This window comes from Amphiura filiformis, chromosome 13 (genome assembly GCF_039555335.1).
Source record: "Amphiura filiformis chromosome 13, Afil_fr2py, whole genome shotgun sequence".
Taxonomy (NCBI): domain Eukaryota; kingdom Metazoa; phylum Echinodermata; class Ophiuroidea; order Amphilepidida; family Amphiuridae; genus Amphiura; species Amphiura filiformis.
This window is the reverse complement of record NC_092640.1, coordinates 62,403,335-62,691,692: the sequence shown is the minus strand read 5'-3', so window position 1 is coordinate 62,691,692 and position 288,358 is coordinate 62,403,335. Positions and strand designations below refer to the sequence as shown.

At 36.3% G+C, this 288,358-nt stretch overlaps 2 protein-coding genes and 1 long non-coding RNA gene across 4 annotated transcripts; 2 read left to right on the top strand and 1 right to left on the bottom strand.

Annotated features, from left to right (window-relative positions):
* Positions 1 to 55,235: 55,235 nt before the first annotated feature.
* On the top strand, positions 55,236 to 80,010 carry LOC140168627 (mitofusin-2-like). 2 transcript variants are annotated; one of them, XM_072192033.1, is made up of 18 exons: positions 55,236 to 55,430; positions 56,285 to 56,320; positions 58,983 to 59,075; positions 60,530 to 60,732; positions 61,606 to 61,726; positions 62,285 to 62,447; positions 63,536 to 63,657; positions 65,153 to 65,375; positions 67,580 to 67,688; positions 69,146 to 69,225; positions 70,559 to 70,680; positions 72,474 to 72,600; positions 73,482 to 73,577; positions 75,045 to 75,162; positions 76,793 to 76,992; positions 77,533 to 77,714; positions 78,540 to 78,680; positions 79,559 to 80,010. In XM_072192033.1, the coding sequence occupies exons 2-18, from the start codon at positions 56,313 to 56,315 to the stop codon at positions 79,674 to 79,676; spliced, it is 2,226 nt and encodes a 741-aa protein (XP_072048134.1). In that variant the 5' UTR covers positions 55,236 to 55,430; positions 56,285 to 56,312; the 3' UTR covers positions 79,677 to 80,010. The 2 variants fall into 2 exon arrangements, with proteins under 2 accessions (XP_072048134.1, XP_072048133.1); XM_072192032.1 differs by having other exon boundaries at positions 55,236 to 55,441.
* Positions 80,011 to 134,928: 54,918 nt separating this feature from the next.
* Positions 134,929 to 270,283, bottom strand: LOC140168626 (MAP kinase-activating death domain protein-like). Its single transcript, XM_072192030.1, is given in 33 exon segments — positions 134,929 to 135,249; positions 136,547 to 136,576; positions 136,579 to 136,615; positions 148,868 to 148,974; positions 149,776 to 149,851; positions 150,917 to 151,081; positions 151,850 to 151,957; positions 152,419 to 152,570; positions 153,448 to 153,512; positions 153,909 to 154,029; positions 154,838 to 154,930; positions 154,933 to 154,996; positions 156,022 to 156,476; positions 167,653 to 167,790; positions 169,633 to 169,704; positions 176,218 to 176,265; positions 177,091 to 177,448; positions 179,444 to 179,621; positions 181,144 to 181,255; positions 183,304 to 183,841; positions 185,049 to 185,075; positions 194,962 to 195,018; positions 197,210 to 197,373; positions 204,300 to 204,398; positions 204,401 to 204,629; positions 205,295 to 205,633; positions 214,678 to 214,758; positions 222,271 to 222,294; positions 240,395 to 240,508; positions 241,451 to 241,582; positions 261,922 to 262,213; positions 266,359 to 267,071; positions 270,176 to 270,283. Coding segments are annotated over 32 exon segments (5,289 nt in total). The 5' UTR covers positions 266,991 to 267,071; positions 270,176 to 270,283; the 3' UTR covers positions 134,929 to 135,067.
* Positions 255,656 to 257,285, top strand: LOC140168625 (uncharacterized). Its single transcript, XR_011861251.1, has 2 exons — positions 255,656 to 256,145; positions 256,671 to 257,285. It is a non-coding gene; the product is annotated as an uncharacterized lncRNA (long non-coding RNA).
* Positions 270,284 to 288,358: the final 18,075 nt, after the last annotated feature.

The following is a 288,358-nucleotide window of genomic DNA, read 5'->3' as shown; positions in this document are numbered from 1 at the left end:
GTACCAGAAGTGCCGTTATGGTGAACACTATCAGGAATTGGAGATTTACCTGACCTGGACTTGCAATAACTCCAAAAACGTTTGCTAGGAGAATCATTGTCAAGGAGATTGCCAAAGAAAGATTGTTTAACATACTTAAGTTCATTACTTAATTTGTTTCTGATAGTTTTGTATTTGGCATAGAGTTCATCATTTTTGTTTTTTCCATTTTTGAAAAGAATATGTTTCTTGCGACACATTTTTCGCAAGTCCCCGTTTAACCAAGGTGGATTTTTTGATTTGCATGAGACAGTCTTTTGAGGGACACATTCCGTGATAACGTCAATGAAAAAAGAATGGAAATGATTCCATGCACTATCAACATCCTCCCCTTTGGTGAGTTGGTAAGTGGACAATAATATAATTGGCCTTTTCCCAGTCGGCTTTGCTGTATTGCCAGATTTTGCGGCGTACAACGTCGGGTTTGGTTAGCTGAATATCAAGACTGCAGTGAATAACAGAATGATAACAAGCACCAACAGGCGGAAGGTGATTGACATTGGTAATCAAATCAGGATCATTACAATATATGTGATCAATGAGAGAGGGAGTAGTGTTGGGTGCGTGGCAATGCATACCAGGCAATCATGGCCGCTGAAGAGCTCAAGGCATACTTATATTACTGGTATAATGGGGTGTCAAATAAAACATTGCATGGAAAATATGCGTGATTTTGTCTCCTTTCTAGCATTTTAGTAATATTGTCCCTCAACCTAAAAATGAAGTATCTGTGGATAAATTACAACACATATACTTCCTTTTTACATGGGAGATAAGTGGTTTTCATATCTGGTTCTTCTAAAGAAAAAATGCAGTACCTTAAGGGTAGTCTTAACCCTGGAATTATGGAAACAATGGGCCTCATAACTGCTAAATTATTGATCTAAAGTATATAAAAAAAAAATTACATTTTTATGATCATATTTGGAATCATCATGAAAAATGCGTTCAATTGAGTACAAATAAGCCTACTATTGGTTCAGAGGTTCTTGAGATAGCTCTTGATATTTTGAGGAAATATCTCAAAACTTGGACTTTTTATGTTGAAGCCTATAGTCAATGAGATGGTGATGAAATGGTGCATAAACACCATTATCTGATTTGACCATTGTAACAAGTATTCAATGCACGAGGCCCCACCCAGAAAACACAAAAACGTTTTAAATTCTATTAGATACGGTATATATTGGCTTTTGGTTTAGGTAAAAACGTTTAAACAATATTAAAATGTCGTGTAATATAAAGGTCATGAAAACGTTTTAGAACGTTTTGTATGAAAATACACTACAACAATATTTTTAAAATGTGTTAAAAATGTTATTGTAAACTATTTTTGAAAACATTTTTTGCCAAATATTTTGTCAGCACTTAAATAACATTATGTTAAAATATTTGCACCCAGCAAACACAAATGTTCGTAAGATGTTTTTTTTTTCAAAACGTTATAATAACATTTAAATGTCGGGTTATACAAAGGTCATGAAAACGTTTTTAAAACGTTATTGCAAATATTTTGGGCAAACATTTTTCGCAAAATATTTTTTCAACCCCAAAATAACATTCTGTTTTTAATATTTTTTCAACCTCAAAAAAATATTCTGCAATGTTTAGAATGTTTTGTATCAAGTTTTCAAAAATGTTTTTGAAATGTTGTTAAAACGTTTTTATATACCCGTTATATAACCCGACATTTAAACGTTTTCTGTAAAACATTTTGTGTTTGCTGGGCAGTAGATTATCAAAAATGTTTTTAATGTTATAAATATATATATTACCCTTAATGTACCCTTTATATAACCCGACATTTAAACGTTTTATGACAACCTTTTATAACCTTTTGCGAATGATGTCGAAAACGTTTGTGTTTGCTGGGTAGTCATTAAACCACTATATCTGTTAAGCATGCGTGTTAAAGTTGACTTACCGGAACCCGGGTGACTTTTGAGCAAATAATTTGTTGATTCGCAATGACGTACTTTCTGTATGTCTAATATGTTATTGAGAGCGTGGAGTATAATTGGAAATTCAACGCGTCTGATTCTGTGATTGTTACATGCACTTTAATATTTTTGCATGTCTGTTTTCAAAATGTGACATTTGTGTGAAAAGGAGATAATTTCTTGAACAATCTGGCAATTCAAACACTTTAAGGGGGTACTACACCCCTGTGGTAAATTTGTGACTAATTTTGCTTTTTTCTCAAAAAATAATAACACATTGGTAACAAAAGTAATGCATATTATTGGGGCAAGGAATCCAATTACTACACTGAAATTTCAGTGACTCAAGACAAGCGGTTCAGTATAATATGATAGGAAATGAGGTACATTCTAGCGGTACCTCTTTTCTTATCATAAGTAACGAACCACTTGTTTTGGGTCATTGAAATTCAAGCGTAGTAACTGGATTCCTTGCCCCTATAATATACATAACTTTTGTTACCATTGTGTTAATAGTTTTTGAGAAAAATGAAAAAATAGGCAAAAATTTATCGAGGGGTGTAGTACCCCCTTAATCTATAGAGTTATATGGAAATTATATATACGCGCGAATGCACATGTTCTTATATAAAAACCAGAGGCATTAACAGACTTTAAAGTAAATATTATAATTACACGTGAAACTTACCACACATTTATCTTTTCTATAATATTACTGATCTTAGATTGAATTTCAAATCCTTTTAAATGACTATGTTTAAAAAAAAAAAAAAAAAGGTACTACTTCACTGTTGGTGGCAGCAGATAGATATATTACATGTGCACGTCTGCTGTTCATTAAAGAATGGCTCCAATGTCTGCGTGCCTGGCCCGAATTTTGGATTATGAATCAAAATGTGTTAAAAATGTTATTGTAAACTATTTTTGAAAACATTTTTGCCAAATATTTTGTCAGCACTTAAATAACATTATGTTAAAATATTTGCACCCAGCAAACACAAATGTTCGTAAGATGTTTTTTTTTTCAAAACGTTATAATAACATTTAAATGTCGGGTTATACAAAGGTCATGAAAACGTTTTTAAAACGTTATTGCAAATATTTTGGGCAAACATTTTTCGCAAAATATTTTTTCAACCCCAAAATAACATTCTGTTTTTAATATTTTTTCAACCTCAAAATAATATTCTGCAATGTTTAGAATGTTTTGTATCAAGTTTTCAAAAATGTTTTTGGAATGTTGTTAAAACGTTTTTATATACCCGTTATATAACCCGACATTTAAACGTTTTCTGTAAAACATTTTGTGTTTGCTGGGCAGTAGATTATCAAAAAATGTTTTTTAATGTTATAAATATATATATTACCCTTAATGTACCCTTTATATAACCCGACATTTAAACGTTTTATGACAACCTTTTATAACCTTTTGCGAATGATGTCGAAAACGTTTGTGTTTGCTGGGTAGTCATTAAACCACTATATCTGTTAAGCATGCGTGTTAAAGTTGACTTACCGGAACCCGGGTGACTTTTGAGCAAATAATTTGTTGATTCGCAATGACGTACTTTCTGTATGTCTAATATGTTATTGAGAGCGTGGAGTATAATTGGAAATTCAACGCGTCTGATTCTGTGATTGTTACATGCACTTTAATATTTTTGCATGTCTGTTTTCAAATGTGACATTTGTGTGAAAAGGAGATAATTTCTTGAACAATCTGGCAATTCAAACACTTTAAGGGGGTACTACACCCCTGTGGTAAATTTGTGACTAATTTTGCTTTTTTCTCAAAAAATAATAACACATTGGTAACAAAAGTAATGCATATTATTGGGGCAAGGAATCCAATTACTACACTGAAATTTCAGTGACTCAAGACAAGCGGTTCAGTATAATATGATAGGAAATGAGGTACATTCTAGCGGTACCTCTTTTCTTATCATAAGTAACGAACCACTTGTTTTGGGTCATTGAAATTCAAGCGTAGTAACTGGATTCCTTGCCCTATAATATACATAACTTTGTTACCATTGTGTTAATAGTTTTGAGAAAATGAAAAAAATAGGCAAAAATTTATCGAGGGTGTAGTACCCCTATAATCTATAGAGTTATATGGAAATTATATATACGCGCGAATGCACATGTTCTTATATAAAAACCAGAGGCATTAACAGACTTTAAAGTAAATATTATAATTACACGTGAAACTTACCACACATTTATCTTTTCTATAATATTACTGATCTTAGATTGAATTTCAAATCCTTTTAAATGACTATGTTTAAAAAAAAAAAAAAAAAAAAAAAAGGTACTACTTCACTGTTGGTGGCAGCAGATAGATATATTACATGTGCACGTCTGCTGTTCATTAAAGAATGGCTCCAATGTCTGCGTGCCTGGCCCGAATTTTGGATTATGAATCTCTCCGCGTTCCCCCGTCAGTCCCTCCCTCCCTCCGATCCTCCCTCCCTCCCTCATCCTATACCTATAACTATATAACCCATAAGTGAATCAAAATGACTTTAAAAAAAATTAAAATTATCTGTTCAGTTCAGTTCAGATTTTATTTTAATCAACCAAATTAATACAATACAAAAATGAAAATAACGTTTATACCAAGAGGCAGCACATGCCGCCATATTTTAAATGCACGATATACATTGTGCTAATATCATAATTCGAAATTGTATTTTTTAAACTTAAAAATGTACATTTTTAAGTACCGTAACTCGGGTAACTAAAGTCATTTGTGACGTAATTATAAGCTGGGCGTTAAGCAGGTCGTTAACTACCCAAAATGGCATATAGGGAGCAAGTATCCAATTCCGCCCGCAACTTGTGGTCCATGACCACAATGCTATTTAGTGTCTTGATGGCTCTTCTATAATGGCGTTCCATTAGTTCAGTGGAAGTCAGCGGCCTCAGCCCTATCGGGCTTGCGGCCTTCATGTTATAGCATTGTGGTCCTGGACCACAAGTTGTTGACGACATTAGATATTTGCGGTTTTAGAGATCTTCAACCACCAAAGGTTGTGGGCGAAATTAGATATTTGCGGATTGACATCTTCAACGTCATTTGTATCGTAATACAAGTAAGTAACCTATAATAATACGCTCATTTAAAGGCCCATTCCGTGATTTACTGATATAAAGGATCGTAAAAATCATCAAAATTTAGATTTTTGGCGCCTTTGTTGGTGTCATAGATGTGCTAACATAGCCTGATAGTGGTTAAGCCGTAAGCCGTGTATGAAAGACAAAATATGACATTTTACATGAAATTGTAATTTCTCCAGAAAAATTACCTACATGTATTTGAATGGGGCTTCAGCTTTGTTTGTCAATACTGCTCTTTTCCTCCTTTTTGGTCAACTTTTTCATTTTAAAAATACCTAACGACAATTTTGATAACATATCCTTCACTTTTAGGCAATTTATAAACAACTGTATATTTTTTTTTATTATTTCTTTCGCTGGTATCACTGAATGGGCCTCAAAGGAATGTTTTGCCATTTACCATATTCCAAGTCATGAATCCACAATCTTGCTAATAGTGAGGAGAATTTAATTAATTTTGTCCAGCAGGTATATACTATAAAATAATAGTCTTTGATACAATAGCATGTTTGGTTAAATATACAAAGTGAGGGAAGCACATTGTCAATTTCATGTTGCTAGATGCATGTCTTTACATCCTTTGATATTAGCTAAGTGGGGCCTGCCTGGGGCGGATGGGGAAAGGGTAGTGTATGACAGCCCAGACAGCTTAGTATACGGGGCATGAAATCGTTCAAAATTGCTGCGGCACACATCATTTAGACCCGTTTTTAAGACCAAAATTCACTTTGCTTAAAAATGGTGTAAAATTGCACAAATTTTCGCGCACACGTCAGTGTTCAAATGCTCAGCGAGACGACTTTATATTCTCCAGTCCTTATCAAATTAATTACCGGTACGTATATATTCCATATATAGCACCAAAATTGCACACACCGGTTAATCTCTACCCTATACCCTCTGACAAGTAACTCTTAATTAAGTAAATTAATAAATATTCAACTATAATCTTTTTTCCCGACAAGTGTCGCATTTTCATAGTTTTCAAATTGTCCATCAAATAACAAATTATGATAAAATCACGTGTATCTCTCTAGTGTTCCACCTCCTTCTTCCTGTCCCAAATTTATTTGTCTTGTCTGTCCGATATTTATTTGTCTCGTCACAATGTCCGATTCCCGTAGTACATTTTGTCCTAACGGCTTCTTCAACGCCATATACATTCGTCTATCTGGTACCGATTTAAACTCCAATTTTTCATATAATTCATCCGAGCGCCTCGCCACCGATGCTGCGATATACTGTCCACGTTGTTGTTGTTGCCGTTTTGAAATTTGGCAATAATATTTCCAAAACAGTACTATAACACAGAGTAGAAAAATAACTGCAAATACACCGCTGATGATAGTTCCTCCAATCCAATAATACACTGTGGATGTTTTTGCTACGCAAAGTTGGCGGCAATTTGAAGCAGACGGTTTGGTGTCAACCATATTTTGTACCGTCTGATGTTCTTCATAATAATCAATTGATTTTTCAGTTATTTTATCGCGTACTTTATCATCATAATATCCAGAAGGGTTTGGAACAAGTTCAATAGGTCCAACATGACATGATTTGACAGGATTCGAACCCGCAACACTTTTAGCAGTACACCTTAACAACAATCCATTGTATCTGTTTTGAATTCTTAAAGTCACCGTAGATATTATTCTATTCTTATATAAACTCCTCACTGATCGCAATTCATTCCCGTTGCTTAAACTCCAACTTAATTCAACTTCGGGATAACCCACTTCGGAGCTGCAATTCAGAGTCAATTCCGTCCCTACTTCAACAGGACCGTCAATCCTTGTCGATACACAAATTGGATTTTCAGACGGAGCATAATAAACATTAATAAACTCTTCTCCTTCGGCGATGGTATTACTCAAATCAGCTGTCATGATTTTGCAAGAGTACGACCCTGCATCTTTCGGCGTAACTTCAATAATAGATAAGAAGTACACAATAGACCCATCATCTAATTGTCTCTGTGCGACAAAGATCCGCTCTTCTTCAGATGATACCACTACATGCTGGTCCATAAACAACCTCTCAATGTTTCCTTGGACTTCACGTAAGATGAGCACGCTGTGTTTTGAGCTTTCTATATTCCAAATTTGACAATGTAGACTCAAGATACCACCTTCTTCGACGACTTCAACTGGAGATGTAGTTCTTATCTCTATTGCACCATTACATCTTCTCAACATCAGTATGATCTCAATAAAGACAATTATGATGATTAGGTTAAGATTCCACATTATTACTCTCAATTAAGTGATTCGAATTGAATTAAACACAGCTTAGACTGACGATTCTTATTTTATCATCCTAAGCCGCACACTGATACAAGAAGATATGATGAGATACATAGGTGGGATCGTAAAGTGACTTTGTAACCAAATCGCATTTGGTTGTCTGACCATAGAAATCGGTTGTCGGTTTAATAGTATGGCGTTGAAATGTAATGTTTGCTCACTATTCTGTCCTACACCGCATCAGCAAGACATCAGGTGACATTAAGGCGTAGTTTCCGTGATATCTAATCCTCATTCACACACCTCGTGAAATAGCCTACAGACCGTCGCTTTTGTAAACCTCTGTCACACGATCCACGTTTAATCCCCTTTCGTTACTTTTCCCTAGAACGAATCAAAAGATAAGGTCGACAGCTGCAATTGGAGAAGAAAACCATTATTCAAACCATGGTGAATCTTACACACACAAATTGTGTAACAATATATCTTCACAGCTCAACTTTTTTTTCTACTTCTTATACGTACGAGAGGTAATTATCAATGGTTTAAGTCTGTTACCGTGTCCATTTTATAAAAAAAAAAAAAGTGGAGAGATTCTATTTACAAGTAGCCACACGATTTTGGAAACACTAATTAACTAGCAACCACTGCAGAATTTCCCCGTGGCTATGGCGAGTGAGCTTCTCTAATTGAAGTTAGTAATCGAAACTATAGGTTACTGTTTTTTTATCACCGACTTGGAGACGGTTATTACGACTCAACTTTATTAACTGATACGACTCGACACTTGACATGTCACGATACGTGCGAGTAAAAGAAGATAATTGAATGTTTTCATTGAAAACCTCCCTCGTATCTTGGTACATTAAAGAGTAGATTCGAATGATGAGTATAATGACCAAACCATCTCCACGCCAGTGTCGACTGCAGACGACAAGTTTCAATTTTTTTTTTAGAAATTCAAAAATTTCAGAATTGTACATTTTCATGACCATATTTGGAATCAGCATGAAAAATGCATTAAAATGAGTACAAACAAGCCCAGTATTGGTTCAGTGGTGTTTGAGGTAGATCTTGATATTTTGATAAAATATCTCAAAACTTGAGCTTATGGTTAGCACGCAGAGTATTAATAAGTTAAAATGAAACTAAAAGCTCCTTATGTGAAGGAGAACATATACAATTTACATATCAATTGAGTAGATTATGCACATTAATTATTGGTATTAAGAACACTTTGTGCGAGCTTTTTATGTTTATTATTGCAGTGTTAATGCAATTAGTAGCTCTTTACGACGTACTCGACACGGCTTAAAACCTTCAAATTATTCACTGAACCATAATGAAACAAATTGCATTTATCAAAGCAAGAAACTATAACCTTTCGCTATAAGGATGATATTGTAATATCTTAAAAGATGTTTATGAGTTCCACCATTATATTTTTATCATTTTCTAATTTGAAAATCACACACAAAAATAGCCAGCTTGCATGGGGAAGGGAAAACACCCGAAAACTACAAATGTTTCAATATATTTAAGGGATCTAAAATGAGCGTTTATTGCGTTTCGACAGTATTTTTGTGGCACATGAGAGCACCTCAGACCTATCGAATTGTATTCTGAATACGAAGCATGTCTTTCTGATATCAAATATTTTTCATTTTTGAAAATCACAATATAATACAAATTTTATGACAAATTATAAAAATTTGATATTTTTCAAATTTTGATATATAACAGTCCTCGAAGTAAATTATATAAATCTAATGATATATTCTTAAAGTGTATGTAGCAGGGAGGAAAAAGCCGACGGTCAATTGAAAATTTTGACCTTTCATATTGAAGATATGGATTTTTTTCCCAAAAAGACCTAATTTTTTTTTGGTGTTTTGGGGAAAAAAATCCATATCTTCAATACGAAAGGTCAAAATTTTCAATTGATCGTCGGCTTTTCAACCCACCTACATACACTTTAAGTATAAATCATCAGATTTATAAAGTTTACTTCAAGTACTGTTAAATATCAAAATATCAATTTTAATGATTTGCCATAAAATGTGTATTAAATTGCGAATTTCAAAAATTCAAAATTATTTGATATCAGAATGACATTCTTCGTATTCAGAATGCAATTCGATATGTCTGATGTGCTCTTATGTCCCAAAATAAATACTGTCCAAACGTTCATACCCCAGCCCTTAAGAGATTAGGACATTTTATTTGATGACTTAAACAGGAAAAAACCCTAGCTTGCGGGTTACCTTGAATGCATGTCAACAGTATTTTCGTCAATCTTAGCTTTGCAAATGTGCATGAAACTTCGACAATCTTTAATGAAGATGGTAGTTACTTGCTATCTACTGGCGATAGCAATTTAGCTGCTATCTACTGAAGATAGCAATTTAGTTGCTATTTACTGAAGATAGCAATTTAATTGTTATCTACTGAAGATATTAATGCTCTGCGTGCTAGCCAAACGCTTTAACATAAAAAGTCCAAATTTTGAGATATTTTCTCAAAATATCAAGAGCTATCTAAAGAACCACTGAACCAATACTAGGCTTGTTTGTACTCATTTCAATGCATTTTTCATGCTGATTCCAAATATGGTAATGAAAATTTACATTTCTGAAATTTTTGAATTTTTAAAAAAATTTGGAAACATGTCGTCTGCAGTCGACACCCGCGTGAAGAGAGTTAACAGTATCAGATAAGACCGATATTACTGATGTATCAACGGTATATTTGTCAATCTTAGCTGAGCTGTAAGTTTGCAAATGTGCATGAAATGAGATGGTAGTTACAGTTTGCTATCTACTGAAGATAGCAATTTAATTGCTTTCTACTGAAGATAGCAATCAAGCAGTGGTAATGCAATAAATAGCTCCTTACGATGTACTCAACACGGCTTAAAACCATCAAATTATTCACTGAACCATGTGGAACAAAATTGCTTTTATCAAAGCAAGAAACTATAACCTTTGGCTACAAGGATATATTAAGAAGTATAACTTTCACCATTATATTTGTTATCATTTTCTAATTTGAAAATCACACAAAAAATAGCCAGCTTGCATGATGAAGGGAAAACACCCAAAAACTACAAATGTTTCAATATATTTAAGAGATTAGAAAATTTTATTTGATGACTTAAACGAAAAAAAAAAACCTAGCTTGCGGGTTACCTTGACTGCCTGTCAACAGTATTTTCGTCAATCTTAGCTGTGAGTTTGCAAATGTACATGAAACTTCGACAATCTTTAATGAAGATGGTAGTTACTTGCTATCTACTCAAGACAGCAATTTAGTTGCTATCTACTGAAGATAGCAATTTAATTGCTATCTCCTGAAGATAGCAATTAAGCAGTGGTAATGCAATAAGTAGCTCCTTACGATGTACTCAACATGGCTTAAAACCATCAAATTATTCACTGAACCATATGGAACTAATTGCTTTTATCAAAGCAAGAAACTATAACCTTTGGCTACAAGGATATATTAAGAAGTATAACTTTCACCATTATATTTGTTATCATTTTCTAATTTGAAAATCACACAAAAAATAGCCAGCTTGCATGATGAAGGGAAAACACCCAAAAACTACAAATGTTTCAATATATTTAAGAGATTAGAAAATTTTATTTGATGACTTAAACGAAAAAAAAAACCTAGCTTGCGGGTTACCTTGACTGCCTGTCAACAGTATTTTCGTCAATCTTAGCTGTGAGTTTGCAAATGTACATGAAACTTCGACAATCTTTAATGAAGATGGTAGTTACTTGCTATCTACTCAAGACAGCAATTTAGTTGCTATCTACTGAAGATAGCAATTTAATTGCTATCTCCTGAAGATAGCAATTAAGCAGTGGTAAATGCAATAAGTAGCTCCTTACGATGTACTCAACATGTCTTAAAACCATCAAATTATTCACTGAACCATATGGAACTAATTGCTTTTATCAAAGCAAGAAACTATAACCTTTGGCTACAACAAGGATATGTTAAGAAGTAGGACTTTCACCATTGTATTTTTATCATTTTCTAATTTAAAAATCACACAAAATATAACCAACTTACATAGGAGAGGAAAACACCCGAAAACTACAAATGTTTCAACATATTAAAGAGATAGGACATTTTATTTGAAGTCTTAAACGGGAAAAACCTAGCTTGCGGGTTACCTTAACTGTCTGTCAACAGTATTTTCGTCAATCTTAGAGGTGAGTTTGCAACCATGCAACTGTGAAATTTCGACAGTTTCTTAATACGCTCTGCCCCTGTCATTATGATAAAGATAATGATCATATTATATAGATCAAAAATCCTGATAATAGTTGACCTGACTCACCGCCCGTCATTTGCCATTTTACTAACTTTTCATGGAGCAGTGTGAAGACAGCTTATTCATGTATATTATATCAGTTCTTTTGGGAAATAAAAAATGATACTATAATTAAAGGGCCATTTCGTGATCCGTAACCTCATCTCGCACTACTCTAAAAAGGTTAAGTTTTTATGCCATCAGAAACCTATGACTACATGATGTTTGTGTGCATCGGTCGTTTGACAAAGGCATCGTAATTTGTATTTTCTGTCTGATAACACACAGTGGCAGGGGATGGTCGCGATGGGTCATTGTAATACGTGAAATTATGCGTAACTCGTAAATTCAATGTCCGAATCAACTAAAAAGCATTTTGCCTGGATTTCTATTGAATCGACCATAAAAGATGATGATGGATTCGAGAAGTGTCCTTTAATGCTCTGCGTGCTAGCCATGCGCTTCAACGGAAAAAGTTGAAGTTTTGAAATATTTTCTCAAAATGTCAAGGGCTATCTTAAAAACTACTGGGCCAATACTAGGCTTGTTTGTACTCATTTTAATGCATTTTCATGCTTATTCCAAATATGGTCATGAAAATTTACATTACTGAAATTTTTGATTAAAAAAAATTGAAACTTGTCGTCTGCAGTCGACTCCCGCGTGAAGAGAGTTAAAACATATGGCTCCTGACATGTTGGTTAAAAATGTGACTAGTTACAATCTCATCGTCTTCAACAGCAGTGTTTTGTGTCGACAATTACACACTCGTGTGAAAACCAATTTTCCGAAAAAGATGGTCCATATCAATGACTCATAGCGAGGGGTTAGTGCAATAAGTACCCATTCGCAATATAGCTGCCATATTTTAGATGTGTGCAAAAATTGTCAAATTTTTACAAGGCAGCTATTGCAGATAAGACCTATACTTGCCCTAAACTATATTCCTTCTTTTTATTTTGATAAGGTAAAATGTCGATAAAGCTATTATTTGATTCATAGTTGTATTCTGAAAATAGCATTATTTGTCATCTATATAAAAAAGCGCTCTACTTGCTGTTTGCCGAAGATAGCAATAATTTGCAATCTACCGAATATAGTACTTTCCTTGCTCTATGTAATGAAAGTGGCAGATGCTTCATTTTCTCACTTTATTATTTGCTGATATGACTTTTCTTGCTATCTACTGAAGATAATATTTGTTGCTATCTATTGAATATAATAATTTAGTATATTCCTCGTTCTCTATATAATGAAAATGGGAGGTTTTTCGCTTTATAATATTATTATTGGCTTAATAAAGCTTTTACTTGCTATCTACTGTAGATAACAATTATATTCTATGTACTGAAAATAGTAATTTAGTACATTTATTGTTCTTTACAATGAAGATGAGAGTTGTTTACTATCTATAAGAGTAATTTGCTGGATTTAAATTCAACTTGCTATCTACTGAAGATAGCAATTTATTTGCTATCTACTGAAGATAGAAATTTATTTGCTATCTACTGAAGATAGGAATTTATTTGCTATCTACTGAAGATAGAAATTTATTTGCTATCTACTGAAGATAGGAATTATTTGCTATCAGCTGAAGATAGTAATTTATTCGCATCTACTGAGAATAGCAATTTATTTGCTATCTGAATTATTAGCTATCTACTGAAGATAGCAACGTATGTACCATCTGTTCCATACAATACTTTCCAGAAGATAACATTTTGTTATTTTCTGAATAAAACACAACCCAAAGGAAACAAATAGATAATGAATCCCTGTTTACCGTACTCATAATGTCAAAAGAAAGCAGAATAATGATTCAAGATACTGGCTTTTATCGCATCTCATTTAATGCTCCACACAGGATTTAACATAAAAAAATCCAAGTTTTGAGATATTTTCTCGAAATACCAAGAGCTATCTTAAGAACCACTGAACCAATACTAGGCTTGTTTGTACTCATTTTAATGCATTTTTCATGCTGATTCAATGACAATGTACACTTTTGAAATTTTTGAATTTTTAAACAAAAATTGAGACTTGTCGTCTGCTGTCGACATGGATGGAGAGTTAAAGCATCTTCATCCAAAGATATGGTGATATGATACACAAAGTAGAGAAAATCTTAGTCGGTCTACTTTTCACTATAATACTAATATTGTGGTGTGATCAATACCCTCTGAATTGCCTTCAGCTCAATGCATACAAATTAGCTCAATGCATACAAATTAACTCCATAGGTTGCGAGTTCGAGCCCCGCTCGTGCCAACGTGTTGTGTCCTTGGGCAAGGCACTTTATCCTCATTGCCTACTGGGGGATGGGGTTGGGTTGGATTGGATGTTTGTATAGTTGTTTGTTTCAATGTTGCAATATTGGCGCTGATTAAGCTGCTGCCTGCAAAATTGCATTGTGTCTGTTTAGGTGTGTTTAATGTACAATTCTAGCAATTTGACCTGCGGGTCACCATTAGAGTTTGAAATAAAACCTTCCTTTTATTAGACCATGTGAATTTTTGAAAGCCCCAGTAAATTGACTGTCATTTTAAAACAAAAAGCTCTAAATCACACAGAAAAATTGTAATGTCAAAGGAAAGTATATAAAATAATGATTCAACATACTGGCTTTTATCGCATCTCATTTTTAAAATGCTCTGCGTGCTAGACACAGATTTAACATTAAAAAAATTCGACATATTTTCTCGAAATACCAAGAGCTATCTTAAGAACCACTGAACCAATACTAGGCTTGTTTGTACTCATTTTAATGCATTTTTCATGCTGATTCCAAATATGGTTATGAAAATGTACAATTCTGAAATTTTTGAATTTTTGATCTTCATCCAAAGATATGGTGATATGATACACAAAGTAGAGAAAATCCTAGTCGGTCTACTTTTCACTATAGTACTAATATTGTGGTGTGATCAATACCCTCTGAATTGCCTTTAGATCAATGCATACAAATTAGACCATGTACATTTTTGAAAGCTCCAGTAAATTGACTGTCATTTTTTTAAACAAAAGCTCTAAATCCCACAGAAAAAAAACTTAGCCGACATCATGCTACATATTACCAATGTTTTCGATATTTCTTTTCTTCTATAGTCAAATAATTATTCAAAATTGCAAGTAAATTTTTGTTTAGATATCTGTTATCTATCGAAGGTAACGATTCAATGCAATCGAATGACGAAATTAATTTACTTGAAGCTGACAGAATGCATTTTAGGACCATCTTTTCCAAATTGAAAGCAATAGCTCCTTTGAAATTACCACAGGTAACGGAACATCGTCTCATGATCCCCGAGCATTTCAGTTAACACTTACAACTTTATAACAAATTTAAGAGTATTATAGCGAAGTTGTATTCAACATTTTATACACATCGTCATGCAGTGTGAACATGAACATCAATTTTCCCTGAGAAAGATCAATTTTAAAGTAACATGAATCACTTGTACTTTTCCTCTTTCTGATTTGGAGTCAGGTGAACTGTTATATTGAAGCTATTATGCCTATTTGATACATTGCTATTATTCTGAAGATATCACTTTACAAGTCATCTGTTGAAGAAAGCGCCAATGCCATCGACTAAAGATAAGGTAACCTGCTGCATCGCTTCATTTACACTTTTAATGAAGATGTCATTTATACTTGCTATCTTCTAAAATTTGTACTTACAATTATTTGATGTAAAAAGAATTTGAGCTATTGTCTATTAAAGATAGCAATTAGTTGTTATCTACTGAAGATAACAATTTAGTTGTTATTTACTGAAGATTTGGATTTTGGATTTGGATTTAGATTGATTTGTTTGTAGGCTTTAATTATTTCATATTGCTTGTAAAAGAAAACGTAAGAGAACGAAAATTGTTTAAAAGGTGTGCCATTCATTTTTTTGCTTATTTTTTTTGTCCTGGATTTCTGGAAAAATGCGGTGAAATCGACGAAAATATCAATTTACTTGCTTTATCAAAATTAACATTTCACAATCTACAGATGAACTTAAGGGGGTACTACATCCCAGCCCAATTTTGTGCCTATTTTTGCATTTTCTCAAAAATTATAGCGCATTGGTGACAAGTAAAATATGTATATTATAGGGGCAAGGACTACAACTACTGCACTGAAAATTTTATTTCAGCACAGACAACAGTTGTGGAGTTACAGTCAAAATGAGGGAATCCAATATTTGATCAATAAATCAATAACTACTTGCCTTGAGTTGCTGAATTTTCAGTGCAGTAGTTGTAGTCCTTGCCTCTATAATATACATATATATATAATTTTTGAGAAAAATCCAAAAATAGGCACAAAATTGGCCAGGGGTGTAGTACCCCCTTAAGGCTGGTCATCACCCTGGAATTATGGAAATTGTTGGATTTTTAAAATACATGCTAAATTGTTGGTCTAAACCCATACTTTTTGTAAAAAAAACCAATAAAATACAATTTCAACCATTTTTTGCAAAGTTAGTTATAATTCAAAGGCAAAACAGAAAAAGAGAAACCACCACAGAATAGGTTCCTAAATCAAATCTAGTTGAAAATTTGTATATATATTTAAAAAAAAAGGCAATTACTGATAAAATTTTCTTTTTGGTTATGTTTTTCATAAACATTGGGGTAAAAAATGTTTTGGAGGGATGATATGCTCCAAAACTGAACATTTTTCATAATTCCAGGGTTATGACCAACATTAATTTACTTAATATCTACTGAAAATGACATGACGTTATTACAAAATGTACGAGTATTACAACGATATTTGCAGTAAAAAACACAATCTATTGAACTACAATTTGCCAAGAATGATTTATATCAGACATTTCCCTCTATTTGAGTTGGGATACATGTTAAACCATATTCTTTCAGAAGTATTGACAAATTATGAAAACTGAACGGTTACCTTTCGTCGTTAAGATTTGATCCCCTATTGCATGTATTGAAATTGGATCTTCTTCAAATGAATGACCTTTGATATAATATTGATCTACAAAGCACATTGGGCTATTCCATTTAAAATCCACACTACCCCTGTGGAAGATTTAGCTAAAGTCTTCCACAGAGGGAGTAAGAGTTTTGAATAGAATACACAATTGGGTATCTTCCATTTGAAATTCTTACTCCAGTTGTGTAAGATAAAGGTAAAGCCATAATACAGGGGGAGTATGGATTTCAAAATGATTAACCCTGACCAATTACATCTAAAAAACATACTCCCCCTATATGGAACACATTTCCAAAATCTTCCACAGGAGTGGTGTGGATTTTAAATGGAATAGCCCATTGATCTGGGAGGGGACACTCAAGAAATATGGGTGGGGATGTGCGGCCACATTGACCCCAATTTTCAACTCCCTCTCGATCTCACCAATGACCCCTATTTTGTTTTACTGAACCCCCTCTCACCCAATGACCCCCTTTTTGTCACCAGAAGACCCCCATTTTAAAGAATTTTTGACAAATTTCTGATGATCTCTCACCGAATTACCCACTTTTTCCATTATTTTTCTTCAAATTTCTAAAAACATTTCATATATTTTATATTTTGGTAAGATTTTTCCCAGCGTCATGGAAAGACCGTCCATTTTCTTGATACACCAATTTTGTTTTGGTGTCTACAATCCCGGAAAAAATGTGTTCGAACACCCACTGTAATTCCCATGTTCTTCTTAGCATAGTGCGCACGCTATATGAGTCACTGGAAACTAAGAATTATAATAGTGTTGTCTCAATGTTCATCTTAAGCATGCCCCCTCCCCTTTCCCCACCAAACAATGTTGGGAGAAGATATGGTAAAGATGAGCATATTGGGCATGCCAACATTGTCCAGGGGTAGAAGGGGGACCTTTTCCAATAAGGCCTTAAAAGTGTTCGAACAAATATTTCTAAGATTGTAGGCTCTCACCGAACGACCCCTGGTTTTGAACTGCTGTCCGCACATCCCTGTCACTTCCAAAGTCGAGTGCCCCTCGTGATATATCTATACATCTTATGGTGCATTTTCATGTTTAAATTGTGTCCATAATCACAGAAAACTGATGGACAACAATCATTTTCATACAGTCTGTATAGTTTTACCCCTTCTCCTAATATTATAAACTAAACTTCATTTCTATCTGATTTCTACGTGTTCTCATTCAGAGAAATCTATAAAACTTAAAAAATTGACTTTATATTTTCTCATCAGTTTTCACAAGATAAAGATTAATGTCTTTCAGATATGTCCAGGTACCTGCACACACCCTCACGCCCGTATTCACAATCACACATATGGAACCGTATGTAATATTGAGCTCTATTCGATTTTATTATATTAAGAAAACTGATGAAAACATACACCATTGAATACACATTCGCATCTTCCTAAATTCTTATCGAAATTGTTGATTCAACCGCGAGTAACTCATATCCGAAATTGAAGGGGTAGCCGGGTGTTGGTCGACCAGGCTTCTGAATTAATGTGGCGTGATCGATAAAGCCCTTTTTCTTGTATATCCGTTATTCAGGCAACTTATAGTGTTTGAAAAAACTGCCCTCAACTCTCTAAATCGACAAAAAACGCAAGGTTGCCAAACCTTCGATTTGGTGGCCCAATTGGGCTACTTTTTGAAGATTTTCCCTGCGACTTTTGACCGTTTCTGTCCCATAGAAGCCAATAGTTAGCAACACAATTGGGCGACTTTTTTAACATTGGCTCCCGCGACTTCCGTTAGTTTCCTTTCCTGTAGAAACCAATATATAAGAGAAAAGTGTGTGCCTTTTCGATTGTATGACCCGCGAGATGGGCTAACATTTTTAGCAACCGTTGAAAGGTATCATTTAGCAGTGCTGACTGCTGATGCATTAATGCATTATGCAGTGTATCCCAATGCGCACATCTTCTGGTTTAAATATATTTTGTGTGTAAAATAACATCAGATATAGTCATTAAAATAGATAACCCAATACTGGTCTTGTTTGTGCGTACTTGAATCCATTTTGTGTTCAATTCAAACATAATATATTTATGACAATGTCAAATTTTAAATTTTGTTCCCATTTTGACAAAATCGGTGCATGAATTTTACGTCTGCGCTGCAAGCCGTCCACAAACGATTAATAAATCGGATTTTTCAACAGAATAAAATGTCTCTTCTTCCTATATATTATGTTGATATTATCTATCGGGAAAAGGAAGTAAAAATGAAGGAAGTTCTGAAGTTAAAAAGCAATGATCGGTTTCGATGTTTCTTGGTTAGTAGAATAAAGAGAGGTAGAAATGAAATTTGAGGATCTTTGTCATAACATAATGTTTGAATTTTTGAAGAATAATATCATGAATATCATCAATCAAATTATTAATGTTGTGCGTGCTAGCCACAAGCTTCAACATAAAAAGTCCAAGTTTTTATATTTTTTCCAAAATATCAAAATCTATTTCAAAGAACTATTTAACCAATACTAAAGCTTGTTTGTACTCATTTTAATGCATTTTTCATGCTGATTCCAAATATGGTCATGACAATTTACAATTCTGAAAGTTTTGAATTTTTGAAATTTTTTTTGAAACTTGCCGTCTGCAGTCGAACCCCGGTTGGAGAGAGGTAATACTTGGAAATGTATTTGCAGTAGTGTACATATTGGAGTCAGTCCGAATGTTTTTCGTAATTGAGGAAGTTGTCAAGGAGGGAATCTATTAAATCAATTTTTGCCCTTAGAGAGTTGTGCAACAGTTCTCGTAAGTAAAAACACAGTACCTGCACGTAGTTAACATATCAGATGCTGTCTTTTGACTTGGTGGCGTTAATGCGTTGGTGGCGGTGGAGGTGGTGGTGGCTCAATCTTGTCACTGTGTGGATCAACAGCACTGCTATCTCTTTGCTTTCTCATGAAGATAACTTAATGATTGGTGGTGGTGGTAATGATGATGGTGATGACGATGATGATGTTGATGATAATGATGATGATGATGATGATGATGATGATGTGATGATGATGATGATGATGATGATGATGATGATGGTGCTGGTGCTGGTGCTGCTGGTGGTGGTGGTGCTGGTGATGGCGATGACGATGTCGATGTCGATGATGATGATGATGTTGATGATGATGGTTGTGGTGGTGGTGGTGGTGGTGGGTGGTGGTGTGTTGTTGTTGTTGGAGGTGGTGGTGGGGTGGGTGGTGGCAGTGACGGTGGCGGTGCAGTGATGATGTGTTGTTGTTGTTGTTAGAGGTGGTGGTGCGGTGGAGATGTTGTTGTTGTTGGTGGTGATGGTGGTGGTATCAGTAGCAGTGTAAGTTGTTTGGTATCCAAACGTAACCATCTAGTGCGTGATGAAGCTTAGGCAAAAAAAAAAATTGTTTGTTTGTCCATAAAGGCTTATGAAATAGTTGGGTCCGGTGGTTGGATTTTTTTTTTTTTTTTTTTTTTACAGATATTGCACTTGAAACTGACAACTGACAAGACTGGTAAATAAGTCCAAACACACAGCACTTCACTGGTTTAACTCTTGAGATGGTTCTGCTGATAGGCCTGGCATTTTCAGGTAATTTTGTACCGGGTACCACGCGCATTTTTCGGGGGGTAACGCCTACCCGAAATTGCAAAAAAAAAAAAAAAAAGTTTATTTTTATTTTTTTAGCAGTGTCCCTTTGATAAGCTAGACCAATCTAGGATCATTCATGGTTGATCTAAAAAAAATTAAGATGTTTTGTATTTTTCCGGCGAAGTCGAATATGAAAATTGATACATTTGCGTCGATTCATGTCATATTATATTAATGATTTCAAAATGCATTCAAATTCAATACATGTTGAAATCATTAATAGACTATGACATGAATACAAATTATCAATTTTCATATTAAAAATACAAAACATCTTAATTTTTTTTTTTTTTTTTTTTTAGGTCAACCATGAATGATCCTAGCATTTTAGGTCTAGGTCCAGGGACACTTACAAAACCGAAAAAACAAAAACTTTAAAAAAAGATTTTAAAAAATCTTTTTTTTTTGTTTTTTTGTTTTTTGAAAAAAAAATTCCAAAAAAAAAAATTCCAAAAAAAAAAAAAAACGGTCGGGACCAGGGTACACGGTCGGTCGGACGTGGACAAACAAACAATTTTTTTTTTGGGCCTTATGCTAACACTGCGTGAACTAACAACGCTGTTATCTACTGAAAATAACTTTACTAATAATTATTTCCAAAGATAGCATGCTTAAAAAAACCTCTGAGCTGGTCGCTTTATTAAGATTTTTCTTATTTTGCTTTTGGTGTGTAGTTTATGTTAGTTTTGAATGCAATCTTATTGGTGCTTTTATTGTCTTATTTTCCTAATGCCCGTGTTATTATATGTTTTTCATAATGCAAAGGCCATTTAGGTTATCCTCGGTATACATGGTATACTCTCGTATAATTCTCGCTTTACCATTTTGTAATTTGTACTTTTATTTATTTTATATTCCCTGTTCCCGTGTCTCATTTATAGTGGGTGTTATCGTTGAGTACCGAATAAAAATTAAGATCAAAAAAATATCTATTGAAAACAGCATGTTGTTTAGGTCAACAACACGGCTATATTTACCGCTATTTACCGTATTGTGAAATAAACATTGTGCTTTGGAAGCGATGAATATCCCGAGGGGCGAATATTCCGAGGTCCACAAGCACAATGTTTAGATATTTCACAATACCCGAAAAAATAACTGATGCATATTCATTAACCTCATTCATAACCGTCACTTTTTACTTCTTTAAAATTCAATTTACGTCACAACCAAATTGAAAAAAAAATCAATTTTTATCTGTATCTTCCGTTTTCCCTGTAAAAAAATCGATTAGCCCATTAGGGAAATACTGTTAGCAACCAAACACACTAGCGAGAAATCATGCGATGTCCAAATACGGCGGTCAGCGCCCGCAAGAATTGTTCGAATGCATAACACCCCAGCAAACACAAAAACGTTTTAAAAACGTTTTAAATAAGTTATATTTTGGCTTTTGGTTTAGGTAAAAACGTTTTAATAACATTAAAATGTCGGGTTATATAAGAGGTCATGATAACGTTTTAAAACGTTTTGTATGAAAACACACTACAACAATATTTTTAAATGTTTTCAAAAAATGTTATTGTAAACTATTTTTGCAAAAATTTTTGCCAAATATTGTGTCAATACTTAAATAACATTATGTTAAAATATTTGAACCCAGCAAACACAGAAGTGTTCTTAAAATGTTTTTTTTCAACACATTTTAATAACATTTAAATGTCGGGTTATATAAAGGTCATGAAAACGTTTTTAAAACGTTATTGAAAATATTTTGGGCAAACATTTTTTGCAAAATATTTTTTCAACTCCCAAAATAACATTCTGTTTAGAATGTTTTGTATCAAGTTTTCAAGAATGTTTTTGGAATGTTATTAAAACGTTTTTATACCCTTTATATAACCCGACATTTAAACGTTTTCTGTAAAACATTTTTGTTTGCTGAGCAGTAGATTATCAAAAATGTTTTTAAGGTTATGAAAACGTTTTATACTCTTAATATACCCTTTATATAACCCGACATTTAAACGTTTTCTGACAACCTATTATAACCTTTTGCGAATGATGTCGAAAACGTTTTGTGTTTGCTGGGACGTCACGTAAGGCGGTCATTGTAAAGCGTAATTCTAGCTACGTCACGAGACGCGGTCATTATACTTTTTCAATAACCTGTTTGTTTGTTTGTTTGTTTGTTTACCCAGGTTGGTCCGTGAAGAACACATGCTAATCCATGGAAAACCATGGACCGTTCCAAGCTCATACAAATGCACAAGCCTGGATAGCCAGTGTAGGCTAATATATGCATGCTGGCCTAGATAGCTTTGATAAACAAAGCAAGAAATGGAAGAAAATAGCTAGGAAAAAGAGAAAAGAGAGAAGGCCACTCCCAAACACAATTGTACAATTTTACTCTTAGCCTTTACTTCGTGAGAAAGGAAACTGGAATTCCAATCTCAGGCCCCGATGCAAAGGCTATTATCTGTGATTTGATTAAACACATCGCGTATATTAATGAGGTTAACTTTGCATCAGTTATTATGTCTAGCATTGTGAAACATCTAAACATTTTGCTTTGGTCCTCGGAATATCCCTCGGTTCCAAAGGCAAAATGTTTAGATTTTTCACAATGCCCTCCAAATAACTAATGCGCAGTTATTAACCTATAAATAGCCTATTGATTAATATACAAATCTTAAACGAACACATAGACTCAAGAAGCAAAAATAATAAAACGGAAAGAAAGGCGAGTTTAATACTTCACATCCAAAACAGAGGGCGTGATTCTAAAAAATTGTGCCTGCTCAGCTCTGTTAATTATTTCTAAACTCTTGTACAAGTCTGTTGAAAAATTCAACGGCACTGATGTACTGCATTCGATAGTTCATAATCATGGCGATACGAATTTCTAAAACTATATATCTTTTAACTTACGATTACAATGACATTTTATTTATCACAAAAATAAAAATGATAATAAGAGGTTAATAACTGCGCATCGGTTATTTGGAGGGCGTTGTGAAAAATCTAATCATTTTGCCTTTGGAACCGATTCCGAGGTCCAAATATGTTTAGATTTTACAAAATGCCCGACATATTACCGATGCAAAATTAACCTCATTCATAACCGTCACTTTGATCTCTTCACTTTGCAAAATAACACAAAATTTTCCTCAAAAGTTTCTAAAAATAAACAATTTTTACATCTTCCCTTTTCGAAAAATCGAACAGGCTAAAAAGGACGACCAATAACAAAAGTGCGTATCACAATCTGTGCAGTTTGGTCGACGCACAATACGGCGCACGCGGTGAATACTGATAATTTACTTTCGAACAATTACGCATTGTGAGACATTAATGACCAGATTTGCGTTTGCGTTTTTACAAGTAATAAAATATGATTGGATCACACGCATGCATCGTGCATATTCATGCTATTCGGCTATAAGCTTTTACATTACGAAGTCATACTGTTTGAAAAGAAGCCAACAGCAATATAGCTCGGCAAATAATGCAAAGCCTGGTTTTACAGTTGTAGACAAAGTTGTTCTCATTTCAGTAACATTGGGTATGTGCTCAGTGGAAAAGAAAAAAACCAAAAAAACATTGGGTTATTCCAGTTGAAATCCATATGAAAGACATGAAATTAATATTCCACACAGGGGTTGTACATTTCAAACGGAGTCACCCATTCAGGTAAACCCCATTTGGAATGCACACTCCCTGTGTGGGAGATTAATTTAATGTATATGACAGGGGGTGTATGGACTTCAAATGTAATAGCCCATTGGGCTATTCCATTTGAAATTTGCCACCCCAGGAAGATTTAAGGTGGATCGGAAGGGAGCATGATCTAGAGGTGTTCCCACTCAAATATTGAGATAAATAAAGCTGACACACACACAGGAGCGTAGCCAGCTTTCTTGGTCGGGGGGGGGCAAAATAAAATTTTTGGGGGCACAGACGAAAAAAATGCAGTTGGATCATACAATACATAGAGACTGTATGTCTTCGAGCTTCCCAAAAAGGGCCTTATTGGGATGATGTGCGCGCGTAGCGCGGAAAAAATGGTATTTTACACTCAGTTTTCGCCCATTATCCGGCTAAAGAAGGGCTTTATTGTTACAATATGCGCGGGTAAAATTTTTGTATTTTACCCTATTTTGGCCCTGAATTTTGCTAGAAAAGGGGCTCCTTGCCCTTTTTCTTTTCCTTTGCCCTCCTGATTTTCTCTTTCATTTTTTGTCAGAGGGCACTTTTTCTTTCATTTTTTTGTCAGGGGGGGCACTATGCCCCTGCCCCTCAATGGCTACGCTACCGCACACACATGCAAAAGAGAAACGGTATGGGTTCTATAAAGGAGTTCTCAAGGTGAAACCTCAACCCGTACCCTTATACCCAACCCGTATCCTTGAACCCCCAACAATACCTTTAAGTCACAACCCATAACCTGAAATCCGAACAGGTAGATCTACCTTTAAACTCTAAAAAAACACCTACATTTAAACCCCACCACGTACCCTTAAACCACATCCCTGAAACTCTTACCGCGAGAAAATAAACTAGAGCTGCTGTATCTCAAGAGCCACGAATATCGCGACGGCTTCTGATTTTGATGAAATCTGCATGGCATTTGACATCAACCATTACAAACACTTAATTACTCTCATGTGACCTTTTCGGTAAATCTCATAAGCCTTATTCTCAGGTCTAACCACAAAAAAAATGATGGGATTTACCGAAAAAGTCAATTAGGTACTTTGTGGTAAACCCAATCGAGCAAACATTTTACACCTAAGATCTTTGACTTCGGATGACCTCGTATTGACTTTGTTCATGTTCCCCTCACAAAGATGATTATTTGCACCAAATCTAGCACCAAAGTTTAAAAATCTTACCTCTAGATGACCTATGACCTTGGATGACCTCAGATTAATTTTTTATACACCATTCACATTGAGGGTAGGAAATAAATCTAATACTGGAACTTATTACTGGTTGACTCATTCATGCCAAGGATCATTTGCTCCACGTTCAAATCAAATTTGTCACATTTTAACATTTGATTCCTGTATGACATTTGACCTGGGATGACCTCTGATTGATTTTTCATGTTTTCCTTACATCAAAATTATTTGCACCAATGTAAACTTTAAGCAAACTTTAACACGTGACCCTTATATGACTTCTGAGCTCTAATGACCGAAGATTTAGATACTACTAAATAATTAGCGAAGTGTGTTGGTGTGGGGTGTGTGTGTATGGGGGTGTCTGTCTGTCTGTCCGACTATACGTTTCGCCGCGATTTGACGCATCGATGCGATATTTCTGATATATAGAGAGGTCAAGGTCAAAGGTCGTGGATTTCAAACCTTTTCCGATCGAGCTCAAACTTGGTGGGCGGTATATTTGATACCAGGGGAATATATTTGCGAAATGAAATTGAGGTCAACCAAGGTCAAATGTCATCAAGGAGGGTTAAAATTTCAAACTCTGTCCGATTGGGCTCAAACTTGGTAGGTGGAATCCTTGATACAAGAGAAATATATGTGCGAAATAAAATGAGGGTCAATTGAGGTCAAAGGTCATCACAGAGTGTTCAAATTTCTAACTTCGTCCGATCAGGCTTTAACTTGATGGGTGGATTCCTACATATGAGGGGAACATGTAAAAATATAATCAAGGTCATCCGAGGTCACGCAAAGCTCATCCAGGGGCTAAATTTTAAACTTCGCCCTGATTGACTTAAACTTAGTGAAACTAATTCTCCATATTACGGGAGCATGAACAAAATCAAACCGAGGTCACTTGAGGTCATAAGTCATATGGAGTCAAATGTTAGAATATGCCCAATCCGGCTTAAAAGTGGTAAAAATGCTAAATATAACGTGAACCAGTTCCTCTCTCAGCTACGGGTGAACTTGTATTTTATAATAGAAGACAGATATAAAAAGAGACTAATTTTCGTCTGACGTCACTCTCAATCAATTCCCTACGATCCTTGATTGGTTAATAGCACGTAAAAGGAAGGTCGATTTATCTGGTGCCGATCGGAAAAAAGGAATAGCAGTAAAATGGAAACGAAAAATGGAAAAATTACGTACATTTACAAGGCAAAAAGCAACTTTTCTAGGCGTTGTTGACATGGTGCCTTCGGAAAAGAAAGTTTTCTACTATAAAGACCTAACTTTTTGATGGTTTGTATGTTTGAAGGTGCAAAATTAACAATAGGACACCGGTTTTACCGCCGCTTTCAGTATCTCATCATCACGACACTTGTAAACAGAGCGTGCTCGAGTTTGATTGACAGATGACGTCAGACGCAAACTAGTCATTTTGATCTGTGTCTTCAATTATAACATGTTACTCTAATTTGAGGATTATTTGTACCAAGTTTAAGCCGAATCAGACAACTTTGACCTTTGACCTTGGATGACCTCAACTTTTTTATGTTTCCCTCATATCAAAGATTGTTTGCAGCAGCAAGTTTAAGCCATCTTTAACATTTGGTCCATTTGACCTTTGACCTCGGATGACCTCAGATTGCTTTTTATAAAGGATTATTTGCGCCAGGTGTAAGTTGTTTGCAACTTATAATTGTGTTTTCTTTTTCATAAAGTTTGGTGATCACAGCATGTGATGTAGAGCAGCAGTAGTATTTTGAAGATTTTCACTCAAATGTCTCTAATAATCACCTACATGACATTTGACCCCAAGCTGTACAAAGATTTTATGGAGCTTGGCCCAGAAGATGAAATATTTTGGAGGACAACAGTATATCAGGCACCATCTGACGACTACCATAATGACTAAAACAAAACACACAAATGAATACACATTGCGCAACTCAATTCCATACCGGATACATTTATTACTCATAGCGATGTCTCTTGCCTATGCAAATACATCAGATATCTTATTACAAATTATTCGGCAACAATTATTTTCATTTCAAACCTGGCTATTTAGTATCAAATTTGAAATTAAAGAATGTATGTATCAGATTCAGCTGATTAGGTGCTCAACGACAAATTTGGTAGAACTAAATTATGGACTTTTATTAAATATTATACATTATTGGAGTTCGCAACACAGTGTCGAAGGTTTTGCATCCAGTATTGACAATCGATATTTTACTTAATTTGACCAAATCTTTATCACTGACACAAGTAAAGACGAGATCATACTTAGCAAATATGACATATTTGTTATGCTAGTTACGGTTACATTACTGGATCTTCAGTGGACAACACTTGACATTACTATCTTCAATAGATAACATTTGGCTTGCTATCTTCAATAAATAGCATTGCTATCTTCAATAGATAGCATTGCTATCTTCAATAGATAACATTGCTATCTTCAATAGATAACATTGCTATCTTCAATAGATAACATTGCTATCTTCAATAGATAACATTGCTATCTTCAATAGATAGCATTGCTATCTTCAATAGATAACATTGCTATCTTCAATAGATAACATTGCTATCTTCAATAGATAACATTGCTATCTTCAATAGATTGCATTGCTATCTTCAATAGATAACATTGCTATCTTCAATAGATAACATTGCTATCTTCAATAGATTGCATTGCTATCTTCAGTAGATAACATTGCTATCTTCAATAGATAGCATTGCTATCTTCAGTAGATAACATTGCTATCTTCAATAAATAGCATTGCTATCTTCAATAGATAGCATTGCTATCTTCAGTAGATAACATTGCTATCTTCAATAAATAGCATTGCTATCTTCAATAGATAACATTGCTATCTTCAATAAATAGCATTGCTATCTTCAGTAGATAACATTTGGCTTGCTATCTTCAATAGATAACATTGCTATCTTCAATAGATATCATTGCTATCTTCAATAGATAACATTGCTATCTTCAATAGATAGCATTGCTATCTTCAATAGATAACATTGCTATCTTCAATAGATAGCATTGCTATCTTCAATAGATAGCATTGCTATCTTCAGTAGATAACATTGCTATCTTCAATAAATAGCATTGCTATCTTCAATAGATAGCATTGCTATCTTCAGTAGATAACATTGCTATCTTCAATAAATAGCATTGCTATCTTCAGTAGATAACATTGCTATCTTCAATAGATAACATTGCTATCTTCAATAGATAACATTGCTATCTTCAATAGATAACATTGCTATCTTCAATAGATAACATTGCTATCTTCAATAGATAGCATTGCTATCTTCAGTAGATAACATTGCTATCTTCAATAAATAGCATTGCTATCTTCAGTAGATAACATTGCTATCTTCAATAGATAACATTGCTATTTTCAGTAGATAACATTTGACACTGTTATTGTTTGTAGCTAGCATTTAACAATACTTACTATCTTCAGTATATAATTTGCCATTGCTTTCTTCAGTAGAAAGCATTTGATATCGATTCCTTCAGTAGATCATATTTAGCAATAATTACTATCTTCAGTGGATAACATTTGGCATAGCTATCTTCAGTATATAGCATATGATAGCATAGCATATCTCATGTAGATAGCATTTGTCATTGCTATCTTCAGTGCAAAATATAAATAGTTATTAATTTACCAAGATATATTATATGTTACACCTAATACTAACATCTATATCATAAAATTTAATACATTAATACATTGACACAGGTAAAAATACTACCACGCTTGACACTATCACATTTGTTAGTATAGTTGCGGTTACATTATGTTCTGCAAGGTGTGCAAAATGTTGCAATAGTTCTACTAATTTATCAAGCTATATAGTTTTACATCCTGTACTGACGATCGATATCATACTTAGTTTTACAAAACATTTAACACTGACACAAGTAAAGATGAGACCAAACTTGGCAATTACGACAAATACTTGTTGTCTACTTATGATTTCATTGCTAGTATCTTCAGTAGACAACACTTGACACTGTTTTCTTCTGCAGATAACATTTGGCATCGCTATCTTCAATAGATAGCATGTGGCTTGCTATCTTCAATAAATATCATTGCTATCTTCAGTAGATAACATTTGACACTGTTATTGTTAGTAGCTAGCATTTAACAACACTTGCTATCTTCAGTATATAGCATTTGCCATTGCTTTCTTCAGTAGATAGCATTTGATAGTGATCCCTTCAGTAGATCATATTTAATAATAATTATTATATTCAGTAGATTGCATTTAACAATGCTATCTGCAGTGGGTAGCATTTGACATGGCTATCACTAGTATATATAAATGTAACAATAGTTCTATTCTATAGATATATTATATATGTTGCATCCAATACTGACATCTATATCATAAAATTTAATACATTGAAACAAGTAAAGATACGATCACACGTAGCGACATACTTATTAGTTTAGTTATGGTTACATTATGTTCTGCAAGATGTGCAATATGTAACAATATTATTGTTCTATTAATTAATTTATCAAGATATATAGTTTTACATCCAGTACGGACGATTGATATCATACTTAAATTGAAAAATTGAAAAATACTGACAGTAAAGATAAGATCACACTTAACATTACGACATACTTATTACTCTAGTTATGGTTACATTGTTGGTATCTTCAGTAGATAACACTGGACACTACCTTCTTCAGTAGATAACATTCGGCAAGTTAACAAGTAAAGATGAGACCATAATTAGCAAATACGACAAATACATGACACTGCTATCTTCAGTAGATAACATTTGGCTTGCTATCTTCCATAGATAGCATTGCTATCTTCAGTAGATAACATTTGGCATCGCTAGATAGCATTGCTATCTTCAGTAGATACCATTTGGCCTGATATCTGCAATAGATATCATTGCTATCGCAGTATATAACATTTGGCTTTCTATCGTCAATAGATATCATTGCAAAAAATGTTTGCCACAATATATTTTACAATAACATTTTTACAACATTTTCAAAATATTGTTATAGCGTTTTTTCATATTAAACGTTTTAACAACGTTTCCATAACCTTCATATAACCCGACATTTAAATGTTATTACAACGTTTTTTCAAAACCAAGACCAGTTTATAACACGTTTATAGCGTTTTAAAAACATGTGTTTGTTTGCTGGGTTGTCATATTCTTGTATTCGTATAGCTAGGTTCCAAGGTTTGCACAATTTCAAAGCTATAATTTAATTGACATAAACGGGATTTTAATTATTTTTTTCGTTAGTAACCCCAAAGGCAGAAAGTTAAGAAGGATTCTCAAAATCAAAAAGAAGAAGCAACGTCGCTTTAGAAGTTGAATGCTATGCGAGTGACACCACTTATAACATGAACTGCACTGACCAATCACTGTTCACAAGCCGATCATTTAATTTTAATTTTTTAAAGTTTAACATCCTGTGATCGCTCGAAGTCAAAAAGACGCGCGATTGGTCCCTTTTTTTTTAAAGCGATTGCCAATGGCTTTCAAAAGGGATAGTTCATTATCGTGCAAAGATCGGCTCAAATTCGTTTGAAATTTCTTGCATATGAGGTATCCCCGGGATGGTATCTAATAAAGAATTCAAATTAAGAATTCGCGGACAATTCTTGTGGACCATGTGTCAAATATAATTATTTCGACCAACATACCAAGTACCGCTACAATACATTTTAAGATCAGAGTAAAATAATTATGTGACCCTTAAAATCATTAAAAAACATAGGGTAAATGCTTCATTGTGGATCAACGAGGGCTCTTTTGATTTGTTATTCTTTTTTAATTGTCTATTAATTAATGAATAATTTGCTTATTTATTTATCTATATATTTACCTATTTATTGTATTCGTTTGTTTTATTTATTCCAATTGTATATCCATTCTGGCCCTTTGAATCTCAGGTTGAAGCTTTACCATGTTTGCCAAGATTATTTAAAGTTTAGTTGGTTTAATTGGACAATTTGTTGTTTAATATCTTCTTTCAGTTTCCGTTTTTCTGCTCGCTTCTTTCTATAATCAAAAATGAGATCAACAATGGTGTACAGATATGGATTAATGGCAGAATTAATGGGTAAAACAACTGTAACACACCAAGCAAATACAGACGGGGGTAAAGTAATCGCCCTGGTTTGAACCAAGATCCCGAGTAAGATTATCGGCGACCAACAGAAGAAATCTGTGGCAACGATGGCAGATACTTTGGTTGTGAGCTTTATCTGTTTTTTCATGCCAAGGGTATTTCCAGATTCCTTGGAAGATTTGATAACAGCCTTCACTATATGAATGTAACAGACAAGTATTACCAGGTAACATACACAGTTAAGGCCTAAGAAAAGGGCTGTTGAATAAAAGAGCCCATTGGCAAGACCCTTAAATTCGGTATTAATATAGTCCTGCATAAAATGCCTCCAATTGTACCCAATCTTTACGATCATTACTGCAGGCTCGATGTTTCCAATAGAATATGTTTTTGTCAAAGCTAGTGGTAGACCGATACAAACATGAGAATTGTCATAAAATTTAAAATTGATTCCTGACAAAGCTGATGGAATAGTTCCTAATGCAATTGAAATGGCCCACGTCAAAATCGCAACAATCGTGACAGATTTTTTTCTTAATTTGTGAGTAGAATAAGGAAACCTGATTGAAATGAACCTGTCTATGCTTATCAATGTCACAAAGAACACAGAGGCTTCACTAGATATTATTGAAAAAGCCCTGCAATTCTGCAGGTTATGCCAGATCTCCAGGTTTCGGATTGTATTGGGAAGTGGTCACCGAAATATAAATCAGCCGAGGCAATGATCATAAGGTAGATTCCCATAAGTAAATCTGATGCGGCAAGATTGCTCAGCAATATTGCATTCACTTTATTTGTCTGAGCCCTTTTGTTTGTGACAATTAGCACGAAGAGATTTCCTCCAAGTGCATTTAAACCGATGAGCCACATTATCGCCGTCAATGTTCTATCAGAAAGCAGCCTATCACATGTAAGATATGGTGATCTATTTGCTTCGGCAATACATGTGATATTACTTGGGACAGGGACATAACAATTGCATATTTCATGCTGACTAACAAGCAATCGTAAGTTATTTGACAGGGAAGAAAAAGAATCGCGACTTATTCTAGTTAGCGTGTTGTTTATGAGATTTAAGGACCGCAGAAGAATTAGGTGATATATGTTTGGAATTTCCTTCATTTTATTTGCTGACAAATCAACATAAAATAGGCTAACCGTGTCTTTAAATATGTCCCTATCTAAATGCGTCAGATAATTGTTTGACAGAGTAAGAAATTGCAAAGACACTAAACCTTCTATTACATTTTTATTTAACAATCGTAATTGGTTAGAGCGAACATAGAGGAACCTCAAACGTACCATGTTTTTAAAAATACCATCAGGGAGTTCGGTTAACTTGTTATCATCAATTTCAAGAGTCTCTATAAACACTGACCTAGAGAATAAAGTCGCATTGAATGTGGGAAATCTATTTCCACTCAATGTTAGGAGATCACCTATGCTTAATTCTATTTCTTTACGTATGGAAGTCAATTGATTCCCCTTCAAGCGAAGTCGACCTAAACGCGCTGAATCTTGAAATATACCAGCAGGTATTGAACTCAAGGCATTGTTTTCAAGTGAAAGCCAACCAAGACTTCTCATTCCGCGGAAAGCTCGAGCGTTCAGATTAAATAGTTTATTTCTATCGAGGTATAGATAAATCAAATAATACAAATCTGGAAATATCCCGTCAGGTAATGTACTCAATAAATTATCAGAAAACGAGAGTTCTCGAAGATATTTCACACTTTTAAACCTCACGTCAAGTTCTGATATTTGATTTCCATCAAGGTACAGTTCCCTCAAATATATCCCAATTATCCCGTCAGATACACTACTTAAAGATTATTAGAAAGCCAAAGTTTGGTAAGATTTTTCAAACTCCGAGTCATGGTCATTATTTTATTAATTTCTGATATACGATTTCCCTCGAGATGCAGTTGTTCCAAGTTAATCGGATACTGAAATATCTCAACTGGAAATGTACTCCATAACATATTAGAAAGTGCGAGATTCTTGAGATTGTTCAAACCTTGTAACATACCAACATTTAGATCTGATATATTGTTTCCACTTAGTGCCAATTCTTCCAAATTAATTAGACCTTCAAATATCCCAGCAGGCAGTGTGCTCAATAAATTATCCGAAAGCTTGATTATTTTGAGATTCTTCAGACTTTGGAACATTCCTACATCCATATGTGATATCTGATTTAAATCAAAGTTTAGATGCTCTAAATTTATCAAATATTGAAACATCCCACCAGGTAATTTCGGTAGTTTATTTTGACCAAGATACAGGCTTATCAGATTGTTCAAACCTTTGAATATTTCTATATCCAGATTTGTCAACAAATTGATAGAAAGATCAAGTTTTTGAGATTGTTCAATCCTTGGAACATTCCTACGATCAAATCTGATATCTGATTTCCATTTAGTTTCAGGTCTTCCAAATTTATCAAATCTTTAAATATTCCACCAGGTAATGTACTCAATAAATTACCATAAAGCCATAGTGTTTTGAGATTGTTCAAATCTTCAAATATTTCAACATGCAATGCACTCAAAAAATTATTATGAAGCCAGAGCGTTTTGAGCTTATTCAAATTTTGAAATAACTCATCAGGTAGTGAACTCAATAGATTGTCACTAAGCAACAGCTCTGTGAGATTGCTCAAACCTTTGAACATTAATGTGTCTAGTTCTGATATCTGATTTTGGTTGAGGAATATGTGTTCCACGTTTATCAAATCTTTTGAAATAACCCAATGGGTAGTGTACTGAAAGTGTTTTTTTCAACATTCAGATCGTTAAGTCTTCTTAAACCAATGAACATTTCAGAATGCAACTCCGTTATTTCATTCCATGCAAGATCAAGTTGCTCCAAATGTACCAACTCTTGGAATATTTCATTGGGTAATGTATTTAAGCGATTGTCGCTTAGATCTAGTTTTTGAGATTTTTCATACCTTGGAATGTTTTTACCTCCAGATATGGTATCTTAGAACTATAAAGTGTGAGGTCTTCCAAATATATCAAATCTTGAAATGTCCTACCAGGTATTGAACTGAAGAAAAGAAAAATGAAATCCAAAGCGTTTTGAGACTGTTTAGACCTTGGAACATCAATTTGTCTATTTCTGATATCAGATTTCTACTGAGGTGTAATTTTTCCAAATTTGTCAAATCTTGAAATATTTCATAAGGTACTGTGCGTAACAAACTCCAATAAAGCAGCAGTATTTTGAGATTGTACAAACCTTTGAAGCAATTTTCCTCCAGTTGTGACACGAGATTATAACCGAGGTCTAGTGTTTCCAAATTTGTCAAATATTGAAACACTTTATTAGGTAATGTGCTTAATATATTGCTGGTTAGCAGCAGTGTTTTGAGATTGTACAAACCTTGGAAATCATTTTCCTCCAGTTGTGCTATCTGATTTCGATTAAGGTATAGTGTTTCCAAATTTGTCAAATATTGAAACACTTTATCAGGTACTGTGCTTAATGAATTGTTGGTTAGCAGTAGTATTTTGAGATTGTACAAACCTTGGAAGCAATCTTCCTCCAGTTCTGATATAAGATTATGATCGAGTTCTAGTCTCTGCAAATTTGTTAAATCTTGAAATACTTTATCAGGTACTGTGCTTAACAAATTAACACCAAGCACCAGTATTTTAAGATTGTACAAATCTTGGAAGAATTCTACCTCCAGTTCTGATATCTGATTATAACGAAGGTTAAGTTCTTCCAAAGAGGACAATCCCCAAAATGTTTTTGGATTTAGCAAAATCAGACGATTGTACATCAGATGTAATATCTCTAAATAATATAAGTTTTGAAAAAAGGTATCAGATACTTGCACAATTTTATTTCGTGATAAATCTAAATGGGTTGTGTAAAGTGGGTAGGTGATCACATCCGTTCTGTTTTGACTAGATGAGCAATCTTCATAAACTACTTCTCTGGCACCAAGATAAGCTACACAGTCTGGGGAAAACGTAAGCTTACACTTATCAATATATTGTGGATCACACGTAACTTTGTTGTTGTACCCTTTAACATTATTACACCGCTGTCTACTTACTGTGTTACCATGGTGATCTTTCTGAAAGTTTTCTTCTTCAGGGCATCCGAATAAGTTATCATTAGCATGTGCTTCACCTATGTAAAGACTTGTATTACCTTGCAAATTAACTCGGAAACTTGACTCAAACAAAGTTGAGCTACACGTTTCTGGTTGTACATTGAATACTACATACTTATTCTTACAGTCTTGTAAGTCTCCATCTCGTTCAATATAAAGGAACGTCGGTTCTGTAGAGTCATTATATCCGTGTATTCGTAGGTCAGCGAAGGTTCCTTGCGATGCAGTCACTTGAAGGGTACACATGTAATTCGCGTTCCCTTGAAAGAAAACTCCTCCTTCGGTCTTGTTATCAACAAAACATGGGTAGGTTTCATTGAGAGGTACATCCCAAAGAGGGTCCACCAACAACTGAGCTGCAACGATCATTCCATTCATCACTGTGTTGTTGTTAAAACACAATGACATGATGATGACCGAAAGTTTAAGGATGAAACAGAGACACTTACGTTTGCTTACACCCGTCATTTCGGCTATATGTTTTATATCGTTATGTTAAAATTGCAAGACATGAAATCAGTAAACGTAGGCTACCAGCGTATAGCGAATCAATGTTCAGAATGAATGTAGATTTCGAACTTACCGTTCACGCTTAGAATAGATCATAAAAATGGCACAATTGTCTTGAAAGAAAATAAGATGTATCTTGGATCCTTTGTTCACTTTCTTTCGTAAATATAGACCAACACTGCTGTAAACTGCAAGTCCTATTCTATATACGCACGCGTATTCAACACTAAATAAACGCAAAAACGTATATGCCTACTAAAGCAACGACCTAGCCCAGGTAGGTCGGGACCCAGAGTCGGGACATACGAAACTTCACTTACATCTACCGTTCATAACAAAGTTGTTTATAAAAACAATCCAGTCAGCTGCATTTTCACGGCTCTTGCATGAAGGAGAAAAAACAAATGTTCTTCGAATGACGGATTTTGTTGTGTGATCTGTTCAACTCAAAACCCCACCCACAGATCCTGTAAAGAAACAGGTTCCGTGTTCAGCCTGAATTGCGCGGCAAAAAGTTTTACAAGTTCGTTGGTCAACTAAAAGTTAATGTTTATGGACAAGACAGTATGATATGTGTATGTGAGCTTCTCCGGCTACAAGCTCTTCTGCCCGCGATCCTCAAATTAAAAATTGGTATATGACGGAACGGCGAAAAAATGGAACTCGGATATCGCTAAACCTCTGTCATGTCTGTCGCTAGCTGAAACTATATAGATGACTACTACTAGGAACAGATATCAACGAGCAAGTGCAATACAACTGTTAAGCATTGGCTAACTTCATCACGAAATTCACAATCAATTATTTCAAATTTCTCACGTTCGATGTGGGTAGTTCAAACTATGACAATGCTCAAACCATTTCGTGCAAACCGTAGTATAGAGTAGACCACAATTGAAAAAAATTACAACTTTTGAGATATTCTCGTTGCCTTTTACGACACGCTGGTGATGGTATCTCCCAGTATTGTTTACACGAGTTATTGAAGAACGAGTTTGGAAAGAGTGTCTCATGACCGATATTGCACAAAGGAGAAAACACACCGGCATAAACTTTGGTGAGTACAATAATCACATTGTGCTGCTCGACACGTCGTGTTTCTTGATGATTGGGCAACTCATTACCCCCGCATTTTACGATTTACATATCTCATTACCATATTGTATGCTTTATTTTCAAGATTTTCATCCAGGGTGTTCTCGTGGAGCTGTAACATCTTTTTAATCATCTCCATCAGTCGTATATTTTAAAACTTGCTGGTCACAGCTACCGCGTGACATTAGTAATTACAATTGTAGTCATCGGTTTTTGTCTTTGTTTTTTTTTAATTAAGAGGCAAAACCTGCGACCGGATATAGTGATATCATTGATTATGTCCAAGCAACAAAATGGCGTTGTGGATATTTTAAGTAGCAATTCATTTGCTTCGAGTACTTTTCAATAACAATTTGTTCTCTAGCAAGGAAGTGTATAATTATCGTAATGATTTAAGCGTCAACATATCCTCTATGCTGTTTATTAACAACTATTTTGGTATTCAACAAGATGCTCGTCTCCTCTCTGATGGTTGTTAACCATTAGTTTCGTAACTTCTTTCAAATAAAGTTATTACTTTACTTTACTAGCGAGTTATATATTTGGTTAAAACATTATTTTGTGTTTCAAATGACGTATGCCTAATACAGGCTGTATCAAAATTATTGGTACCCATCAGTTTCCAGTGATTATGAATAAGACTATTACATCAAAATACAACATAGAAGCTGCCTAATTATAGATAAATGTTATAAAAGGTCATAATACTATAAATCCTGGGCATTTCAAGGGGTCCAATGTTGCATATTGAAGAAGCAGGCTTGTCAATAAACAACAAAAACTGATGGGTATCAATTATTTTGATATAGTCTGTATTTTTGTTTTCATCACATCACAATGCCCGATAATATCAATGAATGCAGCATACTATATTGCACGCAAAACGTTTTCGTACACTTGAAACAAAAGCAATGTGGTAAAGACACTAAGCCTAAATTACCAAGTGTATGTGTAATAATTAAATGTTTTGTTTACCGAAATTATATCAATACCGTTTCGTTTGATAAATATCTTAGTAATATTGTGGAAATTGTTTAATGATATTTTAGTATGTGCGCGGATTAATGCAACAATTTTATGCTATAATAGATAACATGAAAATGGATTGATAAGAAAGTGCCTTTTCACTCGAGAATATTACTATGCCAGCACAGTCTTAACAATACTTTCTTTTTTACAAAAAAAAAAAAACATCATTCTAAAAAAATAATTTTGATAATGACAAGATTGAAATGACGAGATTAAATCATAATAGCACACCTCAAACTAGCACGGGTGAGCCTTCAGATGCCCTTCTTATAACAGGAAACCGGGGCAACAGTTGGACAGAGCCGAGTGGTACGTCTATACAAGTATTATTTCCTTAATATTGGCAACGCGTCATTTCAAAAGCTAATATCAACATTTTGATGTAGCTGTATATAGTTCAACGCTGACGATTTGTCTTGATTACAAAGAACCTTAAGGGCTCTCGTATGAACTTTTCGACGGTATTTTTGTGGGACATGAGAGCACATCAGACATATTGAATTACATTCTGGATACGAGGTATATCCTTCTGATATGAAATAATTTTTTGAAATTCGCGATATAATACAAATTTTATGACAAATTATTAAAATTTTATATTTTTTATATTTAACAGTCCTCGAAGTAAACTTTATAAATCTAATGATATGTATACTTAAAGCATGTAAAGTGTATGTAGCTGGGATGAAAAGCCGACGTCAATTGAAATTTTTGACCTTTCAAATGTTTCATATTGAAGATAAAAATTTTTTGGTTTTTAGAAAGAATCTATATCTTCAATGACCAAAGGTCAAAATGTTCACATGATTGACGGCTTTTCATCCCAGCTACATACACTTTAAGTACATATCATTAGATTTATACAATTTACTTTGAGGACTGTAAAATTTCAAAAATATCAATTTTTAATCATTTTTTACCATAAAATACGTATCATATCACAAATTTCAAAACATTCAAAATTCTTTGATATCAGGACATTCCTCGTATTCAAAATGCAATATTGTCTGATGTACTCGCATGTCCCACAAAAATATGTGAAACGTCACTATCCGAGCCCTTAAGTGTAACTGGTAACCATTTATAAAGTTCAATAATTATGTAGACAAATCCAATTTTCTACTCACGGTTAGACAGTTTCGTCAACCAGGTCGGTTGACTTCTTCAGTAATGCGATGATCCACCTACACTCCCGCGAAATTTCTCATTCCTCGGTGCACAGTTCTTCTTAACAGTGGATCATACATGTGATTTAGAGAGTAGATGCCCTCGTCACGGTTGATGGTCTGGGTGCCCCTCTTTCTAATCCAAAGTGCTTCTCGTATCCATCTGGTTTGTTTGTTAGTGTCCTTGTCAATTATGCTTGCCCCCTCCCAATTGATGACATGATTCTCTTGAGCTACGTGGTCCGTGATGGCCGATTTATGCTGTTCCGAAACAGATTCTTGTCTTTTTGACCTAGTTTATGTTTTAGTGTATTTGTTTTCATCTCAATTCACAAAAAGTTATACAAATGGAAATGCAAGATAATAAATACTTAATGATAATAAATTATAGAAATACAGTATAAGAACATGAAGTGAAGAGATGTGGATGCCGCAAAGACGCAGAGCGTGAAGCTTGTGGCACCCAACCTGAACAAGATGGAAATTTAACTTACGCTACAATATTAATATGTACTACAATGATGAAATCATGTAGATTTCTTTGTGACATTAGGGGGTGGGTGGGGTTGGAAAACAATCTTGAAGTGAATCCAGCACCTTTTGGCGACAGAATAAATTCATGGTACGCGCGCAAACATTTTTGCCATATTGAAGGTAATTTGCAAAGGGGCCAAATGGTGCAAGTAGAACAAATTCGCACGAAGAACTCAAAAAATTTTAGGCTAAAATCGCCAAATAGAGTGACCTATGAGGGTTAAAATGCCACATGCCGGTCGGGTGTGTACTTTTGCAAAGTTGCACGCCCAATAGCAAAAGTACACGCCATTGGCGTGCGGGTGTGTGTAAAAGTCGAGCCTGCTCGTAAGATAAACATTTATCAAGTTTTTGGACTCCGCTGCACAAGCAATTTCAAAATCTATCACGAAGCCGCCATTAGGCCTACATACAAATATCTTGGGCTCACATGATGGAAAACTGTATATTGAAGTTGTTATAAGGGCGTGGTTGCTATTACGTACGCCGCCAGTGGCTGATGCATTTGGCTAATGCTGATATAGAAACAAATGGTTAGAGAATTTTGTTGAAAAAAGGAGTAATAAACAACTTGTCTCGATTGCACTCATTTGGGCTCATTATATCTGCTACTTTTATATTGTAAAACTACTCAGGCGATACTAAGTGCCCGCAAAAGCAGAGCTGTTTGTTCAAAAATTAGCTTACAGAATTGTGTGCTTTTTTGCTGCAATTTGCTCTACATCTATTTTAATACAAATATATCTAATATACAACTAATATAAAAATTAGGGTTTTTTTTTGCAACCATCGGTTTCACGCACATTTGCACGGCGATCGTCAGGCAAAATGTTAATATACAAATAATATATAAATATAAACAAGCTGTATCATCATGATTGGTAACTATAAATTTTGATGTTTATTGGAAAGTCTGACTTTTCCAAATGCAACATTGGATACTCTTTAAATGTCCAGAATGTAATAGTTTATGACTTGTTATACAATTAAAATACATATTATTTGGATCTTATTTTGAATTTTAATGCGTCGGACTCACCCATTATCAATAAAAACGGCAGGGTACGAATCATTTTGATACGGCTTGTAGAAAAGCTTGCTTAGCCGTATGTAAATAGTTATTTAATTTAGTTGATCTTAAGTGCGAATTTTTATCAGATGCAAAGCAACTGCATCTGAGTTGAGTTCCTGAATGATATTGACGGTCTTGGGCCAGCATGGACTATTCCAGTTGAAATCACATACCCCTTGTGGAAGACATGACCTTAATCTTCCACACAGGGAGTGTGAATTTCGAAAGAAGATACTTGAATGGGTGAGTCCATTAAAATTCTACACCCTCTGTGTGGAAGGTTAAGGTCATGTCTTCCATAGGGGTGTATGCATTTTAACTGGAATAGCCCACGCGAAGCATAATAATCTTGAGTAATTACGATATTTATGCGGGACTCTTTCATATAAATATTGTTATGGTTATTTGAAACTTGTCATTTATTTTCATATCATATTTTCCTGCAGATGTAAATACAAAAGTGATATTTAAATTTTGTTATCTATTGAAGATAGTATTATGCACCATATTTAAATTTTGTTATCTACAAAAGATATTATTATGCACCATAATTAGATTTTGCTATCTACTGAAGATAGCATTATCCACCGTATTTAATTTTGTGCTCCCTACTGAAGATAGCATTATGCCCCATATTTAAATTATGTTATCTACTGAAGATATTATTATGCACCATATTTTAATTGTGCCCCTTACTGGATATAGCACTGTGCACCATATTTGAATCCGCTACCTACTAAAGATATAATTATGCACCATATTTAAATCTACCTACTACTACTGAAGATGCACCATTGTCAAATTATGCCATATGCATCTACTGCCGATAACATTATTTACCCTATTTAAATTGTGCTATCTATTGTAGATAGCATTGTGGATCAATTATTATACACTGTACTATCTACTTATGGTTGCATTGTGTACTATTTTAAGACACTGTGATATACGGTATACACCATATTCAAATTGTGTTATCTGCTTAACATTAATTTCTGTATCCTATTTAACTTGTGCTGTCAAATGAAGATAATCATTAGGAACCATAATTGAATTGTGTTATCTACTGAAGATAGCATTATAAACTATATTTACATTTGACATCAATTGACGATGGCATTGTGCACCATTGACAAAGTGTGCTATATCCACTTAAGATTGCATTATGCACCATTTTAAAATACTGTAATATATACACCATTATCCAAATTGTGCTATTTACTAAAGATAAAATTATGTATCCTATTTAAAATGTGCTGTCTAATGAAGATAGCATTATGCACCATATTCAAATTGTGCTATCTACTGAAGATAGCATTATGCACCATATTTAGATTGTGCAATCTTCTAAAAATAACACTATATACCTATGTTTAAATTGTGCTAGTTAGTAGATAATCCTATCTTCAGTAGATAGCACCATTAAAATATGGTACATAATGTTATCGTCAGTACTAAGTAGATATCATAATTCAAAAATGGCGTACAATACTATATTAAGTAGATTGCACAATTTTAATATGTGCATATCTTGCTATCTTCAGTAGATAGCAAAATTTGAATCTGGTGCATAATGCTATCTTCAGTGGATAACACAATGGTACATAATGTTATCTTCAGTAGATAGCATAATTTAAATATTCAAACATGTTGCATAATGATATATTCAGTAGAAATTGCATATGATGCATTTTGCTACGTGCAGTACATTTAAATTATGCTATCGTCTGAAGATAGCTTTATACGTGATACCTACTATATATAGATAGCAATACGTACCAAGTAATGAGATAGTAAGTAATAAATAAGTTTTATATCTGTGTAACAGATTTGTATGTGACTTGTTTTGTTAATAACCTTGCAAATTATATGATTGGTAACTATGATGATGCTTGTGATATCTCAAAGATTAACACCAAGGAAACTTATTATGTAGCAAAATTGAGATATCGTCAACACATAGCGTATGGCACCATTACAAAAGCTCATTCCGCTTTACAAAAGCATGAAAAGTTAAAAATAATAAGAACAACTTTACTCGACCAGATCAAACAAAATAACACCAACAAACGAGCACGAGCTAACAAATTGCCATTGAACAAACCTTTGAAACAAAATCTGAAATAGAGGGAAATATCCAGGCAGAAATTTTTTTTGAATCAGTCAGGCAATTGTAAAAGGCCGTATCTTTTGTGAATCAATAAAGAATGTACTGTGTTTTTACCTGGTAGGGTAGAATAAAGGATCCTCAAAAGTTCCATTAAAAAAAAAACAAAAAACAAACAAACAAACAATAAAACAAACAAACAAAAAACACCCCCCTCCCCCCCAAAAAAACAGCAACAAAACAACAAAACAAAACAAAGAAGCAAACCAGACAGACACACACATAACTATTTGAGGCAAAATATGCCACATTTTAGAAAATTTTCTGACCTTCCCAGATTTCACTTTCCCCGAAAAAATTACAGGTAGAAAAATATTTTGAATCAGTCAGGAAATTGTAAAAGGCCGTATCTGTTTTGACATATACTGCCCACGACCGTTTTCCTCAGTGGCGTAGATTTCTTTTTGATATTGCAGGGATGGGTGTGGAAAAAAATGCTTGAAGTATAGTGAATTCAGCACCTTTTGGCGACATAATAAGTTCGTGGTACAAATGCTCATGAAGCGCGAGAAAAATTCTGCCATTTTAAGCTAAACTGTTGAAATGTGATGCAAAAATGGAGCAAATTTGCACGAAGCGTGAAAAATTGCACTTTTGGGACTAAAATTACCAAATTTAAGGTTAATTTGTCAGAAACCCACATACAGGTGTCAAAATTGGGTGGAGGGGGTGGTGGTTGTATGGACCACCCCCTGACAAAATACTTGGGGGAATTTATCCCCCATCCCCCCGAGATCTATGCATATGGTTTCCTTCTTTTCTGTATTTTTTATCCCACTTTTTTGTTCTTCTTCGACAGTTAGTGTTTTCTGTTTCTTTTCTCCTGTTTTCTTTTTTCCCTTCTGTTTTTTCACCGCCCATTTTCATCTTCCAAGTTTCTCCCCCGTTTCTTTTTCATTTTCTCCGCCCGTTTCTTCTTTCTTTTTCTCCGCCCGTCTCTTCTTTCTCTGCCCTGTTTCTTTTCTTTTTCTCGGGTTTTTCCCTTTTCCTTTTCCGCCCTTTTTTGTTTCTCTTTTCGCCCCTTTTTATTTTTTCCTCCCATTTTTTCTTTTTATCCGCCATCATTTTTTCTCCCCTTTTCTTTCTTTTTTCGCCTTTTTTTTTTGTGCCCCGCTGCGTTTGCAGCCCTAGGCGACCGCCTTACCTGGCCTAAACGCTTGAGATATAAAGTTGAACTGTGAGAATGGAAGTGAAATTTTTAAGTGAAAATTTCAAGTAGAAGTATAATCATTAAGACTCGTTAGAAATGAGGCGTTTAGGCCTATTCACCAAGCCATCGAGACTAACACTATGAAAATGTAAGTAACATCACTACTAATAATGCAAAAATACCCGTGCAGAGTGATATAGCTTCATAAATCATAATCAATAGAATACAATATGGATACTGAATTAATGTATTACGCAATCTAAATATTCAGTAGTAAACCCCCACACAAAATATCACATTTTGTACATTATTTCAAACTGTGACATGATATTAATTCAAAAACTGAAGCATATTTGGGTAAATTTTGTAACAGGATCTAATCCTGACACCCCATTGAATCCAATGTAACCTCAAAATGCAAAGTTACAAGCATTTGATTGACGAAGGTCCCGTTTTAAAAGTGACAAACTGGTCTATTCAAAAATTCATGGATAATACTTCTGGCTTAAGAGTGGTGAATGGCTAATTTATGCGCGCCTTTAATTCAAAACAAAGGAACAAAAGAAAACTGAAACCAAAGAACTGAAAAATAAAATGAAAGTTGTGAAAAGTAAAGCGAAGAAAATACTGAAACAAAAAGTTACTGCTTTAAATAAAATAAAGCTTCAATGAAGACACTGTGTTGTTTCTTTGTTGCGCTTGTTGGAATCTTTTCACCTTATATAGGCCAGTTTGTCACTTTTAAAACTAGGCCATCGTCCAATCAAATGCTTGTAACTTTACTTCTGGAGGTCACATTGGATTCAATGGGTGTCATATTTTGCAGGATTAGATAGTGCATCTGTTAAAAAATACCGGTATATCCAAATATAGTTCAGTTTGAAAATTAGGATTTTTTTTCAAGTGTAAGGATACTTTTTGGCGCAGTATATGCTTATCAAATGTACGTAAATAAAGAAATTATGTTTAATTTGTATAGGCTATATCGTAACAAGAATTAGTATGACTTCAGAGCATTTGTTTTTAATAGTTCTGGGCTTCTAGCAACATTGGGCTATTCCAGTTGAAATCCACACTACCCCTGTGTAAGATTTTGGAAAAATGGGGAGTATATTTTTCAAATTAGTATTATGCACCATATTTGAATGTGCTACTTACTAAAGATATAATTATGCACCATATTTAAATCTACCTACTACTACTGAAGATAGTAATATCCACCGTACTTGACCCCAAACAAAATGATTGGGCCCGGGCGCAGTTCCGGAGCCACTGAGCACCACAAACTATTATGCACAATTGTCAAATTATGCCATATGCATCTACTGCCGATAACATTATTTACCCTATTTAAATTGTGCTATCTATTGTAGATAGCATTGTGGATCAATTATACACGGTGCTATCTACTTATGGTTGCATTGTGTACTATTTTAAGATACTGTGATGTAGGGTATACACCGGACTCAAATTGTGTTATCTGCTTAAAATAAATTTCTGTATCCTATTTAACTTGTGCTGTCAAATGAAGATAATCATTAGGAACCATAATTGAATTGTGTTATCTACTGAAGATAGCATTATAAACTATATTTACATTGTGACATCAATTGGCGATGGCATTGTGCACCATTGACAAAGTGTACTATATCCACTTAAGATTGCATTATGCACCATTTTAAAATACTGTAATATATACACCATTATCCAAATTGTGCTATTTACTAAAGATAAAATTATGTATCCTATTTAAAATGTGCTGTCTAATGAAGATAGCATTATGCACCATATTCAAATTGTGCTATCTACTGAAGATAGCATGATCTACCATATCTAAATTGTCGCATCTAATGCAGGTAGCATTATGCGTCCAATTGAATTGTGCTTTCTGTTGAAGATAGCATTATGCAACATATTGAAACTGTGCCATCTACTAAAGCTAGCACTATCCACAATATTTGAATTGTGATATCTACTGAAGATAGCACTACCCACCATTTCCATTTGCCCCTGAAAAAATCCTGGTGCTTCTTGAATAGAAAAAATCTTCTACTTTCCAAGCAAAAAACATATTACATAATTATTTTGTAATAGCGAATACATCAACTTTTTACTATAGCCGTCAAATTGTCATGATTAAAAATTAACCAAAGAGGAAGAAAGGAAATCTGGTATGGTACTATTTATGGATGAGCGTGACTGTTGTCAGTGCTAATGACATGCATTATGTTGTTATTGCTAATGCGTTATGAGACTATGTTGGAATGACACAACAAAGGCGAATCGGATGGCAGACTCCATATTGTTATAGTTTTAGCCATTGATAACTAAAAAACTGCAGCATACTTCTTATTATAAAAACATTGATAATATTATAGGAAATGGGTCAACTGAAGCTAACAATTGCATTTATTAGTTACATTTCTTGCAGTTCGTGATTTAAGGTTAATAATATATCAATATGAAATTTTAGCGTGTCCCGCTCCCGAAAAAAAAATCATTCACATGGGGCGAAAATTGCACGAATTATGTATCTTTTATAGAACCCATGCCATTCTTTTTGTGTGTCAGCTTTATTTGTATCAATATTTGAGTGCAAACACCGCTGGCTATGTTTCCCTCTGACCCGCCTTAACTCCAAGATTTTCTGATTCTGACATTCCTTACAAGTACGTCTACTACAAATAATCAGTCTTATTTTTGTCTTCTATATAATTGGTAATTGAAATAAATCGAGAAAGTCGTTATAAAATACCTCTTTCTAAAACGGACTTCTACATCAATTTGTTCAATTTATTCCCAATTTTGGATTAAAAAAAACCAAAAAAACCTGTAAATATTATATGGATATATTATTTGAAAAGCCTTTAAACATGTTGAAACACTTGAGATATAAAGTTGAACTGTGAGAATGCAAGTGAAAATTTTAAGTGAAAATTTCAAGTAGAAGTATTATCATTAAGACTCGTTAGAAATGAGGCGTTTATTCACCAAGCCATCAAGACTAACACTATTATGAAAATGTAAGTAACATCACTACTAATAATGCAAAAATACCCGTGCAGAGTGATATAGCTTCATAAATCATAATCAATAGAATATAAAATGGATATTGAATTAATGTATTACGCAATCTAAATATTCAGTAGTAAACCCCCACACAAAAATATCACATTTTGTACATTATTTCAAAACATGATATTAATTCAAAAACTGGACCATATTTGGTAAACTTTTTAACAGATGCACTATCTAATCCTGACACCCCATTGAATCCAATGTAACCTCAAGATGCAAAGTTACAAGCATTTGATTGACGAAGGTCCCGTTTTAAAAGTGACAAACTGGCCTATTCAAAAATCCATGGACTAAACTTCTGGCTTGAGAGTGGTGAATGGCCAATTTATGCACGCCTTTAATTCAAAACAAAAGGAACAAAAGAACACTGAAACCAAAGAACTGAAAAATAAAATGAATGTTGTGAAAAGTAAAGCGAAGAAAATACTGAAACAAAGACTTACTGCTTTAAATAAAATAAAGCTTCAACGAAGACACTGTGTTGTCTCTTTGTTGCGCTTGTTGGAATCTTTTCGCCTTGTAACTAGTTGTATAGGCCAGTTTGTCACTTTTAAAACTGGACCATCGTCCAATCAAATGCTTGTAACTTTACTTCTGGAGGTCACATTCAATGGGTGTCATATTTTGCAGGATTAGATAGTGCATCAGTTAAAAAAATACCGGTATATCCAAATATAGTTCAGTTTGAAAATTAGGATTTTTTTCCAAGTGTAAGGATACTTTTTGGCGCAGTATATGCTTATTTAAATGTACGTAAATAACCGTATAAAGAATATTATGTAGAATTTGTATAGGCTATATCGTAACAAGAATTAGTATTTCTTCAGAGCATTTGTTTTTAATATAGTTCTGGGCTTCTAGCAACATTGGGCTATTCAGTTGAAATTATTCACTACCCCTGTGGAAGATTTTGGAAATATCTTCCACAGGGGAGTGTGCATGTTTTTCAAATGTAATTGGTCAGGGTACATCATTTTGAAACCCAAACTCCCCCTGTATTTTTATATAAGTAAAGCCATAAATTATGGCTTTACTTATATCTTCCACAACTGGAGTGAGTATTTCAAATGGATGTTACCCAACTCTCTATTTTATTTAAAACTAATACTCCCTCTGTGTAAGACTTTAGCTAAATCTTCCACAGGGGTAGTGTGGATTTTAAATGGAATAGCCCATTGCCCGCGGAAATTCTTAAATTTACAGGACACATTTTTACAATTTTGCTATTACAAAAATATCTCTCCATTTTTAGTTTTGAAAGTCATACAAATTATTCTCACATGTTTTTGTTATAACGTATTGTATCCCCCATTATAACCGCTTCATGGATGTCTTCTCAAAATAGACCGCTGGAGTAACTTAATAATGGTAATGAACAAACTACGTGTACATTGACCACATCGTTTTTATTGAAAACAATTACTTTTAAAAAGCCTTAATGTACGAACTTATAATATGAAATTGGTTATTTTTTTTCTATTTTTTTTTGCATAATTTGTAATGTGCACATGTCCCAACTTGCACCTAAATGGAATCGGCCAAATTAGGTCTTTTTGGGAAAAAAACCCATATCTTCAATATAAAAGGTCAAAATTTTCAATTGATCGTCGGCTTTTTCTCCCAGCTACATACACTTTAAGAATATATCATTAGATTTATAAAATTTATTTCGAGGACTGTTATATATCAAAAATGTGAAAAATATCAAATTTTAATAAAATTTGTGTTATATCGTGAATTTCAAAAAATGAAAATTATTTGATATCAGAAAGACATATCTTCGTATTCAGAATGCAATTCGATACGTCTGAGGTGCTCTCATGTCCCACAAAAATACTGTCGAAACGCCATAAACGCTCATTCTAGATCCCTTAATTGAAAGATTACCGAAATAGACTTTCTTTATCTGTCTATTGAAAATAAATCGTAGATTGATTACTTGATAAGCTTACGCATCTTGCTATAGCCTATACTTTATACGTAGAAGCTGTATAGAGTATCACCATTATAGTTTTGTTTGAATCATAACAAAATTCATTATTTACAACTCTACACTCTTAGAACAAAGGTTCGGTTTAGAACCTATTTTGTCCTGTATACGGAACCCACTCCCAAAATGCTTCTAGAAAGATCCAAAATGGAACCAAAAAGTTCTATCAGTTTTGTTGGTTTTACAAAGAACTATTTTATGGGTTTAAGAACCTTTTGGTTCTATACAGAACCTTTAGAAATGGCTCTTTATCAAGGAACTATTATAACGGTTTCTTTACAGAACCTAAAAGGTTCTCAATCCCACAAAATGGTTCTTTGTATAACCAACAAAGTTGATAGAACCTTTTTGATTCCTATTAGAACCATTTGATAGGAAAATGGTTGTTCAATTTTAGGAGCGGGCTCCGTATGTATGGGACAAAAAGGTTCTAAGTCGAACTCTTTTTTCTAAGAATGTATATGAGTACAAACGATACTAGTATTTATAGAATTGCAGATAATAACAATGAAAATTATTAATTTAAACTTCAACACTACTTGTTTATTTCGCTTACCGGGAGCGCTTTCGAGGAACTTCCTCGTCATCAATGTTGTTAACTCTGAGTGTTTTCTTGGAAACGGCTAGAGACCAACCTGATCAGTTGACATCACACTTGATGACGTCACCGAAGTCGGAAGTTTCCTGCCCCTGTCCGCTAGGTTTGACTATCAGGTTGTCCCACACATGATCTAGTTCCAATCCTGTTGTCTCGGTTCAATGAAGGTCCTTGTTTGTTTCTTGATTTGGATAGCTTCCAGGACCCTCCTGGGAAATTCTTTTGTTTCTTTCTCAAGAACTTTTACGTTGTCCCAGTCTATTTGTACACTATTTTACTTGTACCGCCGCGGCGCGCCGATTTAGAGCCAGCCGCTTTCGACTTGCGTTGCGCAAGTCGGTTTTCTAGCTTCCTGCCCGACTCTCCGATGTATGTGGCGTGATATTTTTGAAATTTAACAGTCCTCGAAGTAAATTGAATAAATCTAATTATAAATATGTACTTAAAGTGTATGTAGCTGGGATGAAAAGCCGTCCATCATATTATGAAAATTTGACCTTTCGTATTGAAGATATAGATTTGTTTCCCTAAAACACGAACAAATTGTAGGTCTTTTGGGGAAAATGTATAGCTTTAATATGAAAGGTAAAAATGTTCAATTGATGGTCGGCCTTTCATCCCAGCTACATACACACTAAGTACATGTCATTAGATTTATAAAGTTTACTTCGAGGACCGTTAAATATCAAAAATATCAAAACTATAAAATTTTAATAATTTGCCATAAACTTTGTATTATATCACGAATTCGCCAGCGAAGTGTTACGTGTAATCCGATTATCACCATATCAACTGGATCACGCTTTTGAGTTCTACACCACGATCCAAATGATCGCAACACAACGTCTATGGCATGCACTATCAATTCCAAAAGGTGCGTGATCCAGTTACCAGGGAGTTACATAACCACTTCGCTGGCGAATTTCAAAAAAAAAAAAAAAAAAATTTGATATCAGAAGGACATTCCTTGTATTCAGAATGCAATTCGATATGTCTGATTTGCTCTCAGGACCCACAAAAATACTGTGTCAAGGTGGGTGACGACGCCTTACTGAAGATCATGTACACTACTGAAGATAACATTCTAGTACCTCTTGCATATTTATTTGCTATCTACTGACGATAGCAATTCATATTTGGTGTTAACTAAAGACTGCACTTAAAGGTGGGTGACCCGATTGGCAGCCTCATCCCCCACGTTACCCCATCAAAATGCAGTTGTTGGTATCTGGTGAAAGCTCATATTTTTCTCATCAACATATTTAAATTAGGCGTTCCAAATCCTCAAAAGTCTTTCAAATTAGTCTCGACTGTAGTAACACCACTGAGACTATAAATTAAATTATGTTCGGAAATACACAAATTTGGAACTCCTCAAAATGTTACTGAGAAAAATCAGGACCGCGACACTCCGGCACTTGTTGGAAGACATATGGTACAGCAGACAGTACATGTACAATGTGATTCTCTCATTTATAATTAGGATTACGTCATTGCCAGAGGTTGTTTATTTGTTCATTAGAATGATTGACAGCGGTGGGCGGACTTATACTCTAAAAATGTGATTCTCGGATAAATTATAGGTCACTAGGTCAATTCGGACCGTCTCTTCCTCAGATCCGATGTAGGACTCTATGGTATCTTCTCAGTACACGATCGTAGTAAGACTTGGCCGGCGACGACGCTTGCGAATTGCCTGTCTTCAGCTGCGGTATCGCACGATATGTATAGGCAGTTTGTAGAGAGTGTCCTATCTCTATATTAAAGGATCTCTGGAAAAATAGGGTCTTTCATTTGATTTCTATACATGATCATGATGATTATCATTAATAAAAAAAACCTGTTAACTATTAACTAAATTCCACAAGGAATTCATTAACAAGAATTATTATTTGTTTTTTTAATTTTGTATGAAATTGAAAGGGACGACATTTTATGTTATACTTTAAAGTTTTAAAGAATTCGATTTTGAAAATATTTCGGGTCACATTCCTTTAATTTGTATTATACCTAAAATACCAATCTATTTGCAAGGCTATGAAATGAAAATAATCTGCTAAGAAGGCAATGGTTGCAGAAGATACGGTATGCTGTATAACATTTTACTCGCTATCTACTGTAAATATGATTCATGAATATTTAAATCTACTGAAGATAACGATTTACATATACTATCTGCTAACTAAAATATAAAAAAAGCAAATAGGTTCCTAAATAAAATCTTATTGATTTTCTTTTTGGTTATGTTGTTGAAAAACAAAAACATTTGTGTCCAAAATGTTTCGGAGGGGTGATTTTCTCCAAAACTGAGCATTTTTCATAATTCCAATAATGATCAACTTTAACTTACTTATATATAATATCTACTGAAAATGGTAAATGACATGACGTTATAACAAAATGTATACGAATATTACAGACTTGACATTTAATATGGAATATTTTTTAACAAAATTCCAAGACTGGTCTGGACGGAGTCTGCATAAACCGCACGGGCTAAATATATATTAGGGTGTGTCGGGAGATGGTGTAAAATAATTGTGTGATAGATAATGTGCTTTCCATAGGTTTACATAATGGTGCTCATAATGTAGTGAAATTGCCTAAAATGGCGGGTTTAGGGAGGCTGAATTTGAGCTTTGTGGGGGACACAATTTCGGACTTTATGCAACATTTTTCAGTTAATATCAAATTTATAGGGGTTTGAGGTGATATTTCTTAAACTTCGTCAGCAACTGGCATTCATCACAGCTGAAATACACTTGCAATGTACCAATTTTTTGAACATGGGAGGAGGTTAAAAATAGGGCTCTTTAAAGTGGTACGTACTCAGAAAGTTTGAATGGCCCCACTGGGGTCAAATGTTTTAAACTTACGGAACAAAACAACTGCGCGGATCCCTTGTTGTCCAATGAACTTACGCTGTTTCTTTGTTTACAGTACGTTTATAAAATTTGGTCCCAGCGGGCCATTCAGACTTCCTGAGTGCGTACCACTTTTAAGAGCCATATTTTTAAAGCTCCTCCCACTTTCAAAACTGGTAGATTACAAGTGCATTTCAGTTCTGACTAACACTTATTGGTGTTTAGGTTCAGTAAATATCGCCTCAAACCTCAATAAATTTGATAATGCTGCTCAAATTCAGAAATTCTACCCCCCACAAAAATCAAATTCAGTCTCCTTAAATCCGCCATTTTAGGCTAATTCACTACATTATGAGCGTCATAATGTAAACTAATGGAAAGTACATTTTCTGTCAAACAATTATTTTACACCATCTCCTGGCACACCCCAAATAGTATTTAGCCCGTGCGGTTTATGCAGACCCCTACCAGACCAGTCTTGGAATTTTGCGAAAAAATATTCCATATTAAATGTCAAGTCTGTACAGTGATATTTGTAGCGAGTCAAACGGCAATTTGCCGAGAATGATTTATATAAATAAAATGTAAATGAATTGCATGACATTTCCCTCTATTCAAGTCGGCTACACGATGTATTGTTGGTCGAAGCAGCCAATAATTTTCATTATCTAAATCAATATATGTATTATCATGATTATTGAAAAATAACACTTTGATGTTTTGCAAAAGTTCAAAATCATATACTTTAAAAACTTGCTTGATTTAACAATTTGTTGTTAATGAGTATTACAAAAGTGTTGTTGTTTCAACCCTCTTTACAACATAACTCAAGAACCACAGGACATAAAACTAAAAGTATATCTTCTACACACTTATGAAATGATCAATGTAATTTTTGCCAAAGCTCACTATCATTCGCAAGATACTGGGAACTACCAAATCGCAACATATTAAAATAGTTGCTACCCTTACTGTTAATGAAGCCATAACTTGCTGCATCGCTTAACTGCAGATAATCAGGACTTCATATATCATATACAATATTGAGGCTAGCTCTTTTACTTATACTGAAGTCTGAAGATATCAATTAAAAAATTTGATATCTACCGGAGATATCAATGTAGGCCTATTTGCTATGTACTATAAAAATTGCAATCAACCGAAGAAAGCGTATTACAAGCTGCTAGATATAACATTAACTTCCCAGCAAACACAAAACGTTTTCGACTTCATTCACAAAAGGTTATAAAAGGTTGTCAGAAAACGTTTAAATGTCGGGTTATATAAAGGGTAAATTAATGGTATAAAACGTTTTCATAACATTAAATAACATTTGTTGGTAATTGACTGCACAGCAAACACAAATGTTTTACAGAAAACATTTAAATGTCGGGTTATAGGCCTATAAAGGGTATAAAAACGTTTTAATAACATTCCAAAAACATTTTTGAAAACTTGGTACAAATCATTCAAAACAGAATGTTATTTTGGGGTTGAAAAAATATTTAGCTAAAAACGTTTGCCCAAAATATTTACAATAACGTTTTTAAAATGTTTTCACGACCTTTACATAACCCGACATTTAAATGTTATTAAAACGTTTTGTAAAAAACATTTTAAGAACATTTCTGTGTTTGCTGTGTGCAAATATTTTAACATAATGTTATTTAAGTGTTGACAAAATATTTGGCCAAAATTGTTTGCAAAAATAGTTTACAATGACATTTTTCGAAAACATTTTAAAAATATTGTTGTAGTGTGTTTTCATATAAAACGTTTTAAAACGATTTCATGACCTTCATATAACCCGACATTTTAATGTTATTAAAACGTGTTTACCCAAACCAAAACCCAAAATATAACTTATTTAAAACGTTTTAAAAACGTTTTTGTGTTTACTGGGTTGCTACTACTGAAGTAATTTATTTGCTATAAGAGAGAAATTTATTTGCTATTAATAACAATTTATATACTATCTGCCTAATAAAGTCAGTTATATGCCTACTTTTTAATGAAGATGGTATACTTACTATATACTAAAGATTTAAATTTCACTATTTATTTGGTAGGCCTATTTCTATATGTGATAGATATGGAAAAGCATAATGTAAGTAACGGCAGCTACCCCCCCGAGAAGTCTTACCCTCCGCTGCAAGCCGCCTGATATTGTTAAAGGTTTTTATGTCTTTTTTTGTACTTTTTAGCCCATTTTGACAATTTATGTCAAATTTTACCCGAAAGTTGTCTTAGTAAGTTGTCTTGACCCCCTCACCCTCCGCAAACCTAATGAGGCAGCCCCTAATCCGGCCCGTATAAATCCGGACCCCTTGGTCCGCGCCCGTAAATTGATTGTTGCATAAATTGTTGCATGATTTCTCGAGTTTGGGAAATTCCCTGTATGGCCTAGATGCAATGAAATCGCTATCATTGTGTGTCATCTGACGGAAGTGTTTTATCGTGAGTTCAATTTGAAAAACACTGAACATGCTGAACAGCTGAAGGATATGTAGAAATCTTGGTTTTTTCTTAAAATAAAGAGCAAATCAGCAGGAAGAAAATAACGTGAAGAAAACAAACACAATTTGCATAAAATATAATCGGTTCCATTATTTTCAAATTATCCAAATTTTATTTCTAGAAACAGTTTATGACCCAATGAATGTCAAGTATGTTTTTATATCACTGCAGTAACGGCGAAGAGGACTGGTATGTATGTATATGATAACTGGTAGCGAGTCTAGATCTGCGAATAGTTTTGGACTTAGTTTTACCACGTTTCTGCTGTTTATTAGAGTACCAGTGCGTGACCTGACATGACAGGTATGTTCTAGGTGAGTTATGCATATGAATTTCTCCAACGCAATTTTGTTGATTGTTCAGTGAGTGAATTTGTTTGTTCATGTCCGTAAGAAGTGTAAATTCACTGGGCATCCGTATACTGACAAAGCAATGCAAGCAACATACGAAGTTCCCCACACACAGAGTTCAATATGGATTGTAAAACAGCTAGACGGTGGAACATCATCACTGAGTACTTTTTTTGTTCTTTCGTCATCGTCACAGCCCCGCAATAATTTATTTTTATGACATTTAAAAACTAGATGCAAAAGGCAAACCTTTAATTGGCCCAAACCAGGGCCCATCAAACACAATAATGGTGCATATTTTACATAGAAAATTAAAAGATGAGAAGATTGGTCATAAACCTACAAAAATACACTTTGTTAAAAAGCATACAAAAATCAGCCTTTTTTTTTTTTTTTTTTTGGAGATTTTAGCCATTAAGCCCCCCGCATAAATCTGAAAGAGGGGCTGAGCCCCCCGCCGAAAAGATCCTGGACACGCAGATGAAATATTTTGTTTACAATACATGTATACTTCACTTGACCCAAAATGATTAAATATAGTCCCCCTCAGACTCCCCCCTGCGCTGCATGCGCGGCGGGAAATCCGACTTCGTAGGATTTAACTTACCGGGAAACTTTGCAGGCGTTAACGAGTATTTTCGTAGAAGTAGAAGTAGAAGTTGGCATTTTTTACATCCCTGTGACTGGTTTATTTTTGTGATGAGAATCGTACATGGAATTTTAGAGGGATTTTGATAGCGCTTCAACATCTGCTCTATCATGAGACTATGCTTTGTTGAATATAATATTTTGGTTTTTTTCTTTCAGTGTGACTGTTGATTGCAAATAGTTCAGGATGAAGAGGTACGCCATATATTAAGGTGGTTTTAAATGCAAATTAAAGATCTATGGATCGTTTTCATCTTTGGCACAGAAGAAGATAATAATTTTTAGAAATTTTCAGCAGTGTTTTCAACACCCTACCTCCTCTGATTATTGCTCTCCAGGGACCGAGAAATTTCAGACCTGGATACTGCCCTCATACGGTTGAAATTGCACATGTCCAAATAATTATTGGAATGGTGTCAAATTGTTCAAGAACATCACAAATGACCTCTGCTGATTTTCCCGTAAAAAGTTTGTAAGTAATATGGAATCTGTGGCCAAAAAACAAAAATTTCACTTTGACTCCCCCAGGGGGAATTCCACTGGGATTTTTTGTACGGGAAAATCAGTGGAGGTGCGAAGGAACATGACTCAACATGTTAGTATACTTTTATTGGCACAAATGAAGTGATTTGCGAAAAAACAGGAAAAAAACAACTTTCAATGTGATTGGTCAGAAGCCAATAGCGACTGCTTGGTTACCATGGCAATGGTTTTATTACCTTCATAACATGGCCAACATATCCCTACAGAAGTGCAAACTCACTTGAGATTGTATCATGAAAGGTTTTGGAGATATTTGCAAAAATGTTGGAATTCATGATTTCCCTAAACCTTGCCTTTAACACCACCTTAAACCTAGAAGCAATCTATATAAATTTCAGGAAAGTACGTCTGGCAGAATGAGTACGGTATAGATAGAAAATACATATACCGGTACTGATAGCCCCTCAAATGTTTGGCATTGTGTTTCACCATCTGATGACATCATCAATAAATTTGACCCTAGTGTCTGGGATAGCATCTAGTTCCAGTATTAACTGTAACTCAGCATAGATGTCATTATGTTTATAGACTGAAGTCTTGCTGGCAAGACTAGGATAGCATCAAGCTTTATACATTTTGTACTAGTGATGTTTTATAATTATTAGAGAAAGGGAGTAAAGTCAAAACAAGATTTATTTTGTTTTATTCTGTTATTCCCTATACTCACTGTAGTAAACCTCTAAAGTATACATGATTAGTAGGGGAGAGCGGGGAGTGTTCGCCCTATTTTTTTCTGACCAGCCTAGCGATGTCAATTTTAAGGTTAGGGATGACCTGATTAACCCATGTGAAAGCCCTATGTCTTAGCTATATACGGCCACAATCCCAGAACTATAGGGCTTACAATAGCAACAGGATTGAGCAAACAAAAAAAAATTTTCAAAGTGGCGAACTTGCCCCATATTGGGGCAGGTTCGCCCATATGGTGGGGTAAGTTCACCCTAATCCCCCAAAAAGGTTTAAACATTGCATAACAATAACATATTCAATGCAAACATTTAGCAAGGGTATACAGGGTATTCATTCTCTTCTGGGGAGTCACTAAATTTGTTGCAGGGATCGGGTCAGGGTAAAATGTAGGGGTCCAAACTGAGCTTAAAGGTATCATGTTTACAACTTCGGGGAGATTATGGATTAGGAAATACTCCGGTGGTATGAGCAATACTGATACCACATAACTTTAAAAAACATGCTTTTCAGTTGTTTTACCTTGTTTAATGGTATAATTATCAATATTTTGCATAATACGCGGATGGGGCAGGTCCGCCTCCAGTTTGGGGTAAGTCCGCCTGGGAAGATATAGGGCTAACATGCCCCATCCTCAAAGGGCTTAACGTGCCCTTTGTGCACATTTTTGTATTTTCTTAAGGGTATGCAAAATACAAATCGAATAAGGAGCTTATAACTGCATTAAATCTTTGACAAATCCCATGTTCCCAATACAGATTTCCATTAAAACCATCTGTATTTATGTATCAATGATAATACAACATTATTAATGCAAGAAAAGGTTATGTTTTGGTGTAAATTTTTTGTTTTGGCTGCAGTTCGATGAACACGTCCCTATATATCACGTAGCTAATATGAGAAGTTTATAATGACCTTTGTCACCTAATTTTGCCATCACCAAATTCCCCGATAGCCGTAGTGCTGAGAAACAAGGGGTGGGCGAACCTACCCCTAGGGCGAACACTCCCCGCTCTCCCCTATAACAGTGTCTGAATTGGAAAGTATCAAGCTTCATACTAACCAAATTATTTTATTTTTTAATGGATTAAAGTCAAAATATATTTATTTTAAAACTTGAACTAGATGAAAGCAGCATTGTGTAAACATTTTGCATTTTATGCTTTTCGAAACCAAGTGAAATTTTACTCACTACAATATTTTGTCATACACGTCTGAGGACTTCATCAGGTATGACTGATTTTGGTCATCTGATCCACTTTCCCGGCAAACAAGTTTGAGTGGTTTCGGAGGTCAAAAGGCCAATGAGAAAAAGTTCACTCGCTCAGAACGCAGGACATCTGAAATGGAACAGACCAAATCAGCCATATCAGATCACGTAGCAAGGGCTAACCATGTTATAGATTGGGAAGAATCTAAGATCCTTGGATGGGAGCACGACAAAAGATCCAGAGAAGTCCGGGAAGCAATGGAGATTAGAAGACGGGGCACCAATACCCTAAACAGGGAGGAGGGCACCTACCTCTTGAGTCATGTCTACGATCCACTTCTGAAGTCTGCAAAAGAGACTAAGGAGTACCGGGAACCACTCAAATGATTTACAGCTTATTATTTAAATTTTTTCCAGGTTTGGGCCTACATGTGTGTACGCTATAACTCTTCGTTTCAGGCGCTTGAATCAAGGACAGCCAGAGAGGAACAAAGATGGCCGTTCTACCAGGTTAGATATGTCATATGTACACAAACATGCGCACCAGAAAAGGATTTTTAAATCCTTTTCTGGTGCACACGTTTGTGTAACATTTAATGAAATATTTAAAAATATTTCATATGCTATGCAAATAACCCATTTCCATGCCCCTTGTGAATCTATCCTTTTGTTACGTTAAATATTCTTTTGAATTTTAATTGTTGAAAGTCGCGTTCTGCTTATACATACATCAGTGAACATCAGAACATCCATTTCTGGCACACTTTTTCTAACTTTTATCGAAAAAACACTGACCCATAATGCACAAATCTGGTCGGTCAGGTAAGATCAGTTGAAAAATTAAGATGGTTTTATCACCTTTCTTCTATTTCAATCTGTAATTCCCCTCAGTGGTGTTTTCATCAAAGGGGCATGGGGGTGTCTGGCATTTGCCCCCCCCCCTCAATCGATTGCAAAATTCCATAGGAAAATTGCCGAAAAAGGGCTTGTGCCCCGTAATCAGACCCGGTTCCCCCCAATGGTTGTGCCCCCCCCAATATGATGACCCACGCTATGCCTATGGCACTGTTCCCTCACATTGAAAGAAGTTCACATCGTGTGCATGTAATGATCAAAAATAGTCACGTCTCTCAATTGCCTCTAGGCAAGATTGAGGTCAGAACATGCCCACGGTTTTAACCCGGTTACTACTATTCAACAGTGGACGCTGGCGCCGTCAGTGTAAATATTAGTAACCTCCGTGAGCGCCATCTTGTGCATAGAACAAACTGCACACACGCTGGCCTTCATATTTGGATTGTGCACTACCATATTTGCACAGATTGTGTTTCGCACTTTTGTTATTGGACGTCTCGTTCGAAAGGCAAAATGTTAAAATTCTTTATTTTTACAAACTTTTGTGAAAAATTTTGTGTTATTTGTAAAGTGAAGAGATGATAGTGACGGTTATGAATGAGGTTAATAACTTTGCATCTGTAATATGTCGGGCATTGTGAAAAATTTAAACATTTTGCTTTGGACATCGGAATATCCCTTGGGGCTACGACCCTTGGGATATTCATCAGTTCCTGAGCCAAAATGTTTAGGTTTTTCACAATGCCCTCCAAATAACTGATGCCTAGGTATATTAACCCTAACCCGCCTGTATACTACAAAATACTACTTGATATATGCGCTGTTCGTGCGTGCATCCCACGTGGTGTGATGACGCAATCGCCTCTAAGTGATATATAGGCACGGTTTCGCTGGCCAGCGAAGCCCAAGACCCGTGGCAAGGTGTCGCCGACCGAGTGCTTGGCATGCGAGGGGTCTCGGGTTCGAATCCCACCCACAGCAAACAACTTCTTTTTTTCTTTTCTCTCTTTATTCTTTCCTTCTTTCCATTTTCGTCGCCAAAAAGCCCTTAGGGGGTTAGGGTTAACCTCTAAATATTAAAGTTGATTTGATTTTGTTTGCTTTACCAGTGCTTGGCTGAATTCAAACAACAACAACAACAACAACAACAAGGATACTGTTCATAGGTTTATACAACATGCTACATGTGCACCAGGAGTACAGTTTGCGAATGCGAGAAACACCATCCGCGAAAGCTTTCGGAATTTATTGCAGGTTATTCAGCCATGCTTTGAGGTTTGTGAGAACACAATAAGCTTTCCAGTGGAAACAAGTGAGTTGCTGTATTTTAGAGTAATAAAAACAGAGAATGAAAGGTAAAAGATAAAAATAGGATTCCTTGTTTTGGGTATAAATCTGGGGGGACACTCACTAAAAATAGGTGACAGGGATGGGCAGCCACATTGACCCCTATTTTTCAACTCCCTCTCACCCAATGGCCCCCTTTTTTGTCTTACTGAACTCCTTCTCACCCAATGACCCCTTTTTTGTTTTCCTGTCACCAAAAGACCACCCATTTTTCAAAATTTTGGGAAAATTTCTGATAATCTTTCACTAAATGACCCCATTTTTTCATTATTTTTCTTCAAATTTGTTCAAATTTTGATGAATTTTTTGAACATTTTGTATCAACTTTTATATCTTGACCCAAAATCTTTCACAGTTGCACTGAATTACCCCCTTTTTTGGTCAGATTTTCCCCAGTCTCACGAAAAGACCCCCTATTTTGGGACCTTCTCACTGAAAGATGTCCCTTTTTTGGTGTCTAGGCTCTTACCGAAAGACCCCTAAAGTTTGTTTGGTTTTAATTAGGTGGAAATTATTCGGTTACTGCGCGCGTCAATAAAGTCTTAACTCACGCTCGCGTAAATTAAGCATGCGCAGCTAGGTCACGCATTATGTAACACACAACTAAGCGTAAGCATTAAGCCCAACTGCGTGCATGCCCCATGGATGACATTACCTTAATCTTCTAGGGGTGTGAATGGAGTTACCTGAATAGCCCAATTATGTACCAAATCTGAAGATGTTTTGAATGAAAACAACTGTTTTATTTTTTTACTCTGAATAGTCATCAATAAAAACAAACGTTAAACAAAAATGAAATGATTACGGTTAACAACTTCTTGTCATTTTGATTTTGTAGTTCGCGATCAGGATGATAAACTGAAAGCCTTACAGACTCAACTGAATGAATGTCGACAGAAAACTGTAGCCATTATGCCCATACTGGAAAGAGACAAGATGAAAGCCGTTGTATTTGGATGGTAAGTATATCCATAGACAAAATGTTAATATCAGTTGGAATCATAGGCCTATGTTTTAATTATGTGCAGTTAAAAGCCAATATCAAGATTCATAATGGGGTAAATAATGTTTGTTTGTTTGTTTGATTAAACGGTCGCTAAAGTGTGGAGACACACGTGGGTCCTGATGTGACCAGGTTCACACAAATGCTCAAAAGCCAAGCTAAATAGCTTATATAAGTTGCTACCCTGGGTTGCTACAATGGGAACTTTATTATTTATTACTATGGCCTCTTGCCCCCACCCCCCAGCTTTCCCCAGTAAAACCCCCAGATTACTAAAATTTCTGCTTTTTGCAACAATTCAGCGAAAACTTTGTTGATTTCCTCCCTGAAATTCATGTTGCCCTCCAATGCCCCCCCCCCACTGAATAAAATTCCTGGCGCCACCACTGGACATCACTGAGTATGAAACACTTACTTTGTCACATGTAATGAAATATATGGAATACATGGAATACACCCCCCCCCCCCTAGTGACCACTCCTTCAATCTTCATCCTTTTATCATTGATTTGCAGTACAAGTAGCGGTAAGTCCACTCTCATCAATGCCATGCTCGATGTTGGTCATGTTCTTCCTACTGGCATGGGCAGGTCGTCATCATGTTTGGTACAAATAGAGGGATGTGATGAGCAGGATTCATTCTTGACTTTACCAGATGGCACAAGGAAAAGTGTAGAAGTAAGTTGTATCATATAGTAGGGTATAAGTTGCTTTGCTTAAGTTAAAGTGACTGCTGATCATCCCCCTACATTGAAGGAAAGAAATTTTTATAACCAAAACTTACTATTTTAGCATACATCCACCAATAATCTTCAGTGCCACCCAGGCCTTAAATTTTAATTTTTTTGGGCACCCATTTTCGAGGCCACTGGGCAAAGACAAAGAAGGGTACCAAGGCCAACAAGTGATGAAGATTGCATACGGGGGCACCAGGCCAAAACTGAAAAAGGGCAGGCAATGGACGTGGTGTACTCCCTGAAATTCTAGCCCTGGTGCCATCTGATGTTACTGGGTTGTTGGAGGGGTCATGTGACCTAGCCCATTAGGGCTAGAATCAGGTCACAATGCAAGATGAGCAGGTTGTACAATCTTGGAAAGTGGTGTTGTCCTCTGTCCTTATTTAGGTCGCTGGTCCTCCTTTAAGTTAATGGCTTCTTTGACTTCACACTTGAACCATTATTCTCCTTGTTCAAAACTCTTGTGCTGAAGAGTGGCTAAATGTTCGCCAACTGGAGAGGAGGGTCGGGTATGTTCGTCCAAGTTTTGAGGGTTCTGGCACTTTTTCCCATGTAGGTGGATGTGCATTCTTGGCAAGGAACTTGGTACACAACATAAAACATGGCGGCACCGACACTAGTCATCACGCGAGTGATCAGTGACTGTGGAAAATGCTATTAACATTACACAAATTTAATCTTTGAAGAACCGAATGAAAAGGTGAACTTGCCAGACTCTTCTTGTGATTTAGAATTTAATCAAAAGAAGAATAAAAAGCTTTCAACATGTTCAATGAGTGACAAATTCTGTGTGATTGCTTGTGAAATATCGGGCTCTTGTCAATGTCAGGCATGTGTGACGCTTTTGGGGTAAAAGTAACAAAGTGTGTGTTTGTAACAGGGATGGTAATTTAAGAAGTACTAAGAAGAGTGATACAGATCTTCCAAAAGGGCCTCTTCCTCAAATTCTTCATGAGCAGTTATGAGTTATGCATTTTGTTGTAGTGCATTGATCTTTGATAACATCTAATCTTTCATTGCTTCACATAGGATTTAGAAAAGCTTGGTAGCGAGTTAGAAGATGGACACTTAGGAGCTGAAGAAACAGCAATTGTCTACTGGCCAAAATCAAAATGTAAATTATTAAGTAATGATATACAGATAATTGACAGGTAAGTGAACTGTTAACAGTGTATCACATATCTGATTTTAAGGAATAGTTCATTGCTAGAAGCACCAGTGATTGATTGCCTCAACACCAGCGATTGATTGCTAGAACACCAGCAATTGATTGCTAGAACACCAGCGATTGAGGACTTTTGGGGAACAAAATATATATCTTCAATACGAAAGGTCAACATTTTCAAATGATGAAAGGGGTTTCCTCCCAGCTACATACACTTTAAATACATATCATTAGATTGATCAGGTTTACTTTGATGACTGTTAAATATTAAAATATAAAACATATAAATTTTTGATAATCTGTCATAAAATTTCAAAAATCAAAATTATTTGATATCATATTCAGGACATTCCTTGTATTCAGAATGTAATTTGATGTGTCTGATCTACTCTCGTGTCCCACAAAATATGCTGTGCAATCGTTGCTATCTAATCCCTTAAGAATGTCAATAAAAGTATTGTTTTTAGACCCAGCCATGTATCACCTGATATAACCTGGTAGATACCATTATTTCTGAGTGGAACAACGTTCCGCCCACACAATTAAAATAAGAGAACCAGGACTCGACCGCTATCTTGATACAGGCATGGAGCAAAAACTGGGGTATTCGGTTTCCTTCGGAATGCGCTCGAGGCATTCGTTTTCATGCAAGCGCGACATGGATGATGGGCGCATTTGAGAAACGCACTTGATGCGACCTGCACGCGAGTACCAAGACACTTTAGATGAGACGCAGAATTGTTTTCGATCGTCTCCGCGAACCGTCGGCAAGGACCTGAATACCCCCAATTTTCTCCCCAAAGCTGACGGCGCGATTGTACGTGGTGGTATAGGGAGTCCCAGTTCTCCTTCTCTAATTCTGTGGTTCCGCCTCACTGTTCCACTTAAAATAATGGTATCTACCGTGTTATGTCAGGCACTACTAGATACACGGCTGGGTCTCAAAACAAAACTTTTATTCTTTAAATATAATATAGGGTCCACAAGTTATAAGTTCCCCCTAATACTTCTTTAAATAAATCGGAAAATATTTCACGAAATGTAAAAAGTTATGTGTAGCCTTATTTGTTTTACACGTATGGACCAATTCATAGTGTCACACATCATTGCGTTCAGTCACAATGGTTTATTATGTAAAAAAAGAGACTGTTTTAAACTATGATTGTTAAAAGTTGCAGCTGATCGATCGAGTCCAGTCAGCCAGGTCTATTCATGAGTTTGTTAAGGAAAACCTGACTACTATGGGACTCGGGTACGGTGCAACTTTTAAAATGGCCTCTTTCCTTACACAATTAGCCATTGTGTCTGAACACAATGATGTGTTACGCTATAAATTGGTCCACATGTGTAAAACAAATAAGGCTACACATACTCACTTACATTTTTACATTTCATAGAATATTTTTCGATTAATTTAAAAAAATAAGTATTGGAGGGGGGAACTTATAAGTTGTGGGTATACTTTTCCTTTAACATTCTAGGCCTGGCATCAGCAATAACCCTGAGGTGGATAAAGCAATCAACAGCAAGTGCAGTGATGCGGATGTTCACATATTTGTGGTAGACTCGGTGGCTTCCATAACGACCGAGTCTAGAGAATACTTCTTGAGTGTTGCTGAGAAACTGTCTAAACCTAATATCTTCTTTGTGTGGAACAAATGGGATGAGTCTGCTAAAGAAAAGTCAGAAATTAAACGGAAAAAGGTAAGGTTGAAATAGACAGATTAGTTAATTTCTGTGGCAACAGAGTCTATAGAGAATACTTCTTGAGTGTTGCTAAGAAACTGTCTAAACCTAATATCTTCTTTGTATGGAACAAATGGGATGAGTCTGCTAAAGAAAAGTCAGAAATTAAACAAAAAAAGGTAATTAGGTACCAAAACTTGAAGCACGATTGTGTCGGATCGATTCATTTTTCGGGCGGGTTAATGCATTTATATTTGGTTCTTATTTTGCAGCATTTTTAGTGATAATTTTGTTATAAAAACAGCAAAAATCACATGGTTTTTATGCCTCTACCGCGAGGCATACTGTTTTTGCAATGTCCGTGCTTCCGAGCTTCCGTCCTTCCGTCCGGATGCGATATCTCGGGCATGGATGGGCGGATTGACTTCAGATTTTCAGGATAGGTGGGTCATGGTCAAAAACTGTGGCTACTTTTTTTTGGGTGAGGTTCAAGGTCATATACTGAGGTAAAAGGTCATTTGAGGTCAGAAGGCCCATTTTCCTTATTTACCTCTTTTCTCGGAGACCGGGGGTTGCACGTTCCTCAAACTTGGTGGGTGGGTGCATCTTGACCCCAGACAGAACAAGTTTATATTGGTTATGGGTCAAGGTCTCCTGAGGTCATGCAGGGGTCATCTGAGGTCAAATTAGCAAAAATAACATATGGCCATGAAACTTGGTAGGTACAGTCAACATTTAGAGCCAAATTTTTGGAAGGTCATTTTGGGGTCATCTGAGGTCAAATTAGTAAAAACTGTTATATGGGCATGAAACTTGGAGGGTACAGTCAACATTCAGAGCCTAATTTTTGGAAGGTCATTTTGGGGTCATCTGAGGTCATCCAGGGGTCATCTGAGGTCAAATTAGTTAAAACTGTCGTATGGGCATGAAACTTGGTGGGTACAGTCAACATTTAGAACCAATTTTTTGGAAGGTCATTTTGGGGTCACCAGGGGTCATCTGAGGTCAAATTAGTAAAACTATCGTATGGGCATGAAACTTGGTGGTTACAGTTAACATTTAGAGCCACATTTTTGGAAGGTCATTTTGGGGTCACCAGGGGTCATCTGAGGTCAAATTAGTATAATTACTATATGGGCATGAAACTTGGTGGGTACAGTCAACATTTAGAGCCAAATTTTGGGCGGTCATTTTGGGGTCACCCAGGAGTCATTAAAAGGTTGTTTTGGGGTCATCCAGGTGTCATCTAAGGTCAAATTCAGTCTCCTCTTTCAGGCTTTAAGCTTTGTATTAACTTGTGAATTCCACATCACTCCCTTTGGTGGAGGCATCACGGTCTACGCTATGCGTCGAAAACCGCGACATCCGAGAACCGCCGTCCATCTAGTTTTTTTCCTTTTCGGGGCTTGTGCATTAGAGGCATCAACATCAGCGTGTGTGCATTAATTAGTCTAATTTCTCTCCCAACAAGTAATATGTGTTCATTAACCTATAAATAAAGCATTAAATTTGATTAGACACTGGCTACAAATGTAACTTAATTCTCCATATGTGACACGATCTGGTCCATGGGGGCCAAAGGAGGCATTTTTGAAAATTGAGTTACTGTTATTATTACATTATTCTGTCGGTCCGTGTCACGTCACTTCCGGTTGATGATGTTCGAGTGAAAACAAGTCCCTGATTCGATTTTTGTTGATGATTTCTGTCATTGGTGTTAATTATGTAAATTTCGATCGCAAATAGTCAGTGGAATCAAGCAACCGTTTCTAAGTCTTAAGAGTGAAAGAAACTTACTTGATTTACCGTTTATGTACTGACAAACTTAAAATTAAATTCCATGGTCGAGTGTCCTTTTTTTCCGAAATTGAATGCCACTCCAGCAACATCGCTATGTAGCCTCCTTCACAGCCGGTTTCTGTTGTTCACAACAAACCGTCGCCACATGCAGTTTGGGCCGAGACTAGAGATAGCCGGATGTTCGACCGACAGAATACATACAATAGGCTATCATTTACTGAAAACACCAAAGGTCTAGCTTACTTGGTTCTAAAGTTTTTTGATGTCTATTTTCTTATGCATTTTATTGTTTTTTACACCATATTTTTACTTTTATCTCAGTTTCAAATTTGCCGCCTTTGGCCCCCATGGAGCAGATCATGTCACATATGCAAATCACATGATTAATATGCATACAATTTGGCATTATTTCTTTTTGAAAGGTTTATCAACAGCATGTAAAAGAGGCGAAAACATTGATGAGAGAAGCACTCAATGCAGAAGTAGATGAAAAGAAACTTTTTTTTGTGTCAGCAGAAGAAATTATAATGGGTAAGTTTTTAATGTTAAGGGAAAAAACCTTGGTTTCACTTGATTTTTTTTTAATTTTTTCAAATATCCGTCTTGCAACTATGTATAAATTCAATCAGAAGATATAGCAATTCAATTTCCTGAAAAAAATGATTGTGTCAAAGTTTTAGTCCATGAATATAATAGTTGGCCACCTTTTGTGAATACAGACCTTATAAAAAAAAAAAAAAATAATGGTTTGTCTCAAAGCTCGCGAGTGGTTTGAAAACAAATGCGAAATGCGATTTTTTTTTCCGACTTTTTTCATGGTATTTGGAGAAATAAATCTGATTTTCGCCAAATTTTTCCAGAAAAACTAAAAAAAAAAAAAAAAATTTCAAATAAAAAAGAATTCTGCATTTCTTTTTTTCCAAATCTCACGAATTTACAAATGTGCGCGCGAGCTTTGAGACAAACCTTTTTTGGGGGGCCTAACTGGATTCACACACACACACACACCCCTGTCTGTGTTTGCCTCCAAACGTGGACATTGTGTTTTGCTATCTAACCGAGGATGTGTGTATGATGTTTTCATCGCCTAACCGTGGACTAAAATGGCGGATTTTTTGTGTGTATATAATACTGAAACAGAATTTTAGCCATCACCCTGTGGACGGTAGTTTTTACATGTGTGGTCCTCGGTTTCAGGCAAATAGCGTTTAAAGCATCTAGCATGCATTTGAGGTCTTTTGCAGCAGTTTGAGACCGAGGACAGTCCTCGGTTGGAAGTAGGTCCACAGTTTAGGGTGCAAAATCTTGTGTGTATCCTCGTTTGTCAGCAAACATGTACGCACAAAGGGGTAAAACATTAATTAATTCTTCTGATAAGTTCTTCTGTCGTAAAAATTAGCTTGCTTTTACATGATGAAATAAAAATTTCTTTAAAAAGGGAATGGGGCGCCCAATAGGAGCTTTGATGTGATGTGCTGAAATGTACTCCGTTTGGATACATTTTTCTTCTTTAAAACAATTGTAACAGCATAGGAAGCAAAGAAAGATAAGGGAATGTAAAGCATATCTATTGCAATGGGAGAGGTGTAAAATCATACTGCAAGAGGATTGGTTTAAAGTAAATAGGAATAAAGCTCAGGTTACCATAATAATCACTGAGATTGTATTGCCCCTCATCTCTGTTCATGGTGGTTCCTTGCTTTCATGAACAGAGACGAGGGGAAATACAATCTCATTCACATGTTTGATGATCTTCTCAAGAAAAATACATCTGGCAACCGCGTTGCTAAGCAACCAGCATCCTGTGCGGTAAACAGAAGATTGTCACAACATCAACAGTGTTGAAAAAGGAGTCTGCTAGACTTCGAAACATCCACAGTGAGTACTGTATTATTGGAATAGAACTATGAACTTGTTATAATTTTCAATAACAGTCCTGATGAGCATGTTAAGTAATTTATACACAATGATATCTTTTTTGATTCCAGCCAAAACAGATCAAACTTCATTGCGTGTTGGCCATCAGAAGAGAAAAGCAGACTTTGACAGGTTTCTTAAAGAGCTACAGGTAAGATAGGGTAACCAAACTAACCCATCCTGACACTCATTCACCAACCTTGACACCCCGTAAACCCATCCTGACACTCCTTCACCAACCCTGACACTCCATAACCCATCCTGACACTCCTTCACCAACGCTGACACCCCGTAACCCATCCTGACACTCCTTCACCAACGCTGACACCCGTAAACCCATCCTGACACTCCTTCACCAACCCTGACACTCCATAACCCATCCTGACACTCATTCACCAACGCTGACACCCCGTAACCCATCCTGACACTCCTTCACCAACCCTGACACTCCATAACCCATCCTGACACTCATTCACCAACCCTGACACTCCATAACCCATCCTGACACTCCTTCACCAACGCTGACACCCCGTAACCCATCCTGACACTCCTTCACCAACCCTGACACCCCGTAACACCCTGACAACCCTTAACTATCATAATACCCTTAACCTACCATAACCCACCCTGACACTACCTTAACCCATCCTGACACACTGTGACACCCCGTAACCTTCCTTAACACACACCTAACACAACACTAACAGCCCTTAATCCATTCTGACACCCCTTAACCCACCATGACACCCCTATGCCACCATTATACCCTTAACTCAACCTAACATCCTTTACCCAACTTGATACCCCTGGGTTAACCAACACAACAGACTTAACCCACCATAACACCCAGAATGAAACACTCATATTGTGTTTATTATCAATAATGACGAATGATAAATTTATCACAAAGACCATTGGCCCACTTATTGTACACCCTGTATATTTAATTCTTAGTCAGTGGGAGTGGTCTAGTTCGTAGACACATTTCTGATTGGACAATCGCATGATTTCGGGTGCCGTCTATCAGGCCGTAGACGACCCCACGTCATCATGCGTCATGATAATGCGTAACACGCATGTAGAGGTGCGCGATACATGTATCGTGCTGGATGCGTAGACTAGTGCGGAATACGCGAACGCGCTAGCAGTACGCGAACAGAATACGTGAAGTTGTAAACAAGTTTCGTTCATTTTGTGGTGAGGGGAGTTTTTAGGACGGTAACTTAGTTTTTGCTTTAAAAAAATTGTTTACAGTTATTAAAATAATATTTAACTGACTAAGAATGAGAATAAACGATAGGAATTTTTATTTTGCCTATCCTCTACCTATGATAGATGACAGGCAGGTCCAATATTTTTATCGTAGTCGCCGGCATCCACTACTCAAAATATTGGACCTGCCTGTCGTCTATCACACGGTAGAGGATAGGCAAAATAAAAATTCCTATCGTTTATTCTCTAATTGTCGTGCACTCCTTTTACAGGAGAGTATATCCGCTTGTGCAATCAAGACAAAGTTTGGACCACACTGTTATGAGGGCATTGCTCTGTGTGACAGATTGGATGCATTAGCTCAAGGAATTCTAGAAAGCCTTGACCATGTCAAGTAAGAAACAAAATAATAATAATTAAAGCGAGTGAGGTGGCATGCCATTATTTTTCCCAGTTTTCGCTATTTTAAACTAAAACACTGCAGTGTACTTTAATATAATTTATAAAGGTTGGTCTTAACCCTGGAATTATGGAAACTTTGCATGGGCCTCAAAGCTGCTAAAATGTTGGTATAAAGTATATAAAAGTATACATATTTGATTATGACTTGATGAATCCATCTGTGAGGTCAAATTTGGGGAAAAGTGCTTAGTATTGGGCAACATAACAACAAATTCTTGAGTAATTTTTTTTTCATTTATTAATTTTTAAGATGTAAGTATTTAGGACCTTTTTTAATATTTTGGAATTATGACTTGGGCATTTTTCAACCATTTTTGGTGAAAAGTTGGTAAAAAGTCAAAAAGATAAAAAATCTTGTCCTAGATATTTATAATCTAGTTTTTAAAAATGAATGAAACACATTTTTGTACTCTAGAACTTTTTTGTTAAGTTGCCTGAAACATTTGAGTTAAAAAAACGTTTTTGAAGGGAATATTCTCCAAAACAGAGCATTTTCTGACCTCACAGATGGATTCATCAAGTCTTTGCCATATTCTAAACATGTATAGTTTTATATACTGTAGGCCAACAATTTAGCAGTTATGAGACCCAAAAGTTTCCATAATTTTGTGGTTCAGACCAATTTAATATTAATACCTTAATATTTCTTTATTTCTAAATTGCACTTTTTATAGCTGCTGTGCTGATGGACCTACCCACATTAACGCACCTTTACTTCCCTGCATTCTCTGTGCCTTTATGTCAAATGTGTACATTTAGACTATTGAATCAGATTGAATCACATTAAAATATTGTGTTTTGTCAACAGATAATTATTAGGTTATGGATTCAGCTTTTGTTGAGGCTGCCAAGACATGCCCATAATACCACTTGGGAGGGGGGCAGGGGCATAGCCAGCTTTTTTGGTCATGGGTGGCAAAATAGAATTTTGGGGCACAGACAAAAAAAATTACAGTTGCATCATACAATTACATAGAGACTGTATGTCTACGAGCTTCAAAAAGGGCTTTATTGTGACGATGTGCGCACATATTTTTGCCCATTATCAGGATGGAAATGGCTTTATCTTTACAATGTGCACGTATAGCGTGCAAAAATGTTGCACTTTACACTATTTTGGCCCATGGTCAGGCTGATTTTTGGTAGAAAAGGGGCCCCTTGTCCCTTTTCTTTTCCTTTGCCCCCCTATGAAAAGATATGAGTAGCCTATTTGTTTTACACATATGGACCAAAATATAGCGTCACACGTCATCGTGTTCAGTCACAATGGTTCATATAGATGTAAAAAAGTTGCATCTGAGTCCATAGGAGTACATTCTCAGTAGGCCAGGCCTATTCATGTGTTTGTAAAAGGAAACCTGTTTAAAACAGCCTCTTTTCTTCAGAGATGCCACTTCTCCTGATTTATCAGGAATTCTTGATTTTTGTCATTTTTAGCCAAGAATTCAGGATTTTTTGGCAATGAATGAGTGGCTATGCTTCGCAACTTCCTGATTTTTTTCAACAAGCAAGTGGCATCTCTGTTTCTTACACAATTAACCATTGTGACTGAACGCAATGATGTGTGACGCTATAAATTGGTCCAAAGGGGTAAAACGAATAGGGCTATACATATCTCTTTACATTTGTACATTTTGTAAAATATTTTTTGACTTATTTTAAAAAGTATTAAGTGTTTTACTGCTGTTGCTACAACACTTGTGTTGATCTTTTCACTTACGGCAGGGAGGAACTAGCAAAAAGAAACGGTCAATTAACGACAGAGAATGACAAGTTAGAATTAAAATGGACACAATTTGAGACAGTGTGTGAAGAGGTGATAGAAAAGGCAAAGACAAGTCTAGAAAGAAAAGTAAGTAACACACACTGTGTAGGTTGTTCATGGGTGCATGGTAGGAAATTTGATTAATTTTGGGGCGATAATATATCTTTGGATGACAATGTGTTACTATCCATTAAGCAGAAAAAAAGCCATTCAATATATATTCATTGTAAAATATGAATCTTTTTCATGAAACATACAAATTATGCCAGCAGTGCTTGGACTGGTGCAACTCCCACCTCACTAGCTCAGCTTGACTCCATCCAAAATAGAGCTAAGCGTGTCATTGGTCTGCCAACAAATGAGTATGAAGATCATTGTATTCAGCCACTGAGCCACCGCAGGGCAGTTGGAGCAGCCCTCTTCCATTGTATGTTTTACAAGGAGGCCCCTGAGTTGTTATGCCAGCTGATGCCAGACATCCATGTCCATGACCCCAGGTTGCGATGGTCTGTGAGATCCCATGACCTAGCAGTGGAAGTCCCTAGATCAAACCTTGTCAGCCATGAAGATCATTTCTACCATCTACAGCCCAATTATGGAATTCTCTACCTGCCCAAATTCCAGCCATTAGATCGAGGGCCAGCTTTAGCAGGGAGGTTAATCGCTTTCTGGGTGCATCCTCGTCAGCAGCTTCTAAATGATTTTTTTGTCTTTGCTGTTAATGCCCAGTTATGCCATGTCGTAAAAAAAAAAAAAAGAAAACCTGTTTTCACCATTTCAAATCGAATTGTTTGTTACTATTAAACTGAGTCAACAAATTACAAGCACTGTATTAACTTCTCTCAATGTAGCCCTGCAGTATTTTGTGATGCAAGTTATATATAAAAGCTTCATATTTATTAATTATATATTATATGAAAAGTGCATTATGTCCTCTCTTTATTTTTAACTGATTAATTTCATTTTAGGTAAGTCGGGAGAAAAAGGAATTGAGTCGATTAGATGAGATATCGAAACAGGAAGGTATCCATTTTGAAGAAGATAATATAGATGGGTATAAAGAGGTATGTTGCCCTGGAATGACCATACCAATAAGCTCAATCGGCATTGGAAATTTGCAATGGATTGTGTGACAGTTTTTGCAGTTTTGGGACACTTTGTCCTTTGACCTATCGGGAAAATTCAGAAAAATTGGGGTTTTGTGTTGTACAAAACATAATTTAAAACGTGTAACTAGAATAAAAACACACCCAAAAATTTGGTTATTGTATAAATTAATTATTTTATTATTTGTAATGATAACACTATTAGAATAATAAATTAATTATTAATAATTACAGCAATTTTCCCGATATGTCAGAGGTCAAAGTGTCCCCAATGGCGATTGGGCTTATTAACACAAAATACAGACCTAATTCATTCCCTGATTCATCACATTCTCTGTTTAGTGGGTGAGCTCGGGGGGAGGGGGGCAAAGCTGCACTTTTACCATAGGTAGATGACATCATGGGCTACACAAAAATGCCTGATATACCAATACCAGAGTAGTGTTTGGCAGGAAAAGGTCATCAAACTTTACACAGGGTCAGCTTTCAAACTTAATCCAATTGTGTTAAATACAATTCCAATGTATTCCTCTAGTCATAAGGATGTAAAGTTTGACCTATCTAGGAGGTACCGTTGGAGAGAGGTTTTTTTTTTAGATCTATGGGGTCATCTTACATCTGCTCAACCATGTTTGAACTTAAATGCAGTATGTTACAGGCCACAAGACTAGTCGTAGGAAACCTACAACAATCTACAGCCTAACACCAACCAAAATCCATTGAGGTACCCAGGAATATGTGTTGATCTGGTCAGAGAGGAATTTTCTGGAGAAGGCTTTAAAAATTATCATGAGGCTCATTGAAATGTAAATAGTGTATTGTTATTCAAATTTGTGCCGTGACTTATATATAGCAGAGCTGCAACTACTGAAGCTAGTTGGTGATACAATGTTGGTCATAACCCCCGGCTACATCATAGAATTCTATCCCAATAATATCCAATATATACAATGTAGGCCTACCGTATATCAGATACATTTGAAGCAAACTTGGTTTGTCTGCATTTAAAAGAAATGTTAATTCACAAAGATAAATCGAGTATTGCACAGGCTCATCCAATTTAATGTCAAAGCACAGATACATATGTGGTCAAAGCAACAAAGGATTGGATTTAAAAATGTTGAAGGAAATTGGCTTACATTCTTTCCGGAACACACAGATTGTGGCCAAAAAAGTTTTACAAGATTGCAAAAGCCAGTTCAAGGCCTCCACCCACCCCAGGGTCCAGCATTGTTGTTTGAGAACCACCCTTTCAGCATGGACATATTGTGTGCACCATGTAAATTACTAATCTACCTTTTCTCTGATCAATCACATCTCTGAGATGTGGTTTACTTATTAACAAAATTATAAAGTAAACAGTTCAATCAAAACAATTAATTAGTGATTTTAGCATACAAGTTTTGTCAACCTTTTTTTTTCCAGGCCATACTTGTTAGATTCCAGGTACTTGATCGTGATGAGCTCCATAGCAACATAGAAGAAGCTAGAATAGCTTACTTAGCAGACATTGAGAGAAACTTGCACACAAGATGGAGGGAAGGTATGTACACATGGTGTGTCAAAAATGTGCATTTTAACCCCCTGGACACTACTGGTCATCTAACAGTATTTCTGATTGGTTGATAACTTGAAATGCTCATTTCAATTGCCAATTATGACTAGGCTTTTAAAAAATATTCATGGTCAAACTTGTATTTGCAGATACTTTTATTAATACCCTCCTTGATTGGTTCAAATTTGGACACAATATTCATTTTGGTCATACATAGGTAGTTCTCATGGGGTTATGGTAGCTGTAAGCTCTTTTCATTCTATTTTTGCTATATTGTAACCTATTATCCTAATTCTTAGCCCAATCAGGAATCTAATCTTATTCTGAATTGTATGTTACTAATCATGAGTGTATTGGACTTGAATTTTCAAGTCATTTTGGCATCTTCAAGATAAATGATATAATATGATATTTGTTACAAATTTATAAATTAAAATACCACTTAAAATGCCCCATTGTTTAAAATACTCATCTTAAGAGTAACGACCAGGTGGTTCATGATTCAACTCAATTCAATCACTTTAGCTTTTCTGAGGCTTTGGCCCTGTATCAGCCTTGGACTCGTGAGGCGTAGATCCGGGGAGATGGGGGAATTTATCCCCCAATATTTTACCAGGGGATGCTCCATACAATCATCCCCCAATGTTGATGCCTGAATATGGGTTTCTGATCAAATTAACCTCATATTTGCCCATTTTAGCCCCAAAAGTGCACATTTTCGCGCGCTTCGTGAGCATTTATTCCGCTTTTGCACCATATTTCATCAGTATAGCTTCAAAATAGCATTTGCACCATGAACTTATTCTGTCGCCAAAAAGTACTGCATTCATTATATTTCCAAAATTTTTTCCAACCCCACCCCCCTTGTCAAAAAGAAATCTACGCCACTGCTTGGACTAAGGCTATGAATGTATATCTGTATAGGCCTAATCTTATAATTGAAGACCAAATTAAAAAGACCAGTTTGTGTCTGACGTCAGGGCAAAGGTGCGGTGTGATTGGTTGCTAAACTGCGCAGAACGGCAATTTTGGTCTGGTTGTCAGGTCATCATACGCAAACTAGTCTTTTTTATTCGGTCTTTATTATTATTACCACAACCTTATCATAATTATACACTGTTCTTAATCCAATTCCTGACCTTCAATCTAATCTTAAACCTATGACTAAAAGTAATTTTAAACCTAATCCAAACCATGGCATGATAATCCTTTCACCTTAAGGCTTAGCCTATAATCCTAATGTGTCCCAATTCCACAGCCTAGAGTACTGAAGTGTGACGTCATAAAATGTTCTTTTTTGCATTTCAGCATTTTCATGACCATATGTCAGTAGAAAATGAAATCAGTGTAAATTGGCCTGGTTCATAACTGTTTGGAACCAGGCCAATTTTAACTGATTTCAATGGGGCTAATTAGGTGTTCATGTGGCCATATCTCGGGCCCTCATGATCCGATTCCCACCAAATTTGGACTGGATGTTTTTCATCATGCTCCACTGATAAATGGTATTCAAAACGCTGAAATGCAAAAAAAGTTTTCTGTGACGTCATCACTTCGGTACTCTATATACAAATCATTTGACTTTCTGTTTATATGATGTTCTGCACATACTCCACAGATATTCCTGACATCAACTTTCCAACAACACCAAACATGCCCGGATTACAAAAACCTCAGATTTCACTCAATGACCTTGGTAAAGACTCTCCATCCTACGCAGATAAAATGGAGTGGTTCAGGAAAAGCATGTCTTCAAGCATGGCAAGAATGACAACAGGTGTTGGGTCAGTGGCAGTCGGAACTGTACTTGGAGCTGCTGTAAGTTTTAGAATTATTTGAATTTAAATAATTATTACCAAAAATGCTCAGTTTGGGAGAAAATCCCCCAAAAGGCAACATAACAAAATAAAATTCTTCAGTAAAAAAAAAATAAATAAAAAGAATTCTATTCTACTAAGTATAAATATCTGGGAAATGTTTTTTCCCAATTTTTAAAATTTTGATCAACTTCACACAAAAATTGATGAAATTTGGGTGAAAATCAGTCATTTTTATAATTTCTTGTGTGCAAAATAGAGCATTTTTCCACCATTGTTGGTGAACATTTTCATTATTCCAGGGTTAAGACCATTCTTAAGACATGTTCTTCTTATGAATTGAAAACTTGGCTTTTTAGCCAGACTGTTGTTGTTTTGATGCTAACCTGCATAAGTCTTTCTTGTTTTTTCCTGTACTTTAAGGGCACTTCAAAGCACTGTACAATTTATATTAATGGTAGTTTTGTGATTCAGGAGTAAATTGCAAATAAGTAAGACAGTATACACTTCTCTAACTTTTTGTCGCATAACTTTTTTACAGGCTCATGCAAGTATTTTCGCAGCAGGAATCCCGGTGGCAATTGGTGGTGGAGCCATAGCATGTGCCATGTATCTTGACAGCATTCGGGAGTTCAGGAAAATACAGATCACAGAAACTATCAAACAGAGTTACAGGAAATGGTTAGATGAAGCGCAAGCTATTTGTCATACTCAAGGCAATGAGTAAGTATTTAATATCATCATACATGTTTCGCTCTTTGCCAAGTCCAAATAGGTTAGACTGGAAGAGCTGGGACTGTATCTGTACATGTATTACACCAAGGTATAAGTGCATTGGTGTCATAGACCAGACAGGGACGTCCTCTTTTGGTCTATGCACTAGCGTGCTCTCCTTTTAACCATTAGATTGTGGGTCTAAGTGATTGGCAGGCTAGGACCAAGTGAGGATAAAGGACCACGTATGATGCAGGTTACTAGGCAACTTCCGCACATATGAAATATGCCAAAAAAGTTTACAAAAGTCTTGCTTTGGATCCAAGAACTTCGCCCCTCCATCCCACCTTGGTCTGGGGCGGACATTTTAAAAATGAATTTAGGAGAGCAGCAACGACATCACTTGCATTACATTCGAGATGTTAAATCTACAGCATATGCAAAATTTGAGGAAATTCGCACGAGTCCGTTTTATTTTAGGGCCTTATGTCTATAACTGGTCTTTACATGTAGCCCTATGGAGAGAGTGCCCGTTGAGGCATTTAATTATTGAATGACCTTGACCCCTCCCATCTTTGGATATGATCACTAAAAATATGATTTTTAAGCCCTGTAGAATACTGTGTAAAATTAATAATGGTCGACCAAATGGGGCACTTTTTCACTCATAACATCCAAACTAAACATCTTTCAGCCCTAAAATTTCACCCCCTCCCAAAACAATGGGGGTGGGGGGGTATTAAAAAGGTGTATTTTATCAGTGTTAAAAGTATCAAACAATCTGGGCTTGGACAAAAGTGTCTCTTACTCTCTCCATACCTTTTACCATTATAGACTCATCAACGACATCAAGGAGGCTTTTAATGAGAAGATAGATGGTGAATATAAAGCTAATAGAAATCTCATCAACTTCAATAAGGACTGCATCCAACAACTTGAAATAGAATCAGAAAATCTCAAGACCTACAAGAAATCGTAAGTTGCTAGGCAACAATACAAGCTCAGATTCAGCTCTAATATAGTTAAAGGAAGTGTTTTAGCAGCAGTATGGCTTTCTTGCATGTGCATACGTAGCTGTATTTAGTATAGACGTATTTAGTCCAGGAGTTTGAACAGTGCCGGACACAGTGATGTGTAGCCTTGTGATAATAATATTGCTTTATTCGTCTACGGCGAAGCAGGTGTAAAGTTGCATTTTTCAATTTTTAGATTTTGAATTAGTTACAATTTACAAAAAATAAGCTTTAGAATGATGTATCACACCATGATATGGTAATCGCTAAATAATCAATAATTCTCTTGAAATTCCTTTGTTTCTTATTGACTAGAATTTTTTTATAGTTAATTGAGCCATATTCAATACTTGCATGGTTCCGCCATTATGTACTGTGTGCAGGGTGAGCCTCGAACTGACATCACATGAAAGGAATAATTACCTAACTTTACGCACAATGTAATATGACTGGTTCGATTCTCATTCATGTGTGCTGCCATTTTGAGGGCCTCCTTGCACATTGTGCATAATGGTGGAACCATGCACGTAGTGAATATAATATCTCTGAATAGGTCCTGGCAACTTTTACACCTTGTTTGTTGTGGATGGTCACACTATCACGCAAATCCTGACCCTTTCAACTTGCCCCCTTATGGTTAGGACATTTGCTTCATAATATTGAGCCTTGGGGTTCACTGCATGCTCTAACACCCCCCCCAACACACACACACCCCCCCACACACCTGTGCATAGAGTAGCATCCCTAAATGTTCTCTAAAAATTCCACCCATGCATCATCAATTGGCATTAATTGTAAGATTTATATTTTTTCTCTGCCTTTTTTTGTTTGATTTTTCAGACAACTTCCAAATGTGAAGAAAAGCTTTAAGAAGTTCGAGCAGGACTACCTCCAGGATAAACCAGAGGATAATGACAGTGAAACTAAACCCAAGCATGATGACTTTCAGTTCTTTTGATAAACTACCATTTTCCCCTTCCCATAAGATGCAGCTTGATTGAAGTTTAAACATTATTGATCCAACTGAAGCGCAAAATATCTTCTGCTGCAGAATTTCTACTGAAGAATTTTAGACACTAACTTCCATCAACAACAGTGAGATTTTTGGGGATGGATAGAGGTGTTGTACCAACATAAATACCCAGATCCATATCTGTATCTAGACTAATTCCAATCAGCCGTCTACACTTCGCATGTACTGTGTATGCTTCGTAGTGACGACTGATTATCTTACAGCCAATATCATGACGGACTTCTGAAAACTATTCAATGCGACTTCAGTTGTGCGCCGTAGCGCGCCTGACTAGCGGCGCCAGCGTACCGCGTCAGCTGTACCCGCGCCGCTGTGACAAGATCGCGCTCTGAACTTCTAAAACAACAAACTCGGTCAAAAGGTCAATTTGGACACAACTGCGCATGCTCTATGCCACAGGAATCCTGTTGCAAAATCCGTCACTTTTTTCCACGTAGTTTTCTCAGTCGTCAATCCAGACGGTTGACGACTGAGGGCAGCAGTCTAATCTGTATCATTAGGTTGTGAGTCACGACCTTTTGACCTGATCACAGAGTCATAGAGTCCTGGAAGCATGATCCTGCCCATCCTTGTTAAGTGATGGCTCATTCATTTTAATATGCTCTACCTCCTTGACCGAACCACCTGTGGTCTCATATTTTGATCTGGTCTACAAAAAGTGAAGGATGCACGATGCAGTACGTACTATATGTCAGTAAATTCTGAGGTAGGAATACATGTTTGGATCAACTTCAATCATTAATTATAGTATATACAAACACCGATGAACTTTCATGAACCTTTAAGATGTATCTTATCTGAGTTTCAAAGCAAAAAAAATTGCAGCTTATGTGATCATGGAAACTCAATGCCATAGACATGTTTAAATAATTGTTGATGCGAGACATGTGGCTGAGGTGACAAATAAAACAATACCCTGTTCTACGGGTGGGCGGACCTTTCAAGTAGGGTCGGTAGGGTGGGCATTTTTTTTCTGGAGGCTAAAATTACCCTAAAATTTTACCAAAATCTGACAAGTTTGAAAAAAAAACTGAAGATATTTTTGCAAACATATTTTTTAAAAACTTTTTAAGCGAAAATTAATACATTTTTTCAGCCAAAATTGTGAATGTGCCTATTTTTTTTTTTTTTTTATTTGTGGAATGAAATAGTGAAAGGGAAGAGCACATGCATCGCAGATATGTACATGTAGTATAGTTATTCCCCTGGATTGTTGGTACACACTGCCCTGGGGACCATTGTGTACCATGACCCCCATGATTTGCAAAATTGGTAAGGGGCAGCTGTATTGTACACTTTCAGAGTGGTTTATGCAATAGACATGATATTGTGATCAATACCTGCCGTACCCCCCTAAAAATATTCTGCGTACGGGCCTGAACACCTTCAGGGATGTTCTCAAAGTAGGTGCTGAAAAGTGTGTGAATTGTACCCATACACCCTAATTATACTCATTATCTGCCTGATGAATTAACTTGAAGCAAATTATCACAAGGTTGGTTTTGTGCTTCAGAGTAAGGCCTAAAAAAATTGTTTGATTGGCGTAACCTGACCGACGCTAAAAATAGGCCCGACCCTAGACTTTTTTCTTATTTTTTTGCAAAAAATGAAGGGAAAAAAAATCAAAAAAGATTTAAAATTTTAGAAAAAAATTAAAAATTCATGATTTTCAGCTTCAAATGTGTGTAAAAAAAATTATGAAAAAATATGCCGACCGACCTACATGTACCCTAATTTTTTTTTCATGTTACGCCAATCAAACATTTTTTTTAGGCCTAAGTGAGTTCATGTAACATGCCAGTGTCCACTAAATGACACTACATAAGGATTTCCCTTGATGTGTTCGTACTAGCAAGGTCTCGACTGCCGTTGCACTTTGCATGTTTCTCCGCTGGTAGTTTCTGGCATTTTTCTTTCGTACTGCAATTGATTCTTTGGTATTATCATTGTTCTGTTTCATGCTTGAAGCTACTTTTTAACATGTTTTTCTGTATAAAATGTGTGTGTTTTTTTATTGCTTATATGTGATGCGATCAAGCAAAATCAGTCGGAACTCTGAAATATTAAATTTTCAGTTTCTTATAGGATAGTAAAAAGCATTTACAAAGCTGCATGTTGCAGAAAACCCCATTGAAATTGAAATTGAACCAGTTCCAAAGATATGAGCAATTAAAGAGTTTCCAAAAGAAGAGAAAACAAAAGGAAATATTTGTATGCCTACCCGGTATGTCTCAAAATCAATTTCTCCGAGTTCTGACTGATTTTGCTTGATCACATCACATAATGGTGTTGGTTGCAACTTTTATCATGTTGTAGTTTAAATTTGAAGGCTTTCATGTATTTTGCTTGTTTTATATTATTGGTTTTTATTTTTGCTTATATGGTGCTGGTTGTAGTTTATATTTATATATTGCTTACTTGTTTTATATTACTCTTGTTAGTTTTAAGATTGTAGTTTTTTTATCATGTTTAGATTTTGGGTTTGTGCCAGGGTTTTGTGCAGCGACTTGCAAGGCTGAGGCGCTATAGTATATAAGTGAAAAATGTGTTTTTATTATTCTAAACTATTTATTCCTTATTAAAACGAGTCTATATAAGACCAGCAGTTAAGCAACATGTTAAGATTGCATTTGAGGAGCTTCCAAGTTTCAAGTGATGACCTAGGTAATGTGGCTTTACGTGCATGCTTACAGTTCGTTCAAGAGTTCCTGCATTCAAAAGGGAGTCTTTTTTTGTTATAAAGAAAAATTTGCCCAAGAGATAATCAAAAGAAGCATTGGCTATGAGACATACCGGTAGGCATACAAATATTTCCTTTTGTTTTCTCTTCTTTTGGAAACTCTTTAATTGCTCATATCTTTGGAACTGGTTCAATTTCAATTTCAATGGGGTTTTCTGCAACATGCAGCTTTGTAAATGCTTTTTACTATCCTATAAGAAACTAAAAATTTAATATTTCCGAGTTCCGACTGATTTTGCTTGATCGCATCACATATAAGCAATAAAAAAACCCACACATTTTATACAGAAATTATAAACATGTTAAAAAGTAGCTTCAAGCACAAAACAAAACAATGATAATACCAAAAAATAACAGGGAATTTAAATAACAATAGGTGGAAGGAAATTGTAACCGGTAAAACAGGTAATCCGGTAAAACCGATAATCCGGTAAAACCGGTAGTCTGGTTTACCCGGACATAGGTTTGTAACAGAGAAGATATCTTACACTTCCCATAATGCATTTGTCCCATTTCAGTTTCTGTACTTCTTTGCTATCCAGTGCAAGATATAGGAGCAGGTCGATAGAGACAAAATGTACCTCAGTGAATAGACCACACCCATATTTTGCAAAATATGTTTATTTCTTGAATACCGACCCATGTTTAGTCTATATTCAAAATGTAAATAAAAACAAGATAATAAGTGTGTCATTTGATGATATGGGATGATCTTGTTGCAAAGGATTCTGGGAAGGGGAATTATATCTTCTTTGGGTCAATCTTAGTGGGATATAAAGGTTGATGCCTACATAATTATAATGTAATGTTATTTTTTTCTGCAGACATTACTTAGTAAGATTGATTGTCATTAAAATATGTTCATAGCATGAACCAAAACTACACCATCTATATGATTGGTAGCTATAATAAAGCATCCATGACATAATTGTATTTACATAGAGGATGTACGATCTAATAATATGAAATTGGTTAATTTTTTCAACCCAATTTTTTTTGGGCATGTTTGTAATATGTGTACACATTTCCCGACTTTACACCTAAATGGAATCAACCAAATTTGTTGTGTTTGTAGGTCAACAGAGCAATTTTGACATAAAGTCATATTTATGTCCGCCATAGAACCAGTGGGGTTTCTTTCACCTTACTTCCTTATTTCAGCTTAAAATGAACAAACCCTTCTCGGCAGTTATTACTAATATTATTGCGGCATTTTGGGTAAAGAATAACAAAACTAAAACTGAAATCATACATTATGACTTATGTTAATTTATTATGCCAGACTACTAAACACCTCAAAAGAAATAAGTCCCCCTCTGAACATGTCGTCATAACATCGTAAGGTTTCATTTTGTACCAACAAAACTAACTTTGAAATAATTATATGACTGTTTACTAAGTGCTGTGTGAAAATGAGAGATTTCCATGACTTCAGGGCTGAATGAGCCTAAATTGAAGACAAAAGTGCCCTTTCCAAAAGTCACAAAGTAGGCCTATGCTTGTTAACTGCAAGGCGTATTGGGACAAGGAATGGAACTGACCATCTTACAACTCACTGTGCTGAACTCTGCACCAAGGGGATTTGCATGGCTGAATGATCAAGAATTGATACACATTACAGTAAATGTTCACTTGGTGAGGATTTTAAACTGCACTCAAACACATGGGGTTTTCCATTAGTAACAAGCTATGAATCAACTTTTGTGACAAGCATAGGCCTACTTTGTGACTTTTGAAAAGGGCAGTTTTTGCCTTCAATTTATGCTCATTCAGCCCTGAAGTCATGGAAATCTCTCATTTTCACACAGCACTTAGTAAACAGTCATATAATTATTTCAAAGTTAGTTTTGTTGGTACAAAATGAAACCTTACGATGTTATGATGACATGTTCAGAGGGGGACTTATTTCTTTTGAGGTGTTTACTTCGTAAGGAAAATTATATCGTCAGCCTGCTACGCTAATTGCCTAAGTCACTTTTACATGTTTCTCATTTGCAATTTTGATTTTCTGAGTAATAAACCCATAATTAATCAGAATGCGGCTGGAAATTTGATAAATTATGGGTTTATTACTCAGAAAATCAAAATTACAAATGAGAAACATGTAAAAATGACTTAGGCAATTAGCGTAGCAGGCTGACAAATTACGAATTATGTATTAATTGTTGAAATCATGCATTAAATTATCAGAAATGTAATCCGTGTTTCAGGTTGCTTTATTTTAGTTGTCTCAATTCTTCCCCCATATTGTCATCTCTCCCTCCCTTGTTCCCTACATTTTGCGAGCTCTTGAACCTCCTTGGTTTTGGAATTTAATTCAATACGTTATTATATAACAATGGCAATGATTTGAGCCATTAAATAGTATACAAATATTGACTGCTATGAAGGGCATGGTAAAAATTATAGGCCCAAGGTGATCTCAAAACCATGCTATCATAGCATGGTTTTGAGATAACCGCAGGCCTATAATACTACATGATGATAATGCTATCTACTGAAGGCAGCTCAGGATACTATATGACGAGAATGCCATCTACTGAAGAAAGCACTCAGGATACTATGATGATAATGCTATCTACTGAAGAAAGCACTCAAGATTTTATATCATGATAATACTATCTACTGAAGAAAACACTCAGGATACTATGATGATAATGCTATCTGCTGAAGAAAGCACTCAGGATGCTACTTGATGATAATGCTATCTACTGAAGACAGTACTCAGGGTGCTATTATGATAATGCTATCTACTGAAGAAAGCACTCAGGATTATTATGATAATGCTATATCTAATGAAGACAGCACTCAGGATATATATGATGGTAATGCTATCTACTGAAGAAAGCACTCAGGATACTATATGATGAGAATGCCATCTACTGAAGACAGCACTCAGGATACTATATGACGAGAATGCCATCTACTGAAGAAAGCACACAGGATACTACATGATGATAATGCTATCTACTGAAGAAAGCACTCAGGATACTATATGATGAGAATGCCATCTACTGAAGACAGCACTCAGGATACTATATGACGAGAATGCCATCTACTGAAGAAAGCACACAGGATACTACATGATGATAATGCTATCTACTGAAGACAGCACTCCGGATACTATATGACGAGAATGCCATCTACTGAAGAAAGCACACAGTATAGTACATGATGATAATGCTATCTACTGAAGAAAGCACTCAAGATACTACATGATTATAATGCTATCTACTGAAGAAAACACTCAGGATACTATGATGATAATGCTATCTGCAGAAGAAAGCACTCAGGATATATTATGATGATAATGCTATCTACTGAAGACAGCACTCAGGATATATTATGATGATAATGCTATCTACTGAAGACAGCAATCAATCAATCAATCAGATTTATTTTATTTCCATCAAAAATTACAACAAAATACAATAATTATAAAAAGTACAACACGATGGAGGAGGTACAACGATAAGCGAAGCCTGTAAATGCTGCACCCCCTGCATAATTAAATTACAAAAATTAAAACAGAACAAAAACAAAACGAGGATCTGTAGCCAAACAATTTAAAGACAAATATAATGAATCAATCAATTTAAATATAATATTGTACTATAATCATGAGTATTTAACATTTACATATAGCAAATTACAAACGCTGATATAAAGCATAAAAGCAATGATAAACAACTTTGAGATGACATATTAAGTGGAGGCAATGATTTAACAGAATGATTAACAGAAATATTACACTATAATAATGAAGCAAAACATACTTGGATCTACTTGTCATTCAGGAAGGCATGTACTCCTCTCTTAAAGAGAGAAATGTTGGTAGCCTGTCTAATCTCATAAGGTATTTGATTCCAAATTTTTGGACCATTTGAGACAACAGTACTTGTTTTGTGCAGTTGGTAATTATGCTTATTTCTAGTATTATAACTGTGAATATCCTTAAGACTCTTAAACATAGCATCAAATGATTTTGGTAACATACCTTGGGTATACTTATACATAAAATAGACAACTCTTTCTTGTACATATCAAATATATCAAGAACATTGTATTTATCAAAAAGTGGTCTTGAATGGCTTAAATACGGACTATGAGATATTATTCTTAAAGCTCTTTTTTGTTGCCTAAATAATTTGTTCAGATATGCCTTGTTTGCATTTCCCCAAAGTAAAATACCGTAATTAAAATAGGGTACAACTAGTGAACAGTAAAGGTTGTACAAAGTTTGTTCGGGTAAATAATGCTTCACCTTGTTCAAAACGCCAATATTTCGAGAAGACACATTACAAATATTAACAATCTGTTTCTTCCAAGAAAGATTTTCATCAATAGTTAGACCCAGGAATTTGGCTTCTTTAACACGAGTCAGTTTACAACCATCTAAAGATATTACAATATTATTGTCATTGATTTCCTTGGTTTTGGACACAGTACCTAAAAACATGAGATTTGTCTTTTTTGCATTGAGTGAAAGTTTGTTAGCTTTGAACCAGTTAATTACCTCCCTCAGCTCATTATTCATTACATTACAGAGTTCATTAATATTTTCATGTGAGTAGAAAACAGTGGTATCATCAGCGAATAAAATAAATGATAGTAATTCAGATGTGTGAGCGATGTCATTCATATAGATGATGAAAAGCAGAGGACCCAATATTGATCCTTGTGGAACGCCACATAAAATCGGTTCATAAGATGAGACTTCTGAATTGTATGACACATATTGTTTTCTCTCAGAAAGATAATTTGAAAACCATTGAGATGTTACTCCTCTAAAACCATAGTGTTCCAGTTTGCTTATCAAAATATTATGATTTATGGTGTCAAATGCTTTTGACAGGTCCATAAAAATACCAGCTGTGTGTTTCTTTTCACTACTTGCATTTTCAATGTCACATACAAAATCCAAAACTGCCATATATGTGGAATGGTTGCTTCTAAAGCCATACTGCTTATCATACAAAACATTGAACTTATTTAAAAAATCAATACATCTATTATACACAATCCGTTCAAGCAATTTAGAAAAACATGGTAACACTGAAACTGGTCTGTAGTTACCAAACATTTCAGGGTTGTCTTTTTTGTATATTGGAACTACCTTTGCCATTTTTAAATCATCTGGCACAACACCTGTGTTTAAAGAGATATTTAAAATCCTTTGCAGTGGATATGCAATTTCATTCGCAACTCTTTTAACAATATCAGATCCTATACCATCGTGACCTGGACTTTTCTACTACCCAAAGTTGCAATAATTTTCAGAATTTCTTCTTCAGTGGTTGGTTTGAAGAAACATGTAGAACTATTTGGATTTTTTAGATAATCACAAAAATCTTTACCAGTATGGCTTATACTTTGTGCTAGTTTGGGTCCAATATTTGAAAAATACTCATTGAACTTATCAGCAATTATCTTAGGATTTGTTATTGTTTCCCCATTACTTACAAATTTTTGAGACATGTTACGCCTTTTACTTCTCAGTATATTGTTGAGAATCTTCCAAGTATTTCTCATACTGTACTTTTCTCTTTCAAGCAATGAAGAAAAATAATGACGTTTTGCCAGTCGGAGTAAAGATGTTAGCTTACTACGATATGATTTATATTTAGAAATGTTTTCCTCTGTTGGTTTTTGATTGATTTCTTGTACAATATATTCTTTCTACGAATCGATTTTACCAACCCTTTAGTTATCCAAGGACATCTAGGGTCATGTTTCTTGGCCCTCTTGTTGGGTTTACATTTTGGAATACACTCATCATAAAGTAGCATAAATTTTTCAATGAACTTATTATATGACATATTTACATCATCAGATGAACAAATAAAATCCCAGTCTACGTTTTTTCAGCTCATTTTGAAATTTTTGTACATTTTGCTCAGTTTTATACCGTGTGTTAAAATTACAGGTACCTTGAAGATTATCAATCTTTCTGTACAAATTTAAATTTGTAGATAGAAAGATTGGAAAGTGATCGGTTATATCTGTTACCATGATTCCAGATGTTTGACATGTATAACAATTGGTAAAAATGTTATCAATAAGAGTAGCTGTTTTTGTGGTAATTCTTGTAGGCTTTGTAATACATGGATATAAGGAATAAGAAGACATAGTATTTAGAAATTCAGCAGTAGGTACATGAACATCTTCATTTAACAAATTAATGTTAAAATCACCCATCAAGTATACAAGTTTATTTTCTTTATTAATAATCGACAGAACTCCATCTATATACTTATTGAATTCATGTATCCCTTGATCAGGAGGTTTATATACAACACCAATAACAATGTTTTGCAATCCTGTTCTTTCTATTTCTAGAAAGAGACTTTCAACATATTCAGGATGTTCAATACCATCCAAGTCATCACGGAGTTTATAATGTATGTTGTTCTTCATATAGAGGCAAACGCCACCACCGCCTTTATTCTTTCTGTTTGCAAATTCAAGATTATAACCGCTAACATTAAAATAATCATGTGGCTTTTCTTTTAACCATGTTTCCACCAATCCTATAACATGAAAGTCAATATCAATAGTACACATGTAATCTCTAAACGAATCAAAGTTCTTATCCAGACTCCTAATGTTAAAATTAAGGAGTGACAAATTTTCAGAAGATTCGTTAGTAACATCTCTTAACTTAGTATCAGTATAATAATTAGTGTGACTGTTAAATTGCCCTGTATTCATATCATCCTGGTATTTTGTTGGATCAATAGCCAAGTGTTCATATTTATCAACATTAAATTCACGTGGAGTATCATCAATATCAAAATACTTGTACAATTCTAATAAGAAATTTTCATCATCAATGAAGTGGTTAAATGGTAAATTCATTGTATCATTGCATTTTACACAAAACCAATAATGATTGTCATTTTTCATGAATTCTTTTCTGCTCAGATTGCTACATGATTTATGCACAAAACATTTACAAGTGCTACATTTCAGTTTTCTGTGATTTTTCTTAACACGCTTTTGGCATACAGAACAAGGGCTACATTCAGACATCAAAACACAAAATAATATATATATATAAAATTACAAAAAAAAAACAAACAAACAAATTTTTTGCACTCAAATAAATTTGAGGTCAACATTAAGTATGGCCCACATGCCACAAACAATATTTGGGTGAAAAGTACTGTACAACAATGAAACGTCAGTCAGGCATTATCAGAATTACTTAAAGAACCACATGTATTACTAGGTACATGTATATCACAGATTACTAGAAAAAAGAAAGATACACCGCGCAGTATAATAGTACCTGTCAATAATTTTCGCAAACAAAACAACAACAAAAAGATTTTCCCTTTAACCATTTTCAGGCTTAAGGGGTATAATCCATACAAGATCCCGTCCAACAATTTTTCTTAAACTTCGTACCAAAGTACTCAGGATACTATTATGATGATAATGCTATCTACTGAAGACAGCACTCAGGATACTATTATGATAATGCTATCTACTGAAGACAGCACTCAGGATATATTATGATGATAATGCTATCTACTGAAGACAGCACTCAGGATATATTATGATGATAATGCTATCTACTGAAGACAGCACTCAGGATACTATTATGATGATAATGCTATCTACTGAAGACAGCACTCAGGATACTATTATGATGATAATGCTATCTACTGAAGACAGCACTCAGGATACTATTATGATAATGCTATCTACTGAAGACAGCACTTAGGATATATTATGATGATAATGCTATCTACTGAAGACAGCACTCAGGATATATTATGATGATAATGCTATCTACTGAAGAAATCACTCAGGATACTATTATGATGATAATGCTATCTACTGAAGACAGCACTCAGGATACTATTATGATGATAATGCTATCTACTGAAGAAAGCACACAGGATACTATTATGATGATAATGCTATATAGTACTGAAGACAGCACTCAGGATATATTATGATGATAATGCTATCTACTGAAGAAAGCACACAGGATACTATTATGATAATGCTATCTACTGAAGAAAGCACTCAGGATATATTATGATGATAATGCTATCTACTGAAGAAAGCACACAGGATACTATTATGATGATAATGCTATCTACTGAAGAAAGCACACAGGATACTATTATGATAATGCTATCTAATGAAGACAGCACTCAGGATATATTATGATGATAATGCTATCTACTGAAGACAGCACTCAGGATATATTATGATGATAATGCTATCTACTGAAGAAATCACTCAGGATACTATTATGATGATAATGCTATCTACTGAAGACAGCACTCAGGATACTATTATGATGATAATGCTATCTACTGAAGAAAGCACACAGGATACTATTATGATGATAATGCTATCTACTGAAGACAGCACTCAGGATATATTATGATGATAATGCTATCTACTGAAGAAAGCACACAGGATACTATTATGATGATAATGCTATCTACTGAAGACAGCACTCAGGCTATATTATGATGATGATGATATCTACTGAAGAAAGCACACAGGATACTATTATGATGATAATGCTATCTACTGAAGAAAGCACACAGGATACTATTATGATAATGCTATCTACTGAAGAAAGCACACAGGATACTATTATGATGATAATGCTATCTACTGAAGAAAGCACTCAGGATACTATTATGATAATGCTATCTACTGAAGACAGCACTCAGGATATATTATGATGATAATGCTATCTACTGAAGACAGCACTCAGGATATATTATGATGATAATGCTATCTACTGAAGAAATCACTCAGGATACTATTATGATGATAATGCTATCTACTGAAGACAGCACTCAGGATACTATTATGATGATAATGCTATCTACTGAAGAAAGCACACAGGATACTATTATGATGATAATGCTATCTACTGAAGACAGCACTCAGGATATATTATGATGATAATGCTATCTACTGAAGAAAGCACACAGGATACTATTATGATGATAATGCTATCTACTGAAGACAGCACTCAGGCTATATTATGATGATGATGATATCTACTGAAGAAAGCACACAGGATACTATTATGATGATAATGCTATCTACTGAAGAAAGCACACAGGATACTATTATGATAATGCTATACTGAAGACAGCATTAAAGGAGGATTTCTTGATCTTAGCATCCTCTTTTTATGACATTTTTCAGTATGCCAATCCATCACGGTTTCCAACCGCAGAGATTCTGCTGGCAATCACCCTAGCCTCCAATTCTTTGGTATAAAGCTCCCAGAGGCAGATAGTGTTGAACTCCTTGGTACCCTCAGCAGGGATTTATCTTGGAATCCTGTTATAATATAACCAAGATGGCAAAGACAGCGGCCCAGCGCACTGGTCTCCTCTGTCGTGCTGCACCCTACTTGGTGCCAGCTCAGAGAGCCATAATTTATAAGAGTATGGTCAGATCTAAGATGGAGTATGCTAGCACAGCATGGCATGGAGCAACTCCTACATCACTGTCAAAACTAGATGCAGTCCAGAGGCGTGCTGCTCGCATCATCGATCTCCCTGTAGAAGAACTTTCCTCTCTTCAAATTCAGCCTTTGGCTCACCGTAGAACAGTAGGTGCCACCACTATGTTCCAATGATCGAATTTTCTACGGACTATGCCCTGAATTACTATGCCAACTACTTCCGGACCAGCTCCAGACTGACCCTCGCCTTCGCCGCTCATAGATCTCACGACCTTGCAGTTCAAATTCCAAGATCTAACCTTGTTAGTCATGAGCGGTCTTTCATTCCATCTACAGCCCGCACATGGAATGCACTCCCGCCTCACATTCCTGGAATTGTGAAACGGAACAGCTTCAAAAAGGAGGTTAATAGCTACCGTAGCGCCAACCCATCAGCTTTATCGTAACGATAACAGCTGATGCCTTGATATGTCTTGACATAAAAAAAAAAGTAGATATTCACGAAAAAGCTTTTTCTCAAAATTTCAGTTGATTCCGATTTTGCATTTGCGAGTTATGCTATTACACTGCTCCACTATTGTAATATCGTTCTGATATACCAGAACGAAATTAAAATTTGGTGATATTTTTGCTAAACGAATTAATCTGCAAGACATTTTTGGTACATAAACTTTTTGAGAAAAGGGGGGGTGAGGATATGGATCACGAAATGCCCCTTGCAGGACACATTGAAAAAGTCCTCTATCTAATGAAGATTTCTTGAACATAGATTTTTTTTTGGACATAGATTTTTATGGACGTAGATTTTTTGGACGTAGGTGTTAAAATTTATCTACATATTCGGTAATTTTAATTTTTTTCTGCATGGTGGTATAATTAAAGACAGAGATAAATGCAATTTATCGCGTCTGATGTCACTGTCAATTACGATCCTTGATTGGTTTACACAGGTTAATCAGCGCGTAAAGGAAGACCGATCTATCTGGTGCTGATCGGAGAAAAGGAATAGCAGCAAATGGCGAAAAAGTCCGTACTTTTACAAGGCAAAAAGCAGCTTTTCTAGGCATTGTGGACATGGTGTATTCACCAAAGAAAGTTTCCAACTATAAATACCTAACTTTTGAGATGGTTTGCATGTCGAAAGGTGCAAAATTAACAATAAGACGCCCGGTTATAAATCCGCGTTCAGCAAGTCATCATCACGACACTTGTAAACAAACCGTGCTCGAGTTTGATTGACAGGTGACGTCAGACGCGATAAATTGTCTTTACCTAGCCGGGACACCGGCTAGGTCTTGAAATGCTACCGGATCTTTCTTTACCTAGCCGGGACACCGGCTAGGTCTTGAAATGCTACCGGATCTTTCTTTACCTAGCCGGGACACCGGCTAGGTCTTGTGATGCTATCGGATCTTTCTTCTTTCTGGCAACACGTGCGTGACTTGCCACGTTTCGCCCTAGCTCTGTTATGCTTAGACAGTTTTTGACCATACTTGGTCACAAACACCACTGACCATGTCCCCATATGTGACATGACATTGAACTCCATTTGACCTTTGACCTGCTCACAATGGCAAAAATGTGATTTTTACTCTAAAATGCTTCTTCTTCCACAAATAACATGTGATGGTGACATGCTTAGGTCATGTGACTTGACTTTGGTCGGTGTCTATAATTTATTCACAGAATTTGGGTCAAAGGTCATTAATGGGGTCATTTCCGGTCTGAGAGCTAAAAATATTCCAAAAATCACTGTTTTTACAAATTACATAGCAGAGTGCTGTCATTAGCACACATGCATTGCTACTAACCAGGGTCTTTGGGGTGTCTACAGTTTTGGGGTCAAAGGTCATTAAGGGGGCGCTTCCGGTCAAAACCCAAAAATCATCAAATATGTTCATTTTTAAAATCTCAAAACGTAACCAGACCAGAGTGACATAAACTTCATATATGCATTAGTGTTACCCGATGTATGCACAGTATTTTTATTTTTTTTGGTCAAAGGTCATTTAGACGTCATTTCCGGTTTTAAGCTAAATAACTTCAAGAATTTTTATCTCCATAACTAAACATAGAAGATTTTTTTTTTTTTTTCTTTAACAATGCATTTTCTCGGTGTAAATGAGGTTTTTTTATATTGGGGTCAAAGGTCATTAAGGAGGTCAAAACGTCAAATTCGCAAAAACATGTTTAAAATTACGGAAAAGTAGCTGTATCTCAGCATATGGAAGACGGATAAAGCCCCTACACGCTACAGTGATGCACCATTAATGGTGTGAGATGTCCATAACAGCCGGTCAAAGGTCAAACTTTAAGTTAAGACTGGCATTTCCGGCCCGGCTAGGTCCAGATCTGTAACCAGATCTAGTTCTTTACCTAGCCGGGACACCGGCTAGGTCTTGTGATGCTATCGGATCTTTCTTCTTACCTAGCCGGGACACCGGCTAGGTCTTGTGATGCTATCGGATCTTTACCTAGCCGGGACACCGGCTAGGTCTTGTGATGCTATCGGATCTTTCTTTCTTCTTCTGGCAACAAAGCGTGACATTTTGCGTGACTTGCCACGTTTCGCCCTAGCTCTCTTATGCTTTGACAGATTTCAACCATACTTGAGCCAAATGACCACTGGACTAGGCCAAACCTTACATTTGACTTTAACCTGACTGTGACCTTTGACCTTGACCTTATGGTCAAAAAAAAAAAAAAAAAAAAAAATGCTTCTCTTTCCACAAATTACATGCAATGATCATGTGACTCATGCATATGAATCAACATGTGGCAGTGCTTAAAACTTCCTTAAAAAAATGAGGTCAAAGGTCATTAAGGGGTCATTTCCGGTAAAAGTCTGAAAGATTTGTAAAAATATTCAAAAAATCACTGTCTTTACAAATTATATAGCAGAGAGTCGCCATTAGCACACATGCATCGCTACTAGCCAGGGTCTTTAGGATGCCTACAGTTCTGGGGTCAAAGGTCATTAAGGGTTACTTCCGGTCAAAAACCAAAATTATCAAAAATGTTCAAAAAATTTTATCTCAAAATGTAAACAGACCAGAGTGACATAAACTTCATATATGCATTAGTGTTACCCAATGTATGCACGGTATTTTTATTTTTTTTGTCAAAGGTCATTTAGACGTCATTTCCGGTTTTAAGCTAAATAACTTCAAGAATTTTTATCTCCATAACTAAGCATAGTAGATTTTTTTAATTTAAACTGTAACAATGCATTTTCGCGGTGTATATGAGGGTTTTTTATATTGGGGTCAAAGGTCATTAAGGAGGTCAAAACGTCAAATTTGCAAAAAAATGTTTAAAATTACGGAACAGTAGCTGTATCTCAGCCTATGGAAGACGGATAAAGCCCCTACATGCTACAGTGAAGCACCATTAATGGTGTGAGATGTCCGTAATAGCCGGTCAAAGGTCAACCTTTAAGTTAAGACTGGCATTTCCGGCCCCAGCTAGGTCCAGATCTGTAACCAGATCTAGTTACCTAGCCGGGACACCGGCTAGGTCTTGTGATGCTATCGGATCTTTCTTCTTTCTGGCAACACGTGCGTGACTTGCCACGTTTCGCCCTAGCTCTGTTATACTTTGACAGTTTTTGACCATACTTGGTCACAAACACCACTGACCATGTCCCCATATATGACATGACATTGAACTCCATTTGACCTTTGACCTGCTCACAATGGCAAAAATGTGATTTTACTCTAAAATGCTTCTTCTTCCACAAATAACATGTGATGGTGACATGCTTAGGTCATGTGACTTGACTTTGGTCGGTGTCTATAATTTATTCACAGAATTTGGGTCAAAGGTCATTAAGGGGTCATTTCCGGTCTGAGAGCTAAAAATATTCCAAAAATCACTGTTTTTACAAATTACATAGCAAAGTGCTGTCATTAGCACACATGCATTGCTACTAACCAGGGTCTTTGGGGTGTCTACAGTTTTGGGGTCAAAGGTCATTAAGGGTCGCTTCCGGTCAAAACCCAAAATCATCAAATATGTTCATTTTTTTTTTATCTCAAAACGTAACCAGACCAGAGTGACATAAACTTCATATATGCATTAGTGTTACCCGATGTATGCACAGTATTTTTATTTTTTTGGTCAAAGGTCATTTAGACGTCATTTCCGGTTTTAAGCTAAATAACTTCAAGAATTTTTATCTCCATACTAAACATAGTAGATTTTTTAAATTTAAACTGTAACAATGCATTTTCTCGGTGTAAATGAGGTTTTTTTTATATTGGGGTCAAAGGTCATTAAGGAGGTCAAAACGTCAAATTTGCAAAAATTTTTTTAAAATTACGGAAAAGTAGCTGTATCTCAGCATATGGAAAACGGATAAAGCCCCTACATGCTACAGTGATGCACCATTAATGGTGTGAGATGTCCATAATAGCCGGTCAAAGGTCAAACTTTAAGTTAAGACTGGCATTTCCGGCCCCGGCTAGGTCCAGATCTGTAACCAGATCTAGTTCTTCTTCTTTCTTCTGGCAACACGTGCGTGACTTGCCACGTTTCGCCCTAGCTCTCTTATGCTTTGACAGATTTCAACCATACTTGAGCCAAATGACCACTGGACTAGGCCAAACCTTACATTTAACTTTGACCTGACTGTGACCTTTGACCTTGACCTTATGGCCAAAAATGTTGATTTCACAAAAAATGCTACTCCTTCCACAAATTACATGCAATGATCATGTGACTCATGCATATGAATCAACATGTGCCAGTGCTTAAAACCTATTTAAAAAAATTGAGGTCAAAGGTCATTAAGGGGTCATTTCCGGTTAAAGTCTGAAAAATTTGTAAAAATATTCAAAAATCACTGTCTTTACAAATTACATAGCAGAGAGTCGCCATTAGCACACATGCATTGCTACTAGCCAATGTCTGTAGGATGCCTACAGTTTTGGGGTCAAAGGTCATTAAGGGGTTACTTCCGGGCAAAAACCAAAATTATCAAAAATGTTCAAAAATGTTTTATCTCAAAATGTAAACAGACCAGAGTAACATAAACTTCATATATGCATTAGTGTTACCCAATGTATGCACGGTATTTTTATTTTTTTGGTCAAAGGTCATTTAGACGTCATTTCCGGTTTTAAGCTAAATAACTACAAGAATTTATATCTCCATAACTAAGCATAGTAGATTTTTTTATTTAAACTGTAACAATGCATTTTCGTGGTGTATATGAGTTTTTTTTATATTGGGGTCAAAGGTCATTAATGAGGTCAAAACGTCAAATTTGCAAAACAAAAGTTTAATATTACGGAACAGTAGCTGTATCTCAGCTTATGGAAGACGGATAAAGCCCCTACATGCTACAGTGAAGCACCATTAATGGTGTGAGATGTTCATAATAGCCGGTCAAAGGTCAAACTTTAAGTTAAGACTGGCATTTCCGGCCCCAGCTAGGTCCAGATCTGTAACCAGATCTAGTTTCTTCTTTCTTCTGGCAACAAATTTCAAAATGCTTCTTCTCCTACATGTTACATCCTACAATGACGTCACTTGCACATATGCATCGGCTATATCCAGTGTCTATAGGATATTCACAAATTTGGGGTCAAAGGTCATTAAGGGGTCATTTCCGGTATAAAACCAAATATCTTCAAAGTGCTTCTTCTCCTACATGTTACATCCTACAATGACGTCACTTGCACATATGCATCAGCTATATCCAGTGCCTATAAATTATTCACAGAATTTGGGTCAAAGGTCATTAAGGGGTCATTTCCGGTCTGAAAGCTAAAAATATTCAAAAATCACTGTTTTTACAAATTACATAGCAGAGTGTTGTCATTAGCACACATGCATTGCTACCAACCAGGGTCTTTGGGGTGTCTACAGTTTTGGGGTCAAAGGTCATTAAGGGTCGCTTCCGGTCAAAAACCAAAAATCATCAAATATGTTCATTTTTTTTTTTTTCAAAACGTAACCAGACCAGAGTTGCATAAACTTCATATATGCATTAGTGTTACCCGATGTGAGCATGGTATTTTTATTTTTTTTGGTCAAAGGTCATTTAGACGTCATTTCCGGTTTAAAGCTAAATAACTTCAAGAATTTTTATCTCCAAAACTAAGCATAGCAGATTTTTTTTTTTTTTACTGTAACAATGCATTTTACTGGTGTATATTAGGTTTTGTTTGTATTGGGGTCAAAGGTCATTAAGGAGGTCAAAACGTCAAATTTGCAAAAAATGTTTAAAATTACGGAAAGTAGCTATATCTCAGCCTATGGAAGACGGATAAAGCCCCTACATGCTACAGTGATGCACCATTAATGGTATGAGATGTCCATAAACTTGAAGACTGGCATTTCCGGCTCCGGCTAGGTCCAGATCTGTAACCAGATCTAGTCTTTACCTAGCCGGGACACCGGCTAGGTCTTGTGATGCTATCGGATCTTTCTTACCTAGCCGGGACACCGGCTAGGTCTTGTGATGCTATCGGATCTTTCTTCTGCTTCTTTCTGGCAACACGTGCGTGACTTGCCACGTTTCGCTCTAGCTCTGTTATGCTTTGACCGATTTTGACTATACTTGGTCGCAAACACCACTGACCATGTCCCCACATGTGACATGACATTGAACTCCATTTGACCTTTGACCTGCTCACAATGGCAAAAATGCGATTTTTACTCTAAAATGCTTCTTCTTCCACAAATAACATGTGATGGTGACATGCTTAGGTCATGTGACTTGACTTTGGTCGGTGTCTATAGCGTGTTCACAGATAAGGGGTCAAAGGTCATTAAGGGGTCATTTCCGGTCTGAAAGCTAAAAATATTCAAAAATCACTGCTTTTACAAATTACATAGCAGAGTGTTGTCATTAACACACTTGCATTGCTACTAACCAGGGTCCTTGGGGTGCTTACAGTTTTGGGGTCAAAGGTCATTAAGGGGTCGCTTCCAGTCAAAAACCAAAAATCATCAAATATGTTCATTTTTTTATATCTCAAAACGTAACCAGACCAGAGTGACATAAACTTCATATATGCATTAGTGTTACCCGATGTATGCACGGTATTTTTATTTTTTGGTCAAAGGTCATTTAGACGTCATTTCCGGTTTTAAGCTAAATAACTTCAAGAATTTGTATCTCCATAACTAAGCATAGTAGATTTTTTAAATTTAAACTGTAACAATGCATTTTCTCGGTGTATATGAGGGTTTTTTTATATTGGGGTCAAAGGTCATTAAGGAGGTCAAAACGTCAAATTTGCCAAAAAATGTTTAAAATTACGGAAAAGTAGCTGCATCTCAGCCTATGGAAGACGGATAAAGCACCTACATGCTACAGTGATGCACCATTAATGGTGTGAGATGTCCATAATAGCCGGTCAAAGGTCAAACTTTAAGATAAGACTGGCATTTCCGGCCCTGGCTAGGTCCAGATCTGTAACCAGATCTAGTTCTTTCTTCTTCTTTCTTCTTCTTCTGGCAACAAATTTCAAAATGCTTCTTCTCTTACATGTTACATCCTACAATGACGTCACTTGCACATATGCATCGGCTATATCCAGTGTCTATAGGGTGTTCACAGATTTGGGGTCAAAGGTCATTAAGGGGTCATTTCCGGTATAAAACCAAATATGTTCAAAATGCTTCTTCTTCCACAAATTACATGTGATGGTAACATGCTTAGGACATGTGACTTGACTTTGAACGGTGTCTATAGGGTGTTCACAGATATGGTGTCAAAGGTCATTAAAGGGGTCATTTCCGGTCTGAAAGCTAAAATATTCAAAAATCACTGTTTTTACAAAATACATAGCAGAGTGTTGTCATTAGCACACATGCATTGCTACTAACCAGGGTCTTTGGGGTGTCTACAGTTTTGGGGTCAAAGGTCATTAAGGGGTCACTTCCGGTCAAAAAAAAAAAATCGTCAAATATGTTCTTTTTTTTTTTTATCTCAAAACGTAACCAGACCAGAGTGACATAAACTTCATATATGCATTAGTGTTACTCGATGTATGCACGGTATTTTTATTATTTTGGTCAAAGGTCATTTAGACGTCATTTCCGGTTTGAAGCTAAATAACTTTAAGAATTTTTATCTCCATAACTAAGCATAGTAGATTTTTTCTCTACACTGTGCTCTTGCGGTCTCACGGTGTATATGAGGTTTTTTTTTATATTGGGGTCAAAGGTCATTAAGAAGGTCAAAACATCAAATTTGCAAAAAAATGTTTAAAATTACGGAAAAGTAGCTGTATCTCAGCCTATGGAAGACGGATGAAGCCCCTACATGCTACAGTGATGCACCATTAATGGTGTGAGATGTCCATAATATCAATCACTGACATCAAATAATAGCCGGTCAAAGGTCAAACTTTAAGACTGGCATTTCCGGCCCCGGCTAGGTCCAGATCTGTAGCCAGATCTAGTTCTTTCTTCTTTCTGGCAACACATTTCAAAATGCTTCTTCTCTTACATGTTACATCGTACAATGACGTCACTTGCACATATGCATTGTCTATATCCAGTGTCTATAGGGTGTTCACAGATTTGGGGTCAAAGGTCATTAAGGGGTCATTTCCGGTATAAAACCAAATATCTTCAAAATGCTTCTTCTTCCACAAATTACATGTGATGGTGACATGCTTAGGTCATGTGACTTGACTTTGGTTGGTGTCTATAGGGTGTTCACATATAAGGGGTCAAAGGTCATTAAGGGGTCATTTCCGGTCAGAATGCTAAAATATTCAAAAATCACTGTCTTTACAAATTACATAGCAGAGTGTTGTCATTAGCACACATGCATTGCTACTAACCAGGGTCTTAAGGGTGTCTACAGTTTTGGGGTCAAAGGTCATTAAGGGGTCGCTTCCGGTCAAAAACCAAAAATCATCAAATATGTTAATTTTTTTATATCTCAAAACGTGACCAGACCAGAGTGATATAAACTTCATATGTGCATTAGTGTTACCCGATGTATGCACGGTATTTTTTATTTTTTTTGGTCAAAGGTCATTTAGACGTCATTTCCGGTTTTAAGCTAAATAACTTCAAGAGTTTTTTTCTCCATAACTAAGCATAGTAGATTTTTTTAATTTAAACTGTAACAATGCATTTTCTCGGTGTATATAAGGTTTTTTTTATATTGGGGTCAAAGGTCATTAAGGAGGTCAAAACGTCAAATTTGCAAAAAAATGTTTAAAATTACGGAAAAGTAGCTGTATCTCAGCCTGTGGAAGACGGATAAAGCCCCTACATGCTACAGTGATGCACCATTATGTGAGATGTCCATAATAGCCGGTCAAAGGGTCAAACTTTAAGTTAAGACTGGCATTTCCGGCCCTGGCTAGGTCCAGATCTGTAACCAGATCTAGTTCTTCTTTACCTAGCCGGGACACCGGCTAGGTCTTGTGATGCTATCGGATCTTTCTTCTTCTGGCAACACGTGCGTGACTTGCCACGTTTCGCCCTAGTTCTGTTATGCTTTGACCGATTTTGACCATACTTAGTCACAAACACCACTGACCATGTCCCCACATGTGATATGACATTGAACTCCATTTGACCTTTGACCTGCTCACAATGGCAAAAATGTGATTTTTACTCTAAAATGCTTCTTCTTCCACAAATAACATGTGATGGTGACATGCTTAGGTCATGTGACTTGACTTTGGTCGGTGTCTATAGGGTGTTCACAGATAAGGGGTCAAAGGTCATTAAGGGGGTCATTTCCGGTCTGAAAGCTAAAAATCTTCAAAAATTCAGTTTTTTTACAAATTACATAGCAGAGTGTTGTCATTAGCACACATGCATTGCTACTAACCAGGGTCTTTGGGGTGTCTACAGTTTCGGGATCAAAGGTCATTAAGGGGTCGCTTCCGGTCAAAAACCAAAAATCATCAAATATGTTCATTTTTTTTTTATCTCAAAACATAACCAGACCAGAGTGACATAAACTTCACATATGCATTAGTGTTACCCGATGTATGCACGGTATTTTTATTTTTTGGTCAAAGGTCATTTAGACGTCATTTCCGGTTTTAAGCTAAATAACTTCAAGAATTTTATCTCCATAACTAAGCATAGTAGATTTTTTTTTTTTATACTGTAACAATGCATTTTCTCGGTGTATATGAGGTTTTTTTTATTTTGGGGTCAAAGGTCATTAAGGAGGTCATTACTTCAAATTTGCAAAAAAAAATTTTTAAATTACGGAAAAGTAGCTGTATCTCAGCCTATGGAAGACGGATAAACAGTGATGCACCATTAACGGTGTGAGATGTCCATAATAACCAATCAAAGGTCAAACTTTAAGTTAAGACTGGCATTTCCGGCCCGGCTAGGTCCAGATCTGTAACCAGATCTAGTTACCTAGCCGGGACACCGGCTAGGTCTTGTGATGCTATCGGATCTTTCTTCTTCTGGCAACACGTGCGTGACTTGCCACGTTTCGCCCTAGTTCTGTTATGCTTTGACCGATTTTGACCATACTTAGTCACAAACACCACTGACCATGTCCCCACATGTGATATGACATTGAACTCCATTTGACCTTTGACCTGCTCACAATGGCAAAAATGTGATTTTTACTCTAAAATGCTTCTTCTTCCACAAATAACATGTGATGGTGACATGCTTAGGTCATGTGACTTGACTTTGGTCGGTGTCTATAGGGTGTTCACAGATAAGGGGTCAAAGGAAATTAAGGGGGTCATTTCCGGTCTGAAAGCTAAAAATCTTCAAAAAATCACTGTTTTTACAAATTACATAGCAGAGTGTTGTCATTAGCACACATGCATTGCTACTAACCAGGGTCTTTGGGGTGTATACAGTTTCGGGATCAAAGGTCATTAAGGGGTCGCTTCCGGTCAAAAACCAAAAATCATCAAATATGTTCATTTTTTTTTATCTCAAAACATAACCAGACCAGAGTGACATAAACTTCACATATGCATTAGTGTTACCCGATGTATGCACGGTATTTTTATTTTTTGGTCAAAGGTCATTTAGACGTCATTTCCGGTTTTAAGCTAAATAACTTCAAGAATTTTTATCTCCATAACTAAGCATAGTAGATTTTTTTAATTTAAACTGTAACAATGCATTTTCTCGGTGTATATGAGGGTTTTTTTATATTGGGGTCAAAGGTCATTAAGGAGGTCAAAACGTCAAATTTGCAAAAAAAAAATTTAAATTACGGAAAAGTAGCTGTATCTCAGCCTATGGAAGACGGATAAACAGTGATGCACCATTAACGGTGTGAGATGTCCATAATAACCAATCAAAGGTCAAACTTTAAGTTAAGACTGGCATTTCCGGCCCAGCTAGGTCCAGATCTGTAACCAGATCTAGTTCTTTCTTCTTCTGCTTCTTTCTTCTGGCAACAAATTTCAAAATGCTTCTTCTCTTACATGTTACATCCTACAATGGTGTCACTTGCACATATGCATCGGCTATATCCAGTGTCTATAGGATATTCACAAATTTGGGGTCAAAGGTCATTAAGGGGTCATTTCCGGTATAAAACCAAATATCTTCAAAATGCTTCTTCTCCTACATGTTACATCATATAATGACGTCACTTGCACATATGCATCGGCTATATCCAGTGCCTATAAATTATTCACAGAATTTGGGTCAAAGGTCATTAAGGGGGTCATTTCCGGTCTGAAAGCTAAAAATATTCAAAAAATCACTGTCTTTACAAATTACACAGCAGAGTGTTGTCATTAGCACACATGCATTGCTACCAACCAGGGTCTTTGGGGTGTCTACAGTTTTGGGGTCAAAGGTCATTAAGGGGTCGCTTCTGGTCAAAAACCAAAAATCATCAAATATGTTCATTTTTTTTTTTTATCTCAAAACATAACCAGACCAGAGTGACATTAATTTCATATATGTATTAGTGATACCCGATGTATGCACAGTATTTTTTATTTTTTGGTCAAAGGTCATTTAGACGTCATTTCCGGTTTTAAGCTAAATAACTTCAAGAATTTTATCTCCATAACTAAGCATAGTAGATTTTTTTAATTTAAACTGTAACAATGCATTTTCTCGGTGTATATGAGGGTTTTTTATATTGGGGTCAAAGGTCATTAAGGAGGTCAAAACGTCAAATTTGCAAAAAATGTTTAAAATTACGGAAAAGTAGCTGTATCTCAGCCTATGGAAGACGGATAAAGCCCCTACATGCTACAGTGATGCACCATTAATGGTGTGAGATGTCCATAATAGCCGGTCAAATGTCAAGCTTTAAGTTAAGACTGGCATTTCCGGCCCTGGTTAGGTCCAGATCTGTAACCAGATCTAGTTACCTAGCCGGGACACCGGCTAGGTCTTGTGATGCTATCGGATCTTTCTTCTTTCTTCTTCTTTCTTCTTCTGGCAACAAATTTCAAAATGCTTCTTCTCTTACATGTTACATCCTACAATGACGTCACTTGCACATATGCATTGTCTATATCCAGTGTCTATAGGGTGTTCACAGATTTGGGGTCAAAGGTCATTAAGGGGTCATTTCCGGTATAAAACCAAATATCTTCAAAATGCTTCTTCTTCCACAAATTACATGTGATGGTAACATGCTTAGGTCATGTGACTTGACTTTGGTCAGTGTCTATAGGGTGTTCACAGATAAGGGGTCAAAGGTCATTAAGGGGGTCATTTCCGGTCAGAATGCTGAAAATATTCAAAAAATCACTGTTTTTACAAATTACATAGCAGAGTGTTGTCATTAGCACACATGCATTGCTACTAACCAGGGTCTTTGGGATGTCTACAGTTTCGGGGTCAAAGGTCATTAAGGGGTCGCTTCCGGTCAAAAACCAAAAATCATCAAATGTGTTAATTTTTTTGTATCTCAAAACGTAACCAGACCAGAGTGACATAAACTTCATGTATGCATTAGTGTTACTCGATGCATGCACGGTATTTTTTTTTTTTTTGTCAAAGGTCATTTAGACGTCATTTCCGGTTTTAAGCTAAATAACTTCAAGAATTTTGATCTCTATAACTAAGAATAGTGGATTTTTTAAATTTGAACTGTAACAATGCATTTTCGTGGTGTATATGAGGTTTTTTTTTTTTATAGTGGGGTCAAAGGTCATTAAGGAGGTCAAAACGTCAAATTTGCAAAAAATGTTTAAAATTACGGAAAAGTAGCTATATCTCAGCCTATGGAAGACGGATAAAGCCCCTACATGCTACAGTGATGCACCATTAATGGTGTGAGATGTCCATGACCTTTAAGACTAGCATTTCCGGCTCCGGCTAGGTCCAGATCTGTAACCAGATCTAGTTCTTTCTTCTTTCTGGCAACACATTTCAAAATGCTTCTTCTCTTACATGCTACATCGTACAATGACGTCACTTGCACATATGCATTGTCTATATCCAGTGTCTATAGGGTGTTCACAGATTTGGGGTCAAAGGTCATTAAGGGGTCATTTCCGGTATAAAACCAAATATCTTCAAAATGCTTCTTCTTCCACAAATTACATGTGATGGTGACATGCTTAGGTCATGTGACTTGACTTTGGTTGGTGTCTATAGGGTGTTCACATATAAGGGGTCAAAGGTCATTAAGGGGGTCATTTCCGGTCAGAATGCTAAAAATATTCAAAAAATCACTGTCTTTACAAATTACATAGCAGAGTGTTGTCATTAGCACACATGCATTGCTACTAACCAGGGTCTTAAGGGTGTCTACAGTTTTGGGGTCAAAGGTCATTAAGGGGTCGCTTCCGGTCAAAAACCAAAAATCATCAAATATGTTAATTTTTTTTTATCTNAAAACGTAACCAGACCAGAGTGACATAAACTTCATATATGCATTAGTGTTACCCGATGTATGCACGGTATTTTTATTTTTTTTTTGGTCAAAGGTCATTTAGACGTCATTTCCGGTTTTAAGCTAAATAACTTCAAGAGTTTTTTCTCCATAACTAAGCATAGTAGATTTTTTACATTTAAACTGTAACAATGCATTTTCTCGGTGTATATAAGGTTTTTTTTATATTGGGGTCAAAGGTCATTAAGGAGGTCAAAACGTCAAATTTGCAAAAAAATGTTTAAAATTACGGAAAAGTAGCTGTATCTCAGCCTGTGGAAGACGGATAAAGCCCCTACATGCTACAGTGATGCACCATTATGTGAGATGTCCATAATAGCCGGTCAAAGGTCAAACTTTAAGTTAAGACTGGCATTTCCGGCCCCGGCTAGGTCCAGATCTGTAACCAGATCTAGTTATCTTTGTCTTTCATTTTAGTTAAAGGAATTAAATTCCTCAAACCTTCTCATTCAGAGTTTATGTGGTTTAAATTATGTAAGAAATTTTTTGGTATTCAAAATGATATTTATATTTGCAACATCTACATTAGTCCTACGGGTTCAAGTTATAATTTACGTAGTGATGACATTTTCACATTAATTGAAAAAGACATCACTAATTTTTCTAAACATGGCAATTGCGTTCTAATGGGTGACTTTAACGCTAGAACTAGTGTTGAACCTGATTTTGTAGAAAATGATACTTGTAAATATTTAAACGTTCATTCCGATTATACGATCGATACACCTATCTGTAGAAGAAATTTGGATACCAAAATGATCGACACACATGGTAAACTTCTTTTAGACATGTGTAAAGGTAGTGGTCTCCGAATTGTAAATGGTCGTAAACTCGGAGATTTATGTGGCAACTATACATGTTATAATCACTGGGGTAACCCTAGCTTAATTGATTACTTGTTATGCCATACTGATCTTTTCAACGATATTGAATATTTCAAAGTCCATGAACTGATTCCTTATTCCATCCATTGCATGATCTCATGCACCTTAAAAACAGGCTGGTGCGAGTATAAAACCATTTTTGCTAATGATGACACTTGCATAGGCCCTACTTAATGATCCCCCTGATCACTTTATCTGGTCTATTACATCAGGTAAACAATGGCGCTGGGCTTTGAAACAGCCTGATATAAAGTCAAAAATTGACCGTTTTTATTTGGAACAATCATCCAACACGGAAAACGGGACGGAAAACTCAGTTGAGAATTGTATTGATGATTTTTATGATTTACTTGAGTGTGTCGGAACTAAAGCGGGTTTAAAGAAGAAGAGTAGGCCTACTACCCGCAAAAAACGTTCCAAAAATAAGTGGTATGATCAAGATTGTAAATCTATGTATCGTAAAATCAAATCGATATCTCGCTCTATTAAACGTCAGCCACATAATCTTTTTTTTAGTGCATGATTACCGTAAATTATGTAAACAATATAAGAAACTTTTGAACTCTAAAAAGACGCTTTTTAGAGATAACATTTTCGGACGCTTGACAAATTAGAAACCAATGATCCGCAGGGATTTTGGAAAGTTTATGAAGGTTTATGCACTACCAAAAAGTCTTCATCCCAGAATCCTATCACACCTAAACAGTGGTGGGAACACTTTCTGACTCTCATGAATAGAAATGTTTCTCATAATGATACACTATTTGAAGATTATATAAATAATTTTGTGTCAAATTTTAATGAAAATGATGTAAATAATATTGATTCTATTATTACTAATGATGTAAATAACATTAATGCTATTATTACCATCAACGAAGTCAAAGAAGCAATCTCAACTCTAAAAAAGGAAAGGCAGTTGGAGTTGACGGTATTTATAACGATATGTTAAAAGAGGGTATATCAGTTCTTGCACCATCTTTAACCTGTCTTTTAATTCAATTTTTAGGCAGGGAATTTTTCCCTCTTCCTGGAGACTTAGCACAGTAACAGTACTTCACAAAAAGGCGAAAAAAATCAGCCAAAAAATTACAGAGGAATCGCTGTATCGAGTAATTTATGTAAATTATTTTGTTTAGTGTTATATAACCGTTTAAATGTCTTTTGTGATAAGGAAACTATAATTCCACATAATCAAATTGGTTTTAGAAAGGGCTCTCGAACCAGTGACCACATTTTAGTTCTCAAAACACTTATTAATAAATATATTCATCGTGCTAGTAAATCTTATTTATATGTATGTTTTATTGATTTTTCTGCCGCCTTTGATACCATCTGGCGAAATGCTCTTTTATATAAATTAAGCCAAACGGGTATTGGCGGCAACTTTTTTTTTTAATTAAGAACATGTATACATCTGTTTCTTTCGCTGTAAAATGTGACAACAAACTTACTGATGCGTTTAACACCACAGTCGGCGTGAAACAAGGCTGTGTCCTTAGCCCAATTTTCTTCAATATTTTTCTTAGCGATCTTCCAAAAATATTTGATGCTAATTGCGCTCCAGTGAGTCTTAACAACTCACCTCTCAGTTGTCTCATGTATGCTGATGATCTAATCATTTTATCTGAAAGTGCAAATGGCCTTCAACATGCCCTTGATAAATTGCACAATTATTGCAGAAAGTGGAAACTGTTAGTTAACATTGACAAATCAAATGTCATGATATTCAATAAAGGTGGTCATGTTTTGAAAGGTTGTAAATTTAATTATGGTAATTGTAACATCAACATAACTAATGAATATTGCTATTTGGGAATTATTTTTGTACCATCTGGTTCATTTACAAAAGCAATGATTAGACTTAAAGACAAAGCAATGAAAGCATATTATAAAATTAGGGATAATTTTATAAGTGACTCCTACAAATGTAGCATGAAATTATTTCAGACCCTCATCCAACCAATCCTTAGCTATGGATGTGAGGTTTGGGCACCATATTTGTTAAACAAACTGAACGACTCAAACTTTCTTACAACATGTGATAAACTTCCAAGTGAATCTATTCACATTAAGGTTTGCAAAATTATACTCGGAGTTCAAAAAAAATCCACTAACAATGCAGTAAGAGGCGAATTAGGTAGTTTTCCACTGCTCACAACTATGCTTTCTTTATCTGTAAAATACTGGTGGAAGAAAAAAAAAAAAATGTATGAATGGTAATGATTCTCTTGTAATTCAAGCACTTGTAGATAACAGAAAGTTAGTGTGTACTAATAATTTCACATGGTCGACAGGTATAAAAATATATTTAGCCTTATCAATAGGATTGACATTTGGGATAAACCAAATACGATCACCGCTTCCAATTTTAATGAAATTATTGTATCTAAACTTCAAATCGTCTATAACAATCTTTGGGTTAATCATATTAATAATTTTAGTCCTAAACTCAGAACATATTGTACATTCAAAATTCTTTCAGTACAGAAAATTATGTTATTATCGCTAAAAGATCTTCCAGGGCTGCATTCTGTAAATTAAGAATAAGCGCACATAATCTCATGATCGAAAAGGGCGTCACTTCTCTCAAAAATTAATCCAGATAATAGAATTTGTACACTTTGTAATTTAAATAAGGTGGAGGATGAATTTCATTTTGTAATGATATGTCCTTTCTATACCAACCCTCGCCAAGATTTATTATCTACAATACATGAAATGTATGATATAGATGGTATGGTAGACACTGACATTTTCAAACTTATAATGAGTGCAAGTGATTTTGACAGTATTACTCCAATAACCAAATTCGTCAAATCAGCTTTTGATTCACGAACGAACATGGACTTATAGATAATAACAAAGTTCCCATTTGGGCTTAGAGCAGCGACCCCTGTCATATTTTCATTCTATAGGCTCAATGTAACATGGACTTGAGCGCCACTATTAATATTGTCTATTATTATTAAGACTAATTTATATTTCTTCTATAATTGTAAATATTTGTACTTGTAACTTTAATATTGCAATTTCAATTGTAAATATTTGTATTTGTAAATATTAACTATACCAGTTTGTTTGGTGAATGTTAATAAAATATATTGATTGATTATAGTAGCCTAATAATTTTATGAAAAGTGATGTAGGCCTAAGTTGAGATATTTGGGTTGAAGAATAGAGTAGGCCTAATACTAAGAATCCAGAATGCATTTTTATTAAACGGGGCCTAGGCCTATCTATTATTAAAAGAGCTATTTTAGAATAGCAGGGGTGGGTATTACATTAAAGGTCACATGTCTATTCAATACCCATGGTCTTGATGCAATAATTGGAGGGGGATTATATTATTTTGGTTGACTTCCAATTTTGGACCAACAAAAATTAAATCATGGTTTCAAGCCGGCTGGGACCGAGACTAGCCATTGCGAGCTTACTACAAGCTCTCAATAGCAACTTCGCGAACAAAAACAAAATACACAGTGAAGTTGGCACAAAAACATCATTTTCAACCCCCTCGTTTGTGAAAACTACAGTTGTGATCTTCGTTTTAATTGATGAGAACGTAGCTGAATGATTTAACGTTCATACTGTCACATCAACGATAATATTAATTGGGTTCAACGGACTGAAATCAGTAAGCTTATAGCCGTAAAATGTTCACTAAAGCTAACGTCTACAACTACATTACATGCATAATAGTATACGGTACCATGACGTGTGTTGTACTGCACTGTGCAGCTGTGGTCATGGTGGTTATAGCCTATATCATCGATCTAGTCATGAACTAGATAACAATGAGAATGAAAATCTCATAAGTGTACACATATAGATGGACATGATGAACACTACAGTAATAACCATGATTCAATCTACTGTAAAAGTAGAAATTTTCGCGAGGTTTTTATTTTCGCGAATTGACATAAAATCGCGAAAATAAAAACTCGCGAAAATAAACTTTTGCATTAGGTTTCTATTGTATCAATATCAAAACCGCGAAATTTAATTCTCGTGCAATTGACAAAATCTTCAAAATCGCGAAAATATCTTCTCGCGAAAATATTGACTTTTACAGTAGTTGGACTCTATTGTAAAATTCAGCTGGCAGTTACTGTCCGATCGAGTCTCAACAAATTTGAGGTTTTTGTTGCTGAATGTCATTTTCCATAAGGCCCTTCACAATTAATTCATAGTTTCCTGTTTCAAGTTTGAAAATAAAGGACGAGGCGACTTTTAATTATTAATTATTAATTATCTATAAATTATTAATTATCTATTACTTTCTTTATTTTGAAAATGTGGTCGTGACTATTATCAACAGTCCATTTGGTCATTTTGACTAAGACTACGGATTTAATTATTTTACCTTTATAATTGATTTTTTACATTAATATTAGTAGGGGACCCTACAATGTTCTTGTTTTATATTCATAATCAAAGTTGAGATGATCAAAAACAGATATTAGCAAATAAAAGTAATTACAAAGTCAATTAAAAGATGAAAATACCTAAATAAAAATAAAATAATTAAATATTTTTCCATTCTTGATTTTGGACGCGCGAGGGAAACAGGAAACTAAGGATCAATTGTAATTGGCCTAACAGCACTGTGACATGTTGATGTCCCAGACAATTTTGTCTTGAGAAATATAAAACTCTATATGAAGAACCAAATAATCTGAATGACAGCATGTTCAGTGGAACACTACTGATATTTTGTTACCGAATGCCGAGTAATATTTACCAAACAGGAGAAAATGGTTTCATATCATCCATTGATGTGCAAATACTGCGGTGTCTACATGCACTCCTTCGATACACTGCGATGCCACACTATAAGACACAACAAAAAATACGACATAGCCAGATCAAGAATAAAGGTAATAAAATGGCCTATTATCGCTCTAAGTGATGAACCAAATGAAAGCAGCCAACAGTCATCCAGTAAATTGGTATTGGATATCGTAAGAAAACCAAATCAATGTATATATTGTCTCAGATGTTTCGCACAGAGTAGCGAATTGAACACACATCTCGAAGTTCACAAAAACAGACAGCTCCATATTTGTCCTTATTGTCAGATAACGTTTCCAAGGAAGAACAGCCTGATATTTCACATCAGGACTCACACAAAAGAAAGACCTTTTGAATGTGATCTTTGCGGTAAATGTTTTACACGCAACTATTTGCTTAACACTCACAAGAGAATCCACTCCGTCGAACCTCGTGTTGAGAAGATTTACGAATGCAAGTACTGTCAGAAACAACTTAAAACTCCGCATGGACTTAAAGCGCATGAACGCGCCCACAGGAAAGAGAAGCCCTATCAGTGTTTGTATTGTCAGAAATGGTTCGCGCATAAACCGCAGCTTACTATTCACGTAAGGATACACACTAAGGAGAGGCCATATCCATGTAACTTTTGTGATAAAGCTTTTCAGTGTAGCTCGCATCTTACCAAACATATTCGATGTCACACAAAAGAAAAACCACATCAGTGCGAATTCTGCCAGAGATCGTTCTCGCAACGATGTCATCTGAAAGCTCATATTAGAATCCATACCCAGGAGAAACCATACGATTGCGAGTTTTGTCAGAAAAGTTTTCCGACAAAAAGTGCGCTTCAAGCGCACAAACGTGTCCACACCAACGACAAACCTTATCAGTGCGAGTATTGTCCGAAGCGTTTTTCTCGTCGGGATCGTCTTACATCTCACACTAGAACTCACACAAAGGAAAGGCCATATGATTGTGATGTTTGCTCGAAGAATTTTTCGACGAATACACACTTGAAAACTCATTGTCGGAAACACACGCAGGATAAGTGTTATAAATGTGACAAATGTCCGAAAAGTTTTACAGATAGTAGTAACCTTAGAAAGCACAAGATGCTTCATGATGATGAAAGACCAAATAAATGTCAGTATTGTGAGAAATCATTTGCTTTTAAGAGCGGACTCGATAGACACATTGAAATCCATACTAAACCATATCAGTGTCAGTTTTGCCAAGACTCGTTTGGATATCCAGGCGGTCTTAGTATACACCTGCGCACAGCTCATCCGGAATTAATGGTCATATACGTAAATAATGAACAAAAAGAACCACAAATTGATTAGGATATGACTAATTGAAGATATGACATGCAGGCCTCAAGAGTACCCACTTTAAGTGGCAGAATAATAGAAGGGGATTCTTCATATAAAAGGATTTAGCTATAGAAAAGAGGGGGCATTAGGCGTGTGAAAGTCGATTCCGAGTTTACCGTCCCCCGCCCGCGTCACTTTTTGGAACCAATACCCGCGTCAAATTTTCAAAAATGACAAAATAATTCATTATTTTCAAAGTATCAATGTTTTCACCAGTTTTTAGCAATATTGGAAACATATATTTTGTTTGTAAAACATATAAATTCATAACTTGGAAGCAAAACCAGGCTCTTTTCTAACTTTTCTAGTCCCTACCTTTCGTGAAAATTTCTTCGTCGCATTTTCCGTTTTGCAAACATCTGATGAAATAATGAAAAATGAAAAAGTCACCTCACCAACCTGAAAAAAAAAGTGACAATAAACTCGGAATTGACTTTCATGGGCCTTAAGGGGGTACTACACCCCTGTGTTAAATTTGTGACTATTTTTGCATTTTTCTCAAAAAATAATAACACACTGGTAACAAAAGTTATGCATATTATTGGGGCAAGGAATCCAATTACTACACTGAAATTTCAGTGACTCAAGACAAGTGGTTCAGTATTTATATGATAGGAAATGAGGTACATCCTAGCGGTACCTTATTTCTTATCATAAATAACAAACCGCTTGTCTTGGGTCACTAAAATTCCTATGTACTAGTAATTGGATTCCTTGCCCCTATAATATACATAACTTTTATGACCACTGTGTTATTAGTTTTTGCGAAAAAGGCAAAAATAGACACAAATTTATCGAGGGGTGTAGTACCCCCTTAAAATAATAAAATAAGATTACACCTGACATTCCACAAGGTCAATCGGATGCCGAATCAACAATGCAACTTTACCTAGCATGAAAGTGAGGACAATCGCTGAAATATGTTTGCCAAACATTTTCGCAAAATATAATTTGTCTATACTTTCAATAATGTTGAAATGTTTTTCAGCAAGTTTTCAAGAATGTTATTGAACATTATTTTACATTTTATACCCTGTACATGTATACTCTTTATAACTCAACATTTATTTTAACATTTTCTGTAATATGTTTTGTTTTTGCTGGGTAGTGTAGACAAATCTATATGATATATATTGTGTGCAATTATAAATGTGTTAATGTTCGACAGGAGGGGGGGGGGTTAAAGGGATACACCACTTGGTGTCCATGTAACAAATACATGTAAAATATTTGATTTCAGTTGAAATCCATACACCCCCTAGATATGGAAGAATGACCTTAATCTCCAACACAGGGAGTATGAATTTCAAATGGGGTTACCTGAATGCATGACTCCATTTAAAATTCACACTCCCTGTGTGGGAGATTAAGATTAATGTCTTCCGTAGGGGGGTGTCAGGGACTGCCGTTTAAAAATGAGAAAAGAGCTGCAGAATGCCCTTCTGGTCTCTTCAAGATAGAAGAGCTGTTTGCACCTATGGCCAATAAAGGATTTAACGAGTCATCTACATGTAGAGGAGCTATAAATCGCTCTTGCAAATGCAACTTAAGAGGAGCTGTAGAGGAGAGTGATTGCTCTCACTCCTCTCAAAAGGCAGTCCCTGGGGTGTGTGGATTTCAACTGGAATAACCCTATCTCTTTATAAGCAAGAACCTACGTTTGAATTTGTAACATTAATTTTACATTTTATTGTGTTGTTGCGGTAACAGTGTCCACCTTTGCAAATCCAATTATGCATAGAAAGGAAAAGTAAAGAAAAGCTTATTGTTACAATGATCAGAAATAATTGCCAACACTTATAATTGTTTTTATCAAAATATTAAGGGCTCGGATAGCGACGGTTTCTTTGTGGGACCTGAGAGCACATCGGACATCAAATTGCATTTTGAATACGAGAAATGTCCTGATATTTCAAAACATTTTGATTCAGAATGCAACATGCAGTATTCAGAATGAAATTCCATATTTCTGATGTGCTTTCAGGTTCCACGAAAAATACTGTGCAAATGTTGCTATCCGAGCCCTTAAGGTGGTACTACACCCCTTGATAAATTTGTGACTATTTTTCTCAAAAAAATGATAACAAACAAAAGTTATATATAATAGGGGCAAGGAATCCAGTTACTACACTGGAATTTCAGTGACTCAAGACAAGCGGTACGTAATTTATGATCTAAGAAAAGAGGTACCGCTAGAATGTAGGTCTCTTTCTTAACATAATGAACCACTTGTCTTGAATCACTGAAATTTCAGTGTTAAGTAATTGGATTCCTTACCCCTATACACAACTTTTGTTACCAGTGTGTAGTTATTTTTTCAGAAAAATGCAAAATTAGTCACAAAATTTATCAGGGGGTGTACCTTAAAGTACATTACATTTGGATATGTTGGATACCATGTACATGTACATAAGGCACTTGAAACTTGATTCTGAGTTTAGCATCCACCGTCCGCGTTATGAATTTTGTGCCGCGTTTGAGATGTAAAATCTGAAAATAATTCATTATTTTGCAAATTACTACTAAACCAGAAAGAAAATTTGTTCTGCAAAATTTTTAAACCCTTTTTTTTTTGTATTTGAACCCTTCAAAAACTATAGAAAGCCTTGAGAACTATTAGATGAATCCATCTAAATATTTTAGCATTAAAAATATACAGGTTTTTGACCCTTGCTCTATCCAATTATATCAAATACCTTTGGAATACCAGGGTAGACTAGAAGAGAAATCAACCTAGCCAAAATGTTTTTACCAGATGGACATTGTTGATGTTGTAAGTAATTTAACTAGGAAAGACCTAGTTTTGACAAATTGGTGCCAAAAATGTATTTCATAATGTTCTTCATGATTGTTATTTTTGTATTTAATGAGTCAATCCCCCACCCCCCATTTCCCCCTATCCTCAAATGTACATGTATATGGAGAGGTTAGTACAAATTGGAGTGAAGAAGACTGCCATGGACATGGTATACTTCGGAATACATTTAGTTTGTTTTAAAACTTGAAAAACGAAAAGCAAGATAATTATACTTTTATAAATGTAAATGTGTGTTTGTGACATTATATTGCGACTGGCGATACCCAATTAGAATGAACAAAAGCGCATAAGCATTGGTAAAAGGCCGCTGATAATGAAACCTTAAAATAATGAATAATGAAATAGTTGCCTCATTATGAGCTGAAAAAATGGGACGCTAAACTCAACATCAAGTTTCAATAGCCTAACAGATAAATGTCACTTGCCTTAACCCCCTGAGCACTACCTGCCAATCTTACATTGCCTCTGATTGGTCAATTACATGATATCTTCATTTTAATCACCAATCAGAATGGAGTTTTGCAAATAATTCACCCCAATTATTTTGTGTGGTGAAATTATTCTAACAATGTTGCTGATTGGTCCAATTGATAATGAAAACTCCATTTTGACCAATAGGCAGGTAGTTCACATGGGGTTATTGTAATTCAGATAAGGCTGAAACAACAGTCCTGATATTGTTTCCCATTGGCTGTGTGCATTTCGTTTTTTTTATAGTAAGAAACAACTTTTTTTAGCCTTATCCCATCCATGCTATTTTTCATGTTCAATTTGAGGCTATTGACCAGAAGTAGACTCAAGTAGTGATACTACGATTTATTCTGTACATTGTGCACGTGTTGATGATTCTTGCACAAAACAACTGCCAATTGTAACATATAACGCCATTTCTGATTGGCTATGAACATCTGACAGAAACAGTTGGATCTGTGAACTCTGCTTGACCTATTGACAGCCGTGATGACGCGGGGGGGAAAGAGTTCAGCCAATCAAAAAGGGCCTGAGATGTTATCATTGGCAGCCGGTTTGCGTGGAGCATTAGCATAATAGGCTATTCCATTTGAAATCAACAATACCCCTGTGGAAGATTTTGCTGAAGTCTGCTACAGAGGGAGTGTCAATTTTGAATAGAATAGACTTCCATAATTTGAAATACTCTAATTGTGGAAGATAGGTAAAGTCATAATACAGTGGGAGTATGGGTTTCAAAATGATTAACTCTGAACATTTACATTTGAAAAACATACTCCCCTGTGGAAGATATTTCAAAATATTCCCTGCTCCACCCCCGATTGACGCCCATGGTGTGATGTGAGGGGATTCCCAGGGGCAGAATCAAACCATAGCAATGTAGACTAAATTCATGCATGGCAATGTATAGCCTGAGTTCCAAATAATTACCTCAAATATCATCCCTGATTACATTTTCCAAAAAGGGAATCTTTCCTCTGTATACATGTACTAGAAGGAAAGCCAAGTTCCTTAGTCTTACTTAGCTAGTATCAGCAGTGCACATCGTCATCATCCCTATATCTTCGTGTTAAAAATTGCTGTGATAGTACAGCGAATCCTCTCGTTTTTTAACAGCTATGCATCGCGATTTTGTTCGAGATAGGCCGAGCGACTCAGGCTAAGCATACCATGACTATCATATGAGATACCACAGCGTTTCTATATTCTACACATTATTACGATTTGTGCATGCTCTAGTACCCCATATGATGTTTCTATTACAAGAAAAAATTTGTTTTCAGGTAAAACCAGGGTTTTGTTTCCAGTACACTCACTCGAAAAGCAGTACACTAATTAGCGGGGCCTTGCAGCTTGCTGTGGATATCTTTTACTGTATTTTTAATGTAAAAAATTTGAAATCCAACGTAAAAATTGAGATATATTTAATTTTGAGAATGACAATTATACTTTATAGGTATAAAGGAATGCGTTTAGCCCATTTAGTTTTAAGTTCCAGGTGCATGTCCTATAACACAATGCATATGTAAACTTTCTTTATCTGTGTCAATAATAGAATATTGATTTCAATGGAGTATTGAGCTGTATGGAAAAAAATATTTATAATACAGGGTGTTGACACTGTGCAGTGTGCTTGCATACTTTTGATCATGGAGATGGTTTCAAGTAATATTGTAATATTTTTATAAGAAATATTGTAATTCTTTTCCACAAAAAGTTAGTTTTCACTGTCCGATATGTCTTCTTTTTCTGTTTGAGCCAAACAAATGAGGCAAAACAAAGAAAATCACTATTTAATGCCAGCACTGATGATGCCAATGTGTGTCACTCCTTGTCCTTGCTTTGTGATGGAGGTTGGTCCTTTTGATGTTTTATGACCATCCTGTATGTTATGTAGTATACAGTTTTATGAACATTGCATGCGTTTGACTAGTATTTCGATCCTATGAATTACAGGCTTTACTGAATCCTTTGTTTTTTTATTAAAAATCACACATTTTAAAGCCTTAGTTTTGGCAGGGTATGTTGGTTTATTGAAGTACATTACAACTGTGTAAAACAGCTCCATTTAAAACTCACCCTCCCTCTGTGGAAGATGCAGGTGGACTCTTTCTTAGAGGGTGTATGAAATTCAAATGGAGCTGTTTAATGTGCTTGTTCCATTTGAAATTCATATTTCTCCTGTGGAAGCTATTTGCCAAATCTTCCACAGGGGTAGTGTGGATTTTAAATGGAATAGCCCAATTAGAGTCATCTGATCCTAAATTTATTACAATTAATTGTATATGCATTACAGCATAATATTATTCCTGTCTTTTTCATTTTATTCATTGGTTTAAAAAAAATGTATATTAGAAGCATAATACACAAGAATGCATCAACACATGTATCTGAATAAAATGAATATTGCTTTCTCTACAATGCAAATACAGAATTGATGAGTGAACATGCTTGTTATTTTTATAAAAAAGAAAGTAACACTAACATGGGTACACCCAGGGGGCCACTTGTATTTCAAGTTGTATATCACCCACGTACAAAACAAGTAAAAAGGGTCTTTTTCACGGCTGGGCACGATGCTAATTTACATGCATACATATTTTTTTTTAAATCCAAAAATAGAAAATCTGTGTGCCCTAACAGTAATTTTTATTTCTCCCATCCCTATTTTACTTACCAAAGGGGCATTCTTCTCTCCCACTTGTTAAGCGAGGCCCTGTACACAGTATTGGTTCGAAAAAATAAAAGTGCACAGAATGCAAGAAAGTACCATCTGTTTACTGTAAAAGTGGACATTTTTATGCTACATTTTTGTGCTTTCGCTTTCCAAGCAGCTACCACAAAAATAACTGCGTGAATATATTCCTTTTGTGTATACAGCTGTAATTCAATTTATGGAATCTGTGCCATATGGACAATTTCAAAAATAATGCTTGAGTAATGCTTAAATCTAGGCGACAATAGCTATTTGAACTGACTGAATCCCCAGAAAGGGCAGAGGTCTGGTTTATGTTTTTAGGGTCAAATTTTGGACTGGCAGTTTTGGTGAAAATGACTGGTACTTGTTAAATCCCACCTAAGACCCTGGGGCTAAGATCCTAGCCTGCTTTAGATACTTTCTGGCCTTGAAGTGACAGTCATTGGTAATGTTTGTGACCCCAAAATACCTGGGTAAGTTTCAACTTAATAGTTTGGCAGAGTCATGGGCATAGATAGTGTGGAGAGGGGAGCATAGTGCCCAGGGCACTGTCAGTATAAATTGCAGAATATATTGTGCAATTATGCTCCATTTATGCCAAACAGGGCACATACTCCCCTTGGCCCCACATCCCATGACTACATTGTACACCAAACTAAGTTGACGTTTGGTAACACACATTACCAGTGACTGTCACTTCAAGTCCAGAAAGTATCTAAAGCCTATTCTTGATCTACTAGGCGGTACCCGTATTTCGCGGTTCTTGGCTGTCATAGTTATTGGCTTTTGCAGATCTCAAAATCGTTGACCATGGATGACTAACAAACGCACACCTGGGCTTCCTTGGCCAAAGTTACACCCACCGACCAAGTGTGAGCTCCATGAGCAATTTGAAATCTTCGTTTTTTGACCTATGACCTCTCAACCGTAGGTCTGATGACAAAAAGGTCACATGGAACTGTTGTTTGTTAGTCCAATTTCCACCTACCCTCCACAGTACCAAGTATGAGCTCCATAGGCAATTTGAAATTTTTCCCTTTTTGACCTTTGACCTCTTAACCGTAGGTCTGAAGAAAAGATCAGCGTGGAAACTTTTGTTTGTTAGTCCAAGGTCCACCCACCCACCAAGTTTGAGTTCCAGAGGGGCAATTTGAAATTTTGACCTTTCTTGACCTATGACCTCTTAACCGTAGGTCTGACGAAAAGGTCACCGTGGAAACTTTTGTTTGTTAGTCCAAGGTCCACCCACCTACCAAGTTTGAGATCCATAGGGACAATTGAAAATTTCGACATTTCTTGACCTATGACCTCTTAACCGTAGGTGTGACGAAAAGATCACTGTGGAAACTTTTGCTTGTTAGTCCAAGGTTCACCCACCCACCAAGTTTGAGCTCAATGGGAGCAATTTGAAATTGTTACCTTTCTTGACCTATGACCTCTTAACCATAGGTATGACGAAAAGGTCACCGTGGACACTTTTGTTTGTTAGTCCAAGGTCCACCCACCCACCAAGTTTGAGCTCCATAGGAGCAATTTGAAATTGTTACCTTTCTTGACCTATGACCTCTTAACCGTAGGTATGATGAAAAGGTCACCATGGAAACTTTTGTTTGTTAGTCCAAGGTCCACCCACCCACCAAGTTTGAGCTCCATAGGAGCAATTTGAAATTGTTATCTTTCTTGACCTATGACCTCTTAACCGTAGGTATGACGAAAAGGTCACCGTGGAAACTTTTGTTTGTTAGTCCAAGGTCCACCCACCCACCAAGTTTGAGCTCCATAGGAGCAATTTGAATTTGTTGCCTTTCTTGACCTTTGACCTCTTAACCGTAGGTATGATGAAAAGGTCACCGTGGAAACTTTTGTTTGTTAGTCCAAGGTCCACCCACCCGCCAAGTTTGAGCTCCATTTAAAGTATTTGAAATTAGACTTCAATTGAACTTGACCCCGTCCTTGACCTTTGACCTTAAAAAATATAAACTCGTTCTTCCTTATACCAAGCTGCACCCACCCACCAAGTTTGAGCCCCGTATGACCTACGGTGGCCTCACATTAGCAGTCACAGACAGACAGATCTACAGATCTACAGACAGAGAATAGCGTATTATTATATAGATTAGCCCATACAGGTTGTATCAAAATAATTGTTCTGCATCCGTTTGATGGCTTCTTTAAAATGCCTGCCTCTTCCAAACACACCAATGGATGATCCACCTGAAATAACATATACATTGTACAGTCTGGTCATTTCAAGTATAGATCCAATGGTGTTTTTGGAAGATGCAGGCATTTCAAAAATACCAAAAACAGGAAGAACAGTAATTTTGATACTGCCTGTATTTATGGTCTTGGGTGGTGCCAAAATGGGGCTCATATATACCTGTGGTGATTTGCAAAATTTTGGGACGTATATCCTTCCCGGGGGGTCACTCCCATTGTGGCCTGTACACCATCCGCGATAATCAACTTTTGAAAAGCATCTAAACAAAGATTTAATCCTTGGCAAAAAACGATGCCCTAAACAGGTAACACGCGTCTGTTTTCACACCCAAAACAGGGATTTTATTCCTTGCATCAAATTTCATACCCTAAAAATTGTATTTAGCGTATTGGCACATTGCAATTTTGCTACCCTTTTTTCCAATTTTTCGACACCCTAAACACGATACGCGTGTATCATGCCTATCCACGAAAAACTCCCCTTTTTACGCGTTTTTATTATCGCGGATGGTGTACAGGCCACAATGGGAGTGACCCCCCCGGGATATCCTTGCCCCAGTATATTAGAGTCACGCGGTAGCCGTGACCAGCAAGTTTTAAAAAAAAGACTGTTAAAGAAGACTAATAAGATGCTCCCGCGAGACTATATTTACACCTAACATTAAAACACTTGACTTCTATTGTTCTATGATATTTTTCGCTGGGTACAAAGTGTATCTAAAACCATGTTTAATGTTATTTAGAGTCCCAAATGTAATATCTTGACAACTCATTAATTCAAAAAGGGACCCCAATCCTACAGTCAACCATTGTTTAATAATAAACAAACACTTTTGCTTCATTTCACCCGGTATTTCATAGCGAAAATTAGTGGAAAATAATGCTGATCCGGAATTAGTCTCCACAGCAGCCAGTTTGGTTCCGCTCCCTCCACACAAACAGTCTGCCAATGGCCACTTATAACGCCGTTTCTGATTGGCTACACGTATATAGCCGTAGAGCTGTGCATACGGGAACTTGATTGACCTCAGTCTAGCTGGCGAGATGGCGGGTCAAACTTGCTCATGGATAATAAAGTAGCCGTGTAGCCGATCGACCAATTGAAAGCTTTGTTTGACGTCAAGCTGGATGACGTCGGCAGAAAACCGTTAGCGAATCAAAAAGGACCAGTTCGTGACCATTGGCAGACTGTTTGTGTGGAGGGAGCGTAACCAAACTGGCTGTGGAGGAGACTAATCCGGAATTTTTGGACAAGGCTACAGCACTAGCGGGCAATCACCTACACACTACTTTTTCAGATTTACTTCCAATTATACCCTAGCATTTTCTGAGATACCCTACATAAAAATTCTGAGCCCCATTCGCCAAAAAATCAAGTTTTTCACAATTCTTTTGTTCTTTCCGGAGGATGCACCCATTCATATAATAAATAATGTACTTCGACACAGCAATGTATATCAGAGTCCCGTAGCTCAATGGTTTCGGCGTTCGAAACCCGATGACCAACTGTTTTTTTTTCAATATTGTATTAAACAATAATTTTATTGTCATTAATCAAGGATAACACAATTTTAATCATCCAGTGCTATTGTGATATTATTATTTTTTTATCAATGCAAGATGTTTGATTCTCAGGTTTATTACTTATTAAGGGATGGGGTATGAACGTTTGGACAGTATTTATTTTGGGACATTAGAGCACATCAGACATATCGAATTGCATTCTGAATACGAAGAATGTCATTCTGATATCAAATAATTTTGATTTTTGAAATTCGCAATTTAATACACATTTTATGGCAAATCATTAAAATTGATATTTTTGATATTTAACAGTACTTGAAGTAAACTTTATAAATCTGATGATTTATACTTAAAGTGTATTTAGGTGGGATGAAAAGCCGACGATCAATTGAAAATTTTGACCTTTGGTATTGAAGATATGGATTTTTTCCCAAAACACCAAAAAATTAGGTCTTTTTGGGAAAAAATCCATATCTTCAATATGAAAGGTCAAAATTTTCAATTGACCATCGGCTTTTCATCCCTGCTACATACACTTTAAGAATATAGCATTAGATTTATATAATTTACTTCGAGGACTGTATTATATCAAAAATTTGAAAATATCAAATTTGTCATAAAATTTGTATTATATTGTGATTTTCAAAAAATGAAAATTATTTGATATCAGAAAGACATGCTTCGTATTCAGAATGCAATTCGATAGGTCTGGGGTGCTCTCATGTCCCACAAAAAATACTGTCGAAACCCAATAAACGCTCATTTTAGATCCCTTAAATTAAGGGCCTATTTAAAAAAAAAAACCTATAGTGCAGCCGCTAGCAGAACAAATAATAAAAGAAATCTCTTTATTACTTTCTTTATTTATTTAAATCTGAACAACACAACAATCTGATTAACACAAAAAACTAGATCAGGTTACCAATAGTTTCTCATTTAAATAAAGTTCTGTCCTACCACGGGGCGATTAGCATGATAATAGGACAATAAAACATGTAATATGTATGAATGGTTGTTGAATCGATCCAGAGACCTGTCCCTCTGTCATCTTCAGCTATCGTAGAACTGTATTCCTACATGACTGTCATTTCAATTGGTATACCGTTCCGGTTGGTTTGTTGCATACACTCTATACACCTATCCGATTTCGCCATTACTGCGGTGTCCCAGATGTAAAACTGCGGTGTCCCGAGGTCGGGGGTTCCATCCATTATTTATTGTGTGCTATACATAATTGTACCCGGGAATTATACACAGCAGTGATATTCAATAAACAATCATGAGTATTAAATTACGAATTAAATCTCCCGCTCTGGTACATCTGTGTTGCCGTCAATAGAGGGCCAAATACAGTAAACGCCTCTCGGATTGGTGTATAGGTGTGAAAAATTGTTCCACTAATATGGAAGGCCAGCAGGGACAAAAACGTATCCAAAAAGAGACAACCAAATATGGACGGCCATTAAAGTCATACGTAAAGACAAATTAGCAAAGCGGCAAAAATACACAAAGGCCTATTGAAAGGAGGGACTGTCCACACCACAGACACACAGAATAACTTGGCACAGCCTATAGGAATGTGCAACACGATTTTCCACAGGGCTGCAAAGAACCACAAGCCGCGAAATTTTGATAGCCAACAAGCTTAAGCTATTTAATTAACCCTCGATAGAGAGCAGGGCTTGAAGAATGAGGGAAATTAAAATCACAAACCGCGAAAGACCGCCAACAACCGCCGCTCAATAGGGATGTCAAACTAGACATGGTTACAAAGAACCACAAACCGTGAATTTTGGATATCCACTAAATTGCCCCGCGGGGCTACAAAGAAGTATGGTTATCCAACAAGCTTAAGCTATAAATTACCCCCCCCCCATAGAGACTGCAGGGCTTGAAGAATGAGGGAAATTAAAGCCACAAATCGCGAAAGACCGCCAACAACCGCCGCTCAATAGGGATGTCAAACTATATTGCCCCGCAGGGCTACAAAGAACCACAAACCGCGAAATATGGATATTCAACCAGTTTAAAAGACAAATTAGCCACCGATAGAGGCCAGGGCCTGAACAAGTAGAGAAATTAAACCACAAACCGCGAAAGAACGCCAAAAACCTCCGCTCACTAGGGATATCCAACTAGATTGGCCCGCAGGGCTACAAAGAACCACAAATCGCGAAATTTGGATATCCAACAAATTAAAACCACAAACTGCGAAAGACAACCAACAACCGCCGCTCAATAGAGACATCCAGTTATATTGCCCCGCAGGGCTTCAAAAACCACACACTGTGAAGTATAGTTATCCAACAAGCTTAAACTATAAATTAACCCCGATAGAGGGTAGGGCATAAAGAATGAGGGAAATCAAAACCACAAACCGCGAAAAGACCTCCAACAACCGCCGCTTAATAGGGAAATCCAACTAGATCTATAAATCTGAATAACTATCAACTGCGAAATTTGGATATCCAACTAGATTGCCCCGCAGGGCTACAAAGAACCACAAATCGCGAAATTTGGATATCCAACAAATTAAAACCACAAACTACGAAAGACAACCAACAACCGCCGCTCAATAGAGACATCCAGTTATATGGCCCGCAGGGCTTCAAAAACCACACACTGTGAAGTATAGTTATCCAACAAGCTTAAACTATAAATTAACCCCCGATTGAGGGTAGGGCATAAAGAATGAGGGAAATTAAAACTACAAACCGCGAAAGACCGCCAACAACCGCCGCTTAATAGGAAATCCAACTAGATTGCCCCGCAAATCAAAGAACTATCAACCGCGAAATTTGGATATCCAACTAGATTGCCCTGCAGGCCTACAAAACCACAATCATTAAAACGTAATTATCTTGCTAAGTCGTGGCACTTAGACGCTTCCGTAGTATAAGCCTTGCTACATAGTTTCAATTTGAAGTAACTCGGACTGACTCTGTGTCTCGCTGGCATCGTCAACATTGGGTATGCGTTGTTGATATTTACATTTTCTTAGTTGCCTTGAATAATTAAAGTATATTCAAATGTATATGTATCCCTATTAACATTACAGTCACGCGGTAGCAGTGACCAGCAAGTTTTCAAAATAAACGGCTGATAAAGTTTTATTAAATAATTTACTGTCATAAATCAAGGATAACATAATTTCAAACATCTATTTTTCGTTTTATTCGTTTTATGGAGTACTTCGTAACCCGATGACTTTCCAAGCTTAGAGCTGCTTGGCTACATTCATAAAAAGAAAGAAAATCCACCAAAAAACGTTGACAACGTAAAAAAGCAGCAAGTTTAAAAAGCCCCACCTCGGCTCACTTTTTGAAACTTGGTCCCATTTTGAATATCAACAGCAAATCGGTGTTTTTAACGCTTAAATAATAGCATCATTGCCATTAACATGCCTACTTGTTATTAGTTTAATTCAATCATTGGTCATGAACTTAATAATTATTATAAAACAAAACATATATAGGATATTGGCCAAGAACAACATAATAACCTTTCTGATCGTTCCAGAATGCTAACAACTTAATATCGCATCGGCACATTAAAGATACATAACACTTCTGGAAATGTTTTAAGTTGATAATTATGACAAAGATTAAATCAGTATCTTTTACAAATGGGACCAAGTTTCAAAAAGTGAGCCGAGGTGGGGGCTTTTTAAACTTGCTGCTTTCTTTACGTTGTCAACGTTTTTTTGGTGGATATATATATACATGTAGCAAGTCACACCAACCCAACAAAAATTCCAACATCTTTTAGTCAGAACAAGTTTTAAATAAATGTTGAGTGACATCCAGGCCAGGTACAGCCTAGTGATTTTTTGGGGGTAGGGGTGGGATAACTTCAAAAATGTGGGGCTTTTTTGGAGAAAAAAAACTGCTTGCATCTGTACTTAACCCCAATAAGGGACTTTTATGGTCCATTTTCACTTTAAAAAGTGGCTCTGTGAATGTTTCTGCCAAATTAGGATTTTTTTTGTACATTTTAAAATCATGGAGGTTGTGGTACATGCATTCAGGGAAACCAATCAACAGCTAAGCCCTACTACATTCCAAAAGCTGGTCCGTTCACAATTCTCGCTATTCGCAATAAGGGCGCCGCCAGCGGTTTGTGATGTAATCGTGATGTATCATGGGAAAAGGTCGACATCCAAGTCCGCGCAATACGAATATTACCATGCTATTACATAGGAACACGTGACAATATTTTTTGGATGTCGACCATGATACATCACGATTTTCCCATGATACATCACGATTACATCGCAAACCGCTGGCGGCGCCCTTATTGCGAATAGCGAGAATTCTTGGGATGTAAAGCGTATTATGCACTTACTTCTTTCATCCCGCCTCTCATTACAGAAATTGTGAAACGGGCCAGCTTTCAAAAAGGATGTTAACAGCTATCTGGATGCCAACCCTTCAGCTTAAACCTTAATGATAAAAGCTGTGTTAATGCCTTGATATGTCTTGCCATAAAACAAATAAATCACAGAAGACAACCATTCAAGATGCTATATATGGGTTTGTATTTATTTTCATAATGCACATTAACTTTCTTGTACTGATTATGAGTGTACTGATTACAATTGCATTCATTGAAGTGGCACAGCAACTGCATTGCCATCTTAAAATGGGTATTTAAATAATTCATTAATATTATTACATTATTACAACTTGAAATTTCTTTGTATCAAAACTATCATAACTTTTCTGTTTTCTACTCGGTATACAACACATGATCCCAGCCTTACATACAAAATATGTTTAGTATCAAACTCAAAACGCTATTTTAGCGTTCATTCCCATAAACATTCATTTTTTTCATGTTATTATTTTAAGCTTTGTGATCGTGAAAATGATGTGTACACATATATTCACCTAATGGGGTCAAAGGTTAAGAAATTATTAATGGTTTCTATTGGATATAAAGGTGGGTAAAAATTGCCTTAAAGGGGCACTTTGTGATCCATAGCCTCATCCCCCCAACTTATTCAAAAAAAGTTCAGATTTTTATACCATCAAAAAGAAACCCAAGACTACGGGTACATCATGATTGTGTGCATTTCTTGCAAATTATGTTGTTTGACATAGATATTATCAAATTTGTATTTTACAGCTGTCGATAGCCCAAAATTACAACGGGGCACTGTAGTAATACATGTAATTATTTGTGACTCGCATATTTAAACACTGAATTAACTGAAATTTTGGAAATAAGCTTTTTTCTTGGATATCTATTGGACCATACCCAAAAAAGAGGATGCTAAAATCACAAACTACCCTTTTAACCATTAAAAAGTAAATAGTGGATTGGGAAATATTTTAAATAGTTCCTCAAATCCACAGGCAATATTTCACTTTGAGAAAAAAAAAAAGTTATATATTTCATAATAATTGTAAATTACAAAACTGAATACAAAGGGAAAAAGTAGATAATAAACTATTTATAACGAGGATTTGTATCAATGGAATACATTGAATATGCTGAATTTATGAATATGAACGTTGTAATATTTGGTGCACTTTACGATAAATATTTGCTATCAATTTTTGGTGTACTTAACGATATAATGTTTGACTGTAACAAGTGGAGTACTAAGTTCGCCCCTATTAAACTATGAACAAAGGAAGAGCAATACGAAGTGTCATAAATTAAACCCCTTCATCTTACATGTATACACGACACAAAAACACTAACAAAAACAAATCATATTTTAAATCAATTCTATTCAATAATAAAAATGAGACATTCTTATAAAATGCTGTTTCATAACTACCAACCCCTCCCAATTGTTTTTTTTTATATACAAATCTACATTATAATTTTTTGTTTTTGAATGCAACTCTTTTTCTACAAAAAGATACAATTTCTCTAAATACAGTATAATAAATTTCTTATTATTATTTATATTCAACAATAACAGTAAGGAAACACAACTTTGTATAATAATACACTTGGCATGATTAAACCAGGGAGGTTACACCCAAGGAGAACCCACTCTGCCATTTTTGTGTGTCGCTTGCTTATAAAAGGCAAAATAGTGTATCTCTGGATTATTTTGCGATGCACCCGGTAAACTCTGATTTTTTTAAAGTATGTGCTTTTTTTCATGTTCTGTATGTAATGCATTGTGCTGATAACACATGCAAAGCGCAATGTGCAAAACATTTGTAACACTCAAGTTGAAAACGCAAATCGTTGTTCGATATCCTGCTCTTGCCGATAAATGGGTACACTATTTTGCTCTCTATGTGTGACACACAAACATGACTGCTATACCATAGTGTTACACACAGGGCAATTATGAGTAGGTACTCCTTAGGTATAATCTCTATGGATGAAACCCTGTATTTTGTCACACGAAACTAAGGAATGTTAAAAACTGGCTCATTGTACAAATATAATGGGATATGGCTAGGACATGAACAAAATACTAACACATCACCATCAAGAACTTCACCAAATTCTTGCTAAAGTTGATTAATTGATCAATCTAGTCATTATATAGTTGTAGTCATGGTTCTAACAAGTCGTCTACTAAAACTGGGTAACATAATATTACAGATTTTGAACAGAAATATTTAGTTAAGTCAAGAAAATTATTACATATTTGGGTCTCTTTTTGTGTCAAATTTGGTATATTTTCAGGGCAAGTTTTTATAATCCTCACTCAATCAAAAATCAAGCGCCCGAATCAAATTAAAATGGCAAATTATACTTTCCCTTTTTCCGATGTCATTTTCAATGTAATATACAATTATAATTTCTAATTATGACATATCTGTTTTTGTTTAGAATATACTGGGGTGAAAATAACTGATGCCTTAATTCTGTTGCTGTCTTTATATCTGGTACAAGTATATGAGAGGCAAGTGGGTGTATATATTTTAGTGACATATAAATAGTAATCATATTATGTTAATTTTATTATATAATGTGACACAATCTGCTCCATGGGGGCCAAAGGAGGCATTTTTGAAAATTGAGTTACTGTAATTATTACTTCATACAAACAATAGGCCATCATATACATGTACTGAAAACACCAGAGGTCTAGCATACTTGGTTTTGTAGTTTGTGGTATCTATTTTTTATGCATTTTGTTTTTTACTCCATATTTTTGCCTTGGTCTCAATTTCAAATTTGCCACCTTTAGCCCCCATGGACCAGATCGTGTGGATAGGCCAAGTATGCAGAACCATGGGCTGTTCCAGTTGAACTCCATACACCCCTTATGGAAGACATGACCTTAATCTCCCACACAGGGTGTGTAGATTTCAAATGGAGTCACCCATTTGGGCACCTCCAATTAAAATTCACACACCCTGTCTGGAAGATTAAGGTCATATCTTCCACATGTGGTGTATGGTTTTCATCCGGAACAGCACAAAATGATAAAAACAAAATCTAAACACAAACACCAAGTGTTGTACAAAATTAACAGAATATCAGATGTTTCATGTATACTAAAACAGGCATTTTTTCTTATACACTTTATACATTATCATATACAATTACACAATGGTACAGAATCACAATAAATAGATAATAATATTACTATTTATAACAATTAATACATTGTTATTATCAGTACATAGGTACATATAAAAGTTGTACCAATTCTTTGGTCCTTTCCACTTGTTTTACCATATTTGGAATAGAAACAAGACTTTTTTTGAAATGCCTGAATTCATAATTCACACATTCACATGTTTTATCTGAGAGAGATTATATTGTTTATTGTCTTTATACATATGCTTGTGATCTTACATATTTTGCCCCATTATGTGTTTATATGATGCATCTTTGAGTGGATATTCATATAGTCGTATTCGCCTATTGCACAGTGCCCCCATATACGGGGAGAGCTTCGAACTGGCAATATACATGACAGGAAGTATTACGTAACTTTACGCAATGACTGGTTCAATTCCCATACATGCATGCTGCAAGATCGAGGCTCTCCTCGCATATGGGGGAACCGTGCAATGGGTGAATAATCTTTAATTTGCCTGACTTACTGAACTTGTATAATAGGCAATTTTGGCATAGAAGTTATTAAATTATCTGGAGAGAGGGGTTTGGTTTGGGCAGGGATGTGCACCTGCGATTTTCAGAAATGACCCTTAAAGTATACCAAATTTGATGCTAAAGAGAACCAACAATTAAACAAGGGCTTAAGACTAGAAGGCCCTATCTGCAATAGCTGCCCTATAGACATTTGGATAACTTCTGCATTCTATATTGTACATATCTAAACGTATGACACCTGGCAGCTAATGCAGATAGTGCTTATTGCCCTAAACCCCCTGATGGATACTTTATCTCCTACATGCATATTTTATGCTATGAGGGTTTAGTAGAGAAAGAAAGCCTTATCTGCGATAGCTGCCAGGTGCCATAATTTAGATTGCGTACAATATAGAATGCAAAAACTGCCAAATGGTCTATAGGGGAGCTATTGCAGATATGAGCTTCTGGCACTAATCCCTCAAATATAATAATGATCTGAACTTCGTGAAATTATTTTATTTGAAATGCAGCAAAATTGGTGAAAAATAGCAAAATTTACTATAAAACAACAAATTTGCACTTTGGCCTGATGTTTAGGCAAGATTTGGAAAAAGGACCCTTCTTCTCTCAGCCAGATTTTTGACCCATGCATAGCTACAGCTGGGAGCTTACTGCCCTTGTCAATGGCATATCCCTGTATCCACTTCTTTACTACTGTAGACTTCTAACCCCTTGCCCTATTTTATATAAAGCCTAAAAATGTCTGATTGGTGACCCTGACCTATCCCTAAAAAGTAGGCTCGATCCTAGACTTTTTTTCTTTTCTTTTTTGCAAAAAAGAAAAATGAAATTTGAAAAGTGAAGAAGTTCTGAGACCTCTATCAAACGCAATTCACAGCGTTGAAAGCTGATGTAAAAATAATCCTACCTTCCTGATCCTACCTTAATTTTTTTTATGTTATGCCAATTAAACAGTTTTTAGGCCCAATTACAGACAATCATAGTAACATCCCAGGAAATATTTCATATTACAACAAAGTCAAATTTATGTAACTCTTTGGCTACAGGAAAAAAAGTACAACATTAAGAAATACCTTCCAACAGAGCAATTTACTTAAGGGAGCTGACATTTTCTTTAAAGAAGGGGGAGGTCCCAAGTAACCAGTAAAAGAGTCAATATTTCTAGAACTTCCCCTATCTTATGACCCCTCCCTCTTTCGCACACACAACCCCAAACGTGGGCAAGATATATGCGTTATATATTTATTCCTCTAGTTTATTTGGAAAGAATGCATGCATGTAGATGTTTTATTGTAACTGCAATTTTGACCAATATTTAAGACATTTAGTCTCAATCCATTTTAAAAATGACCCCCCTCTTTTCTGTGTTACAAAGTTTAAAACCCCCACATATTTGGTACCCCTTCCAAAGAAAATGTCAGCCCCGTATAAAGTTTAGAAAGACTGGCAGCACCATTTCTTAGTTTTGTATCTGCAAAACTATTGGAAACAGTACATTGTTTTTGCATACTAAAACAAATTCAGAACCATAAATTTATAAGCCCTCAAAGTTAAAGCCATTGTTTCTGAAGTAAATTACTTTTTAAGATAATATATTCTCATTAACTTAGGAGCATTATAATAGCAGCTTCAAATTTGCATAATAAATATTACGAATACATTACAAGATTAGAATAAATAAATATTTGATTGCACCACTAAAATGAAAGAAATGTCCATAAAGTACTATGAACATACATAATAAGTAAATATAAATATTTTAAAGACAAGAATTCTACTGGAGATAACAATTTACTTTTAGGAAAATGATTTTTTGACATAATGTCATGAAAATGACAGAAATGACAGGCTCAAAACAACCGTAGAAGTACATTTAGGCAGTGGCGGCACCAGGAATGTTTTTTTTGGGGGCATTAGGGGCAAAGTGAATTTCGGGGGGTAAAATCAACAAATTTTGCACAAAATTACATAAAAAGTGGAAATTTTCGTAATTTTTTTTTTTTTTTCGGTGGGGGAACAGGGGCAAGAGTTCTGAGTGGGGGGAATTTGCCCCCTCATGCCCCCCCTCCCCCAAGGCGCCTCCACTGCATTCAGGCAAGCATCAGGGGTAGATCCAGTGGGTGCGGATGAGGCATTAGTTTCTCATTGCCATTAGTTTCTCATTATTGGCAAGCACAATTAGCTCTTTTTAGGGTATTAACAGCCAATTTAGCCTCTCCCACCAGCCCCTCTGTAATGTGACCATATTTCAAATTCTGGGTCCACCCCTGGTAAGCATAGATAACATACTTAGGCAAGTATTAAATAGAACAATCACTTTGTACAATAATCTTTGCCAAACATGCGAAGGGTGCCATAAGCATCAAGTGATTAAGTGACTGTTTGATAAAATACAGACTAAAGAGTAGAAAAGAATCCTTGTAGCTTTGGCATACAGACACATATTCGTTTCTCACTCATATAGAGACCAAAATAGTGTACATCATTTATTATTTATTGGCAAAAGCCAGAAATAGAACAATAATTGGCGTCTTTGACCTTGAGTGTTACAAAGGTTTGCGCATGTAGCGCTTAGCGTGTGACATCATCACGTATTACACACGGAATGCAACAAGCACATACTATAAGTCAAAGTCAGGTGCATATCGTCACTGTTCTGGCAAAACCTCAATAGCTGCTATGTGTTAAATATGTACAAAGCAATATATTGCAATGTACATATTTATCACATAGCAGCTATTGGATATACAAGGTTTTGCCAGCAGCGACGATATCAAAATAATCTTTAATAAGGTACGCTATTTTGCCCTCATGAGTGACACACAAACATGGTGGAGTAAGGACTCCTGAAGTCTAAAATCTTCGACTACAATTTTTTGGCTGAAAAACATTTACATCCCTTATTTGTCTCTATGCAGAAACCACACTGTTTGAATGCAAGAAGTACACACTTGTGACCTTCTTGCAATTAACCAACACTGTGAGCAACCATATCACACACTTTGAGCATTCAATGTCTTCCATAAGGGGTGTAATGATTTCAAATGGAATAGCCCATTGCACCAAAGCTATTCCATCCCCGTTACAAGACCCACCTGACTGGTTCTGATGAAATTATGCCAGCATAACTTCAACCTGAGTGGACCAGATCATGTCTCACATTCTTAAGCAAAAAAGGCATCTCATTTAGCTGCCCTTTATCAGTTCAATTTTGTATCACACCTTGGAACGATTTCTTCTATTCTTCTATTTCTTCACCCAGTGCAATTTGAAAACCCAACTTGAGGCAGCCATATTCCTGCACTGATATCAAACTACATCAAGCAAATTAATTTGTGATATTTTTGTCCAGGCAAACAGAACTTATTGCTCCAAATTTTTTTTAAAAAATATAGAGAGACAAAATAAAACCTCACATAAATTTTGAAAAAGATCTGTAAATACTACATGAAGCCCCGTTACAAATCATGTAAAATTTCCAAGACAAAGAAGCGTATTTTTATAAGTTCATATTTACTTCCATCTCAATCAAATTTTGGGATACTGGTACTATGGTACAACCTTGTCTAACACCCTCTGAAGTATTTGAGGAATGATGCATCATACATAGAATATAGCTAGAGTGAAGTTTTCATGGGATTTTCATTTTTGGGCTATACACGGTTAATTTCAGATCCGCAAATTTGAAAGCCCGCAAATATAGCTGTCACACATAGGCTTCAATGTAGATGCTTGAGACCCGGGGGGGGGGGGGGGCACTCACTAAAAATGGGTGACGGGGATGTGCGGATATTGACCACAATTTTTCAACTCTGTCTCACCCAATGACTCCCTTTTATGTTTTACTGAACTCCCTCTCACCCAATGACACCCTTTTTTGTTTTCCTGTCACCAAAAGACCACCATTTTTCAAACATTTTGGGAAAATTTATGGTGATCTCTCACTAATGACCTCGTTTTTCAAAAATTTTCAACATTTTTCACATTTTTCAAAAATTTTCAAATTTTATATTTTGGTCCAAGTTTTTCCCAGTCTCACTGAATGACTCCCTTTTTTGGTAAGATTTCCCCAGTCTTTTTTTTTTTTTCTCACTGAAAGACCCCCCTTTTTCGGTGTCTAGGGTCTCACTGAAAGACCTCTCTTTTAGAACTGCTGTCCGCACATCCCCGACACTTCCAAAGTCGAGTGCCCCCCGGGTATGAGACACCAAATAAAAGAAACAGCAAATACTGTTCAAAACAGTGAAAATTGCACCGCTAAATATCCTGTTACACAGTACTAGATTGAAAAACATAGCTCAATATTTTTTTTTTTTTTTTTCAGCAAGCAGATGAAACCATCAAAAACATATGGCATAACATTATATAAAATATTCCCAGTATATAATTTTCAGCATATCATATTTGACCCCAAATCCAATATACATGTCCATACTTATTTGCATTTTCCTAATTTGCATAAATCACAACAACTACGGAGTCTGAAGGAACTCTCTTCTTCTTCCAGCCATGCGTAATTCCAGTTCTTTCCTGGTCATGTTCTCTGCGCTACGTGCTGCAGCCACATATGAGAAGACACAGAGCATTGCATATCCGATGTCGTGGGCCATGCTAGATCTGAATTTGTGTCGCACTACCTGCTTGCTGTTTTGATCTGCAATGAATCGCATATTAGACAATACATTATACAATCAGTTACATACTCATAAATATGCAGAAGTATATACAGGGTTCAGTGGCATTGCCAGGGCAAATTTCCCCCCTTTCCATATAAAATGGGGACAGCAACGAGTCAAGTGTCATTAAAATGACTAAAAACAGGACAAAAATTACAAATGGCAGGCATGAGAATAAACATTCAAGAAAAAGTCTGGAAATTGTCAAAAAAGCTAGAAAAGCGCGTAAAATCATACAAAAACATCTGAAAATAAATAAAATTGCAAAAATTTTGGTATCACAAAAGTCTGGTTCTTGATTGGAAATTCTCATGCCTAAAATGAGGAAGAAAATTTGCCCCCCCCCAACACTAAAATCCTGGCTATGACAGGGTTACTAAAGCCTGCATACAATCCAAGCCCATTGGCAGGGGTTCCAGGGGGCTGCCTTAGGTCCCTCTTGGGTTTTAGACATATGTGACGTGTCATGTCAAAAGGAGACACTTTTATCAATTTTGAGGTTTTTACATATTATAAATATAGAGATATTTTGCTCCAAAATGCTGTTATCCCCAATGAAATCGGACATTCCCAAGCGAAGATATTGAATTTGTAAGTTAGGGTATTATAAAATTGGAAATTGAGATATCGGCCTTTAAAAATATTATTGACAATGTTGAGAGTAGGAATTACCTTGAAAAATGCCTCAAAAAATACAAGATGCTAGTTGTATTCTGGTCTGAAACTATCAGACAATATTTTAAACATTTATAACAACACAAATTCGCAACAAACCCAAATTGTGAAAATATCACCCGGGGCAGATTTTTGGCTATATCTCCTTTTACGATCCTGCCCCAAAGTGTCTCCTTTTGACATGACACATCACATATTTTGATGCCATCTGAATCCCCCCCCCACCATTTCCCTACAGTGATGATGTGCAGACATTTCAAAAGTAGGGGTCTATCGGTAAGAGACTCTAAATAAAAAAGGGGTCATTTGGGGAAAAGGCAAAAAAAAAAAAAGGTTGGGTGTTTCTGTGAGATTGGGAAACATTATGAGTCAAAATCAAAGGTGAGTTTTTTGAGAAAATGGGGTCATTTGGCGAAAGATAATCAGAAACTTTTCCAAAATTCTTGAAAAAAAGGGGGTCTTTTGGTAACAATAAAAATAAAGAAAAAACAGAGAACATTGGGTGAGAGGGATTTGAAAAAATGGGTGTCAATGTGGCCTCACATCCTTGTCACCCAGTTTCAGTGGTGCCCCTTCCCCTTGTGTATGTATATCACTTACCAAATTCTACCAGCAAGAAGACATCTTTTTGGTCTTATATTCCTTGATATCCTTCAATTCAATAAATGCCTGCAACAAACCACATAATAATTGATGGTTAATTATCATAGCAGTTATTAACTACAATTGGAGACATACCTTACGGACCCGGGTATATAGTCCCATGCACAGTTAGAATCACATCCACCTTTTGAGCTCTTTTTATAAAACTCATTAAACCAGATCGACTTCATCATGTTTGAGTACCCCTTCTAAAACATGCTTGTTTTTTATTTTTTGTTAACCATCTGCGTGTAATTTGTTGTGCAGATAGCGTAGCGTGAGTCAAACACTATACACACGCAAGACTTTCTAACGCTCAAAGCTTAGAAATGCATATTATCATTATATCATTAAGCTTTGGATAGTTAATTATTTTCTTTATTTTTCACCCGGGTAAGTCGGGTGGAAAATAAAGAAAATAATTAAATGTCCAAAGCTAATGTTAAATACGATGCCTCCGCCTAATGATTTCGGGCTTTTGGCGATAAATGTACATCCATATCAAAGCGATGCACTTATGAAAGCTACATGTGTCTCATTTCACATAATAGCTAGATATAAATACCAGACTCATCTCAAGTGGAGATCACTTCAAGTCATCCCCAAAGTCACATAGTTAATGAAAGTTCTCTGTATTCCTAAACCATGTGACTTGGAGATGATTTAAAGTGACCTCCACTTGAAATGAGTCTGGTATTTATTCCTAGCTATTATGTGAAATGAGACACATGTAGCAGCCGACAAGTCTATATAGATTCTTGAAGTTTAATCTCTTTGGTAAGAATCTAGAAATAGCCAAAGATTTACATAATAGTGAGAGAAAGGCAATGTATTTTCATCACAAACATTTTGGAACATATGTGCATTTCATGTGTGAATACATGGCCATAATCCCACCCCCATATTCTTATCATAAAAAACAGGTGGGACTATATACTCAGGTCAGTATGGTAATTATGTCATGCTAAACATGCAATCAAATGATTTGATATACAACATGTGAGTATCATGTGAACACTGCATGATATTCACATGGTGTTCACATGGTACTCGCATGCTATTTCAAAGACAATCATGTGCATCAGGGTTACCAAACCTGTAATTTGGTAGCCCATTTTGGGTGACTTTTGACCCACGATTTGGGCTGAAATTTTTTTACAATCTTGGCTATCGCTACCATTCTCAGCATTGGACACTATGGTTGTACAATCGCCAAGTTCAAATGTTTTGAAAAACTCAACTGAATTTGTTTTTGTAACATATTCTGTGTTCAACCATAAGGCAAACTGGGGCACCTTTATAAACATGTCAATCACACATCGGGGGGTTAGTGCAACAAAGTGTCTACAAATTGGGCATTTTGAGATATGAGCAAAAATGTTTGCAGATAGCCCAGATGCAGATAGCCCTTTGTTGCTCTAAATACCAGAGACCCCCTGCATCGCATGCACAAACTCTATGGAAGCTTTGCAGATAGCCCTTTGTTGCACTAAACAAAATGGCACTTTTTCTCGGGAAGTCTGATTTTGAAATCCATGTCATTTAAATACAAATTTCAATGCAGATAGCCCTTTGTGTCCAGAACATTCCCAGTGTTCTCAGGATTATTTTGGTGCCAAAACCTCGATATCACCAAAAATGCAGATAGCCCTTTGTTGCACTAAGCCCTCAACATGATGTATACCAATCATTTGACTGTTGTATAAATAATTTCAAAATGTGACAAAGTGCAATAAGATAATCAACTCATACGCCCCATACAGGCAAAAGGGTGAGAAAGCCATTATTGTTGATAGGGTTACCACGGTTACCATTCTGCATTGTTACCACATCAGAAATCATAATATAGGACATCAGGCCTGACAAAAGGTCACATAGCTGGCTTGTTTGGTAATGTACATGGTCACCATATAAGGGGTTACAACTTTGGTTATTACCATGCATTTGAATATGGTGTTTTTATATACAAAGGTTATGTGGTTATAGCTACACAACCAGGCTCCTGTAGTAGATACCTAAACCCCATGAGAACTACCTGCCTATTGATCAAAAAGAAGTTTTCATTATGAATTGAACCAATCAGCAACATTGTTAGAATAATTTCACCAGGCAAAGAAATTGGGGTGAATTATTTCCAAAGCTCCATTCTGATTGGTGATTAAAGTGAAGATATCACGTAATTGACCAATCAGAGGCAATGTCATCTAGGTCGGCAGGTAGTGCTCAGGGACTTAAACAAAGGAATCATTCATTATACTTGTCTCACCTCAAGCGTGTTAGTGATGTAAGTGTGTATTTCACTGGTTGCATGATTAATTATAAAGAGCATGTCAACCCACCCCACACAGCGTGTGTACACATGTGTACAAGGGCGACACACCTGTGGCGCAACCGTGTAGAAGCACAAACTTCACTACCACCAGAATGTGAAACAAAGTATACTCCATCATGATTACACCTTTTGTCCACCATAGTGTAACTTTTGGTACTTCATGGGTACAAGTCAGCATCTATAATGTAGTCCCATTTGAGGTTACCTACAGTGTTGAAGACTGGCTGTGTAAACTAGCAAATTTCATTTTCACTGTTTGTGGACTGCTACTTAAGCTTGGTCAAGGTGTCATAGTCCAAATACAGTACTGGTAATTAAACAAAATACTGTAGAATTACGTCTACAAGCATATGCCTCTTAATGAGGGTTTGTTTTTTGACGAAAGAAACAAAGGGCAGACAACCTACCCTCCACAAAATCATTTGGAGTTTGACCAACTATAATATTGATACAGGTGGCTGTACAAACTTGTATTATTGTAGCTTATCCACGTTTTGGTGGAGAGTGTCTACCTTTCGTCAACAGAACAATCATTTGGAGGCATAAAGGCTGTATCAAACTGATTGGGTACCCATCAGCTTTGTCGTCTATAATGAAAAGCCTGCTCTTTCCAAATTCAACTTCAGATTCTCTTGAAATAATGACAATTTATAGATGTACATGTATAACCTTTTATTGTATGTCTACAAATTAGGTGGATGCAATGCTCCATTTTGATGTGGCAGTCTTGTCCATGCTCACTGGACATTGATGGGTACCAATCATTTTGATACACCCTGTATATGCTTGAAGACGTAATTCTACAGTATTTGTCTATTCACAGTATATCTTAAGAAACCCTCCAGTACAGGCAAATTCTGTACTTGGCCTTGACTTTTGAGGTGAGCACGAGTGATCACTCTCCTGGAAGCTCCCCTAAACTTCCGCAGGAGAGCGATATAATATAATGCCATATATTCTGTGTTCCATTTTACCCATGCAAAAGTTTGACATTTTTGTTCACCAGAGGAAAGTAATAACATAGCAGTGAATTAGTGATTTAAATACCTGTTTATCAAAGTACAGACTTATCTAAAAATAAAATAAATACACCATGAAACAAGACTTTTAAAAAAAGTTTAAAAAAAAGAAGAAAAAAGGGGAACATGTTATATTACCCTAAGTTTATGTCAAGTGGAGTCTCACACCCATAAAAAAATTGGGAATGTCTAACCTACATTGTATACTACAGTGAACCAAGAACTTTGATTTGACAAAAATAATAATATTCTTTGAAGACAATAATGTGTTATTCCATTTAAAATGCACACTACCCCTGTGGAAGATTTTGGAAAAATCTCCCGCAGAGGGAGTATGAATTTTGAATGGAATGAACACATTAGCAACTCCATTTGAAACTCACTCTCCCTCAGGGGAAGATTCAGGTTGAATCTTTCTTAGTGGGTGTGTGAAATTCAAATGGAGCTGCCTAATATGCTCATTACATTTGAAATTAATTCATACTCCCTCTGTGGCAGATATTTCCAAAATTTTCCACAGGGGTAGTGTGCATTTCAAATGGAAGAGCCCATTTTGTCCACCTCATTTCGTAGCAGACTTCATCAGAAATGTTAAGGGGATGCACTGGAACAGGATATGCTTAACTGAACATATCTGAAGATGTCCCAGACATGTTAAGCAGATGCGCTATTCCAGTTGAAATCCATACACCCTCTTTTAAGAGATTAAAATCTCCCACACAGGGGGTGCAGATTTGAAATGGAGTCACCCATTCAGGTAATCCCATTTGAAAATCACACTCCATGGGTAAGAGGTTAAGATTATGTCTTCCATATGGGTGTATAGATTTCAGTCGGAGTAGCCCCCATGTACTGGAACTGGAAAACACCTACAGTGTTTCGTGCAGTGGATGATAAATATTAAAAGCAAGTAAAATTTTACTTGGGTTTTGTTATTTTGTTAATTAATTTTTATAATAATTCAATGAGATTTTGTTTTAATTGTTCGACAGGGTTCTTATGATGGGTAATCACAGCGCATGTTGAGTTCATCATTGAGTTGTTGTCACAGAATGACCTCTTGAGGGAAAATATTGAAAGTTTTGTCTGTGGGCTTAATCATCTTTGGTGGCTCTAAAAAGAGCTGTTCATAGAGAAAATACATGTATTTAAAGCATAAACAAACATCTCTCCTGGTATTACCGGATAAAAGTTGACAAAGAATTGGTAAAAAACCAATTTTAAAAATCAAAATTCTTGGTATTTCTAACTAACAATTACCTACATTTCATTCCAAAAAAGAAAAAAAAGAAAAAATAAACATTTCAAAAATACTAACTTGAATGCATACTACCTACATTGTGTGAGGTGCAATTCTGAAATATAAATTCAATTTAATATACAATTATGCACTATATTTTGTTCCATTTCATGCAACTACTTTGACACAAATCTACATCATATCTACACTACAACACAATTTGAGCTACGCAACTAACAAAAATGGATGAGCTTTTTAAAACAGCTTACAAACTTTTATAAATGCAACTTATCATACCAGTCACCTGCCTTTATTTTTATTTTCTTCCATACAAAGCAATGGGGTGCCATATATGCAAAGCAATGAATTGTGGGATATTGTTTGGGTGATGATGATAATGACACAAAACCAACACACATACATACACATACTTTGTGGATGGTCCAGGTCATGATGGGTACATTAATATATTGGGTACGTGGTAAAAAATGGGGACACTGGTTGACCTAGGTAAGGTGATGACTTGGGACTGAATGCTCCAATATATTCACATTACAGTCTTGTGGTTACGTACCAAATATATATAACTATATATATATATGTATATAGTAAAGAGATAGGGGTAAACTAAATGATAAAATGTTGACAAATAAGGTACATTTATTGACCAAAATCACACAGTGTACACAATTTAAGAACTAATAATATTGATTATATTGTGGAAGAACTGGTAGCTACCTCGTTTTCCTGTGATCGATAATCGCCCGCAGAGGGGAGGCATACAGAAGATAGGAGATAGGAAAATAAAAGAATAAGCAGTTAGAAAGTGACCCCTGACTTTGTGTCCGATAACCCTACCTAAGTGTGCGCACATTGCCCTACTCCAGTTGAAATCCACATTGCTATGGAAGACATGACCTTAATCTTCCGCACAGGGAGTGTAAATTGGGGTTACCCGAATAGGTAACTCCATTTGAAATCTACACCCCCTGTGTTGGGGATTTAAATCATGTCTTCCATAGGAGGTGTAGGGATTTCAACTGGAAGAGCTGTTTGTGTTATCCTACCTAAGTGTGCACATTAAGGTGGTGATGATGATGTTGATACTAGCTAGTCTCCTGCACATGTATGATGTTCAAGTGTTGAGGTGGTAGTCTTCTCCCCAGTTGACGTTGATAAGCTCAGTACTGTTGGCTCATTCTGAACACCACAACACCACATGCATATCAATTCTATGATATCATTTGCTTTCTCATTCTTTATTTTAAATGTTATGCATGCACCTTTGATTGCTATATTTGGACCTTACGGTAAGAAAAGGAGAATTTTATAAAATTCTGCACCAGTTTAAAATTGCTGCATTGGTGATGAACAGAATTGCTGCATTGGCCATTTGATTAAAAAATCTACAATTGTCCAGAAAAATAATGGTAATATAATTCCAAAATTATCCAAAGGCAAAAGCATAATCAGAAACCATTAGATGGATACACAACCATTCACTGAATTTTTAAAAGTTTTCGTTTTTAAGCACTAATTTTAACTGATTTTTAAAAGGTTTTACAACCCAATGAGTTCCATTAAACACTAACGATGCATTTGTCTAAGACATCTTGAACACTGTTGCCAACCCTTCCGAATTCAGCACACGAGGGGAGTCTCCGGCAAAGAGATGATTTCTCCTGCAATCCTATACACTTATATAGCAATCCAAACGGTACACAAAAATGTCATACAAGACTCCTACATGTTAATGGTACAAAAGTTCTGCAAATCTATCTTTTTTTCTCTCTTTCAGTTTTTTATACTTAAAAATCTGATTTGGGGTAAACCTTTTGGCAGCATTCCAGGATATTTATATGTATTATGTCTTTTGTTCATGTGAAAGAGTCTGTAATGTAGCCATACTTTTAAGTTACTCTACAGTTTGCACTTACGGCAGCTGAAGGGAATATCACATCATGCATTGCAGTGGATCTGCTTGCTCCATAGCAAACATAAACAAAATATTAGAGCTGTTTAGATATTGAGAGCTATAGTTTTGCAATACTTTAAGGTCCGATTTCTCAAGGCTTGGGTAGTGGTCAGGCTTCCTAAGCCAGAAGGCTAGCCCTATAAATGTGGATCCATTTTATTGATTTATCTCTCGAGGTGATGTGAAATTGTAAATATTTGTATGTGTGACTACTTGGGCTTAAGCCTGATGGCTCAGGAAGCCAGGCTTCAAGAAACCAGCCCTAAGAGGTCTTTTGTTTTCAAACAAAAGTCTATACACCCCTGATATAGAGAGTAAATGAAAGTTGAAGTGAGGGATTTCATGTACATTTTCAATGGTACACATGGTTATATTATTGTACCGCAAAGCTTATTGGGATAGTCCTTAAAGCTGCTGTGATTTGCACCCATAGACATGAATGCTATTAATTACATCGACCTCTTTCCCGGGCCTCTTTCACTCTCACTACCATCCATTTTGAAACTTCTTTCTAGCAGAACAATTACACACAACACGAATCAATAACATCCTACATCTTCTATGCGATCTGTCCCATATCCTGCGAAGAAGTTTGTAGTATCTGATATAATTCCTCAATTCTCATCATGAAAATGCCAAAAGGACATCATTAAAGCCCATATATGCTAAATGGGAATTCCAAAAGCTGGGAATTGACAAATTATGTTATCAAAATGTGGTAATACTTCATCACTAAATCCAAATTCCCATTTGTATGCATTAATCTTTGAGCTGGGAAATCTCACTTTTGCATGGATAGCTTGGGAAAATACCATATAAGATTTGTGAAATTACCCAATTGAAAATCCCAGTTAACTTTGTTATCTGTGGAGTTGAAACATTTCAAATGTCGGCCATTTTGGTTCACAACTCATAAAACATTTGCAAGAAGACTGCATGTCTTTCTCAATTATAAAAACAAGCTATCCTCTGAAGAAACAAACCATGAAAAAGATGACTAAAACAACCCAATCAACCCAATGTTTTTTTGAATTGGTAAAAACTTTGCACCTATACAAATGAATTTCGACCAAATTTCAGAAAACTTCCTTTAAATGTCTAATAATTTGGTTGTATTAACCATTCTTAGCCAACTTAAAACATGAATTAAAAGTATGTAATAATAACATTAATATGAGGCCTATAATTGTAAATACTAAGTAACAAAGTGTTAAATATTGGAATGTACATTAATGTATTAAAAATAAAACAACCACGCCTGACCGATCATAATTTTATTGTTACTCCAAATTGCAAAGAAATAAAATAGTTGGGCTATTCCAGTTCAAATACATACACCCCCTATGGACGACATTAATCTCCCACAGAGGGAGTGTGGATTCTAAATGATGTTACCTGAATGGTTGCCTCCATTTAAAATCTTCACTCCCTGTGTGGGATATTAAAGTCATGTCTTCCACAGGGGTGTATGGATTCATCTGGAATATCCCATTGCATGTAATATGATTTCTCTTTATTTGAGATTTGACAAAACATTTCAAGATGCTAGTGATTTGACAATTTACTGTCACAAGCTCAACATGACATCAAACAAAATTTTGATGATGGACACACCACCACCAAAGGTTCACAAGATATTTCCCCAAAACCCTATTCCCAAATATTGAAGAATGCACACATGTTCATGATGGTAATTTTCTTCGATGATAATTATCAATAATATAGACTTGAGGCTAGTTTTTAACTGATCTACATCTACATCTAGTCAATATGTTTCTAAAATTAATACAAAAGTTAAAATATTGAAACAATAAAAATCATATGTATCCATTTTTAGGGTACTTTTGAATAATTTTCCATACCATTTTAAAACTAAATAGTGTTTTGATCCAAGCATTTTACAAAAGAAAACACCAATCAGTGTGCTCCTGGGTCAGTTTTTACATTGGCAACACTAGGTTTGGTCTGTGATATCAATCAATACTAGAAACACTGAGGTAAAAACACTGTGTGCATTTAGTTAGAAGAACCTTCACTAGTGGTGTTGGTGATAGTCATGCCCATACCATGCCTGGTGTACTTTTCATGTCATTCTTAACATCAACATCTTTTTTTCAAAATGAAAAGCAATAAAACACCACATGCATCTTGGTTAATTAAGTTAATTAACTTTGAAAATTAATTACAATATTTTGTTAGTCTTTGATTTTTGTACAAGAATTCTACTTTTGAACTCGGTAAAGCACCAAAGAAACTAAGATCGCCTAAAAGCTGAAGAATAAGAAATTGCAAAGACTCCTTTCCAATGTAGTTAACCTCCAACACAGTCTAGTTTATTATTACAAAGGGTAAATCAAGTCTTGTGTTAGAGGCTACTTACACAAGTAGAATTCCAGAAGTAAATTCACAAACTCATGGCGACGGAATAATAGTTTGGTAGTCACTTACAATGGTTATACAAGGGTTACAAAATCTCTGCCATATCAAACAATGGCTATTCCATTTAAAATCCACACTACCCCTGTGGAAGGTTTTGGAAATATCTTTCACAGGGGGAGTATGAATTTCAGGTGGAATTAGTACATTAGGCTCCTCCATTTGAATTTCATACACCTTCTGAGAAACATTCAACCTGAATCTTCCCCCTGAGGGAGAGTGAGTATTAAATGTAGCTGCTAATGTGTTAATTCCATTTGAAATTCATACGCCCCCTGTGGAAGATATTTCCAAAATTTTCCACAGGGGTAGTGTGGATTTTAAATAGAATAGCCTAATTTCTAAAACTGTCAAGCTTTTGACAGGACCAGCTCTGACTTCTCCAGATAGTTTTGTCTGGAATAAATTTGGAGCTGATCCAGATATAAAAGTCAGACAATTTTAGACTCTTGCATTTTTTTGAACACCCACCTCCACTGTTTATGAATTTTCCTCCAGTTTGTCTTCACCCAAGTATTACATTATATTATTACATTCGAAGAACAAGAATACAAACAAACAAATCTAAAGATTAGAAAAGTTCGTTAAGGCCCAATGTGAGAGTAACATTAATATAATTATGCTGAAAACTCGTATGAAGCAAAGTTGTATAAAATACTATTTAGGATACTCAATACTATTCAGAGTTCTTTTCAAAGGGACCCTATGTGGCCAGGGACCATCTACAAAGCACACCACCAAGCAATGAGTAAAAAAAGGGGTGCAAAGGAATGCAATAAAGCAGAGCAACAAAAGAGTCAAAATTGTAAATAAAAAGTACAACATACATGATGCTGACTCTGGAGATAACAATGTACAAGTTGCACCAACAAACAAACAATGGTATTATGTGAACAATAGGTATATGTACACATTCAACAGACAAAGGACATGAAGTGCATTGAGCCTTGAACTTTGGAATTAATAACTGACAAACAACAGTGAGTAACTTTCATGTGTAACAACGAGGAAGGGGTGCACATTTATGAAACACACACAACAATTAATAAAAAAATCTGGCACTTTTCGTCGACGCCATCAACTTTGATCTGGACATCAAATCAAGATGCATCTGCTGAAGCCATCTGAACGTTGTTCTGTTTCAAAAACTACTTCGTGGAAAATGTACATTTAAATGCAAATAGCAAAATGTGTGAACTCTTTTAAGAAAAAGAAGCAAAAAAGTGAATAAAAATGTGAGCAGTTTAATGTTATGTTTAGCCATGGTATACCGAGCTATTCCAGTTGAAATCCATACACGGAAGACATAACTTAAACCTTCCACACAGGGAGTGTGAATTTCAAATGGGGTTACCGGAATGTGTGACTCCATTTGAAACCTACACCCCTGTGTGGGAGAATAAGGTCATGTCTACGGGGTGTAAGGATTTCAACTGGAATAGCCCAATGATGTCAGAATAAAGGAGAGAATGGAAATGAGTGAGGTGAGAGAGAAAGAGAGAGCAAAAACAGACAAAAATTGAAAGTGACAGAGACAGTGATGTTTTAAGACCTGTGACCCAATCGGCAACCTCATCTCCCTCCCCCCGATTTTGGTATCATATAATTAACTACTTTTTTCATTACCCTCCTGAAATATGATGATCCAAATTGATTGATTTGACGTATAGCACGCTAGCACAGTTCCTATGCCCATTTCCATTGCAGGTAGGTCCAGGAATTTCACTTTGATGAAATCGATTACTACAATAAATAGTTAGTAACATCTTACTGCTACTCCTTTATGATGAAATGCAGCAATATTCCTGCTACGTGCATGTTTTCTATAACATGTAAATGAAATATAATTAAATCAATGTTTCGCCTCAAAATGAAGTGTAATATGGCATACCTTCGCATGTTTACAATAATCAAGACCACAATGCAATTTACACGTACCAAAGTATTGACATGCCAATTGCGATCATTATTCACATTTGTGCTGAAAATGTTCTCAGTTCTTTAAGGGGGTACTACACCCCTGTGGTTAATTTGTGACTATTTTTGCATTTTTCTCAAAAAATAATAACACACTGGTAGAAATAGTTATGTATATTATTGGGGCAAGGAATCTTATTACTGCACTGAAATTTCAGTGACTCAAGACAGGCGGTTCGGTGTATATGATAGGAAATGAGGTACATCCTAGCGGTACCTTATTTCTTATCATAAATAACTAATCGCTTGTCTTGGGTCACTGATGTTCCAGTGTAGTAACTGCATTCCTTGCCCCAATAATATACATAACTTTTGTTACCACTGTGTTATTGGTTTTGAGAAAGATGCAAAAATAGACACAAATTTGTCGAGGGGTGTAGTACCCCCTTAACATGGATGCATAAAGGGGGCAATATTTGACATTGTACATAATATTTTAAACCAATAGGGTTACCCCCTTTGAGAAAGTTGGAAGAGCAAAGCAGATATGAGCAGTTTGTGTTTTTGAATGAAAACAAGAACAAGAACAAAAACAAACGTAATAAAACAAACAAACAAAAGAAAACAAAATGTGTAGGACAGTAACAATGACAAGTACATGAAGAATTCTGAAAAGTTAAAAAGTCATTAAAAACTGAATACATAACATGAGAATAAGACATAACGTATGACAAATTTGATTCGAAATATTGATCAGGAATTATGATACACTATGGACCACAATGGCCTCATTCCAATTGCACAGTTCAATAACCTCAATTAAAGAATCATAGTGCAAAATTTGACCTCAAGTTGCAGAGTATGAATTTTCAAAGGTCATTCAATGAATGTGCAAATTTATTGGGGTTATAGGACTGTGCGCTGATAGATGAGCATGTTGTGGATCCTAGTGATATAGCAGCCATGCACTCTATGAAAAAAGAGAAAGTGCCAACATGATACCAGTGCTTTCAAACTGTCATGCAGAAATCATCTTAACCTACTCATCAATAGCATAATCTTAACCCCTATTAACCCTAATGGTACATTCCAGCCTCATTCACTGTTATTTTAATAATCAAAGCATCTAGGACAAGAATTTTGATTAGTCTATTTTTATTTTCTAAACATTAGCAATCTTGATGTAATAATAACAATAGTCAAATTCAGGCATAGATGTTAAATTCCGACCACATGCTACAACTACTGAGAATATTCATATAATAAATTTAAGCAACATGTTATAACAGACAAAGTTTTCAATTGATGTTAATCACTATATTGTACCTGAAAATAATGGTCTGTTTCTATGGCGACTTACCTTTGTTTGTGAGAATTTGAGGCCGACGCCTTCCATGGTAACCTGCAGAAGCCCACCTTGTCCCGATTTTAAATCTTGAATTGGAAATTCACCCCCTAGTTCAGGCTCTAAATGTTCATGTAAAAATAGAATGAAATAAGAATTTCATAAATTTGTGACACTTGTCCGGAGGCTGTAAGCTTAAGTTTTCTGTATACTATATTAAAAATATAATAATGAAATACAACAACATTTCACACGAGTCAAGGAACATTCGGATCTACCTAAATAAAAACTTGGCCGATTTCGATATTATATCTTCGAAGTAACAAATTTAACATAGGAACTGAACAGGTAATGAGGGGGAGCAAAGAAAATTGGTAGAAGCGTGATTCGAACCAGCAACCTACAATCTTAGAAATATCGTGTTGGGACATGTGGTCAATTTTATTCCTTGTTTCCATCCCCAGTCACATAAATTTTGATGGACGTTTTTCAAATAATGTTCTACGTGTAGCTTCAACCCTCCTGTAAGCTATATCCCTCTCCTTCCCCCACCAATCAATGTTGCAGAGTCCAACACGGAACCTGATGATAAGACCCCGATCAATATTGTTACGGGGGAAAGGGGATCGATTTAGTTCATGGTCCTAAACTGTCCCAAGACTAAATTCTATGATTGTAGATCCTGACTACAATGTTTTACCATCTACACAGCTCTATGAAGGCCCATGATCTAATCACCCGTAGCTTTACTCTGGCTCTAGTTAGAGTGGTATTGGAATCAGCTTCCGTCATAGGGCTTCATAGCTCAGATGATAGATCATTGGACTCAGCAAACCAGAGATTACCATTTTGAATATCACTTCAGCAAAATTTTCTCGTCCCATTCGTTAAGTCTATTTTTGACAGATATATTTAATTCCTACCTCCAGTGATGCCATTTTTCTGCCTGGTAGCAGCCTTCTCCATACTCTCTTTTATGCAGAAATATAATTCTCGACACTGAAACAAAAACACATGATGTTAATCAGTTAATAAGTTCTGAACTATTTTCTCAAAATATCAAGAGCTATCAAGAACCACTGAACCAATTCTGGGCTTGTTTGTACAGCTCAACTTACCGTACTTTGCCTAACCAGACAGTCCATGCCAAAATTGTTACTACACCTTCACATTTCATCGAATCTCTTTTTGATGTCTGTCATTTTGAACATCACACTTGAAAGATGTATGCTATGTAGAAACTTTATTTTGCAATTTCATAAGAAAAAACATGAAAATCAATAAATACCTATATTTTTCACAATTTCAATATTTTATTAGAAATTAAGCATGTAGGCCGTTTGTTATGACTTGATGAATGAAGCTGTTAAAACAGATTTTGATATTTTTGCTTATTTTTCCTTTTTTGCCCCAAAATGTGTAAAATCAACATTTTTGGATGACCTATATTTTCTTTGAATATTTATCAAATTTCTTAATTTAGGTATAATACAGTGCAGAAAAAGATGTCAAAAAAATCTGTTAAAACAGATTTCCAATAAATTGTTCCATTTTCCATTTTGGGTTAAATACTCAATTTTCATGCGCGGGATATTTGAAACATAAAATGAAAACATGTCCATTGCACTTTTTCCTCGAGATGTACTATAATATCAAGGTTACGGATATATTATAATCCCTTCTTATCTTCACTGATCCATCAGATACCTATTGTTATGAATGATCAATGAAAAGGTTCAGAACTGGGCTACTAATGGTCTGTCAAGTATCTATAGTTATTTTCATGACTGTGTCAACTCAAAAATCATGCAAGGTCAAATGTAGGAAAAGTATGATCAGTTGAGCTGTACTCGTTTTGATGCATTTTTCATGCCGTTTCCAAATAAGGTAATGAAAATGTACAATTCTGACTTTTTTGAATTTTTAAAGAAAATTTGGAACTTGTTGTGTGCAGTTGACATCTGTGGGGATAGGGTTAAGAGGATAACCCCCATGAAAAACAATAAATTGTTCCATTATGATAATTCATGAGATGCATCTCACAAATCAAAATATACCACATACCTTTTTGGTGTAGAACTTGTCCAATTTAGTTGTGTTGTTTACCCGTCTCCACAGGCATAGCACTTTGGTTTTTGGGCAGTATGTCATGTTGACTAGTCTTTCGTACCAGCATCGATCGCAGACTGCGCCGTTACCGCTACGAATTATTACACAATCGTCACACACCTATAATAAAAACAATAACGTATTAGTACTTCGAAAACAAATTTAAGGCTCAAGACCAAAAAAACTGTTAATTGATATTTGTGAGAAAGCTGAAAAAATTAAAACTATATATTGATGAGTACAATGTAATTAAGTGTAGGCCGGTAGTCAGGATTTTTGTAAAGGATGCAGAATTTCCAAGAAATGCAAATTTGTCCTAATTTTAATAGTTGGAACATTAATAAGTGGTCTCTTTGTTAATTTTTTTTTCTTTATGATTTGGACTTTCTTGGGTTTATTTTCAAATTTGTTCCCCCAAAGAGTGAACCTTTTGTAAATTGTTTGGGGTACACCCCCCCCCCCCCATCTGTAAGTGTACAAAAGAATGGAGCTTGTTGCTGTTGGGCAAATTCCCAGGCCAATGTGTACACTATAAAGTCATTCCTTTAAAGTCTTTGCTTAGGTGCTTAGGTTCTTCACAAACGCCATGTCTTAAAAGGAGAAAGGAAGACAGCACAGTTGAATCACCAATGCTTTAATAACTTCTTTCATTATCTCTTACTTTATAATATACAAAAGTTCCCTTCGATAACATCGACATAGATTGATACTTATTATTTATGAAATCAATTAATTGACTATTGTTAATATATTGTGATAATTATGTTTTTGCATGTAATAACGTTGACCAATATATTCGGATTAATTAGCTGATAGCTTATTAACAACAAGCATCAAAGCAGCATCAACGGTTGATCCAAGGATCAAACAAATTTTGTGGTACCTTACCTCCATAAATAAAACATCCCCTCTTGTATTGCTCCCAGCATGCACCACAAATGAATGTTTACGTAACTTTCTGCTGCTTGATGGCTTCAAGTCAATATCATTCCCATGCTAGCGAGAAAAAGTACAAAATTACATTTACAATTAGTATAGGAAGAAAAACCATTTCCAAAAACATGGTATGAAACCCTTCCAGAGGGAGTTTGAGTATCTAATAGAATAGACAATTGAGTAACTTCCATTTGAAATACTCACTCCAGTTGTTGAAGATATAGGTAAAGCCATAATACAAGGGGAGTATGGGTTTCAAAATGATTAACTCTGACCAATTACATTTGAAAAACATACTCCCCCCATGGGAGATATTTCCAAAATCCTCCACAGGGGCAGTGTAAATTTTAAGTGGAATAACCCAATTCTAATAGAGTCACCTATTTAGGTATTAACTTCATATAAAATTCACACCCCCTGTGTAGGAGATTAAGGTCATGTCTTCCACAGGGGGTGTATGGATTTCATCTGGAATAGCCCATTTTGTGTTACTGCTACAAGTACTGTGATAGACTGTTTACCAAGTTATTAATCGCATCCAATAAATCAGTGACATCTTGACTACACACTAATCCTATGTGAGATCTGCCCAGTAACCTGCGGATCTTCCTCTTCACATCTGGCTTGGGAACCTTAATCATTATCATATATGCTGTCATATTGTATAACATATCTGTAATAGAAAGAGTGTGAGGAAAAAGTATGAAACATTTCTAGTAGCAACTAAAGAGTACAATGTCAATAAGGCCACAAAAAGAAAATTGTTTGATTGGCGTAACCTGACCAACCCTAAAATTAGGCCCGACCCTGGAGTTTAAAAAAAAAATTTTGCAAAAAAAATTAATTAATTAATCAATAAATCAATTCAATGTTAAAAAAAGGAAGAAAAAAGTTCCAAGGCTTTTATCAAATGCAATTTACAGCTTTAAAAGTTTTTAAAAAAAAATCCAGACCTACCTATCCTATTTTTTTTTATGTTACACCAATCAAACACTTTTCTTTTTGTGGCCTATAATGGTCATTTTGATTTATTGGAACAAACATACCAAGACAAGACCAAGGGGTGGAGATTTGTTGTTGTTGAGGAGAGTCACACATTTGCCTAAAATGTGGCATTTTTACGATTTCTCATTTTGATTGGTGGGCAACAAACACCAAGTGGTGTGGTAGTGTGTGTGCGTTTGTAAATGCCTCCAAACGAGGACCTACATATGGATGCACACCATACAACGAGAATACACCTCCAAACGAGGATGTCCTCGGTTTGTTACTATGACCAGGATGACGTAAATGATGCAAATATGCATATAAGATTGGTCCCCCATAGGGGGTATAGGACGGGCCACAGTTGGATAGTAAGTTGTCTGGTGTGTCTGTGTGAGATCCACAGTGTGTCGATTAAAAAACGGGTGTGCGAGTCCTCGGTTAGATCCTTGTTAAGTCGAGATCCTCGTTTTGGAGGTATTTACAAACAGGGGTGTGTATGTGGGGGGGGGGGAGGGTCAATTGTTGTCATGCAACCATAAAATTTCTTTCTGGCATGTACTCACCTGACAATAATCTATCTTCATCTTCCTCTAGTCTTTTTCTTTCTTTTGGCTCCAGTGATTCATATCTAAATTTGAGAAAATAAAGTTTTACAAAGAGGATGAAACCTTAAGGAACACAACTTGAGAAAATGCATGCAAAGTCAGCTGCTGCTGCTATCGAAAAAATGCATGAAAAGGTTCTTTTTTGTATAGGTCTATACATGAAAATTTAAGTCACAAATTTGATAACAAGCAAAAGAAGTTCAAAATCAGCAAAGTGATCAAAATGACTTGCACAGAAATGAACACTTTCAAAATATACTGTATAACAGGAAATGTTTCAATTTTCGCCCTTTTCACAATTGACTTCATAGCCGTAAATTTAAAACGCGCAAAAAGTATTCTTTTATGCCCTGAACAGTTCAAATTGTGAACAATTAATACCGCGAATATATCACTCTTTACAGTACTGCACTTTTTACCTTCTAATCATTTCTGCTGGTCCCTGGTCCATGCCTACTGCATCCCTTTCTGCAGCTACTGCATCCAGATAGGCATCCTCCCAGAATTGGAGATGATCCCACAATGGGGACCTGTCTTTAGCTGTCAGAAAAAAGAAAAGGATATAGTTTATTTAGTGAGATTTAAGTTGCATTGAATAACAGTAAAACAAAATGCAATTTTGTGCGACGCTTCATAAATTTTATTCAAGTGACCAAAATTTCATGAGAGCTCATTAAAGTTCATACAGAAAATAACATCAGGGGTATTTAAACTTGAAGATTCTGACTCAGTATGTTTTGGGTAGGAGCATTTTTGAACTTTATGGAAGAAAAAATCCCTTCACCCACTGGAAAACATGAATTCACAGAAAAGTAAACATCTCTTGAAAATAAAAGTATGAAAAAAATCCCTTTGTTAATGAAAAACCCTTTTCTACAGGATCGACCCTACATTGAAATGTCCTATTGCCTGTAGAACAAGGTTCTTTTTGTTGCGTTATGTAAAAACATATTCCCCTGTTAACTGTCATTTTTCACAGGGCTAAGAACTTCCCAAATAAAACATTGATTCACCAAAGCAGCTCTTTGAACATAAATCCAACTGTTTTGTACTGTTCATCCCTGGGATATGGGTACTTAAAAGTAGATTGAGAATTTGTCACATGTCGACCCTGGTTTTTCTCATGTTTCTAAAGAGGACATTTAGAGCTTTCAGAGACTGAACACCCCATGTTGATACAACTTTTCTTTGCAAAGTTACATCAATCGCTGAAAACAACATAAAACAAATCAATTTTAACACTTTCTTTGTTAATATCTCAAAATCAATATTAGTGACATCCGACTCATTTCCCTTGAATAGGGATGATACACTAGGTACGAGGGGGAAAAAATGTGAAAAAACTTACCGATAAGAGCTTCAAATACATAATGTCTAAGCATCAACTCCGCTGTGTCCGTGTCCGTCGCAATCATGTTACCATTATGGTAGCGGAATCCTCGCTCATACAACTCTTAGTACTCCATCTATTGGGACCTTTTCTTCTATGGCCAGGCTGTATGGAAATCTATGGGGTGTAGAAGGGTGTATAGGTGTTAGTCACATCATTGAACAGATATATAAATGATTTGTATGTTAGTAAGTTCAATATGATAGGGATGATATCAGGGAAAACATGTGCCAATTTCATCCTTTGACACACATAAATTTTTTGTCAGATACATACGATTAAAGAGGTGCAGCCTATTAGATGTCAATCATTCAATTCAAACAACCAATCAGAATCTTTCTTTCATAAAATACTCATGAAAGAATTGATAAAGCTCCTTTAAACAAATCCTGATTGGTCAGTGGTCTTGTATTAGACTGACATGCCTCAGTTTTTGACGACTGCGCAAATTTTTTAATTAAAAAAAAATTTTGTGTCGGACTTGACCCCAGAATCTGGGTAACTGCATGATTTTGAACTATGTCTACAATTGATACCTTTTTGAGAACATTCAGCACACGGTCCTGTCCCAATGGCATGTAGGATCACAAGCAGGCATGTTGCAAGCGGGGCGCCCATGGCTGCCCCACTTTTTTGCCGCTTCAAGGTACTTTAGGTGCCCCTTTTTTGTCACCTTGCTACACGCCTGATCATCACAAGGCATCACACAATAAACATGCGCAGTAGACAACAAAACAAGCAGTCATGTATATTATGTGATACAAGATTCAATTTCAAAATCTCAGTGATAATAATTATTGTTAATTGTGTAGATAGGCCATGTCCAGGGACACGCCACGCTATTGGCTTTTTTTTTTCCTATGGGCAGGGATACATGATTTGCACTGAAAAAAATTGCGCGCAATTTGCTATTTTTTTCCGCGCAAATTTCGCCCGTCCCTGGCCATGTCTAGTCATATACATGATTAAATTATCACTTCATAACTTTTATTAGTATGGATTAGTAAATGTTAGTAATTCCTCCGGTCCACCATGATCCTAAATATTATGATTAATATGAGTTTTCCCCCACCAAAGTCATAAATGTAATGATAATAAATTAACGTTAGTAGTTTTTGTCGTCCACTCGATGTTTTACATACCCCATCAAGCTCAACCTCACTGTCCGACATAACTGATCGAATGGAATGGTGGGTAATCCGCGTTCTTCGTAATCTCCCCTCCGGCCCCGTGCTTCCATCACTTTCATTACCCAGGGTATCGGAACTATTAAAACTAACGAGTGTACTTGCTTCAGAAAGCTCAGAGTCCATGCTGGAGATCATCTTCTCCGAGAATCTCTCTCTTCTTTGGTGGATGATCTCGTTCGGTCTCGTAGGCGTGTTGCCTTGAGGGGAGGGCGCCGACTGCAATTTGGCTTCCACTTCCGTTCTTGCGATAAAATGGATTCCGTCGTCTATTGTTTCTAGGACGTTATTGTTGACGGAGTCCTTAATGAGTTCGTCGTTATTGTTGCGTTCATTGTCCAAACTTAACGATCTTGTGTTGATGGTTTTCCCTGTTAGTGGCGTCATGTCGATGTGATCACCGATCACGCCTGGATAGAAAAAATAGCATGCAATTGGTTTTATTGTATTTGGTTTGAAGTTTTATAACATTATCAAACAAGCTATACATTGATCAAATACTCTTAAGTTGGAATCATATGAACAGAACTCTTGAAATTTGTGTGAAATGAATGTTAGATCCTAGAAATAAGTTCAGAGAAAATAAATAATGCTAATTTGATTTTTTTTAAATTATACAATGTTCCGTCAAAACCAGGAACACACTGGCCCAACTCAATCTTGCAAAAAATGGGTTTGAATACCAGTATTTGATATTTTTAGGTTAATTTCAAAAATATTTAAACCATTAAAATCAACAAGTTAAATCAATTTTGTAATTTCTTTCCAATGCTGATTTTCTCATTTTCTGTGGCTTTTTCAAAAATCAAATGTACTATAAATAATCCAAGTTTTGAACAAAGAGGTAAGCCTATAGAGAGTGTAGACTTCATTATGGGCAATCCTCAGGTTTTGGGTTTAAAAAAAATATTATTTAACACATTTTGGGGGTTAGGATTAAGTTGGGAAAAGGCATCAGAATTAGGGTTTTAAGTTTGGGCAAAATAATGAAAAAACCCCAAACCACAAGGATTGTCACACCATATCTGTGTTTCTCGCATGGGAGGGGAAAGTTGAGCACCTCCCAATTATTTGCCATGCACCTGCTCTTATGCTTTTCACCATTTATGGCAAACTTCTACCTGTTATTTGTTATGTTGTGTAAATACACCATTTTAGTCCCCAAGCATGACAATCCAAGCATTTCAGATCAGTCCACATAGCATTATGCACATGGCTTTATGGAGTTCACACTCTCCTGATTTCACCTCCTTGGTTTTGGATTATAGTGAAAATATTAGTTAAATCAATTGTATCAAGTTTTCATCAAAAGGTCACTAAAGCTTTGTAAGCTGGAATGCCAACTTAATGAACAGCATGACATGCACTGCTGTATCTCAGCAAGTATAGTTGTGATTTTTATTCACCGAAATATTTTTCTATATTTTCTAATATACTTCTAATAAATTATTACATTTTAGAGAAACATTTAAACATCTCATGACATATCCATTAGTCAGATAACACAAAAGGGAAAAAGTAATAATTAGTATTCAAACTAAGACAATAATCGGGTAGAAATAAAGTTAACACGTTAAATAGTACATAGTATAAACTCCAGAAGCCAACTACGAATATTAATTTTTAAAAAAAAAAAAAAAAAAGGCAAGCAGATTACAAAATATAAGCAAAACTGAAAATAAAGCCATGCAGTATGAATGAACGGTGACATTCTGATAAACAAAACTATTTAAATGAAGGCTGTGCCCTATTATGCAAATAAGTACACTTCACATACGCTATGATCAATGACCAATACATGTGCTGTGATAATGGGTGACAATTTTTGGTAGTCAAGTAAAACAATGGCAACTGTTTGTATTGTCCCTCTTGTGGGCAGAAGTGGCCAGACCCGAGAGGAGGGGAAGCAACCCCCTCATCAGGCTCAAAATACCGGAATATCAAAAGTTGTATTGTGCATCTTCATCATTAGCCTGGTTTTAGGCCACAGTTGTCGTAATTTGGACCCATTTTTAGCGTTAAAATTGTACATTTTCAATTTTTAGCGTTAAAATTGTACATTTTCACACGGTACATTTTCACAAGCTTTTGTCCCAGTAAAGTCATGTTAATAGCAGATTAGCAGGACAATTTGAAATTTGCCCCCCGTGACCCTCAAAAGTCAAAGTATGGTGTAATAAAACAAGTACTATATGATTTGTATCAGGGAAACTGCAGCTATTTTTCCCTCAGTACTGGCTATGCGCCTATTATTACCTCTCACAAGACTGTTGCCAGTACCTCCGGAAAAACAATTTGTCTATTTTCCCTTTAACCATTTACACTACAAGATTCCTATTGGGGTTGCCTGCACAGGTACACCATCGCTAAGTTACTTGGCTAGTACTGTGTAGTACCAGAGAAGTACCATGTGCAGTACCACTGCTGGTGATGAGTCCTGTACAGTAGCAGCATTGGTACTGTACTCTGTGTGTATTAGTCAGGTACCTTGGCGGCGGTGTATCTGTGCAGGCGGCCACAATAGGAATCTTATAGTATTTGTATAAAATCTGGCCAATCAATCAATCAATCAATCAATCAATCAATTTGACACTTAGTCATGTCAATGATCAAATCGTTTGTTTGTTGTTCAATTACTTTCTAAAGCTGTGCCAGTCTGAATATTTTAATATGTTACAAACAAATATTGACTACTCTTTACTTGGGAAATGGAGCAAAATACTTCACCTCCGTGTAGCCCATAGTCTCCAGTTCACCTCAGAAAATATTTTGCGCCATTTCCTTCATAAACATACAATATTTGTATACTATAGCACCATAGAGTCAAAAGGTCAGTATGTCAGCCTAGTGTAGTATAGAACTTGCACAGAAAAAAAGGTTAGAATTAGGCAATAGGTCAACTACAAAGCAAATTTAATAGAAAGGAAAGTAGACTAGGGAATCTTAAAGGAACTGCATTAAATTGGTTTAATCATTAGTCAATGAATTCATATTTCATAAATAGCTAAAAAAAAACACCTAAAACAGTACCAAAGGACCAGCAGGGGAACTTTGGATGGATCTATAAAAGATTCAAACAGTATACACAACCAAGGAAAATAAATGTTAAAAACTGTGTAATATGTACAACATCCAAAATTTAGGTTTAAAAAGACATGACAATTAAACATTTCGGGAGCATAAAAACATCCCTTTTACTAGGTAAAAACAATTAGCATTAGCAACTAGTACTGCAAATCAGGTCAAATCATTGCAGTACTAGTTGCTAATGCTACTTGTTTTTACTTAGTAAAAGGGATGTTTTTATGCTCCCGAAACGTTGGTTGCCTTGTCTTTTTAAACCTAAATTTTGGATATTGTTGTACACATTAAACAGTTTTTTACATAAGTTTCCTAAATAGTAGGATCGATCAGGAATCGGTGGTCAATCATAATCTAAAGTTAGACCTGGTCTAACTTGTTTTGTGCATATGGAACTAAGAGTTTATTAAAATGAGAATACTGGGAAAAATAATGTTGTTGCTGTAGTCGAATGCAAAGTGCAAAGTTGAAAAACAAAGCAGCTGAGATTACAAACAAAAGCAAGTTAGGAACAATTAACTTAAGCATGTTTAATTACAACAACTACTTACAGTGCAATACTATGACCAGAACAGGGTGGTGAAAATTTATACAGGGTGGTGAAAAATAAGTCTACATGAATCAGCTATTAAGTGAACAGAAAATTAAAAATGTGAGAAGCACATGTAACTAGGATGAAGATGACATCACAGGTATTAAAAGGGGGGTGACAATGTTTACAGACCAACCAACCTCCTTCTGTTAAGACAAATGAATGGTAGATCAATCAATCAATCAATTATGCATGGCGGCCATGTTGAATTGTTCCAGAGTGCCGGGTGCAGGCGGCAGCAGGCAGCGGATAAAGCAGAGTAAATAAATACAAAAAGCAGAGAAAATGTCAGAAAACACCATGATTCAAAATGCTCTCATCCTTCTCTGTTTGTAAGTTATGCGACTTTGGTGACCTCATCATCCTTATCGTCCAAAATGTGCGGCATGGGGGAATCTGCACAATGCTCTGAATCAACATTGATTCAGTTTCATGTAAAACTGCATCATATATAATGTGTCCACATGGACAGTAATGTGACTGATAAAATTCTAGTAAGGTGTCGGAAGGAAGCGATAGAAGGAATGGAGGAAGGAAGAAAGGAGAGATAGAAGGAAGGTTTGGAAGGAAGGAAGCAAGCAAGCAAGCAAGCAAGTTAGGAAGGGAGGAAAGAAGGAAGGAATGGAGGAAGGAAGGAAGGAAGGAAGGAAGGAAGGAAGGAAGGAAGGAAGGAAGGAAGGAAGGAAGGAAGGAAGGAAGGAAGGAAGGAAGGAAGGAAGGTAGAAAAGGAAGAAAAGGAAAGTAGGAAGGAAGTGAGTGGAGAATAAAAGAAGCATGGGAAGGAATGAAGAAGAGTATAATAGAAGTAGTCAATGAGGGAAAGAAAGAAAGAAAGAAAGAAAGAAAGAAAGAAAGAAAGAAAGAAAGAGAGAAAAAGAGAGAGAGAAAGAAAGAAAGAAAGAGAGAGAAAGAGAGGAGAGAAAGAGAGTGAATAGGAGAGAAAAGAGAGAAAAAGAAACATCTCTATAGATACATGTAGTCCCATCAAATAGAGGCAACAGCTCACTATATAAAAATTGCATGTAGCATGGGTAGAGGATGAGAGTACCTTGATACGTAGTGATAGTATGACAAGTAACCATCACTCTGGTTTCAAATAAAATCATGTATAAATTCCCTGTGCCATTGTGCTTGTTGTACCTACTTCTACTAACAACGATAAAATGATTTCAGTTAATTATTTATCACAAATTATGGTACAATTACCGAATAGGGTGCAACTTGCTAGACTTGTGTCCAGTCCTCGTTTATGGAGTTTAGGGTTAGGGTAGGGGTAGGGCAGTCTTGTAATAAGACTAGTCAAGTTGCACCCTATTCGGTAATCAAGTCAAGTCATATTATCAAGTCTCAATGCAATGTGCTGTTAAGTTTGAAATCCATACACCCCAGATGGAAGACATAACCTTAATCTTCCGCACAGGGAGTTTGAATTTCAAATGGGGTTAGGTACTTCAATGGGTGATTTCATTTGAAATCTACATCCCCTGTGTGGGTGATTTAAGTCGTGTCCACCATAGGGGGGGTAAGGATTTCAACTAGAATAGCTCATTGATGCCCAAGTCTGTTTTTACAAGTAAATTAGTGTATCATGTTACATTTTGTCGTTGGGCAGGAAAAACTCTTATGTACTTGGGGCCCTTGAACATGTTTGAAACAACACTGCCAAGAGGTTACATAAGAGGTTTTGCTTTAAACATGTTTATGGGCCAATGCCACATAGGAGGTTGTTCCTATCCATTAATTTTGTTTTATCCTTCACAAATGTATAGAATACCCAAGAGGTTAGATTCTTATCATGTTTCCATGTCATTTCTGGAGTTGAAAACATACAAATTAAACCTCTTTGATAATATTATATAAATTTACACTCATCAAAATTTGTAATTGAATTTCACTGGTGTAAAGCTTAAACACCCACCAATGCACATACTGAGATATGATTTTACAATGTCCAATTCAATTACAAATGTATGTGAATGTAAATGCAATATAACATACAGTTAGAGATTAGAACAAGAATAGAATGTAATACAGTGCATCAGGGCTTAAAGAATCAGTGGGTAAGAGATGATTGATTCTCCCCTTACTTTCTGAATAAAATTGATAAAGTAGCTTTCATAAAAATATCAACTCTTTGAGCTCTGCTGTGCATAGAAAGCAGGGTAGAATTAAGAATATTATGTACTTCAGGCAACACATGTCTCTTTATACATAATAAATACCAGGCTTAACTCAAGTGGAGGTTACTTCATTCAAATCATCCCCAAGTCACATGGTCTAGGATGGTCTCTGTATTCCTAAACAATGTGACTTGGGGATGATTTGAAGTGACCTCCCTTTGAGATGAGTCTGGTATTCATTCCTAGCTATTATGTAAAGAGAGACACATGTAGCAGCCGACAAGTGCATGCTTTTTTGATATGGATATACACTTATTAATATGTTTATACAGCAGAGTAGATCATAATCAAAGTTTTCAGTAGTCAGTTTTGAAGCACTTCCAATTTTGAGCCATCCATGACTTGAATCGTACAACAGAGTGCATAATCCAGTTTGGTGATCCAAAATCCTCATCATAAACTAGCATAATATTTTACTAGTACCGGTATGTCGGTGTGTAGCAAATGCACAATAACTACAAGTTCATCTGGTTTAAGTTCAGTTTTCCTTCATATCAAATTATTAGGCTTCAAACACGATATGTCTCAAAGCTGTGTGAAGATTTTGAAATCCAATGCCAAATATGTTTCCCCCACAGTATTAAAACCAGAAATCCAGGACTCTACTGCCATTTTGATATTGGTTTAGCTCAGAATACGCTCGAGGCGATCATTGTAATGTGAACACGATATCAGATCCAGGCCTAAGAGTGTGTCTTTGAAAAAACATCTGTTTTTGGCGAACGGAGGGTCTGGAACAGCTCAAAAATCTGAAATCATTTACACCATACATACTTTGTACACAACAAGTTGAAAAAAAAATCTGGAAACAGATAAAAATCTGGTCTTTCACAACCCTGTGAGACGCAACTGGCAGACACATTTGGTGCGACCTGCATGTGCCATACCCAATGCTTCAGATGAGGGCGCATTATTGTTTTCACTCGTTTCCACACCATTGGCAAGGACCCAAATACCCCCAATAGCTGAAGGCGCCGACATATGTGGCAGGATAGGGAGTCCGGGTTCTCTGGTTTTAATTCTGTGATTTCTCCTGTTCTCGGACTCGAAACTAAACAAAAACGTTTGTGATACTTAAAACTTTCAAAATTTACATTCATACACACATAATGAATATTTTCACTACTTAAAGTGTTAGTAACACAATTCTTCAGACAAAATTTTTACCAATATTTTTCTTTGTCAATCTCTTGGAGACAAATGTGCACCACAAAACAAACGAGCGGCAGCTTTGAGACATATTATAATCAAAGAGTTTCATCAGGTCTGTTAATAAATAACTGAGTTCATATGTGAAGATGGAAGGGAAAAACATTTTTTTTCTGCTGAGAAGTTCACAGTGGCAGAAGTTGGACACAAACAATGTGAACTTTTCATCTTTGAACCTCTCATCAAAAAGTTCACAAAGTTTGAGACACAAAAACTATATTTTTATTCTTCCAAGTCACATTTTCCAACCTCTTCAAGGATATCTTTGGAGATACAAAGTCAACTTTCAGAGGAAAGAAAACATCCAAGTCAAATTTTCTACTCTGAGGAAGCCTGATATCAAATGGGATATTCAAGTTGAAATCCATACACCCCCTATGCTAGACATGACCTCAATCTTCCACGCAGGGGTTGTAGATTTCAAATGGAGCCACCCAGTCAGGTAGCCCTATTTGAAATTCACACTCCCTGTATGGAAGATTAAGGTCATGTCTTTCATCGGGGGTGTCATGATTTCAACTGCAATAGCCAAATGGCAAAACTGTCAGCATAAAAATATGTTTTTCCCTTCCCTTCATTCTTGACATACAAACCATTATGCTTTATATTTCTTTTATTCATGTGCATGCACAACATGTACTGTTGAGTACATGGGGCAGCAGTGCTTGACAGGGTGGTAAGATCATGGGTTAAACATGGTCATTGTCCTTTAAATATCGACTCCACAGTGCCAGAAGTGGGTAAGTACAAAAGCTACCATGTGTAGATGAGTACAATATACTGTGGGTAAATTGCCAAATTTTCAAAGGGCAGCTATTGCACTTACCCACTTCTGCTCCTAAGCAGTCGATATATTAGGGATGCCTTCAAAACTCAACCAACACTCAACTGCTGGTGCCTTAGCAGAACCAGTGATTGAGCCTGGTGTACATTTTTTTAAAGAATAGAACAACCAGAGTGCCAGTGATCGACTGGCGTTTGAGTTTGGAAGTCATCCCTTAAAGTCATCAAGGCAGGGAGGGGTCAGTGGTGCTATTTGGGGTGGTGATTAAGGGGAGCACTATTTCAATGGTCATCTTTGCATGGTCAAGTCAACAAAAGTCTTTCAATTTGGTTACTTCATATACCAGAAGCCAATTTGTACAACAACATCACAACGGCACAGGGCAGGGTATAGCAAAATAAAATCAAAAGTAACACAAACATGGTTGATTTTCAGCCATATCACACAACATCAACAATAATAAAAGCATCATTCAGCATTTAGCAGGGTCACTGCACACATATATACAATATCTGATGCTGGACTATTGTGTCTGGTTGGGTCTAGGATACGAATGCTGCAAATAAAAAATGCAATTAACATTAAATGAATATAATGTTACATACTGAAAGCTTCTTATGGCTAAACAGCCTGTGTGATCAGGTTAGGTGTCAAGCAGGGTGGCAGAATCTTATATTCTGATCTGAATCTCGGAATTCCATGTGCATCTGGTTCCATTTGGAATTTCACTTGGATCCCAGCTTTTTAAGTCTCAACATTCCATTTGGATCTGTGTGTCAGAATTCCACTTGGATCCAAGTCTCAGACTCCACTTAGATCTAAATTTCAGATTTGGTTCTGGATCTCAAAATTCCACTTGGATCAGAGTCTCAGAATTCAACTAGGATCTGGGTCTCAGATCCTACTTAGATCAAGTCTCAAAAGTCCACAAGATTCCCCTTGGATCGATCTATCCTGATCTCAAAATTCCACTTGGATCAGATTCCACATTGATCAGAGTCTTAAAAAGTTCACTTGGATCTGGAATAATTTTAGGCCTATAAGATTCCTCTTAGATCTCAATCTCGTGGGATCTGATCCTAAAAAAGTGTTTAGGCCTATATAATAGTGTCCATCTATGTGGTTTTTAAGAACACCCTGCATACACCCAAAACCAAGGTGGAAAATGTGCAATGCTGCTCTTTTGAAATTTGATCGTCTGCATCACATACTGTCGTATCTTAAAAGCCTGCCTTGTGTGACTTTAAGAGAATTATTTTCATCTAATTGTGATGGGATACACTGTAAAATTAACTTGATATATTATTTTTGGGGTATTATCATAATATTACAATATCATGTCCATTAATAAAAGAAAGAAGCATGATGAAATATAAAGTAACAATTTGAAATACAACAATGATAATAAAAATCACACAAGACAGCCTTTATAGATATGACAGTATGTGATGCAGATGACATTCATACATGCTCTGGGTATTCTACTGAATTCTGGGATGACTGCATCATTCTTATTTATATACATTATGCCATTATAATCTGATCCAACCATTCCAAAGAATACACTTGAAAATACAGTTAGTAATTACCAAAAAACTTGCAGATTAACTATATACTTTGATCAGCTCGTAATCGGCGGGGGTTATAACATCACGGATTAAAATCAAAATATCTTCTTTTGAGAATGTTCTTGTGACATCTCGCCAGTTGAATCATGAATTATTAATTAAAGTCCTATATTTGTCTATTTCCTTTAACACACAAAATATACACCAGACAGGTCAACTAATAGAACCGTTAACATGGATCTACTTTTTGGCGTAGTGGTAAAAGCCTAACATTTCCCACCTATTATGAGCTGATCAAACTATAAGTCTGCCACTGCTTGACCCTGTCCACATGGGTGTCGTCTGCCTATGACAAGTTTTAATTTTTCTTTAAAATTTTCAACAAATTTCAAAATTGTTCATTTTCATGACCATATTTGGAATCTGCATGAAAAATGCATTAAAATGAGTAAAAACATGCCTAGTATTGGTTCAGTGGTTTTTGAGATAGCTCTTGATATTTAAAAATAAATCTTTAAACTTGGAGACCTTTTATGTTAATACTAGCTTTATTTTTAATAGCTCTCTATTTTTGACTGTATCTCACTTTCAAAATTGCCACCTTTGGTCTGGCTGGATCAGATTGATTACATAAGTTATGCTAAAAAACCCTTCAAGTGAAATTTAATTAAAATCTGAGACTGTGTATAACAACTGATAAAGCACCAGTTAAGATTATTTACAAATCTACAAAGTTACCAACAATTGTTTTTGACTCGGAATCTGAAAAAGACTGCACTAAATTAGAAGCACCATATGTACAAATCTTGGGCTATAGTTTGTACAATAAGGTATGCCACCACCACAGACTAGAAAATAACACAAGACTATTCACCAACAGCCAAAGTCCCTATGCTTTGTATGCTGTAAATTCCTGCATATTCACGGGGTTGATTGTTTGATCGTGCACGTCTTCACGTTATGCGATACTGTGTTGTGTATATTCGCGTTTACGCAAAATACCGTATAAATATGTGGTATGTCCTTAGCAGTTTCGTCTCTCGCACTCCATGGAATGATTGGCCCGCATAATGCTGGGACACCTGTTAGTGATTAGTCTGTTTTAGTCTATGGCCACCACTGCACTACGCTGTATTCTGTGTATGATGCATTGTTCATAAAAGTATCATAGGGTGTCTGGCAGGAGTGGCATACCATATTGTACAAGTGCTCTAAATCTTTCCTTTACATTTGAAGACATAAAATTACAAATTTTATCCAGGTATTTAAATGTGTATATTGCCAGGGCTAGTCTACCCAAGAGAGCAAAAGGCCATTATATGGAAAAATATCCTGCAATAAGTGAATTAGATCCCACTGCCGAACGGTTGGTCGGTCGGACCCTAAAAATCACCAAAATCTTTAAATTTTTGATTTAGACATTTTTTTAAATAACCCAAATTCTTTTTGTTTTCATCACATTAGCTGCTGAGTGAATGACTGCCTATTATATGCAGAAGTTCACACAATGCATTGTGCATGAGTTGAGTTCATACAAATCATAGGCTATCATATACACACAGAAACTAATTAGCCTTTTCAAGCATGGCGTACACAATAGGAGGGCAGTATTCAATATAGGTAAAACCCGCCAAATACAAAAGACTTTACGCATTTTGTGCAGCGCCATCCTATTGTGTCTGCCATACCTCTAAAAGGCTAATGGACATGTGTCCTTCTGCTGCTGAGCTATCGTTTCACACGTCCCATGTTAAACACTATTTTGTAAAATCACACTCCCAGTGCAAGTCGTAACATTGTGAGTTGCACACAGGATGATGGCGGCCATCATGGATATGCAGATAAAGAAAAACATAGTTACGTTTCAAACATTTCAAATAATTATTCCTCGTGAGCAGTTTTGAAAATTCACCTTCCCTACATCCAAGATAGCCGCCATGGACATAGTGTGCCAGGTTGCATTATTGCCGTGTGCGCACACATAGTGGAATTTGCAAAAATTTTGACTTGCCCATTGGAAATGCTAAACTCAAAAGTAGATATCTAATACAAGTCTAGTGACAAACGATAAACAAATGGGAAAAGCCATCTAAACACTGATATCGGGAGCGTGATACATTTAAGCGTTCAAATTCTGGGTGGCTATTTGATACAGCATGCTGCTATACTAACCTGTGACGGCCAGACCAGCTGCGATACCGACTGCACCATGGACACCTGCACCGGTTGTCATGCCGATAGGCACCTCTGCATCATCTATCATCTCGTACGAGCTATCGTTACGATTGTCTTCAAGTCGTGGTGAATGGACTATAATGTGGAATTGCCAGATGGGTGGGGATGAAAGGTATAATTGATGAAAATGAAGAAGCAATTGTAATTAAGTGATAGATGTATGAGACAGTGGCATGATTGATCATTAGCATGTTTCTACTAAGAATCTGGTATAACACAGGATTTGCTTTATCAGTCCAGGACATTTCAACTAACAGCACTTTACTGGTACGCTTTGTACATGGCGGTGTGCAACCTGGTACACTTTATACTTGGCGGTGTGCAACATGGTACGCTTTATACTTGGCGTTGTACAACCTGGTACACTTTATACTTGGCGGTGTGCAACCTAGTACACTTTATACTTGGCGGTGTGCAACATGGTATGCTTTATACTTGGCGTGTGCAACCTTGTACGCTTTATACTTGGCGGTATTCTTTATACCTGGTGGGAATGCAACCTGGTACGCTTTATACTTGGCAGTGTGCAACTTAAAACGCTTTATACTTGGCGGTGTACAACCTGGTACGCTTTACACTTGGCGGTGTGCAACCTGGTACACTTTATACTTGGCGGTGTGCAACCTTGTACGCTTTACACTTGGCGGTGTACAACCTGGTACGCTTTACACTTGGCGGTGTGCAACCTGGTACACTTTATACTTGGCGGTGTGCAACCTTGTACGCTTTATACTTGGCGGTGTGCAACTTGGTACACTTTACACTTGGCGGTGTGCAACCTGGTACATTTTATACTTGGCGGTGTGCAACCTTGTACGCTTTATACTTGGCGGTGTGCAACATGGTATGCTTTATACTTGGCGGTGTGCAACCTTGTACGCTCTCTACTTGGCGGTATGCTTTATATCTGGTGGGAGTGCAACCTGGTACACTTTATACTTGGTGGTGTGCAACCTTGTACGCTTTATACTTGGTATTATGCAACCTGGTACACTTTATACTTGGCAGTGTGCAACGCTGTACGCTTTATACTTAGCGGTGTGCAAAGTGGTAGGCTTTATACCTGGCAGTGTGCAACCTGGTACAATTTGTACATGGCGGTGTGCAACCTGGTACACTTTATACTTAGCGGTGTGCAACCTGGTAGGCTTTTAAAATATTTATGCTGGGCGGTGTGCAATCTGGGACACTATTAATTAAAATACTTGGCGGTGTGCAAAATGGTACTTTATACTTGGCGGTGTGCAACCTGGTACGCTTTATATTTGGCGGTTTACAACTTGATAAATAAACCTACATGATATGGCATGGTGTGTCGAAAATAATGGTAATGAAAGTTTCTACTGAGCTGCATAACAGGTTGGACCAGTCTGACATGCCTTCTCAGTAGAAACATGCTTCAGTATATCTTGACTCCTGGCAAATCAGTGACATCATCTGCCCAGTTTTAATTGGGCAGCTTCAAATCACCAGCGCTTGCTCAAAGTGCCAGCGTACATACCCACAACTGAAAGGCGCTGATGCAAAGATACGCAACGGAATGAGCAAATGGCATTATGAGACATATTGAATGGCAATATACCCATCATTCTGAAAATGCAACTTGTGATGTAAAATGATCGTTGCTGCTTTTCTTACATGTAGTCCCATGCATACATTTCTTGTATTCTTTGGTTCACCTCAAGTTCGGTTGTGATGTCAATGCCTTTTCACGGTTGCAATACTAGTAACTTTACCTGTGTGATTTGATACTGTGCCTAGCAAAATATGCTCCTACATCACTACCACACTTGAGGCTAACCAATGCATAGTGTCAGGTTCACACCTCTGATATGTATTATGGTGACTTGTATGATATAACCGGTGTGTTAATTAATGTAACCTTAGGTCATTGTAGGTCAAAGGTTATGATCTTACCTCTTGTTCCCCCTTCCTCTGTGCTTGTACTGCTGGTAGTGCTGACAGCTATGGAATCTCGCTTGCCCCAACCTACAAAACCAAGTAAGTAAAGAATACTCAAAATATATCCCTGCAAAATAACTGCAATTTTAAATACCTGTAAGGAACTATGCAACAAGGGTCATTCAAAACGTTTTGAGGCTAGTAAGACACTAATTTGCTCTTGTGTACTTTTGTTCAGTATTTTTTGATTTGGTATCATTTGCATATATTTGGCTTTGTGAAATTTTTGCAAACAAGATTTTCAAGAACAAAATACCTCATTTTTTGAATAACCCTTCCAATTCTACATTTTGCAATGTACATTTAGTTAACTTAAATAATAATCAAATATTATGTACTACACTACTCAAAAGATTTAAAGGACCAGACATATTTACTGACATTGTAAATCATACGAGTATCATGTCATTCAGGTAACGGAACAGTTGCACTACAGAGCTCCGAATTCCCATGACATTAAAAACACTTTGGTCAGCATCGTGAGAATAGACAAAGGAAGAATGCAAATCTGGGTTGTCAATTCCTGATCCTTTTAATTCTTTGAGTAGTATAAATTACATGACAACATTCTTTTAATCCCATGGGCACTACCGGCCAAATTATCTGCCTCTACAACCTTCTTTGATTGGTTACAAAGAGGGCTATATTATGAATTTAGCCAATCAGAGATGTGGCAAGATTGGTGAGTAGGGTTGAAATGAATAAACTTTACATTGCTACGATGTCCGAAAGCTCTAGTTTGATTGGTTATTCAGATGATTACATCGTGTAATTACCCAATCAGATGCAATGTAAGAAAGGTGGTAGTGCCCATGGGGTTAAATTCATTGTAGGTCAAACCTTATATTACTCTTACCTTAGCATCATTTTCTGAATTCACAAACCTAACTTACTTAAACTATAGTACATATCATAACCTGAGCTATCAATTAAAAACTTAACCTCATATTTTGAGTATTTCTATCTTCATACACTACATTTATTGAAGTTCCCTACAACTCACAAGAACTCAAAATTATAAATACATGTAATTGAAAGTATCAGCACTAAGCCGACTTTATATTTATATATACCACATGGGTTAATATTTTTCCATTAGCGAACACAAAAGCAAGGAAATCTTTATTACCCATGAGCTAAAAACCATTTTTAAAACAATGCTATTTATAATAATTTTAAATCTATAGACAAAAAGAGAGCTTTTCAAGAGTATGATATATATAGGAAAATAAATTTTCTTGGATAAAAGGAAAGTTGCTATTTATAATCATTTTGAATCTACTGACTAGAAGAGTGCTTTTCAAGAGTATCTTATATATAGTGAAAATAAATTTGTATGCTCGAGGCCATCACTACAGTAAATACATTTTGTTGTTACAAGTATACTGTTAAGCAATCTTTTTGCAGAATGAAATTTTAGGGTTGCAATTTTTGTGACATTTAATTTCTCAAAATGGATACATTTCCTTAAAGGCCTAACTTCCTATGGAAAAACCTCCTATCTAAATGGCCCTTGAACATGTATTAAACAAAACTGCCAATTGGGTACAAGGAAAGTTTTGCTTTTACATGTTCAGGGGCCAGTGACACAGGTTTTTCTTGCCCAATGACCAAATTTATTTCATTGCAAAATGATGAAGGTCCCTCACTGCACAGTATCAAATGCATGAATAATTACTATAGTTGGGCAAAAGGCGGATTGAAAAACTTACACAAATTTGTTTAACAATTCCACAAAACCATTAAAAAAAATGCACCTTAAAAGGTGAGTGTTTTCTTTAAGTCAGAGATCTGTGGGTGGAAAGATATAGTACACCTCCCTATTTAAGTCAACATCTCTTGTTTTATTACACCATATTAAAAGCTTAACCTCCCCATTCAATTCCCACATTGCATGAAAGTCAGACCTGTCTAGCCTTAGACATGATTAGGGTGTATCTAGGGACCTCTTTATCAAATATAAATCTAGCACATAGTGATATGCTTTGCAAAATTACTGTGAGTTTCACCATAAATAACTGGTTCAATTTGATAATTCTCCCCCACATTTGAACCCGTTGGACACTCCCAACAGAATTATCGACCTTAAAGAACTATTTTGATTGGGTAAGAAGAGGGCTGTATCGTGTAATGAGCCAATCAGAGATATATTAAGAATAGTCAGTAGGCCTGAAGAAGATTATTAAGCTTAAAATTACCACAGATCTAAAAAGCTTGATTATGATTGGTTACTTAGATGATTATATTATGTAATTAACCAATCAGATGTACTGTAAGAAAGGCAGTAGCGCTCACAGGGTTCAGGGCAAATAATACTAACGCTTACCATAACCCTACCCTTAATCCTAACCCGAAAGGTATGGAGTGTCCCAGAGTTATTTTGCTAAGTTTTTCTACACAAAAACATCTTGGTAAATTACAGGCCCAGCTGCTTTGTTTTTTGTCATTATAACTGGTTAAGAAGATTCAGTAATATTTTACATTTATCATGAAATGGCCTTTAAGAGCATACAAATCTTATGGTAAAAATCAATATTTGGGTTAATTTAGTATTCAAACTTCTAAGAAACCTCAAACTTGCAATCGCTTTCAATACAAAAGAACTTAAATTAGAACTACATGTATACATATATAAAGTGCTGCTACTACATTAAGAATACTGGCCTAATTTTTATTAGCATACTAGTTCATCATTGTGAGTTTAGTCGAGTGCCGAATAGCGATTTTTGTCTGTTTTAAAAAATCATGTTATGCATGAATTCTCTTGAGACAGGGATAAGACGGTGCAGCACTGCACCGTTAACTGGCCCTGTAAGCTGCCATGTGCAGCTCACTTTATGCGCAAATTAACATCAACCGAATAGTTTTCACCACTTATAAGCCATACAAACTCTAATTCAAGGTAATTCATGTAACATGATTTTAGCAAACGGACAAATCGCTATTCGGCATTCTGACAAAATCTACCTATCTTATAATATCTATTGACTTATCTATATATGCACATACAGCAATTGATCACATTTATTCCTACATGTATACAAATTTCATGTTACCTTTTACAAGTGCTAAGTTACTACAGATCATGCAATTTATGTATACACATGTCACAATATTTAGAGCCTCTTTTCTGTAGCGACATTGTTACTTTAAAAAAAACAACAAGGAAAGGGTGTTTCAGTTGACAGCACAGCTGTAATGAGCATGTCATCTCTACAGAAAAGATGCCACACAATAAACAATACATAATGATTATACGGTGAATTTGTCAAAAATGATAAATCTGTCCATAGCATGTGTAAGACCGTCATTTGAAAGCGCTTGTCACCTTGTATATTATCACGAGCATCGAGCTACTAATAATTAATAGCTCGTGTACGGAGCATGGTCATGATAAAATTGGGCAAAAAGGGGTATCCTCTTTGTTTTTCCTTCAAAGATACACCCTTTTAACAAATAGCGATATCCTAACATGTTTAATGATTGTAAGTTTCAAGCCTTCCATACACAACCAAAATCCTATCATCATAGGGTACCGTGCTACCATGGAATAGCTATGATGTACCTCTCAAGACTCTGCAGAACCCTTGTATCTCCACAGTGGTGTACCACAGGTCTGCATGGTGTACCACAGGTCTGGAGTTCCTGCAGATGTACTCTAGCTTATCTATCATATCAAACTGTTCAGAGTTCAAATAATGAAACTCTGCACCATAAGTGACCCAGAGGTGACTACATGGTAGATGCAAATTGACATCCACCTTTAATTTCAAAGACAAATTTATCATTTTGACCAACTCTTAAACAAAATGTACTTTCCTAACAATACCTAATTTAATATATGTTAATCACCATGGAACAAACAAGCCAGTGAGGTATGTGGTAACATTTTAGGGCAGTAGGGTACGGGGTAAAACTTTTTTGGAATGGAGGGGTACACCCACACTTACCTTGTAATCGTTTTCAGGAGTTTGCCGATTCCCAATTTTACATTATCATATTGTGTGTACATGTACATTGGGTGACTACATTGTTTTCTGACTAAGATGAAACACAAACAAGGGGCAACATGTGTACATATACAGACCATTGCACACAAACTCATAACCCACATACACCCCCTTTCAAACCACACACATCCACCCCAAACACCCCCACACACAAACATATTTAATTTTATGTGCACATAAACACCCCACACCCAATAAATACACACCCCTCACACACAAAGATATACAAAATATTCTCTTGTTTTGTCCAGCAATCAAATTTGCTACAATCATAACATACCAGGGGATCATTACAACTGGCTATCCCAGTTGAAATCCATACATCCCCTATAGAAAACACAACCTTAGTCTGTCACAGAGGGGGTGTAGATTTCAAAACGAGTCGCCCATTCAGATAACCCCATTTGAAATGCACACTCTCTGTGTGGAAGATTAAGGCAATGTCTTCCACAGGGGTGTATTGATTACAAAGGAACAGCCCGACTTCCACAGACTCATTTACATACCAACCAATCATTCCTCCATACACATTTCCTACAATACAAATCATATCACTTTCAGATTACCATAACAGTTGTGTTTACCATAAACTTTTGGAAAGGACATGTAAATGGACCATCATATAACAAAGGGTATCACTCAATGTATTTCATCATCACTATATAACACTTACAGTGGTCGTCATGGAAGCACTGATGGTGGTGGTGGTGGTGGTAGTGGTAGTGGTAGGGTTGATGAGCTATATGTAGTTACTATACTATACTCTACTTTCGACAAGTTTTTTATCAAGTTCATGCTCACAGTGAGAATGGTATAGATGAGAGAGATCTTGGAGAAGAATGTGATAGACAAGTATTGATCAAAGGCTGTACATCTGTGACTGTGCCCCACAGACACATCGTGTATCACATACACAGATGCTACCGTCTCGAGGAAGTCAAATGGACTAAAGTAAAATTCAGAGATTGCAATTTGCCAATACCATGGTCCCCTCTAAGAACTATTTTGATTGGTTATAAAGACGCCTATATCATATATTGAGCCAGTCAGAGATGTGGTATGAATACCTTGTAGTACTGAAGGTTATGCTTAAAAGTGATCTACAAGCTCGATTTTGATTGGTTACTCAGAAGATTATATCATGTAATTAACCAATCAGAGGCATTCTAAGAAAGACAGTAGTGCCCATGTTGATAAGCAATTGAAATTACTCTGCCAGGATCTAATTTTGAAGGAATTTTGCAGCAAAAGTTCAAATGTGCATGCTTCGACTTTTGAGGTGAGAGTGAGTGATCACTCACCCAGGAGAGTGATATAGATTACCTGCTATTTTCAAAAGTCATTAAAATCACTCCCCTGGCAGCTCTCCTGAACATTGTCAAGAAAGTGGTGTGTAGTTCACCTGTAATTTGGAATACTCAATGAGCTTTAATATTATTTAACCCCACTCTCTGACAGTTTTCCAAAACCCTCAGGAGAGTGGTGAGTAGCTCACCTACAATTTATGCAACTCAAGGATGTTCAATATCATTTAAACCACTCCCCAAGCTGACAAGCTCTCCTAAACATCATCAGGATCAGTGATAGCTCGCCTGCCATTTTGAAAAGTCCAAGTATAACGGTGGATTGGTGTAAGACATTTAACAAATTGCAATCCCTCAATTAGATTCATTTCATTTTCCATATTATTTTCAATATATTTATATGACAGTTTTTGTTCACATTAATCATATTCATGACTAGAGTGTTGTTTCTTTCATTTCATACCCTATGATAAACTCCATTCATGAATTTTGTATTTGCCAAGGTCGTAACAATTCACTTTCATGCATACATGCACTCAGACTTACAGGTACTCACACCTTACCCACACACCCCCACAAAACACCCACATTGCATATATCATGAAGTGGATCAACCATGGCAGTACTTTTCAAGTCAAATTTGTAAACTTTTTTCTTAATCATGCTAGCAATGTGTGTAACATAGATCATCCATTTCAATATTGTTATCACATTCTTCTAAATAATGTATGCTTCAATCTGATTATATCAACTTAATTAGTTCAATTAAACATTGACATAACCCACAAAATCAAACCATTCTATACCATTCTCCAAGTTTGCAAATATTGATAAAAGAACAAACAATGACAAACAACATCAAACATTCATTTCCAAGCATAGCAGTTCATTCCTGTATATATCTAATAATAAATACTGTATCAACATAAAACCAGACAAAAAATAAACTAGAAACGCTTACTCTCTTCTCCGTGCAAAACGTAGTGTAGAGCGTGTGCAAATTCGTAGAGATAAAAAAAATTAATAAAAAACCACAAATATTCAAGCTGCGTTAGTAAAAAAAAAGCGTATAAAATGTGCAAAAGAATAAGTAAAACAAGCCCCATGCATGTTGTCAGTTATTATTATATATGTTAATATATATTTGATGATATACAGTATTTGTTTCACAATCACGGCTGCATTTGTCGTTCTATCTAGTACGGACGGTCATAAACGGATTGTACCTTTGGCAAAATTCATGAGTAAATCCCTTAAATTTGCTATGCTTAGTACTTTGTAAAATAGAAAAATAAAAAAGCAAAAACATTTCTTCAAAAAATTCTCAAAAATGTTAGTACCTTAATTTGGTTTATGCATTTCTTTAAGCAGATCTAAAATGAAAATTATTTATATATATTTTAAATGCTATAAATTGTCTTTGTCTTTTAATTTGATGTTATGTAGATGATACATATTACTATGGGACCAAACAGATATTAAGCTGTGGGTTTTGTTGACTGTTTCATATAAATAGAATTGATCTTTAGATTGCTTACTGCAAGAATTTTATTCTATATTAAGTCAAGTATAAAAGATATTTTTGGACTAAAATCATCCATAGATGTAAGTAGGTATTGCCAAATATCCTGCAATATTGAGGAAAAAATCCTTGAAAATGTGAAACTTAAATCTTTGATAATCATTGTTTTCAACACAGAAAACCTTCCCAACATATGTAATAGGTTTGTGGAGGCATGTGTGTTTGTGGTATGTGAATCATGTGACTGATATTGGACTCTTGTCAAATTGACATAAGCTTAAAAAGTTACCTTTTCAGAGTCTGAATAGAGCAGCGACGTAGCTTGTGACGCCATCACAGCCTCTTCATTCACTGGAAAAGGTAACTTTTTAAGCTTAAGGTAGATGTAGTTGGGTGTGTATATGATTGTATGGTTTCTTGTTCAGATCTTGTTTTGATTAACACTTCAAAATGGTTCTAAAATCTTATATCAAGAACATAATAAATTAAATTTTAGATTATTTTAATCCCTGTAATCCCTGTTGTATGTCTGAGTATCAAGGTCCTGTTGTATTTTCCTCCATGTAACAGTTCTCACCTATGGCTGCGATAAAGTTATCTTCATTAAGACTATGAGTTTCATGCGGCACCCCACCACCACCACCAGGTTGCAGATACTCCGAGGACCCCGCCCCTTCTTCCGATGGGCTTGGATTCAGACCCCCCTCAAAACCTACACCACTTCTTGGCTTGTTCTCTCCATGGGATGAGGAGGCTGATGAATCTGTACCACCTTTGTCGGGCTCCTTGCCAAAGTAGTGGGTGTGCGCCAACTCGAGGACGGCAAAGGCGCTGGCCATTCCGCCTACTGTGTGGAACTCGTAGGAATGCTCCAGACCGGCGATGACGGCTTTCAGCACGGAGACCAGACCCTTGTAGACTGCTTTGCTTACTTGCTGTTTACATGTATATAGAATGAGAAACAGAAGTGAATAAACATAATTAGAAGACTGGTGGCTCTGAAAAGAGCTGTTTATTGGTGCAACTTAAAAGTTACACCAATATCTAACAAATACAGCAAGTAGCCTACATGCTTGGGGTGAGGGAAATACAGATGATCAAGACAGATGCCTATCTGGTAATATATCTTCCTATGGTATGATTAAGAGAGAGAGAGAGTCGGCATTAGGCTATAATTCCAGTTGAAATGCAAACACCCTATGGGAGATCTCTCACACAGGGGTGTAGGCTTCAAATGGTGAAATTCACACTCCCTGTGTGGAGGATTAAGGTCATGTCTTCCATAGGGGGTGTCAGGATATCAACTGGAATTGCCCATTTGTGAGAGAGGAGAATATGAACAGGAAACCCTATAATCAACAGGGAACACACATACTATACAAACACACATACTATACATATACACAGAAGAAATGTATTTTCACATGCAGGGAGGGCACCTCCCTCCCTGTGGGGCATGTTACGCCCCCTTGTTTATTTTATTTTTCCTTTAACCTGGGTTTACTTTACTCATTTAATAATGGATAATACAAGTAATCCTCAGTTCTTCCATGACCATGAGACACATCTGGGAACTCATGTGGGATACTGGCCCCCTTAAAAATCACCCTTTTCCCCTCTTGGAAAATCCTGACTATCTATGCCACGACATTGTGAACCTTACAAAAATTAATTAAGGCCACAAAATAAATTGAATACCTGAGTGGAAGAAGGGCCCAACTCCAATTTTTTACAAAAATGAGTTTGACCCAACATTCTATTGCCAACAGACTGTTCTTCCTTGTGTGTGAAAGATGAGTCAAAATCCACTCTCCAAATAGTCTTCCATGTACACTTAATCATGGTTTTATGGAAGAAAGGCCCAACTCCATGGAGTTGGGCCCTTCTTCCACAAATATTGGAATATAAGAGAAAATTTGTTCACCCATGAAATCTGCTTTTCACTACAATAAACTTTCTTGCTAACATATTACATGCTTCTACTTGTGCAATTAATGGATAATTATCAAATTTCTGTGGCTATTTATACCATATCTGCTCACGGAACTGGCACTTGCAGTATATTAGTGGAAGAAGGGCCCAACTCCAGCTTGTATTAAGACCTGTACCGTTGCCATGGAAACATCATATTTAATTTCGAATGTATGTAGTATTGTATGTTCATGTATTAAAGGTCCTCTGAAGATGAAAACATTCTGTCTATAAAACTTTTCCAAATATTAAGTTTTTTCTTAATATCTCAAAAACAGTTTTGATGGAGTTGGGCCCTTCTTCCACTCAGGTATTCAATTATCATTAGATGCTTTGTTTCTTTCTGCCTCTGTCAGTCTCTCAGGAGAGAAATTTTTAAATTTATTGAGATCTGATTTTATGTCAGATCTCAATAAATTTTGCATGTATTTGCATTGTGTCCCTGTCCATTTCTCACCATGTTTTCAATATAATCCTGTGCCCTCCTAGACATGAGTCCATCAAAGTGTTCTCTCCACTCTCTTGCCCCCCTCTTTTACTCTATTCTCCTGTCCTTTTTCAAGAGAGAAATTCAACATGTAACATATATGTGTATTTTTGTTCGTGTGTGTATATGTGTGACTTCTCTTTAGTCCAAAGGTTCTTTAGTATGAAGGTTCTCTAGTCCAAATATAGAATAAGGGTTAGTGTTAGGGTTAGGGTTTAGGGTTAGGGTTAAGGTTTATGGTTAGGGTTTAGGGCTAGGGTTAGTGAGCCTTGTTCTATATTCGGATTAGAGAACCCAATATTCAGACTAGCGAACCTTTTTCATAATTCGGACTAGCGAATGGTAAACTATGTGTTCGGGCTAGCGAACCTTCGGACTAAGGAGCCTTCAGACTAGGGAACTTTCGGACTAGGGAACTTTCGGACTAGAGAGTTGTCACCGTGTATATGCATGTCTGTGTTTAGTTTCTCACCGTGTCTTCGATATAATCCTCCGTCACCGTGCTCTCCTGCGGCATGAGTTGACTGATAACCTGGGCTCGAAGATTCTCATTCTGCATCAGTTTCTTGAGACGGGACCAATTAAGCCATCCGACGTTATTGCCTTCCATCACTCCTCGTGTGATCTCCTTGAGAAACTGCTGGTCCTCACTGGAGTTGGATAAAACAACCGAAAGAGTATAAAAAAGTATGGTAACATAATAAATGACCCTACTGATCTCACAGCGAGTTAACTTGTTAATCGAGGACAATATTTATCCATGCTGAATCTCATGCAAAAAAGGGCTGATGGGTCACTACAAAAGTTTATGACAATTTAAAATAAATTACTAACGAAGATCATTTAATACATTATTGGGTTATTTATATTTAGCATAAAGACAGAAACAAGGAACATTTAATACTAACAACAGTCATGCATATGCAATAGGTCTAGAGTTTGATCAGAACTTAATAGAAAGTTTGGAGGGAGGGAGGGAGGGAGGGAGGGAGGGGGAGGGAGGGAGGAGGAGGAGGGAGGGAGGAGGAGGAAGGGAAGTATATTGCTTACAAATTGAAGAATGCGATTCTTCTTTTTCATCCATAAGAGTCAAATACACACAGGGCCAAATTGACAGTGGGCTACTGCAGTTAAAATCCATATACTCCTTATGGACGGCATGACCTTATTCTCCAACACAGGGGTACAGATTTCAAATGGAGTCACCCATTCATGCAACCCCATTTGAAATTCACAGCCTGTGCGTGGAAGATTAAGGTAATTTCTTCCATAGGGTATATGGATTTCAACTGGAACAGCCCAATAGATGAGGCAACTGCAGTATTTGCATACTATGCCATGAATTGGCCTGTTGACATGATTTAGGTAATAGCATATGACCACTTCATTGGTTGTAATGGAATGGACATCTAAGCACTGCATTTGCTAAAGGTTTAGTTGGCTTAACAACGCATTGCGTTGATATGAAGCGCAATTCCAGTGCACTGCGTGTAGTCATTATTTACCCATAAGACACAGCTTGTTTTCACTGGCACGCGACAGAGTTTTCAACAGCGTTTGTCAGTTGCGACGTCATCCTCACCTATAGCTTTACATGTCATCTCATCTATTAACTAATGGTTGTCATACTAATCATAAACAACGGTTCCAAGCTGTTTCTACTGAAAGCATTTACTGGTATACTATATGCTTACATGTAACACATGTAGAAGCATATTCAAAGATTTCATTTTGGTGTGCTGATAACTGATAAATGCTGGTCCAACACGGTAAACATTAACTGTAGAAACAGTCTCAGTAGAAACAGTCTCAGTAGATACAGTCTCTGTAGAAACAGTCTAAGTAGAAACATTCTCAGTAGAAACAGTCTCAATAGAAACATGCTAAGAGGATTTGTAGGTTTCAGGGAGGTTAAGGTTACAACCTATTGACTAACTAACAAACATTTCATGCTGTGAAACTGTTAGTGACATTCAGCATTCCATCATCAAAGACCTCAACAATACCTAACACTAAGGGGATACACTTCTACAACAGTATGCTAATCGGCCTAATTCGCAAGAGCCCAGCACAGCCGGGATAAGTTCTGATCAATCCCCCATCAGGTAGCGCAGCATAACTATTACTAGTATTCCTATACCATCTAGAATTGGGTAGATAACCTACATATACCTGTTAGGCCTCTCGTCTGTAATTGATTGCTTCCGCCGATCCGGGTCTCGTGGTTTTGTGGTGGAATGGTGGCGAATAAGTGACGACCTCTCAACCAATGACCTCCTTGTGTCTATAAGCAAACAAATTTAATGAGCGGTTAAAGGTGTGTGAATGGTTCTATTGTAATACATGGTATGTTCTACCTCACATTGAGGCCCATAAACATTCTTACTCTTTAGTTTTGAGCTCAATTGGGCTATTCCATTTTAAGTCCACACTATCCCTGTAGAAGATTTTCATAATTATGATACCCTCTGAGAAAGATTCTACATGAATCTTCCACAGAGGGAGGGTGAGTTTCAAATAGAGTTGGTTAATGTTCAATTCCATTTGTAATTCGTACTCTCTGTGTGAAAGATATTTCCAAAATCTTCCACAGAGGTTAGTGTGGATTTTAAATGGAATAGCCCATTGCTCCAGTTTGGGTTGAGCTATTCCAGTTGAAATCCATACACCCTCTACGGATGACATAACCTTTATCCTTCCACACAGGGAGTGTGATTTTCAAATGAGATTACCTGAATGGGTGACTCCATTTGAAATCTACACTCCCTGTGATTATAAGGCCATGTCTTCCACAAGGAGTGTATGGATTTCAACTGGAACAGCTGGAAATCACAGTATGAGTCTGATTATTTATTAGGTAATCCCAACATCTCATTTGACATAATATATATGAAAAACAAAGTTTGGTACACTTAGTGCACTACGATATCCTACAAATAAAGTCAGATAAGCCACAACCGTAATCTTTTACTGTACCATGTTGACTGTTATACCTATACAAACTCACAGACTGTGCAACCATGTCTAGCTGTGCTTTTACAGGATAGTAAAAATATTTATGATGTATAGTAAAACAAATACAACATGATTTATATCTGATTGGTGTAAATACTGGTCCCTCCGTACAAATATTGACTGCTATGAGGGACATGGTTAATATTATAGGCCCAAGGTGATCTCAAAACCATGCTATGACCCGAGGCGGCCGGTCATAGCATGGTTTTGAGATCACCTTGGGCCTATAATCTTAACCATGTCCCGAATAAAGCAGTCAATATTTGTTTTATATACCGAATTAATATAGATTTTTGTCATCTGATTGGTTAAAAGGCCTATTTTATTGTTCATAGGTCATGGTAAAATTTACAAAGAAAGTGTTTCGTTATGAACCATTCGCGTCACCGCAACTGGCAGGCATCGCGTTGGAGCCGCGTGCGTAATGCGAACACGCCATCGCGCGCGTAATGCGAACACGCCATCGCGAGCGCCGATGATGTGAAAATTACTATTCCGGGAATAGTCTTTTAAAAGACTATTGCCGGGAATAGTTCAGTTTTTACGTAATTCTTAAAAAGGAGGGTATAGCTAATTCAATGACTGCACTTTTAACCAATCAGATGACAGGAATCTATATATGAGGTATATAATTGAGACTATTTCCCCCCACTACACATTTAGCCTCAATCATCCAACACCACGGGACCAGTATTTTACACTACTTCCCTCTACACACCGACATCGTCTGGTTAATAATTATTTGGTGCAGCATAGACACTAAAATTAATACACGGGATCGATACACGTGAATTGCTATGCACGATTTTGATATCAGACGAAAATCTTCGGATACCGGGTTAGAAAATGATGAATATCTCCCGTAAATGATTTCGTATAAAGAAACCAGATGTGGTTCCTTGCACATGAATATATATTTTGAACAGATATAATAGTCGTTAGCTTGCGCTTTGAGACAGTAGCTTGCGTCTTGAGTCAAAACTGACAATAATTCCGCAATAATTCTGATTTATATGTGCCGAATTATATAGCGCAGTGTATAGGCCAATCGTGAAGGTTGTCTAAAAGAATATGACCTATGGCATACCATGCTTGACTGACACACAGTGAGGTGAGTCACCGAGCTAATCGGGGCTTTTGTCAGTAGCCTTAGTCAGATGTTCTTCGGCCTATTATATTTAACAGGTCGATATGTATAATGGCCATGTGTGGCGGTGGATTCAATCTACCATGGCGATTTCTGCCATGAAGATATCGGGGCGACGACACTGTGCTCTATTATCTATACCATGTTGTATTTGTATACTATCCACTAACCTTTTGGGAATGGTGAACTATTCTTTTTCCTCCTGGCTGGTAACCCCATACTTGACACACCACTACTGCTCCTATATAAACCTGGATCCGATTGAACACTGGGAGCATAACCGCTATTATCAGTCATTGTACTACGAACTGACGTTGGCGATGAAGGCTCTTTCAAATTAGTTGCAATTGTCCCCGTGCTCTCAAGAGCCAAGTCCATTATTCCTTTTAACAATGACGGTTTCTTGGGTGCTGACGGTTTCGTGGGGGAGGGCGGTGCTGATGAGTCTGAGGAATCTGATCGGAAAAGTGCATTGACTTTATCAAGAAAGGTAGGTGAAGTCCGTCCGGAATCTTGTCTCTTATTCTTGTCTCTTTTCCTCTCCTCCCTAGCTCGTGAGCCAGTATCATCGAATGACTTGGAAAAATTTGGCAGTTGAGCGGCCATCTTGGATCGCATGGAGCTGACTTTATCGGAAGGTGTGTCTGAGTCGTATTGTAAGCTTTCCGCGTCGCCATCTGTGTCACCTCCAGAGGTAGCTGCTTTGACCTATCAAGAGAAATAAAAAATGAAATAAATAGAGAAAATAAATAATAAGAAACTTAAGAATACCGGATTATTGTATAACCAATGGGAATGTCAATGGCGGTCATTGATATCCAAAAATGACCGCTGCAACACCTGCATGCATCACCTGCATGTCACATGACCTATCTTGCATATTTCACATATTGTCTACATAGAGTGCTCCAGGAGCATAACTACTTGACTTGATAGGTATCTATTAATTATAGTCTATATCTAGCACATGAGAAATAATCAAACTGAGATTCCCAATGCGCAATAAATATTTTGCACGTTATTAGAAACTGATCCTTCAAACATGTTTTTCTCGGAAACATAATTTGTCCATCACATACACCCCTGTGTGTTACGACCGTCAAATTTTATTCCATAAATAGACACATTAACTGAATAAAAACATAATTAAATGAATACAATTACAGAATAAATGCTCCAAGAGCATAAGTTACAGACAGCATCGCCAACATGCCATTTGGACTTTACAGTTGCTACCTGGGAGTCATTGACCTCAGTTTCATAATGATTTCAATTCATCAAAATTCAATCAAAATATCTGCTAATTTAGGCATACCTTGACAACATTGGTTTTTAGAAAATTGTTCAAGCAAATTTTAATTGTATGGACTTTGAGACAGATTTTTGATTGATGAAATCAATTGCTGCGATAATAAGGTGTTATGAGATGAAGTTCAATTTGGAAAAAAAATCAAAATTGGTGCTCAAAGTACATTCTAAGATAATAATAATAATAATAATAATGATAAATATTTTAATAAAATTTTCATTATACTGTCAACATTCTATTTACAACATGTACATCACAGATACATATAGGGCATACCATGGACCACTGGTCTTAAGTGAAATGGCATTACCCATGTCCAAAGATACCACAAACCCCCCTCCTCCCCATGGTTGGACATAAAGAATTTTAATAATGTGGAGAGAGTTTTCAAAACAGGGGAAAACAGAATATCAATACACCTCCCTCAATATCTCTCCCACCAATGATGGGACAAAAAGTGTGTTAATGATGTGGAGGTGGTTTCAAAACAGGGAAAACTGATTAAAACAATATCAATGCATAAGTTGTGATATTACCACAAATATGGGCCCGTTACAATGACTACATTGAATATCTAAGGTTTGAGATGTGTGTGTTTTTACTTACTTTAATAATAGGCGTACTTCCTTGGCGCTGCAAGAAGGCAATCGGAAGTGGGATAGTTTAGAGATGACACTAATACATTTACTTTACACAGGGCAGATATATCTACAATTCCCTTCTTTGCAAGTCCCCTACTCCCCCCACAAACAACAACTTCAGCCCTGCTTAAGGACAAAAAACATGGTCACTTGGGGATACACTTTTTAGACAATCTCCCATGCATGTTAAGGGTTCCACTTGAGTACCTCAGAATTAAATTGTTCTAATTGCTTTAAGGCTGTCTTATGTCAATATGGTTCATGCCCTGTTTACACTACAAGATTCTATCACAGTTGCCTGCACAGGTACACCACCACCAACGTACCTGACTGGTATACACAAGAGTACCTACACAGTACCAAAGCTACTACTGAGGATCCCCAGCAGTGGTACTACACTGGTACTCCTCTGGTACTGCAGAGTACCAGGCAAGTACCTTGGTATCAATGTGTCTGTGCAACCAGCCACAATAGGAATCTGGTCGTGTATTTCTCACCAACTAACCACCAAGTATGACAAAGGGCAGCTATTCCCAGTTAGAACAATTTAATCCAAATATGGATATGGATGATACACCTTGACCAGTGGTCTACAAAGCAACTTGACCAGTGGTCCACAATTGACCAGTGGTCCACAATTGACCAGTGGTCCACAATTGACCAGTGGTCCACAATTGACCAGTGGTCCACAATTGACCAGTGGTCCACAATTGACCAGTGGTCCACAATTGACCAGTGGTCCACAATTGACCAGTGGTCCACAATTGACCAGTGGTCCACAAAGAGAATCCATCAGTTTATATGATCATGTGATATGAACGGTGCAAAAACACGATGAAATCAAAAAGGTGCCAATATGGAAACTTGGAGTGTGTGAATACAATTTTCACTCAGCTAATTAAATGAAATTCAAAAATATTTGATTACACAATCTCAAAAACAAAAAAATTAAAATATACATTTTATACACATTTTAAGATTATGTCCAACTTATGGGTAGCTCCACACATTGAAATCACACTAAACCAAATCAGCACACTAAAACAACCAAGCCATACTTTATTCTGCATTCAAGCCATTGTGGGACTACTGTAACCTTTTCATCTTCCATTCTGGCCTAGCATCCCCCCAGCACAAATATACACCTAATCACATTCCCCTTCTCTACCCCAGGGTTGTTGATTTTGTTAGGGTGGGAATGTGTGGCTAGGACTCTGTAAAACATATCTTGATGGAAATTATATCAAATCTAACTAAAAAGAGACCCAAAATTGTACTAATGTTGTGGACTTTGAATAATTATTTCAGTTCAAAATAAAGATAAATTAAAATTAAATAATTTGACAAATTCCAAATTCTGTTGCAAATTTTGCTAAAAAATTTTCACTCAGCTAATTAAATGAAATTCAAAAATATTTGATTACACAATCTCAAAAACAAAAAAATTAAAATATACATTTTATACACATTTTAAGATTATGTCCAACTTATGGGTAGCTCCACACATTGAAATCACACTAAACCAAATCAGCACACTAAAACAACCAAGCCATACTTTATTCTGCATTCAAGCCATTGTGGGACTACTGTAACCTTTTCATCTTCCATTCTGGCCTAGCATCCCCCCAGCACAAATATACACCTAATCACATTCCCCTTCTCTACCCCAGGGTTGTTGATTTTGTTAGGGTGGGAATGTGTGGCTAGGACTCTAAAAAACATATCCTGATGGAAATTATATCAAATCTAACTAAAAAGAGACCCAAAACTGTACTAATGTTGTGGACTTTGAATAATTATTTCAGTTCAAAATAAAGATAAATTAAAATTAAATAATTTGACAAATTCCAAATTCTGTTGCAAATTTTGCTAAAAAACGATGAAAATTTGGAAAAAGTACTCCTTCTCCAAACCATTTTCTTGATATTTGCTCCCACGAATCTAAACCGACAAACCTGTTACTGCACCATTGAATTTGCCACACATTCCCCTACCCACCTCTCCACTTTAAACTGGCTAAATAAAAGTATTTATACCAACTCTGCATCTTTTATTTATGTCTCTGTGGATTGTCCTTAATATATAATGTATATCCAATGATCCACATTTTGAGTTTGGTGTCAAATCTAGATCAAGGAGGCCTCATTCTAGTAAATCAACTGTTTACTCTACCTAAAGTTTCCCTGGCGATTTCACAGCTAACACTCTTGAGCTTTCCAAGCCGGGTCTACTACATATATGCTTGAATTAAGAATTCTCAACAAACATGAATGTGTGATGTACTGTATAATGTACTGTATATATTTAAAGGGTGGTAACATACTGAGTTAGTTTTGCTGTAAAGATGTAATGCGAAATAAAAAATAAAGCGTTTATCTCAAATTACAATTTCATCCTGAATCTTTCAAAAACTTTGACCATGCAGTCCCCAAAATAGACAAATATATAAAATGTACATATTAATTTCAGTTGCAGTGGCAGTTTCACAGGTGGGGAGAGGGGGAGGCATGGGGTGGCAAATTTCCCTAGTCAGAAGTCAGAACCCTCCCCCCCCCGGTAAAATAACAAAGTTATAATAATTTCCACTTTTTGTGGCAATTTTGTTGATTTTGCCGAATGCCCCCTTCCAAAATTCACTTTGCCCCCATGCCCTCCTGAAAAAATTCCTGGTGCCGCCACTGTTCAGTTGGTTTGCTGTTGTGCTCTTTTCTCTTCGTTGTTTTAGCAATAAATTGTAAAAATACATTATTCTAAACCGCATCACTTTCTCGTCTATTTGCTTTAAAAAATAAATAACTAATAATGGTTTTGTTTATAACAAATTTACAGTGTCTGCACTGAATCTTAACCCCCTGAGCACTATACCTGCCAATCTAACATTGCCTCTAATTGGTCAATTACATGATATCTTCATTTTAATCCCCAATCAGAATGGAGCTTTGCAAATAATTCACTCCCAATTTTTTGGGTGGTGAAATTATTCTAACAATGTTGCTGATTGGTCCAATTGATAATGAAAACTTCTTTTGACCAATCAGCAGGTAGTTCTCATGTGGTTAAATTTATCTTGTCAGCAGACAGTTTAATCTAAAACGTTTAGTATTTCATCTGATGTTGTGTGTGGAAGACTTACTTAGAATATGAGCTAGGCTAGGTGAATGCTTAACCCCCTTTCAGCTTTAACATGTTTAAATGTGCATTTTATGATCATTCTATTTGATTTATTTCATTTAAAGGAGGATGCTCCAAGCATTTGAAAATCCAGAAAAAAATATATTTTCAAGCAACAAATGAATAACAAAATTTTCAAAAGATTTTTGCTAGTACATTTTGTTTAACAAGCAATATGAAATCTCTAATAAAAATCCGACTATTATTTTCTTCAAAAATGTCAAAATGATCCATGTGATGTGACAAAACCTAAACCCAGTGATGCCATTGGGTGCACAATTGGGCTACTTGGCAATCACTTGCCGCTACTCAAATCATGCGCTACTTGCCTAAAATTGGGCTACTTTTGGCAGTTTCCGGCAGTACTTTGATGTATTTTCCTTTCAAATTAACTGATTTTAAAAGGTTTTAAGTCTCTAAAGCTCCAAATTGCAATTACAATGGGTTTTGTGACTATTTATTGATCAGTCTTAACATCCCATAGCACAAGCAGTTTTTAAGTCAAGTGCTTTTCCGCCCAATTGGGTGATTTTTGTTCTAAATTCAGGTTAAATCCACCCAAATGTCCAGTATTGGGTGTTTTTTTTTATTAGTTTTAAATTTGGGCTACTTGAGAATCCTGTACCCCGGGCTGGTGAGCCAATGCCTTGGTGCTGAGAAGTTTTGGCAACACTGCCTAAACATGGAAAATATTTATGGAGAATCTCAATAAAACCAGCAAAATGTGTCCAAAAATGATTCATTTCAAAATCTGTGAATGTCCCCTTAAATGATAGCAGACAGATCACTTTCTTCTTGTGATGCTTCTTGTGTATATATACATATTTATACATTTCATCTGTTCTTCTATCAGATGCTTGAAAATGCATGCTCACTTCCAATTCAGTGCAATGGGCTATTACATTTGAAATCCTTACACCCTCTGTGGAAGGCATGGCCTTAATCTCCCCACACAGGGGGTGTGAATTTCAAATATAAAGTCCCACATTCAGGTAACCCCATTTGAAATTCACACTCCTTGTGTAGAAGATTAAGGTCATGTCTTCCACAGGGGGTATGGATTTCAACTGGAATAGCACAATTTGTCGGTACATGACATTTGCTGCAGATGACCTATATTTTATCCCATGGGCTGGATAGCGATTTTTAACGACAGGGATATAAATTTATAATTCACGCTGGGTTGCCATAGCACTGTCACCTACAGGTGATGTGTGGAATTAACATAGGGACACCAAACACCGCCCGGCAAAATATACCGGACAATATGGTACTCAAAATCCCTATGTAATTGTATCTGAAAGTCATTTTATTATCGAGGAGAAACATCTAATTGCTGATAAAAGTCCTTATTTGTTATACACCTGCATTTCTGATGGCGTTTTCAAAAAAAAAAAATTACAATTTTTGAATTGAGTGTATATTGTATAGAAAGTAACTCAATTCTAGTGAATCTGTTAAAAACACCAGTTATTAATTAGGCTATTCCAATTGAAATTCATACCCCTTATGGGGGGGGGGTGTAGATTTTTAATTTCCCTGTGTGGAAGATTAAGGACAAGTCTTCCATAAGGGGGGAATATGGATTTCAACTGGTATAGCCTATAATTGTCAAAGTTCACAGTGGGCTATCCAAAAAGGACGGATTTAACACCATTTTTCATTCCTAATTTGACACAGAGCCACAGATTCGACAAGAATCACTGAATCTCATAATGATGTTCGTATAACATATGCTGCAAGAATCAATTTCTTTCATTGAATAATGTAGTAAGTGTTCAGCGTCTTGGATGGTTTCAGATTCTCGCAAACTGGCACAAAATCAAGGCCCTGTATGAAAATATCATTCCAAAAGATGTAATTAATCCATCTAGGCTGGCTTTAATAAAAGGGTAATGGGATAAAATGTATTGTAATAATAAAATAGCAAATATCCTGGAATTTGAAATAAAAAATGTAAATTTTAGTCAAAATAAAAATGCAGTACGGCTTTCATACAAATTGGAAAGCTTTAATGTGTAGGAAAATGCTCCCTCCCCCACATGACACCATGCACAACTACAAGTAGTCCAAAAATTGAGCATGTACGTCGTCAGTGTGTGGCAACCGTGAATTTACTTCAACAAGTTCTCTAGTCACGCTTTTACGCCTTTCCTTGCATATTCTGTCCATGTCTACCTGTGTGCCTGCTTGCCACGACAGCACTGTAGCATAAATAATTGAAACACAAAGACGTGGGGGCGGTTGTATGGGAATCTATTTGTCACTGGGATATTCTGTTTGAAATCCATAATATTCCATATGGAGGACATGATCTTAATTATCCCACACTTGGGTGTAGACTTTTAATTTAAATAAAGTCACCCATTCAGGTAACCCTATTTGAAATTCACACTCCCTCTGTGGAAGATTAAAACCATGTCTATAGGGAGGTGTGTATATTTCAACTAGAATTTAGCCCATTTGGGCTATTCCATTTAAAATCCACACTACCCTGTGGAAGATTTTGGAAATATCTTCACAGGGGGAGTTTGTATTTCAAATGGAATTAGCACATTAACCAAATCTATTTAAATCTCACCCTCCCTCTAAGGAAGATTCAGGTTGAATCTTTCTTAGAGGGTGTATGAAATTCAAATGGAGCTGCCTAATAAGTTTATTCATTTGAAATACATACTCCCCTGTGCAATATATTTCCACAATCCTCCACAGGGGTAGTGTGGATTTTAAATGGAATTGCCCATTCCTAAAGACAGGCAGCCATATATGTCTCAATGCCGGTTGTCTTGCCATAAGCTTTTGAAATATGTGTATTGGTTTTTATCATCTTCATAATGTAGAACTGATTGCATTTTATGTGCAATTTCATTTCCCCAATACCTCATAATGCTACTGTCATGTTTCCTGGAAATCTGAACAATAATATTTCAAAGCATATCGAGTTTCAGACTTGCCTTATTAGCGATGCCTCCAATTCAATCTACTTACGTCATACTCTCACCTATGAAAATTCTACCTCAAAATTTGAAACCATACAGAATTTACACAGAAGTTTCAACAATTTTTCATGCAATGATCAATTATTATGTTCTTGCTATCAATGCCATGATCTAAATGAAACAGTGACTGTGATGTGTTTTTATGCTATTTATGCATGATGTTAAGTAAACAGTTGTTTAAAAAAATTCCACCCCTTCTAACCCCCTCCTCAAAAAATAAAAAACCCACAAAACCAAAACAGAATACAGCCAACTAAAAACTACTAGGTTAAAATTGACAAAATGTTAATTACAATGTCAACTATATATATAATGGTGTTGAATCGTTTAGTCTATTTATAAAAAATAAAATCAGCTCTTCTATCCATAACTTTCTAAATATTAAAATTATTGCCACAAAACACAATCTCCAAAATTATCAAAACGTTAGTAAATATTTTAAACAAGATCAACAGAAATCAAACAAACAGCAGATAATGGCCACAGAAAATTATTTTCACCAATCTAAACGCTAGGGTGTCAATTGTTAGTCAACTAAACAAAGCTCAAATACTTTGATAGTTAGTCAATATTTTAAACTAATCGATAAAATATACAAACATCAAAAGCCTTACCGTCAAATGTTTATTATAACACTAAAACTAAGAGTTGTAAAACCACAGCAAGTCAAATATTGAAAATTAATATAGGGTGGTTCAATTAAATGAAGAGGACCCCACACAATATAGTCTTGGATAATGGTTCTATATAAGGTGGTTCTAAATATTCATAACATAAGTTGTCATTAGATCCATGAAAGTTTCAAAGCATAAGCTGATAAATGCTATTTCACAATATTTGAGGCAAAGGGAAGGCCATCCATAGCAGTTCTTCTGGGGTTAAACCAAACCTAACTTGTTATCAAATTAATGGGTGACAAGTTTATCTCTGAATTTGACACATGCTTATTGATGCAATAATAGTAAAACATCAACTAGTACCTGTCAAATTCAGAGATAACCTTGCCACTGATTTATTTGATCAGGGTTGGTTCACCCCAGAAGAACTGCTATGGCAGGGCTTCCTCTTTAAATGAAGAATATACAGGATGGTGTTGACAAATGAAGGTCTTATGGGACCTGGATTACGGGATTTGAATAATGGTTTTTATGGGCGGTTCTACATATTCATATAATACAAGTAAGGTGGTTCTTTAGATCCATGAAAACATGTAATATGGTCCTATAGAATGGATGAGATGTCCTGTAAAATGATCCTAGAGCACAGTCCCAACAAACATCTACCACTAAATATATAATAATACCAAACACCACCACTGAAGGAGAGACTGGAAAGTCAGAGAAGCATCCCAAAGAAGTTATAACAGAGATTCTCAACTTCATCATATTATGTTTGAGTACCACAAGGGAGGCCAAACACATTTCAAACATACATGCTTGAGGGCTAAATACACCCCAGTTACTTACATTTTCCTTTGGTCAGGGGCAAAATATGAAGTATACTTAGTTGTCGGGTTAGGGTTTAGGGGGTAGGATTAGGCCTCAGGTTAGGGTTTAGAGTTAGGGGTAGGGTTAGGATTTAGGATTTAGGGTTAGGGTTTAGGTTAGGGTTTAGGGTAACGGTCAGGGATTCAATAATCACAAACAACTGGAAACAAGACCTGGGAAACAAGCTAGAACCTTCAAAGAGACTGATTTCAACACACTATTGCAATTTCGCTCTTATACTTTTGCATTGGAAAGAACCATGGTTCTTCCCTGCAAAATGGTCGTGTTATATAGTTCAAAATATAAGTAGTTGGCAGGCCACTTGTTGAGAGCCCCTGTGTTATAATATAGAGTCTGGACTCCACACATTCTGGTATACTTTTATTTGTTAATATTCATTGGACCTTAACCATGTAATATTTTGTAGTTTGTTGTCTTTTCTTTCCAACAACAAAAAATAACAGTGCAGTGGTGGATGCAACAAACATGCACATTTTATATTTAAGCATCGTTTTTCTGTTTAAGCATCCATAAAGAGTTAAAATATGGTAGAGTGTCACTGCTTGATTTGCCATTGAATTTAGCCAGAGAACAAATTGAAATTGATTCATTATCTACCACAATTAGAATTTCAGAATGAAAAAAAAACACACTTCAAATATATTATTTTTATCCACAATATTTTAAAATATCTTCTTGCTAATGCCAACATCAACATGTGCATAAGCAGTGGCAGCACCAAAAATTTGTTTCTGAGTAGGGATGGGGTAGAGTGGGGTGGGGAAATTTGAATTTAAGGAGGAGGCAATCTGATAATTTTGCTTAAAACAGTGGAATTTTCAGTGATAAGTTGGAGGTGGCAAATTTCCCTATGCCCCACTGAGGGATACGTGGTGAGAAATTCAAAAAGAATACGTACAAGGGGATGGGGTGGGAAATACTCCCATGTCCCATTGCAGCGCCACCACTGTGCATTGGCAAAAAAACATCTTGTGCTATATATATATACAGCTCCTTAAAGTGAGAAAACCAAGCAACACCTTGAGTAGCTCATGATAATATGTCAAATACCATCAACTCTACAATGTTTTCATTCAACGTTAAGTCAAAGTGCAAGATAGTGTTAAGTGTAAGAAACAACACGCTTAGCAAAGGAAAAAGAAAGATGTACAGTACACTTCCCCCTAAATGCGATGTTACAGCGTGCTTTACAGCAGACTGTGATATAGATAGAACACGACATATACCATCCAAGCAGTAGCTATTATACTGTCAGCCTGTGTGTGCTTCCTATACAAATCTCTTAGAATAGAGCTGTCCTTTCTGATATATTTCTTGTGCTCAAACACAATCTGACCTGTTTTGTATTCTTAGCATTTTTTTGTGTCTATTTTTAATGGATATTTGTCAGTGCTCCTTAAGCAACACTTCATATGTGGAGAGAATTCTTTCCATGAAATTTTCTAAAAATTGTGTTTCATAAATGCAAATAGTATGCATTAAGGTTCTATTTATATAGTATATATAACATCTGTGTGGTTGTGTTCACAGAAAATGTCTAAATCAAGGTAATTTTGTATTCTTGTGATTCTTAGAACAAACTTTGCAAAACAATAAAAATGCTGAAACAAGATTATGAATATTCTGAGTCCAGTAGAAGACCTAAATCAACATTCTGGACGTGGCAATAATTTTCAGTTATGATGCAACCCGCTCACCTGGTCCTCATCATAATGCGCAAAGAGTATAATTGGTGTTTTGGTCATGTGATGGTAAATGGCAAAACAGTACAAATTCTGAAACAATTTCCTTGCTGTTCACCATCACATGATCAAAACACCAGTCACATCTCTATGCAGTCTGACAAAAACCCAATGAACAAAACATCTAAAACTTTGGAACAATATCCTAGCTATTTACCATCTCGCACCAAAAACACCAATCAAACATCTGCACAGTTTGATCAAGACCTGATGAACAGGTCGCAATATATGTAACTAAAATTGTTGACGACTCCACAGTTTTGATTAACTTTCGCAAAAAGTTTGTTCCAAGAATTACAACTGTACAAAATTACTTCAATACGGACCATTTCTGGAAATACATCCACACATATAACTGAAAATCGTCAGTGAGTCCGGAATTTTGATTAACTTCTGTTCCTATAAAATTCTGAAAGGACAACTCTACTTGTGTCTAATACAATGAAATGGGTGCATACCCTCCGACGTGGCGGTGGCAGTTGAGGCAGCAGATGCCTAGGCTCCTCGTCAGATGACTGCAGACGTGCATTATGGGAAGGCATAAACAGGGTACAAGGTGAGGATGATAGATTTACATGAAGGAAGATTGGAATGCATTAATAAAGGTACGTGGTAAAAACAAATAAAATATTTTTAAAAAATAAGTAGAATAAATCAAATGGCATGAAAATTGATTAGAAATAAAGGCACAAGATTCAAATAAAATAAAATGTAGAATACCAATCCAGAAAGTAATCGTATCAAAGAAACAAAGTCAAAAAGAAGATAGGAGGGGTAAGATAGAGAAAAGGTAAGTCATATGTGAGTAAGAGGAAGAAAAGAGAGTGAAAGGGGGAGGAAGAGAGGAGCAGGAAGAGAGGAGCAGGAAGAGAGGGGGAGGTAGAAAGGTACATGACCAAAAAGGTAGAGAGGGAAGGAATAGAGGGGGACAAAGAAAAGGGGGGGGAAGAGAGAGAGGGGGGGGAGAGTGGAAGAGAGAGGAATAAGAGAGGGAGGAAGAGAGGGAAGAAGAGAGGGACAAAGAGGGGGAGAAAGAGCAGGAGAGGAAGAGAGGGCAGGAAGAGTGGGCAGGAAGAGGGGAGGAAGAGAGGGCAGGAAGAGGGCAGGAAGAGAGGGGACAAAGAGAAGGGGGGGAAGAGGGGAAGAAGGAGGGAGGATGAGAGGGAGAGGAAGAGAGGGGAGGAAGAGAGGGCATAAAATTAAAAGAAAGACAAAAAACCCATAGCAACAGGGTGGAATGCAAACATAGTAAGGAGAGAAAGAAAAAGCAACAAAGTAAAATAAACAGATTGGGTGAGATAGAGACGGACAAAGACATGAAAATGACAAAGACAGGAAAGAAGAGAATTAGGCATAATAGGGGTAGAGACAGACAAAGGGTGCAGGAAAGGACATTACAAGCAGTTTGTTAATAAAGCACTATATATCTACGTCATCAGTAGTCAGCAATCAGACAGTCACATTATACCAAGGGTATTCAGGACTTGGAACCAGTGACTTCTACTAAACTTAGTAGTGGGTGGCAGAATTATCACACATTTTTGACCTAAATGGTGGGTCAAATCAACAAAAAAGTGACCCAAGTTGTATTTCTGTGAATCACTGTGGGACACAATCTGTATGAAACAGACAAATGAAATTGAGGTAGCCAATGTCTTAACCATTTTAACCCCTGGTTTCTTAAGGTATAGCAAACGATAAATCGTAAACCCCACCCAATTGGTGTACCAAATTACAGGTCTGGTAACCCTCATTAGGGGGAGGGGGATATGTGCAAGCTATAAGTTATTCAAACTTTGTATCAATGTTAAGATGTCAAAATTGGTAGTGGTTCTAGAGAAGCTTCTTACATAATTTTTGGAACAACTTTGCCACCTGGTGAATACTTCAAAAGCCACTGATCTTAATATGAATATTTGACAAATGTTACAAGATTTTAGCTCTTTAAACAAATTCACTTTAAGGCAGCCATTGGATGTACAACTTTGTTCCACCATAGACTCTTTTATTCAGAGTCTATGGTTCCACCTGATATGACAAAATGCGCCAATATGGGATTTGAACCAAGGACTTTGAACCTTCAAGTGTATAATTGAGAACTGTTGCTGACTACTGATATATTATTGCTCTTCTTTTCAAGTCTACTCTGTGCATACTTTTTACTTCTACACTTAAAGCTAGTCTTCAGAATTATCTAAAGCAATTATTTTTTCGCTACTGGTGTGTAGAAAGTTTACAACACCAATTCCTTATTCAAATCCAAAATTCTAAACAGTAAAACTATTGTGTGCAATAAAAATCACATCCAAGAAAAGATCAAGTACAGACATTTTATTGTTGCATTTTGGACTACCGATAGAAATTGCTAGTCTATTTCTATAAATTATTTCATTTAATACTACTTTCATGTCCGTAAAACTTGTTTCAGTTTAATCATAAAACCGGACATGAAAACTGAAGCTTTTTCAAGCCAATTTTGGTGTACTTACCTGGTCTAAACTGAATTTTGAAAATTTTAAAGAAAAACATCTTCAATCCGATGCGACAATAGTTGATTTGTGGATATTTGGTTTCGACAGTAAACAATCCTATGCCTTATTCTAAACTGATTAATATTAACAAGAAACCTTTTTGATCTGATTGAGATCTTATACACTGCATGAATAAGAACATAAAAAAGTCTTATACTACAATGATATATCTTACATCTGGTGAAGTGGATGCGTCCTGGCTCGAGGACGAGTCGGATTCCGGACACGAGTACGCCGAGTCACTCTGGCAAGCCTCCGGCGGAATCTGTAACGTATCTGGCGGGTTGTACACATTGGTGTCCATCTCACTCACGGGGCTCATTACCTCTTCTATGTCTTCTGCAAATATTCAAGAGAAAATATAAAACTATATTACACAGGGCTTATGTAGTTGCTCATGAAATTTATATGACATTGAATATGACAGTATATGTGACATGATGTGTTCCACTCGGGCCAAAACTGGAAATGTTGAAAAGTGAGTTAACTTTCTCAGTACCCATGCGTCTACTGATAATGAAATCCACACATCCCCTGCATGGTACACTTACAGTAATACAGCTGCAAAGTTAAGAATTTGTCTTGTGTTTATTTTCTTGAATTTGTGCTCCTTAGTTTTATCTCTCTCTCTCTCTGTCAGGTAGCGCTCTGTAGCGTTGCTGAAGTCGTCACAACTCACAAGAGTGTGTCATCTCGCTAGATCCGATGCCAACTACATTGCACCATGCATTCTTTGGTTAGAAACTAGCTTCACATCATTAGTCCATAAGCAGTTGGTGGACATCCTCTTCCTCGTCAGCCTTCCATAGCCCCTTGCATAATGTGTTTATCTATACCTAGCTCCATGTTTCCTGACAATATGGCCAAAACTACTTAACTTCAGCTTTCTCTCAATTAGGCCTTTAATGGTGGTTAAACTTGTACATGTCTTGTCTAGGATCCAGGAATTTGCATTGACAACTCAAATCGTCAACTTTTTTCCTGCTATTCTTGGCACAGCAACCATAAGCAGCAATGAAAAACACAGTTGCACATAGCAGGTGAATCTTGAGGTCAATGGTTAGGCCCCTGCTTTTCCATATGCTTGACATGCCTTGCACAGTTTTATATATGTAACTCAATTTCATTATTGCCAACTTTGGATCAGATCATGTCACATTTATGCCTGCCCGTAACCAGGGGGGCTGTGGTGGATGCCCCCCACCCCAAAAGTCCCCTTTTTACCCTAAGTCCCATTTGAGAACGTATCAAGCAAAATAATAGGGTTTTTTATGCCTATTTGGTCAAAAAAGGTCCAAATTTTGGGGAAAAAGTCAAATCTACCCCACCTAGTCCAAAAAGGTCCAAATTTTAAACAAAGGTCCACTTTTTCAAAATCAGCCCCCTCCCCAAAATAAATCCTGGTTACGGGCCTGCATACATGTAAGCCTGTGTTGTCACCCTATGAATTTGATTGTGTTGTAACAAATTTTCAAGTGAGATCATCAGAACAAATAAACAATAATGTTAGAAACATTTTGTTGCCATCAACTTCTTTATTTGAACTCTCAGCAGCCATGCTGAAGGCTTCATTACACATGCAATGATCTTTTTATTGGCATGTCAAAACGACATGCTTGCATGATTCTCTCTCTATACAGCCATCCCATGAATATTTTACATTTTGTGTTACCCTGAGCATGGACTGACCATACTACATTATGTGGATACATGTTATGGATTATGCACACGCATGTTTTTGAACCACCATTGGGCTATTCCATTTAAAATCCACACTACCCCTGTGGAAGATTTTGGAAATATCATCCACAGGGGGAGTATGAATTTCAAATGGAATCAGCACATTAGGCAATTCCATTTGATTTTCATACACCCTCTGAGAAAGATTAACCCTGAATCTTCCACAGAGGAAGGGTGAGTCTCAAATGGAGCTGCCCAATGTGCTCATTCCATTTAAAATTCATACTCCCCCTGTGGCAGATATTTCCAAAATCTTCCACAGAGGTAGTGTGGATTTTAAATGCAATAGCCCATTTTATAGCAAGAAATCCTGGGAATGCATCAAAGAAAAGAATATTTTCTCTTGTGTTGTTGGAATTGCTCTAATTAGTTCAAAATGCACTACCTGCAAGACAGTAAGCAACATTGGGCTATTCCAGTTGAAATCCCTACACCCCCTATGGAAGATTCACTTTTGGTTCAAGTTCCTTAGGGAATTAGTCAAGGTTAAAATTTACCCATGTAAATTCTGTTCTGTCTGTAATCAAAGTAACAGGTGTAAGTCAGTTCTTCTGTGGCGAACTGGCCAAGTGGAGCTTCCTGTTTAATCTCCCACAGAAGGGGTGCACATATAGATATCAAATGGGGTCACCCGTTGAGGTAACCCCATCTGAAATTCACACTCCCTATATGTAAGAATTAAGGTTATCTGCCATAAGGGGCGTATGGATTTTCAACTGGAATAGTTTATTAGAGTGTGGGCAAAAGAACAATAATTTGTGTTGTCAGTTTTAAGTTGGCTCACAGACCCTAACTCACTTATACTTCTATGCTCTCAATAGAGCTCATTAAGTTGAAGAAACAGAAGGGATTCAGCCAATTGGACCAGTTCAGCATAGCATTGATATAATATATAAGTTTACTATGGTGATACAACCACGTTTTTCTTCCAGCACGCACACACGTTTATCTGGGATAATGTATGACCGTGACACTGTATTTATGATGGAAACATACTACACAATGTATTTTCTGTGTATATAGAATGCATGTCTGCACGTAGGCATTTTACTACTAGAATATTGATAAGATAAAACAGGCTCTATAGCCAGGTTTTCTTAACTCTCAAAACTGGACTATTTTGTGTACTATTTACTATATACAGCATGCCCTGATAAAAGTGGATTCTTTTAAATTGATTTAAAAAAATATGGTTCACAAATTTGTGTCAGCAGTATACTAACATAATGTCATGAATATCATTAAAATAGGACTCTGTGTATGACATGCATATGGACTTACGAAATGTCTGTGAACGCTGCTGACCTTTTAGTATATTGTCACATTATTCTATTGTCATAGAGCATCATAGATAAATCTTAAATACTCGATCAAGTGTAAAACAGTCTTGCCAAAACTCTATACTACCAAGGTTCAGCCAAATTTGTCCACCATGGTCGTGGTAAATGCCAAATTTCTTAAATTATTATGTTTTGACTATGAATCCAAGAGTGTGAAAATGTTGGATCCCAAAAATACTAATGATAGAATTTGATGCTTTATGCCCTATATCTATTGGTCTGGCTATGAGTTTTAAAATATTGCACTTGACTATGTCTCGTCCAATATTTAGGCCCTAAATCTCATATTGTCATATCTCGACCAAGAAATATGGGCTCCATCAATCCAATTTTATATCAAATTTGTTAACAAAAAGCACCAAATATTTGGGCAGTTTTACTGAATCCAGCAAAAAAATCACAAAATAAGTGATGTCAGAAAAACTAGATCATGTTGCATTGTGGTAAACATGTACCAAAGTTGCTGCCATCCATTGTAAACACAGACACACACAATTTACCCATTTTGCAATTTTTTTTACCTTGGCGATTAATTTTTGTCACTTTCCTTCATTTATAGTACCGTAAGTGATTACTTTCATCTTCATAAAAGTGGTCATGGTATGATATTTGAAGAAAAAAGTAATAACAATTTCTTTGGAGGCTGTTTTTTTTGTACAAATGAATACAAAGTTAGTTTAGAGTACTATTGACCTATGATGACCCAAGCTGGAAATTTACAATATCACTTAATTACTGAGTGGAACAAAACTGGAGTGAATAAACTTCAAATTCTGTGTGACAATCAATAAATCATATATCATTATTGCAATTCAGAACTGTAAAGATGGAATTGGAAAAATGAAGGAAAATATTGCCACACCATGATACTTGTAAAAGTAGCCCAAATAGGTGATTAAATCATGGCATTGGCAACACTGGGGTGAAATACCTCCATGACAACATGTATCAATATCTAGGTATAATGGTAATTATTCAAGCATGGCATTCTATGAAAACATTCAAGTTGTCTTTTCATGTTTCAACCTTGGATGTGGATAAGTCCTTTGTGGGTAGTTCTTCAATTCTTTAAAAGTGAACAAAATAAAGACATTGTCATTGTATGTCATTGAGATAACCATAAATCTAAAACCAGTCATATCCTTCATGGCAAGATGATTACCAAAAGATCACAATTTTAAGTTCATAATCCCTCACTGTAATTTATACACCAAGTTCTGTGCTCTGCTCTCACACATGAAGGATAAACCTCAATCTTGTGCAAGCACATATAAGTGTGCATACATGTTTTAATTGTACCTACTGCTAACTTTCGTTGTTGGAGTATATATAACAACTCTAACTCTCTGCACGAGAGTGTTGACTGCCCGGGGTTGACTGCAGACGAAAAGTTTCTTAATTTTGTTTATAAAAATTCACAAATTTCAAAATTGTACATATCTGTGACCACATTTGGAATCAGCACAGAAAATGCATTAAAATGAGTACAAACAAGCCTAATAATATTGTTTCAGTGGTTCTTGAGACAGCTCTTGACATTTTGAGAAAATATTTCAAAACTTGGGCTTTTTATGTTGAAGCCTATGGCTAGCACCCAGAGTATTAATTAATTATTGAATGTAAACACTATAAACACCTGCCGCCGCCCCCATCTCAATGTTTTCATATCTTACACCTAATTACAGAGCTTGTTTGATATTTCCAACTTCTTGACAATTGGCTTTCAATGAAAACCAAGCTCAAACAAATGCATATATATGACACAATTGAGGGAAATGAGTCGCATGTCGCTAATATTGATTTTGAGATATTGGCAAAGAAGTGTTCAAATTCTTTTGTTTTACATTGTTTTCAGCGATTGATAAAATGACGTAACTTCGCAAAGTTAAGTCGTATCAACATGGGGTTTTCGTTTTCTGAAAGCTTTAAATGTCCTCTTTAGGAACCTATGTAAAACTCATTTTCGACCAGGGTCGACACGTGACTCATTCCCCTTGATCATGTCACATATGTGACAGATCACATGCAATGAGTTTAATGTCAACCATTTTTAATAAATAATTCTGTTCATTATTCATTTACACCTTTATAGCAGTCTAGTTAGCTCATTTGATAACATGTTCGACTATGGTGCAAGAGGTTACGGGTTCGAACCCCAGCAGTGGTTTAGTATGCTCTCATGGAAAAATTGAGTTAGCTTGAAATTCTCCTGGACAAGGAACTTACTGCGAATTGTCTCATTGTAATCTGTACGCAACTCAGGGTCTGATCTTAGCTGCGAAGGTCATTTGTGGAATGTCTAGGGTGTGTGCTTCTTAAATCATCAAGTCCCTGCGTTGTGGTTTATGGAATGATATGGGCAGCAGTGGTCAGCGGCAACCTCTAAAGTGTGCTGAGGCTTGTGGATCGATGTCTAGGCATTGTGCCTGTGTGTAGCCTACTATTAATCACTACGCTTTTTTTATAAGTATGCATCATTAGACACATTCCACTTGATTGTGTGCGTCACAAACATGCCAAGAACTATCACTTCTCATGATTGAAAAAGGCTGAAAATGTATGCCAATATTTCAGACTTGCTTTCAATGCGCTAGTAGCATAGCAAGGTTAAAAGTGAACATTTTTAGAATAACATCAATTTTCTCACCTATTGCACTCAACACAGCTACCTCAAAAATAAATATATCGTTGTTGGGCAGGAAAAACCTCCTGTGTCATTAGCCCCTGAACATGTTTAAAGCAAAACCTCGCATGTAACCTGTTGGCAGTTCTGATTTAAACATATTCAGGGGCCACAAGCACATGGGAGGTTTTACCTGCCCAACGACTTTATATGCAAATAATTTCTTTTATGTATGGTCTATGTAAAAAAACTAAAATCAAAAATTTAAAAACAAGTGAAGTAGAATTAAACACCCCTCCCTCTCAGGTATTGTAACCAACCAGACAATGATACTAATTTGAACCATTCACTGTGGAACACAATGGCCTCATCCCAATGTTCAATAACCTCAATTAAACACTGGTAGTGCAAAGTTTGACCTCAAGTTGCAGAGTATGAGTTTTTGTCCCCAAATTTTCAAAGGTCATTCAATGAATGTACAAATGTATTGGGATAAAGAACTGTGCCCATGATAGATGAGCATATTGTCAAAAGTAACCATATCTGTAATCAATGCCATTTTCCCATCCTACTAGTAATTATAACCTTCAATGTCTGGCTTTATAACCAGCCAAAAACTAATCAACATGTTCTAGATGATTGCTCTAGTGACTATCTTGACCTGCCACTGATTATTGACTACTGGCCTGGATCAACCTGACCAACAAGACAATACAGGTTTTTAATTATAGAGAATATTCTTGTACGGACTTATCAATTGAGCTCCGAGCCAGTCATTTTAAAGCCCAGAGTGTATAAATAACCAGGATTTATTTATGTGTTGTCTTTAGTTGCAATTGGACCTGGGGAGGTACATCATAAATTTTTGGTTGGTATGCTCCCCCGGAACTTTGAGGTGGTGGGTCTTTGAGAGCTGATGGTGAACCGGTAAAAGGGGGTCTTTTGGAGCTGCAAACAGTCTAAATTAGGGGTCTTTATTGCCTTTCTAGTTGAAAATCACCTGGAAAACCCAGAAATGTGAGGAATGAACAATTATTTAAGGGCTGAGATGATCAAAATCAAGGATCTTTCAGGGCTCTGTTTGGGTAAAATTCAGGAGTCTTTGGGAGCGGTGCGGTCCAAAAACAGGGGTCTTTCCAGGGGAGCATACCCGTATGGTCATTTGTGTTGAGTGCTATATCTCCTGGTTATTATAGGTTGCACACACAAGTAGAAGAAGATACTCAGTAGAAACAGAACAGTGTGACAAACTTCCTGAGTGGACATCTGGCAACAGTTACCCACCTCCTTTGAGGTAGTTCATGTGGTGTGACACCAGGCATTTTCTGAAGTAGAAACACAGCAATGTTACGTCTGGAAGTTTCAGCGAACTGTTGAGGTACTACCTGTATACATTGCAACACTTACTTTTTGCATCACTAGAAACGTACTGGTTCTTGGTTGGCAGGTAATGCTGGGTAGCAAATGCGGAGTGATACAGAGTGACCAATAGAAACATGCAGAAAGTGCATTTACCTTGGTGCTGTATATCTTGGTCAAATATATAATTATAAACTACCTACCTGGGACATCGCCAGCGATTTCACTGTTCATCATGTCCGTCACGACGTCATTCAGCGACGCATAAGACGACCTGTTACTTCCTCCGCCGTCGCTCTCTTCCCGCTCTCGTCTGTTGGATTCGGCGAATCCGACTCGATATCCTTCGCATTCTCCAGCGCCGTTCCCAGGGTGCAGTTCTCAAAGAATACCTTGAATTGAATGGGTTGGAGTTGTTCCGAATACCACTTTCCCTTGTCGCCGATGAGCTGTGGGTCGTACATACCGGTGTGGATGCGTAAAAATGTCACGTTGACTGGGTTCAGACAGTACTCGCCAAAGTATTCCACAGCCTGTAAAATAGTAAAAATGTACACTTTGTAAGTTTTCACATTCATTTCACAGTGTGTTCTGCTATATGAGCTAATACATTTTCAATGTCAAAGCCTACCTGGGCTTTAACAACAAAATCTGGCGTAAAAAAAGGAATTGCTGACAAGCGCACACCCAGGAAGCTAGTGATAAGGAGCACCAGCCATTTGATATACATTTCAGACACTGTTCTCCCATGATGCCCAGGGTACAGACAGCCAGGCGTTACTCCGATCGGAACTGGATGCGAGGTCTTTGTCATCCACTGTATAGACATGCCCCACAATTCAAATGCAGTAATGGAGAAAGTACATCATATTTTAAAATATTTACCTCTACTGGGAATTGAACCAGGGCCCTCTAGCACCCGAGTCAGGGCCTTAGCCGCTGGCACACTCTGCTCTCAATCAAATAACAAAAACAAAACAAAGTTGTTGGGTAATTACCTGAGTTCTTGCTAGCCTGTTTGTGAAGGGTGTCCCACAATTCAAATGCAGTAATGGAGAAAGTACATCATATTTTAAAATATTTACCTCTACTGGGAATTGAACCAGGGCCCTCTAGCACCCGAGTCAGGGCCTTAGCCGCTGGCACACTCTGCTCTCAATCAAATAACAAAAACAAAACAAAGTTGTTGGGTAATTACCTGAGTTCTTGCTAGCCTGTTTGTGAAGGGTGTCTGTACCGTCCTCGATGCCATAAAACTCATCGCTTGAAAAGCTACCACAGGCCTAGGATGTAATCTTAACGTCCTTGTGTGTTCCGTTATATGAGCTAATACATTGGGTGAGTTGAAAAAGCGCACCATAGCAGCCCGAGTTGCTACATCCACCGAGTCGACGTCATTGCCGAAGATGAAGGGATTGAAGCCCATGTCGTTGTTGACCTGTGTTTCTTGCCGGCGATTGATCGCTTCAACTTCATGACTAGTAGCTTGGTCAAAATTTTTGATTGGAGGTGGGCTTAAGCTCATACTTGCTAATGCCTGCAAGGCAAAAAAAACCCACAATTTATCAAATACAAAATTAAAATCCACATTTTACTTACTTTTTAAGATTTACATTAGGAATTTGTGTTAAATGCTGTTTTAACTATTTCATTAGCTTCACAGTGGCCTGTCAGGGGAGAGGGGAAAGTTCGAGCTTTTAATCTGTGCTTGTGTCAGTTCTCGTTTATTCTGCCTGTTAATTTTTGATGTAGCACATTGGCTGAATTAAAGTGTTGTTTTCATTGATGTTCAAGTATATAAGTTAAACTTTCAATTGATCTAATGATAATCAGATTCTTTTGTACAAAATTATTCAAGACTATTTTGATCTTGCTCAGGGTCAGAAATTTGGCGAGAATCCAAGAATCCATTCTCGTAAAGATTCTCTTCAACAAAATAACAAGAATCTAAATGGATTCTCCTAAATATTTCAGTTTATCGGGAATCCATGGATTCTTGCCAAATTCCACTGTGAGAATCCAAACAGATTCTTGCACTTGATTGTGAATTTCTGACCCTGCTTGCTTAACCCTAACAGTACCGCATACTACAAATAAGCCCCACGCTTGTGTGGGGCCAAAAAACTACTACAAAGTGACCATGTGATCTGATTGCATAATCATCCACAATCACATGACAAAATTGTTGGGCGGACAACAATCACACTCTTGACTTGCTTCCCCCAGGCTGCTGCTCAACACCTGAATGGTCTGTGGTTCAAAACCGGTGCGGAGAAAACAACTTTTCTCTTCATCTTCATTCATTCTTCCTTCCTTTTTTCTTTTCTTTTCCTTTGCCAAAAAGCAGATGGACTAATAGGGTTGATCAAGTGGTCAATCAATTTTGAAAAATCAATAATAATTGGTCGCTGGATTTATCAAATTGGACAATTGGTCAATAAATAAATAGAATTGCATTTTTGGAGAATAATCCACAGAATTATCCTCTTGAAATGAGTGGGCTAAACCTACCCACACATATTACATTATGCTTTGTATTGGGTATATTATGTGAATACATTATCAACAATTCACTTTGACTCCTTTTCAACTGAAACTAAAGTACCAAAAAGGTATGTATTTCATCTCAATTAGGCTGAGATTAGGCCAAAAAAAATATTGTTGTGTTGCCCTCAAGTGGAAAAATGGAAAATTTGGGTAGGACGGTCGGATTTTTTTTTTTAATCTATTTTTTTCTTTAAAACCTTCAGTTTTTAAAAATCCCCTCAAATATTAAATAATGCTTGTTCAATTAGGGGACATTTGTCAATTTTGACTTCTGGATACCTGTTAGACAACAATTAAAGACTAGTCTTACAATAAAATATTAATTTTAAGTGAAAAACATTGAGTTTTTGAACAAATCTGTAAAAATCATCATTCAAAAAAAAAAAAAAAAAATTAGACCCTGATTTTTCAGGATTTAGGGTAGGACGGTTGAGGGCAACACAACAATTTTTTTTTGCCCTACTTTGAAGGACTCTTTGACACCATTCAACCAAAAAGTTGAAGGCTACAATTTTAAACATATTTAAATCAAGAACTCCGACTCATTGTATTTTCAATGTGACAAACCATAAGAGAAGACATCTTACACTTCCCACAATGCATTTCTTCCACTTTAATTTGCTGTCTAGTGCAACATGGGTCGATAGTGACAACAAATTGAAGTGGAAGGTACCTCCAGTACATCCAAATCTTGCAAAATGGAAGTTATTCTTGACTATCAACCCACGTTTAGCCAGTCTATTCTCAACATGAAAACAAAGGGAACCTGTACAAAGTAAGGTAATGCCAAAAAAAGAATTAATATTTTGGTTCTCGACCCCTCCCACCTCAATTTCTGGAATTGGTTATATCTTTTTTTAAAAGATTTTTCAACAAATATAAGACTTTGGAATGCTTTAAGAAAACTTTATACATATGAATAAGTTTATCAGAGAACAAGGATCACTTCCAGGTCTTTTGTGGTTCTATTCACAATTGAATGGTGGTCAAAAAAGAAAACAGGCCTTTTCATCAAGCACTGCTGGAAAAGACAGAAAACTACTAACAATGCTAATTTTATGTTGAAGATAAATAAAACAAAACCACCCTCCCTCCGTCATCAATTAATGAAAATCCTCTGGACTAGAACCAAAACATTAATTACCGTAACCACCCGGGTATAAGCCCACCTTCGGCTATAAGCCCACCCGCTATTTTTCAAAACATTCTGGCAACAAGGGTGCACTCAGGTATAAGCCCAGTACTAAATTTTGGCCAAATTCTTAAATCAAATCAATGCTTTGCTCTCATATTTAAGAACAAATATTTAAAAATATTGGTTGAAAATTAACATTCCACACTTATTGGGCATATCATCATCAGTCGGCTGTGGAGCATATACATGTACAAATGGGGGGTGGGGGTGATTGTTCTTAGTTTTAGATTCAAGCACTAGCCCTTCCCGGTTATAAGCCCACCCCCATTTTGAAGTGAAATCTGCCATCTAGGAGGATGGGCTTATACCCGAGTGGTTACGGTATATACTGCCTAGTGTCATTTGATGTAGTGAGGTATCATGTTGCAAAGGATTCTGGGAAGGGTAAGATATCTTCTTTGAGTCATTCCAATTCTGGTATTATCCACAGCTCATTGCTTCTATTATCTCTATTAAAAGCTCAGGGTAGGGATACAATCATTTGATTCAGCCATCTTAAGAAAAGGCTTTTTAAAATCAAAAGGTGAAGGGTATAAGCTATACAATCCGGATTTACCTGAATTCACATTCATAAATCACTTTGCTATAATCAATCAAAACATCCTTATATTAGTATTTTGACATTTTATATTTTATTCTATTACTTTTTACATAAATATAAATAAATAAATAAATTTGAATTTATATAGCGCTTTTTCAGAGGATTCAAAGCGCTGTAATTTCGCTAAGTGGTGAATCATCACAATCAGATCGCATCAACTAGGCTAGTTGCAGCGAACCCGGCGTAAAACTATCCGCACTTAGATTGTAACATCCACCCATTTTCTGCAGCTCCCCAAATTCCATTGGGTGAAGGAAGTTTTTGATAACGAAACAACTAATCACCGATTTTGAAAGCAGGAGGAAACCGGAGATCCCGGAGAAAACCTGCGAGAGCGAGCATGAATCGGGATAAACCAAATGCACATGAGTCGTTGGGCTGCGCCGGGCTTGAATCCGGGACCTCAGTGGTGCAAAGCGAGGGAATTACCGCTGCGCTAACTCGCCCTCCCAGTGAGGGCATATGGCTATGCTTTATTTTATACATTCTTCATCAAAACATTTTTATCATTAATTTGTATTTTATTCTCCATTCCAAAATCATACTGCATTTTCATCATAAGAATTTAGAATTACGCCTATCATTACATTATCCTGCTAGTGCAAGGACAAATATGTTATTCCCACTGTACTACTAATTTTCCTGCTTACCATACTCTTAATGATCTGCATGCTAGCCATATTATAGACCCGACATAAAATTTTTGAGATATTTTCTCAAATTATCAAGAGCTATCTTAAGAACCACTGAACCAATACTAGGCTTGTTTGTACTCATTTTAAAGCATTTTACATGCTGATTTCAAATATGGTCATGAAAATTTATATTTCTGAAATTTTGTTATTTAAAAAAAAATTGAAACTTGTCGTCTGCAGTCAACACCCACAATTGATTCTTTCCACATAATATTTTAAAATTTAGTGTGGCAGTCTACTGGACATAGAGAAGCAAACACAAATTTATGAAACCATTGCTGTCCATAATATTAAACATAAAATTTCTTGAAATACAAGAAAATAAAATGAAATAAAAAATAGTACCAATTTTGAAAAAAAAATATTATAAAATAAAATTGTATTCTTTGCAAATCACACTCCATTTCTAACATATGCTGTCATGTAGGATTTCCAAACAGCATGTGTCTACACACTTCAATATATTGATGTAACTTTTTTACAAGTGAGAGATCTGGCGTATGCTCTATATACTTAAATGCGTGGTGTATTGTTCACTAGTTTCGCAATATCACCACTAGTGCGTGGGAGTGTGGGTGGATGGGGTGCTTAAGGGGTCGACATATGGGCTATTCCACTTGCAATCCAGACACCCTATGGAAGACATGACCTTAATTTCCCACACAGAAGTGTGAATTTCAAATGGGGTTACCTGAGCTGAATTGGTGACTCCATTTGAAATTTAAGGTTGTCTTCCACAGGGGGTGTATGGATTTCAACTGGAATAGCCAAATGACAGAACTGATGGGTAGTACTTTTTAAATAATAAAAATGCAATTCTATCTTAACTACATTTTACATTGTAAAACCACAAGAGCAATTGTGGTTTATTCCAAGTACTCACATATAGTTAGTGAGAGCTTTTACCAAATAGGACACACCATAGGGCTAATCCATTTAGAACCCACACTCCCCCTGTTGAAGATTTTGGAAATATCTTCCACAGGGAGAGTATGAATTTCAAATGGAATTACCACATTAGCCAAGCTTATTTTGAAACTTGCCCTCCCTCTATGGTGGATTCAGGTTGAATTATTCTAAAGAGGGTGTATGAAATTCAAATGGAACTGCCAAACACGGCCGTTCGCCGCCTATGCGTGATGTCTACTTTTATCTAGAGCGCCCTCAGTTTTGACTTAAGGAGTCTTATTTGGTTTAAGTGGTGTTGGGCGATACAAAGAGTTATAATTTAAAACTACCGATACCAATTAGCACACAAAAGGATAACGATACTGTTGACTCAAAATTCCCATACCGCCCAACCCTACATAGTTACCGAATGTAATCGGTGGCCGAGAATGGGGACGAAATGTAGTTTCGAAGTTGAAAAGAGCCCGTTTTGATCACTAGAATAGAAAAAAAAAAAACACTCCCAATTATATTTTATTAATTTTTCAAGTAAACCAGAAGCTTTAGATAAAAATGCTATCCAAGAGTTACCGTTCACACTCCTTAGATGCTTGATAATAGACAACTTCTGTCCGTACACCATCGCTAAATTCACTGCACAAAATGCGAATCATACCGTGCGGTATAGCGTATTTTAGTCAGAACATTGGAACATAAAAACAGTTAATAATATCAGCCTCTTTTTATTTACAAGTAAAACAGATGCTAATGATAATAATTTGTGCGAGCATAACAGTGTCACAGTCCATATACTTTGCAGAAATGATATGACATGTACTCGGATAATACACGCACTATACTACTGTACTACAGTACATGTACATGTAAACTCTACATAGAAACCCAAAAGTATAAACATGTTGTAGTGTGTGTGCGCCGACTGAAATCATTGTGAGTTGCAATTTTGTTGTCAAACCCTTACGAAGCATTAATTTGGTTAGAGTGTGAGATACGTAACGATACGCTATGACTTTTAAACTTGTTTTTACCAATCTCGATAAATTCTCCATTTTTATATTTTGTCCTTCCGTAGTTCTTTACGATGCGAAATAGTGTATCGGTATGTTCTGATATCATCGTCGCACTCTTCCGAAGAACCGATTTGGTCCGATTTACAAATGTAACGCTACGCGATGAGTTTTAGCTTGTTTCAACCAGCTACGTAACTAAATGCTCTACGGGCCAAAATTTCCGATAAAATTCTACATTACATAATTATTATAATTTTATGTACCGGGTTCCGTAGCAATTTACGGGTTCCGTAGCAATTTACGGGTTCCGTAGCAATTTACGCGTTCCGTAGCAATTTACGCGTTCCGTAGCAATTTACGGGTTCCGTAGCAATTTACGGGTTCCGTAGCAATTTATGGGTTCCGTAGGAATTCACGGGTTCCGTAGCAATTTACGGGTTCCGTAGCAATTTACGGGTTCCGTAGCAATTTACGGGTTCCGTAGCAATTTACGGTTCCGTAGCAATTTACGGGTTCCGTAGCAATTTACGCGTTCCGTAGCAATTCTACGCGTTTTACGGGTTCCGCAATTTCACGGGTTCCGTAGCAATTTCGCCTTTCCGTAGCAATTTACGGGTTCCGTAGCAATTTACGGGTTCCGTAGCAATTTACGGGTTCCGTAGCAATTTACGGAGTTCCGTAGCAATTTACGGGTTCCGTAGCAATTCTACGGGTTCCGTAGCAATTTACGCGTTCGTAGCAATTTACGGGTTCCGTAGCAATTTACGGGTTCCGTAGCAATTTACGGGTTCCGTGCAATTTACGGGTTCCGTAGCAATTTCACGGAGTTCCGTAGCAATTTCACGGGTTCCGTAGCAATTCTGCGTTCCGTAGCAATTTACGGGTTCCGTAGCAATTTACGCCCGTAGCAATTTCACGGCGTTCCGTAGCAATTTACGGGTTCCGTAGCAATTTACGGGTTCCGTAGCAATTTACGGTTCCGTAGCAATTTACGGGTTCCGTAGCAATTTACGGAGTTCCGTAGCAATTCTGACGTTCCGTAGCAATTTACGGGTTCCGTAGCAATTTACTGGGTTCCGTAGCAATTTTACGGTTCGTACGCGTTCCGTAGCAATTTGGCGTTCCGTAGCAATTTACGGGTTCCGTAGCAATTTCTGCGTTCCGTAGCAATTCACGGGTTCAGCAATTTACGGGTTCCGTAGCAATTCTGGGTTCCGTAGCAATTCGGGTTCCGTAGCAATTTCGGGTTCCGTAGCAATTCTGACGTTCCGTAGCAATTTCGCGTTCCGTAGCAATTTACGGGTTCCGTAGCAATCTACGCGTTCCTTAGCAATTTACGGGTTCCGTAGCAATTTACGGGTTCCGTAGCAATTTACGGGTTCCGTAGCAATTTACGCGTTCCGTAGCAATTTACGGGTTCCGTAGCAATTTACGGGTTCCGTAGCAATTTACGGGTTCCGTAGCAATTTCGGGTTCCGTTCCGTAGCAATTTACGGGTTCCGTAGCAATTTACGGGTTCCGTAGCAATTTACGCGTTCCGTAGCAATTTACGGGTTCCGTAGCAATTTACGCGTTCCGTAGCAATTTACGGGTTCCGTAGCAATTCTACGCGTTCCGTAGCAATTTACGGGTTCCGTAGCAATTTACGGGTTCCGTAGCAATTCTACGGGTTCCAATTCTGAGCAATTTAATGGTTCCGTAGCAATTTACGGGTTCCGTAGTAATTTACGGTTCCGTAGTAATATCTGAGTTCTGTACAGTCACAGTTTATGTTTTGGTGAAAAAAGACCGAATTTTTCCACCCGTCTACATTCGGACCACTGACCGGGTCTTCAAGAATCGGACTTTCACTTTGGAATAGATTCAATTAAACTTACATTAATTGCTTTAGCTTAGAGACAAAATCATTGTTAAATTGAAGGTATTGGACACTTTAACTATTATATAACCATGATCTAATGGGATTTTAAGGAAGCTAAAACTTAACTTTCAGTAAGCTTAAAAACTTAACTTTCAGTAAGCTTAAAAACTTAACTTTCAGTAAGCTTAAAAACTTAACTTTCAGTAAGCTTAAAGCGTAATAATTATGTATTACGTGTCCATATCTTCAACGTACTCATCAGTAACGGTGGGCATTAAGCTGTGTAGGCGTCTGACACGCCACAAACGTATATACGAGACTAATAGTTTACCCCCTCAGTTTTCGTTGTTTTCGATAAAAGTAGACGTTAAAAACGGCCGTGCAAATGTGACAGTTCATTCTATATGAAATTCATACTCCCCATGGAAGATATTTCCAAAATCGTCCACAGGGTAGTGTGGATTTTAAATGGGATAACCCAATTTTCATTATTTATGTAGGGAAGACACATGAGTAGGATGACACTATGTGTTAGTAAGTGGGTGGGTGTATACCCAGGGGGTGATTACTGGGGTAGAAATGATAGCAATGAAGGGAGGTTTTTTTTGAATAGGCAATAATTGTAATTTCAATGTATTTTTACATATCAAAACCACTAGAGTACTTGTGGTTTATTTTATCCATCTGATTTGGTTATTAGACAGTACGGTAAGCATGAAATACTTGCATGTATGCGAAAATGTGAATCCACCCTCCCCAAATCTTGGGCTATAGGCAACAATCTAAATTTTAAGGTAAATTTTCAGATTTCTACAATAATGTCCAAACTTCTTCTAGTTTCGTTAGCAGATCATTGATACTATAATCTTCACCTTGTTCAAGTGTTACTATTATTGCAACAATTTTCAGACATTTTGTAAAATCCAATTTAGACCAAGAAAATCAAGCAATTTCATCATCTTAATGAATGAATTCATAATCAATATCTCCAGCTATTTGATTAAAAAATATGTGGAGAATTTAATAAATGTTGTGTCTTCGGTTATGATGACATCGACTCTTAATGCATTGCTTTCAAAGGCTTAAAGACAAGTACCACATTATTGCTGATAACATAATTTGACAGGGATGGCTATATTCTTGAAATGAGCCATGGATGTGAAATTTATAAGCCTCTCTTATGAGCTTAGACTTTGTATCTGAATTTGATGCCCACACAACTGATTGTTAACTTCGGACATTTTCTGTTTAAGTAATTCTTTCTTTGTCACTTTGTCTTCTGTCTGTGAGTCCCTCGCTTTCTCTCGCTTGATGAGCATCTTCATCTTTTGTGTCTCTTTCTCCCTCTCTCTGTTCTTCTCACTTAAGTGTGTCTATGTGACATGACCTAATCCTCTCAAATCAAAGATGTAATTTTGAAAATTGAGTTATTACCATTACTAACTTGCTCATCAGCACCTGTATGCCTTTTCTTTTGAGTATTCCCAAAACATTTTTCAAGCAAAACAAGCAGATTTGGTGTGCATGCGGGTTGTGTTTAGTGCTAACCGATGTTGAAATCCCTAACATACTTGCTTACAAAGTTGTTGCATTTGACATGTCCATTTTCTTATATTTTTAATTGCTTGTTGTTTTTGCTGGACTATCAATTTCATTATTGTCAACTCTGGTCTGATTGGATCAGATTGTTCCACATTTATGCTTATTGATGTTGTTTTGTTTTTTCATTATCATTTCCTTTAAATCACCATCAAATTTCATACCTGTTTAAGATGCGTCTTGAGTGTCGACCCTTCAGGCTCTGGTAGTAATGGTATTTGCTCGTTCCTTCCATACGACCGAATCTGTAAAGTACACAACAAAATGTCAAATAGTTAATAAGATATTTCATGTAATACACAAAATGGAAAGACACCACTTAGATTGTAATCAACCAAATTAAGTTGGTTTTCCAGCACACAATGCAGTCAGTGGTGTAATCAAGAGGGACAAGGGATATGAGCTCCCAGTCTGAACTGTAGTAGCTCTTGATCAGAGCCCTCGCAGGGACATAGAAAGTTCTAGTCAACCATCCTCAGTACAGTGACTATACATGTAGTCTGTCTCGTCTGAAGTTGAGAGTAATGCCATGCTGGATTTCGCAGTGGCAGATTTGAATCAGTGCGTTTACACGGTTGTGTCACCAGCATACAGACAAGTCACCCGTCTGCGTGTGTATGTGTATACGCCCTGTGGGATTAGGTTATAATGGCATCCGACGAATCTGCCACTGCAACATCCAACAACTATATAGAAAGCTAGAATAATGGCTTCCCTCAAGTAGCCCCATTACCTAGAATGTTCCAGTCATCTAGAAACCCCACTCATCAATACGCCATTATCTGTACAGCTGTGTGGGGCCCTACACTGTAGTGTGCATGCATATTGCATAACACTCCAGTACATACACATACAGAAAACCTGATTCATGCGTAAACGGTCAACCACTGTTGTTGCCATGATCACCAAATGGCACATACCAAGAAGTTTCCGTATAAAACTCATTCTCCTCATAAAAGTCTTTGACCAGGTGACACGCTAAATGGATGAAGGGCCTTATATAATTCACTCAATAATATCTTTGACCAACTCATCACGCCCTCTACGACAGTTCCTGCAATGTCGCCTCCAACAGGAAGCAGTCAAAAGTGATGGGTTGCCAGTCTGATGAAACCAGACCACTAGTGTAGTGGTGAAACAGGGTAGTGATGACACACACAAACAAACAAACAAACAAAATCAGATTTTACAATAAACATTTATATGTACAAAACAAACAATATTTTACATCACCCTGTCACCAGAAGCTCAATCATACTTTTCTCATAACCCCAGTAACATTTTAGGCCTGTATCCTGTTTATGATAGATTCCTTATCATCTTGGAGCTTTTGGAATAAAGTTTCTTATAATATAATACTGTACATGGGACCTCTCATAACGTTTCAATCTTAATAATTTTTAATAACAGCTTGCAAATGCAGGTCACATAGGATATAGGCCTGTTGTGCAAAATAAAAATTCCTTTTAAAAAGAAAGGGGTGCCCAATGGGAGCTTTGATGTGATGTGCTGCAATTAGTATAAATCAGTACTGATTACACTTGAAGCAGCAGAAATGATCATAAAATAATTGTCAGTGTGACAACTATAATTATACTATACAGTGGGAAATTGTTGCATGTTTTTTATATTTTCACTTCATTCATGGTTTATTTCAGAACTAAATGAGCCTTTAAGGTGTACTACACCCCTGGCCAATTTTGTGCCTATTTTTGCATTTTCTCAAAATTATAGCGCATTGGTGACAAGTAAGATATGTATATTATAGGGGCAAGGACTACAACTACTGCACTGAAAATTCAGTAACTCAAGGCAAGTAGTTATTGATTTATTGAACAAATATTGGTTTTCCCTCATTTTTGACTGTAACTCCACAACTGTTGTCTGTGCTGAAATAAAATTCCCAGTGCAGTAGTTGTAGTCCTTGCCCCTATAATATAAATATCTTACTTGTCACCAATGCTTTATAATTTTTGAGAAAAATGCAAAAATAGGCAAAAAATTGGGCAGGGGTGTACCCCTTAACTCATCTGCTTTAAATGTGTAGGCCTATCTGCTTGCGACTGTGAATGAAATAAACATTAAAACTGTTCAAATTGTGAATGAGAGATGAATAAAAAAATATTAAATATTATTACCACTAATAAAATGTCCCCTATATAGTATCACAATAACCAGGCCAGGTCATCCATGGATAATTTACCATGAATTTATAGGTATTATTATTATTAGTATTATCATGCCTCATTTCATTTCAAATGTAGTGAAACACACCACAAACACTGCCTGCAGCAATGTCATGTATATGGACATGCTAAAAGGCAATAATACATTTTAAAAATACAAGTGATTTCACACTTGGACTAAGTTTTGAATAGAGTTTGATTTTTTAATTGTTTTAGTTGAACTTCCTTTATACATGGAAGTCCCTTCACTCAGTGCAAGGTAATGCTTTATTAGGGGGCTCTGTTATCATGGAAAATGAGAACGCTGTGATTCATAATGATAGGTATAATAAAAGTACATTTTTTCTATTTTTTGTTTGAAGATTATCAATCATTTTCCAAGCATTTGAACTTATGGAATGCAGTTCAGGAGTGGTACCGGGTAACGAAAATTGGGGTGTTCTAGCTGTTCAAATCCATTCGCCAATATATGAAAGACATGACCTTAATCTCCCACATCTAGGGAGTGCGAATTTCAAATGGGGTTACCTGAATGGTTGACTCCATTTGAAATCTACATGTGGGAGATAAAAGTCACGCCTTCTATAGGGGATGTATGGATTTCAACTGAAATAGCCAGGCAATGTGGAATGACAATGGGATTTTGCTGTAAAAAATGCATAAGACAGTAAGAAAAAAAGAAAAGCTCTTTAGAGACAAACTTTTTTCCCTCATAATACATATAAAGATGTTGATGAACTACAGAGCGTTCAACTAGTGACAAAGCAATAAGTTCACCAACTGTCATTGCCTCATATACATTTTCTTTCAAGTACATTGTACACCATCTTGATGATTCCTGTCACTCATGAATTACGGAATTACACTCGAGACAATTAAACAGCTTTTGTATAAATATTAGTCTTGACGTTGTCAAGGAGACATCCATTTCATTAACTCATACTCCTCATTATTGTTAGGTTTTACGATAGTCCAAAATAATCTACTTCTAAGAAGCTCTGTTGTCTTTTCTTACCTGTTGTAGAGTGATGACTTCTACAGCATCCGTAAAAGGTCATGGGGACATTTTGGTCACATTTTCTATTGAATAGCAAATCAGTGTTGGAAAGAAATGCATCTTTTCTGCCTTTTCACTGACCAATCAGAAATAGAAACCATAGGTCAGAGGAGCTTTCAGAGTTATGCGGGGGGTGGGGGCTTATTGGTTAAAATCACCGAAAAATGGCTGATTTTACATGATTATTAACAAAGTGCATGGGGCTTCAGCCCCCAAAGCACCCCCCGGGACACGCCATTGGTAAACACCATCTGACTGGTCCATGCTGTGAGTTTTCTGAAAAGCCTATACCCTTTTCCATAACTTTCGGCTTGAGAATGACAACATGTTTGGTGAGAGTGCCCCCACCACTGGCTCAAAATCTTCAAAGAAGTCTTTTTCGCTAGAAAAGTGCACAATTTCTAAACAAAACATGCTATGGTCATGACCTGCACTTGTTACTATACTTGATATTCTCAGCAATTGTAACAATATTTCTAATTAGATTCAGCAGCATTGAAAAAAAAATCAAGAAAACTAGAAAGAAATGGGTACCAATCACTCTGATACAAGTTGTATAAATTTCAAACATCAAAGTATTTTCTTATACCCAGCTGAAATGCTAAAACATTAAAAGTCCCATCACACTTTTAATGATGGAAAGAGTCACAATATTTTACAGTAATTTCCCATGAGCATACATGAGTTCAACAAACTGCACCAAAATAACTTTTGCAATGGAATTACTTAACATCCTTGCACTACTTTTTAAAGGGATTTTTTCCCAATAGATGATGCTCGCTTGGCACACCCCTATTTGGGTTAAGTATATACTTCTGCACCAACATCATGTACATATTTCGAAGCAGTTTGTGTTATTTCAAGTTCATGTTAAGCTTCATACATATACTCAAAAGCTCAAGTTTCCTCCGTTCCTCTCTTTTTCACACTTTTCGGTTTCTCAATGTTGACAGTTTCTTGTCCAATAGATGGCGCTTGGCACATCCCTATTTGGGTTAAACAAAGCACAAAATCTTCACCTGCTGGAAAATTTCATGAATTTTGCGAGAGCAATTGATTAGCAAAATTTTCTTGCACCCAAATATTTGTTCTTCTTATACGAGTGCCTTTAAGGGAATGTACGAATTAATGAAAATTCCATGCCACAGAAACATGGGTTCTCTCCCAAAATGTGAAATTTAAATACCTCAAAATACTTCTGCACCAACATCTTCAAACAGGTGGTGTATTTCAAGTCTATGTAAAACTTCATACATATACTCCAAAGCTCAGATTCATTCCTTCCTCTCTTTTTTATACTCAATCTGTATGTCTAACTGCCTTTCTAAAATTACTAAACAACTTGCACTACTTTTTAGGTTTTGCACTACTTTTTAGGTTTTCTTGATGTTGACACTTTTTGGTCCGATAGATGTTTGGTACACCCCTATTTGGGTTAAGTACACTACTGTACCAACATCATGTGCACATTTTTGAACCAGGTTGCGTTATTTCAAGTCCATGTTAAGCTTTTCAACATGCTCTTAATAGCCCAGTTTCCTTCCTTCCTTTCTTTTTCGCTCTCTCACTCTCTCTCTCGCTACATGTATATGTCTCACTCCATCTCTCTAATTTTGTTCACACTAAAGTTTGTTCGGCTTACAATTTGCAAAAATCATTCAGTTTTGTTACTGCACGTGTTAATCAAGTCAAAACTATCGCTTGCATATATTCATATAAGCTTGCACCAGCTATGCATTACACAACTGGAGTACAAGTGCTCCGCCCAACTGTGTGCATGCCATTATGTTGCAAGTTTCATTTTTTTGCCAATTATCAGCAGAACAAACTTTACCTCCGTCTCTTTCTCTCTCCTCCCTCTCTATTTTGTCTCTTTCTGTCTTTGTATCTACCTGTTTCTCTGAATGTCCATCTGTCTGTTCCTCATGCACACACACCCCCACCCCCACCCACCACACTCCTCTCTCTCCCACAAACACCCCCACCCCACACACCCTCTCTTTTATTAATCCCATCACCATACTACATTTTCACAATTGAACAAGAACAATTCCAGCATGCATCCAAAAGGTTTCAAAGATGAGTAGAAAGCTGTAGTGACTTTCTGTTCTAAACAGATTAAGTGTAGAGTTGATGGTTTTGATTAAGTAGTTTTAAGTACTAATTTGACACACTTTTTAAGATATCTAAGATACAATGTAGACAACTAAAACTGTTACAAGTGTAATGAGAAAATGTTAAGTGATTAAAAAAAACTCCCACCACCACCGCCGCCACCATTACTATGAAACAATAACAAGGTTTAGTTGGACGTGGAGTGCTATGTGGTTACCATCCACAAAGTGTGGTTGCAATATTGAGCCCATGCAAAATCCACTTGATGTGCATGATATCCACATACACCAGGCACAAAAAGAAACTCGTCAGTTATATTCATCCCTGTTGTTCAATAACTTGATAATTTTGGATTATTCTGAAATATACATTTTGTTAATTGGACTTTGCTTTCTCATCATATGACACCCTGATCGTGAAAAACGAACAAGAATTGACCAAGATATGCGCCTCCAAAGCCTCAAACCCCAAAATCGAAAGTTGCATTTTCAACGATTTTCAATGGGAACGCATCGTTGTATTGCACACAAGCACCACGGGCCAATCAATAAAACACACAGTGTAACAGGCACAATTGAATCGTTAAAATTGCAACTTTTCATTTTGGGCTTTGAGAGTTTGGAGGCGCATATCTTGGTCAATTCTTGCTCAATGTTCATGAACAGGGTGTCAAATGAGAAAGAAAGTCCAATTAACAAAATGTATATTTCAGAATAATCCAAAATTATCATTATTGAACAGCAAGATGAATATAACTGACGAAGTTTCTTTTTGTGCCTGATGTAGTACTCCCCATCCACATCTTACTGAAAACCTCACTTATGTATTAATTACTGTACAAGTGCAGATGATTTCAACAACTTTTTGTAACTAAACAGATATCAAGTTTTTAAGGAAACTGAAAATGTCCACCACCAGTTTTTTGTTGTTGTTCACGATACAGATCATCACTCACACAAACCACATGCACTCCAATTTGTGTAAAGCCAAGAAGAATCTTAACTAAGAGTGGAAAGTAAAACAGTTGTAATTTCTCTATGTGTGTGTGGGTGGGGAAGGGCGGTATGTATGGGGGTGTGTTTGTTGTGTGGGTGGGGAGGGGAGGTATGTATGGGGGTGTGATTGTCTATCTGCAGTTGCGGCTCCAGGAATATTTTTGGAGGGGGCATGGGGGAAGTGAATTTCAGGGGTGGGGACAAAACCAACCAAAAAGTGGAAATTTGTGTGATTTTGGAGTTAAAAGTGAAGAAGTGAAGGAGGGGGTGAGAAGAAAAATATATGGCAGGAAAATGCTCCCCTTGCCCCCCCCCATCTATACTCCTATGTGGGAGATTAAGGTCAAATCTTAAACAGAGGGTATATGGATTTCAACTGGAACAGCCCAAAACTGAAATGTCACAATTTTCATGTGTAAAATCCAAAGGACCGTGGCTGGGAAGAGAAGAGATCGTGCCTACCCCGTGACCATTTGTGTGGGCCTTTGCGGTCGCTCTTCTAGTGGCTGGGAGGGAAGACGGGTAGACGTGTGTGTCTGGGTGTACATATGTCTATGTGATTGCAAAGATACTAAAAAATAAATGTATGTTTCAAATCCACCACCATATTTCCCTAACAGAAATCCCAGACAAATAATTCCTACTACACACATATCATGAGTCAAGTCGGGTGTAACAAATGATATATTTCCTATAGAGTGGGTGGAAATCAATAAAATATTTAGAATACCACATTCTACCAGTTTTGTGCAGAGAAATAAACATCTCAAAAAAAGTAACTAACCCCCCTTAAACATTGGCCATTATTCAAAAAGGGGCAATTGTATTGCAAATCTGAAAAATGCGTTGGAAGCAGAATTTATTTCTGCGCATTTGGACACCTCATTTGATACGATAGCCCAGAAAACAATAAAACACCGGTCAATTTAATGTAGTGAGGTTCAGATTTGAAAGTTGCACTTGCATACAAATTTTTACAATACAAAAACACTCAGATATCATTACACAGATTTCCTTCCATTACACTGAATGCAAAATCAATAGAATTTACTGCAACTTTCAAATCTTGGGTTACATTGATTTAAATGTACGCTATGACGTCAATATGTAGTCAATTGCTACAAACGAGGTGTCAAAATGTGCAGAAATAAATGCTGCTTCCAACGCATTTAACAGATTTGTAATACAATCAGCCGTTTTTGAATAATGGTCATTATTTAAGGGGGGTCAGTTACTTTTTTTGAGATGTTTATATCATCCATCCATGGAGGTATATAATTATATAACTCCATGATCCATCGCTATATTGGTTTGTGATGAAATGAACAACTTGAGCCATTCATGTGGATTTTAATAGTGATGAGAAAAAGAGAAAGAATTTGAAATAAAATAAATGAGGCTTACCTTAGTTACATCATCTGACTCTGCCTATACAAGTATATTATATAAAATTATGTCATTTTAAAAGAATAATTGGACATAAATATATGATGGTTTGTATCTGCATCAGGTTTTGATTTTACATCTTCAAATTGAGCAGTACATGTCAAAATTTTGAGATGCATAACATAAGATCAAGTTTGAGTAATATTATTACTTGACAATCATGAAATAAGCTACAAATGTGTTTTATTTTTAAAAAAACCGCAGTGATTTATAGTGCGCTACGCACAGGCACAACGCCTAGACGTTGATCAACAAGCCTCAGCACACTTTACAGGTTGTTGCTGACCACTACGGCCCCACATCATTCCATAAACCATTTAACAACAAATCAGGGACTTTGCTGCTACAAGAGCGCACACCCTAGACATTCCACAATTAACCATCGCAACCAGGATCAGCTCCCCGAGTTTCGTACGGGTTACAACAAGACAATTAGCAGCAAGATCCTTGTCCAGGGGAATTTCAAGCTAACTCAAAAAACAGGAGTATTTTCAAGTAAAAGATTGTGGGACTTATTATTGGAGCGTCAAATTTCAGGATGGTAATGAGAAATATATGATCTATTAAATGATACCAAAAACTCATTACCAATGAGAAAAATCGGAGGGATGATGCTGTCGATTGGGTTACGGACCTTTCAAGGGGTATTTCATGATTTTCATTTTAGCATCCTCTTTTCAGCTTACAGCACATCTTGTCCAGTTTACATAGTCAAGAATATTAAATGAAACGATTTTTCCAAAATTAAAAGGTTTTTGCCCTGACAAGATGGAAAATTTACTTCTCAATGCATATATGTTTAAATATATATACTGTAAAACACTTTAATTTCACGGCAACTTAATTGGCGAATTGGCAAGAATTAGTCATCTTTTTATGGCAATTTGAATTCATGAATTTGCATCCTCTTGCTAAAAACCATTATAAATGTACTATTTAGCGGTAATTAAATTTAGCGATTGAAGGTGCCAGCAAAATTAGTGAAATTAAATTGCTAGAGAAATTAAGTTGTTTTACAGTATTAAAAGCCACTCATATCAAATTATTAAGCAATTGAAACTGCACACTCCATTGTATTATAAAATATAATGCAAAAACATCCCATCTGCAATTAAAATAAAATGATACTGCGAGACAGTAACTTTTCATGACGCTAGTCAATATTCAAAAGTCCTTTACATTTAAACAAACATACGAACAGCTGGGATATGACATCAGGTATTTACGGAAGCAATTTATAAATAATTGCGGTTAAATTGACATTCATGATAATAGCTTCATTCATGGAAAAAACAATACAATGCATTTTTACCAGAAAATTTCTTTTAATATCCCTTAAAATGGAATATTCGTGTGGGAAGAGGGATAAGCCCACATGGCATATCATTGAGTCGTCATCACTCAAATACACACACAGATTGTTTAAAAAATGGCTTTAAATTATGGCTGATGATGATAACTTGGGCCATTCCATTTAAAATACATACACCTCTATAATGGAAGACATGACCTTAATCTCCCACACAGGGTGTAAATTTTAAATGGAGTCACCCATTCAGGTAACCCCAATTTGAAATTCAAACTCCCTGTGTGGAATATTAAGGTCATGTTTTCCATAGGGGTGTATGGATTTTCAATGGAACAGCCCATTATACAGGAGGAGGTGGTTTTTATTCATCTTGCAGCAATAGGGACACATAATTCACCGAAGAGAATGGTATGACACTTTGAAGAGGTGGGAATGATAGGAAATTTAAAATAATTATTTCATTCTTCAAGAACCAGTAATTTTTAAGTCATTAGGCATAAAACTACAAAAACCAAAATGTATGATGCATATTTTCATTTTATGTTATTTAAAATTATTATTATTTATCCCCCACTGGCAGTCACAGCAGACTACACACTGATCACGAAGGATCACATGATAGCGATTCCGCATTACTGGTGATTGTGCAAACACTACTAGCGATTCAGTTGTCGTAAGTGTGACTGAAATGTTGACCCGAGTTCAACTGCTCGATATAGTGGGTAGTCGCTTTCCTGATAGGACAACAACCAAAAATGGGCTATTCCGGTTGAAATCCATACACCCCTATGGAAGACATGACCTTAATCTCCCACACAGGGGTGTAGATTTCAAATGGATTGTGCAAATCCAGCCAGACCCGCAAAATGAAAGACACACAAAATGATCAAATATGCATTGCACATATGGTGTAGGATTGAGCAACCGCAAAATTAAAAGTGCTAAAAGTTCACTTTGCTTTCAAATTGTAAAAATATCTGTATGTAATTTTGGCTGACATAGTCTGCAGAGTGGGAAATTTGTGCAAGGTTTTAATTTTCGCTCTTTTCACAGCTAATTTCATAACCGTGAATTTATAATTCCGCCAAAAAATTCATATGCAACTGTTTATAATTACGAATACAAGAAACCGCAAAACAGTTCAAATTGTGAAAAACTAATACCACAAAAATATCACGCTCTACAGTATGCGAATATCGGATGGACTGATACTCTATAACCTATATGGGCTGCTCAGTGCCAGAAGTGGGTAAGTACAATAGCTGCCCTGTGAACATTTGGCAATTTACACACAGTATATTGTACTCAACTACACGTAGCAACTACACATGGCAGCTATTGCACCTACTCACTTCTGGCACTGAGCAGTCAATATCTAACCATTCATGCGACCATTCATAATTTCCTAACAGATGGTACAGGTTATTTCAACCACTCTGTGACAGAAGACCTAATTGTCTTTTTGTGTTTTAATTAATCATTATACTTCAATTCACTGGATTATGCTGTACTCAAAATTCAAATTATTAAATTATAAACAGAATGTATTCCTGTTAGAAACCTACCATGCCTATAAATATGAAAATAGCAGAAGTATTTTCAGTCTTTGTTAATATGAATGAGCTCATACAAGGTGTATCAAAATGATTGGTACCCATCAGTTTTTGGTGTTTATAGAGGTTATCTGTGTTCTATAAGCTGCATATCCTATCAGCGACTGCTATACCTTGTTTAGTATTTTCAAAAGAAGTACCTGCATGTGCAATCATGACTGTTACAAAATTAAGCCCGCCAAAGCCATGCAAGTAACTCTGAGGTCGTGCATTGAGTTGGTTTGAATGAGGAATACTACGGGAACTAGCGCCTTTTGTTAGAAGTCACACATGAGTAGTGTGGATAACCTCTATTGGCAAGCCTGCTTCTTCAGTGCAACATTGTATCCCCTTCAAATGCCCTGGATACATAGTTTTATAATTATAATATAACATTTGTCTATGAATAAGGTAGCTCCTATGTTTCATTTAGATGTGGCAGTCTTGTCTATAATCACTGGAACCTGATGGGTACCAATCATCTTGATACAGCCTGTACTATAAGGTGAGCAGTACCTTCATCATATTAAGCTGAACAATTAGGTGGAAGACAGAGATGTTTTATACCTGAAAATCATGCAATATTATTTCAATAAAATAAATAATGAAATTGTTGTAAAAATGCCAAAATAATCAAACAAACATTGGAAATCAAGAGTCACCTTAGGAATTTAACTGCAGGGCACATTGCAGTTTTCATGGCCTTTGGTATCACAGATCAATAATTAATCAATAAATTACATGTACATACATGATATGTATGTCTAATTAACATTGATTGTATCTATAATTATGTACTCTTATGCAATCATTCTCTGTGCTAACATGACGAACATTAATTATGAGATGCATTAGCTCCTGTCATTAATTTCCTTGGCATTATTTCTATTTTCAGACATACATGCATTTTGTGAATATGTCAAAGATGTTACCTACTGCAGATAGCAAAAATCATTTCCAATAATTATTTGGGTCAAAAGTGCTATCTACTAAAGATAGCAAAATTGAATTGTCTGATGATGCTATCTACTGAAGATAGCAACAATGGATTACATTAGCCCAATGATACTATCTACTGGAGATAGCATTCTTGGATTGCAATTTATTATTTGGATAGAGGATGCCATCTACTGAAGATAGCATTCTTGGATTGCAAGTTATTATTCAATTCAATTTTATTTTTTTCTCTCTCATATAACAATATATATCATAAAGCAAGATATTACATATTAAGGCCTAAAAAAAATTGTTTGATTGGCGTAACCCGACCTACCCTAAAATTAGGCCCGACCCTAACTTTTTTTATTTTTTTTTTGCAAAAAAAAATAATAAAATTTAATAAAATTAAATATAAATAAATAAATTTTTCAAAAAAAAAGAAAAAAAAAGAAAAAAAAAAAGGAAGGGGAAAAAAACACCATAAAAAGTAAAAAAAAAAAAAAAAAAAAAAAAAATGCCGACCTACCTACCCTAAAAAAAAAATTATGTTACGCCAATCAAACAATTTTTTTTTTAGGCCTAATTAAAGTTTAGTAAATACAAGATATTATAAATATAAATATTATTTGGGTAGAGGATGCTATCTACTGAAGATAGCAAATACATGTATGTATTGCAACTTATTAATTTGTGTGGCTACTATATATCAAAGATAGTGTATTAGCATTCTTGGATTCCAATTTATTTTTTGATCTACTGAAGATAGCAGAAATGGATTGCAGCTTATTGCTTGGGCCAAAAATGCTATCTACTAAAGATAGCAAAAATGGATTGCAACTTATAATTTGGATGGAGGATGCTATTTACTGAAGATATCAAAAATGAATTGCAATTTCTTATTTGGTCTGATTATGCTATCTACTGAAGATAGCAAAAATTGTATAGCAACTTATTACTTGGACCAAGGATACTATCTACTGAAGACAACATAAAAGCCTTCACAACATCACACAAAAACTGGTATTATGTAAAAGATTGAAAGCACCTGGACATGATTTCCCCTTACAGACCTCTCACACCACATATATTTACACTATCATCAAGCCTAGATGTAAATTTATGCAACACAATAATACCTTTGCTTAACTTGTGACCTTTCAATACCACTGAGAAATTACCAGTGTGCAATCAGAGTATCCGTAATGATCAGAGCTCTAACAAATAAATCTATTCTATGCTGGGTTGTATAGCTTGACATTTTGTTGTCAAAATATCTAGCCATATTGCCACAATTTAGTTTTTAAGGGGTCTAGTCCATACAAGCTCCCGCCCACAACTTCGTACCAATTAAATTTCATCGATATACTTCGAATATCTAAAATAAAAAAGAGGGGTCACAGAGTTAGTTTTCGAGAAATAACCATTTTAAAAAGGCCGTTTTGGGGGAAAATTAGTAAAGGCGTCTATGGGAAAATGGAAATTTTAGACATATTTTCGATTATAACAAAAAATCTACCACAACAATTTTGCTGATTTTTGGATATAATATGCGACTGATAGGATGTTTCATTTTAAAAGCTAATACAAAATGGGGTCACCGAGTTACTTTTTTTCACAATTTGAGCATAATGGCATATTTTTTTTTTTTTTTTTCTAGTGCGACATCATAGCGCGTCACTCGCGAAAATCTTGTCGTGGCTCATATGCGCTAAATTGTCCGTGTATAAACTACAAGGGAAGTTGAATACGTATTATTGGCTACATCTCAAAATCAATATCAGCGACAAAACGACTCATTTAGCTTGATCCTAACTCATTTAGCTTGCTGTTAACCAGAAACTGCAAAATGACACAGTTTATGTGTTTCCCTAGTTTTCTGTCAAAATGGAAACATTTTAGCAAACTCTGCATTGACTTGTAACCCGACAAATACAGTTTTCACTCATGTGTGACCCAATTCTGCAAACTATCCTCAAATATATATAACCAAATTACAACATCTCATGAGCAAATACAGGAAGCTTCGAGAACATGCATTGTACATATCGGTACTCACGCAAAATGTTTAAGCTTTGATCTGTCCTGACTACCAAGAGAGTTTAATATCGGAATATAAGCACATTAATCACTTGCAATGCAAGGATCATATCCCGGCTACACACATCTACACACATATTAAAAAATTTTGATAAATTATTTCCTGCCATGTTGCTAATATTACTAAGAGTTAAGAAAGGGTCGGTCAGATTGGATGTCTTATTTGACAAAGCAGGGTTGATGATTTTTTGAAGTTTTAAAAAAATCAGATTTTTTTTATTTAAATCAATTTATCTTTTATTTAAATCGATTTTTTTGATTTTTTTTTCAATTCCAAGAACTGCTATACTCCATAATAAGTTCAAAAGAGACCAGTGGAATGCTAGACATATATGCAATACTATCAGGTATTTACAAATATTCAAAACGTAATTTATGTGAAAAATTGGCAAAAAAATCATAGGGAAAAACCTGTTGATTTCTGCACCTTGAAGATGAATTTTTAGCAATAGATAAAGTGACATCATAGAGGTATTTTAATTGTATCCAAAAGTTGTAGAAACATCAGGAATAAAGTAAAACAGTCAATTTAAGAAAGAAATTAACTTACATTTATAAAAAATGAAAGTCAGTGATTTTTTAAAAACATCAATTGATTTAAATCTCGATTTGAATCAAACAACCCTGTGACAAAGTAACGGGCAAACAGACTGGCTGAAAAATAAGAGGGAGGGAGAGAAGAAGAAAACAGAAAAGAGACAGATAGACTTCACTATTGGGACAGAATCTGAAGAAAATAAAGACAAACAGAGGGAGACAGTGAGTGGGAGGCAGAGAAAAGAGAGAGAGACGGAAAGACAAACAACTATACAGAATATGCGAGAGTAAAATTTCAAACACCTCAGTTTAATTATGCATAATTCTGATTCAACGCTTTTTACAGCTGGTAAAACTGAAGCAGCAATAAAACCTTTGCAAGGCAAATTAAGGTCAATAAAAGCGGCACTGAAATTGATCCTCATTTAACGATATCGGTTCTAAATAAGCCACACTGTGCCAAGCTGTTCATAATTTTCATTTTTTAAAGCGTCTTTAGATGAGACCCACAGGAAAATGAACCAGATCTATATCTAGCAAAAATAAAGCACTCAAGCTATATGTAGAGCACAGAGAGATAAGTTGAGTGTCTTATCTCCACTTGAAAATGATATGACCATTAACACTATTAGTATTATGCTAACACAGTCTCAATGCTAGTGGCATCGTTCGCAAACTTCTATTCAACAAACATAGCTCAAAATCTGACCTCAAGTTGTAGAGTATGAGTTTTTGTACCCAACACATTCAAAGGTCATTTTATGACTATATAAGCATATTGGGGTTACAGAACTGTGTCCTGACAGATGAGCATGTTAGCGATCCGAGTGCAAATATGATCCAACAGTCTCATTGCTACTGGCACAGTTCATTAACCCCACACAACAACCCTATCTCAAAATCTGACCTCAAGTGGTAGAGTATGAGTTTTTGTACCCAACACATTAAAAGGTCATTCTATGACTGTAATACCCTAGGGGTTGAAGTACTATGTCCTGACTATGAGCATGTTTGACTGAGTGTAAATATAACCCAATCTGGTACACTAGGGCAAACGTCGGAAATAACAAAATTGATCCAACTTATTGTCAGTAAAAAAGCTTGTCATTGCGACTCCCGGAGCTTTACATGTGGTTATATTTTAAAGTGATATTAAAAGAGTATATCTACAAAAATACCTCACATGAAGTTATCATTACCGACTCGTTACCACGGTAACTGTGTTTGACCTGAGCAGTGCTCCATCCCTGATCAGCGCTCCATCCCTGATCAGCATCCTTGTGATGTGCAAACCAGTGATTCCTATAATACTGATTCTTATTTCCAATTTCAATAACCATTTCATTACTATTCAACTCCGTGCATGGAAAGCACAATCAGAGTACTGACTTAAATTACATCAGGTCAACCATCACTACTGTAATGTGTACAATAGTATTTATGTATTTGTGTACTAAATAGAGGTCACCATATTGGAGTTTACTCTAAATCATATAAAACCATATTTATTGTAAAAATCCAGAAATCTAGAAAAATCCAGACAAATCACAGTACTATGCAAATTTTAATTTAAACCTATTTTGGATTGTGACAGACTCATAGTTGTGGGGATTCGACATTCCTCCCATACAACAAGTCTGTTTTACCTTCCTATCTTCCAGTCTATATTATGCAGTACCCATTTATACACCTGGGTGGAGAAAGGCAATTGTGGTTAAGAGCCTTGTCTAAGGGTACAACATCACAGCACCATCGCCAGGGTTCCAACCTCAGAACCTGCCACCCTCCGTTTACGAGTCACAGCCTGTACCCCTAAGGCCACCATGCTTGCCCAACTACATAAAATACCCATTTTTTGGTCAATGTTACATTCAAATTGACTTGAAGACACCTCAATGCAACATTCGACAAAATCTGCATATTGAGACTTTGGTAAGTGCAAACTAGGCTTCATAATATAAGTTGTAAAAAAACATCGAAGGGCAGTTAGTAAGCTCTCTTGAATATTTCCTCTATAATACAATTTACATGTGGTCAAAGTGAACGACAATTATTATGCAAAATCTCTGGCAACAGGTCTAAAACAAAACAAGTATCACCTTAATTTAATAAAAACTGGACATGCATCCTAAATCCAGTTTGACATCTGATGAGATAACGTCCACGAGCGAGTAATTAAATTTGCGCCCTAGCGGATTTTCTCTGATTCTGCAAACACGTTCAAATAGGTTATCTGAAATGGGCGTGATTCAGGATGATTCCCACGACTATCCTGCCGGACATACGTGTTGTTTCATCCATCCCATATGGACATGATGTTTAACTTTATATGGCCTCAACTAGATAATGCTTGCTGTTTTTGTCTTCTCACCCATATAATTGTTTCTTTTTTCTATTTTTTCCTTACATCTATTTGATAAAAAAAATAATTAGATTAATTGTTGAAGTCATCATTTCTTTTTTGGCATTGTGTTGGTTGCTGCCTTTAATATCCTATATTGAAGATTTCTTTAAACTTTTCAAAACAATACTGTCTATTCTCCTGGCTGGAAACCAAATAAATCTTTTGAAATGTAATGTTTTTTATTGAAGCATTTTACCTGCTACATTCCATTTAAAAAAAGATAATATTGCTATCTACTAAAGATAGCTCTTTGACTTGCTGTAAGAGCAACCTTTTGCTATCTTCTTCCTTGAAGGTGGTGGCCCAATTATAACAACCATTGAAATTTTAAGCTTTTCATTGAAGCATCTTTTTACCTGTTACATTCCATTAAGGACAATATTGCTATTTACTGAAGATAGCTCTTTGCATGTTCTAAGAACAACCTTTTGCTATCTTCTTTTGATTTCCTTTCTTAAAGGTGGTGACCTGATTAATAACCTTTGAAATTTTAAGCTTTTCATTTAAGCATCTTTTTACCTGTTACATTCCATTAGGCTGAGTTCACATAGAAGTATACGGTATACGGTATTCGCTATACGAAATACGCTCATTCGATCAGGCTGAGTTCATATTGGAGTATACTATGTGAACTCAGCCTGATCGAATGAGCGTATTTCGTATAGCGAATATGTCAGTTTACCCATTTTCTTCGTCTTATCAAATGCTTGTATCTTTACTTCTTGAGGTCACATTGCATTCAATGAGGTGTCATAATGTGCAGAATTAGATAGTGCATCTATTAAAAAAATGAATTTACCCACATATGGTTTAGGTTTTTAAAATTTGGACGGTATCGCTGCACTAAAATCGCTTACGCTTGATTCCCACTATACTATACTAAACGCAGGTATACGGCCTTTTCGAATAGCTCTTATGTGACCCGGTACTATGAAATTACCTTGTTCGAATTAAGCTATACTGCGTGCACCTACAAAGCGTGCAATATACCCGAATAGTATACTTCTATGCGATCGTAGCCTTATGTGACCGGTACTATGGAATTGCCTTGCTCGATTTAAGCTATACGCGTGCACTTGCAAAACGTGCACCGTATACCCGAATAGTATACTTCTATGTGAACGCAGCCTAAAGGACAATATTGCTATCTACTGAAGATAGCTCTTTCACATATTCTAACAGCAATCCTTTTGCTATCTTCTTCAGATTCCTTTTCTCAACCATCATGGCCATAATATGGTAAAAAAGTGAATCATCTAGTTACACCACTAACAATTTACTTTCCTTTGCTATGGTTGAAGTTAACTTTTTATTTGACTCATGTGGGAAAAAAAGTTGTAACATGGGCACATACAAGATACACCATTTTACCAGAAGGATTGATTTATTGAAACCTTATTTGAACTATTGCTTCCGAAGCTATATTTAATGAAAACTTGTTTGTCATCTTAATGAGATTCTACTTCATTAGTATTAATCATTTCTTTGCTATTTTCTCCCTCTTACGAAGAAAGCTCATTTCTCCCAAAGATATATTAAATGAAAACTTATTTTTAACTATTGCTTGTTTGCTTCTTCAGTTTCAATTTTTATTTTCTATTTTTGCCCTCTTACAAAGGAAACTCTTTTATCACAAATGTCAAAGGTGTCATTTATTTTGCTGTCTACTGAAGACAGCCTTTGTTCGTATTCATAATACAATATGACAAGTCTTAACTATCATTCTCAAGGATTTTTAACCCCCTGAGCACTACCTGCTGATCTAACATTGCCTCTGATTGCTCTATTACATGATATCTTCACTTTAATCCCCAATCAGAATGGAGCTTTGCAAATAATTCACCCCAATTTTTGCGTGTGGTGAAATTATTCCAACAATGTTGCTAATGGTCCAATTAAAATGAAAACATCTTTTGGCCAATCAGCAGGTAGTTCTCATGGGGTTAAACAATAATTTTCCAGCTCAGAGCATTAGTTGCCAACTTTTTTACAAACAATGTTCATCTTTTATCAGCGACTTTAAATGAGACTCTACACATGAACTCCGGTCATTGGCATTTACAGGATGCTAAGTCAATGCCACAGCCATATTGACTTTTTGTCTTCCCACAGCCACAAATTTATCATCAAAATTTCCAGACATTTCGGAAAAGGTTGATTTTGTTACCATCTCTATGTTTCCTCATTATAACATACCCAAAGTCAGTGTCACTATCCCGAGACACTGACAGATCGACTTTTAAGTCATCCCACCCACAGCTATGATACATCTCTAATGTTGTAGTTTCAGGCAATTTGTGCAACAATTAGTCATGATTGTTACCATATATGGTACGTTTTTTTTGTCTTTTTTTTTCTTCAAGTTGAATCAAACATGTATTCAATGCATCAACTGATGACAGTATTGACTTCTTCTCATTCAACAACCTGATCAGTTTACTTATCATATGTGTATGTTAATGCTCTGGCTATTCAGGAAATGTTTATACAGTCTACAGAAATCGAATCCTGTATATATTTCGACTGCTCAGTGCCAGAAGTGGGTAAGTGCAAATAGCTGCCATGTGTAGATGAGTACAATATACTGTGTGTAAATTGCCAAATGTGCACAGGGCAGCTATTGCACTTAACCACTTCTGGCACTGAGCAGTCAATTTGCTTGTTAGAATGGTATATCATTTTTGACCGGGGAGATACTCCGGGCCTCTGTGGCCTTCTTCAAGTTCAAGTTTATCTTGGAGATAGATATGCACTGCCATTTTGAAATAATATGTAACTGCAGCTTACATAAATTTAAATGTCATACACCAACACACATCAAATACTACATCGCATGGGTAACCACGGTAATGGGCTTTTTCCAGTTGAAATCCATACACCCCTATGGAAGACATGATCCTAATCTTCCACAGAGGGAGTATGAATTTTAAATGGAGTTCCCTGAATGGGTGACTCCATATGAAATCTACACCCCCTGTGTGGGCAACTAAAGTTATATCTTCCATAGGGCGAGTAATAAGTTTCACCTGGAATAAACCCAGTGGAGAGCATCAAATCCTTTACTTTCCAACATTTTACAAAATTTACTTATTTCTGTTGTCTGGTATTTGGTTGAGTAGATGATTTGGACAAATGAAGAAGGATAATGGTTTTGACATTTTGTTACAAAGGAAATAACAAGATATATTGAAACATATCGGTTTAATGCTTGAAGCTAATACTTCATCTGTCGGATAATGCTTGATATGTTTTCTATGTACATTTCATATTGGCTGATTTATTCATATTTTTGATTAAGTTTTCATTTTCTTTCACATTTTAAACCTCACTGAGTATCCACTAGTTTCTTTCTTTTCTTGTTGCCTGACATTTGCTTTTGGTTTATGTAGCATAGACTATAACTAGAGGATATAGAAACACAGGAAAATGGGAAATCTAAAAGGTACTACTTTTGAGTTTTGTTGTTTTATAGTAAACTGAGCTCAAAAAGAAACTTATAATTTTTTACAACTTGTGAATCACAAGGTCATATCTTAAAATACTGGCAATCAAAATGAACCAAAATTACACACAGGATTACCTTAATACTCTACTCAAAACCCATGTCAGTAACCAAGCAGTTGTCCAACTGACACAACAGCAAAATGCACTGTCATGGGACAGCTTCCTGGACTTCCTTCACTTTCACAGCCCAACATTTGGCACCCAAGACAAAAAATCTGTGAGAATGCACAAAAGATCCTTGCACAGATGATAAAACGGTGCTGCTTTCTGCTTTTCATACACTTTTTTTCATGAAACAGGGCTGGGCTGTGAATGTGGTCCAGGAAGCTGTCCCATGTCAGTGCATTTTGCTGTTGTGTCAGTTGGATAACTGCTTGGTTACTGACATGTGTTAAGAATAGAGTATTGAAGTAAATCTGTGTGTAATTTTGGTTCAATTTGATGGACATGATTTCAAGATATGACCTTGTGAAAAATTATAAGTTTCTTTTTGAGCTCAGTTTATATATAATAACCAGATAAGGAGCATGACTGATAGCAACATAGCATCTTACTGAATAATAAACAAGTATCCTTTGGGAGCTGGCTGAGCATTCTACCTTTGTCATGTCTGTGAGGACCAAAGACTCCGCTAATTGTCAGGGTGTCCATGGGATAGATCCTGAAGAACAGTATCTGTCAGCAAAATCTATTCCAGTTGAAATCCATACACCCATATGGAAGATATGACCTTAATATCCCACACAGGGGTTTCGATTTCAAATGGAGTCCCCATTCAGGTAACCCCATTTGAAATTCACACTCCATGTGGAAGATTGAGGTCAAGTCTTCCAAAGCGAGTGTGTGTATTTCAACTGGAACGAGTCTGGGATGGGTGGGCATAGAGTATCCTCATTGAGTGACGTCATCGAGAGAGTCCCCAGAGAATAGGAGAGTAAGGACATGTTTCCGTACTTGTGGGTTAAGGATGAGAAGGATGTATTAATGCTTGACATTAGAAAACAAGTAGTTTGAGAGAGGAGTAAACGACGCCATATATAAGTAGATTAAGTATGCCATGATGAACCACCTCTCAACTGAATAGGAGGCTTATGCCAGGCAATCTTGCCAGAACCTACAACATTGCTATCAGAAAAGCCCCTCATTAACTATTCTGCGATATCGCTCCGACCCTGTCACCATGGCCACAGGTCAACAGTTTGCCACCCGAGCCAGACCTAAACCTCTCAACTGAATATAGGAGACTATGCCACACAACCTTTCCAGAACCTACAACATTGCTATCAGAAAAATCCCTCGTTAACTATTCTGCGATATCGCTCCGACCCTGTCACCATGGCCACAGGTCAACAGTTTGCCACCCGAGCCAGACCTAAACCTCTCAACTGAATATAGGAGACTATGCCACACAACCTTTTCAGAACCTACAACATTGCTATCAGAAAAATCCCTCGTTAACTATTCTGCGATATCGCTCCGACCCTGTCACCATGGCCACAGGTCAACAGTTTGCCACCCGAGCCAGACCTAAATTCTGCCTGAGCCCTGAAGATGCATCTCAGATAAGTGATACCATAGCCATCTTAAAATAGTAAGGCCAGATGCACAATTAGGCTGTTCCAATTGAATTTCATATACCCTCTATGGAAGACATGACCTTAATCTCCCACACAGGGGTGTAAATTTCAAATGGTATCACCCATTCAGGTAACCCCTAATTGAAATTCACACTCCATGCGTGGAAGGTTAAGAACATGGGGTATGGATTTCAACTGGAATAGCTGATTTTGTTTACTCTAGTCTACACTTTCTGTTCAACCTAATAAAAGCTTAGATTTCTTTAAAACACTTAAGGGCAGATTTAGAACGAATACCACATAATTTTTAAGGAATACCGATAAGAATGGAAATTTTCGCGAGTTAAGTTTTTTGTGCTTTGCCAAATTTTTTACCCGTTTTAGTTGTTTTAAAATTCACGATTGTAAGTTTCCTTACATTGACCTACACATAAAAGGATATTTTTGTGCGTTTGTTATTTCTGTGGTAGTTACTCCGAACACAAAAAACGCAAAATTAAATTTGGACTTGTACAGTACACAGCTGTGTGGGCAGCCTTGTTTATTGCTCGCTGTAATGAAGTAAAGTATCCGATTACAACCAGACTAAAATACCCACATGAGGAAAACAAAATAGACGTTTTCAAATGGTACATATTGTGGCAGCTGAAAGTAGTCAACATTCAGACTGATTTAATGCATATGTAATTTATCCTATGAATTTGAAGGGAAAATTGTTTAGTTTGGGAGCTTTTTGTTGCTGTTGTTGTTCTCCGATAGGAGGCTAAAGCGACCGCTGCCTCCACAAATTGTCAGGGGTAGGAGCACACTGCATGGAACAATACCAATAAAGCCTACTAAAAACACTTTTTCTGGAATTTCAAAAATTATGTACAGTTAAGGGCTGGGGTATGAACGTTTGGACAGTATTTATTTTGGGACATTAGAGCACATGTGTGCAACATACTTTAAATTAAGTTGATAGCAGTATTGTTAACCCATACAGCATGCTATCTTCAGTAGATAGCAGTATTGTTAACCTATACAACATGCTATCTTCAGTAGATAGCAGTATTGTTAACCCATAGAGCATGCTATCTTCAGTAGATAGCAATGTTGTTAACCCATACAGCATGCTATCTTCAGTAGATAGAGCAGTATTGTTAACCATACAGCATGCTATCTTCAGTAGATAGCAGTATTGTTAACCCATAGAGCATGCTATCTTCAGTAGATAGCAATGTTGTTAACCTATACAACATGCTATCTTCAGTAGATAGTAGTATTGTTAACCCATAGAGCATGCTATCTTCAGTAGATAGCAATGTTGTTAACCCATACAGCATGCTATCTTCAGTAGATAGAGCAGTATTGTTAACCCATACAGCATGCTATCTTCAGTAGATAGCAGTATTGTTAACCCATACAGCATGCTATCTTCAGGAGATAGCAGTTCTGTTAACACATACAACACGCAGATGCTATCTTCAGTAGATAGCAGTCTTCTTAATCTAAATGATTTTGATAGATTTATTAATCCGTACAACTGTATGCAACACAAATAGTGCTGCAAAATGAGTGGAAAAAAATCAGACAGTTGTTATCTTTGCATCATGATCTCCATCCAGATTTTTTTGCTGCACAGTGACATAAAGTACTGTTATTTTTCATTGAAAAAAATCTTGGTTTAAAATATTCCAGTTTAAATTTGGAGCAACCAGGGTTGAGCATCAATTTTAACCGCATCATGGATTAATAATTTATTTAGAATACCACGCATTATAATTATCCATTGACAAACTGTTTGATACCAAATTTCTTGTTCTATTTTGACACCAAGATGACATCCCATATCTGAAACATTATATTCCCTGTACCATGAATATTGAATGATTTTTGTACCTAGATGTGCAGTCATATGACAGCTCTATTAAACATCCATGTGCAAACTTGTTTTTTTCAGGGATCTTTTGTTACAAATAACTATGTTTTTCAAAGTAAAATAAATCACTGAAACTTTTGAATGCAATAAGTAACACATCAGTATCTATATCCGGTCCAGTTTTAACCCTACTGGAACTACTCCCTTTCATAGAGTGCCTCTAATTGGTTAGTTACATGATATAATCATCTGAGCAACCAATCAAACTAGGGCACTCTTAGCACTTTTAATTAAGCCAAACTATATTCAGCCCTAAAGACTTTTCTTACCATGTCTCTGATTGGTTCATTAGGTGACAAAGCACTCCTTATGACCAATCAAAATAGTTCTTAGAGGTCGCTAATTCCGCTGATAGTACCCATGGAGTAAATGATTTGATCACTTGTAAGATTTTTGCAAAAAGTTGGATACATATCACTTTGACTCACCCTGTACAAGAAACGCCATCCTTTGATCAGACATTAAAAGGCCACAAATGGTAATGTTACTGGCAGGATGCTATACGAATTCAATACTTATGCCCTACTATCTCACTGTGTACATTCAAGATGTGCCTTTTAGCATCTCGATGTAAAGAAAGCACTACATAAGATACTCATGCCGATTAAAACATTCCATCATACATGAATGTTTCTTTTACTTAGTGCTGTAGCTCAATTTCTCAAGCAGATGTGATTTGATGTCACACAACAAAATGGCCATAAGACATTTTATTGTATGTTTATATAATGCTATATGATTTAGAAAATCATAGGCTACACATTATAGTTCATTCTTATTCAATGGGTGCGTCTTGTATAGAATTCACGTAATTTGATTGGTGTTCTGGTGTATAATATCTCACAACAGGTGTATAATATCTCACAATAGTTGATAGTGATATTAGTCAGGGTGCGCACCGCCACGCAATGGCGGCACGTGCGGTGGATACCGGCTGCGCCGGCATCCACTACTCAAAATATTGGCCAGCCCATCCATTATGACACAATATTGGATAGGCAAAAGACAAAATCCTATCTTTTATTCTCTAATTATAATGTTGTTCTTGATATTTCTTCAGTTCGAGCCTAAACTACATGGACAGTGTGGTGGTTTACACAGACTATTCAATCTGCATCAATGTGATTTTTCTAAAATACAGATCAAAACTGCAAGGACAATGAAGTGGTTTACACACGCTATTCAATCTGCATCAATCAAAGTGGTACTAATCTAGATCAATGTGGACTGATGTAGCATACTTGAAGACTGTATACCGTATTGTTTGAAATAAACGCCCCGGGGCGTTGCATTTTTCCAAAAGGGGGCGTTCATTGAAGGTGAATTGTCAGTGAAAAAAACTTAAAAATCGGGCTAAATTTCCCGATGGTGCTCCTGTAGAAAAGAGGGATTTACGGCTATACTAATGGCGACGCCCATGGAAAATATCATTTTCATGGTAAACATGGTAAATGCATCAAAGTTACACCTGTAAGTACATCATTAAGCAAGAATCTAGTGAAATTCTACCATAATTTAGGCAATGGAATGGGTGGAAGTGTGAGTCATAACAGGTTTTGTCCATGCAATTTACGATCGTCCCTGATATAAAGACTGACTGACTGATGCCAGTTTTTTAAATTAAGCTTAAAAGCTTACGCACACGATATAACATGGAATTTTTGTTTCACAGAAAATTTGGAGGGGGGCGTTTATTAGAGGGGGAGCGTTTATTACAAACAATACGGTACATCATACATACGGTGCAAACTTGAGGTAGTAAAAGTGCATGTGTAGCAACATTTAAAAAAAATTCTGTTAACGCAGTACATACCATAAGTTTTAGCATTGCACTATAAGATGTAGCAAAATTCTACATGCAGGGTTTTGATTTTACACATTCACCACATAGCAGTATTGCAGTATAAAACGTTTAGACATAATGCAGCTCATGGAAGAACCACAAAGGTGTACATCAATGTGGATCAGTGCACCTCCTGTGAGATTGCCCCAATTCTACTCTCAACAAATATGCCAAGAGAAAATCAAATGCTTGATATCAGTGACCTATTGCCGATGGTTGGAACTTAGTCTCTGTTCAGCTATTATCACATCAACAGTAGCATTGAGAAAGATAGCTGGTAGCTATTGAAACGTTTACACGTATGTGTGTTTAACTTGGGACCAGTATGAAAAAATATACAGGTTGGAACTTAGGCTTACCTTATTTGTATCCAGGTCAACAAGCCAGACATCTTCTGGAAGCTTGAAACCCTTCTTATAAAGGAAGAAACTAGCTGGTACACCAATGATGTATGGCGTGGGAGCGAGTAATAACTGTAGTGAGAAATAATGATGGAAATTTTGTCAATTGAGTTGGGATGGCTGTTTATAAGTAATATAAAAAGAAGAGGGCCTAAAATTGAGCCTTGAGGCATACCAACATCATATGGTGTAAGAGCAAGCAATAACTGTGTTGAGAAATATGACAAAAGGTTTAGGCTAACATCTATGTTTAAAAATATGATATGAATGTTGATTTTCCTTGTTAACAAGATTTAGGATATTGTTTACTCTAAATATTTAAGAGCAGCATTTTCCCTGATCCCCAGGTTGTATCAAAATTTGGGCATGGTACTCTGCCACACCACAGCACAGTTTCATGGCCCTGACCAGCGCCAAAGCAAAAATATTGGTAGCTGGATCGTCGTCTGTAATAGGGCTAGATAGCTTGGTAGAACACTGGTCACACAACCTGAGGTTGCTGGTTTGAATCGCAATACTACCAACAAATGTTTTGCTCCCCTCATTCAAGATTCAGGATAAATACAATTGTTTGGTTAAGGGGGTACTACATGTACACCCCTGTGGTAAATTTGTGACTATTTTTGCATTTTTCTCAAAAATTAATAATACACTGGTAACAAAAGTTATGTATATTATTGGGGCAAGGAATCTAATTACTACACTGAAATTTCAGTGAATCAAGACAAGCGGTTCAGTAAATATGATAGGAAATGAGGTACATCCTAGCGGTACCTCATTTTCTATCACAAGTATCGAACCGCTTGTCTTGGGTCACTGAAATTCCAGTGTAGTAATTGGATTCCTTGCCCCTATAATATACATAACTTTTGTTACCAGGGTGTTATTAGTTTTTGAGAAAAATGCAAAAATAGTCACAAATTTATTGAGGGGTGTAGTACCCCCTTAAGCGATAAGAGTTTGTAAATTCTCCATTGCAAATCTTTTTTGCAGTAAATATAACACAATATTTACCTGCTCAGCAGATCCCATACATGTTGGTAATAATGGAATAACAGGGAACATGTATTCAAGCGGATAGATCATCGCAACAAATGCCATCACACTCATGGAGAGGGCGCTGTAGTCTCTCGACTGAAGCACCACCTGCAAAAAAAAAGATGAAGAGAAAATGATAAGCTTTATTTGTGTGATCAATAACAGAGAATTGTATTTGCAAGTCTAAAATTCACCTTCATTTGACGAATTTACAATAATTGTGCACTTCAAGCACCAACAGAAGATAATATAACATTAAACAAAACTCCAAATCATGCTGAAATAACACATTTTGGGACTATTACTACAATGCATTTGGGGGCTTTAAATAACTTTTTAATTAACCAATTTTGCAGCATTTTGTGGCTTTCTTCTCAAATATCTTTCCAACAGGTTATTAATTTTCCACACAGGGAGTGAGAATTAGACAATAATAACTGTGCACCATCTATTTTGTGGTCATTGTGTGAAAGCGGAGGGGTTTGTTTTGGGCTGAAGTATTTTTCCGAGGGAGCGGTAGCTCCCGAGGAAAAATACCGAGGCCAAAAATAAAACCCGACAATGTCACACAATGACCACAAAATAGATGGTGCAAAGTTATTATTGTCATTCATTACCGTCGTGTCTACTATTTTGAACAAATCAAAATGGCGTTTCATGTTATTTTATGCCATAAAACGCTGTTAAATATAACCAGTTTTAATCATTGTTGTAACCTACCCTACGCGCCAACAACAAGAGCTACCAATTACAGAAGCGCGACGGCATCGCGTAGGCGTGTGCGTTGCCATAACGCTGTAGCTTATACACGCACGCAGCATCAGAAGTCATTGTTGCGCGTCCGGAGTCATTGTGAGTTATTAATGACCTCGCAATTAGTGCGCGGTCATGCAATCAATTTCTTTTGATTGGATTACAGGCTTCGCGTATATTAATGAGGTTATGAATTTTAAACGGGGTTACCTGAATGGGTAAATCCACACCATTTGAAATCTATAGGTGATTCCATTTGAAATTTACACTCCTATGTACGAGATTAAAAGGGCATGTCTTAAATCAGAGGGTATATGGATTTCAAGTGGAATAGCCCATTTGGTCAATTTGTCTTGGTCTGTCTCCTAATTCCTGTCTCGTTCTTTCATTTTTCACTCTCACCCACCATTACAACAAAAGGTCATAAAAAATAGACCTGGCCCCAAAACTGACACCAAGTGACATAAGGTGGGTAGGAAAGGTTGTTTAAACTATGACAATAAGTCCATACAAAAGGTTGATTGTTGCTGTAAGTTGGTGCTAGTTAATAAAGAAAAAGTAAAAATTGTCCTCTGAAATGGTATGAGTCAAATTCAACAGACCATAAGACTCTTTGTTGTAATGTTGACTTTTTGTTGTTGTCTTCTCATTATACAGCCTTTAAATCAGATCATTTTATGATCACCTACATCTCTGTTTAATAAAATGCAGTATGTAGATCAGTGACATAGATTTCTTTTTGAAATGGGGGGATGGGGTTGGAAAATATTTCTTGAAATATAGTGAATCTGGCACCTTTTGGAGACAGAATAAGTTTATGATAGAAATTCGCACGAAAAATTTTGCCATTTTGAAGCTAAATTGAAATATTGTGAAAAATATTGAAAAAAAAGGGCTTTGGGGGCTAAAATGACCAAATAGGAGGTTAATTTGGTCAGAAATCCACATACAGGCATCAACATTGGGGGATGATTGTATGGACCACCCCCTGGCAAAATATTGGGGGATTTAAATCCCCTCGGATCTACATCTATGATGTAGATGGAATATTTTGGGATGCTCCTTGTCCTGTAGAAGTAGCTTTAAAAAAATTAACTTCTCTCTTATGCCTCTGTATACATGTACATGTATTTTTTAATATTTGCTAACTACATGTATTCTGCAAGAAAAAAAAGTAATACAGTTTGAACTTTTGAGAGCTCTCTTTCATAAATGATGAATTAGCTGCAAACATACACCTGGAATTTTCATATTTTTTATTGTTCAAGTTCAAACAAAGACTCATCCAGGTGGTCTACCTTTTGCATTCTATTCTTCAGTACACGGGTAGGTTTTGTTCTAATTTCCCTTTTCATTGGTTTCTTTCAAGCATCTTTTTTAAAACATTTTTTTTTCTGATGTGGGGAGAGAAACATATCATGTCGAGGTAAAACAAATAAAAATCAAATTCTTGTTAACACACTTTTTAAAATAGCATATTTGGATGTCTTGTGCAATTCCCTTTCACAAGGAAGGCCTAAATAAGATTTTTTTAAGGCTTAAATATGATTTTTTTTAAACAAAGGGCATGTAGCTAAACAAATGACATGTTCAAAATGCATGGCCTCATTTGTTCTGGTTCTCTATCCGTTACTCTATTATATATTTAATCATGTTTTATACATTTAAAATATGCAGTTGGTCAATAAGAGTTAACCCTGTGAGAACTACCTGCCGATTGGCCAAAAAGCCGTTTTCATTATCAATTAGACCAATCAGCAACATTGTTAGAATAATTTCACCACACACAAAAAAAAGTGGGGTGAATTATAAAGCTCCATTCTGATTGGTGATTAAAGTGAAGATATCATGTAATTGACAAATCAGTGGCAATGTTAGATCGGCAGGTAGTGCTCAGGGGGTTAAGACACAGTTGGAGAGTGGACAGTCAGACTACATTGCTTGTCAAAAGTCTTGGGACGCTTTCAATAGTGTAATGTAATGTAAATGTGTCTCGCATACAATGTTGAATCATGTAATGTTGCCCATATTGGACGCTTTTAAGGTTATTAATTATTTTAAACTGTTGTGATTTGGTAGTTCACAGCATCTTACGAATGGTAGTGAGCTTTGGCAAAAACTGCATTGCTCAATTCATAGCGGCGTGTAGAAGAATTAAAATATCACAGATATACTTTTATAGGTGCTGCGGTTCTTGAGTTACGTTGTAAAGAGGGCTGAAACAACAACACTTTTGTAAAACGTACATAACTCATTAACAACAATAAATTAAGCAAGTTTGCAAAGTATACGATTTGTAGAATGAACTTTTGCAAAACATCAAGGTGTTAATTTTCAATAATATATTGATCTAGATAATGCCAATCGATTTTTAGGTTGCTTCGACCAACAATACCTCGTCTACCCTTAAGCTAGTAGTAGTATGCAACATTGATTGCTGAGGAAGGAAGAGGATTTGGTGGTTCAGCACCTTAAAAATAATGAAAATAAGGCCAAACAATACAGTGCTACTTTTGAATAGGTGCCCCTGATTTTTCTGCTCTCTCAATTATACATTTCACTTCATTGTTAAAAGGACAAGGAAACCCAAACTTCATGGGCTTATTTGAGTGAATTATAATTTCAATGTGTTCTGAACAACTCAGAAATGCATTTTTCAAAAGCACTGACTTTTTGTCCTGCTTTTGGCAATGCAAATACATGACCTTGATAAAACACCACCACTATACACGTTAAACATGATCAATGTCAATACTTTTCTTTCTTTTCATCATTTCCAAAGCATTTTACAAATACCTGTAATACTTAAATAAAAGTAAATAAGCTGACATTTTGAACTTTTGCCAATTTTGACCACAATTACAAATTTGTTTCTGCACTCAGTGATAACTCACTAAACCCAGCCACCAACGATTCATGCCATAAAAAATTTAATAATTAAATAATACCTTTTTTCGCCATAACTCTTAAGTCACAAACCAGAAAGAATAAGCCTGTAAAAGTTCAATTTTTAAGAAGTACAATTCCAATTGTTACCAGATCTAATCACCAGTGCCGCCCTGATATTTTAGGATGGGGAAGGGGGAATTGCAACTTTCAAGGGAGGGGGGAGGGGCAAACTTTGCCAAAATTGAGCTAACGATCTCAAATATCACATTACCAAGTTGGCCAGCATCCCACAGGGGGTCAAGACTTTTCAAACAGGGGGGGGGGGACTTCTCACGGCTATGCCACTGTATCAATTTAAATCCCATCCCAAGGTGATAATGATTGCAAAAAGTATGGGTCTATTTTAGTAACTTTCAGAAATTTTGCAATGATTTTGTGAATTTTATCAAAATGAGACTATTTTGCTGCAATGTGTAACATGTAAAAGTAAACATGAAGGCTGCATACATCAAAAGCGCTTAAATTGACATATGTTTGGAAACATGGGTCATTGGGTCCTAATGTGTGCATTCAACAGACATCCACTGAAGGCATGCATGGGGAGCAAATGCCAATCCCCTGTTAAGAACTTTTGAACCCCCCCCGCCACATTTCCTTCCAGTAAAAATGTCAACCTTTTGCGGCAATTTTGTGCAAAATTGGTTGACTTTGAACCCCCCCCCCTAAACAAATCCTGGACGTGCCAGGGTGCATTGGGTGTAAGATTATTCCTGTACAAGAGTAGTCCATTGACAACATGTACTTGTATGCCAATTTATGCTAACTTGTGTCTCTCCTACCAATACACACAATAGCATGTTTATACACATTTATTTGGATCTTGTAGACAATCTGTCATTTTATTTCAACATATTTTGACCTACATTGTAACTATACCACAACCATGACTACAATGACTACATATGTATCTAATCAACTGTATCCTCTCATCTGACCTATTTTGTATTATACAAAATGACAGCATATGTCAAAATCCATTATTGCGATTATTCATCTATTTTGTACCATTTCCTATCTATTGCAAAGTCAAGGAGTGTTAAATTTATCTTCATTTGCCACGAAAACAAAAAATTCACAGGACAATTCTTTGCCATGTATTGTAAGCAAGTTTTTAATATTGTTATATTTAAAAACTTTAAAAAAATTTATTTTCATTGTGAAATTAATCAATTTCAATGTTTTATAATGTACGCTTTACTAAAATCTAAAACAAATCCTGCACATAACCATCTATTTATTTCCTTTTACAACAGTATGCACGTGAATACATAAAAATCCTGGCAATTTGGTTCTACATACATACAGAACCAGCATAATTAAATCTCAATCAGTCTGTAGTGCACACATACACTGACACTACTGCATGCAGCTACCGAATCAAAATGGAAGCTAACCGACAGCCTCGGCAATTCCCCTGGATATATTACGGTCCCTGAATCACGTGTCGTCGATGACGATGGTGTTTATGACGTAGATGTATGTATGGAAGGCTAATGATGAGGGGTTATTCTGGCTGTATAGGATGTGCTCAAGTGCTCTACAAGAGTTGGTTCAATATTTGGAATACATTATGTAATGAAGGGATATGGTAAAATATCTACTTCCGACAGTAAAATTTGCATTCCAATTTGAATCAAGTAGAATATTATTCTACATGTATTTACTGTTAATGTTATCTGTTTTATAATTTTAAAACATAGACACAAAGATTTATTTGAAAACACAATATTTTTCAAGATTTGGAAGGTCTTTTCATATCACTGAACATGCAGCTTTTCATTTTTCAAGAATTAAATCTATTCAGTTTTTGTAAGTTTCAAACAGGGTTGTCTGACTTAAATCATGCCGATTTAAATCATTGATTTAAATCGCGATTTTTTTTATTTTTCTAAAAAATTCATCAACCCTGGATTCAAAAGCTCCATAATATCAGTCATCAATTGCAGTGGTTTTAATGCAGTTGCTAAATCCCATTTTTAATTGATGTCAGCTACAAAATATGTAGCGAAGCATGAAATTGAATAAAAAATACATTGAGAAATTTGTTGCTGGTAGTGCTATAGAAAATGATAAAACATGTTGGGTCATAGGATATAAAATCATTTTTCTGTCATGACATTTTGGAACAATAGGTTAAATTAATAAAACAATTGAAACCATACGTCTATATTAATAGAACCCAAAATAGCATAAGACAAACACACTCCTATTTTGTTGAGATAACATACAGTATCAAATTTTCAAATTACAATACATTGTCATACCTGTACTCTTTGCAATTAGTTGTTTTCTCTAATCAAACCTGAAGCTACACAATGCATTAAAATATCAAAAGCCATCAAATCAATGTCACAACAACATCTTCTTACACTACGATGACAATCTCCAGGACGCAGTTCCATAAACCCAATATACTTCTACGCTCAAAGAATGACCTTTACACACACTAGGATCGCAAACATAACAATCTCTAGGACGCAGTTCCTTAACCCCAATATGCTTTTACACTCAAATAATGACCTTTACACACACTAGGATCTCAAACATGATCTCTAGGACACAGTTCCTTAACCCCAATATGCTTTTACACTCAAAGAATGAGCTTTACACACACTAGGATCTCAAACATGACAATCTCTAGGATGCAGTTCCGTAACCCCAATATGCTTCTACGCTCACAGAATGACCTTTACACACACTAGGATCTCAAACATGACAATCCCCAAGCTTCTCCAGGACACAGTACCTTAACTCCAATATACTTCTACACTCAAGAATGACCTTTACATGTATTGGTACAAAAACTCATCTCAGCGACTTGAGGATCAAAATTTGACCTCTGCTTGTTTAATGAGGGTCATTGAGCTATGTCATTGTGTATGAGATCATTATGGTTGTAAGTACTAAAGTTTGTTCGGTTTAACATAGGTGAAAATTATTTGGTTTTTGTTATTGCACACATCAATAAAGTCTCAACTCACACTATACATGAGCGTGCGCAAGTCATGCATCACGCAATGCACAACTAGCGAAGTACTGCACCCAACATGCACGCCATTCTATATCAATACACGGATGTTATGAGTCTAATTTTATTTTTGCCTATTATAAGCCGAACAAACTTACGTGTTTGCTTGGAGTCAACACATTAGTGTTATCTACTGAAGATCCTGGAGTGGTTGAAGTCACTCAAGTGTTTGATTAGATGGAGAAAATGCAATCCTCTTTGACAGGCCAACAATATATCTAGTGGAACATCAAGGGAGCAGTCAGTCACATCAAATGCCCTTTCGTTTTATTTGCTCAGAATTTCTTTTGAATGTATAGATCATTTTCTTAAGTTCAAGGCGCATTTCGTCCTCATCCCTCCACTTTTCTAGAGAATGGTTGAGATTTTTATACCAGTAACCTCTGTAGATTCACTCGCATGGCAAATATATCGTCAAATTTGCATATGTTCTTTTAGTAACAGAATAAAATTACAGTGACCTGTGGAGCCTATGTAACATGCATAACTTGTACACACAAAATTGTAATCAACTGACATTTTGGGAATCATTTTTTGTGTGCATAATGGATATCTACTGAAACATACCACAAAAGTAGATATTTAAAATATAATCACAAAATACTTCTTTTTTAGTAAACGTCAATGTTAGAATTACTAACTTTGAGCATGAAATTAATAAAATATTATTATGTTCATCTACATGTACAATGATAATTTTAAGCAAACATTTATCTCAGGTATTGATCCTTCACTTTACTAGATAATCTTGAGGAGTGCATTTTTTTCTACTCACATTTAAATTTACTATCATTCACAGAAATGCATTTTAACTTCAAACTTCTCCACTATTTTTACACATAATACTTGGTAAAAACAAGATTTCTTTGAAACTCTGTTACAAGTACTTCTATATCACATATAATTTTAGTTGACTTCCAATAACCTGAATTCTCCAGAAAACCATTCAAAACAATCCTACATTTTCTGAAGACACTTAATCCCTAGGCAAGAATCAATTAACCCATACATTTGTAATGACCACGATTATGCAAAATGGTGTCCTGCTGGCTCTATTTTTCTGGGCTACGTTCTTTTAATTACCAAGATCCAATTACCAAACATCATTTAATATTCACAATCTGTCATCCAATTGATTAGTCTCTCCGCTACAGTAACATTACATAATTTTCCTGTTTGAAATGAAACCCTTCACTGATATTTAAAACAGAACATTTTGCATGGTCATTCTCAGCAAGTAGAGTCCCATTTCTCAGAATTTGTGTGATTTAATTTGTTGGTACTTTTTCAAGAACAACAACTCATCTTTAGACACAGCTCAAATGAAATAACTGGACTCTGACCCAATTGTACTGTAATGCGTAAGAGCTAATTAAATCTGCATATAATTGCATGTCTGTAGAATAAATGATGACCAGTGTTCTGTATTTATATTTTTCAACCCATTAGCCAAAATTAGCCAGTAACGACAGTTGGCAAATTATTTCAAAAATTAATGTGAGATGTGTTATGAACATGCAGATTTAGGGACCCAAGTTTGAGCACCTAACTTCTTAAAACATTGTGAGCCTGGTATAGGTTGTATCAAAATGATTGGTACCCATCAGTATACAGTGAGGCTTAACCCACCAAAATGCAATATAACAGTAACACCCACCTTATTTGTAAATTATTTTGTTATAAAAGGTCACAAAAAATCCACTTTTATAGGCCCGACTGACCCAGTATTTGTTTTGCAAGATTTTGTTTTACTTTGTGCTAAAATCATGTAAATTCAGTCGTTTTTGGACCAATTGATTTTGACTAAAAAATTGTGAAAAAATTCAGAACATTTTCAAAATTTTAGGATCATTTTAGCCTCCAGAAGGAAAAAAGTTAATAAAAAAACATCTACTTGAAAAGTCCATTTGTCCATAAAACCTTTTTTCTGTCGCTTAAACATTCAATTATATCATTTTGATACACCCTGTATACCGTGTCAGGAAGATCAATATGTTCACAATAATATTGGTAACGAGGTATTCCTGTATATCCTCATTAACATACATGTAATTCTGCTAATTAACTAACCTACTAACATACATTATGCAATAACCACGATCTGATCTATATGAAGTCTTTGTTTAACAAGATTTATGAATTTGAATGTTTACAAATTTACAAATTCTGGGTTTATATTATCAATTTACAATTGATGAATTCCAATGTTTATATTGACCTATGTATGACTGATAGTGACTCACAAAATAACAATTTTTCATGATGAAATATTTATTGCAATAATTAATCAATAATTCACACTGTCCATTCATAATCAAATTTAATTCTAAATCATGCACACTACACAAATTTTACAACATGACAGCTTTTTGAAAACAAAATCATAATTATTCTGATTTTTATGCATCATTCAAAGAACTGGATGGCTACATACAAACCATAATTTGTACCATTTAAAATCATCATTGTTTTAAATATTTTATCTAAATATTTTAATATTTTTATTTCATTTCAATTTCTGATTTCTTTAAATTTAAGAATTAGAATTAGAATTAGAATTAGAATTAGAATTAGAATTAGAATTAGAATTAGAATCAAAATTAAAGTTTAAATTTAAACATTTAAATTTATATTTAATATTTAGTGATCTATGGTGCAAATACAATATTTTTTGTTTCTTATGTTATGTAAAAATGTACCAGTTCAATGATTGTTAAAAAAATGGGAAAAAAATGTAAAAAATATGATTTTAATTTTAAACCTAATCTTCACGGTTTTAACCTGAAGTAAACAAAAACATATTAATTGCATTGATTCACAACAAATGCCTATCAATGCAAAGGTTACCTAGTGCGCTGTAAATGTCACTGACTTCTCCATCGAATAAAAGGAACCCGCTTTTTTTTAATAGTACCGTAATAAAATGATAGTAGAGATTTTACGCTGAAGCCATATATTTCAAGGCTATTTCACAAACCACAGCCAGACCCTAGAAAAAAAATCTCTTGTAGGGTACCTGTACTTAGTGATGAAATTTATTGGACAGTTGCAGTTGAAATCCATACACCCCCTATGGAAGACATGATCTTAATCTTACAAGCAGGGAGTGTGAAATTCAAATGGGGTTACCTGAATGGGTGACTCCATTTGAAATCTACACCCCCTGTGTGGAAGATTATAAGGCCATATCTTCCATAGGGTGTATGAATTTCAACTGGGATAGCCCATTTATTGGGGGGGGGGGGGTATTGATGACCGCGCTAATGTACATGTACATGTACCCTACTTAGAATTATTTACAATTTTTACATCAAAATATGATCAGAATAATAAGCCACCTTTTAAATTTATCTAAAACAAAACACAAAGCAATAATAATAATAATAATAACTTCCACTGTTTTGTTTTGCTAGCGTGAGCTGCACGATAGGGGACATTTTAGCGTTGTTATTACGCCAAGCACAACATCAGATCCATATCTTTTGTAAAAACGTGAAAATTGTGCCTCCAGCGTTGTGTAAATTATCGGGAGATGGATTGAGAGAGAGAATGAGAGACAGGTCGGATATGACGTCAAGCGAGGAGCTTATCGACGGTTCCGATTATATAGAACATGTGGTTTGCATGAATATCGTATGGCATTGGCTGCATAAAAAAACGGTCAGACTCTGAATTAACCAGACTGCGTTCCATTAGGTTGTGTGTACATGTGATGGAATTTATGCAATATTAGCTTGCAATATGGTACTAGTAAATTTAATGTTGTAATTCATTTAAATGTTTAAAAAATATCTACAATAAACGCTTTAGAGTACTTGAATCATCTAATATTCACTTGACATTTAAAAGGGACTCCCAGAGATCCGTCAAAGGTCAAAAATACTGTAGAATTTTCTGAAGTTCCTTGAAAATGGTTCATATTAAAATTGTCAGGAGCATTTTATAAAAAACATTTTTTTTTTAGAAATATATCTTGACACAATAGTCATGTGGAACCCCTATTGGATTTGTATGGAACTTCTTATGCCCAAACATAGAGAATTAAGACTCGAGTCCGAGTCTCTCCTGACATGAAAATATATCTAGCTTATTCAGGGGTTTTACATTGACACATTAATTTCTAAAAGTGCAAAAAATTAAAATGTGTTCATTATGTATTTGGGATTGACAGATGTCTGATTTAGTGATTACATTGTAGATGTCCTATGTCCTGGTTTTAATAATTCCATCAATTTGCCATGTAATAATCAGATTAACTACCATAGCAATAGATGAATACAATTTTTGAATACATCGCCCTGCACTTCAAGCAGGTTTTACTCATCATATGTGTATTTCTGCAATCGTAGATAATTGAATACAATACCGCTCTTTTCAAAGATACTAATCTTACAGGTGCGAGTGATTAGCATTTCTTTGACATCTATGGTTCAATTGTAGTCCAGGGCGGTCTATTCAAAAATTGTATTCATCTATTGCTATGGTAATTAATCCTGTTACATCATCACTTCAATGATGAATATACGATGCAAATCATTTACATGAATTTGATTTAAGATGGATTATGAATAATGGGAAACTGGTTTACATTATTTATAAAATCATAATACCTTCATTTGAATATTTTTAATGTAAAATTATTAATTTTTCTTGACACTGACTGCCTTCTCAGTTATTTTGTTCATTGTTGTTAATTTATTTCTTATTTGTTTATTTATAAATAATGCATTTTGCATTTATTTACTTTTTTGTTTGATAATTCTTTCTTTCTTTCTAATCCTACCTAATCCTTCTCATCTAATCCCAACCCTGGAGTCATAGAATGGCAACCATTATTCCATATTAACTGTTCCACCTTTTAATAACACAACCATGTCAAATTCCCCGAAAGAGAAACAATTTGTAAACCCTCTCTATTGTACATGTAGCATTGGGGATCCTATGTTGACAGAACGATTACCACACATCTAAATGACAGGTATTATCATAAAACCAACTCCAATATTTACACAGAACAGAGGACAACAGCTTGGATGACATCACTACGCATATGTTACCATAGTAATTTTAACGCCAAATTTAATTTCACATATTCCAAATGCTACAAAAATATCCTGAAAACATGTGAAAACAAAAATCTTTTGTAAAATATAATAATTAATTGTAAAAATAGTACGTTCTATTACAAATCCAATTTTAATGATATATTTTTAAGTTGCTGAGTTCATAGACCATAATGGTCTATGGTTTATTAGTAAAAATATATGCAAGATAAAAATGTCTCTAATTTTTGTTGTTAAATTGGATCGACCAAGGTTAACTATTTACTATATCTAGCAATTATAGTACTTAAACTATCAACCCATCTCACAGGATGCATCTGAGACTAACTAGCATCTAGGCCTATATTAAACAGTTCAGATTTTATTATACATTTTTACATATGTGTAATGTTCAATAATGGATTCCAAATATTGGTTTAGTAATCCTTCTAAATGTAAATGTGCAATAAAATCACTTAAATACAACTTAACTCTCTTCACGCGGGTGTTGACTGCAGACGACATGTTTCAAAAAATATTTTAAAATTCAAAAATTTCAGAAATGTAAATTATCATGACCATATTTGGAATCAGCATGAAAAATGCATTAATGAGTACAAACAAACCAATCATAATGTAATCATTTATTCTTATAAAACAACAATGATGTTCTTTGCTATTCATATTTTGAGGTTCATCTTCATTTTTAAAATTACTATCATCTTCATCATCACAATCAGCTTCACTATCATCATCAAATTCATTTACATCTTCATCATCATTATCACCTTTACCATTATCATATCAAATTCATCATCAGCAGCAGCAGCAATATCATCATGATCATCGCTATCATTTTCATCCCTATCATCATCATCATCAAATTCATCACCATGAAAATAGCCCATCAAAATGACAATCATCATCATCAGCAGCAGCACAATGTCCCGGGCACAATGTCATCAATCAATGACAATGAAAACTGCCATTGTCATCATTGTTCTCTGCATCACATTGTCATGTCATTGTCTTCATCGATATCATCATAATCATCATCACTATCATCATCAAATTCATCCTCATCAAAATAACAAATCACATCATGATCGTCAACAACACCATCAGGCATCAGCACATTGTCATCAATCAACAACAAATCATCATCGTCAAGCATTAATACTATCTTCAAACTCATCATCATCGTCATCATCATCGTCATAATCATCATAATCATCATCATCATCATCAAGCATTAATACCATCTTCAAATTCATCATCATCAACATCATCATCATCTATATCATCAGCAGCAGCATCATCATCATCATCATCATCTATATCGATCATCATCATCAAGTCAATATCACTGATTAGCACATCGTCATCAACATCAATGTGTCTTGACCTCATCATCTATATCGATCATCATCATCAAGTCAATATCACTGATTAGCACATCGTCATCAACATCAATGTGTCTTGACCTCACCTTTGACCCAACAACCAAACTCATCACACAATTTAATGTGCATTTGATCTATATCGGATCAATCCAGATGGAATTGGCCCACATTTAAATACTATATAACCCGTACGAAACTCGGGGAGCTGATCCTGGTTGCGAAGGTTATTTGTGGAATGTCTAGGGTGTGCGCTCTTGAAGCAGCAAAGTCCCTGATTTGTTGTTAAATGGATTATGGAATGATGTGGGCCATAGTGGTCAGCGACAACCTGTAAAGTGTGCTGAGGCTTGTGGATCAACGTCTAGGCGTTGTGCCTGTGCGTAGCGCACTATAAATCACTGCGTTTTTTTTATTTTATATATACACCAATTGCCAGGATTGTTTGTTACAATGAAAAGCAGTGATGACATCAAGGAAGTCACACAAATATAAAGCGTTGTCTTCCTTCCAGTTTCTTGTTAGTTTTACACCTGCGTTAGGCTACATGTTGTACATACATAGTAGTACTTTCCTTGAACGTGTAAATCTATGACGTACATGTACCCTAGCTCATTATAATGCACAGGGGAAAATTTCTTTAAACCTTTTTCACAAATTCAACACTTTGTGTTTCTTGCTATACTTCAACATTGGGAACTAAATGGGGTGGGGTGTCCACCTTGGAGTCAGAAAATTTTGCACAAAATAGGTAAAAACACAAATTCTTCCTGTATTTGATCACATTCAATTGTTTACTTCTCAAGAAATTATTTGGGGGTTGAAGGATATTCGAGCAAACACACCAAAATGATTGAGGCTTGTGACCATAAAATTTAATTTAATTTTTGTTTTTATATATCACAACACTAAAAATGCCAAAATGAGTTTAAAAAATAAATGTTTTTCCACTTTTAAAGGGGTCATTTTCAAGTCACATAACAAATTAAATTGGCATATACCAAATAGAGGTTATCCACGTTATAATCTTTTAATCCGGTCGCCATTTGCAAGGGAGTCATAAAAACCTCGCGTCGACTGCTGAAATTTACTGCACGACCGAATTTGTAAACACACGTTATTATGGAAAAGTAACGTGTAGTGGAGTGTCAATTAACATATTTGATCCCATAGACGCCTGTGTTATGTGACTGCACTATCAGCACGGTCGATATTTGAGAGTTTCTTGAACCAGTTCAACTAACTTCGTTCTTCGCTGTAATTTGTATTCGAAACAACATGGAATTTTCGTCTAGGTGACTGAAAAATTAGCCAGCAAACCTTGAGATAAGAAGAGATATATTGATAAAATAAAGTCGTGCCAGTTACCAAAGGATCCGTACGCATTTAATGCTAAAGATTTAGACACAAATCCAGCCGATATCCCCAGTGTAAGACAATGCGATCTGAGTTTTTACATGATCAGCACACCAAGTATGTACACTCTTGAGGAGACGAAGGTATGCCAAGTTTTGTATTTATCAATATTATTGGTCAAATGTATTAAACCTCATCATATTATTCTGTTATTAAAATTATGAAATAAAGAATATAAAGAAGAAATAGGGAGTGACCAAAACCTGGAAAACTTGGCCATGTCGGTAAGCTTACTGAATTAAAAGTTTCTCAGCACTTACAATGACTGACATGTCTGCTTTTCTCACGACGCACAAGCTTAAAATTTCTTGATCAGAACGTGTAACAACATTTACCTTTTAAATTTTACATTTGGTTTTGTTGATAGTTCTGGTTTTAGTGATCTTGACGGAGAAAAGTGGCGGTCTATGATTCCTTGATCGATCAGTTTTATGTTGACATGTTTGTTGATAATTAATGGTACAGGTAGAAAAAAAATTAAAATATTTTGGGCCGTATGAAATTGAATTTATTGAATCACTGGAATAAAAGTGATGTAAGATTGACGATTTCTATTGCTTAGCGGCTGACAAATACGAATACTAATTTTATATAATTTTTTTATTCAGGCATTCAAGGCTGGGAGCTGACAGCTTTGTCCAAGCTGGATGGGTGCACGACATGCGTCTACTTAAGTTTAAGCCAGATGGAGCCAAGCGAAAGGTACCTGATAATCGGCAACGCCAAGCATTCGCAGTCAATGTCAGCAACTTTGCACGTCGTGGTGCTATTGTGACCAGCCATCTACTGATGAACTAGTGCAATGTGGTAATAAAGACTGTACCATATTGAAATTTCATATGGCATGCCCAAGGATCCGATGCCCACCTAAACCAAACCAGAAGTGGTATTGTCCTAGCTGCAGAAGACTGCCAAAATTCAGCAGGTCAAAGAAGAAAAAATTAAAACAACTGTGTTGAACTTTCTAACATTTTAATGAACAGTTATGGAAAGATTTAATATACATTATATACAGGTAAAAATAAAACAAATAAAGGCAAAAATGTTGTCATAGTGTGGAATTACCAAATTTGGCCACCATGTCAACAAAACATGGTTCAGTAATCACTTGTCACTTATTAAAATTTCATTTTTTTCAGTGTATCATATCACATACAATTTTGGAATTTCAAGACAAAACTAATGTCAAATGGATCACCATTTGCTGATGTGGCAAAATAAATGTTATTATATGTACTTCAATTGATTAAAAAATGACAGGATCAATTGATTCAACCATGCTACATGTAGAATAAATTAATTCAAAAACATGGTGAAATCGGTTGATAAAAACATGCCAGAAACCGATTGATTCAAACATTGGTAATTGGATTTGAAATAACAGATTTCAATTTATTCTCCAGACATTTTGTATCAATATATTTTGTCACTTCTTTATCATTAACATAATGATTGTTAAATAACAGAAATTTTAAACAAATGTTAAAATTTTCTGAGATAACTTGTGTACATGTATACAAATTCTTGTATGTGTTTAGGCGACCAAAAACCCTGTAATATAGACTTGTCAAGTAGGTCTGGATTTTTGTTTTGTTTTAAAAACAACTTTAAAGCTTGTAAAAATCTGAAAAATTTGTTTGAAACATTTTTTTCTTCACAAATTTCAGTCAAAATTAATTCAAGCTCTTTTTAATTGCAATTGCATACAGCTATCAAGTAAAAAAACCCCGCAAAATCTAGGTCTGTCAGGCCCGAAAAACAGGGTTTTTTTCATCGCCTTATAAAAACTGTTCAAATTAACACATACAAAATAATACATGTTTATATGTACATCAGGTATGTTTTACTTTTTTTTCTCATGCTACAAAAATGTAGAGTTTCTACACATGTACTGTTCATGAAAACATGTATTAATGTTAGGCAAGGCACATTTAGTATTATTGCATTTTCTATTCATTGCATCACATGTAAAATAAATTAAGTTTAAATTAAATTCTTTAAAGCCATAACTATGTGTCCAATTTTCATGTGTTCAATTGTCATGTGCAAGTCTCTGACTTTAATCAAGTGGCACAACTGAGGGGCAGCAATTATATAGTCCACAACACACAGTAATAAGTTTATCCATAGTACTATCATCGCCAAAGTTCCCAACCAAAGCAATTGGTAATGTCCCTCCTAAGATGGTAAATTTCTGCATTACTGCACCTATCACCCGTTCAACATGAATTCGCACAATCGAGAGTTCCCTGCTCCAGTCAACCTCCACTTTGTCCAATTGTTTTTTGCCACGAGTGAATGGTGGTATTTTAACCTCTGACATTGCAAGACGACAGTATTCGTCAATCGTAAACCCGCGATCCGCAATTACAACATCACCAGCGTCCACTACTTTCAGTTATTACCTTATCTGAAGCACGTCCACCCCAGCAAGGGCTGATAAAAGAGACAGTTCCCTGGGGTGTAATACCGATAAGAAATTTTACAGTGTTATGATGTTTGTATGAACTCCATGTTTGTGCCCGGGCTAGCAAATCTGACTGTTGTTCTATAAATATCTCGGTGCAGTCTATTATGATGGCGCATTTGTGGAAAAAGCGCCTAAATGCAGTAGGCATGCTTTGCAAGTGCATCTCTCGTTGGCCAGTGGATAAGTGGTGAAAGTTTCACGAAAAGTACATGTCCCATGTTTTGTGTCGGGACCCAGTCAGGGTTGTTCTCATCGTACAATTTTGCTGGTTCACCTAGGATGGAAAATAGAAAACAAAAGGGTTAGAGATTATGTGCCCAATTACATGATGTATCAGGCTAGGCTACCTGTAATTATAGTTATACATGTCTGCACTCTGCATGTGTAAATTGCATTGTCAGATTGCCCCTTCATGGTGGTAGGACCTACTTCGTATTATACAGAGGACGATTTGGAAAATACAGGAGTAGATTGAAGTTAATATAAGTTTAAGCTTACCTTTGATGAAATGTACTGCGCAAACTTTGTGGTATTTTGACGGAGTTCAGCTGGAATTTGTAGTCGAGCCATCATCAGCACGCCTGAGATTTGCAATCCATTTGTTCCTTCGCCTCTGTGATATCTCTTGGTCTTGGGGTCCATATCTTGCATCTCGGACCACAGGGAAGGCAAAAAAACTCAGTCTTTTACCAGGTACACGTTTGTTTGTGCACCTATAAACACAACAACTTTCTGGCATTGTAATGTAATTCTAAATGTCATAAATAATGAAGAAATGCGAGTGTTTTTACTTGATCAACAGCTGACAGAGACGAAGCGGAAAAAGCGTAAACAAAGAGAAACCGTGCTGTTGATGTATTGCTTGATATAACCCGCTGCTTAGAATTTTTGTAAATTTGTCTTCATGATTATATTTAGTCATATATTTCAAGACTAAATGTTAAAATAATTATTTCCAAATAGTATTTTGGGTTTAAATTGTACATTTAAGGATTTGATGATTTTTAAAGAAGGAAAATTTCATACGGTTATAAATTGTTTGTGCCCGATTTGTGCGTTATTTTTATCATATATTCCAAACCACGGTTCACTGTGCACTGCGGCATTTAATCAGCGTGGTCGGGAAACAGCTGACTGACTCCCTGCAAGATGGCGACCGGATTATGCAAATGAGCAATTAGACCTTACGTGGATAACCTCTATTGTGGGTGTGGCAACCTGCATGAAGCATCTCCAACCAGGCATCCCTGCTCCAACCATGGAGGTAGTAGAGAAGGAGAAAGCTCGCACGCATTCTATTGTACAATCATAATTGCCGCCCTTTGAGGTTTCCAGATCAACGTTTTGATTATGTAACGATTATCACTTATAATCTTTTGTGTTGTATACATGCATGGTCGCACACTTGTGTGCGCTATAAATATGATGAAACAGCATAGGTCATTCTAACTTGATGAAAATGATGCGCATTATGCTTCACATCTCTTTCATTGGCTATAGTTTAAAAGAGGGCCCAGGACGCGGTTTATTTTGAAACCTCGGGGGAGGAACAATTGTTAAAATTTTGGGTAAACAAATAAAATCGGACCAACCCGGGCAGTATCGGGCAACACTGAGATACACCTCATTTGATGGGAGAATTCCTCAACTTAACAATGTGCAATTTATTTTAATAAGATCTTCGTATTTTTAAAACAGTGGTTAAAACAATTTTACCCGTCCTTAAAATGTGTGTGAACTGCACCATTCCATAATAAACTATTTAGAAACATTTTGGAACAACATGTTTCAACATTATTAATCGTAAAAAGAACATCATGTATTAAATGAAATATGAATATTCAAGTTCAACAGCTATGTAAATGTATGCATCCATAATACATGTTTTATGCATACATGATTTACTTGTTACTAAATATGAACCCCCCATGAGACGGAGTCATTCCAGAAATTATCGGCGATGATCATTAGATCAAAGGTATATCTGTCTCTATTGTGTATACAATAGGATTTACGTAATGAGCTTAACGCGAGCTCACTCCTTCTCTACTACCTTCATGCTCCAACCAAACCACCTGAAGTGGATTAAATAGGTTTAATGGGAATCTATGACCCAACAAGTGTTTATTAATAGCTGGTCAAAGGGGAAGGCCTACAACAATCCATACCCAAATCAATGAATCAATCAAAGAATACTGCATTACAATACATGAGGGGATCACAAACATTTAAACCATGGGTATACATTGTAGTTTGATCTTATATCAATAACCCAAACCACGGTCAACACTTAATACAATAATATAAAGTTTGAAACATTTTTTGTATTCACATATTCTCAGAAATCTGCATGCAATAATCATCTTATCATGAAATAAAGAGATCATGCAGTACATGTAGCTACACAGAATCTTTATCAGAACAGTATAAACTCTATAACATTTTAAGCTGTAACAAGTACATGTATTATTAGATCTAAAACAAAATTACCAATAGAAATGATATTCATAAAAATGTGAAAATAATGGGTATATGACCAGTTACTGATCATTCTCCTGTACATGACTTTTTTTACACAATTTTAACTTTGTATCATTTCTGTCTGGTATGCCAAGCTGACAGCAGGGTTGCCAAACCAGCGATTTGGTAGCCCAATTGGGCGACTTTTTGAAGATTTGCCTCATGACTTTTGACAATTTCCTGTCCCATAGAAACCAATGGTTAAGAAAAATTTGGGCGACTTTTCAACATTGGCTCCTGCGACTTCCGATAGTTTCCTGCCCCATAGAAACCAATGGAAAAATTGGGTGACTTTTCGATTATTTGACCCGCGATTCGGGCTGAAATCTTTTGGCAACCCTGGCTGACAGTAGAAACATGGAGGCACTATGTTCTCTCCCAGGAGTGGCACAATTTAAATCATCGATTTAAATCACAATTTAAATCAAATGATTTTGTTTTAAATCACTGATTAAAAATTAACTTTTTCATTTTACTCCATTTTGGATAATTCAAGTTAATTTCTTTCTAAATTGTCTGTTTTATTCATTCCTAATAGTACTTTTGGATACAATTAAAATACCTTCATGATGTCATTTATCAATTCCTAAAAATTCATCTTGAAGGTGCAGAATTCAACAGTTGTTTACGTAAAAACATTTTTTTAATATTTTTTTGTAAATACCCGATAGGATTGCACATATGTCTAGCATTCCACTGGGATCTTTTGACTTTATCATGGGGTATAGCAGTTCTTGGAATCAAAAAATTGACTGAAATCAAAATTATTGATTCAAATCAAATAAATCGACTTTTTTTAAATCGCCAACCCTGCCTCCTCCCGTCCCAACCTGATAAACCATTGCATACAAATCCACACACACACCTACCTTATTTTCTAACATGATTAAGGTCATGACCTTTAGACATGTGTCAACTCCAAGCAATTCCAGCGGTAAATGCAGTGGGAAGTCCGCCAATGAGAATCGTGTGTGGTCTGGTAAGGCAAAGATCATTGGCGTTTTTCCGTCCACAATCTCCAGCTCTACCCGCGTCTTACCCGGTACTGGTACTGGTGCGCTTAGAAATCTGAGCATCCATGTTTCGATTTGTCTTACGTCGTGCCGTACCAGAGGGGGGATGTCGGAGCATATGCCTGTTAACACGCCCCACACGGAATCCCTGAAAATATAATGAATACAGATGTTTTTCAAAATCCATTAAACTCTTTCTTCTGGTATTCAGAAAAATCAAGTGTAAAATTTAACACTCTTAAAACAAACTACTAATAATATATAAAAAACGCACGGATTGGAAACCATACACATAAAACTTAGGTACCGTACTGTATGTACAACTTTACATGCAAGCATGTAGGCCTACATGCAGTTTGTGCATGTAGGATTTTAACAAGACATATAATGTATCACAAACAAATTGGGTCAACCTTTTCCGGCTGTTGCTGAAGAACTCATGCTCCCCCCAGTAATAAGCAGAAAATGTCCACTTTTTGCGGCAATTTTGTGCAAAATTGGTTGATTTACCCCTGAAATTCACCCCCGACCCCTCCCCAAAAAGACTCCTGGCACCGCCACTGCAAAAGGACTTTTTTTTACATGTGTGTCATATAATCTTGATAATGGCTTCCATGACCAAACAGTAAACTGAATTCTTTTTAGTTTTGTCCATCATGGTAAAAACAACAGGACAACCACCACATTTTTAGGTACATCTAGACAAAATATGTCAAAAATCATAAAGAAACACATCTGGTAACAAAACAAAGTATTCAAAAATGTTTTTTCTGCTTCTTCTCTTTTTAAAAATAAAATTCAATTCAACGTACCCGGTACATGAATCTTAAACTGTAAAAGTGAAATTATTCAAAATTGTATTAAGTCAGAAAAAACCCAAATTTCTTCATGAAAAACTCTGTGGTGTAATGTTTGGTTGGTACAATGTAACATGTTTATTGTACATTACGGTACAAATATTATGTGGCCGAGCGGAATGGGTTACGACTCATAATCGGAAGGTTGCGGGTTCGAGCCCTGGCGACGCCATCATGTTGTGCCCTTGAGTAAAGCACTTTATCTCGATTACTCCTCTCCACCCAGGTGTGAAATGGGGAGCTGTTATGAATACTGTCCATTGAGCGCCACCCAAAGGTATGAGCATGCCTTGGGCATTGTATGGCAGCTGACATATTCTAACGACGGCGGAATAAATGTAAAGCGCTTTTGGTACATGTTCACATGTGAAAGGCGCTGTATAAATACCAACATTTATTTTTAACATTTTTATTTTAATATGTTCTGGTGTCAAACATGTAGCTGTAGGATATTGAATAAATTAACCTACATGTACTTCACATTGCAGAACACGAATGAACAGTTTACCAAATTGAGAGCTCTGAGGGTTGATTGTCTACGATCTACTACAATGGGCAGTATGCATAATGGTAATTTAAAGGAAAGCATTTTTTAAATAAGTTACCACTGACACATGAGTCAATCACTAAACATGTTTACAACACAGACATAAAGGTCAAAGGAATCAATCTGTTTTCTATTTCAATTTAATTTGTGAGGGCTTGATTGAACCAAAAATTATTTAGGAGATTAACTCACTACCCCAGTACTCTACAGGGATAAACCTCACTGACATACTAAGACTGATATTAGTTCACACACATTTATGAATCTTTTGATAACTTTGGCAATTAATTTGATAAACAATCCTAAATAAACAAAGAAAATATATCAATCTAGATGCCGAAGTAATAAATTATAAAAAGAAAAAAAAAGTTAAAATTTTACATCAATACTTGCACAATAAATAAACTGACTGAAGAAATCAATCACCAATCAATAAAATAAAAATAAATAAATAAAATGATAAATAAAATTTCAAATAAATAAATAAATAAATAAATAAATAAATAAATAAATAAATAAATAAATAAATAAATAAATAAATAAATAAATAAATAAATAAATAAATAAATAAAATAAAAAATAAATAAAATATTTCATGCCTTGAAAAATTAAAATATTCTGACATCTTGGAACAAGATGCTTTATGCATAGCACCTGCTATCTACTGAAGACAGCATCTAAAATTACCTAAACTAAAATTCAAATCTAAATTAATTCAGCTGACACATTACCACTAAATCATCCAATTCATCACAACATTCATTTTGCAATCTACTGAACCATTTCTACCATATAACAATCCATATCTACTGAACAATCTCTAGCATAATCTTCTACAATATTACTTGCTATCTACTGAAGATATGATACATTCTCTATTTAAAATTAAATCACTAACCTTATCCTTTCACTGTTTTAAGCAGTAGAAAAGGTACAAAATTATTTAATTCAATCAGATCAAACAATTACCAAGTTTGCTATCTACTGAAGATATGATATTCTTTATTTAATGTTTAATCGCTAGTCTTATCTTTTGACTGTTTTAAGCAGTAAAAAGGTACAAAAATATCCATTAAATTTGATCAATCAATTGAAAATTTAGAATTAGGATTTATATAACTCCTTGTGAAAATTAGTTTATTCAAGCTGGAAAAAAATCTCTACCAGTACAAACAAATTTCTTATTTGAAATTCTAATGTTCGTTCGAGAATAATCCATAGCATCCACGTCTTTCCTCCCACCCAGCAGGAACCCCACGTTATGCAAATCAATTCTGTGCCATAAATAGCGCTACACAGCATCCATACTAAGTACTCTCGTTTCCATACAATATTATGCTGTGGTTCAACGTTTAAAATGATGACAAGAAATTTTCACATGATTTTAATTTCGAGTTATTGTCCAATTTATAAAATAAATAAACGTGAAAATATAATTAGTATATTTAAAAATATTTGGTAATTCAACTTTAGTCTGAAAATATTAAATTTTAATTAAAAGTGGAAAGAGTAAAAAATGTGAAAATTTTGCCTCTTTGAAAAATACAATAAGGTGGTTTAGTGGTTGCCTTCAGAGCTGTCATGTTATTGACGTCATCAGCTTGCATCTATAGTATAGTGGCAACTTGACCGAGGATTTGACGGAGTGCTATGTCTGGCAAGAACATGACGATTTGATCGCGAGGTAAAATACGTAAACAGCAGCAGCACAATAACGGCTTTTTAAATGCATACAAACAAACCTCAGGCTCTGTATTTGCAATTTCCTTTTTATTCATTAAAATGTTATCTTTTTCAAACCACAAATCAAATTGAGACTCTTTTTTTTGTTAAATTCTGATGTTTTATCTGTTGAACTGAAAGAAGCCATATTTTTACATCATGATTTTTAAATTTACAGCATTCATTTCTATGATTGATATTATTTTATTACCAAGACATTTGTCTTTTTATACTTCTTGTCACCTGCTTTGACATTGAGATGGTCTATTGCCATTTGGTCTAAAACCATTTCGTCTAATTCCCGTTTAGTCTATATTCAACTGGTCTATTACCAGAAAGGCTAATTGCCACGTAGTCTAATAATTATATAGTCTAATGTCCATTTAGTCTAATATTGTTTGGTCTAATAACCGGTATGTCTACTAACCATATAGTCTAATAACCATCTGGTCTAATTTTTTTAAATAACCATTTGGTCTAATACCCATTTGGTCTAATAACTAAGGTCTAATACTCGTATGGTCTAATAACCAGTTAGTCTAATACCATTTCGTCTATTTATTAATAAACTAAATGCTTGTAAGACTAAATGGCTTGTAGACCAAATGAGTATTAGACCAAATGACTATTAGACCTATTGGTTATAGACCAAACGGGTATTAGACTAAATGGTTGTTAGACTAAATGGATTTAGACTTATTGGTTATTAGACTAAATGGCTATCGGACCAAATGGTTATGAGACCAAATGGTTAAAGGACCAAATGATTATTGGACGTAGTGGATATAGACCAAATGGGTTTAGACGAAATGGATGTAGACGAAATGGATATTAGACTAAATAGAATTAGACCAAATAGCAAATCCCCATTGAGATAACAGGTGGAATGTGGATACCATTTTACATCTAGATCCTAGACAACATTTATAATAGGTCCAACCCGATTGATAAAATTGTCTGAAGATTTGTGATATCCACTGTTTCAATTTTCATGTCCTCAGTTAACTATGTAAAATCTATGGGTTCGAGTCTGTGTGTGTGGTAGGGGGGGGCAGGGGTTGTTTGCACAAACACATTCAACTTTTCATTTAACCAATTTTTTTCTTCTTCTTCAATTAACAATATTATCATGAAGCCTTACGGAATTATACAATTAGTACTATATACCTTAATGATGCCTTTGATCCACCGACTTTCCGACTGGACGTCCGGTCATTACAAGAATCTATGAGTTTCTTGAGAATAAATAAGCACTCTCTAAACGTGGAAATGAACTGATGATGACTAATAATGCACAGAGATGTCAATGAGTTATTACGAATTCTCTTGGCCTGTTTTAGTTTTCTCCGAGTCCTTGGAGACTTTTTGTCGGGCGAATGAATTGGCCCGTCTGCGTCCTCACCGGGTACATTAAGGGTATCATTGCTGCTAGAGTTCTGACGTTGATTGGCAAGAAGTTTATCTTTAGTTGATTTCCTCTCGTAAACTTTAAACGGCCTGTAAAAGTTCACACAGATCCCGTATCTCATACGACCAGAGTCTTTATCAGTGAGGGTGAACACGAACGACGTGTTTTCACGTAAGCTTAGCCGTTTTTGTCCGACCGTGAGACAGCCTTCCGGTTGACAGAAATAGATGACGTCCGGTGGAAGTGGAAAATCTTCATGATCTTCGTGAGGGTAACGACGTAATAGTTCCGGCGTCTGAGCGACGTCATTATTACTGTTGGGACGCCGTGCACCGACTAGGACAATGTAGTCCACGAGTCGTGGGCAGAAATATTTCTTCTGAGTAGCCATTGTTGTAGTTTTTCTTCTTACATGTAGTTCAAATTAAGTTTTAGCAGTCATGTTTGTAGAAAGGAAATACAATCCATCAGCCTAAAAAAGTAAACAAATTTATAAATTGAAATATTAGTTCAACTTCTATAACATAAATGTGACACACAATCTGGTCCATAGAGGCCAAAATGTGGCAAATTTGAAATTGAAAACAAGTAAATAGACATCGATCCCAAGCTTCATAACTTTAGAACCAAGTATATATGCTAGGTGTAATTTTATAATAACTCAATTTTCAAAAATGACTCATTTGGCGGCCTCCATGGACCAGATCTTGTCACTTGTCAGATTACCACCAATTCATACATAAAACACCTACTACACCAAAAGTTTGTTTCGAAAATTGTGCCCAAATTATGTATCATGTCAAAATCAATATTAAGTCAGGGAACATCACTTACATGTACATCTAGTCCTGCCAGCAAGACTTCAGTCTTTATCATAAACATAATGACATCTACTGACCTGAAGTCTTGCAAAGGTACATATAGGGATGCACTGTACGTTTAAGAAATCCAAACTTCAAGCATCAAGAAATATACCTTGTATTTGTTAGTTTTACCTCAGAGATGCTGTAGACCCTCTTTACACAGTGCAGAAACATCACAAGTAGAATGCTGCTCAATATGATAAATCCGAATCATGAAAATCAAGACATTTTGCAGAGCAATATTTTGACCACTTTTGCACTAAGTAAATTACTTCCATGAAGATTGCAGGTTTTGCCAACCCTGGGAATTTTGAACCCACCCAAAAGATGAGATCAATGTTGATCAATTACCTCAACTTTGTGAGTATACTATAGACTAGTACAGTGGGATTAAAATCATCTTAAGGGGGTATTACACCCCTGTCCAATTTTGCGCCTATTTTTGCAATTTTCCCAAAAATTATAGCACATTGGTGACAAGTAAGATATGTATATTATAGGGGCAAGGACTACAACTACTGTTTTGAAAATACAGCAACACAAAGCAAGTAGTTATTGATTTATTGATCAAATATTGGTTTTCCCTCATTTTTGACTGTAACTCCACAACTGTTAGCTGTGCTGAAATAAAATTTCCAGTGCAGTAGTTGTAGTCCTTGCCCCTATAATATACATATCTTACTTGTCCCCAATGCGCCATAATTTTAAGCACGCCCAAACCCTGGTACAATGGGATTAAAATCATCAGTGCATGCCCAAACTGTCCTTGAGAGAGTTCCTCAGCTACATCCTTACTTAAGAGCCCAAAAATGAGCCCACATATTGTGATGTTTCTTATTTGTGGAATAGATAACAATAGAGTGCACTGTAACTCTAGGTATGACGAGTTACAGTTACTGGAACTACATCAGGATCAGGGTTAAAAATCCTGGGGTAAATCACCACAGGGCTGAGGGCGCTACAAAAATGTATTTCCCATTGTTGTCGTAACGTGCAAGTGTAACAAAAGGATTGGTGGCTGGAAGATTGGGTCCTAAAGACGCTGGGTCATGATTTTTTTTACAAAAAAAGGAGTTCATAAGGCCACCTTAATTAAATCCTGCGTCTCAAAGCTGTTGTGCCCATTAATTGTAAAATCCTCTTTGAAAATCAAGAAATTAAAATTTTTTGGTACTTTGTAAATTTTTTTTTACAAAAATGCGAAAATAAAACTGATTTGCAACAAATTTGCAACAAGTTTTGAAGTTTTCAACACAGAAGAATTATTTTGTAGCACTAGCAGTGACTTTATTCCAACATTAGCAACAGACATTGGATACTTTCTGCACAAAATGCTTGTTCCAATGCGTGTACACTACAGAATATGTGCATAAAAAAGTAGTAAAAAATAAATAAATAAATTTTAAAAAACTGCATTCGGCATTTAGGTTTTTAATTTTCTTTAGTGGCCTAAAGGGCGTATGAGTATAAAATAACATTATTTTTAAAATATTGGCCAAACTTGCAAAACATAGAATTTATTTATTACGGTACTGAATCAGGCGGTGATGGAAGCGATATCGCCAATTTTGAGGTCGCCATTGGATTAACACATAATCATGAAATCTTCATAAACAATTCTAAATTTGTTATGTGGTGTCAAAGCAAAATTATCTTACTCTAAAACCGTCGAGTAATGCACCGTGTACCACACTGCAAGTATGTTAATTTTCCATTTGTAATTGCTAACCCTGAGAATGTCAGACTATGCAGATATTTTATAAAAAAAAGAACGGCAGTACATGTACTGTTACGGTACTACTGTGTACATGGGTAGGATTAGGCTATTCCCTACGTGTGCTGAAGAGGGGTCTATTTTTTCAATTTTGTCAACTCAAAATTGACAGGTCACCAACTTTAAAGGAGGATTTCTTGATCCTAGCATCCTCTTTTTACGACATTTTTCAGTACATATCCACGAAAAAAGCCTATTCCCAAAATTTCAGTTGATTCCGATTTTGCGTAATTTGCGAGTATGCATGATTATGTGTATTACACTGCTCCATAGACAATACGTTGTAATTTCGTTCTGGTGCACCAGAACGAAATTCAAATTTCATGATATCTTTGCAAAACGAATTAATCTGCAAGAAATATTTTGTACATAAACATTATGTAGCCAAAGGTTTCCAGTGATATAAATATCTCAACTTTTTTTGAGAAAAGTGGGGGGATGAGGCTGTGGATCACGAAATGCCCCTTTAATATTTGGGACTCCCTTTCAAAGAAAATTATAACCCCATTCCATTACACAAACATATATGTACAGCATACATAAAACATTACATACAATCATTTTCAATACGATACTGTTCAAATATAATTAATATATATTATTAAAAAATATGTATTCATTTTCAGGCTCGCCAAATAAACATTTTATTTCTCATATTGCATAATTGAGCCAGATTGAACTGAGAGGCAACAGTAAACAAATGCCAATTGTCATCATTCATCAACATGCAACATGACTACACGAAGAGCAACTATCACTATCAGTAGGCCTATCATTAGCAATGGGATGTGTGTTGTGATACAGATCCATGTAGTGACACTGTATTTGCATGCATGACATTGACAGGTATAGGGCTAATTAAATGCCCTCAAAAAGCATCATAATTTGTTTTTACAAATAACCCATACCGTGAAAAACGATCAGAATATTATAACTTACCATGTCCAATATACTGCATAGTATTTTATCTTTTTATTGCACCATATTTAGCTCCACATCTGTGTAAATAGCGACCGTATTTCAACGTACACACACTGACTGCACTGACTGATGCCGATGCGCTGATGTCATGTCACAGAAGAAAAACAACCTGTTTTGGGAAAATGGGAAATAATTGATTGGTAGTATAGAGGGCGGCATTTCAGTTGCTGTTATATTCAGCAGGTGTTGGTAGGTGTTGATTCATGTTTTAATTTGAAAGCTTCATGCAATCATTTAAATATCCCCCCCCCCCCCCCGGCAAAACGACGGGGAGCAAATGAGGCAATTTTTGGCAGAGACCGGACACTTGCGGACAGAGATGACAAGTCATTTTGTGCAAGTCAAGTCCAAGTCACAATTCCTTTTGTCCAAGTCACAAGTCATTTTGTGAGTCTGAGTAAAAGAAAAATTATTTGATTGGTAAAAAGGGGAAGGCATTTTTGACAAGTTTCGGGGGCAAGATAATTTTGGCACATAGGCCTACCGTAAAATGGGGCAACTTTGGGCACTTTTCAAACAATTTTATTTCTAATTATCTCTTTTTCATGACATTAGGGTTCCCTTCTACACCTTAAAGTTGGAAAAGATTTTTTAATAATTTTGTAAGGGTACAAATAGCCAGTACGAAGTAACCTAGGGGTTACAAATAGCCAGTACGAATATACTCGGGAGTGAAAACTTCTAAAGAGGCCTGTACTTATTGGAAGAAGAAGAAGAAGCCTGACAAAAGTTACCCCGCATTTGGGGCAACTTTGGTCAGAGTTTTACATTCCATGAAGAAGAAAAAAAATCAAAAAAATTGATCTTCGCTGTATATGGGCAAGTTGTTGTTTTTTGTGACATTTGACCCTTGCAAAATTAATCAAGCACACCTCCTTGCTCATGAATATCGATTTTTATTTTTTCTGAACAAAATGTTAAAAATGCTCATTTTTGGTCAAAAATAAAAAAAAAACAAAAAAAACAAAAAAAATCAAAATTTTTTCGTAAATTTCGAGGAAATTGGATATGAGTGACTATTAATTCTTCCAAATATATTTCTTAACAAATTGACACCAATTATATGACTAAAACAATTTTAATATTGCTGTACGAAAATATGACCATTTACAAAAATATATTTGACCGACCAAAGTTACCCCGCTGACCGAAGTTCCCCATTGTACGGTATAGGCCTACTAGGTGCAGAAGGAAAATGTCCACTCATTGTTAATTGGTTAATACATACAGGGTGTCCCAAAAACAGAGGTCCTACATTGCGCCCTCTTTTTCTCCTATTTCAGAAAAGTTGATCAAGTATATGTTGGTATGTAAAGAAGCCTTTACCCGTTAGCTTTAATAAACCGAAACAATATATCGGCTCATAACTTTTTAAGATAATATGCCCTTTTAAAGAAATGTATATCCGTTCTTCACTCTGTCCACGGAGCCTGGAGGTTTAGCTACTTCAAAGATTGAAAAGTGCATATACCATGCATGAATATAAAACATTCCTCGATGATAATTTTATAAAATAACAACTTTATTTTAGGGAATGGGCTTTACCGGTGGGCTTATGGGTTATGGATTTTGTTAAGTGTCATTAATTTGGGCGAAATTGATGTGGGATGTTACTTCTTTTGCTATACTTACAATACTTATTTTTTTCTCGTTTATTTTATGCCTTTTTGTTTTATTGTGTTTCTTACTTTCTTACTTTATTGTTTCTTGCTTTCTTTTTATTGACAACATCAGTCATTTCTCTTTTTGGAATAAAAGGTAGCCCTGAAAAGGGCTGTTTAGTTTGTCTTTGCTTCTTTTGAAGTGAGTTTACTGTGCTGCTCTGCCGGATGCCCTCTACTTGGTTGCCTCCTTGACGAATACAGGTTTCATCCCTAGTCCTCATTATATTGCATCAATTGCGTTGTGTACCAACCGTGTGCGCCGGATACTTGCGAATATAGCAGTAATACGCTTGCAAAGATCTTGGATTTTGCCACTAATGAAGAAATCAAGTGGTGTGAGGTCTGGTGATCTTGCAGGCCACTCCACATCATGACCCATCCCAACCACTCAATTTGCTATCCGTGGACCCATCCCAACCACTCTATTTGCTATCCGTAAACAGAGTGAAAAACGGGTACTTGTCTTAAAAAGGGCGATATCTTCGTGAGCCGATTGAAATAATTGTTTTGGTTTATTAAAGCTAACAATTAAAGGTTTCTTTACATACCAAAATATATTTGATCAACTTCTCAGAAATAGGCGTAAAAGAAGGCGCAATGAGGGGCATCTTTTTTGGGACACCCTGTACCTATAGTCAAAATACAATGATTTGTAACCTACTTAAATTTAAAAACAATTTTAGTGAACAGTAGGCAGCCCTACAAAGTACTGATTCCCCCTTGAAATCCCAACGAAATTCAAAATCTATCTATTGGGGTATTAGACCCCCTATGTATTTTAGACAAAGCCAGTGAATGACTACATTCACCAAGAGAGTCCCAACTGATTTAATTAAGAAGAAAATGCCCCTCAAATAGAGCACTTTGTCATTTGGAGTGACCACTCCCCAATTTTGATCAAGGTTGGCGACCTTTGACGACCCGCTATTCGCAAACGAAATGTAATTTGATTTTTTTTTCTTGTGACCTCACCTAGGGATCCATGAAGCCGGGGTACCCTTGAGCCGAAGTCTTTTTGGCATGGTAAAAAGGTAAAGGTATTAAGGAGACGATCCTGTATATAACAGTGATCGGAGTGCCCACCTCTCTTTCATTGGCGATGTTGCTATATAGGCAATGATAGGGGGATCGCTACACCTCCTCTACAGCGAGTCTGTTACCTTCCCAGCATTTAAGAATACCGGTACCCATCTAAACACCTGGGTGGAGAAGAGTAATCGAGATAAAGTGCCTTACTCAAGGGCACAACACGATGGCGTTGCCGGGGCTCGAAGGGGCTCGCAACCTTCCGATTATGAGTCAGTGCCCGTTCCGCTAGGCCACCGTGCTGCCATGGAATGACCCCTTAATGAAATCTGACTTATTGAAATGATCTTGTCTAGATTGCATGATGCGATAACAGGAAGTGGCAAAAACATTTAGTTTGCTTTGCATATTTGCAGAGACAATACTGACTCGCATCCATAGAGCTGGGAGAACAATGACACACGTTGTGTCGAACAACCTCACTTTAGTGGTGATAGGTATGGAGGGGATCCTCCACAGTTGTTCTAGGAAGCCGTACAAGCTAGTCTCTTTAGATCACTTATGCTAGATGCTACCATGGATCCCATTGAAAGTCGACTTGAAGTGTGGGGTGGGGATCATAATTTATGTTCTCTGTTAGGTACGCTGATTATGAGAACAACATCTGGCTTCTGCTGCAGAAGCTATCCTTTATATCTGTGCCTAGAGGGGCCAGGAGTTTAATGTGAGGGGGCAAAGCCAAATTTTCGTCACCGTTTGTAAATTCTTTGTGCCATTTTAGTTATATTAACATGTTTAAGGACACTTTACTATATACCGTCTCCATTTTGTCCCTGGAAAATTTGGCCCGGCCCCCTGGCTACGCACCTGTCTGTGCCTCGCGCCTTGGGTATTATAGTGGACTCTAGAAGGGTGATGTCATCTGCAAAGTGCAGATCATTGAGTAACTTACCTGGGTGTCTCCTATGAGCCCTAGACTGGCGTTGAGCCACCCAACTCCAGAATCCATCTCAGCAGTGCCTTTGTTTTAGGAGATTCAGGACTTCGGTGGATATTCTGTCGGTCCAACATCCGGGCTATCTCTAGTCTCGGGCCCAAACTGCATGTGGCTCACGGTTTGTTATGAACAACAGAAACCGGCTGTGAAGGAGGCTACATAGCGATGTTGTTGGAGTGACCTTCAATTTCGGAAAAAACGACACTCGACCATGGAATTTAATTTTAAGTTTGTCAGCATATAAACGGTAAATCAAGTAAGTTTCTTCCACTCTGAAGACTTAGAAACGGTTGTTTGATTCCACTGACTATTTGCGATCGAAATTTACATAACACCAATGACAGAAATCATCAACAAAAATCGAATTAGGGACTTGTTTTCACTCGAACATCATCAACCGGAAGTGACGTGACACGGACCGACAGAGTAAAGGCCCCAGAGATGAAGGCCCCAGAGATATTTCCATCCACCGTTACAACCCTTCAGGGGTAATTGTATAGTGCTTAAATGACATTGACCACTGCTTCAGGAATGCCATAATGACGTAATATGGAGAACATAACGGTCCAAGGGAGTCGAAGGCCTTCTTTGAAGTCGATGAAAGTGACAGTAAGTGCATGGAAGGTGGTGGTCATTAATTCCCTCCATAATCATTCAAATGATGTGTATCTGTATCTGCTGTGACAGCTGTGCACAGCTGGTTTGACCTTGTTTTGTTGAAGACTTTGACATGAGAGTGATTCCCCGGTAAGTCATAAGAGAGGGGTCCCCTTTCTTGGGTAAAGGTACAATGACATATTTTGTGGTCCACTGATGCGGTGGTAGGAGCGTTATGAATATTTCTATAGGGTCAGTCCATGTCGAAACAGATTGAGTGTACACCCACCCTCTTGGATTTTGCTCTCCTTGGGCTCAGGGGTACCTTTCATGGATCCCTAGGTGAGGTCACAAGAAAAAATTCAAATTCCATTTCGTTTGCGAATGGCGGGCAATCACAGTTTGGCGACCTCGACCAAAATTGTGAATTTAAGGGGTCCAAATGACAAAGTGCTCTCTTTGAGGGGCACTTTCTTCTTAATTGAATCAGTTGTGATCCTCTTTTTTTTTTTTTTTACTCACTGGATGTGTCTGAAATACCTAATGCCAAAAAGATAGATTTCGGAATTTTGTTGGGATTTCAGAGGGGGGTCAAAATCAGCACTTCGTACTGTTCAATCAAATTATCTTGATTTTGAAGGACCCATGATAATGTCACAGTGCACTTATAGGTCCTAATTATGTTCAGAATGGATTAACCATATGCCAATGTCTATGAGCAATTAAAAAAAAGAGAAATTTCTAGACCCCTACAGAATTTTAGGCCACCCCTAAAGTGGTTCAGCCACAAATGGCACTTAAAGTCGGCAAATTTTGACCCCTAATAACTTTAGGTGTACACCAGATATGAATTTCTAGTCTTTTGCATCTGAAAGAATGTAGTTTAATGTTACTAGGAACATAAGATTTGTTTTGTATTTTTTGTGTTTTAGTATCAAGTTGACGCTTTCAAAAATAGTCATTTTTGCCTAACATACCATGCATACAGGATACGGTACAAAATGCCAATTTTAGTATGATATTTTTTTATATTTTTGATCACTTTATAGCCATTTGTATTATTTATCCTGATATTTCAAGTTGCTCTTGAGTCAAGTAATAAGAAAAAACTACTTTCTAATCCTCTGTATGGATTTTAAGGGGGTCAAAAATGCACTTCCTGGCAACGATGCACATGCAAAGTACAGGTTATGGGGGTCAAATTTTCAGAATGCTCCCAATTATGGCAAGTAATATATCAAATTACTCGTATGGTCATGAGGATACCAAAAATGTATAGTTTGTTATGTGTCAGACCTTTCAGGAGGGCGCTATGACGAAAAATGTTCATAGGTCAACGACCTTTTGAAAGTATCAAAACACAAAAATACAAAACAAATCTTATGTTCCTAGTAACATTAGACTACATTCTTTCAGATGCAAAAGACTAGAAATTCATAGCTGGTGTACACCTAAAGTTATTAGGTGTCAAAATTTGCCGATTTTAAGTGCCATTTGTGGCTGAACCACTTTAGGGGGCCTAAAATTCTGTAGGGGGTCTAGAAATTTCTCTTTTTGAATTGCTCATAGACATTGGCACATGGTTAATCCATTCTGAACATAATTAGGACCTATAAGTGCACTGTGGCATTATCATGGGTCCTTCAAAATCAAAGATAATCTGATTGAACAGTATGAAGTGCTGATTTTGACCCCCTCTGAAATCCCAACGAAATTCCGAAATCAATCTTTTTTGGCATTAGGCATTTCAGACACAGCCAGTGAGTGACCACATTCAAAAAGAGGGTCACAACTGATTTAATTAAGAAGAAAATGCCTCTCAAAGAGAGCGCTTTGTCATTTGGACACCTTAAATTCCCAATTTTGGTCACGGTCGCCAAACTTAGATGGCCCGCCATTCGGAAACGAAATTGAATTTGAATTTTTTTCTTGTGACCTCACCTAGGGGTCCATGAAAGGTACCCCTGAGCCACAGGAGAGCATAATCCAAGAGGGTGGGTGTACACTCAGTCTGTTTTGACATGGACTGACCCTATACAGAACTTATGGATGATATTTAACATCTCATCACCTCCTGACTCCAGTGCTTCAGCAGTAACTGCATTATCAAGACCTGCTACCTTGTTGGGTATCATTGCATTGATGACTTTATTGTCTCATCCTTTGACGGCAGGTGTATCAGTGGCGCTGGGCAAGTCCTTTGCAGCAGGAGAAGGTAGTTCCGATGGAAGGCCATTATCGTTGTTAAACAAGGTACTGAAATATCCTCTCCGTTCTGTCAGTAGTTCTGTATCACTGCCCGTGGTACCATCTCTCTTCTTCATGACTTTAACATTTGCCACTTGTCCATGATTGTGGTGGTGTAGTCTTCCATATCATTAGCTATCTTCAGTTAAGCCACCTGCTTGCTTTAAAAGTGCAAGTGTTGCCGTTTCATCTCGTTTGTATGATTTGTTGAGCAAGTTGTCATGGTTGTTGATTTTTCTTCATCTCGCTTAAACTGGTGCGATCTTGATAGGGAAACCCTCTTTTGGCCTCATCTCTGTCATCTTGAATTGCCATAGTATTATCTGACACCCAACTTGGCATACCAGGTCTGCGCTTTCGAACGCTTTCTGAATTAAATGCACAATCAGTAGCTCTTCTTGGCGACTTCAATGTCCACCACATGGAATGGCTTGGCAGCCGTACAACAGATGCTGCAGGACGCCGCATACTTAAGATGTGTAATGCTCTTGGCGTGACACAATTTGTTAAAGAACCTACCCGGGAAGACCAGATTCTTGACTTGGTCATCACTGATCGTGATGCCACCTGCACAGTATATGCAAGACTAGGTATACTTCAGACCATGGTTCATTTTTAAACGAACGTGTCGCTGTACATAGCTAGATAAACCTACAAACGCAAAGTGTGGCAGTACGATAAGGCTGACTACTGGGGAATGAGAGGTTTCCTTGCATCTGCAGACTGGTCTCTTGCACGTCAATGTTGCACATCACCACCATTATCAGCGATGCAATAGAGATTTTCATACCAGCAAAGCTTATTTGTAAAAAGACTGGTGACAAGGTATGGTTTGATGACCACTGCAAACGAGCAGCAACCAAGAAGCGCTGTTTATTCAGGAAGCTAATAAAGAACACCACCAAGGAAAACAAGGATAAGTTTAGAAAAGCTAGAAAGTAGTAAAAGCATGCAGAGAAGGTAGCCAGAAGGAGCTATAACAACAAGTTGAGGAAAGAAGTCTCAGATGGCAGCCTCAGCAGCAAGAAATGGTGGAACACTGTTAACACTCTGTCTGGTAAGTCCACCTGAGTTGATATATACCAGTGCTGAAGGACGGGCGTCAAGTGACTCAAGTCGACACTATATCAAAAGACAAAGCTAAAACATTTTGCCGGGCCTTTGCCGCTAAATGTCAGCTTGCCTGCGCAGACGAATCTGCCCCTGAAGTTCAGCATTCAGCAACGTGCTCAATGGAAAAGAAAGCCTTCAAGGTCAAAGATGTTAGGAAGCTTTTCAAGAATCTGCAAACAGATAAACCTACTGGTCCTGACGAAATCCCAGCAAGAGTCCTGAAAGAGTGCAGCGCAGAACTTGCAATCAGACCACTCAACCTGCTGTTTTTCTCCAAGGGAGTTTTCCCAACCCAATGGAAGACTGCATGCATCTGTCATCCCTATTCACAAGGGTGTTTCCACAGTAATGAGACCCCCCCTAGGTTTTATTGCCCTAATTTTTGTTCCGTATTTATTTTCATAGTTTAATTTAGGCCATTGTTAATCTTTATAAGTAAGGAGATAGCGAGCAAAAAATCAATGCCCTACCTACATTTTGATCATTTTGTCCACATAATCCCTATGGGGAAAAATAACGGTTGCAACACAATAACGGTTGTAACATGTGACTTTTGACGCACAACAGATAAAAGGTTGTATTTTGAAAAGTTGACCATGTATGGTCTGTGCTATGGTTTTCCTAGGTTAACATTATTGATTCCTTCAATACAAAACCAGAAATATTGTTAATTGTTTTAGTTTCATGACATTTTGTACGCACGTTACAACCGTTACCATGGTTACGACATTGTAACCCATCTCCTAGACATGGTATGGATCAAACAGTGCCTGCACCTGGTTTATTATGAAGCAATCAGTGGTGTTAACCTAAGAAAATTAAACCAAAGACCATACATAGTCAATTTTTCAACGCTCAGTCTTTTATTCATTTTTCGTCCTCTTGTGCGTCAAGAACTGTCAATACAACAAATATGTTACAACCGTTACTAATTTTCCCCATAGGGTTTACATGGACAAATTTGTCAAAATTGAGGTAGGATATTGAATTTTTGCTCGCTATCTCCTTACTCATGAAGATTAACAATGGCCATAATTAAAATCTGAAAGTAAATAGGAAAAAAAGATTAGGGCAAAATAACCAAAAGGGGTCTCATTACTGTGGAAACACCCACAAGAGAGATTCGAAGCCGAATCCATCTAAACACCTCAAAAGAAATAAGTCCCCCTCTGAACATGTCGTCATAACATCGTAAGGTTTCGTTTTGCACCAACAAAACTAACTTTGAAATAATTATATGACTGTTTACTAAGTGCTGTGTGAAGATGAGAGATTTTTATGACTTAAGGGCTGAATGAACCTAAATTGAAGACAAAAAGTGCCCTTTCCAAAAGTCACAAAGTAGGCCTATGCTTGTTAACTGCAAGGCGTATTGGGACAAGGAATGGAACTGACCATCTTACAACTCACTGTGCTGAACTCTGCACCAAGGGATTTGGATGGCTGAATGATCAAGAATCGATACACATTACAGTAAATGTTCACTTGGTGAGGATTTTAAACTGCACTCAAACACATGGGGTTTTCCATTAGTAACAAGCCATGAATCAACTTTTGTGACAAGCATAGGCCTACTTTGTGACTTTTGAAAAGGGCAGTTTTTGCCTTCAATTTAGGCTCATTCAGCCCTGAAGTCATGGAAATCTCTCATTTTCACACAGCACTTAGTAAACAGTCATATAATTATTACAAAGTTATATTTTGGTGGTACAAAATGAAACCTTACAATATTATGACATGTTCAGAGGGGGACTTATTTCTTTTGAGGTGTTTATGTACCGCCCCATCTCTCTGCTCTGCATCATCAGCAAGGTCATGAAGGCTGTTGTACAGAACCAAGTTTAGAAATAGCTCCTTGGAAACCAACTGATATCGGATAGACAGTTTGAATTTAGGCCACACCAAAGCACAGCTGATACATCCTTACAATACTGACCCAAGAGTGGTCCAACTCCCTTGACAGAGGCAACGAAGTGCGACTGATTGCACTGGACATCAAAGGAGCATTTGACAAGGTCTGGCATAATGGCCTTTGCTCGAAACTCATGGCAAATGGAGTAACCGGCGAACTGCTCACCTGAATTAGGAGCTACCTGACAGATCGTTCCATCAAAGTTGTCTTATCTGGCCAGTCATCAAGTACTTCCTCCATCAACGCATCAGTTCCCAGGGGTCAATATTGGGCCCACTTTTGTTTTCTGTCTTCATTGATGACCTGAGTGATGAGTGTGAAAACCAACTCTATCTACCTCTATGCAGATGATTCCACCTTGTTCTGTGAGATTACATCTAGAGACAACCCTGAAGCTGTTACTGCTAGCCTGAACAGAGACATGGGGGAAAATAAGGATCTGGGCAGACAGATGGAAGGTGACCTTCGAGCCATCGAAATGTAAGGCAATGACAATATCAACATGATCAAGAAAGAGGAATCTAACCACCAAGCTAGATCTTTTGTTTGGTACCACCAAACTGGCTGAGGAACCTAATTCTGTAGGACTCTGAAGGGCTTCAAAATTTGTTGGATAACTCAACATGCTCAAGCTGATACTTCTCCTTTATGGCAGGATCTTTCAACTTTTCCCAGTTGAACTTTGGTCGTCTGCATGGCTTTCCATTGCTGGTTCTGAGACTGGTGACTATCTAATGCTGACCATCCCAAGGCCTGAGTCTAGATCGACAGAGTTGAATGCGCGGCAGTTCCACAGGGAGTTGATTCACTTGCTGTTAATTAAGATGTGGTCAAGTTGGTGTTTTGAGCCTGTGGGATGAGGTCATGTCTAGAGACATGACTTAGGCTGGGGAAATCTCATTGTGCAGGACGTAGGTTGTTCTCCTTGCACAATCATGTTGACTATCCATGCGCCATTATCACTGGTGGTTTTATAGAAGCAGTTACGTCCTATAACTGAATGCAGTCACTGAAAGTATGGCCAAACCCAATTCTGGCGTTAAAATCTCGTAGGACCAAATGGATGTTACGTCTCCTGACTTGAACCAAATTATCGGCTAGGGAAGAATAGAACTCCTCTTTGTCTGAGCTAGGAGAGCACTCTGTTAGGGGCATACATGATGCTGATGGTTAACTCTAGATTTCGTAAAAATGTTGCATGCTGTTACAACTTGAACACTTTGGAAACACTTGAAATGTGTTCCAACATGAGTGATCACCTCCAAGCCTCCTGTCAGTAGCGGTAAGTATACCCAGTGAGTTCTATGATATAATTTTATCAGTTTCGCCGTCGAGAATGATTAAAGGAGGAAATAGGAAAAGTGATGCCGCCCGGGAATTGAACCTAGGACCTCTGGTTTACGAGACCAGCGCCGTAACCACTTGGCCACGGGAGCTTCGTGATTAGGCAGACTGGGAATTCATGTCATCTGACCATAGCCGTTCAGTTGGGTTGGGTATACACATGGTGTAGTAAGGTAGTGCTCCTATATGCCGACAATGTCAGTTCCTGCATCAGCCCAGCCTAATAGTTGAGTGACATCCCGCTCTCTAAGGACCGCTATCTCCAAGGTTCGCTTAAAAGTCGGGTTATATAAAGGGTACATTAAAAGGGCATTTCGTGATTCACAGCCTCATCCCCCACTTTTCTCAAAAAAAGTCCAGATTTTTATATCACTGGAAACATCTGGCTACATAATTTTTATGTACAAATTATTTCTTGCAGATTAATTCGTTTAGCAAAGATATCGTGAAATTTGAATTTCGTTCTGGTGCACCAGAACGAAATTTTGAAAACTTGATACAAAACATTATAAACAGAATGTTATTTTGGGGTTGAAAAAATATTTTGTGAAAAATGTTTGCCCAAAATATTTGCAATAACGTTTTAAAAACGTTTTCATGACCTTTATATAACCCGACATTTAAATGTTATTAAAACGTTTTTGAAAAAACATTTTAAGAACATTTCTGTGTTTGCTGGGTGCAAATATTTTAACATAATGTTATTTAAGTGTTGACAATATTGTTGTAGTGTGTTTTTATACAAAATGTTTTAAAACGTTTTCATGACCTTTATATAACCCGACATTTTAATGTTATTACCTAAAATAAAAGCCAAATATAACTTATTTAAAACGTTTTAAAAACGTTTTTGTGTTTGCTGGGATACTTGTAGTTTTCTATAATTGCTTTGTCAGAATTGTTTTAGTCCGATCTGGCAAACTATACGGGTGATCAGCCCTGATTGGCTTGGTTCCGGCTTGGTTCCAGAAAATGACGAATGTCAATGCAGACCCCTAACAATGGATTCTATAATAGACAAGTGAAAATTTGAGAATTTGTGCTTGTTGGAGGCATTTTGTGTTAAAAGTGGTTAAACAAGTTTTTTTGGACAATTCGAGGGTGCTGAAACCGAAAATGCTGTTTAAACAGTTCAATTTTGGAGTCTTAGCCTTCAAAATTCAAAAAACAAAATGGCCGCCATTTTCAACATATTTTTGATAATAACTTGAATTTTAAACAACATAGGAGGTTCAAAATGGTGGCAATATTCATTTTTATGATACAGAGGAACCCCCAATTGATTGTTACTGAAGTTTTAACTGGCATGGTTTTGCTGCCATGTTGAATTCGAAAATGGCCGCCATTTTCATCAAGTTTCTGCATTTTCTGCTATAACTTGGATAGTAGGCAACATAGAAGTATCAAAATTACAGCAGTACCCATGTTTTTGATACAAAGGATTCCAAATTATCTGTTACCTTCTGTCTGTTGTAACTATTAAGGGTTGCCACCATTTAGAATTCCAAGATGGCCGCCATTCATTTGGTAATTTCTGGGGTGTATCTCAAAAAACAAAATTCTCATCGTTTTCATAAGGGTATATTACTTTCTCTGGCTAGATGCACTTTTAATTTCTTCAGAACAAATTCAGTGATATTAAATTAGTTTTCAAAGTGCATTTAGAAAGGTTAAAGATTTCAAAATGGCCGCCGTTTAGGGGCTGTGCAATAATGAGCTCTGGTGGAAGGGTAAAATTGGGGGAGGGGGCGAGAATTTATTGGCAAGCCGAGAGAGGGCAAGCGATTTTGGTACACATTCGTGGGACGCTCTATAATGGCTTAGAAAAAGAGTACGGAAACGCTCTAATTTGCTGTTTCTACACTCTTGTTGGCTGTTAAATACACGTGCACAACCATCTGTGCATGCTAGCTTAGCTTTTTCTGCAGCTGCAATTGCCACTTATACATTATTTTTGGTACAATTGCATGTAACTATTTCGCGACATGCTTTGGAAATTGGAGGTAGTGTCATCAGTTGTGGAACCAAGGTTCTATATGTATGTCCATCCCATGTCTGTTACTTGGGGTAGGATGGGAGAAGTGGTGAATGATTGTTTCCAAATACAAGTCTGGTAATGTGCACGCTTTATGTGAAGCCTCACTGCATCAGATGTTGGTGGTAGATTCTCCTGTGGACAACCCATTGAGAATAGTATCACCCGTGCCTTATCGCATCTGTCCACATCATCTGGTATCTTATACAGACGGAACCGTATGTCCATCCCATGTCTGTTACTTGGGGTTGAATAGGACAAATGGTGACTGCTTGTTTCCAAATACAAGTCTGGTAATGTGCACGCTTTCTGTGAAGCCTCACTGCATCAGATGTTGGTGGTAGATTCTCCTGTGGACAACCCTTTGAGAACACCAAACTGGCTGAGGAGCCTAATTCTGTAGGACTCTGAAGGGCTTCAAAATTTGTTGGATAACTCAACATGCTCAAGCTGATACTTCTCCTTTATGGCAGGATCTTTCAACTTTTCCCAGTTGAACTTTGGTCGTCTGTATGGCTTTCCATTGCTGGTTCTGAGACTGGTGACTATCTAATGCTGACAATCCCAAGGCCTGAGTCTAGATCGACAGAGTTGAATGCGCGGCAGTTCCACAGGGAGTTGATTCACTTGCTGTTAATTAAGATGTGGTCAAGTTGGTGTTTTGAGCCTGTGGGATGAGGTCATGTCTAGAGACATGACTTAGGCTGGGGAAATCTCATTGTGCAGGACGTAGGTTGTTCTCCTTGCACAATCATGTTGACTATCCATGCGCCATTATCACTGGTGGTTTTATAGAAGCAGTTACTTCCTATAACTGAATGCAGTCACTGAAAGTATGGCCAAACCCAATTCTGGCGTTAAAATCTCGTGGGACCAAATGTATATTACGTCTCCTGACTTGAACCAAATTATCGGCTAGGGAAGAATAGAACTCCTCTTTGTCTGAGCTAGGAGAGCACTCTGTTAGGGGCATACATGATGCTGATGGTTAACTCTAGATTTCGTAAAAATGTTGCATGCTGTTACAACTTGAACACTTTGGAAACACTTGGAAATGTGTTCCAACATGAGTGATCACCTCCAAGCCTCCTGTCAGTAGCGGTAAGTATACCCAGTGAGTTCTATGATATAATTTTATCAGTTTCGCCGTCGAGAATGATTAAAGGAGGAAATAGGAAAAGTGATGCCACCCGGGAATTGAACCTAGGACCTCTGGTTTACGAGACCAGCGCCGTAACCACTTGGCCACGGGAGCTTCGTGATTAGGCAGACTGGGAATTCATGTCATCTGACCATAGCCGTTCAGTTGGGTTGGGTGTACACATGGTGTAGTAAGGTAGTGCTCCTATATGCCGACAATGTCAGTTCCTGCATCAGCCCAGCCTAATAGTTGAGTGACATCCCGCTCTCTCTAAGGACCGCTATCTCCAAGGTTCGCTTAAAAGTCGGGTTATATAAAGGGTACATTAAAAGGGCATTTCGTGATTCACAGCCTCATCCCCCCACTTTTCTCAAAAAAAGTCCAGATTTTTATATCACTGGAAACATCTGGCTACATAATGTTTATGTACAAATTATTTCTTGCAGATTAATTCGTTTAGCAAAGATATCGTGAAATTTGAATTTCGTTCTGGTGCACCAGAACGAAATTTTGAAAACTTGATACAAAACATTATAAACAGAATGTTATTTTGGGTTTGAAAAAATATTTTGTGAAAATGTTTGCCCAAAATATTTTCAATAACGTTTTAAAAACGTTTTCATGACCTTTATATAACCCGACATTTAAATGTTATTAAAACGTTTTTGAAAAAACATTTTAAGAACATTTCTGTGTTTGCTGGGTGCAAATATTTTAACATAATGTTATTTAAGTGTTGACAATATTGTTGTAGTGTGTTTTTATACAAAATGTTTTAAAACGTTTTCATGACCTTTATATAACCCGACATTTTACTGTTATTACCTAAAATAAAAGCCAAATATAACTTATTTAAAACGTTTTTAAAACGTTTTTGTGTTTGCTGGGATACTTGTAGTTTTCATAATTGCTTTGTCAGAATTGTTTTAGTCCGATCTGGCAAACTATACGGGTGATCAGCCCTGATTGGCTTGGTTCCGGCTTGGTTCCAGAAAATGACGAATGTCAATGCAGACCCCTAACAATGGATTATATTATAAAAGACAGGTGAAAATTTGAGAATTTGTGCTTGTTGGAGGCATTTTGTGTTAAAAGTGGTTAAACAAGTTTTTTTGGACAATTCGAGGGTGCTGAAACCGAAAATGCTGTTTAAACAGTTCAATTTTGGAGTCTTAGCCTTCAAAATTCAAAAAACAAAATGGCCGCCATTTTCAACATATTTTTGATAATAACTTGAATTTTAAACAACATAGGAGGTTCAAAATGGTGGCAATATTCATTTTTATGATACAGAGGAACCCCCAATTGATTGTTACTGAAGTTTTAACTGGCATGGTTTTGCTGCCATGTTGAATTCGAAAATGGCCGCCATTTTCATCAAGTTTCTGCATTTTCTGCTATAACTTGGATAGTAGGCAACATAGAAGTATCAAAATTACAGCAGTACCCATGTTTTTTGATACAAAGGATTCCAAATTATCTGTTACCTTCTGTCTGTTGTAACTATTAAGGGTTGCCACCATTTAGAATTCCAAGATGGCCGCCATTCATTTGGTAATTTCTGGGTGTATCTCAAAAACAAAATTCTCATCGCTTTTCATAAGGGTATATTACTTTCTCTGGCTAGATGCACTTTTAATTTCTTCAGAACAAATTCAGTGATATTAAATTAGTTTTCAAAGTGCATTTAGAAAGGTTAAAGATTTCAAAATGGCCGCCGTTTAGGGGCGGTGCAATAATGAGTTCTGGTGGAAGGGTAAAATTGGGGAGGGGCGAGAATTTATTGGCAAGCCGAGAGAGGGCAAGCGATTTTGGTACACATTCGTGGGACGCTCTATAATGGCTTAGAAAAAGAGTACGGAAACGCTCTAATTTGCTGTTTCTACACTCTTGTTGGCTGTTAAATACACGTGCACAACCATATGTGCATGCTAGCTTAGCTTTTTCTGCAGCTGCAATTGCCACTTATACATTATTTTTGGTACAATTGCATGTGTAACTATTTCATGACATGCTTTGGAAATTGGAGGTAGTGTCATCAGTTGTGGAACCAAGGTTCTATATGTATGTCCATCCCATGTCTGTTACTTGGGGCAGGATGGGAGAAGTGGTGAATGATTGTTTCCAAATACAAGTCTGGTAATGTGCACGCATCAGATGTTGGTGGTAGATTCCTGTGGACAACCCATTGAGAATAGTATCACCCGTGCCTTATCGCATCTGTCCACATCATCTGGTATCTTATACAGACGGAACCGTATGTCCATCCCATGTCTGTTACTTGGGGTTGAATAGGACAAATGGTGACTGCTTGTTTCCAAATACAAGTCTGGTAATGTGCACGCTTTCTGTGAAGCCTCACTGCATCAGATGTTGGTGGTAGATTCTCCTGTGGACAACCCTTTGAGAACAGTATCACCCGTGCCTTATCACATTTCTCCCAGGGTTCACTCACATGTAAATGGTGGTAAGGGTATGTGCTGCGGTCAAGGATCCTTTTTTGGGCTCTCCGGCAGTTCCGTAAGACCCACATTTGCATCATACTCCAGTTCACTGAGCTTCAAACTCTGAAAACTTTAGCTCTTTAGCTTACATTTGAAAAAAAAAATGAATTTTTAGCTCCAAAGCCTCTAATTTGGCCCAATGTTAGTTCACAGACCCCACAAAAATCAAGCCCCTATTTTGTTAGCCAAAAATCAGTTCTTAGTTCCCAAAGTTGAGTGCCTCTCCCCCAATCTGTCCACATCATCTGGCACCTTATACAGACGGCAAATGAACATCTCCGCCTCATGGATTTTATCTTCGGTAATATCTCCTGTGCCACGATCTGTCAACAATCGGCTGTGTGTGTGAAACATCTTGCTGACTGTCTTTTTGCCGTGACCAGCAAGCTGTGATACACTATCACAACCAAATAACAGCGAAGCTTCCACTTGGAAAGGCAGCCGTTCCTGGTGGATTTTGTGTATGGGGATGTATGTGGGCTTCTTATGAGTTCTAGTTCTGCCTTCATCCACAGCTAAGTGCATGGCATCTTGTCAAAATGAGCAGCCAGCAAGACAATTACGAAGTGTCACGCACTGAAACCACCACAGCTTCAGCATCTGTGTTAATGCAATGAAGTACAAGACGAGTATCCGCCTCCTAATAGTTGGCCTCTAGGGTGTTGTGTCCATATCCCTGAATCTGAAGATTAGATCTTACTTATGTGATCTGTGCAAATCTTCCAGCCATTACAATTGTTGTGGGTGCAATTTATACAGCATTCGTCATAAGCTGTGAGATATGTTGCTTTAAATTGAGATTAAAAGTGAGAGAAGGTTAGTCCAGTTATCCGGTAGAGGATCTTTGTGGTTTTCTATGAGCCGGCGTACTGGTCGAGAGCCTTTGATTTTCTTTTGGTTCCAGTCTTGATGGAATTATACTGGTATCTGCTAGGTCACATCCGGGGTCACATCAACCCTCTCAAACTCTGCCTCCATAGTAAAACTAAATTCACAAGCGTATCTGCATATTCACCAAACGTGTTCACTCCCCATTCCCAGGGCCATCACCGTTGCTTGACCATCAAGTAGTTCCTCTTAGTGTCACCTGTTCTGGGGTTGAGATCTTGTATCAACTTATTTACCAATTTTGATTTGCCGCCACTGCCTGTATCCAGACTTCCATTTATGGCAGCAAGTGGAATCATGCTGCAGAATCTCGCCCAAGTTTACTGCACGTCCGGCCATAGAAGCTGCACAGATCACAGAGGCCAACAATTAGGAGGTGACTACTTGTCCTGTACTTCATTGTATTATCACAAATGCTGAAGCTGTGGCGCTTTCAGTACGTGATATTGATGTGCTTGCATTGCTGGCTGCTCATTTGACAAAATGCCATGCACTCAACTGTGGAAGAAGGCAGAACACGTAGGAGGCCCAAATACCGGTACATCCCCATCCACAAAATCCACCAAAAACGTTATTGTTGACGGATCTTGGCACAGGAGATATTACCTAAGATAAAATCCATGAGGCAGAGAAGTTAATTTGCCGTCTGTATAAGATACCAGATGATTTGGAC

Excerpts from the sequence above, each read along its gene's own strand:
- LOC140168627 (XM_072192033.1), top strand. Across the intron at positions 60,733-61,605 it reads AAGCTTTCCAGTGGAAACAA|TTCGCGATCAGGATGATAAA; the intron begins GTGAGTTGCTGT and ends TTGATTTTGTAG. Across the intron at positions 63,658-65,152 it reads GATATACAGATAATTGACAG|GCCTGGCATCAGCAATAACC; the intron begins GTAAGTGAACTG and ends TTAACATTCTAG.